This window comes from Caretta caretta, chromosome 18, assembly GCF_965140235.1.
Source record: "Caretta caretta isolate rCarCar2 chromosome 18, rCarCar1.hap1, whole genome shotgun sequence".
Lineage (NCBI taxonomy): Eukaryota > Metazoa > Chordata > Testudines > Cheloniidae > Caretta > Caretta caretta.
In genome coordinates this window covers 7,075,511-7,359,033 of record NC_134223.1, presented here as the reverse complement: position 1 = coordinate 7,359,033, position 283,523 = coordinate 7,075,511, and the positions used below count along the sequence as shown (strand labels likewise).

The following is a 283,523-nucleotide window of genomic DNA, read 5'->3' as shown; positions in this document are numbered from 1 at the left end:
GGAATTTAATTTGTTCTCTGTGGAGGGCTTTATGTATTTATTTGAGGTTTACAGTAAGCGGGCGGCTCCTTGTCTAATCTGCTTTCGTTCCCCCAATGCTTGCCTCCGAGGGGCGGCAGGACGCCAGCGTGCCACGCTAGGACGGTGGCGGGGGATGCGGACTCTCTCTCGCTGCGTGGGTATACACGCTTGGCTCGGCACACCCTAGTAACTGTATCCGGATAATAAACGCTGCGCCGGGAGCAGGCTGGGAGTGATTAAGAACAAGCCATCCCCCGTGGTCGAGCAAGGATTCGCGTAATCCGCCTTTATGGTGAAAGATGGGCTCGTTTTCGGGTTAACGCTCCAGCAAACTGGCCATTGTGCTGTGAAATGACAGGTTTTAAAGGCCTTGTGTCGGTGGTAAACAACTGTTGCTGGCGGCTTATCGCAGAGCCACCGCTGGCTTCTCTCAGCGGGGAGAGAACAGGGGGAGCAGCAGTGGATTACAAGCCTCCGTTGGACCCAAACCGAGCCACACGAAAACAACACCCGCCAGCGCTTTTGGCCATTCGATTTCACAGCGTGGGCTGAGAGCTGGCAGTTTCCCTGCAGCTGGGGCAGGTGAATGGTGCCGGGCAAGCAGAAGCCATGCAAATAGTCTGAGATCGGGGCCCTTGGTCTGTTTGTGTCAGCAAACCCCATTGCCATGGCCAGGCGTGTAAATCGGGCAGTTGAGTGCACAGACTGCTCGGGACGTGGCTTCCCAGCTGGCCTGTACACTCAGTCATTTGGGAGAAGAGAACCGGACTTCCCCAAGCACATGGGCTCCGTCACTCACACAGTCAGAGGTTTGAGGGATTTAAGGTATAAAGATGGGCACTGTTTTTTTTAAGTCTCTAGCAGGGGGGACTGGGGATGGTGCTGGACAGAAGCTCTTCAATGAAAGGGATTGAGGGAGGTATTCATCCCCATGCACATGGCCACAGAACGCCTGTACACCATGGGATTCCTCTTACATTTAATTAGGACGTAAGTGGTTCATAGACATCAGGCTGTCCACTGCTCGTCACAAATTTCCACCAGTTCTTGTGCTAGATAATTTCCAAGTTGAATAATTCTATTCTGCCTCCTTAAGTCCCCCAGACAGCGTCAGCTGGGTGTAATGGGCCAGATCCTCCGCTGGTGTAACTCTGTTAACATTACTGGTGTAATTTATGCCAGGGAAGCATCTGGCCCATTGTTTCCTCTGCTCTCCTGTCCTGGACAAAGGTGTGGAGTAATTGCTGGGTGCAGTGAAACCATTTTCATCTCTGAGGTGGCTGCATTTCATTGGCAGGCGAAGCGATTCCTTTGTGAGGCTGGCTCTCGTTTAGCCAAGCAGCTATCCTCCAGCACAGAACAAGGAACTCTGTTCGAACAAGGAAAACAGACGACGACTCTAACAGAACATCACCACGTAGTGACGGCAGATCAGCGTTGGCTCAGAAAAAGAAAGGTGCAAATGACTGAGCCACGTCCCCCTCTTCCAGCAGCAGCCTGGGTCTTCTGTTCAGTATGATTAATTATCGTTACATTACTACCACTAGGACAGGAATCACGGCGTGCAAATGGAGAGGACCAGCACGTCCATGGAGGACAGAGGTGAGTAGCAAGCCAGGCATTGGACTGAAACCCTCAGGGCAAGAGGCAACTAGGTAGACTATGGCTAACATGGAAATGCACAATGGACGCAGAATTGGAAGCTATCGAAATGACCCTGCGGGGCAGAAAGGCACAGATGGAAGGCCGTAGCGAAGGCCCTGTTTTCTGCGTGGAATAGACAGGCATCAGAGCGAGCAGGAGCAGTCCCAGCTGAGATCAGGGCCCCATGGTACTAGGTGCTGTGCAAACACCTAGGGTGCGTCTACACGGCAGTCCGAGGTGTGATTGCCGCGCATGTCACTAGCTTTGACCTAGCCCAGGCAGGAGCCACTTGAGTATGTTCCCAGGCCCACAGCGCTTGTTACTGCAGCTGGCGCTGATCTAATCCAGTGCCAAGTGCCACAATCACACCTTCCAACAGACCCATAGTTAGAGACGGTCCCCGCCCCCAAGCGCATACAGTCTCGGGGCGGGGATGGGAGACAGACGCACAATGAGATGATGACGTGACGTGCCCAAAGCTTTTTTCCCAGCACTGACCATCAGCCTCTCTGCTTCTGTCACAGAATCACAGCCCCAGTGGGTCTGACTTCAAGGTCTGCAAGGAGCAGGTGACAGACAAAGACATTGTAAAGCACAGCAGTTGAATTATTCTCTGTCTTAGGCCAGATCCGCAGCTGGGGTAAATCAGCATAGCCCCACTGATGTCAATGGCACTACGTTGCCTTATGCTAGCTGGGGATCTGGCCCCTTGTTCCCAGAATAAAAACATGCTCCCTGTCCCCACAGATTTACTTCTTTCTGCATTTCTCCTGTGACAGGAAATTTCTTACCCCACCACAAGATGAGAAACAGGCCAGGGAGTTCATCGCTTCCCAGTGAGACGGTCCATGGGGTATTAGCCATTAGGCCGAACTCCTCCCTGGGGGAACTCTGCTGAGGTCAAAGGACCCTCTGAAACAGCTGGGGGGAGGGGTGTGCCAGGCACTTTGGTTCAGGAGTGCCCAGCAGCCCTTCAGGTGTGCGGGCAGTCAGTGTGAATTAAATGCAGCTCTAGCTAGCTTCTGTGTTCTCTTTGGCCCTTTTGCACCATCTAGACTGGTACGGAGGGGCCGGGAGGTAAAGGCTAAGCACTTTCAGGAGTACCCCCAGCACAGAGGTCATGCCGGGGGGCATTCGAGGATGGTCACCGAGGAGGCAGGGGGGTGGATCAGGGGTGCCTGGCTGGAAGGGTCATGCACCCTGGCAGTTCGCTGCAGGTGTGAGCCCAATGGGGGCTGTGATTACAGGGCATGCAAACACTGCCCAAGCCCCCACCAAACCCTAAAACGAGTGCAGGGCTGCATTTGCTTGCTGGGCTCTAGAAGCCTGGTAGCTGTGGGGTGGGTGCAGGCCGAAAAGGCAGCATGGAAAACGTACACAGGGGCACATGTGCCTGACACAACCTTCCCTGTATAACCTCACCTGGCTCCCGGGTGTTTGAGGAAAGCTGCCTATCCCCACGCTTTCACAGGTCCTTTGTGCTCCCAGCTGTGCAAAGCCGGGTGTCCCAGCCCCGTACACGCCTCCCAAGTGCTGCCAGGTCTCTGAGCCCACCGGGCTGGGTCTGCTAGCCCTGGGCTTTTCAAATATGCAGAGGGCAATAAATAACGCACCAGCAGCATCTGATACCCAAAAAGTTCCAAAGGGGAAGCATTCAGCATGCAGTGCCTGTGAGCTGCCCCTGGATGACACGGGGGGGGGGGGGGGGCTTTTGAGATCATCACCCACGACAGATTCGGTGCGACAGCCACATTACCCTGTCTGTTCACCCTGGCAGAGGTCAGCAAACCGTCAGCAGAGGCTTCAAAAGGGAGCAACTGCCTGGCTAATTAATCAAGTCAGTAAATAGGTCAACCGAGGGCTTCACCGGCTCCCCTCTGGAAGATTGTTCCACAGCTGGATCCCCTCCCCAGGGAATGGGGATTTGGACTGTGAGCATATGATGGGAAGGCTTTCTCAATGAGAAAGGAAATATTGCAAAGCCTAAGGATGGTCAGGCTCTGGCTTCACCTGATCCACAGCTGGATCCCAGGAATGGTTTATCCTCAGCTCTCACCCACTCCCATCCTGGGCGTGGTGATCTGCACTGTCCTGGAGGAGAGCCCCTGTCTTGAGGCCATGTCTACACTGCAGGCACTACACTGGCAGCTATACCTCTATCGCATAGGCCCTTGCTGCAGCGAAGTGAAAGGGATTTTTCTTCGCTGCAGTAAATCCACCCCCTCAAGAGGCGGTAGCTAGGTCAACTGAAGTTTGGGTGTAGGCCAGGCCTTGTTCCCCATTGCCAGGCACTTTGTGGGACCGCTGGCATCCGGACGAGGGATTGCGAAGTGGGTATCAAGTGTTACCACCTCAAAATGCATCTGACATCCACTTCGCACTGGTGTAAATGGCTGCACCAGGTGCAGGGCAGGGGTGAACTGGGCCCATCCCCGCAGGCTGTGCTGACTGCATGCGCCGTGCAAATTCCACACAGCCCATCAGAGCTCAAACCCGTTCAATGTACAACTTGCATCCCGACAAATGCTTCTGGTATGTTATGTTCTCCTGGGGGGTCTGGCATAGCCCCAGCGGTATGGTTTATGCCCCAGGTCAGGTGCTCAGAACGCCATGGCTCATGGCTATCCCAGGAAAGCCCTCCACTTGTCTGAGGGAAGGAGGGGAGCAGGTTTGTGGGGCCGGGGCAGAGGTGGAGGGTGGGGGACAAGAAGAAAAGGCTGGAATTAACAAAAGGTTCTTAGATTCCCCGTGCACCAGCAAGCTTGGGGGGTTAACACCACCAACCCAGAAACACAGGTCCAGTCAATCAGCCTCAAGGGATCAAGTTTATAATCAGAAAACAGGGCAAATTACCACAATCAAAGAGTACCAGAAAACTCCCTTGGGGAGTTCAACCCATCCTGTGACCCGGCAGTCCTGCCTTCCCCCAGGGATTCTCCCCACTCTGGCTCCCAAGCGGATAGCCATGACAAGAGAGAAAGCGGAGACTGAGCTGAGATTAACCCTTAGCTAATTTTTTGCAAAATTACCCCTAGGTACATCTTTTCCTCTAAGCTTATGGCATCGGACAATTCTTCGGTCACTTACTTATGTTAGCATTACTTAACTCTCAGGCCTAAAATCTTACAGGCCTGAACGTATAGGTTTTGCATTTCAGCCCTCCTTACTTAGAGACCTAATTATTCCTTCTAACTGCTGATCAATCTTCTATTTCTGTAATCGTCCAACGGCTCTCTATTTCGCATACAGTGATTATATATGACATAGGATGACCATCTGTCATAAATATAAAGGGAAGGGTAAACCGCTTTAAAATCCCTCCTGGCCAGAGGAAAAATCCTCTCACCTGTAAAGGGTTAAGAAGCTAAAGGTAACCTCGCTGGCACCTGACCAAAATGACGAATGAGGAGACAAGATACTTTCAAAAGCTGGGAGGAGGGAGAGAAACAAAGGGTCTGTGTCTGTCTATATGCTGCTTTTGCCGGGGATAGAACAGGAATGGAGTCTTAGAACTTTTAGTAAGTAATCTAGCTAGGTATGCATTAGATTATGATTTCTTTAAATGGCTGAGAAAAGAATTGTGCTGAATAGAATGACTAATTCTGTCTGTGTGTCTTTTTTGTAACTTAAGGTTTTGCCTAGAGGGATTCTTTATGTTTTGAATCTAATTACCCTGTAAGGTATCTACCATCCTGATTTTACAGGGGTGATTCCTTACTTCTATTTACTTCTATTTCTATTAAAAGTCTTCTTGTAAGAAAACTGAATGCTTTTTCATTGTTCTCAGATCCAAGGGTTTGGGTCTGTGGTCACCTATGCAAATTGGTGAGGATTTTTACCAAACCTTTCCCAGGAAGTGGGGTGCAAGGGTTGGGAGGATTTTGGGGGGAAAGATGTGTCCAAACTACGTTTCCCAGTAAACCCAGTTAGAGTTTGCTGGTGACAGTGGATATTCCAAGGACAAAGGATAAAATTAATTTGTACCTTGGGGAAGTTTTAACCTAAACTGGTAAAAGTAAGCTTAGGAGGTTTTCATGCAGGTCCCCACATCTGTACCCTAGAGTTCAGAGTGGGGGAGGAACCTTGACACCATCCATCCCATTTTTAAAGGGACAGTCCCCTTTTTGGGGAACTTTTTCTTATATTGGTGCCTATTACCCCCCATTTCCGTCCTGTTTTTTCCCACTGTTCCTATCTATATGTCATAACGTGTTCGTTAATCCTGACCTCACACAATAAATGAAATCATTGGCTGCAGGTGTTCGCACGAGACTTTGACCTACTGGGAGCCATCGCACGGTCTCACCAGGGCAGCTTGCAGACTCTTAGCACCATCAGATCCAGAACAAGATCCTGAGGCAGCCTGAATTCCAAACTCCGACCCTCTCTCTGGATCCAGCTCCAGAACCGCCTGCTGGGCCCACCAATCCTTGGTTCACAGCCACTCCCTGTGCACGAGGAGCTGCAGTCGCAGTCCAGACAGCAAACGCCAGGTGAAAGCTGGACCCTGCTGCTTTGTTTTCCTGTAGTGGAGTGGAGGCCGGAAGCGGAAGGCACGATGAGGGGCACATGGCAGCTGGCTACTACTGAGGGCCGGGGCGGTGCCTGTTGAAGACAGCAGGAAACAGCTGTAAGTTGCCAGGGACCAAGTCAGACTCCTGCCCCTCCCTAAACTCCAACCAGTCACTTCATAAATGACTGCTTAAGAACGTCCATAAGAGTTGCTACGGGTGTGTCTACAATGCACTGATTTTCCTGATCTCGTTTTCTTCCCGGAAGTAGAGGAAGGAAGAAAGAAATGCCGTCTCTCTATTTTAAAATCACAAAAATGCTCGAGAGGCCTTAGCCACAGGTTGGGCGTCGGTGCTAACGAGTCTAAAAGGAACGATACCCAAGCTGTAGGAAACGGGGTACCTCACCTTTCTTGGGGATACCAGACGAATAAGAAAAACGAGGGTTGACACTTCCGTGTACATGACGCGCAGAATGTCGGCATAGGCAGAATCACACTATAAAACGAGCATGCCCCGTTTGGGGAAATTGCACTTCCTACACGAAAACTCCAGCAGGAACCATCCCTCGACTGATAATCAATCTATGAGAGACCCATCTGACCCTAACACTGTCTAGAGCAGAGGTGGACAAACTACAGCCCGTGGGCCCGTCCTGCCCGGCACTTGAGCTCCTGGCTGGGGAGGCTCAACCCCAGCCCCTCCTCTGCTACCCCCCCGCCCCCGCAGCCTCAGCCCACCGCTCCTGCCGCGAGCTCTTGCTGCTCTGGGGGACATGGTAAGGGGGTGGGGAGGGGGTTGGATAAGGAGCAGGGGGTCCCGGGCGGGGGAGTCAGGGAGCAGGGGGCAGTTGGATGGGGCGGAGGTTCTGGGTGGGGGGGCAATCAGGGGACGGGGAACAGGGGGCGTTGGATAGGCATGGGAGTCCCGGGGGGACTGTCAGTGGGCGGGGGTGTGGATAGGGGTTGGGGCAGTCAGGGGACAGGGAGAGGGGGGTTGGATAGGGGCAGGGGTCCTGGGAGGGGGTGGTCAGGGATCAAGGAGCGGGGGGGCAGTTGGATGGATCGGGGATTCTGAGGGGGGCAGTCAGGGGGTGGGAAGTGGGAGGGGGCCAGGGCCAGGGCCAGGCTGTTTGGGGAGGGGAGGCACAGCCTTCCCTACCCGGCCCTCCATATAGTTTTGCAACGCCGATGTGGCCCTCAGGCCAAAAAGTTTGCCCACCCCTGGTCTACAGGATGTGAGTTTGTCTGTAGCTATAACTGGTGCATGGATAAATCTAGGATTTGTATATGCTGTGACATTGGTAACTTTAATACAATTGATAAAATAGAGTAAACTTTGTTCGTATGACGGTATGTTCCACTTCCCTTGGCCATCCTGTGTCCCTAAGAGCTCTAGATCTAAAACACGAGGCAGAGATAACTCTGTAGAACTCGAGACTGCAGCCGCCAGAGCTGAACCCTCAGGGATGTAGTACATCATCAACTCTGAACTAGAGCCGGAGAACAGTGTCCCTTCCTCATGTGGATCTGAGCCAAAGCCAAAGGCATCAGGGGCTGGTCTGGATTCAAGAGATTCAAATTGCAGCTCCCTACCCTGGATTGCCAAAGGTTTTCATCCTGAAGCGCTTGACAACAAGTCAGAGGGAGACAAGGCGGCTACAGGTGACCAGATTCTGGCCTGCAGATAAATCCGCTTGTAGAAGAGAATGCTCCACTGCAGGGGGCTCTTGAGCCACTCCTGTTCCCACCCCCATCTGGGTGTGCTCCAGTCCTCTATTAGTGCCAGGTCCCTCGGGGATTTACACCAGTGGCATGACTTAGAGCAGCCCCTAGGCTGCTCTAACTCCCCTCAGGGCCAGCACAGACTAAGGGAATTATAACTGGCTCCATGACAGCCCCTCACGTGCGCCCGGGGGGCTCAGTCACAGGGGAAAATTCAGTTCTTTGTGAAGACGGGAGAGTTGCTCCACTTCCAGCAACTGAGGGTTGGCCACCAGTGTAGTTGCATCAGTGCAAATCCTGGTGCAGCGTAGACAAGGGAAGCGACAGTTTGCACTGGGATTGTTGGGCCCTGCTAACCCAGAACTAAAATTATCTGCTTTCAGGGTCTGTACCACTGCAGCGTCACTGGTGGCAGGATACCGATGGCTGGAATCAGGGTGAGTCCCCAAACGGAGACAAGGCCTAAAATAGGGGAGAGAGAGAGAGAAGGGCTCACCCCCAAAGCATCCATCCCAATTCAATTGCCATAAAGGGAGAATAAACCAGGAGAAAAAGACCCACCCGAGCCACCCAAAGAGACTGCTGGGACCTCCTCCCCAGCCCAGCCCCACACAGGATCATTTCCACCTGAGCAAGAGGAGTGCACACTGCATGTCAACCACTGCCCTTATCCTTTTGGCTTCAGAAGAATCCCATGCTTCCCCTTCTGGCAGCTTTGCACACCTGGAGCAGAGGGCGGTAATCCAAGGAAAGAGGTTTGTCCCACCTGGCGCTCAGGGAGGTTGAGACAGCTTCGGGGCCTGGCTTGGAAGGGTGGGCCCAGTCTCACAGCACCGCTCGGGTAATGTGCTCAAGCTGTAAATGGTACCAAATGGGACGAGTAAAGAAAGACTAATTGCAAAACTAAAGCGAAACCCCCTTAAAGATTAATTTATCATTTTAATTAAGGCCTCATCAGAGGGAGCTGACACTCCAGAGAGAGCGCATCAATCACAGCGTCGGAATTACTTAAGAGGAGGGGAAGGCGGGGGACACAAAGAGCACCACCAAGCAAAGACGCCAGCTGCATCTATAACCAAGGCCGCCCTGCGGCCTGGATTAACCTATCCCGGCCAGCCCCAAGAGCAGGCCTGAGTCCTCTTGGGATCTTTTCAAGACACTCTGACAGCATGTGTGCGACCCACTGATCAGGGGTGTTACATGTCCCAGGCCGTGCCAATCCACAGAGACGACTTGGTTAGATGGAAGCTAGGTCTTTAGCTCGTGCTGTAGAGACTCTAGAAGCCCCTGGGGCTGGCCAAGATAGTGGCCACCGAACAACACACTGGAAAGAACAAACTCGGATGGGTTTTTTTAATGCAGATTAGAACAAAAGAAGAGGGGCCAGATCCCCCACTCAAGCCTAACACCAGTGAAGTTAATGAGCCAGATCCCCCCACTGGTGTCAACTGGGGCAGCTCTGCTGAAATCAACGAAGCGGAGCTGATTGACAGTCTCTGCGGTGCTGACCCCTTACAATTTAGAGTAGGGGTTTTCAAACTGGGGGTCGTGACCCCTCAAGGGGTCGTGAGGTTATTACGTGGGGGGTCACGAGCTGTCAGCCTCAACCCCCAAACCCTGCTTCACCTCCAGCATTTATAATAGTGTGAAATATAAAAAAAGTGTTTCTAATTTATAAGGGGGGGGTCACACACAGAGGTTTGCTGTGTGAAAGGGGTCACCGATACAAAAGTTTGAGAACTGCTGGGTTAGAGCCTCTGGGTCTGAACACGTGCAATAGCTGGGATTCATGGAAGTGAGGGACTGAAAGGCCCACGCGTGACCCTGACGCAGTGCGTGTTTCCCCAGTGCAGCTCCACCACTCAGCTGAGTCCTGGCCTGGAACACGCCTGCCATTCCAGTGAGGAGACCCCGCACCTGACCTGCCGTGCTCTGGCCATTCCAGGCTTGCACCTCGCCCCTCCACCCAGTCCTGGGCCCTGCACAGGATGTGATCCAGCTCCCTGTCATGGTGTTCGGTGGGGCCCACAGCTCTGCCCATGCCCCTCACTCCTCTCCTGGCCCTTTGGGAGTTTTCCATTCTTCCAGGTGGACAAAGCACCGTGATGGATGTAGGCAGCAAAGCTTCTAGTTCTTTAATTTGGCCTGATCCTCCCCCCATTTTGCCCCTTGAGGCTTCCTGCAGCTCTGGTGGCTGCCTGGTTCAGCTGGATTTCTGGTGGCACCAAGCAGCTGGAGCCTATTGCAGTGACCCAGCCCTGAGTCGTCAGTCATGCTGTGCAAACTGGGTGTCCGTTGCCACAGAGGACAGGTGAGCAGGTCTCACCTCAGCCATTCCCTGCCATCACAAGGGCACCGATGACACCTCAGTCTTTCCTGGTCTCTTTCTGGGCACACAACAGGGTGAGCCCCGTAGGACTAACGTGCTTTGGTTTCACGGGCGTCATTGGACTCAACGTAGGGTATGTGGGTGAAATGTAACAGCCTGTGTTCAGACGAGGTCAGACGAGATGATCGAGTGTGTCCCTTCTGGCCTTAAACTCAATGAGGTGTAAGTGACTCCGCTGGGCCTGCTGCTCGGTTACACCGCTCTGCTCCGGGAAAGGGGCCTTGACATGGGAATGAGAAATCAGCTCTTCTCACTTGCAAGGCTGGGCAAAATCAGACCCCAAGGGCCAGAGTGTCAAAAGAGTTCAGCTCCCAGTTAGGCACCCAAAGAAGCGTCCCAATGAGAGCTTTTGGGTGCTGGTCCTAAGTATATTCATCAGAGTCCCATTCACTTGGCACATAGCCTCAGTGACCAACCTGGGGAGCTGTGAAACCAGAACTAAACAAGGACATTCCTGTCCTCCCCGACCATGTGCGCTTTTTGCATGTGTGCGTGTACACACACACACACACACACACACAGAGCGAGCTTTGGACAGGCAGGTGCCGTGTGTGCATGCAAAATTTTGTCTCATTTTCTACTTTGTCTGGCAGAAAAATGATGCCTTTTGCATGTGCCAAAACCCTGGGTAGAAACCCAGAGCTGCTCACTATCTCAAAGACAGAAGTTCTTGTGGTGGACAAGTCTCCTCAACTGCAGTTGTCCAAATTTCCCGCTCAGCCTCTGTGGGACAACCCCATTGAAGCCAATGGAACTGCACGGGTATAGCTGAGAATTTGATGCAAAAACTCGGCAGCTAACACCTCCCATTTGTCTATGGCCTTGGGACCAGCTGGGACTCAGGACTCCTCCTCTTATAACATCTGCGAACTTGGCACCCACCCCTGGTGGGACCCAGTGCCACAACTGCACCTCTAAAAAGTCCTCCAGGCCGTCACCCCCTCCAGGCCTTCACCTCCCCTGGCATGGACCATTGCAGCTTCTCAATGGCCTCTCCAAGCTCCTGCTCTCTGGCATGGCCTAGCTCCAACGGACTTTTAAGACCTTGCCTCTTGGATCCTTCCACTCCCCAAGCACCTGCTTCCTCCCTGACCCTCTCTGCATAATCACCTTACTCCTGGCACAAGAGCCTTCTCCTCCGCAGCTCCTGCTGCCTAGAACAGGCTCCCTGTGCCATCCCAGCTTATCAAGTCACTGACACTTTTTGGATCTCAGCTGAAAACATCTAATTGCCTTTGTATCTACACGGCGCTCTCCCTGTGCTATGGTTCACTCTTGACTGTAACTGTGGCTCTGTCATTTAACCGTGCCAAGCATTATAGTCTGCCCCTGGGTGTGTGACAGGAGGGGAGAGGCTCTAGTCACCACAGGATGGCGCCTCCTTCTGGCAGTTCTGGGGGTTAGCTCTGCCAGGCCGATGCCCTTTCCTGCAGTTGCATTCTGTCACTCTGTCTCCTTCTCACTCTGCGGCCCTCTCTCGCTCCCAGAGCTGCAGCTTCCTCTTTATGACTCAGCCCTCCAGCCCGGTCACCCAGCGGTTCCCCCTTCCAGGGTGGGCTCTCAACGTCTATTCTGTCTAAGCAGCATCAGGCTGCCCTCAAGCCCGCTGCCCTGACCCTGTCTCTCCAACAGTGCCTCATTGCCCGTAACACCACTCTGCATCAGCTGGTAGGGGGACCCAGACCCACCCGCTACACAAGGTTCCAAACCAGGGCTCTGCTTCCTTTCTGCTGCCCTCACATGTGAGCTTCCTTCTAATTAGCCCCACTCCGGTTTGCAGCCTAATTGGCTGATTGGAGCCACTTGGCCTAATTCTGCTCTTGCAGGGACAGTGCGGGAAGTAGCCCCCATCACAGGATGACTGTGCCATGTAAGGTCCTGTTGCTTTTTTTCTGGGGGGGGGGGACACATCAGAAATGCTAGATGTGGACCCACATTGCAAAAAGGGGGAGGCTATTCCATTCCAAGTCTTGCAGACAGGGATCTGCAGCTGGGTGAGGGAAGGGCAAGCGAGACATAATGGTTTCCTCTCGCCTGCAGATGAAAGCCCCGATCTGAGACCTGCTTGCTTTCTGATAAAGTAAGTCTCCCCCTCCAGACGGCATGTTCAGCGAGGCACGCGGGCACCCGGCGAGGTGAGATATGGTTATTAATTTGCAGATCGAGTCATATTAAATGCAGCCAGAATTGCAATCAAAGCTGAAGAGAAACGTGGCCGAGCTGTAACAGGGGGCCCGCACCGGCCAGGCTGCATGAGGGAGGGAGGGACCCCGATGAGCACAGAAGAGGAATCATCAGAGTGAAGGAAGCAGCTTCCCCGTGCTGGGGCCATCGCTGCAGGGTCACCAGGAACATGAGCTCAGTTTACCTGGCCAAGTTTCCCAATCACAAGGGCCAGAAGACAATTTCCACAGCCTGGAGCACAAAGCTGCAGTGAGATCTGGATGAGGGGTGGATGTAATCAGCGTGTAAACAGGATCCTGGGCCTGACATATATACATCATGTACATGGGGCTCTGGTTGTCGGGCTCTCTGTGGGACGTACACTTGGCCCCTAGGCCTTGCAAAGGGTGTAGATTGAGACTGGCCAGGAGACCTGCCCTATACAGGTCTCTGCTCTGCTCTGCCTCTGCTTTACCAGGCGTGCCCTGATCTGAACGGGGCCCGTGTCTAAAGGTGCAGATGAAAGAAAGATCACTTTGAAGTGGGCTCTGGACCTTTAAGGGCCGGGAATCGATCCCGTCACTCCAGCTGAGCACATCAATCTCCCAGTGCTTTCGAAGCTGCGGCCAGATTGATTGAGAACCGCAGTGCGTGTAATTAAGCATGACATTCCCTGAGCAGGCGCCCCTCAGGCGTGGAAATCCAGCGTGGGCTCGCTGCTCTGCTCAATCAGCTCCTGCCTGGTGCACGAGCGGCCAGGCGAAGTACAAAGGCCTCTGCCCCAGGGAAGCCTAATGTGGCATTCAGGGCGGGAGAAGCCAACAACAACAATGCGCAAATGTTACATGAGAGCAAAGCAGGGTCTCTGGCTGGGGAGGGGGCTCTCCAGAATTGGCCCAGCAAGCAGGAGCTGCCCGGCGAGGGCAGGGCAATGGGGCAGGCATGCCTCTCAGAGCAAGAGGCTCTGGGAGGCCCCAAAATGGGAAAGGGAAGTATCCCCAGAGATGCAAGGGCTTACAAACACACAGTAGCACCTTATACTAGCACACTGGCATGTGCTGACAGGTGTACAGGCATGTGTGTGCCCACATGCATTGCACACATACACATTCATGTGCTCACATGCGCACTGATGCATGTGCCCAGCTGTATTACACACATGTGCACATGAATGACACCCATGCACACAGAAACGTGTACAAGCATGTATTCCATACATGCACCCTGTCCCCACACACAGAAGCATGTGCACAGACCAGGCATATGGGCACACGTGTATTACACGCACAAGCGCACACACACGTGTCCGCTTACACATTTGCACAGCCCTGGCCCATGTGCACACAAACACGTATGCACATGCATGCCTGTGCCAACACACAGATGTGCCTACGCACCCAGGCACCGGGCTGGCACAGCTGGGGCAGGTTGCAGTGCTGTGTTTAACTTGTCAGGACTTTTTACAAGGGCCACAGAGCGAAAACAAGCCCATCGCCGTGGCTGAGGGAATAAACACAAGCCAGCTGCAGGCAGGTGTCAGCACCTTTGAGAACTGATGTTACACAGAAAACTAATTACTAACTGAATTCCACCTGTCCCCTCCCCAAAAAACCCCCAAAGGCTTCTTCTCATTGGAGTGCAACAAGTGAAGCCATCCGGCCAATTCCTGCTTCAGTCCCTGTGTGTTTGCAAAGGTGCCTAGGGAAGGAGGGTTGGTGTCAGGGAGCTGGGCTCAGTTACTCATTAGCAGGCAAGTTTGGGTCACTCTGAGGGCCCTGGGAAGCCCGGAGTCCAGAAGCTGCTTTAACTCAATGGGGGCGGGGCGGGGAATCACATTGCAATCAGGAGAAGATAGCAGTAGGGAGGGGAAAATCCCCTCTCCTTCTCTCTCATCCATCAAAGCCCCAGATGTGGGGCAGGGGTGCCTCAGTGCAATGCACGAGGCTGTCCAAACACCCCAGCCACGGGACGGGATTGTGTGAATGCTAGCAGTCCTTGCTGGCCCGGGAGAGGGGAGCTGGGGCAGTGAAGAGAGCATTAGCCACTTCCCCAGGTCGCGAGAGAGAAGTGGCACCCGGTGTGTTCCTGGGCATTAATCCCATCTACGCCGCGTGTGTGAAACAAAGAGGAGCAGGAGGCAGCTGCCCTGGGCACTGCATTTCTGTTGCAGGCGATTACTGAGGGTGGCCCAGGGCTCTTTTGCTCGGGGAGGCTTTGGGTCTCGTTTCCCTCTCTCTGACTCATTGGCTTTCAAGGGATTTGCTGCCCCTTGACATCAGCGTAAGTCCACGTGTTCTTTTCCTTCACCCAAAATAAGGCCCCCAAAGAGAGAAACACCCATTCTGCTCTTTTTGTGGGGTGAGGGAGCGAGGCCCCCAACCTCAAAGGTATCTAGGCGCATACTGCCCATTGATTTTAGGTGCCTAAATACCTTTGAGGTTATGGGCCCTAGCCTTGCCACATCCCCTCCTCCCCCCTCCAGCAGAGTTGTCACAGAAGGTGTGGTTAAAGCCCTAGAGTGGGATCTGGGAACGCTGGGGCTCAAACTCTGGGTCCTGCCATAGTCTCCCTGTGCGAGTCAGTTAAAAGGCCTGATTTTCAAAGGCACAGGGCAGAGGGATTCTTTTCATGCTCAAATATGGATTGAGACGGCTAACTTCCAAGACTCAGGTTCGAGCAGGATGACTTCAACCACTCGGTGCCTCTGTTTCCCCACCAGTAAAACAGGGATATTAATACATCCCTTCTGTCGTTACAGACAAGTGCTCCAAGATCCTTCAGTGGCAGGCGCTGGCTCTGTTAGGATGATGATGTCTGGTGTAGCCATGCCAACTGACAAAGAACGCAAGGGGAAACTGAGGCGCAGCAGGGGACACGACTTGCCCATGGTCACAGAGCAGGTCAGAGGCAAAGCTGAGCCTAGAGCCCACGTCTTCTTACCCCCAGACAGTGCCCTGTCTTCTTAGATCACACAGCTTTCCACTTCTCTATGCTGTCCTTTTATTGCTGGGGGATCTGGGGGGAGAAAACATGCCTAGCCTGAGCTCCAGGGTCTTTACCGCTTTACACAGAGGAGCCGGGGAAGGGAAAACATTTAGAAATAGGGTCTGGTTTGTCAAGTATTCATTTTTAAACTAATCTCCCTTTCATCCCACCGGAACACTGGCTCCAGCTTAGCGCATCCTTGCTGCTGAAATGGGGGATCTGCTGTCGCTCGGCTATTCACTTGTGATGTTTTATGGACTAATATCCCCGTAGGAATCCCCCTCACCACCCAGGCTGCATCTCTGCTTGCAGCTCAAAACTTAATAAGCAAACTGCTTAAGAAGGCCCGTAACCTCATTGCTGGAGAATTTGATTCTCCTCCTATATTGCGTCTTTGAATGGGTCTTTGGCTTTCCTTGCATGTAGTTAGGTTTGACGTGCACAAAGAAAAAACCCAACTCCTCTCCAGAGCACCCAGACATCGGATCAGTTTAATTTCCTATTGCGTTTTGGCCATGCGCTGCCATGGGGAGTTTTATCCTTTCCCAGCCAATTCCATCATTAGAGATTCATTTTCAAAGGGCTTCTCGGTGTTGACTTTTATTACTGTGCGTTTGGGTGAATCGTTAGCTGAGATTAACTCTAGACCCCAGTGAGGCTTGGGGTCTGGCTGGCACACGCTGTGGGAATAATACGGGCCCAGACAAGGGGGGGGCGGTGATTCTAGAGCGGGGAGAGGGGGCGGCTAAGCTCACCCTGCAACAGGAGTTGAAGTTTGGGCCCAGATCCTCAGCTGATGTAAACGTGACAAGGGCGTGACAAGGCCTAACAGCTTATCAAGCCCAGCTGGGAGAGGAGCTGGACTAAAGAGAGGACATTGGTGGTAAGAGAGAGCTGTAGGGAGGAATCCTGCAGTCGTGTCCTACAGAGAAAGGGAAATCGGCTAGTTACAAGGAGGAGGTCCAAGGGGACAGTACGCCCTGGGACCCTGCCTCAGACTAGAGACTCTGGCAAACACCCGAGAGGAGGTGAAGTAGCCACAGGGAGCATCAGAAGCATCCGTTGTAACCCAGCAGGGGAGCCAGAAGAGAGGGAAGAAAGGCAGATAAGGGCCCAGGGAAATAGCAACGAGGCCGGAGCATGAGCAGATTGGGGTTGCGGAGCATGGAGTGCTGGGCTGGAACCCGGAGTAGTGAGCAGGCCTGAGTTCCCCCACCGGGAGGGTTGCCAAGTGTCTGGTTTTCGACTGGAATGCCCGGTCGAAACGGGACTCTGGTGGCTCCGGTCGACACCACTGACTGGGCTGTTAAAAGTCCGGTCGGCAGCGGTGCAGCAGGGGCCCGGGGTCAAGGCAGGCTCCCTACCTGTCCTAGCTCTGTGTGGCTCCCAGGTCCCTGCAGCCCCTACGGGCATGGGCGGCTCCACCCCCTGCCCCTGCCCCGAATGCCGGCTCCACAGCTCTAATTGTCCAGGAACTTCGACCAATGGGGGCTGCGGGGACAGCGCACAGAGCCTCCCTGGCCACCCATGCCCCTAGGGGCTGCAGGGACCTGGTGGCTGCTTCCTGGGAGCTGCGGTAAGTGCCACCGAGACCCCACACCCTGTACCCCCTCCCTCATCACAACCTCTGCCCCAGCCGAGGATCCCCTCCTGCACCCGAACTCCCCTCCCAGAGCCCACACCCCAACCCGCTGCCTCAGCCCCCTCCTGCACTCCAAACCCCTCATTCACAGCCCCACCCCAGAGCCTGCACCTCAACCCCCTGCCCCAGCCCAAAGTCCCCTCCCACACCCAAACTTCCTCCCAGAGCCCTCACCCTGCACCCCACTGCCCCAGCCCAGAGTCCTCTCCCACACCCAAACTCCCTCCCAGAGTCTGCATCCCCTCCCGCACTCTGAACCCCTCGGCCCCAGCCCAGAGCCCCCTCCTGCACCCTGAACCTCTCATTTCTGGCCCCACCTGGAGCCCGCAATCCCAGCCCAGAGCCCGTCCCCCCTGCACCCCAAACCCCTTATCCCCAGCCCCCCGCCCCAGCCTGGTGAAAGTGAGTGAGGGTGGGGAGAGTGAGCGATGGAGGGATGGAGCGAGTGGGGTAGGGCCTCAGAAGGGGTGGGGCGGGGTGTTTGGTTTTGTGGGATTAGAAAGTTGCCAACCCTACCCACCGGCCACTGAGAAAATGGCACAGACTGGGCAGTGGATCATAAAAATGCCAGAGTTTCTCCAGTGGGGCTGTTATGCCGCAAGGGGGAGGATTTTACAGATCTGGACTGAGGGCCGAGATACTAAGACTGAGCCCCTTACAGCCCCGCTTCTCCTGCGGGCCCCTCGCCACCAACGGGCCTTTTGAAGACACTGTTTCTCCACCGAGCTGCATTCCCTATGGCAGAGTCGCCTTTGTGCCCTTCCACTGGGGGGACCTTTCATCTCCAAAGCTCTCCGTCGGCCAGGGAGAGTGCTCGGAGGAGGAGAAACCGCTCTTCATGCCGGTCAGAAGTGTATGCAAATGAGAGAGATAGCGCAGAAAGACGCTTTCAGAATGCAGTTTGCTGACGATGTTTGATTTCTCTCACGATGCTAGGCCTGGGAGGAGGGGGTGCGTGGAAGCAGGAAGAAGTCAAAATGATTTGATTAAAAAGAAAAAAAATATAAAGTCAACGAGAAAATAAAATACTTTGCCTGCAGCTCTCGGCGAAGAAGAAGCAGCGAGAAAGAACAGAACCTGTGCCGAAATAACGGGTGGCAGGTCAGGCAGAAAGCAGCCGAAAAGTTCTCCCAAGATACGAGTGGAAGGGGAAGGCCAAGGAATGGTCTCGGTGCACATCCCTCACAATCCAGCAGCCTGTGCTATGCCGGAGGGCAGACTATGGCCCCTTAAACTCTACGAAGTGGCTTGGAAAGTTAAGCAAACACAAGAAAAATTGTACATGCTTCCCGGATAGTCACAGAGTGTCTGGAACAAAGCCTCATCTAAAATTGTTACCATCCAAGAAAGATCTTGGAGTCACCGTGGATCGTTCTCTGAAACCTGCTCAATGCACAGCAGTAGTGAAAAGAGCTAACAATATGAGGAACTATTAAGAAAGAGGAGGGAAAGAAAGAAAATATTATAATGTCACTATACAGATCCATGGTGTGCCCACGCCTTGAATACTGTGTCCAAATCTGCTCGCTCCATCTCTTAAAGGATATAGTGGAACTGGAAAAGGTTCCAAGAAGGGTAAAAATAAAATAATAAAATAAAATAAAAATAATCAAGGCTATTGGAACATTTTCCACTGGAGGACAAATTAAAAGGATTAGGGGTACTCAGCTTAGAAAAGAGACAACTAAAGGGGGGAAGTGATCGAGGTCTATAAAATCATGAATGGTGTGGAGAAAAAGTATTAATTGCCCTTTCACACAATACAAAAACCAGGGGTCACCCCATGAAATTAACAGGCAGCAAGGTTAATTCAAACAAGAGGAAGTACTTCTTCACACAGTGCACTACTAACCTGTGGAACTCATTGCCACTGGATACTGTGATGGCCAAAAGAATAATTGGGTTCAAAAAAAGAACCGGAGAAGTTTATAGAGAAGTCCATCAATTGACTATCAGCCAAGATGGTCAGGGATGCAACCCTCTAACTACCAGAAGCGGGGAATAGAAGACAAGGATGGATCACTTCATAATTTCTCTGTTCTGTACGCTGCCCCTGTAGCTCTGGTACGGGCCACTGTCGAAGACACGATACTGCACAAGATGGACCATGGTCAGACCCAGAATGGCAGCCCTTATATCTGCACTACAGCTAAAATGGAGTCAGAAGACCTTGGTTATCTCATGATAGCCCATTGATCTGTGAACTGTGAGCTGGCGGTGCTCAGCACCCATGAAAATCAAGCCCACAATATATCAAGTAGGACCCTTGAAAACAGATGCATCCAAAGGTGGACAAGACGGCTGAAAATGTTTGGCTATCATTTATTTTCATAGATTCATCAATGTTAAGGCCAGAAGGGACCATTGTGATCATCTAATCTGACCTCCTGCATAGCCCTCACCCAGTGATTTCCGCATCGAGACCATAATTTCTATTACTCTTTATTTTATTTACACCATGCTAATCACCGTAACATCTTAGTGCATTGCTGAAATGTACAATTGGCCTGTATCAGATCAGTCTAGGTTCCGCAGCCTCTTGCCTCCCCTGCCTGCTGGCTGGAATGAATCCCATCGGGAGTGTTAAGATCAAGTTTGTACTTAAGCACTGTGCTGAATCAGGAAATGGGGCCTGATCCAAAGCCCACTGAAGTCCCTGCAAAGACTCCGAATCATTTCACAAGGCACTGGAAGGTTCTGTGTATTTCAAGCGAGGCACCCAAAAAATGGAAGCAGCCAGGATCCGAGGCCAGTTTTGAAAACGTTGGCATTTGTCACACCCTCAGTTTTCCCATCTTAACAATACTTCCCTACCGTCATTAAGCATGCTGAGTTCTCTAAATGAAGACCACGACCAAAGAACTCTGCATTGTTATCATCATCACAGGGCATTTGGAAGGTGATTGCGGAAATGTCTCCTATCTGACTATGATTTCAATTTCCCATGGTATTATCAATCCCCTGACAGCAAATATGTAGACAAACAAACATATTTTTTCTTGGGGGGGGGGGGGGGGGGGGGAGTAGCTAGAATTTTCTTAATTTCAACAGATTCATTAATTTGAAGAACGCTTTCTTAAACTATGTAATTGATTGATGCTGAATAACCCCATTCTCTCACTAAGCAGTGAAGCGAATACATCCTCAAATCTGGCTCTGTCTCAACGTTTGATCGTGGCACTGTCTGAACGTTTACAACACCCCCCTCCCCCTGCAGCCAGCCAAACGAATATACAGGAAAATCTATACTCATTTCAAAGGGTTTTCTTTTTTGAAAAAAAATAAAATAAAATAAAACCAGCTGGAAAACGGCGTGAGGGCCTGCAAAGGAGCTCAGCGTCTCGACATGAAGGCTGTTGGCAGGTTTGCTGAACTGATGTGCAGGCACAGAGATAAACAGTACTTCCGAAGAGCGCTCCTGCTGCGTGTCAGGAAAACAAATGGGGAGCTGTTCAGCCTTGACATTGCCCCACCATGCCATGGGGAGGACTCAGCCCTGCTGTGACACAGAGCGGAGAACAGTGGAGCCCAGCGCACTTTGGCGTCCCTGAGTCGCCGGTGCAGGAAGGAGACCCCAGCGTTCAGCGGTGGCGTAACTGCAAGGACATTGTTGGGAAGTTCCCCCCAGGGATGAATTTGATCCCCACTATCCAGCTGCCATCTCAGTATCAGCTGAAAGAGTAAAAAGAATAAATAATACAGGAAATTAATAATAATGCTTTGCCCTCACGTGGGATCTCCAGCCATGTGCCATCTATTAATTGAGCCTCAAAGCCACCCACAGCTCCGTGCAGCAGCCGTTTTTATTATAACCCCGTTGTACAGGTGGGGAAAGCAAGGCACTAACAGCTCCAGTGTGTTGGCCAAGGGCACAGTGACACAGGGGCAGAGCAACAGGAAACAGACCCCCAGAGCCTTTAATGGTAGTTCCATGTTCTAACCACTAGACCATATTCTAGCCCTTAAGGTACATATAGCTACTTCACATGGTAGCAGAGAAGGAGTGGGTTAAGGGGAACAGTGACCAAAACAGCAGCGAGGCCAATGACTTTATACCCCTCACTCAGCCCAGTTTATGGACCTTGCAGCTACTGTTCTTGGCCAGCATGAGTCCCCGCCCCACCTTGGGCCATGGATGTTCTTATCAGGGCTATTACAAAGCCATGGTACCACAAGGGTACATACCATGCTCATGCCCTTTGCCAGGATAGGTGGCAGAAGTGGGGCAGAGAAGGGATGGCTAATGCTGCCTTCCTTGTCCAATCCCATCCTTCATGGTATTCCTGTTTTACTGAGAGGGAAACTGAGGCACAGAGCAGGAACTCACCCAAGGTCATTGACCAGCTGGCCGACCTCAGGCAAGCCACATAGCTTTTCTGTGCCTCGGTTTCCCCATCTGTAAAATGTGTAATAACCATCCTGACCTCCTGATGGAAAGGGCTGTATTAGAACGACAGTATTACTATGCTAGGCAGCATAGAAGGCAGTCCCTGCCCCAAAGAGTTTACAATCTATATAGACAAGGCCCAAGGTCACCCAGCAGGCTATCAGAGCTGGGAATGCAGTCCAGGTCTTCTGAGTCCCAGGCCAGTGGCCTTACCCCCTCGACCTCATGACCTGCCCCACTGGGACTTGTGTGTAGCCAGGTATTTCTCTTACAAGCTCATGAATGGGCCAGTATGGCATTGGCAACATCTGCGGATGCAATCACTGCTCAGCAGAACCAGTGTTGGCATAGGTAACCTCCCGTCCAATCCCAGATCCTTTCTTATTCTCCGCAGGAGAACAGGGCGTGCATCACACGACAATGCACTGCAAACCATGGCGCCCGGGGGGGGTGGGGAGGGAGGGGGCTATGACTTTTCAGCACAATGGGAGCTTTTGTGTGGTGGGGCGTGATTCATTCTGCAGCTGCGAGTGAGTAACAGCAGTTACAAGCAGGGCCCGTCATTAACACGGGACGTGAGCGTCCCAGAGGGTCGTGTTTGTTCACGGGAGGGGGCAGATGCTCCCTGATGGTGCTAGAATGGACTCTGTGTTTCAATTATTTAAGCATCTTGAAGGGGTAACATTGCCCCCTTCCCCACTCTGAATCCACATCTCCACGTAGGATAGCCATCTTCCCAGAGACAATCAGATTGAGGGAAGGGCGGGGTTCTGCCTGTGACCCTGGTCGGAAGCCTAGGCGGGGTCAGGGTGTTTCCTGGGCACCACAGAAGCCTGCAGAGGACGGCACTGCAAACGTATAAGTGCAGGCCAATGAGCTAATGGCACCGGGCCTCAACTGCCAACTGACCACGAATTGAATGTGGTGCTGGAATTAAACGCCTCTTTAGCGGCTGCCGAGGGATCATTCTGCAGTGGGAGGAGGCGGACCAGGTGCCAAAGTGGAATATTATTTGCAGGGGTTTCTATTGTTAGGGTTGAAATGCTCTAAAGAGCAAGTAATTATAGGGCGCTGGAGAGATGCTAGCATTGCAGCAATCTATTAAGCAGCAGTGTCATTAACAAACGCCCATTGAGAGTGCTCCAAAATCTCCAGTCTGCAGCCACCGCCACGCAGACAGACCCAGCCTTCCAAGGCCCTTGTCAACACAGCTCCATTCCCATTCCCCTTCCCCTCTGGACCGTTGTAAAGCAGAGCACCACAGGGAGCTGGCCACGGCCGCTCTTCTTCGGCATACGTCGTGCCTCTAACGGGCTTCTCAAAGGGGTGTGAAACCACCCCAGGTCTGACCATGAGCGCTGGGGCCGGACAGACCTGCTCTGGAAGACTTCCACGAAAATCAAGAGGCTCTTTTCAGTCAGAGCGCCAAATGGAACGTTGGGAAGAACCCCCGAATTTGGCCCCTGATTCACCGTGATACTTTGTCCCAGTACCACGATTAAGTATCTCAGGCCCTGAGCCATGCAAAATAAGTCAGGAGAGTCACCAATCTCTCTTCTTTTGCTGTTTTAATGTGCATTCATCCAGCTCTCCAATGCTGCACATTGCAAGTTGCTGCATGTCGCAATCAACAAAAATGACCAAAGATTTAGAAAACTTGACCTACGAAGAAAGGTTTTAAAAAAAAAGCATGTTTAGTCTTGAGAAAAGAAGACTTGGGGTGGGGGGGGGCATCTGATAACAGTCTTTAAATATATGAAGAAGATGGTGATCTGTTGTTCTCCATGTCCACCAAAGGTAGGACACAAGCAGTAATGGGCTTAACCTTCAGCAAGGGAGATTTGGGTTAGATGTTAGGGCCAAGGTTCCCTGGAGAGACAGCGGAACAGGGAAGGTGGGGAGTTAGGTGGGAGGCAGCACAGAGGGTTTAATAAAAGTTTCACTTGTTCAACGTAAGCTGCATTCAGCGTCACAAAATTGTGACTGAAACATCTCCCGAGCCCCTCCCCCCCCCGCAACAGCCATGCACACGGAAGCTGCCACAGTCAGGGATCATGCGAGCCCGTGCTTTGTGACTGGCTGGATGGCATCTCCGGCGTTAGCCTCTCCGTGTTGGCAAGGAGCACGGCTCTGAGGCTCAGGCTACCAGGCGGCTCTGCCATGTAAATCTTCCATATCACAGAGACACGTGCCAGATGCGGAGAGCGAGAGATGGAGCGGAGCAGGCAGGGCTGGCCAGCTGTGCTGTGCATATGCTGGAATTTCAATCCGGAAAGATTCTGCAAGGGGCGGCAGAGGGGGGCAGGCAGTGCTGGCAGGGGCACTTGGGCCCTATAGCGAAAAGGTATCAGGTCCCTAATTTCACTCCCTCATTCTGCAACACGGGAGGAGCAAATCCAAATGAGCCTGATCCCAGAGCAAGCCGATTCCAGCCTTGTGGCAGGGCATTTTGGGACTGTTCAACTTCTCATGTTGCTTGGAAGTCAGACACAAAGAGAAAGAAGGAAAATACCATATGAACTAGGAAAATGACCCATTGCTCATGCATCAACTCCTGGTACATACCACCAGAAGGTTTGAGCCCAGAACATTCAGCATCAAAGCACAGCCCTCTACCACCTGAGCTAAAGCAGTAGCTCCATGATCTAGGAATCGTAGTAGGCTGTTATCCTCTCTGTGGGCCAACCACTAGAAAGTGGAGACATGCTTTGCAAGTGTATCACAATGAAGACAGAGACATACCATTGTCAGCAAACAGTTGCTTTGTTGCTGTAGATGGACCCCCAAAGCAAGCAGGAGCCAAATTAAGGGGAAGGAGAACAGAGCACGAAAATACTGCACAAAGCCTGGATTTTCTCGTTCCAAGTGTATCAGCTCAAGTCCAGCTTCCCAAGCTGAATCCAGACTCTGTTCTCTAATGCTTTCTCCTGGGAATCAGTGATGCCCCCTGCCATGCTGTCCCTGGGTGCCAACCTCAGGGCAGACTGTCAAGAAACAGGGCACGAACTTCAAACTGGTTGTGTGGTCTATACATAGATTTCACCAACCAAGTAACAAGCGTGAGCTCCTCGGGGACTATAACAGCCTTAATAGGGAACCACAGACAGTTCTCCTGGCTACTCCGGACTGTCCTGCCACCCAGGCAAGCCTGCCTCTGTGATAGATGGTCCCTTACACCAAAGGTTACAAGAATATTCAGGTTACTCCCATTCCCAAGGCACCAGTCACTTACCCCAGGTCAAGTGCACCCAAGATCTCTCACCAAAGGCCATGCTTGTGGCCAATCCTATACTAAACCAAGTAAAGGTTTATTAACGAAAACAAGAGGTGAGTTATTTGCAAGGTTAAAACACGTCACCCAAACTTCCAGGGTTACCAGCCCTCTCTCTGCTTGAAAGGGTCGCTCCACAGAAGAGCCCAGGATCTGGCATTCTCCCTCTTCCAAGCTCCTGAGCATCCCGCTATGCCTCCAGCAGGGGCACCATCCCCTCCAGCATGCAGAGAGTCTCCTGCAAGTTCGCAGATATCATCAGCAAGTTCACGGATGACACTAAGCTGGGGAGAGTTGTAGATACGCTGGAGGGTAGGGATAGGGTCCAGAGTGACCTAGACAAATTGGAGGATTGGGCCAAAAGAAATCTGATGAGGTTCAACAAGGACAAGTGCAGAGTCCTGCACTTAGGACAGAAAAATGCCATGCACCGCTACAGGCTGGGGACCAACTTGCTAAGCAACAGTTCTGCAGAAAAGGACCTGGGGATTACAGTGTACGAGAAGCTGGATATGAGTCAGCAGTGTGCCCTTGTTCCCAAGAAGGCTAACGGCATATTGGGCTGCGTTAGTAGGAGCACTGCCAGCAGATTGAGGGAAGTGATTATGCCCCTCTAGTCGGCACTGGTGAGGCCATATCTGGAGTATTGTGCCCAGTTTTGGGCCCCCCACTACAGAAAAGATGTGGACAAATTGGAAAGAGTCCAGCGGAGGGCAGCGAAAATGATTAGGGGGCTGGGGCACATGACTTACAAGGAGGGGCTGAGGGAACTGGGGTTATTTAGTCTGCAGAAGAGAAGAGTGAGGGGGGATTTGATAGCAGCCTTCAACTACCTGAAGGGGGGTTCCAAAGAGGATGGAGCTCAGCTGTTCCCAGGGGTGGCAGATGACAGAACAAGGAGCCATGGTCCCAAGTTGCAGTGCGGGAGGTCTAGGTTGGATATTAGGAAACACTATTTCACTAGGAGAGTGGTGAAGCACTGGAATGCGTTCCCTAGGGAGGTGGTGGAATCTCCATCCTTAGAGGTTTTTGAGGCCCAGCTTGACAAAGCCCTGGCTGGGATGATTTAGTTGGGGTTAGTCCTGCCTTGAGCAGGGGATTGGACGAGGTGACCTCCTGAGGTCTCTTCTAACCCTAATCTTCTATGATTTCCTTCCCACCTCCTTGTCTATGGCCGGTCTGAGCTCCATCCCCACCCTAAACATCAGCGCCAAACTTAATCTGCCTCCTAGCAGGTTCAGAGGTGGGGAACTGGCCAGCCACATTGGGAGCATAGGCTGAAAGGGGAGGTGGGGCAGGACTCCCAACCCAGCCTTACCTCCCCACGTTGACAGGGCACGTCCACCAGGGAACGGACAAATATCAAAGCAAGCCACCCATGCAATGTTTCCTAGTGGAAACCCAGCTGCGTCCTGCTAATGAAACCATCACCATTACCTTAGTATCTGAGCAACTCACAATCTTTTATGTATTTATCCTCCCTGTGAGGCTGGGCAGTACTTTTATCCCCATTTTACAGATGGGGAAACTGAGGCACAGGGAGGCTAAGTAACTTGCCAGAGGTCGCACAGGGACCCTGTGGCAGAACTACCTGAACCCAGATCGCCCAAGTCCAAGGCTAGAGTGCAAATCCCTGGGCCACCCTACCTCTTACTTAGGGCTCTTGTGCTCGTCCCCCTGGCAGCTGTGAAGGACACTGCATGGGCGCACATCACAACTAGTCTCAGCTTTCCATTCCTCTGCATGGCCGCTTATATCCGCCGGTCTTGCCTTATTTATTGTGTGGATGCTCGCTTGCTGGTGCTATGGCAAAGCGCTGGGGGCTGCTGATTGACGGATTTAGAAAGAATTTGGGCCACTGAGTTTGAATCATCGCAGCTAAGCTGGTGGTGGCGTGGAGCGTGCCATGAGCGCGCATTCATCCTAGGCTGCCTGGGAGCAACGCACTTACTGAGCCATAAGGCTGGGGAGGCGAAGGAAACGGAGCAGAGCTGGGGCATTGCATTACGGGAGGGCGGTGGCTGCTGCATGCCCAGGCTCCCTGCTGGAAAAGGGGAGACATGGGGAGCCAGGGTGGGGAGATTTTTTGCCAGCATCTCTCCATCCCCACCTGGCCTCTTGGATAGGGGATTGGACAGCTCAAGAGATGGAACATGAAGCTCACCTCCTTTGGCCCCCATCCCCCAGGTTGGCAGAGATAATAGCTCTTCAGTGGCCTGGGTGAAGTTATTCGGTGGGTCTCCTTCTAGTGTCCAGTGAACAAGTGTCCCCATTGCAAAACCCATGATTGTCCCTGGGACTAGCTGCACCTCACTCACACACACACAAACGGGTGGTCTCAGCAGCAAGGACAAGGGTTGGATGGGCATGGAGACTAAAGTTCTCTACCAGCCCCTCCAAGGAGCTAAGGGACGTAAACTCCAAGGGGTAAGAGGTGGGAGTCCATCAGGTCCTGTCATAGAATCATAGAATATCAGGGAAGGGACCTCAGGAGGTCATCTAGTCCAACCCCCTGCTCAAAGCAGGACCAATCCCCAATTTTTGCCCCAAATCCCTAAATGGCCCCCTCAAGGATTGAACTCACAACTTTGGGTTTAGCAGGCCAATGCTCAAACCACTGAGCTATCCCTGCCCACCCAGGGCAGGATTGTTCCCTACCATCCCATCTCTCGTATAGTGCCCTAGTCTAGTTTTCAATACACCAGCTGACACGCCCGGGGTTGCTGCAATCTCTAGACGACAGGGCTTCCAACCGTTCCCATGGGCGATTCTCCTCCAGCCCAACACTTCTCAGCATTCCTTCCAGCCGCTCAGCTTACATTTCCCCTTCATTTCGCCCCGTTGCTCCCAGCTATGCCTGTGCATGTTTCCCCCCAGTTGCCTCTGTCAAGTTTACACACCTCAGATATTTGCAGACGTGTCTCTTCACACTTATCTCCCCCAGTGGCCAGGGCCGGCTGGGGAAGCTCATAATTCCTGTTCATTCTGGAGTGTGACTTGGTGTCTCCAGGGCAGTCAGTGAGACCGGCACTAAAATCATACGAAAAAATTAGTGAGCCCTGCACTTCTACTACGCTGCCCCACATTCTTGCTCCTCTGTCTTCTCTCTCACAAGTCACCGCAGCAGGTAGGCCCAGATTTAAAGGGTCACAAAACTGCTGCTTCTTGTAAGGACACAGAGCCCCAAAATGAAAAGCGACTAAAGCTGGTGGCAATGTAAGAAATTTAAATGTCCCGGACTAGCAACAATTTCTGAATCCCAGACTCCATCAGGAATCCATGACCCTGGAGACACACAGGCAGGTAAGATAGAGAGGGGGAAATCTCCTAACTTGTCCACCCGCTGAGCGGGACGGCACCGGGCCGAGCTCCATCTCAGTGGGAAGATGCCCTGACACACTGCCCATCAGATGTAGCAGCTTCTCTTGAAAGGCCTGAAAGGGATGGCGGCTCAGTGGAAAACGGGATTAGTTTTCTGAAACGGGTCATTAATTTCTAATACCGAATGACCTTCTAAATGTAAGCTAACGAGGAGGCACAGTGCTGGGTAGCACTCCGACAAGCTGTGTATTAAGCACCTGAGATGACAAGGTCTGAGTGCCTGAGAGTGGGTGAGTCACCTTTTCTGCCCTGCATACAAAATCAAAGCCTCGTTAATGTGGAAAGTGTAATGAGCAATCAAGCCTCATCTAGACAAGGGGCCAAATTTGGCTATTGGTGTAAGCAGGTGAATTGGCAGGGTGGGAGTTGTGTTCCCTGGCCTGACCTAATTCAGCTCTGGGGCAGTGCGAAATATCTTCAAGCGAACCTTGAGGTTTCCATATTTCATTGAGATTTGACGGAAAAGTATTCACAGCACACACCCAGAGACAACAGATAAAAACAAAAAGATTCTGGCTGGAAGACTGCAGTGTAACTCTGCTGTATGTTGAACGATAGCACAGAAGAACCAAAACCAGAGAGAGACAAAGCAGGCTGCTCCCTAAGGCAACAAGGCATGACTCAATCTGCCTTGCTTTAAGATGGCTCTTTCTAGACTGACTCAGATTGCATGCTCTGCTACAGAGCCCCCTGCCTGCACGGAGGACCAGGAACACCTCCCCCTCCGCTCCAGGTGATAGCTTGCCTTTCCAATACAGTCCTCAATACACCACAACCAGCTCTGACGTGGGAAAATCTGGATGAGACGGCACGGACTTTCAGCTCAGCTGTGGGCGTGAAAATAGCCAGATGTTTGGAGGCACGTCCTTCCCAACCTAGCAGCTGGAGGTAGCTTTGCCAATGAGATCATTTCACCCACAATGCCTTCTCAAACCCCATCCCACAGTCAGGATTCTACCTCTTAGGCTCTCCCTGAACAGACCAGCCCTAAGTCAAAACACAGCGAGCTGGGGGGAGGGGGTGGAGGTGGGCTAACAAAAGAAACCCTGCAGGAGGAGCAAGGTGCCTATGCCACAGGTGTGGTGACACCCCAGCCTTGCACGAACAATCTTGCTACCTTGCAGGGGACCCTCCCCTGCTCAAATAGCTCACATCGCTCCCCATGTGCCCATCCATCCCAGGTGGCAAGAGAGCTTCTTTCATCAAGACACAAGCTCAACACTGACTCACTGTCCCTAACCCAGGAAACGTAGGGGTCATGTCTACACCACTCCCAAAGTCCCACCCCTAGGTTGTGCTGGTCTCTGTGTAATACCTGGGATGGATTCTTTGGCTGGGGGTGGGGGTAGCCTTCTCTTTGGTTATTTTTGGAGGGGTACGTGCAGGGGACATTACGGGACTGCCGGAAGAGGGTGTGAGGAATTTGTCTATGCCTCCTAGGAGGTGTGAGACAAGGGCCAGCTCTGGCAGCCCCATCTCCACTGCCCTCGCGGAAAATCCAGGGCTGCACTGCATTCGCTAGGCGTGCATCCAATGTATACCTTAAATAGGACACCGAGTTCATGCGGAACCACATCAGCATCCAGGCATGATCAAGAAAGATCTTGACAAGTGTCCCCCCGGCTATCGTACACATAAACCCAGCAGCTGCGTTGCAGATGAGAGGCATTTGTTTCGGAGGCAGAACAGGAGAATGTAGCAACCTAAAAATACCATTACAAAAAAAAACCCCCGAAGACAGGTGCTGCGGTGTCTGACACAAACGAATGATGATGGAATTAAATACTCCATTACAGCTGCCTCAGCCGCACGGTGATTTCACATGATGGGTTCAGCAGAGACCCAAAAAAAAAGGAAAAAGATTGGCGGGAGGGAGGCATAGATTGGTGGAAAAGTAGCATTCAAATGAGCCCAAGGGGTTGTGGGTCCTGGGAAGATCACGACACAGATGTCAGGAGGTTGCTGTGGGAAGTTGCTCCATGGGAGGGAGGGTTCCGGCTGGATGGGAGAAGGATTCCAGTGTGGAAAGGGGTTCCCAGGATGGAAAGGATTGAGAACAACTGAAGTAGGCCAGAGAGATAGAAAGAACGCTGCTCTTGTGACTGTCTAGCCCATGTGTTAATGGCGGAGGGAGGTGTGATGGGCTGGGTCACAGAGACCCCCTTGGGACTGCCACCTGACGTGCTGAATTTACCTCTGAGCCCATTTTCCCTGCCAGCTTGGGACTCCAGAACCCTGCCTTGTTGAGCCAGACATGCCCGTCTGCTCCAACACAGACCCAGGGTCTGAACCACGTCCCCACAAAACTGCAGACTTAACTGAAAATGGCTTAGAAAGTGCTCCTGTCTCTAGCACCCAGATACCCAGTTCCCAATGGGATCCAAACCCCAAATAAATCCGTTTTACTCTGTATAAAGCTTATACAGGGTAAACTCATAAATTGTCCGCCCTCTATAACACTGATAGAGAGATACGCACAGCTGTTTGTTCCCCCAGGAATTAATTACTTACTCTGGGTTAATTTATAAGCAAAAAGTGATTTTATTAAATATAAAAAGCAGGATTTAAGTGGTTCTAAGTACTAACAGACAGAACAAAGTAAGTTACCAAGCAAAATAAAAGAAAACATGCAAGTCTAAGCCTAATACAGTAGGAAACTGAATACAGATAAAATCTCACCCTCAGAGATGTTTCAATAAGCTTCTTTCACAGACTTGACTCCTTCCTAATCTGGGCCCAATCCTTTCCCCTGGTACAGTTCTTGTTAGCTCAGGTGGTAGCTAGGGGATTTCTCATGACTGCCACCCCCTTTGTTCTGTTTCAACCCCTTATATACCTTTGGCACAAGGCAGGAATCTTTTGTCTCTTTGGGTCCCCACCCCTCCATCTAAATGGAAAAGCACCAAGTTTAAGATGATTCCACTACCAGGTGACATGGTCACATGGCCTGTGAGACCCCAAGCCTTCATTCTTTCCGGCCTGACTCACAGGAAGGCTTGCAAGTAAACAGAGCCATCTACAGTCAATTGTCCTAGTTGATGGGAGCCATGAAGATTCTAAACCACCATTAATGGCCCACACTTTGCATAACTACAATAGGACCTCAGAGTTATATTTCACATTCCTAGTTTCAGATACGAGAATGATACATTCATACAGATAGGATGACCACACTCAGTAGATTATAAGTTTTATAATGATACCTTACAAGGGACCTTTTGCATGAAGCATATTCCAGTTACATTATATTCACACTCATTAGCATATTTTCATAAAATCATATGGAGTGCAAGGTCACAGGAGGAAAGCAAGGAATATAGCTCTGTTTAACAAGAGCGGTCTCCTTGCACAGATATCCGCTGCCTTGGGTGTTATCCATCCATTTAAGGGTTCATCTTCACCTTGCATGCCCTGTTATCCCCACATGAACTCCTCGTGGGCCCACACACTATTAGGGTATGCCCCTTGCCGAGTCCACAGGAAACAAGCAATGCCTGCAGCTCTAATGCTGCTTAGCTCAGCCCTTGGGAGGACACACCAGATCTGAGCTGGTTTGTGCTAGAACAGGCTCCCGCTGACAGCCCCGCCGCTCAGGACAGTCGGAACAAAGCTGGATAAAACACTTCAAGTGCCATGTAGGGAACAGTCATGCAGCGGCAGGGAGAGGGGAGTGGATGATCTAATGAATGGGTTCTTGGGTACTGGTCCACCTTTGCCATGGTGCTAAATGGGGTGAAGGGATTTGGCTAGATCCCACCTAAATGGGAGTGAGGGTTGGGGACAGGTTGAGGAGCACTAATCTAACAGGCCTTTGCCATTGGAGACTTCAACAGTTCCCACGCAGTCATTAAGATCCTATGTACTCCTGGCAAAAAGCAGGTCACATCAGCCCCGCTGCTCTTGGAAAAAAATCTACTTTGGGCAACCATCTTCTGCTTCCCTACACTCCCAGCTCTTCACTTCCTGTCCTAAACTGCTGGGCGCCACCAATGTGTGCTGTCGAATAGATGCTACATGCCTCCCAGTAAACTGCCGTATTTCCATGGCAGGGGGAAGCCATTCTTGCATGGGAAGCGATTTGTGTGTTCTCAAACGTCTTCCAAGGGACCCACGATGGCAGGAGCAGCAAATAATTCCCAGGCTAATTCTAAGTATCTCAAAATGCCAAGGAGGGAACAAGCCCACTGAATGGAATCTGAATTTCGAAGCAATAGAAACAGGAGCTGGGATCCGTGTGGCAAGTAACCTCAGCACGACACTGGGTCTTGCTGCTTTGCTCCATCCCGGCAGCTTCAGGGAACAGCTCTTAGAGTTGGCTCGGGGGCCTGTGGCAGAAGAAGAAATGAATCATAACCGGGACGAAACTTGCGTGTATTCTCAATTTCTTCCACTTTAAGCACAAGCAGGTTCCAAAGGCTTCCAGGGGCCCTCCAAGTTTGCCTGCGTTTGACCTCTCCTCTCTGTTTCCGAAAAGTAATCCTGCCGTACAGTCGGGACTATGGCATGGATCTTTAGCAGCATTCCCTTGTCAGTTCACACACTGAGAAAAAAAAAAATCCCTTGGTGGCCTTCAGGGGGAAAAAAAAGACTGAAGCCTGAAGCACGGCCATGCGTAATTCATCCCTTGACCTTACGCCAGAAGTAGTAACAGGGAGAACTACTTGAGCATTTTTAATCCCCTCGCCTGGGAAAGCAGCGCTGCTTTGGACACCATCCAGTCCAAACCAGGAAGAGCTTTTAAATCACTAAAGGCCTTGAGGACAATTGCTGTAGGTAAAGCAATTGGTCTTTCAGCTCTTTCTAATAGACAGCTGGAAAGTCTAGCTAGCACTGAGGTCTTAGCAACAGCTACTGCGGATACCGTGAGGTTGATGTGTGTGTGTACGGGCGGGGGAAGAGGGTTAGTGTCACACCCCCTTTGCTGGATTCATTTTGACCAGTGGATGCCACTGTTTAAAGCCTGAACCACAATGATTATGTCTGAAAATGGGGGTGTGGCCCCGCCTCGTCTCCAGGTTGTCCCATGGTATGGAGCAATAGGGAACCCCCTTATTTTCCCTCTTGGTTTAATCCTACCTAGTCTGGAAGCCCCCACCCCACACACACACACTCTTCCAGTCTCCCCCTCCATCCTTGCATCCTACCAGCTGAAGACTGGACCTGCGTCTGAGTCCATTGACCTCACTTCTGAATCAGCCCTGGAGTTGCCTAGGGACTTGCAGCTCTCTCCAGCCACTGAGCTCCCCGGCCTCTCCAGGCTGCTGGCAGCAGAGCAGGGGCAAGAGGCTGGGACCTGAGGATTGAAACCAAGTCCCGCATGTTGCAGAGCAGCATGCCAGCCATGCGCTACGTCACCAGGGTGCCAAGTGGGCCTTCACTTTCTGCCTCAGTTCCGGACTTCAGCGACAGAGGCGGCTAGAGCTTGACGCTCATCATAGAATACACGTCCTGGGCATCTCTCATGCCTCAACCTCCGGGGGACAGCGGCAGGGAGGCTGAGCGGCCTGTCCGACGACGCGCCCCACAGACCCCCAACGCAACCACAGCTGCTCAAGGCCTGCACCTGGAATGAGATCAGTGAGGCACCTCCCCTCCACGCTACATGTTCTGGAGCGACATTCCCATCGGCCAGGGAGAGCTGTCCCACACAGCAATGGCCCGTGCAAAGTGGGAGAGAGACATTCTTCACTGGTGCTGTTCAAGGCATCTGCCAGGGCCTGTCTTCACTGCTCAGTTAACCTGGGTGGTTGGACATGGGTTAGACTAGCCTAGGTATGAGCGTCCCCACTGCAAAGCCTTACCCAGCTCACTGTGTGGTTCTGCACTTGCCCGTGGGCATCTGCGGGCCCACGCTGCTGTTTGTGGAGACACGCTAGGATTCTCTCCCAGTCAGCTGTGTTGGGAGAACATGTCTATTCTTTCAGGGGCAATTGTGGGATGACGTTGGAGGATTATCAGCACTGGTGATTTTACCTGCCTCTTCACTGTAAAGCGAGCAAGTCCCAGCCCAAGGAAACCAAAGGCCGGTTGTTTCAAATATGTCAAAATGAAGCATTTCAATTTTTTTCTGATTTGTTGTTGTTGTTTTTTCCAGTGGAACCAATTCAACACAAATTCATGAAACGTTTTGGTCAAACCGACTCTGCATTTTTCAGGGAGGAAAATGTTTTGGATGAAAAAACGTTACCTAGCTGGAAAAGTAACACTGATCAGTGCCCATTGCTCACCTAGCCAGTAGCCTCTCTGCTGAGGCTGCCAACCAAGGGACCCAAGTCTGTGCCAACGTTGGCTGAGATTATGGGATGCAGTCTCCTAGCCATCAGGCGCTGGCCAGACCCTTCTGACTCTCGCCACATGGGCCCCCAGACAGCCAATGGGTTGCAATGATCATTGCATCCTACCAAGCAGCCGGCGTTGGGTGAGGTCATTCAGCCACCTCTCACTGCATGAAAATTTTTTTTAGCTGCCTCCAGTGGATTCTCAAGAAATCAGTAAAGCTGAAGGATGCCGGCCTGATTTCCAGCAAAGATTTCGATCAGCAGCCAATCACCTGGACAGGCTACGAGAGTTCTTGTCTTTTCATTTCACATAGAAACAGCGAAAAGCATTTAGCGCGGAAAGTGGAACACAGCGTTGTCTCTAATGCTCACGTGCCGCTCCCTGCTCCCCCCGCTATGCCTTCCAGACTCCTGGATCTTCTTTTACTGGTCTCCAAAAAAATCAAGAGCTTAATAGGATGTAAACAAAATCAAGCTGGGGAGATGGGGGTTAAAATGAGGGGAGGTTTTTGCAGGGTAGCCAGATGTCCCTTCCATAGCTCGGCCGGGTTTAGGGAGACGACAGACAGTGGAGGCTAAAGGAAATAATTAATTATGAGTCTTCCATGTCCTTGAAGCCAATGGGACTATGCATGGCACAAGGTGCTCTTCAGTGGAAAGGAGCAGAGTTTGCTTTGGCTGGAGGGGCGAGGGGGTGGATTTCACCTCACTGACCCCCCTCCCCCCCACGCCCCATCCCGCTCGACCTGCAGCATCAGAGTAAGCAGGGGTTCTCTGCACCCTGGGGCCGGGAGGTGTAATTCCCAGCTGGGGCAGGCGTACACATGCTAGCTCCGCGTGAACGAGTGCGCTGAAAATGAGGCACCGCCCACGCCCCTGGGGCCACGCTGCTCTTTGTAGACGCTGGCTCAGCCCACGCTCGTGAGGGCACGTCTTCCCACGCTAGGAATTCCACCTCCCAGCCGCGGGGTAGACGTAGCCTCAGTCGAGACTCCACAGCCGGGCTCGGGAGCAACAGGCGCGCTCCATGCCTGAGAAGGATTCAGCCCGGCGAACAAGTGAAAGGAAAGCCCTTAAGTCGACCTTTCATCCTCTCCCCCATGGCAAAAATGCGTTTCCTTTGAGAGCAGAAGATCTTGGTTTGTTTCGGAAACTGTCTCTCCTCTCAATCAGCTGCCCCCCTCCATCCTTCCCCCAGAGATCAGACAGTGTTGGCGTGCGTACACACACACACACACACACACACACACACACACACACACACAGCCTGTGGCACTTTCAGGTGCTGCTGTGAAATGACTTTGGTGACTATCAAGCTCTTGTAAGATGCCAAAATTCACTGGCCATCTCCAACTCTGCGGTGAGCCATCAACAGTGCCCAGCACACGTCTAACATCTCTCCCCTGATCTGTGCAAGAACGGTCTCTCCTCCCCGACAAAGGGGGAAGAACCTGCCCTGAAAGTATTACTTAAAGGGGTGTCGCCTGCACAAAGGTGGCCCCACGTTTAGATTCTGTAGGAACAGGTTTCAGAGTAGCAGCCGTGTTAGGCTGTATTCGCAAAAAGAAAAGGAGGACTTGTGGCACCTTAGAGACTAACCAATTTATTTGAGCATGAGCTTTCGTGAGCTACAGCTCACTTCATCGGATGCATGCAGTGGAAACTGCAGCAGACTTTATATACACACAGAGAATATGAAACAATACCTCCTCCCACCCCACTGTCCTGCTGGTAATAGCTTATCTAAAGTGATCATCAAGTTGGGCCATTTCCAGCACAAATCCAGGTTTTCTCACCCTCCACCCCCCACACAAATTCACTCTCCTGCTGGTGATAGCCCATCCAAAGTGACAACTCTCTACACAATGTGCATGATAATCAAGTTGGGCCATTTCCTGCACAAATCCAGGTTCTCTCACCCCCTCACCCCCCTCCAAAAAACACACACACAAACTCACTATCCTGCTGGTAATAGCTCATCCAAAGTGACCACTCTCCCTACAATGTGCATGGTAATCAAGGTGGGCCATGTCCAGCACAAATTCAGGTTTAGCAGAGCCTCAGGCCAAAGCAAACATTTTCCACATGCTGCTTTGTTCCCTTCCAATGGGAACAGCTCTTTCAGTTGTAAACCAGTCAATGCTGTCCTTTTCGCAGCCCAACTATTGCACGGATGTGCTAATGTAATGTAACAAACAAAATGTGGGCCATTCCCTTTCTAGTGGTTAGTCTAAATAAGAGGATAATAGCCTACTATAGCTATCAGTTAACAGAGTTGCTCCTTTAACTTAAATAGAAGAAGCTGGTGCTGAAGTTCCTAGGTTTGAATGCTACTACTCAGACAAGGGCAGTAACAGGCACTGACTGTAACTTACTATTCTGTTTTGGGATCATCAATATGTTTGCAACGCACTGCCGCATTCTGAGGGGGGGGTAGCAGCTCAGCTGGTCAGGAATTTTTCAACACACTTTTTTCTTATACTTCAAAAATCGAGGCCCAAAGTCCACTTTCGCTCTTTCGCAAGGACCAGTTCTTGGGTTTTGTTTCAAAACAATTTTTCATTTCAAAATTTAACTTAATTTACATTTAAGAATTTTCTTTTAAAAGGGCAAAAGTGGAACAAAACAGTGGGAAATTTTTGAAACACAATGCCCTACTTGACCTAAACCAACGGTTTTTGACTGTTGGTTGGTGACAATTTTTGACATTTTGAATTTTTGTCCTGATTCAGGATGGGAAAATTTTTCAAAATGTCAAATATTCTCAGAGGATGAGAAAACCCTTTTCCCTCCACCCTAGGTAGCATGGTCCAGTGGTCAGAGCAGGGCAGTCAGCAGGCTAGGGCTCCAGTGCGCTGTCACTGATTTGCTGTGTGAATTTTGGAGAGTAATTTCACTCTGTACCACAGTGTAAAATTACTTTTGTTATTTGTATATAGCAGCCTAGAGGCACTGCACAAACACAGAGAGACAGTCCCTGCCCTGAAAAGCGAGAAAGGATGTGTTATCCCCATTTTACAGATGAGGAACTGAGGTAGAGAGAGATTAAAGTGACTTGCCCATGTCACACAGTGAGTCAGTAACAGAGTGGGGATTCAACCAGATCCCCTGAGTCCTACACCTGGGTCTAAACCACAAGACTATCCTTCGTCTTTTATCTAGCATTAGGAGATCCTTAGGAATGATGCCATATAAATGCAAAGTATCATGAGTAACAACAAATATTGCTCTAAACACAAGACTTGCAGGCACAATCGTGGGTCAGAAGGCAGCGGGAATGCCTTTCACAGAGCTACAATCACCAGCTCGACAAATCCCCCGTGTCAGAGGAGCCTATATTGTTCATCTCCATTCCCTCACTCCGTGTTTGTCACACCGCTACTGCAAATATCTCCTCTTGTTATCCTCAGTGGAGTGCTATAAATCCAACCCTCTCTCCCTGCGATGGTTCATGAGCTGTATCACTGAGAACAGCACGGCTCAGGGCTCAGAAAAACACCTGCAAATCGAAACCTGAGAACTTTATTCCGCTCTTTAGATTCCTGCCTACTGGACAAACCATGTTCTGGGGGATTAGGGACCGGAGACAGACAATTATAGCCAATTGCAGCCAGCTAGTGGATTTGCAGACGATGGGCAAAGGGGAATCTGTAGCTAGTATTTTTGCACTGGTTCGGAGCGTTTAAGAATCTGGAATGTTTGTTGCAGAGTAAGCATGTTATCTCCGCTTGTTCGTCTTCTTTCTTCCCCTCTTTCCCTATACACTTTGGAGTAGTTTGCTGTCATAAATGGTAAATGGAGCTTACAATCTTTAAACACCGGTAAGCTCACGTTGCATAAACAAGGTGATAAAATTTAAAGGCCTGCGTGGAGATAACCACAGGGCTTGAGAGCAGGCGTCTGCTCTCTCTAGGGAGCCAACGCGGGATGCCAGTCCTTTAAAAGGTAGGATAAATGTACAGGAGAACCACCGGGGCAGATCTAATAGTGGGGGAGGTTGGCAAATACCAACCGGGTCCTTCCCCTGCTGGGGCACTCTGAATAAAGGTACCTACTAATAAGTGCCCCGATTCATTTGCCAACCGGATCTTTATCTTTAAACCCCCATAAAAAACATTCTACCCTAAGAATTCAGCTGGGGACTGAGGCTTAGATACATAGGAATCACCAGGCAGGATCAGACCCAGGGTCCATCCAATGCAGTATCCTGTCTCGGCCAGTGGCCAGCACCAGGTGCCTCAAAGAAAGGCATAAGAACTCTGCAGAAGGCCCGTGTGTGATAATCTGCCTCCCTAACGTTAAGTTTATCCTGATCTCGAACGGATAGAGATGGTCTTAGAGATGCCAGCTGGCACAGAAACACTGCTACACACGTCCGTCCGTGTGGCTGTTTGCATGGGCATCCGCCTCTCTCTACTGGATGCTGGCCCTCGGATACCATGGTGAAGGGTGCAATGTAAGAACCCAGACAGATGGTCTCTACTGTAGAGGATCATACACCCTTCTGGCTGCTCTCATTTTCCTAAAGGGAGACTTCGACTTTTCTTCAGCTCTCACAGCTCTCGCGTTCTGTCCTTGGCATGGTATTAATGGACAGCCACACGATCTCTGTGGCTACGGAATCATTGTGTGGTGTTGAACAAGGCACAGAGCTTGGGTAGGCAAGCCCGACCTTGTCTCGTTTTTGAAGGGGACACACCGCTGCAGACGACAGGAGGGATGAGAAGTGGCGCACTGGTCTCCATCCTGGAAGGGGAGGCTTCGATTCCTTTTCTTTTCCTTTCCAACTGAGTTTTATTTTTAATTAAAGATGTAACACACCCAGGAGCATTGTAAACATACAAATGGTTTTGCTGGGCAACTTCTCTGCCCAGCAGAGGAATAGAGGGGACTGTTCATGAGACCCTCAGAGTCCTTTCGCTCTCCCTCTAAATGAAAACTGCTGTGAGGAGGGACAGAGCCATATACAGGCTACAGTCTTTACATTGTATGGCAGAAGTGGGGCCTGTGCCAGTCCGTCACTGTGGGACATGGAAAGGAATATGGCCTGCAAAACGTGGGAGTGAAGTGATAAATGCTACAGAGGAATGATACATTTATATGCAGAACAGGCCCATGCCTCTTCCTCCTGTGAGGTGTGCCGTGCACATCTATCTTGGCTTCCTTCTGTTGTTGACAGATCATGCCGGGCAGAGGCAGACTTTCTGTTTTTCTCTCCCATGTCGTCTCCTCCACCTGCTTTTGAATTTCTTGCGCTGTCTCTTATCTGCAGTCGCCCTGAACTCTCATGTGGCTTTCTATTGTCGCAGCGAAGAACCAGACAAAAGAGCATCATGTGGTTTGCCACTGTGTCACCAGCTGACAGTGCCATACAGTCACAGTCATACATGCTACCCTCTAGCAAAGAACTAGCGAGCTAGCTAAATGGTGCAAAAGTGCACGCACGTTCGTCTGGACTGTTAAGTGAACTCACATTGGCCGAGTCGTCATCCCTTTCCTGTTCACTTTCCACAAACAATACAGCAACCGAGTTGCACTAGCATGAATGTTTGTGGCAATCAAATTTTAAGCGTGCACAAGAAAAGAAAACAACTTTAAAATGTGCTCGTTGTGAGCATTTATGTAAGAGAGAAAGAGAGACAGACACGCACTGGCCATCTATCCCAGAGGATATGAGTCTGCTTCAGCTCCTGGTGATAAGCCCTAGCTCTTTGGATCATGCTCTAATAGATCATGCTTTTAGCTTGGGAGGTCCCCAGTTAAATCCCTGGTGTCACACCTAACCCTGCTCACAGAACAGTTATACTCCTCCTAGGAAAAAACAAACTATCCCGTGACCTACATGACCAAATTGCAACCCAGTAACAGCTCTGCTTTCAGATTTTGAATGGGGACACAAAGACCTCAAGTTGGTCCAAAGAACAGTAACAAAAATTGTGGGGGAATTTTCAAGTTTTTTTACTTAAATTTCAAAAAAAAGTTGACATTTTGAAATTTCAGCAATTTTTTTCAGTCCTTGAAACGTTTCAACAAAAATGGCAACATTCTTCGGGGGGGGGGGTTGTTTTTTTCAAATCCACCCATCAAGAATCATATTTTCCAGAAAAATTCAAAGAAACAGGGTGGAAGGTATATAAACTGAGACCCACCCTAATGAGCCAGCCACTGGCTTTTTTGAAAGGATACAGGGAAAATAAAGCCATTCTCATGCATAGATCTAAATGCACTTTCCAAAAGGAAGGCAAGGATTGTTAGCCCCATTTTACAGATAGGGAAACTGAAGCACGAAGCAGTGAAGTGATTTGCCCACGGTCATAGAAAATCCGTGGAAGAGCCAAGAATAGAACCCAGGTCTCTGGATTTACTCTCCAGTTCTCTGTCCTTGGACCACTGAAAGGATTTTTAAAATCTAATTTACTTTTTACCATTTAAGCTGGTTGTTTCTCTTTTGTACTTCACCCAGCTTGAATCACAGAAGCCAGACAGTCCCATTTCACCTTCTGTTTATAATCAATTTTGCTTTTCTAGTTCTCTGCTACACCAGATGTTCATGGAAGGGTCATCAGCTTGCATGTTTAAAACAATTAGTTGTGCACGCACGCACACACAAATGCACCCTGCAATCATTTCTATTCCTGTTGCTGTTTGTACTGCTTTAGCAAAATCTCCATTTTAGGCTTAAAATTGACCTAACCACTGTTGACTTAATTGGCAGGGCAGGGGGGCGATTTTTTTTGTTTTGTTTTAAGTTCCAGACCTGAAATCAAGAATTTCAGTTGTCATTTAAAGAAAGATGGTTCAAGGCCTCACGGTAATGGAGAAAAGCTTGAAAACATAGTGAGCGTATCTAAAACCTAGAAACCAGGAGGTAAATAACCTCAAATGGATTTATTTTTTAAATTTGTGACTTGTAAGACAAACTCAGGACTTTGGTAGTTAGCAAGACAGTTCACCAGTCTGCCTCCCTCGGTACTTACATGACCCTTATCACCAGAGTATCGCGAATATTAACGAACATACCCTTGTGACACACTTGCAAGATAGGACAGTAGTGTGGATCCATTTTACAGATCAAGAATAGTGCGACTGAGAGCTAGTCTAGAGAGGCTTTGCCTGTACAGCTGGACGGGTGTAGCTATTCTGGCAGAACGCCCTAGTGGGGAGACAGCACATATCAGCATAAAGAGATCTCTGGCCAGTAGTTACGCCACCTCCTTAGGATTGGCTATACTGGTAAAAAGGACCCTTGACCTTGGCCCAAGGTCAGACAGGCAGCCTGTGTCAAACACAGGAATGGAACCCTGCTCTGCTGAGCCCCCATCCATTACTTTACTCACAAAGGCATCCTTCCTCCTACCTTCCTTTCTATGGCTTAGCGTGACCCACATGACCTTCTCTGCCTGACCCAAACATCCCACTGTTCACATGAACAAATCATGTCCAGTATGTTCCCAATCCCCGGGAGAATAGACGAGGTGGCGCCAGGGGACACAACCCGCTGTAGTCCATACTGTTGATTTTCACCATTGCTGTCCTTTCTCCTTCTCTGATCAGGAAAATGCCCCAGCAGGGCAAAGATTTCTCTAAAACTGGGGTCCATAACAAAGTTTTAAGGGAGCTACCCAGGAGAAGTGACAGGTAAGCCTAGAGTGTGTGCCCTCAAGGGGCCACAGAGGGGAAATACAAGTGGAGGAATCCTGACCTGTGACACGTGCTGTGCCCACACCCGGGTTTGTTAGATACACTGAATCTTCACAACCTTTCCTGTCATTTTCCCTGGCACAATTGATGACCCGCTGCAGCAGTATCGGGGTGGGTGATGCTATCCCTAGGCAAAAATTACACTGAGCTAGAGTTAATGCTGAGAGGACAGATCAATAATTTAGGGTAAAACAACATTACAGGGTTATAATTATCCTCAAAACAAGCCTTTCAATGGGGGAGGCAAATATAACCCCCCATTTATATATACGGTTTGCAGATCATATTTCAGGGCCTTCCTTTTGAAGGCAGCATGATCTAGTGGGTAGGACACTGGACTGGAATGCCAGAGACATGGGGTCCAATTCACCTTCTAAACCATAGTTGCAGCCCATCAGTGCAAGTTACTTCCCCTCTATTTACCCTCCTACCCACTGTATATCTTGTCTATTTAGATTAACCTTGTTCCTCATTATGAGCAGCGCCTAGCACAGTGGGGCCTCAATTGTGGTTGCAGCCAGTAAGCACGCTCATAATACAAAGGTTAACAATTCTGTGACCACAAGTGCCATACCAGTGTTGGCTTGTTATCCAAATAAAATATAGGGTTAGGGTTGGCAGAATTAATTTTTTTTATATATATATTTTGGTAACTTCAACAGATCATAACAATGTTCATTTTTAAGTATTTTTAATTTATTTAAATGTTCAGATGTGTAAAATTATGGGATTTCAGCATTTATTTTTATCAGTTAAAATGTTGACAGTTGCGGGAAATTATAGGGGGGGGGGTCAGACAGTAATTATTAAATGACACGAAACCTTGAGATTTAAAGAGTTAAAGCACCAATTCTTGATGTCACATCAAAATATACAAAGTAAATATGCATAAATCCAACTCCAGTACGTTCTCAGGCAGCCCTTTTCATAACTTGCCTATCCGTCTATTTCTGTGGCCACCAGTGGGAATATATTTTTGGTCTTTGCATGTGTATGGTGAAAAAAATGTTTACCGACATTTACCGATAAAAATCGAATCCTGCCAAGCCTCTATGTGATGATCTTTGTGTGTCCTGTGGAGGTCAAGATTCATTTTGCTTGGGTTTATTTAGTCTCCCCAGCCTAGTCTCCACAGAGCTGAACTATCCAGGCTGCACCTGAGTTCTTAAGAACTCTATTTGACCAAGAAAATAATTTATCTGAAAGCCTCAAGGGGTTCAGTTGCATCTGCTGAGTTGTCTTGGGTCATCTCTGTTCACTTCTGGGTAATGTTGACCTCAAGGTAAACCAGGAAGGACTTTTCTAGGAAGGTCCTACCCCCTCGCAACCATGTCATGCACGTGTTCTTCTGAAGATTAATAGTGGAAGCTGGGCATCCGTGTATTTAAGAGCAATCCATCAGTCGACAATCTCACCTTTTTAAGGAAGGAAATACAGGCAGAGCAATGAAAAACTACCTAATACCATGCAGGGCAGATAAAATAACCCATAAGATCCTTCCCAACCCTAATGCTTAAGATGACCAAAGGGGAAACTGGGTGGCTCAGAGAATGGGTAACGGGCAGATCCAGGTTGCTGGCTCAGTAGTGTCTGTCCAGAGCTGGTTTGGTTGTGGTGAATTGTGTGTGGAGGTCTCAGTCCATTTCCCAATGGACTCACCACAATAAAACAAACAACCGGCATGGCTGGCATGCGTGTCAGCCGCCTCGACAGCGAGAGTGAAGGCTGAGCTATACACCGGGGCTGGTTGGGAAATATTTCCCTGGGAAATAAAATCCTGGGAGTTGTAGTTTGGGTGCCTCATGCTCCCATTTGCCTCTACAGACCATGCTCCATGATCAGACTATATTTCCCATGATGCAGCTTATGCTGAGGGGAGGCAGTTGCATCACTGAAGACCTTAGCTGTGGGAAATGTAGTCTGAGCAGGGAGACTGGCCCACAGGGGACTCACGGTAACCAAACTACAACTCCCATGAGGCACTGGAGCAGCACATCCAAACTGAAATATTTCAGTTTTCAGCTGCTGGGCAACAAGAGGTTTTCCACAGAAAGCAGAGACTTGGGGAAAAAATTTTCCTTTTAGTTGAAAACCCAATTTTCTATCAAAAGCAGTTCAGATGGAAGGGACTGGGAAGAATTAGGAGGGGAAGCAAAAGTGGATGGGAACCTGGGAGGCACTGACCATGAGATGGTTGAGTTCAGGATCCTGACACAGAGAAGAAAGGAGAGCAGCAGAATACGGACCCTGGACTTCAGAAAAGCAGACTTTGATTCCCTCAGGGAACTGATGGGCAGGATCCCCTGGGAGAATAATGTGAGGGGGAAAGGAGTCCAGGAGAGCTGGCTGTATTTTAAAGAATCCTTATTGAGGTTACAGGGACAAACCATCGGGATGTGTTGAAAGAATAGTAAATATGGCAGGCTTGGCTTCACAGTGAAATCCTTGCTGATCTTAAACACAAAAAAGAAGCTTACAAGAAGTGGAAGCTTGGACAAATGACCAGGGAAGAGTATAAAAATATTTCTTGGACATGCAGGAGTGAAATCAGGAAGGCCAAATCACACCTGGAGTTGCAGCTACCAAAAGATGTTAAGAGTAACAAGAAGGGTTTCTTCAGGTATGTTAGCAACAAGAAGAAAGTCAAGGAAAGTGTGGGCCCCTTACTGAATGAGGGAGGCAACCTAGTGACAGAGGATGTGGAAAAAGCTAATGTACTCAATGCTTTATGCCTCTGTCTTCACGAACAAGGTCAGCTCCCAGACTACTGCACTGGGCAGCACAGCATGGGGAGGAGGTGACCAGCCCTCTGTGGAGAAAGAAGTGGTTCGGGACTATTTAGAAAAGCTGGACGAGCACAAGTCCATGGGGCTGGATGCGCTGCAACCGAGACTGCTAAAGGAGTTGGCGGATGTGATTGCAGAGCCATTGGCCATTATCTTTGAAAACTCATGGCGATCGGGGGAGGTCCCGGACGACTGGAAAAAGGCTAATGTAGAGCCCATCTTTAAAAAAGGGAAGAAGGAGGATCCTGGGAACTACAGGCCAGTCAGCCTCACCTCAGTCCCTGGAAAAATCATGGAGCAGGTCCTCAAGGAATCAATTCTGAAGCACTTAGACGAGAGGAAAATGATCAGGAACAGTCAGCATGGTTTCACCAAGGGCAAGTCATGCCTGACTAATCTAATTGCCTTCTATGATGAGATAACTGGCTCTGTGGATGTGGGGAAAGCAGTGGACGTGTTGTTCCTTGACTTTAGCAAAGCTTTTGACACGGTCTCCCACAGTATTCTTGCCAGCAAGTTAAAGAAGTATGGGCTGGATGAATGGATGATAAGGTGGATAGAAAGCTGGCTAGATTGTCGGGCTCGACGGGTAGTGATCAATGGCTCCATGTCTAGTTGGCAGCTGGTATCAAGTGGAGTGCCCCAAGGGTCGGTCCTGGGGCCGGTTTTGTTCAATATCTTCATAAATGATCTGGAGGATGGTGTGGATTGCACCCTCAGCAAGTTTGCAGATGACTCTAAACTGGGAGGAGAGGTAGATATGTTGGAGGGTATGGATAGGATACAGAGGGACCTAGACAAATTAGAGGATTGGGCCAAAAGAAACCTGATGAGGTTCAACAAGTACAAGTGCAGAATCCTGCACTTAGGATGGAAGAATCCCATGCATCGCCACAGACTAGGGACCGAATGGCTCGGCAGCAGTTCTGCAGAAAAGGACCTAGGGGTTACAGTGGACGAGCAGCTGGATATGAATCAACAGTGTGCCGTTGTTGCCAAGAAGGCCAATGGCATTTTGGGATGTATAAGTAGGGGCATTGCTAGCAGATCGAGGGATGTGATCATTCCCCTCTATTTGACATTGGTGAGGCCTCATCTGGAGTACTGTGTCCAGTTTTGGTCCCCACACTACAAGAAGGATGTGGAAAAATAGGAAAACGTCCAGCGGAGGGCAACAAAAATTATTAGGGGACTGGAACACACGACTTATGAGGGGAGGCTGAGGGAACTGGGATTGTTTAGTCTGCGGAAGAGAAGAATGAGGGGGGATTGGATAGCTGCTTTCAACTACCTGAAAGGGGGTTCCAAAGAGGATGGATCTAGACTGTTCTCAGCAGTAGCAGATGACAGGACAAGGAGTAACGGTCTCAAGTTGCAGTGGGGGAGGTTTAGTTTGGATATTAGGAAAAACTTTTTCACTAGGAGGGTGGTGAAACACTGGAATGCGTTACCTAGGGAGGTGGTGGAATCTCCTTCCTTAGAAGTTTTTAAGGCCCGGCTTGACAAAGCCCTGGCTGGGATGATTTAGTTGGGGATTGGTCCTGCTTTGAGCAGGGGGTTGGACTAGATGACCTCCTGAGGTCCCTTCCAGCCCTGAGATTCTATGATTCTATGACCTGCTCTATTGCACTGTCAGCCCTAGAGGTGGTCCCTGAAAGTTGAGTTCCACTGATACCAGTGATGTTGGCACCAATCAGGCTATAACCCTTTTATCTAAGAATGGGATTTTGCTCTCAGTCAGCCACCTTTTGCAAACTTTAAAAATATTGAAGGACATTGCAAGGGAACATCGCACTGCACAACTCCTGGGTGGCACGTGAACTGCCCGTTTGGAGAAGCTAGCCCTTTGCCCCACCCCTCTCTTTGTCCCCCCTCCCCTGACGGAGCCCCAAGCCCCCCACCACGGCTGATGGTGCCCCCCCAGCCTGCCCAAGCACCCCCAGTCCCAGAGCATCGAGCGGCACGGCCCCAGCACCAGTGCTGGGCAGCCCGAGCAACAGCCCCGGCTACCCTGAGTCCCGGGCCCCAGCCCGCCCACCCTACCCCCAGCCCGGGCCACAGGGGAAGAGCGGGAAGCAGGAGGGAGCCTGGGCAGGGCCATGCCTGGCTGTTTGGGGAGGCTCAGCCGCCCCTGGCCTGCAAGACCTGCCACCCCTGGCACAACTTCTGCTGCTTTCCTTTTAAAAAAAGGCAGGGTGTTACGGGAAAACAGTCTGCAAATTCTCATCTACTGCAACAAAGCGGACCAGGTGAGACTCCAAATAGAAGAAAAACTAGATAAACTGCGGCATCATGTTGATACAGTATTTTTATGCCTCTTTGGTGATCTTCATCTCCTGGTGAACATTCAACCCTCCTCCATGGGCCCCTGTTTCTCCTCTTCCTTTTTCTCTAAAATCGTGTATTCCAGAGGGTTAGAGCATCAGAGTCCTGAGTCCACATGCTCTGTTCTTTCCCTGGCCCTGTCATCACCAGGAATTTATTTCCCCCCATTTTCGACCTACAGTGCTTCTGTGTCTCATAAAAACCCAAATTCATTTTTTTGCATGTGCGCTTTTTCCAGGTCCCCCCACCCCTGCCGCCTCACCACTTCTGAACGAATTTCAGGGCTCATAAAAGTTGATAGCACACCCTGCCAACATGCCCACTGCAAGCTTCCACTCTGCCAATGCACCAGACCCTTGATACGCTGCTTTAGCCCTGAACTCAGAGAGGCAAATTGTGCCAGGTTATGAACCAGTGCTTATTTAGGAACAAATCAAGACCATCTGCACATTTCACTCTGGAACTGAGCAACGCAGTCAACCTGTGGAACTCCTTTCCAGAGGATGTTGTGAAGGCCACAATATAACAGGCTTCAAAAAAGAACTAGATAAATTCATGGAGGATAGGTCCATCAATGGCTATTAGCCAGGATGGGCAGGGATAGTGTCCCTAGCCTCTGTTTGCCAGTAGCTGGGAATGGGCGACAGGGGATGGATCACTTGATGATTACCTGTTCTGTTCATTCCCTCTGGGGCACCTGGCAATTGCCACTGTCTGAAGACAGGATACTGGGCTACATGGACCTTTGGTTTGACCCCGTATGGCCGTTCTTATATTAAGCTTTGAACTCAAGCAGTCAGCAGTGAAAAGCTATAGCGTGTTCTCCCCCTGCACAAACCAGTTCTTCTCAGCTTAACATACCCCATTTTGGTCTTTTCACCTTCCATTGCTTCAGTCATTTTCATTTCTGATGCACTGACCCAGGAAAACACCGTTCAGACGCAGATATTTGAGAAGCAGCAACATAAGAGGAAGGGGGTGAGGTATGGAATTATATACAGTGGTTGAGATGGCCCAATAAAATGCCCCAGTTTGGTGCTCAAAATGGAAAAATTCACACCAGAGATGAGGCAGGGAGGGCATCTTTCTCTGAAGAGCCAGGAGACAATGCAAAGGCTAGTGAGGGTGTCAAATCAAAACCAGGATTTGAACTTCGGGGAAGTTCCAAACTTTGCATCTGGCCCCTGGGCCTGATTCTGCTGTCTGTTACACTGGTGTAATCAGGAAATATCTCCCAGTATTGTCACGCCGCCAAAATCAAGAGATGGGCTTTTCACATTTTTTTTGAGATTTGATTAGAACAATCAGTGTTGGGTTATTTTATTTGCCTTTTAGTTTCTGAAGTTCAAGGCATGCTTTCAAGTTTTTTTCTGCTATCCTGAGGGCTAGACACTTCCCTTTAAAAAAAAGAAAGCCGATGTTCTCGCATATTCACATGACTCCAGGAGCTGGAACTGTAACACACCCACACCAAGCGGCGTGAGACTTGCGATGTAATCAGGAGAGTCGATCACTAGCATGCCTTAAGATCAATACCGGCGTAACTAAGAGCAGAACCCAACCCCCATCTGTACACTGGGAGGAGGCAAACTGAAAAGCATCGGCCCGAATCTGCCTGTAAGGCATGGTGGTTTGGATTGCAATTTATATGTGGATCTCACGCCCTTGTCACCTGTCTAGAGGTGAGAGGTAGGTGCAGCACCATCGCTAAAGATGCTGAGGAGTATGTTAGAGAGAAGTCCTGGAGGACGAACGTAAAAAAGCATCCAATGCTATGCACAGGGTTAAACAGGTAGCTGTCCCTTCATCCTTTGATTCTAAGACCTGCTTCTTCAAGAAGTGACAAGGTTCCTCTTTCAGGTTCTGTCCAATACCGCAGATGCCCCGAGGAACAAATGAAAATGTTGGCTCCACCAAGGCTCCAGCAACATGGGCCCTGAGGATCAGAACTCCTGTTTGCTGAAGGAGAGCCATCTGTACGATACCACGGCACACTTATTGCTGTTTGTTCTGCCGTTTGCTACCTGAAGCCGGGCGGTTTGCTCATTCCTTCCACGCACACGTTCCTCTGACGAGAGGCACCAGGCAGACAGCAAGCAAGTGACAAACCTGGCAGCCTGCAGGCGCAGAGGGGGCTTTGAAGACATGGGATTACACCAGGCCTTGGCCCTCCTGAGCCTGCAGGCTCGCCTCACCAGGAAGCGCTCTGAGAAGCCCAAGGAAGTGTCATGAGGAAATGGTGGGCAGGAGGGGAGGAGGAGAGTTGACCTTGATAGGGAAAAGAGAGGGGAAATCATCTGCGCTTCCTTCTGCAGGCAAAGCCGCTCAGCCCAGACAGGGAATCAAAAGGAACAGATGACAGAGCTGAATGCACGCCTGGTGTCAGGATTTAACTGGGACAGATCAGCCTTCGGGGTTGCTGCAGCACCTAGAGCACGTGGCAGGCAGTTTGACTGCATGGAAACGCTCCCTCGTGTCTCTTGTTTGTTTCCTCCTTGGTGTGTAAGGCAGCTTAGAGACCACGGTGCCTGGGAATCCAAAGCCCAGAGCAGACACTTGCTTACAGGGACCCTGTTACCCTCCTTCCCTTCCACCCCAACCAGATCACACCCCAGATCTGCTTGGTTCTGTAGCTCCTACCCCATCGTTGCTGTTTGCCTGGCTCTCTGGGTATAAACAGACGCTCCATGTGCTAGTCAGGCTCTGCCTCCTGTCAGATCCCGGGGTGTGAATTGCAATCCAGTGTTCGGGTTTTAGTACTGGGCAAAAGCACTTCTTAACCCGCGCCCTGACTGGCAAAAGGCTAGTTACCCAAAAGCTCAGCCCAGGTGGAATGGGATTGGCTAAACCTTGGCACAGTTAACACCCAGGTGTCATTGCTTGTCATGATATCCGTGGCTGTTATTTGCTTAGCACCTGAACAAAATGCATCTGATTCGTACAAAAAGAAGCCACGGTATTCCCTGTGTGATATTCCCTGCCCCCAAAGAATGTGCAGCTACGTAAAGATGTGGCAACAAACACAGCACACACAAGATAAAGAGGCTGCAGGGAACGGAGGAGAAGAAGCTGGGGAAGGCGGTACAGTCCCGTGGTTCTTTAGAACATAAGGCATACATCATACTGGACTTAATCCGCCCATGCAAAACTCAAGGAGAAAGGGGGTTGCAAATTGTTTTGATCATTTAGGAAAATGTAATGGTGGATTCCTTCTTCGTGTCTTGGGTGCAGATCTATACCAGAAACCTAGGTCTGAACTCCCACAAATTATGGGGAAAGGTCAGGTCAGCTCTGTGCCAAACCCTTACAGACTGAAAACCACCAAGTGTCACTTTGTTCTGGATGTGCTTCCATGCCTGTGGAACTCATTGCCACATGATACAAAAAAGAACTGAGTGTTTATATGGCTAACAAGAACAGCCAGAGTTAGACTAGCAAGGGTTACATAAACAAACAATCCATTCATTTTGAAAGGGGTTATATATTATGTATTTGTATTAGAATCAAGGATTCCAGCACCAGCCAATGCTTGGTGTCTCAGGGAAAGGCAAAACCCACAAATCTATAAGGCCAAATCCTCAGCCGGTGTAAATCAACTCAGTGGAGCTATACCACTTTACACCAGCTGATGGTCTAGCCCGTAGCATCGGTAGCCAGTCACACTGATTTCCTTTCTGATTCTCTCTGGGGCTTTATACCAAACGCATCGTCATGGTATCTGGGTGCCAGATCATCCACTGGTGACCTGACGTGTAGGAGATTGTATAACTATTATCTCTGCACAGCTACGAGTATTGCAATTAAATCTCATGTAAAGCCAGTATTTAAGTTATCACCCTTCACCCTTCCACAAAATCTTCTACTCACATCAGCAGGCAGGGGCTGGGTTCCCGATGGACCTACCGTCCTCCAGCTCACAATTAACTTCTGCTCCCTGTTCCTCCCTGCCAGCAACAGCAGAAGACCATTAGAAGACACTTCCAGTCTCATCATCATCACTCCCATAACCGCATTGGTCATTGGGGCACCATCACTGATGAGCAATCAACCAATTGTCTCCACCCCTGATGATTGTGTGTCAGTGCTTGAGTCTCCGCGAAGTCCATTCCTGTCCACTCTTATGTTGTCAATCCATCTCTTCTTCTGTCTACCTCTTCTTCTCTTGCCCTGTACTGTCCCTTGGAGGATGATCTTGGATAGGCCAAATGATCCTGTTACATGGCCGTACCACTTCAGGGTGTGCTTCTTCATGGTCGTCAGGAGGTCTTCATATGACCCAGCGCATTGGGTGATGAGGTTGCCGACCTCTTCATTAGTGACGTGGTCGAAGTAGAAGATGCCCAGGATTTTATGGAATTATCTCATCTCTATTACCTGTATTTTCTGTTCAAGTTCTGCCGTAAGGGTCCATGTCTCGCACGCATACAGAAAAATGGAGATGACCAATGCGTGCGAGACATGGACCCTTCCAGTCTACTCTGAAACCCCTACCCAAAAAAAAGAAACTAATGGAAACATCCAGTTCAAAATCTGTACTCCAGGCAGAGTTTCCCTGAAAAGAGAGAAGTGCCAGATGCCCCATGAAGTCTACTAAGGTCTTCACGATGTTATTGACTTTACATGGAAGGTGCCAAGATACCATGGTGGTGAGCAGCAGTGTAAACTCCTAAGATAGACTGCTCTTTGACACATGTAAATACCGTTAATTCATGTAACAGGAAGCTCTTATTTAAAGGCTGAGGCCGAAATCTCCAAAGGTATTTGGGCACCTAAATACCTTTGATTTCAATGGGAGTTGGCTGCCTGAATCCATTTGAGGATCTGGGCCCGAGTGATTTAATATCACCCGTTTGGTTTCATTCTCGAGAGATGTGTAGGTTTTGGAACCCTTAATAATTAGAATTGACATGGTGCTTTTCATCCATAGGTCTCTCAGAGGCAAATCAGTATCATTACCTCTATTTTACCGATGGGAAAACTGAGGGATAGAGAGGGGAAATAGGTGCCCCAGGACTGTACAATAAATCTGTGCCACAGTTTGGAACAGATCCCAGGCATCCTGGTACGCTATCCACTGGGTAACATTGCATTCCATTAATGAGTTAACTGGTCCTGAGATCTTCACTTTTGCACCAGAAGACGTTTGCTGTTAACAAGGACTGAACAAATGATAAATCAGGATAATCCCATCATTCACCATGTCCATTTCAGATCCCCTATTACTGGTCCAAGTCTGTGTTATCACCGGAGTGGTACCACCACTGTGTTCCAATATTCCCAGGCTCCTGGAGTACGTAAACCTTTTATTCCTAAATATCTCCCTCTAAAAGAGGCTCATTCACAACCCATAGTCGAGCAAATGACAATTTCGCCAGAGTGACAAGGTGGGGGAGGTAATATCTTATATTGGACCAGCTTCTGTTGGTTAAAAAGACAAGCTTTTGAGCTTACCCGGAGCTCTTCAGGTCTGTGTAGCTCAAAAGCTTGTCTCTTTCACCACCAGAAGTTGGCCCAATAAAATACATTATCTCATCCACCTTGTCTCTCTAATATCCTGGGACCAACATGACCACAACAACACTACAAACAATTATGTCAGATTAGCAGCCATAAAGAAGCCAGCTGGCCTATTTAGTCCAACCTAAAGCTCTCAGTCATTAAAGGTAGCTTTCTGTTTAACATCATTAGGCAGGAGTTTTCAAATGCTGCCTGTGACAAGCTTGCCTGGTGCTTGTCATATTAGCATCTAGGAGTGATAATGAGTCTGGAGAAACTGATCAATAACTGAAATATTGAAAAACGGGGAGAACTAGGATCTTAATTCATAGCTGTTCAAGCCAGCTTTTCCAATACACAGACGTCAAATCCACTGCCTCCTACAGCAGTCTGCACGGTTTAGATGTTAGAAAGTCAGATTTATCGTCAGAAACATGCCATAAAAGGTGTTTACAAGGAAATATTTCCAACCATTACAATACACCAGATTACATTTATTTTTTTTAAAGAGTACAAGTAGCATTACATCCTCCCCAGCGCTTAGAAAAGCTTTTTGGAACTTGCCAAGAAATCCCGCCGGCTAGCATCTCAGAGTCTGGCTATCTTCTCTATACATCGTCACCCCAGTATATTTAAATCGATCTGGGGTATCCATTAGTGGTAGGAAGGCAGTGTGCATACAGCTGGACTGGGAATCAGCAGATGTGGGTTCTGGTCCTAGCTTTGCCCTGGCCCGCTGGAGGATGTTCAGCAAGTCACTTTACCTCCTTGAGCCTCAGTTTTCCTATCTATAAAATGGGGATAATGATACTGACCTGCTGTGTAAAACACTTGGCGATCAATTGATCGAAAGCTCTGTATAAAATCTAGGAATTATGACGACTACTGGAAACAGTTTTCTTTCAGCAGCAAAGTTGCCCTCTTGCAAATCATCATGGCTCCAAACCTACCATCAAATGCAAAGGTCTTTCTGCTCGGATCCGATTGCGGGATTGGGGCCTAATATCGTAATGAAATGACATCAGTAGAACTGATTTTTAAAAAGTCAAGATTTTGGCCACAATTTTTGGCAAACTTTTTTCTTTTTTAATTTTTAATGAAAACTTTTTGCTATTTAGATGAAACATTTTAGCACAATAACATTCTTTGTGAAAGTCTTTCTGCCTTTTTCAACCAGTTCTAGTGACCCATCAGTGCAACTCAGCCACTTCCGCCAGATGGAAACTGCTCCACCACTCTCAGAAGCTACTGGAAGTTTTGAGACATTCAGATGCTACGCTGATTAACAGGGCCATAAATACCTGCATCAATCCAATCGTGGGGGCTCTTGGTGTAGTAGGAGCATAGGTCAATCGCTGCTGCAGCTGGGAGCAAGGACTTGGAGAGGAAGGATGACCCAGAGGTTAGGATACTTGCCAGAGACACAGGTTAGGTTCTCTGTTCTGTCTGTGTGACCTTTGACTCACGGATTCTTGGTCCCTCAAACAGGGATCAGAGCACCCCCAGGGTGTTTTGAGGATAAATACAGTATGAAGATTTTTTTTGAGGTCCTCAAATATAATAGTAACGGGGGTCACTTAAGTACTTGAGATAAAGCAACAGGTCTAGAGCCCTAAAGAGTCACGACTTTGTTACCTGCATTGTAATAAATCAGTCGCCACACCACCAACCGCTGTCCCATTCCTCCAGGAGATACAAGAGCTTACCATTCCTCTGCTTCCTCGAGTGTAGCCAGCTTGAACGCCTTTGACCCAGACCCTGTGGTCCTTCTCCTCCACTTCTCATTTAAGGTCAAAAGCCATCCTGCTCAAAATCCATTTGCATATTCAAGTTCAGTTTGTTCATCGTTTGTGAACTCCTAACTCATCCTACGCAGTTCAGCAAGTCAGAGGGGCCCCTTGCTGGGTTAGCCTTAGGCAGATGGGGGTAAAAGGCGGTGTGATCCAGGGACTAAGGCACTGGACTACGATTCAGAAGACCTGGCTCCTATTCCTGGCTTTGCCATGAACAGGTGGGACCTTGGGCAATTTTATTCTGACTTATCCATTTGGATTATTAACGCTTTGGAGGCAGGAACAGTCTCATGCCCTGGGTCACCCATACACATAAGTCATCACTTCACTTCTATTTTCCCATCAGGTATAATGATAGTTACCTTCTTTGTAAAGCACCATTAGGGACCAGGATGTAGGTGGTCTGGCCTAGTAGTCAGGGCTAGTGGGCAGAGCAGGCACCCAAGTTGGGGAATGAAGCCAAGGGTCAGCACCAGAGTCAGGGTGAGAAGTCAAAGCCAGGATTGGTTGCTGAGGATTAGAGGTGAGGTGTAAGGGCAGGAGGAGAGGCCAGGATCAAGGACGGAGCAGGAACATGGTGGGAACAGGAGCAAAGGCAGGCACCAGGAGTGGTGCTGGAATGAGGAATAGGGCTGAGTGCAGGAAGCAGATACAAGCAGGGTCCCATGCAGCCACAACAGGAAACCCCTCTGTTGTTCGGACAAACTTCCTGTGTCTCCTTCTGGCTTAAATAGCCTAGTTGGACCAATCAGTGGAGCAGGGCAATCCTCCAATCAGAGCTCCCATGGGTGGTGCTTTGGTGGGGTTGCCAACCCTCCAGGATTGTCCTGGAGTCTAAAGATTAATTTTTAATTCTTGGAAAGATTATGTCATGTGAAATCTCCAGGAATACATCCATCCAAAATTGGCAACCCTGTGCTTTGGCTGGGGCTGTTGTCCTAGCAGCTTCTCAGCCCAGCAGGTGTCAGTAGGCATTGGGTGGAGGCCAGGTTGCAGCAGCTGTCTGGGCACTTGCGCACCTGGGTTCAAGAGCCAGGACATCACAAGCACTTTGAGAGCTCTGGAAGAGAAGTGCTAGATAGGAGCGAGTTACTAGAATTACTAGCCTAGGCCCTGGTTCTCATCATTATCCCACTGACAGAGGATCTGCTATTGTACAGCCTTAGAAATCATGATTCAGCAAATAATTCTCATCATCAAAGCCAGGAAAGAAAAATCTTCTGGGTTGGACCCTCAGGTGGTGTAAATCCATGTAAGTGCCATTGAAGTCAATGGGATAGATCCCCAAACACTACCCATGAGCACAGCACCACATCAGTGGTAGTCAATGGTGCTACACCAGTTGAAGAGCTGGCTTCCCAGAGAGCATAGAAAGGCCTTGCATTTTGGCAGCCCTCTGCCAAGGTGAGAGGGATTTATACACGTGGACCAGCTCACGGGTCCGACCTACCTGCACGTTCCATATAGCCGATCTCATTAAAGGAAACAGGAATTAGTTTGTTCGCTCTGACGGCTTCAATCTGCAAGACCCAGCTCCTCTCAGAAGTGAAATACCTTCCTTATTAGACAGCCGGCAGAAAACGAGGTGCCGCAAAATATCTTCATTACACAGCCGCACCGGCTAAAGTACATTAATTTGATAAACGATAATCAAGCCCTCCGGAGCGCAGCTAACAACGTAACCCTGAGCAGCTGCTGCCGGAACCTGGCTCCGAGAGAATCCTGATCAAGCCCTGCACTGCTTGGTCTCACTGTAAAGGGTGTGGACAAGGGGCCAGGTGCATCCCTCTGGCTCTCGTGGTCACTTAAAAACACTTTGTTTCAGGCCTGCTCCAACGTCCACAAAGTCACTAGAAAGACCCATAGACTAGAGCTTTGAATAAGCTGGTAACCTTTAATGGGCTTTGGATTGGGCCCCGCATGCCCCCTTATTAGACAAAATTAAACCTTGCACCCTCCAGTCTGCTGTATCTTAACTACAGAGTCCCAGCCCAGGTAGGCTAAAGGTTCTAACGGGCCAGAGGCCGCGTATGGTGGCCTTTGCTCCTGCCTCTGGGGATGATCCCTTGGTTCATAGCTGCTGAACTCGACTCGATTGGCAAGCAATTTCTATTCATCAATCAAGAACGTTCTGAAGTGCAAAGAGAGCTGATGGCTGTGTCAGATACAATAACGAAAACCACTGCTATGTAGATGCAGACTCTGGAACATTTCCAGCGCATCCCTCGTTTAGAATCACAAAATCCAGGCCAAAAGGATGGGCTTGTGGTTAAGGCATCAGCCTGGGACTCAGGTGGCCGGGGTCAAGTTTTTGGCTCTGCCACAGGCTCCCGGAGGGATCTTGGCCAAGTCACTTCGGGCCAGATTTTCAAAAGAGCTCAGGTCCCATTTCTGCACTAAAATAGGTGACCACATTTTTCAAGACAGTGCAGCACGTTGGGTGCTGGACTCTTGAAAATCTGGGCATAAGCTTCCCAGTAGAAGATGCCTAAATGGAGCCAGTGCTCTTTGGAAAATCTGGCCCCAAAGATGGGTGCTGAGTCCTTGAAACTCTTTAATCTTGCCACACCTCAGCTCCCCCACCGTACAATTTCCCCACCTCACAAGGAGGTTGTGAAGATCATTCCATTCCTGACTGCGAGGCCCTCAGATACCCTAGTGATGGCCGAGGCGGGAGCAGGGGTCACATCTGAGCACAGACAGGGACCTGTATTGAAGGCCGTTCCTCGTGACGCAGGGTTTCTTGCTCAGTGTCATTTCTGGGGCATTGTCAAAAGGCTCCTCTGCAGATTTGCCAGGGCAGCAGCAGTTCCAGGCTATGACAGCAATTGCACCTCCAGGCTGAAGTTTGTGGGGGTTGCTGCAGTATTTTGTAGAAGGTGGTTCACCTGCATCCCAATTGCAAAGGCATGGATGGGTTGCCAGGTGTCCGGTTTTCGACCGATGGGCGGGGAGACGAGTGGGGGACGGGGCCTCGAGGGACGAGGTGGGGCAGGGCAGGGGAGGTTCTGGTGCTCAGCGTCCGGTTTTCACAAACTGGAAAGTTGGCCACCCTAGCATGAGCCGCAACTGCACAAATTAAACTGTGTGGGGGGGGAATAGAGAAATTCCTCCCCCCGCCCTCTGCTCGGAGTTCTAATCATCTTTGGCGTTACATGTAGCTACAGCAGGTACACCATTGCCAGGCAGAAATGGGCCTTTCAAGGGGTCCTTTTAAGGCCCCCGCAAGGCTTCACAGAATCCAGCAAGAAACAGGCCCTAGCATTCTGCACGGCCAGCACAGAGTTTTCTGCAATTCACTCAGCTCTTTTCATTTCGTTTTAAATTGCCTGGATGGTTCCATGAAAGACGCAGCCCTTTGGCTTCTGGCAGGTTGATCAGAATCCGCTGCTCATTGCTCACCTAACATCACAAACTGCCCTTTGTGGCCGCAGCTGGTTGGCAGGGGCAAGGCCGGTATTGCAGGAGAACCAGGTGCCGCCTCCAGGTGAGGAGCACACAGCTGGCCAAGAGCTGGGCCACGCTACGACTGTCACGCAACTTGGGGTGTCTGGTTGGAGACCATCTGAAGGGGTTTCATTTTCAGAACATGATGAGCAAGCCCTCTCTGAACACCCTCGAAGGGGTCACCCACTTGGGCCACTCAGAGATTGAGCCACCCCAAATCACTCGTCACTTTTCAGAAGTTTGGCCATTATGCCCAAGAGCCTCAAAAGGATTTAGACACCGAACTCCCCTTGATTGCTACAGGGGTTAGGTGCTTAAAGACCTGAGCAGATGCTGAAGAGAGATGTAGGAGATTACAAAAAGAACTACTTGCACTGATGCCATAAGGTGAGGATCCAGATTCTCACCTGGCATAAAAAAAAAAAAAAAAAAAAACACAGCTCCATGGTCTTCAAGGCAGCTACGCTCATATACACCAGCGGAGGATCTGACCCCAAGACGGGCCCAACCCTCCCCAGAATCCATGAACTAACCATGTTTCTGTATGCAACAGCAGATGAGATGCAGGAAAACTTATTAAGGAAAGGCTGTGCAAAAAAAAAAAAAAAATACATGCAGATTTGATGTCTAATTAGCAAAATACTAGGGAATTGGTGTAAGCCAGATACTCTTCTTGTTTCTGACAGCTCCGGCCAGGCTGTCCCATTTCAAGGATGAATAGCTGGGACTATAAATCTGATAACTGCAATGCTGAAAATGAAAATCAAATTGAAGCCATCAGAGGATCCTATTTTAAATTGATTTAGTCCTCGGACAAAATTTCCGTCTTCCCCTGTCCAGGATTCCTTCTCTCGCGCAGACGGCTGGATGGAGCAACCTGTCATTAGTGGCTGAGACGCACTGCAGCTGGGTGAATTGTCCTGCTCAAAGATTCGCTGCTTTCTGCTGCCTTTTCCCAGGACCCGGGCTCCAGACCGTCCCAGCTGGTTAACCACCAAGCACAGTCTAACTGGCACGGTTTTGATGGTACCGAATCAACGATTTTCAGAATTTTATTTTTTGCAGGAAATTTCTAACGTTCAGCTGTGCGTTCCATCTTGGGGAAGAGGAGACCCCACTCTACAGGGCACCAGAGCAGTGTTTCATCCCAGGCAGAGCAGGGACTTGGTCTCCCACGTCCCAAGCTGGTGGCCCTAACTACCAGCACATATGTGCATGCCCACAAAATTCTGCTTTCACAAAAGCATTCAAAAGATTTTGGTTTTGATCGAATGCTGCACCTGGGTAACAGAACTGTCTGCCTCCGGCCAGCTCGGCTAATTGACTCCTGGGGTCTCCTCCTTCTCCACAGCCTGACCCTCCTCCTCCCCTCTCCTCCTGACCAGCAGCATAGTGGGCAAGGATGGAAAGACCAATTTCAGCTTTGATGCATCACTACAATCCTATCCACTACATGAAGGAAGGATTTGGCAGATTTTGCAACAGAGCATGGCGGCAAATGTTGATCATATTAAAACGCCTCAATGGTTAGTGCAGAGACATTTTAAATCAGCACTGAACCACGGCCAGCCAAGCTGGGAACTGGAGTTCGATTCCCAGCCAGAATCTCTCGCCAGCTGGTCTTGTAGCTGCAAAGGCAGCACCATTCAATACCTGAGCAGGGGGCATGATCCCGAGTTCTTAAAACAGAAACAAGAAGCTCCTTGGGGGTCCCGTTCAGTCCTCTGCCCAGTCAGAAGAAAGCAGAAGGAGCACGACAACCCAGGATGGAGGACCAGGAAGCAAAGAATTTGTTGAGTGAGAGGAAAGAATATTTTAGAGCTCTGGAAATCTTTGGTAATGACCCCTGACAGCCACTGGGTTACAACCCCTCCCCCCACCCTCATCCCCACTAGAATCATAGAATCACAGAAGATTAGGGTTGGAAGAGATCTCAGGAGATCATCTAGCCCAACCCACTGCTCAAAGCAGGACCAATCCCCAACTAAATCATCCCAGCCAGGGCTTTGTCAAGCCTGACCTTAAAAACTGAAAAGGAAGGAGATTCCACCACCTCCCTAGGTAACCCATTCCAGTGTTTCACCACCCTCCTAGTGAAATAGCATTTCCTAATCTCCAACCTAGACCTCCCTCACTGCAATGTGAGACCATTGCTCCTACCCCTTCCAAGCAAACATGGGTCAAAGCACAGTTGCAAGCAGAAAACACGTTTAAGCTGGTGGTTTGGGCTGAGTTTCACCTTGACTTGCGGGCATCATTCCACCTACAAATTCAAGGAGGTGCGTGACCTCGCTCAGAACAGCAGCCCAAACAGAATGTGTTGCATGAACCCTGAGAATTTAAACCAAACCGTCCCATGCTCTAGAAGCTTGGCTTGTAAAAGCCTGGACAGTCGAATTTCCAGAAGTACTCCTATGTCACATAGATGCAAGTCCTGCTGGAGGTCCGTCTCCAGCTCTCTCTCCGAGGACGACTACAATGGAGCGAGAGGTGTAGTTTCCAGTTCGCGCACACGTGCTCGTGATAGCAAGCTAAAAATAGCAGCCTCCCAGCCACGGTGAAGGGAGCCCAGCTGCCTCGAGGGTGATCCCAGCTGAAGCCTGGGCATGTACGCATGGCAGCTGGCCACTCCTGCCATCACCGCTATTTTTAGCGTGCAGCTCAGAACTAGCGTACGGACCCCTACTGGCAACAACAGTTCCAGCTCCAGCCTAGACAAAGCTGCCCCTGGAACATGTTTCTGAAGAATGCAGCACTTCCCCTGTAAGTGCCTGGCCACCATGGTGCCAGGGAAGACCCTTGCTGTACCAGAACCAATGGCCCCAGTGGGCAGACAGCTTGGCATTGGGCAGCAGCCATGTCTGGCCCGATGGCAGTCTCTGCACATCTTTCAGGGCTGATGCTCCTGCAGAGCAGAGCAGGTAGGCTGGATGCCCGACACTTGAGCCTCAAGAATTATTCAGGGAACAAGCAAGGTGGTGCACGCCAGAAGAGCACGCGGCATTTGCGTTTCTTGAGAAGGCGTCTTCCTGCCGTCTGAAGTTTGGCACCAAGGGGGCTTCTATCAGATCTTCGCTTTCCCAACCCCGACCCTCCACGCCAATATTCCTTGGCTCATCCCTTCCCCTGCCTGTCCTCAGGCAGATTAAAGTGAACCTAAAGCATCAGTTCAACAGAAGGACTCCGTGGGACAGGAAAATCTAGCCGTTCCCACCAGCTCCTGTGCCCAACTGTCCACTCAGGGGCTTGCTCCTGTCGGGAGGAGACAGTCAGGGAGTGTAGGGGAGGTGCAGGAAGCCACCAGGTACGTCTTGTAACCTCTTCATTGATTATCATGCCTCCCACGCCAGCTGTGCTATGCAACCAAGACAGGGAGGAAGGATGGTATCGGGGTTTGGGTGCTGGGGTGGGACTCGAGAGATCTGCGTTCAGAGATCTAAGTCACTTAGGCTGAGCTCGTCAAAGATAATTTGACTCCTCACTGCCATTGAATCCAATGAACCTAACTAGCTTTAAGGATCTGGGCCTTAGTTCTCCATCTGTAAAATGGGGATAACACGTTGCGCCCCTTCCCCCACCCTCGGCCTCTCCTGTCTGCATAGATGGCACAATCATCACAACAGGCCCTGGTATCAACTGGACCTCTAGGTGCTGCCACAGTGCAAACAATAACCCAGAGGACTGGCACCATGTCTTTGAAGGGGACGCCATGTTCCCCTCCCTTCCTGTTTGAAGGCTGCGCTGTATTTCTGGACCTCGGACTACAGCGGGCTGCCAGAGCCATTACAATGGGACTGAGCTGGTGGCAGAGAGCCCCGACTCTAGGACTCATTTTCCTCCTCTTGGCCCACTCCGGGTTTGGAAGGTTCACCCGTTGGCTGCTGCACCCAGAAGATATTTGTATTGCAGAGAAGAACTGAGACGGCACCCTGAACTTCAGCTATGGGGGGAGGGAGCAACACCTTGAAAGGAACAGGACTGTAGCTTCCTGCGGGATTGTTCATCGCTGTTCCCCTGAAGAATGAAGGACAGAACCCCAGCTAATATAAATCTGGGTCACTCCATAGAAATCAATAGAGCTATGCTGATGTACCCCCACCAAGGAGCAGGCCCAGAGCCTTTAAAATGGTAAGTGGTGATCTCCCCTAGAATGGCTACTCCATACATGCACCCCAAAACCTACCCATGTTTCCACATTGTCTGCTCCCCCTTTCCTGCCGGGATCTCTGCTGCCAGGCACATCGCTGAGGGTAGCTGCCCCTGGAGCCTTCTTGGGTGGGGTGAAGACAGAAGGACAGAGTGTCTGCAGTCACTGGTTGGGGATAGCCCCATCAGCAGGGAGAATCCAGCTGAGCGCCGCTGACTCCCAGCCCTGCTAGCTGTGGAGTGTGGAATCTCCTATTCCATTGCAGCTTTGCTGGGCGAGGAGACAGCTGCAGTAGCAATTGGTGTCATCACCTCTTGCTGATTAGCAAGAAGGCAGCCAGCCTGTCGGGAGGCAGAGGCTGAAGGACCTACCAGGTTTCTTCTCTAGACGGAGGCGTGGAAAACACGGGGCTGCCCTGTGGTGTTCATCCAACAAAGGGGCAGGCGAAGGCTGTTTAGACTCCCCAAGCTCCATGGCTCATTAAGTAACAAGTCCTCGCTAAGTCCTTTAGAAGCTAAACCCATTCAATGAAGAGGTTTGTTTGCACAGACCAAGTCCAGATCCTTGGCTCCCCTTCCAAAGACCTGCAACACCAGCCACCAGTGCTATGCTGAAGGCTTTCGCGCCCACAGGCTGCACCAAAAATTGCATTCCAGGGTTTGCAATAAGAACTCCTGATGCTAGTGACGGCTTCCCCCCCATGTGCCTTTTGGATCTTTGGCCCTGGCTAGACATCAAGCCTGGGCCAACTGCTCTAACACAAGCCACGCAAAACTCTCAGAAGCTCAGTGAACTGCGTCCCTTCCCAGCACAGCTCGCTGCCCAGACACCAGAGCCAGAGTGGCACCCATCCCATTATCCACTCTAGTCACGACATGGGGGCCGACAGCGAATGGCATGAAAACAGCTGTTCAATGGCACAGAGCACTCGGAAGCGGATCCCAATCCAGCTGAAAACACACAGGTGGAATGGAGGCAACCAACATGTAGGAATTTGGCAAGACAAAGCACAACAACCACCCTCTTTACACAAAGCCCATGCTGGGGATCTCCAGTCACAAGGACTTAGGTGGTTGGATTTATCCCAGAAAGAACCTCTAGTAACATCATCCCCCAGCCCCATTGTTTCCAGTTTTGCAGATGACAAGGTCATCCACATACGACACCGGGCACAGAGCCTACAGCCTTCGCCTCTGAAACAGCAGGCCCCTGCTGTTTGAGCTAAAGGAAACGCTCCGTCAGCCATAGCAGGGCTGTGTGCGGGAGACGGCCACACCTAGCTAGGGCTCAAGCGTTTGCACTGATGGGATAGGTGTTGGCTTGGCAGGCCTGGAAACTGGAATTCTGTGCCAACACCAGAGTCAACGACAAAGCAAGCTTCCCCCAGCATCCTACCCATTGCCAAGGTGGCTCAGCCCTAACAGAGGGGATTGGGTCTGAGGACACAAGGCAATCACACCAGACTTGTCTTCACTGCAGAGTTAACTCATGTGTTGCCCCCAACTCGACTCCCTCTCACACACACAAACACTTCACTCCAACTGGATGGCACGAGAGGGGGGTATAGGCTCAAACCCAAGTGAGAGGAGTAACTCAAGCAGAGTCAGCTTGAATTAACTCTGCAGTGAAGAGAGACCTAGTGGCCAAGCTTAGTTAAGCCCAGGCCTTTGCTGTCACTGGCCACAAGGACAGACGGATCTCTCAACACATTTCAGCACCTGCCAGACAGAAACCTAATGCAGCCAGACTAGAGCTGGTCAGGAATTTTTCAATGAAACATTTCATCATCACAGAATGTGGATTTCTCAACCCTGAAACTTTTCCCGCAAAAGAGATTGTTTCAAGAGAACTTTAGTCAGGAAGCGCTCTCCAGTCCAGAATGGGATTTCGGCTCCAAACACCCTCCTGCCCACGCAGCCCCATGGTTATGGCGCTCACCTGGGATGTAGGAGACGAGGGGAGAATCAGGTTTAGCAAACCTGACCTATGGGGAAAGGTTAAAAAGACTGGACCTGTTAAGTGTTGAGAAAAGACACTGAGCGGGGACCTGATAATAGTCTTCAAATAAACGAAGGGCTGTTATAAACAGGGCTGTGATCACTTGTTCTCCATGTCTGCTAAAGGTAGGACAAGTTGTAATGGGCTTAATCTGCAGCAAGGGAGATATAAGTTAGATATTAGGGGTATAAAGGCCAGTTGAGCTCTAGAGTAGGTTACCAAGGGAGGCTGTGGGATCCCCATCACTGGCGTTTTCAAGAACAAGTTGGACAAACGCCTGTCAGGGGTGGTCTAGGTTTTCTTGGTTGTATCTCAGCGCAGGGCCTGGACTTGGTGACTTCTCAAGGACACTTCCAGCCCCATGCTTCTAGGATTCCTGTGACCTGGAATTGGGTTTCCCACATCCCAGCTGAGGGCCCAACCACCGCTATTTTGGTGGGAGCAGCTGTCTGGTTTGTCATGGGAAACATGGAAAGCTTGCGGGGTTCGTCCCTGTGCCAAAGCAGGCATCCTTTGAAACAGTGTAAATCCTCATGGCTGGGAAAGCCGTTTCCTGCCCACCTCAAAACCAAGGCCCAAAGGTACATGCACCACAATGTCTGCAGGGCGCCCCAGCTGAACCCCACGCGACCGGCCAGCGAAGCTCAAGAGAACACAGTACCCGTCGGTCTGCAATGTGCGCCCCCTTTTTATTCCTGCACTTCTGGATGCCACAATATATACAGATGGTTTTATTTATACCCGTAACAATATACAGAATTAGATTTTTATATATATATATATTTTCATATATTCACACACAGACACACAGACGCTCACGCCCCCTTCGGAAGGGACGTGCCCAAGAGCTCAGCAAACCTCCTCAGCCCGCAGGGAGGGTGCTGCTCCCGACGCACCCCACAACGGTAAAAGAACCCCCCAAAAAACGAGCTGGTTTCTCAAGAAAAAGAATAGTACATTTGAAAAAAAGTCTTTAAAAAAAGGGGAGTGAGAAGGGGTGTTCATTTGTTTGGTAAGTGGAAGAGGCTTCACCCCCTCCTGAGCAGCAGGCAAGTCATTCCCTAGGTTGGCCTGGGACGGTAGCAGATACAATCCCAGCATTCCCTGGTGCAGGCCGCTCCTCATGGGGCTTGGCATGAGTCCGGAGCCAGAGTTAGCCACCCTAAGTGCTGCGTTGCAGGTAGCGGATGCCGTCGACGCTATAGCATCAAAGGGACCTGCCATATGAGAAGAGTGCTGTCCGTCTCGCTGCAGGCCGGCAGCTTGCTGCTGGGGTTGAAATTCCGATAGCCCCGCCCGCCGGAGATGATGGCCACCGAGGAGATCTCCTTGCGGTGAGTGTCCCGGGTGCACGGCCTGCTCCGCACCCAGATGTCCGGGTCGTCGGCCATTTCGTAGATGGAGCCGTCCTCCTCGCTGTGCTCCAGGGTGCTCCCACCCGGCGCCAGAGGGGCATCTTTCACCGAGAGCAGCTGCCCAGGCAGGTGGGAGGTGGAGTGGAGGCGGTACTTCAGGAGGATCCCCTTCTTCCTCATCTCCCCGGCCGGGGGCTTGTCGAGGGCAGACAGCTCTGGAGACGGGCCGTCCGGCTTCTCCTCCTGGCCGCCCTCCTCCTCCTTTTCGTTCTTCAGCACGTCCGGGGCCAGGGTGCTGATGGCCACGGCCAGGAATTCCACAGGGCCACAGTGGCCGTTCAGAGAGACCATGCCTTTCCCTGGGAGAGGAGCCGGGAGGAGAGAGAAAGAGAGAGAGGTTTTATTAACAGGAAACGCTTCAGAAAACAAATCAAGTTCACGCCTCATAAATATTGGAAGGCTCGTCTGCTGAGTCCCGGCGGCTCCCTGCTGCCTCGATAACTAGAGCACGTTATTCTGAGATGCACAGACAGGCCCGAGCTCTCCGCTCCTCACCGTTAACCCTGCGCCCGCGAGGAGAGCAGGGGCCAGAGCGCTCAGCCCTCCGTGATGTGCATGAGCTGCATAGCCGGCCCAACGGCCCAGATCCTTCTAATTTCCACTGAAATCATTAAAGGGATCTGGGCTGACGTGCTGCGTGCGCCTGCTGGGTCTGGCTATGCCACACCCAGCCTTTCCCAATGGAGCCGATGGCTCCTTATTCCACCCCCTCTGATTCTGCCTACAGTCCCAAGTCCCCTCCCACCTCATGGCCCCTGGGACTCCCTGTTCCCTGACTATGTGCTGTGCCCCCTTTTACCCCCCCGCGGTGCGACTCAAGGTTCATATTAATGGGGGGGGAGGGGAATGCTGGGAAATCCCAGTGGCCAGTCCTGAAAGGGAAGCTCAGCCCACCCGTTGTGGTCGTGACGGGGACAGTTTTGACCCAGCGACGGTAACACGACCTCTCTCGGGGATCAGATGGTGCCCAAGCGGGGCTGTTTGCTGACATTCAGCAGCACCTGCTGGGGGGGTGGGAGGGAATAGAGGCGAAATACAGAGCGTTTCCAGCCCTGGTACCCACAGCTCCATCAGGGCACCCCAGCCCTGATCTGCAGCCCTTCTAGTTCATCCCTGGAGTTTACCATGCCCTCTCCTTCCCCAGGTGCAGTGAAGAATGACCCTGTCTCCCAGTGGCTGAGCCAGGGAGCACGGGGCTGCTGTCTGAGATAGGACCCAAAGGGTTTCATTCTGGCCTTTTGCCCCATGTGTCCCACGCTGGAAGGGGCTGGGAGGTACGACACACATTAAAGTCTCCTCCATGAGAACCCCCATGGTGTGCGACAAGGCAACAGATCTCCATGGTCCCATTCAGTTTGTCCAGGACTCAGCCGAGGGAGGGAGAGTGCCCACGAACACAAAGCAACATGCCAGGCTTTCATTTTGTAATGTGCGCCTGATGGGCATAGGAGGGCACCGAAATGCACTGGCGCACCCATGCGCCGGGGCAGGGGGGGTTACGCAAACACATGGATAAATACGGGACATTCCAGGACAAGCAGCGCTTACGGCTTCCAGTCCTGAGACCCATGCAAGTGGCAACGCTTCCCGCAGCACAGCGCCTTCGAGCAGCGCATCCGGGCATCCATTTACCGCTGGCTCAGTGCGCCGCTTGAGTCACCGGTGCCACCTCTGGCAGGGCCCGGGGCCTTTCTGGGAGGCGTCCCACCCCAGCACTGAGCCGGCCACGCTAAACCCTGCTGAGCCGCGGAGATCACGGTGGAAACACGCTCTGGGGCTCGCGACGCAAGCTGACAAAACAGACGCGCTAGCCCAGAGCCCGCAGCACGACAGGCTGGATTTCCAGGGCTGCGTTTGGTCTCGGCCGGGATCTGCGAAGGAATCCAAGGGAGAGATGTGCCCAAATGCCACTGGGATGTCATGGGACTTGGAGGGCCATGGTCCCTTCGCCTCATTTGCAAATCCCAGTGCGAGCACTTTGCTTGCCCTGCAAGACGTGCGAAGGAGCCAGCTGCAATGTCTCTGCAGTCCCACAGCGATTCTCCACCAGTCCCCCGGGTGCAGCTTAACCCTAGCTTGGCAGGCATCTACTAGCACCAACGCAGAGCTGACGATCTCCCTCCTGGCCCAGCTGAGAACCCTCCGCTCTGCCCAGCCCAGCTCCCAGGGGCAAGATGTACCAGAAGAGCAGACTCACCAGTGATTTTGGGGATGCCCTCCAGCCTGGGCACAGGCAGTAACACGATGATGCCCTGGTCCGTGCCAACCCACAGGAGCCCCTGGCAGATCAGCAGGCTGGTGACACGGACGTTCTTCTGGCCTGTTGGGGGAGAGTAAGGAGTGAATGTCGATCTGCCCCAGGGAGAGGCTGCAGCCGTAGGTGGTGGAGGGGGTGAGACGGGCACCAGGAGACGAGCACTCCGACAGCAGCAAGCTTGGGGATAAGAGCCAGCAGGATGCCAAGGGGCATTAACTGGCACCATCAGGCAAGGGGGGATTGGCACGAGAGGGGCCAGGGACAAGCCAGCTCCAAAGGGAGCACGACAACGCTGCATCAGCAGGGGACGCTGAAAGGGAACAAGGGGCCAGCTTGGCTGGGGGACGGCGGGGAAAGCAGAGCACCGCCCGCACCCACCCAGCGCCCTGGCCCAGCAGTGGTGCTGGCCAAGAGCTGGGGCTAGGAAACGCCAGCATGCAGCACGTGGCGAAGGCCCCGGTGCCGGCACTGGCAAAGCTCTGACGGCGCGATTCCAGAGCCGTGTTTTACACTCTGAATGCACGAGTGCCTCTCCCTTGCAAGAACAGAATACCCCGTTGTTTCTCGGCACCGACAATGAGACGGATAATTCACTGCCATGAATTAACATGTTTTTGATGTCAGTCCAGATTAGCTCTTCCCGCGTGATCGGTGCGGCGCTGTCTTTTCATTTTAGCGGCAACGTTTGGGAGAAGAAGGTGGGGGGTGCGGGCGGCTCGGCGAGGATGCCTGTCTCCTCTCTCCAGCACTGACATACCTGAGGGCGGATGGGAGGCGGGGAGGAGAGGCCCTAGCAGAGAGAGGGGTAAGTGGCAGGGCGAGGCTCCATAGGGGAACCCAAACAGAGGAAGATTTCTCCGCCCCACCAGGGGCCGGGGCCGGCTGGTAAAAATCCACCCAATGCGATCACTGCACGGAGGGGCGGGGGGGGGGGGGGGGGGCAAGGCTGGCTCATATCACACATGGGGGGAGGCAGGGATCTGGCAAGCCACCCCGCAAGGCAGGACGAATGACGAGCGGGATGCTTAGTGCACAGTGCTAGGATGTACAAGTCATTTTGTGCCAACCGGGGTCCCTGTGCTTGCGATGGAGAGTCCCCTGGGGAAATACGACATGCCCCCCCTTTATCTCAGCCCAGGATGAGATAAAGGACACAAGCAGACGGGGGGGGGGGCAGGAAGGGAAGCCCTCCCAGGTATAAGGAGGGGCAGGGGTGGGCACAGGAGCACCAGCAGGGACCTAGGCCCCCGGCTATGTGCAATAGCAAGGGGGCTAGGGAGGAGCAGGCAGCCCCACTGAGCCGCAGAGCAGGAGGGCGCCAGAGCAGGACAGGTGGCCGCCCACCATTCCCAAGCACCGCAGGAAAAGGGCAGCTGCTCCGACCCCCTTAAGCAGCCGCCTCCTCCACTCCAGCCACGAGCCCAGCTGCACATCCTGTCCTCCCCACCCCCAGCTCAGGGCTGAAGGCTTGGCCCCCGGCCTCCCCTGCCCCCCGTTCTCAGCACACATTCGGTTGCCCACCTTTCCCTGCACACGCTGTGAAATGCTCCCTGCCTCCTGCTAGGCTCCCACCAGGCCTCATCCATGATCGGCGCCCTCCGCACCCCTCTCCCCCATCTAGGAGCTAGTTCAAAATTAAAACACACACATCCCCTCAACGAACAGTAAAAAAAACCAAGGAGCGCAAGCAGAAGGAGAGGAGGTGGCTTGAGAGCCATGTTTTGAGCACCCTGCCCTGAGCCTCAGTGTCCCCTGGCACCCTTTGTTCATCTTGTCTGTTTAGACTAACCAATTTATTTGAGCATGAGCTTTCGTGAGCTACAGCTCACTGTAGCTCACGAAAGCTCATGCTCAAATAAATTGGTTAGTCTCTAAGGTGCCACAAGTACTCCTTTTCTTTTTGCGAATACAGACTAACACGGCTGTTCCTCTGAAATCTGTTTAGACTGTAAGCTCTGGGGCAAAGGCAGCCAAGCGAGGCGACCATACTGGTTAGGGGTATGATTTTTTCTTTGTCACTGAAATAGCTCTACCAGAAAAAACAATTACATACCAGGACCAACCCGAGGGTGGACATAGTTACAGTGATATAGCGGCGGCAGTGTGGCCCAGTGGCTAAAGCACTGGACTAGCACTCAGATCTATTCTTCGACTCTGCCACTGGCCTGGGCAACTCACTCCCCGCACCCCCCCCGTGCCTCAGTTTCCCCATCTGTAAAATGGAGATAATGGTACTGACCTGGGGCTTTGAGGTCTGCTGATGAGCAGTGCTATATGAGAGCTAGGGATTAGTAATAAACGGGTACATCGTATCCCCCTACCTGTTTGGGAATTAGCAATACCAATGTAATTGTGTCCATGCTGATGGGGGTGGAACCGCTTGAACTAAACTGGTATAGTTTAAAATGGTTCCACTTGCTCGTGCAGACAAGGCCTAAGCGTCTGTGCAGCGCTGAGCACAACAGAGCCCCGATCGCCAGTGAGACCTCTTGGCAATCCCATTAAAGATCCTTAACTCTTCAGAACTCTTTTGCAGCTGGGCTCCCCAAGCTCGCTCCAAGAAAGGAAAAGCAAGACATCCAAAAAAAAAAAAAAAAGTAAGATTTCTAATGGCAAATAAATATTTTATCACCGCGACTTAACACTGCAGCGTTGGATTCACCGAAGCAATATATCTGCTGAGCTACGTGAGAAAGCCGGGGCTCTCCGCGAAGACTTTATTAATGACCTGTCTGGTTAAAAAGGATGAGGGTGCTTAAGTTCAAAAACGCATTAATGCCAAAACCCTCACTCTCCCAGGAAGAAAAGGAAGTGATCAATTTTTTAACATGCCCTAAAAAAAAACAAACAACCCCCCCACCTACCCACTTACACGACGACTGCCTTTATTATGAATTAAACAATTACTCCTGTTCATCACTGGAGTGAGGGGTGGGGACACCAACCTTCAGAGCCAAGGGGCGTGGGGGGGGGCGGACGGGCGGAGGGGGGTGACATTTCAGAATTCTTCCCAGTTGATTTCCCTGCTCTTAAAGGGCCGCTGGTGCTTTGGGTGAAATGAGCGATAGGTACGGAGCAGAACTTCTCGATCCCAACACACCCTTTGAAGTTTGGGTCCGAAATCCAGGGCTCCAGCCCGTTTCTAAAGGCGAGCTTCAGGCCTGGTCCTCGCTGGTGGGACTGCCCTGATTTCAGCCAGAGGCGTAGCTGCATCAGGGCAATTCTAGACCGCAGTCAGACAGGGGGTATGTCTGCAGGGCAATCCCAGGGCATGACTGCAGGTCCAGTAGGCACACCCCAGCTAGCTTTAATCTAGCTCGCTCGGGCCCTGGAGGTGTGACGAGGCACCGCAGAGGGCTTCAGCGCAGGCTGGACGAGCCCAGCTGGACCCCTGCGTAATCACGCGTTCGGCCGCAGCACTGTTACTCTGGTATCCCAGCCAGCTAGATTAGCACTAGTGGGTGCGTCCACTCGAGTGGCAACCACAGCCCGTGATTACAGTTCAGACACACACACAGCTGGATCAGTGCAAAACAGTTTTACCCTCTCTGCACTACGCATCTGCACTGGTGCCTTGTGCTGGGGGCTGGAACGTGGGCAACCCCCCCACCCCCGAGTAGAAAAGGCCTTAAAAGCCAGCATCGATTCTATTTTCGGATTTTCTATAGCCGCAGTATAGAGGCTCAATCCACGAGAACTGTATTAAATCAGAAACTGCCCCTCCTCGTTAGTCTCAGCAGAGGCCAAGGAATGAATGGGGCATAAACCTCTCATTCTTCCAGGGGCTCAAGTCCTTCCAGGTCAGGATGGTTAGCAGGGCAGCCTGGGGGGGGGGGAAGTGGGGGGGCAGGGGAAGGGGAGGGCATAGGGTGACCAGATGTCCCAATTTTATAGGGACAGTTCCGATTTTTGGGTCTTTTTCTTATATAGGCTCCTATTACCCCCCACCCCCGTCCCAATTTTTCACATTTGCTGTCTGGTCGCCCGAAGAGGGCACGACCTATCGCTATTCTGTGGATAAATGCAGAACTTCCCCTTCAGGGGCTGCCAGCTCACAGTTGCCTCTGTTTGGGAGTCAATCCCCCAGAATGCATTTCTCATTCCTGCAGCCCACTAAAAGAAATCCTTTAGCACTGAAAAGCATTTGCATGACAACAGGATCTTTGTTTCCACTGAGTTCACTAGCTCCTGACTTCTCATTGGCCCATTAGATGTGGTTAGTTTTTGTGATATCGCTATCGGTTGCCTTGCAAACAACTGACGGCACAAACGTACGATGGCAATTTAGAGAGGGGTGGGGGGAAATGGGAGGGATTGGCAGATGAGCCAGTGAGAAGCAAGAGATCCTGTTCTATGCGGACGACCCTGGTAATAAAATAACAGCAAACAGATGAGAACGCAGAAGAGGTGATCTCTGGGTAGAACTTTCTCCGGAAGGGATCAGTAAAGGACTTTAAGATCTAGCGCCTTGCCTAAATGAGGGAAACTTGCAGTGATGTGAACTACAGCAGCGTGCAAACTTCTAAAGTGTGTCCATTGCAGTAGTGCAAAAATGTGGCAGGCCCTGGTGCAAATTCCAGTTTGCACCAGCGTAGGGTATCTGCACTAGAGGTTTCCACCAGTGCAGCTGTATTGATGTCATGACACTGGTACATGTTTCTCCAGGCAGCCAAGCACTAGGATTTTGTCTGTGTCTTTTTAAACAGTGCATGAGAATTGTGCGCTCATGAAAGATGCCAGCCTGACGACCAAAGAGACTCAAGTTCTGTATGTAACCACAGAGCAGGGACCAGGAAAACTGCCCCCCTCCCCCGGCTGCCCTGCCAATGTGCCTCACCCCTGACACGTGGGGACTGGCCCTCTCTCGGGATGAGGAGGGAGCTCAGTGGATGACTGTGCATGACTTGACTTGTCAGCGGAGGCTGCCAAGAAGTGAGGGTGGTTCCACCGGGACCCTGACACAGCCCGCAAATCATTTCACTCTGTGTTGAACAGCCTTCCGCAGGGCAGGTGTTTGGCATCACCAGCGTCTTCATCAAGTTTAAATGTGACCGAGTAAAGTAATTAGGCCACATGGATACTGACAACAAGAGAGTGTTTAACAAAGCCGAAACAATGAAGCTCTACCTGTCATAAACACCCCCCTCCTCCCAGCAGGCTCCTCCCTCATCCACAGACCTCAAAGCACTTGACAAAGGTGGAGAAGGATGACTAGTCCCATTTTTAAGCTGGGGAAACTGAGGCACTGGAAACTTTCCCTAAACGCTCACGGTCGCACCGTAAATAAATGGCTGAGCTGGGAAATAGAACCTAAGTCTCCTGAATCAGAGGGGGCGGCAAACAGGTATCATTCCCATTTTACAAGAGGAGAAGCCAAGGCAGTTCTGTGCTTCAACTACAGAGCTACCCCTCTGTATCAGTCAGGACAGGCATCTGGGATCATCTTGCCATCTAATGGCCAGAGAACTTGCCAAGAATCCCAACGCTGCTGTGGGCTTGGGGGTAAATGGTCCCGAGTCCCCCCTCTCTGGTGAGCTGCTGATCACGGCTCTAGGGTGAGACGTGCTTGCTGCGGGGGGGTGGGGGGGGGAGGGACCAGACACAGAACAAGCCCCTTTTCAGATGGTCCCTCACTGTGGTACAGTCCCGGCCCTTTAAGAGTCATCCTAGAGAATCCACCCTGCGGGCAGCTCCCTGAGTTGCTGTTTGAAAAGGAAGATGAGAGAAGGCCAGAAGGAAATTTAAAGGGCCAGGCCTGTCATTTTAACGCAGTCTGATAGACTATCAGGGTTGGAAGGGACCTCAGGAGATCATCTAGTCCAACCCCCTGCTCAAAGCAGGCACAATCCCCAATTTTTTTGCCCCAGATCCCTAAATGGCCCCCTCAAGCATTGAACTCACAACCCTGGGTTTAGCAGGCCAATGCCCAAACCACTGAGCTATCCCTCCCTCCTCCTCCCAGGATTGGTTCTCCAATGCTTTGCAAGGATGAGTGTGGGCAAAAGGATCCATGCTCCAAAGTGGGGGGTTTCTCCCCGCATCTCCCACACCCCACTTTCCCCCTCCCCTCTCCATTCACCCTTCCCACTCCACCCCCTCCCTCTGCCCTCCAGCAAAGCAGGCTATAAATACTCTGCGGGCACCCAGCGGCTCCACATCGGCTGGGGAGGAGGCAGGGGAGGACCACAGCCGTAGGGGTCAGTCCAGAAAGGGGCCTCGTCTGTCAGGCCGCTGGTAAAGCGGTGACCAGCTTTTCAAATCACCAGCTAAGAATCCCAGCCAAACACGCAGCAAGAAAGATGCTTCCTTACAGCAACAGCATATGCAGGCATCAGACAAAGGCCGTTTCCCACAGCAGCGGTCGCAGCCCATCTGGCTCCATTCGCCGAGCAATTAGCTGGAGTTCTGCAGCGTGTCCGGCCCACACGCCTCTTTAATGATAAACACGGCCCCTTCCCAGCACTGCTTTGGGGCTGAGGCAGGGCTCGGGACAGAGATGCTGCCAAGCAGCTTTTCCCCCTGAACGCAGGGGGTTGTTTATTTCAAGGGGTGAATGTTCCCCCCCCAGGGAGGGTGGGTTTGGCCCAATCTGCCATGTGCGTCCCATGTGAACGGGATGCCCGCAAAGCTTATGGGAGCAGGGCCGGAAGGGGTCGTTTCTCTGCCGATCTTCACCCCCCTGCCATGAGACACTACCAGCACGCTGATCCTCATGCAAAAAATCGGCCTCGTTCCTGGTTATAGCATGGGAGGGATGCTGGGGTGGAGAAGGCAAACTCCTCTCCAGCCTGCAGCTACACTGGTAAGAGACCCTGGCCCATGCCCCGCAGCTGGCCCCACTGGCGGGGTTTGGCTCAGTCAGCGACGGCCATCTGGACAAAGCAGTGTGCATCCAAGCAGAGCAGCGAGCTCAACTGGAGGAGGTGCTACCTGACCAGTTAATCCACACAGGGGAATAGGATCAAGGGCATGCGCAAGGAGGGGGCCACATCCGGGGGAGGGAGACAGTCTCTCCAGCTGCAGGGGGCACAGAAAATGCCCCTCCAAAAGCAGCCATACTGATTCCAGTGCATGCCCCTGAACAGGATGGAGAAGAGTTTGGAATGGGAACAGACCATGTGGACAAAGGGAAGTGGAGAGGAGGCTTAAAGCAGAAAGGGTCTACAGCGCAACAAAGTGGTGTGTGAGCACCACTGCTCCCTAGTGGTTAGTATCAGAACTGCTCAACTGTGTGTCATAAGCCCCTACACTGCTAACCGGAGGATCAGGGTTCAGGGATCAGGCCATCGTGAAGTTCCGGTTGGGCCATGGCTTCCTGGCAATAAGCAAGGGAGGGAAAGGAGAATCTGAAGCCCAGAGAAAAATCCAGCCAGCCTGCTCAGAACAGCACCCCCTGCTGCTCGTAGGCGGGAAGTGCTCTCTCCAGAGAGAGACAATGGATGTCTTGGGAGTGGCATGAACACCGCGGAACACTAATCAGGGCAGAACACGTTCTTGACACTAATCGTCTCAGGGCTGATTTTCTTTGCTGGTTCACAGGGAGGAAGAACGGGTCTTTCCCCAAAGATCGGCATTGCAGACCTCCAGCAAACTCACCTCCTCCCCGCGGCATCTCCCCACAGTCACGCCCACTCTGCGGCTATGACAAAGCCAGGCCTGACCCCTGCCAAAGCTCTGCCACTGGGCCCCACGGGTGCTAAAGCAGCCTGCCTCACCCCAGACAGAAGGGCCCCTTCCACATGGACCCACGGCCTACACACTGGGATGAAGAAGCTGGAGGAGGTCACCGAATCCACACCTCCCTGAGAACAGCTGGCTCCTGGCCGCCAGGTCATTGCCAGCAGCTGTTACTGTCACAGCATGTGTCCAAGACCACATCCAGCCTTCCCATTTCCAGAGGGTCAAGTGCTTCCCCTGGAGATGCTCCCCCACTCCTCACGGCCTCTCTACCACCCCAAGCACGTAGGGAGCGGCCTTCCCCCACACACCCACCGGCCCTGGGGCTGATCCTCAGTGGGCTGCCCCCTAAGAAACAGTCCCGCCCTCCTCCCCACCCCTACCTGGCAGGACGAAGGTGGTCCGCGTTGCTATGTTAATCTCCTGCAGATGCTCCAGGGTCTCGGTGTGAAAGAGGCGAATGGAGGACCCCGAGGAGAAGGCCATCCAGACGCCGCTGCCCGCCTTGATCATGTGCGTCACACTGGCTTCCTCGTCCGGGTGGGCCTCAAAGGTTTGCTGCGGGGGGGACGAAAGAGGAGGGTTGAGAGGGGCCATCGCTGTGGAGCATGTTATCACAGGGCAGATGCTGAACGGCCCATTACGCAGGGTGCACGGAGGGAACTAAAGATGGCAGGTGCCTGCACCCTGCATGGTGGGAACTCCTGGAGCCAGCAAGTGGGATCTCTCTGTTGGGTGGACAGGACTCTCTACACCCATTCGTATTGCATAACTGCACTGGCCAATCCTGCCAGCTCTGCATGGTAGGACATCCCAGAATGCATTGCCCTCAGTGCTGCTGGTGTGATCCATCCCCTGCCTTGCCACTAGGGGATAGCTGTCCCCAATTTCCCACAATGCACTAGAGCAAACCCAGTTAGGCAGCACGGTCATGGAAACACAAACATGGCTGCCAAGGCACAACACCGCACCAACGGAACGGGGGCAGTGCTGGTGTGGCCAGTCGAGGTGACTGGGCTAGTAACTGGTTACAAAATCACAGGCAAATGTTGGGATGTGAATGGAGCACTGGGCTGGGACTCAGGATACCCAGATTCTATTCCCGGCTCTGCCACTGACCTGCTGGATGACCTGGGGCAAGACACTTCACCTCCCTGTACCTCAGTTTTCCCATCTGTAAAATGGGGTTAATGATCCCATGCTCCTTTGCAAAGCACTTTGAGATCTTCTAAGGGAAGTGCTAAATAAGAGCTCGGGATTATTATTAATTGGAGGTGAGGCGTGTCCCATATGTTTGCAAAGCAAGGGGAACACAACAATAGAGGATCCCCAAATTACTGATAGGATCAATCCCACCCTATTCCCCCATAGGGTAAGAGGAGGAATGTCTAGTGGCTACAGACATGAAAGCAGAGACCAGTCAGTGTGACCAGGGGAAAGCAGGCCTAAGAGAGAAGCCCTGGGGTGAAGCAGAAGCACTTTAGAGCAGGGGAATGGTCTGGGCTGGTTTCTAATCAGCCAGGTCTCGATTTTAAACTGCCCCCACCCATCAGAGTGCATGCAGACAGTGCTGTTCCCTCCAGTGCCCTTCCCTCCAGTGCCCGTAGGGCGCAGGAATTCACAGCCTCTGCTCCCATCTTCCTGCTAAGCGATCCTAGCAGAACCACCCTGTGAGTGCAAGTGAAACAGTGCCCCTTCCGCCGGGGCCCCTCATCCCACACGGCTGCCGCCACACACGAAACCACGACTAAGCAGCCCAGCCTGGCCTGCTGCCCACCCTAGAGAATGCCCCTGCGCCTAACTCCTGGATCCAAACACCCTTGCAAGTGGGAGAGGGGAACCGAAAAGCAACCCTGGGGACGCTAGCCAAGGGCAGCGAGCCAGTCCCGCCACTCACGCTGCTGCAGCTACGTTCTGTTGTTCGCGCGCGAGCTTGCTCGGAGCCAGCATGGGTAAGCTCCCGGAAGCTGGGAATCACCCGCCAGATCCAAGTATAGACAAACCCTGTGTCCTTTCAGGGGGACTATCGGCAGGGATCACACTTCCCGTTGTGTCTGTGCAGCACCCCAGTGAAGCAGAGTAAATGCTCACCTTAGCAGGGACGCTAGGGTTAAGGTGGGGAACCCACGGCTCATTCAATCAACTTTCTGAGAATTTCACTGGTCAACCCCAAAGAGATTTGCAGTTCAGATTTCAGCGCGTTGCTGATGTCTTGCTCTCTAAGGGTTTCATACCACTGCCCATCAACCTCGCATCTGAATAAGATCCACAGCAACCGTGGATTTTATGGACTCATAAAAACTCCACTCCCTCTATTCCCACCTAGTGTAGATCACCCATGCCCATACCCTCCCCATACAGGCATCAGCCTCCTTTAGTCTAACCTGGCAAGAGTTCAACCCAGGGAAGGGGTGGGAATAATTTTGTCTAGAACAAACAATTACTCATTTCCAGGCCTGGTGGCAATTGATTTACACAGGGACTTCATGACAAAAAGCTGAACTCCGAGGTTAGATTTACAGTACAGGTGGAAAGATTCTGCTCTGCAGGGAACTGTGGGTTTGTCTAGACGGTGATACCCCCTCCCGCTCCTGGCACTGAGTCTCAGAGCCTAGGTCAGCTGACTCTGACTTGGGCCGCGGGGCTAAAGATAGCAGTGTAGACGTTTGTCTCTGATCCTGGGTTCTGAGACCCCACAAGGCTGAATGTCTCCACTGCAATTTTATAGCTCCACAGCCCAAGGCCCAAGAGAGGTGACCGAGGCCAGTCTCGGCTGTGCCTCAGGTCTTCTTCGGCAGTGTAGACATACCCTTGGAGTCAGGGCTCCTGGGTTCTGTTCTTGGCCCTGGGCAGTGTGAGGTCTAGAGATTAGAGCGAGGACTCTTCTATACTCTTCCTGGCTTTGGAAAGGAATTCGAGTTGTTTAAAAATAGGGTCTGGAGTCAGGGCTTCTGAGTTCCTCCAGGAAGTCAAAGTAGATGCTCAGAATGGATCGTTCGTGCCTTAACAAAAATAAGCTATGGATCATAAAGGACAAAACAATCTCAAAAGCATGTATCTGAGCGACCACTCCAAACGGGAATACGGCAACATGCACTACAGAACTTTTAGTGACGCTAGTACATGGCAAGCTAGGATGCTGTAGATTCATGGCTGGCCGTGCAGATAAGCCCTTAGACACTCAGGAGCTTAAAGCTCATTGACGGTCATCGGCGCTTCCACGCCTAAGTACCCCAGTCACTTTTGAAAGGGAGAATTAGGTGCTTCTAAAACTTTTACCCCAAACCTACCAATCAGTTGGGATAAAGCTGCAACCTTTGCAAAAACACTTCCCATGGCACATTCCAACCCGCAGAGCTCACCTCCAATAACTGAAAACATCGGTGTTACAACTCACCTAAAAAAACCCAGTACGGCCCCAGGCAGTGAAAATCAGGGTATGAAATAAACCTGAAGTTTACACGCTGCCTCTTTTTTGAGTTATGGGAGGTCAAAAGAAGTTAGAACAATTTTCAAAAGCCACCAGCTTTCCAGTGTCAGAACTCAGCTGGCTCGTCCCATCCATCTCAAACTTCTTGAGCAAAATGGCTTCTCTGAGTGTGGAGAACACAGGGATTTGTAATGTACAAAGGACCCTTGTTACCCTCCCCCCCACACCCCAAAACTGGGATAATGGCTGGGGAGGTAGGGAAGAGCGCAACTGTGCAAGTCAGGCTTAGAAGAGAAGCATCACGATTATTTGTGTTGCAGTTAGAGGCTTCAGTCAGGGCCCAGTTGCGCTAGTCACCACACAGATATAACAAGAAAGATGGTCCCTCCCCCAAATTGCTCACGAGGAACTAAGATGTGGGCTCCACGCAGGCCAAAGGGGTTTCTAGGGGAAGGTGGATTCCATGTGGAAAATGTCACCTCTTTACCCTGGAGATGGCAAAGAGTAGGGTGAAAGATTAGAGGGCACTAGCTCGGGAGTTTTGCAAGACAGTGATGACTTCAGACGGCCCCGCTCAGAAAGCAGATACGTGCCACCGGTAAGTCCAAGTGCACTGTTTGATAAAGACAGAGGCACCACCATGCTAGGATGCATGAGTCTTCATTGAATTTCCCACGCTGGCCGTTGGGATCTCCTGACTGCCACGCCTGACCGAGACAACGCAGCCCATAACCCAGAGCCACGAGCAGCTTGGTCCTGCTCCCCATGAAGCCAATGCTCCAAACGAGATGCTGTCCCTGTCCCACACATCGGAGGAGCTGGAATCCAGCCCCCCACCCCCCAGTCAGGTGAGAACGTTCAGGTTCCACCTGCCCCCTGCCCCAGCCCTCAAGTAGCAGATATTTATTCTCCAACAATGGGGCCATCCGCATCCCCCTCTGCCATGCCCTCTGCAGTCCCGTGTCAGAGCCTCTGGCTGAGAAGAACTAGACAGGAGCCCCTTAGTGTAGCTTCTAAACCAACTACTTGGCATCACCGAGACACACTGGTCCCCTCCCAGCACCCAACACCTCTCATCATCAGGCTGGTTGAGAGCGAGAGAGGGCTGGTCTGAAAGCAGGTATGACCCCTTGCCACCAAGCCATGAGTTTGTCCCCACAACTGAAGCAGCTTAACGAGAACCATACTGACAAACTCCATTGAGATGGTAACGCTGGGTAACCAGGTGTCACCATCCTCTTTTCAGGTCTCAGAAGGCACTTGCCCAAGGTCTTTTCAAGGTGAATGGTTGTTCTTAAAATCCAGAGACAACGGATTGTCCCAGAAGCAAGAAAGCTGTCCCGAGACAGCTAGCAGCCAGCCTGGTCCCCAGTGGGTGTTCATTCACATCAAAACCCACCACCACCACAGTTCCGCACCATTAGCGACTGCTCAAAGGTAACAGGACCAGAAGGCCATGGAGGCTGCAGCAGATCGGGACTCCTCTCGCAGAGCTGGGGGGTCCTGGGACTGGAGCAAAGGGTGATGGCCCTCTCTCCCCCGCTACACTGGCTCAGCTGAATAGGAGGATCTTGTAAAAGACATACCCGGTGTCAGACCCAGCCACTTCCACGAGCCCCCGAACTCCTGGTACGAGGAAGTAGGTTCCCTGCCCTCCACCCCGCATCTAGACGTCAAATTCAACCACTCTTGTATCACCATCTCCAGCCCTTGGGCTGGTCTCCTGAGCGGGAAGAGGTCCGATTTCAGTGCTGACCTTTTGCGGCATTTCAGCTTCACCTCAAAGGGACACAAACAAAGCTAATTTGGAAAAAGGAGAGGTTACATGAAACCAGCAACTAGCGACATATTGATCTTTGGAGACACGGGGGCTGGGAGCTGCTCAGAGACGTTAACCAAGGACACGCTTGAGACACATGCACAGAGAGACTGAATTGCTGCATGGCTCAGGCTGCCAAAGCCACGACAAGAAGTCAACTGACTGAGGGGTCAAATCAGGAGTAATCCCATTGACTCCTGCATAGTACCAAAGTGCTTCCCATGCTGAGACGCGGCCAGCTTTGGGGAGGAGCAACCAGTCGGCACACGCTGCACTGTGTACAAACGGGTTCTGCAACCCTGAATTACCCATAGTAGCACTTACTCACTCCTATTGAAGTCAGCCAGGTTGCTCACCTGAGCAAGGGGCTACTTAGTGCACTAAGGGTTGCACAGCCTACACCCCAAAGGAGGAACACGGGAGGAGCATTTATAAACAAGCGAATACAATGACGTAACAAGCAAATCCTTCACCCACACCCTCTCCACAGCCCGGGACGTGTCACCTGCCTACCCAAAGGCACCCTCCAAACTGCTGCTCACATCCACTCCCCTCTCAGAATCCAGAGGTGAAGGGGTCTCTCTCACACCCCCAGCCACCCTCCACCTCCATCAGGGATCTGTTCAGCTCAAGTGTACCGGGAACTGAATTCAGGTCTGGCCAATACCAACTTGCTATTTATTTAAATGAGCTTATTTTCCATCTTCTCACTGACCTAGAGATACCCTTCCGTGCCTCCACCCCCGCTCATGCTCCAGGGAACTCCCTCTGCCCATGCCTCCAATGCTCCATCTACTAAATTAATTGCCACACTGGAAAGTCACTATTCCCCAAACAGACAGGCCTTGTGAATGCTGCCCATTGAACAGAGCCAGCAAACACGCAGACCCATGGTAACGCAGGGAAGGCACTTACCAAGCCTAGCCTGCAGACATGCGCTGGAGGATTCTGCTGTATTTCCCAGTTAAGTTACATCCTCGGGATACCCTGGGGAAAACTGAGATAGGGAACACGGTCTAAGCAGCCCTTATGCATGGGTCCTCCTGCCCGCTCTGCTACTGACCCCCCCATGGGAACTTGGGCAAGGCATTTTGCCATTCTGTGCCTCAGTTTCCCCACCTGTGGGAATGGGGCTAATACTTACCTGCTTTTGTAAATCTCTTTGAAAGGCCTGGCAGAGGAGTGCTACACAAAGGCCCGACCGGGTGCTCCCTCTGTGTGCAGCTGTTGGGAATCTTTTAGAAAACCCTCCAATCCCGATTTTAAAACCTGCTAGTGATGGAGAGTGCACCACAAAACTCTAAATTGTCCCAAAGGTTAATTTCCCTCACTGTTAAAAATGTACATCTTATTCCCAGTCTGAATGTGTCTAGCTTCAACTTCCCAGCCACTGGGTCGTGTTAGACCTTTCGCTGCTCAGTCGAAGAGCCCCTCATCAGCTATTTGTTCCCCTGTCTAGTTACTTATAAACTGATCAAGTCTCCCCTTAACCTTCTCTTTGTTAAGCTAAATAGATTGAGCTCCTTGTGTCTCTCACTCTAAGGCATGTTTTTAATCATTCTTGTGGCTCATCTCTGAACCCTCTCCAATGTATCAACATCCTTCCTGAATTGGGGGCCTCAGAACTGGACATAGGATACCAGCTGTGGTCGCATCAGCGCCAAATGCAGCAGTAAAATAACCCCTCTTCCTACTCAAGGTCCCCCCAGAATGTTCATGTTCATATTCAGAGTGTGTGTGTGTGGGGGGGGGGACTAGAACAATGAGGTCCCATTCCTGGACTGGGGTGCTAGGCAATAGGAATTTTTAACAGAAAAGTCAGGACTGGGTAACTACCCTATGTCCAGATCTCATCATCTCCTCTTGTTTCTGCCAATGATCCAAAGGATCTCACTGGATCAGCTCCCTTGGGTTGTGCAGAGTCCCCAGTAGTTTATTCACTTCTGTGGTGCTATTAGGCCGCCGAGGACAATGAACGGCCAAAACAATGCACTAAACTGCTGTCGCATCAAATATGAGGCACTCAAAGACATCCCATAGAAGACACTAATTGTTTCCTGGAAAGCTAAAAATAAAAGGCAGCTATTTGTTCATATCTGGGGCACAAAAAAGGAAAGAAAGAGCCGCAAGCCACAGGAAGTCCAGTCTGGAGTTTGGTACTGCTTTAAATGAACCCTTTTAATGCCCCATCTGGTCTGACCCTATGGACATCCAGCAAATACATAAAATCTGCAGGCTTTAGAGACTTTTTCAAAGCCATCTAGGGGATTTGGAAGCCAAGTGCGTGAAAATCTCAGTCTTTTTACGTACCCTCTGCTTAACAGGTGACGGGATGTAAGAACATGGCTACGACTTCTGACTACGTGCATGAGCCCAAGCTGCAGAGTCTGGCATCCAGCTCTCAGTTTAGAGATGTCTGGGTCCGGTATTTTGGTTCAGGCCAAATGGAAATCTCTAATACAAAGTCAGGTTCTTTTCTCCTTCCTGATTTACACCAACATAACTAGCTCCCCTGGATGTCAGAGGAGTTGCTCTAATTCCACACCAGTGCAGCTGAGTCCAAAATAACTCTGCTTGTGGGATCGCATCCAAGCTACTTCTATCACTATCATGTCAGAGCACCTTGCCATTGTTAATGGATTTAGGGTCACAACGCCCCTCTGAGAAGGGCAGGGCTATTATCCCCATTTTGCAGACGGGGGATCTATTGCGCAGAGAGGCTAAGTGACTTGCACAAGGTCTGCACAGAGAAGTGTGTAGTGGAGCAGAGATGGAACACCAGGGTCTTCCAAGTCCCAGGCTAGTGTCCTAATCCCTGGACGACCTTTCCTGTGCTCATTCTTACCTCCACCAGCATGCGTTAGTAGCGTGATTAAAAGCAGACGAACAGCTGATTTATTATCCCCCTCCCCTAGTTTAACAATAAAACCCATTTCTGGGCCAAGAGCCTATGCTCCGTGTCCCAGCTCAGAGCAAAATTTTATGGTGGGAGTTATAAAATCCTGAATATTATATTGGAAATGCTGCGACAAGCTTACCTACAGCAGCACAGTATTTATGGACCTAGAAATGTCTATATAAAATAGAGGCCCTATAAATCCACATAGCAGCAGGCAAGGCAGGAAAAGTCATTAGTATTGATGAGACATCAGTCGTGCTAGGAAACTTCCAAGCTGCCGTTGATAAGAAGAAGCCTTCTTGGGAACCTGGGGCCCAATCCAACCACCTTTAAGGCAATGGGAGTTTTTCCTGTTGAGTTGAAATGGGAGCCTGGATTGAGCCTGGTATTTTGAGAAGAATGTGGGGTTAAGGAATGGGACTCAGAACCGGATTCCAGTTCCCAGCTCTGTCACCTTTAGAGCTGGCCGGGAATTTTTCAATGGTTTTTTTTGCCCCCCCCCAACAAATGCTGATTTGCTGAAACTGAAGCTGTTCACGAAACAGGGTCAGGTTCAAGGAATTTCCTGACTCAAAAGAAAGATTTTTTTCTCCTCAAAACGGCACGTTTGGATACTTTCAAAATGAAAAGAATTTGTGGTTTTCCAGTTAATGACTTTTCATTTGGAAATTTAAGCTAAGGAGACGGGGAAAAGTCTAAAAAGAGGAAAAAAGATTGAAATCAAAACAAAATGTTTCAATTGACCACAGAACCTGGGGTTTTGGTTTGCAAATGTTTGAGATTTGGGCTTTCTGACCCAAACTGAGAAAGGAAAAGATTTCAGACTCAGGGTGGAAAAACCATATCCCACTTAGCTTTAACACATCCTTCCTGAGAGACCTTGGATAGGTCACGTAGGCACTTCTGAAAATTTCACCTTCAGTGACTTAGGAGCCTAAGAGCCTAAGTCACTTTTGGCAATGGAAAGTCAGTTGGGGCTTTTCAAAATGTTACCCTTAGTTTTGTGGGGTACAGACAGAGAGAATACTTCCTTTCTCGGTCTTGCCTCCTTCAACAGTCAGCCCTTTGGGGCAGGGACTATCTCTTGTAGTGCATACAGGCAGCATCCTGGTTTTCGGGTTTCATCTGGCCACCTGCAGGTGTCAGGAAGAGATCCTCCCCAATGTATTCTGGGAAGTTTTTTTTTTAAATTTCCTTCCTCTGCAGTACCAGGGATGGCCATGGCTGGAGATGGGACATTGGGAGGATGGGCCAGGACTCTGAGGGGGCATGGAGCATGCTGTGTGGATCTTGTTCACTTTGGTCTAATTTCCATTGTTGGGTTTTGTGAGAGCTCTGGGTGGTGGTGATGATATGATATGATATATGATATATGATATACAGAAGGTCAGACTCGAACTAGTGGTTCCTTCTGGCCTTGGACTCGATGACCACGAACAAGGTTCTGATCTCAGCTGGGACCTCGAGGTCGTGTTATACTGCAGAGCGTATTTTCTGGGAATGACAGAGGCAGCGCCAGAACTTCCAGCTGCGGCGCTGCCCATACCCCAGCGAGCGTTTGCAGCCCACGGACTGTGGGGGTAACGGAGGGTAGAAACATTAAGGCCGGTGGCTGCATCAGATCAGAGAGTTTCCCAACGTGACTTTATGGACTTCAACTCTCAAGCTTTGTCTTAACTTTTTTTTTAAATTTAGGTTTTCAAATTTGACATTTTGCATGAAAAGAAACCAGCTCTTATTAGAATAACGAACTACAATGGATTTTCCCCTCATTCGTTCCATTTAATTCATTTCTTTTTCTGTCCAGTTATGGAACTCAACATAGCATCTCCTCTCGTCTCCCTTGTGAGAGAACCCTCTGCATTTTCTAATGCCTCCATCACCTGGAACACATGTTCTTATTAACCATAGATTTAAATATCTCCTCCAGTCTGTCCCTAGTGAAGGAGAGGTCCAAGGCGGTTGAAGTGGGATTGTCTCCTCATAGGCTTCTTCCCACAAAACACCCACATTGGGGTTTTTACTGGAAACGTTCTAAAAAACAAGGAGCAGGTAGATGATCATTCCAACTCCAGCCATATAGAAGCTAAGCTTGGAATGAACAACCCAAGGTGCACCATGGTCTCCAAAGAAGAAGTTGGTTGAGGTGGCTACTGCATATTTATTTGTGCAGGAAAATTAATCCCTTGGGTGATTATTAATTAACTGGATTCCAGCAGCACCTAGAGGCTCCAGTGGAGATCAACACCTGATTAGGTTGGTACTATACAGATACATAGTAAGGGACAGTCTGTGCCCAGCAGAGCTTGCAATCTGAATAGACCAGGCAGATGAAGGATGGGTTGTCACAGCTGAGCCACAGTGAGATTATGTAACATGCCCTAAGTCATGCAGAAAGGGGAATTACAGCTGTGCTCCCCAGGGCCTTAACCCCAAGCCTATGCTGCCTCACGGCCTCCTCAGCTGTACTGTCCACATGATGAACTCTGGGATGGTGAAAAGAACCATTCTCTGGAAGGCAAAATCCACTTCACTCACAGGTGGTGGTTTGAGGATGCTGGCTATCGACACAGGCTGGGACAATTCTAATGGTAATTGCCAGGAAGTCGTTTGACCTTCCTTTTTCTTCCTTTCTGATGGCTTTTTCAAAGACGCGCACACACACACCTTCCTAAAGGACAGAGTTCACGATTGCCTGAGGCAGGATTCAGCTGGACCTAGTCAAGGCTCAAGAAGCAAAAAAACCCCAACAGTACTTGGCTCATTACTCTTTCCATCCAGCCAAGGATCTCAATGGGCTTTGTAAACGTACATGATTCAATTATGACCCCCTACAAGGAAACAGAGGCACCACAGAGCAGTTCAGTGACTGACCCATGCAACTCTGCAGTGGAGACAGAAACAGAACCCAGGTTTAAATGCGAGGCATGTACCTTCGTCACGAGATTGGCCTCACTTTCCCCCAGATGACCGAGGGAAAAACCTAAGCTGTCACAGTCTGTTGTTCCGGTGCCTGGATTGGGTTTTCAAGTCACATTGACGAGTGTAACGCATGAATTGCTAGTAAAGAGAGGCCTGCTTTTCGGAGGTGCGAGCACCTGCAGCTTCAACTAAAACCAACAGGAGCAATGGGTCCTCAGCATCTCTTGGACATCAGGAGCCTAGATACCATGGTGATGGGTGGGTTATGGCTAAAGGAGGAAGTATGGTTGCATGACTAATGCATTAGCCTGGAACTCAGAAGATCCAGGCTCAATTCCCTGCTCCACCCCTGCCTTCTTGGGTCACTTTGGGCAACGCACTCTCTTTGCTGCAATTCCTCCATCTGTAAAAGGAGGGTGACAATGCTTCTTCTCCTTGTCTATTTAGACGGCAAGATCTTCGGGGCAGGGCCTGTCTCTTATTAATATGTTTGTACAGCGCCTAGCGTGACAGGGACCCAATTTCAGCTGGAGCCAGCCAGGCTACAACACAGTAACAAATGACTGGTGTCTGCATTCCGGAGGGAGAGCTGCCTACCCAAAGTGACAGAGCAAACCAGGCATGGATTGGGCAAGATTATCACTGAAGCAGAAATTGGGAGCTGGAAAGAGACTCGTTAGGTTACCTCCATCTTGCTCTCAACCAGCATGGGATTTACTTGCCTTGTGGTTTATCATCCAGCACTTTGTCCCATTCATGAAAATACAAGAGCCGATTACACAGAGCTCCATCAAATTCTATTTATACCATGACCAGATGGGGGTTTGCAGAGATGCCATTATACTTCTGGTGGCTCACATTAGTCATAAGAGAAGTAATAATGTGGTTAAGTGACTGTTCAACTGATACGGGGAGGAGGAAGCTGTCAATTCGCAGAGCTAACACAATGCTGTACGTCCCCAAACTGCAGTAGGAGCGTTAATTAATGCAAGGCCGCCCCGGAAGGAAGGTGGGCAAGTGTCATCCACGTTCAGAGATGGGGAAATTAAGAAAGACGTAAGTGGCCTGAGTTCAAGGGGTACTGGGTACACAGCTTCAGTGGGAGCTGCAGACACTCAGCACCTCAAAGTCAGCCAAGTCACTGATGACCTAAGGCCACCCAACGAATCCGTGGCAGACCTCGGGTGAGAACTCATCATTCCACCCAGGCCAGCACTCGCTCCTGTAGATGACAGTGCTTGTGTAAGACTGGGGAGGTGATACAGACCAGTCTGCAACCCCAAAATCTTCCTCAGAGTTGCTGCTTCCCACGATAAAATCCCCCATCCTGTATCTGTGGCCGACGTTCTTTGTTCCCAGATGTATACATTGACATTTAGCCATGCTAACACATTAATTCCTGGCCCCCCACTTATCAAACAATTCATATCAGTGACCTGCCCCCTTCATTATTTAGCACTCCAATGCGTTCGTGTCGTCTGCAAACTTTATCAGTGATTATTTTGTTTTCTTCCAGGTCATTGATAGAAATATTCAATTGCATAAGGCCAAGAACTGATCCCTGCAGGGTCCCAGGAGAAACATCCCATTCGATGATGATTTCATTTTAAGACCCAACTAGTTAGCCACAGAATGTCTGGCAATCCATTGGTCCAATTTCAGTTTCCAACTGTCTCCCTTAATTTGTTATTTTCATTAAGAACGAACTGAGAGAATGGAGAAAAGGACTTAGTGGAGGAAAGCGACACCCCTGATATCCTGCACTCTAGAGCCCTGAATGTTGGAGCGCTGCCCTTTTGGCAGCTTTGCAGCCTTCCTAAAACTTTGTTAATTTCCCAGCCCACATGCCAATTTGCATAGCATTACCCAGCATGCCCCACACAGAGACTTTTTTTCCTTTCCACAAAAGGTCCCAAACGGCTCATGGCATAAATAAGATAGGAGAGAAAAAACCCAATACAGCCCCACAATGCATTCTTCATCCCCGGCCCCATTGTTATGACAGTTTTACAGCAGCTAATACATGCAAACTAAGTTTGTGCACTAAATGTGAAATTTAAGGGTGGGAGAAAAGACTATTCAACACTCCCTCCTTAGGCCAAGCAACAAGGAGATCTTTTGCCTTGGCTCCCATCTCATCCTGGGTAGTGAGAGGCATTGCTAGCTCTGGGGTCAAAGGCCAGCTAGCCAACAGTACCAGGCACTGCTACACAGTAATTGCCGGAGCTGTAGGAAGGTAATTCAAGCAGGACAGCGAAAGGCAGGTTAGCTTCAGCCCTATCACTGCATTGCCAGCCTCAAACTCGGCGTGGTCTTAAAATCCCCCTCTCCTCTTCTCCTATGATATCACATCCAGGTTCTTGTTATGGCCAGCTGCTTTAGAGGAGCCCTTCGTGCAAAGTCATCCCTCAACTTGCTCTCTGCTAACTATGCCAGCCCCAACCACCAGGTTTGTCTGTTTTATCCGTAACAAACTGCATGTTTCTTCCCAGGCTGGCTTGGTCTAAGACCACGACTCTCTCCCCAAGACACTTCTGCTGCGATGCCTACAAGAAAGCCAGATAACGAAGGCTACATGGGGCGGGTGCCTGTGTCAATCTCTCTGTTATACAGACTACACCGACGCAGGGCCTCAGCTGGTGGAATTTGCTACAACTTCAGTGACCTTCCTGGAATAGCAGCAGCTTACGCCGCCCTCCCTCGCAAGTTGTCACATATTTCGGACCATCACGCTATGCCCATTGTTAGCTTACGTCGCTGAGAACTCACCGCTACCCTCATCCTTCCCCGTGTGGTTTGTCCGTCTTTTGTCGCATCTTGTCTTCATATCTGATGAGATCTTCCGGGCAGGGACCCTGTCACTTACGCGCACAATGGAGCCCTGATCCTCTCTCTCGGGGTTTTATACTGCTGCCCGTCGCCACAGTATCCAAGCCCCTACCGCGTAGCCCAGCACAAACGGTAACACACAGTAACCTCCTCACCAGACCCCCGATGCTCTCCTCCCAAACGTCAGAGCTGTACAGAACACCGCTGCTAGAAATCATCTTCCCCCCTCAGGCTTAGGGCCATGTCACCCTCCTCAAGCTGTTCACTGGTCTCCCGCTGGCTGCATTAAGCCTAGGTCATAGTCTACTCCTCACACTGCCTCATATCCATGGCCTTGACAAGGCTCAGTGGCTCCGGCCACTTCCCTTCTCCATACAGGAGGGGTGTTTGGGGATTTCCGCTCTGATGAAGAGCCCCGGCGGGGGCTAGTGGGAGACCTGCCAGAGATCATTTGGGGATCCAGACCCACTCAGAAGCCTCCTGCACCCCGCTGAGGTGCCCAGGCAGAGGTGTGAAGCAGGGGGCGCTGCCAGTCTGGATCGAGGCATATGGGCGGGGCTGTGTGCGTGGCCTGGCAATGGGTGCTGCCGGCCAGAACTGTCATGCATTGCTGGAGCTGGGTGCAGAAAAGCTTGCTTACATGTAGGGACGCAGTCCCCCTTCAGCGTAAAAGCCAACACCTTCCGGCATTGGTTCAGGGGAGTTAGAAAGGAGAAGCCATGGCTGGAGGAGGGAACTGTGTGACCCTGAATCTGCCTGGCCTTGGGGCTGGTCAGGCATATGAAGGGAAAGAGGCAGAATCAGATGTGATGGGGGGCGACGTGGGGAAGGGAAGTTACTTGTGACACACAAACACATGTCTGACAGCAAAGAGCATCTCCGGCGAACAGCGTGGATAATTCTACCCAGCCTTCGACCCGGGCTGCCGCACGCTGGGAAGCGCCACAATTACAGGTAATAAGCACCCCCGGGCCGCCCTCTGTCTCCCTTGAGAAGAGCTCCCCACCCCCACCTCCCTGCTCACTCCGCCCCAGCCCAGGGAGGGGTAACGGCTGGCGAGACGGAGCGTGTGTGATTCCCGCGGGGACGGTCATTAGCTGTAGCCAGAGGGCTGCGCTGTGGAACGAAGTCCATTTCCTGTTCAGTTCCCAGCAGGAGCGGCAGGCTATTAAATATGGATCGAGCTCACCTTGTTCCCGCACGGAATGGAAATGGGCTGCTGGATGCGGAAGGCCAGCTCTCCCCGTACCGTGCACGCCTCCCTGCAACTTCTCCATTTCAACTGGGCTTTCGACGTGCGGGTCTGAGTCTCTGCTTCCCCGCCCCCACCGACTGCAGCTCACCGACCCCCAGCAATCTCTGGCTCAGTGTAAAATGCAGGCTAAAGGTGGTATTGATCCCTTTTCAAAGCTGCTAGCACATTGCTGGTCTTTAATGACAAGAGCAAAAAGGCCGGGGCTGCAGCTTGCCCTGCCGGGGCGGCGGAGTAGGGGTTATACAGTTGAGGAGGCAAGGCTGGCAGCTCAGACCGTAGCCGCCGTGAGGTGCGGTGCTGGAACACAGCGTCTCGGCCCTAGGGGCCGGATCCTCAGCTGGGGATGTGGCCCATTGACGCCAGTCGAGTGACACTGATCTACACCAGCTGGGGATGAGAGGCTAGATTCTTTTCTTCCAGCCAGGGCTGGCACCATGGAGAATAGAGGAAGCAGGGTCTGGCGGATAAGACCCGAGCAGAATTTCAGGACAGTCCGGCCTATAGCTGCATCACCTCAGACAAATCAGTTGGCCTCTCTGCCTTAGGCTACGTCTACACCTCCACTTATGTGGGTAGAACATGTGTTTATCAGGGGCGTGAATCAGCCACCCCCAGAGTGACGTTAAGTTACTCCGAGCTAAGCGCTGGTGTGGACAGCGCTACGTTGGTGGGAGGTGCTGCTGCCGGTGATGGGGGCTAATTAAGCAAACGGGCCCCGTCGGCGTAGAGCGCCCACACGAGGCAGCTCACAGCAGTGCAGCCGCATCGATACAGCTGCGCTACTGGAAGGTCCCTAGCGCACCAGAGCGTCCCCCGCTGTACAATTGCAATACCCCCTCTCCTCAGCATTGTGGGGGTTAAAGTGCATTCCTCCTCAGAAACGGGACTAGAAGCACGAACACCTCAGGCTCCTCTCTTATCTCCAAGGCCCCGAGCTCCAATTTACAAGTTTAAACAGAGACAGGAGTGGGGATTGGGGGGTGGGGGTTCAAAGTGTGGACCCTACAAACCCCACCTGGCACTAGGGAGTCAAGGTAGCTTCTCTCCAGCTCTCCCGTCCTCCCCAGCAACCAGGGCCAGGAGGCCAAAATTATTCCTTTGATGGTAGCTGGGCAACCCCCATGGGTGGGTTTGCACAGGTGTACCTGAGTGGCCCTTCAAGAGGAAGAAAGAAGGAAGGAACAGGCTGCAGTCCCCTCTCCCAGAGCCAGGCTGGCTCCTTAGGGGCTCATGAGAGCCTTACCCGGGCCACCAGCCTGAGCGGATGCGACCGATTCCGCCCCACGGACCCGCTGCCGCGCAGTCATGTGACGGGGTGCTCGTGATCCGGCGGTCAGCAGCTCAGAACCCAGGCACGTCAGGTCCGGCGCCCGAGTTCAAGTGGGCGGCGCAAAGCTCTCTACGGGAGAAAAGGTCTTACAGCAGCTGGAGAGAGGCACGTGCTGCAGGGGAACCTGCGCTCCAACGCAGAGAGGCGGGAAAACAATAAAAAGCCCCTTCACGATGCCGCCCAGCCCATCGTCAGCTGGAAGCTTGTTCTGCTCGACTAACGAGCTGCAGCCACACAGCTCATCGGGCAGGAGGGATCTAGCCTAGGGCAGCCTGGCTCCCACTGCAGAGGGCCTGACCCATGCACGTGCCCCAGCGCGGACTCCACCTGACCCTGAACAGCCCCTCGCTGGTGGAGCGTCGCCAGCAGCTCCCACTGAGAGCATGCACAGGCCAGGCGAGGGACAGAAACGCCAGCCGGCCAAACCCAAGCTCCGGCTGCCCGAACCACGCCCAGCAGGAAGCCTCTTGAGCGGCCTTAAATGCTTCTTTGTCCCCTAAGCTTGGGGCACATAAAATCTCAGGGCCTGGGTTCCAGCTTGGCTCAGAGTGGAGCCCAGTGTCACCTCGCCAGGGGGCACGTGGGGTGCTGCCAGCTACGCCATCTTTAGCATCTGAGACTTGAGTCTGCGGCATGGCTAAGGGGTCCCGCAAAGTTAGCCTGGCAGTACCAGCCGTGGGAGGCTGGGGCGCGGTGTGCCATGAGCTCTGGGGCATGGGCAGTGTTTGAGAGCTCCCGCTCCCACACACGCCCTGGCACTTACTGGGCACTGGAGAGTCTTACGGGGGCTGCCGCATTTGTATTTAACCATTTCAGAGCCAGAAAGAGCAACAGACTATAAAAGCCTATTTTAAAGCCTCCGCTTCTCCTGCACACCCACTCCCCAACTCAGCGGGACCTCTGAATCCCTTCTAGCGAGCCCACTGCACCCTGAACTCAGCACCCGGCTCAGGACTGCAGTCTGCAGTCCCTTGAGCCTGGCATTTAGTACCTTCAGACTGACCTGGACGAGCGTCACCTTCACGTGGGCTTTTATAATCCCCTCCGCTAGGGCTTTCCAAGGACGTGGTCTTTGTTAAACCCACGCTCCATCAGAACAGGCCTTTACTGGAGCTAAAGGAGATCTCCTTCAACCACTTGTAGTAGTAGATCCCTTATCCTCTCTGTGGGCTAAGCTACTACAGTTATCTGTAGTATGGAAATGCCCAGAGACCAGCCAAGAATAGGACCCCTTTTGTCTGGCATTGTACAAACAGCGCAAGACAGCTCCCGGGGGGCAACCCCACTCACTGCCAGTGGGTTAGATGCCGCCCCTGCCTTTGGGTTTGCCAAGCCAAGCTTCTGACCATCTCTTGCCACTATGACCTGTGGAATCACTGGAACATGAGGGTGCCACGCCCATTTGCACAGACAAGTCAGGGCCAGCCGATCTGTCCCATTCAACCAACAAATGGTTAACTTGGTCCAGCCAGGGAGCTGGCGGGCAGGGGAGGCCAGTTAACGAACAGTGCGCCCCAGCGCTCTAATAGAAGTGAGAATGCTCCCCTCCCATACCCGCGCCGCACGCCAAGGGACATTTCCAATCAAATCACAGCCCATTAGGCATGAGACGGCAGAGAGGCCGGGGCACACGCAGCCTGGAAGCAGCCCATCTCCATCTCCATAATAGCATGGGAGTGCGCCGAGGAAGGCAGTGGCCGGTCAGAGTGCGGGGAGTGCTCAGCCGAGAAATGCACCGTCGTCAGAGGCCTGCTATTAGACAGCGTGGGAGCGGGCCTGGGATGGAGGCCCTGGAAATGCCCAGAGAACGCCTCCAGCCACCGCAGCTTGTGCACAGCGACAGCGGCAGGCAGTGGCCAGGCAGGGCACTGCCTGCAAATCCTGCCTTGGTCTTTCACAGGTGAGGCAAGCCGGAGCTGGCTGAGCCAGTCACAGAAAGGGTTCTCTGCAGTCTTTCAGGGGGCTGGCTCGGCTTCTGGGCATAGGGGAAGGGCTGCCCCCGTCTCCAGGAGCCCAGCCAGTCACTGCAGACGCACTGCGGGCTTGTCTACACTTGAAACACTACAGCAGTACAGGGTCATCATTGTGGACACTGCCTAATGCCGATGGGAGGGCTTCTCCCGTTGCTGTAGTTAATCCACCACCCCGAGAGGTGGTAGCCAGGCTGACGGAAGAATTCTTCCATCTGCCCAGCATTGTCTATGCGGGGACTCAGGTCAGCTTACTTACGTCGCTCAGGGGCGTGGCTTTTTCACACCCCTGAGCAATGCAGCCGGGTTGATGGCCAGACCCATGGGTCTGTCTACACTACAGTTGGGAAGTATGACTGCAGCATGTGTAGACGGAGCCAAACTAGCCTTAACCGAACTCACTCCAACAAGAAGAGCAGTAAAACCATGCCAGCATGGGCTGTACCAGCTGCCTGGGTCCCAGAGTAGGTACAGTCCAGAGTAGGTGTCCAGTTTTGGGCCCCACACTACAAGAAGGATGTGGAAAAATTGGAAAACGTCCAGCAGAGGGCAACAAAAATGATTAGGGGGCTGGAGCACGATTTATGAGGAGAGGCTGAGGGAACTGGGATTATTTAGTCTGCAGAAGAGAAGAGTGAGGGGGGATTTGATAGCTGCTTTCAACTACCTGAAAGGAGATTCCAAAGAGGATGGATCTAGACTGTTCTCAGTGGTGGCAGATGACAGAATGAGGAGTAATGGTCTCAAGTTGCAGTGGGGGAGGTTTAGGCTGGATATTAGAAAAAGCTTTTTCACTAGGAGAGTGGTGAAACACTGGAATGGGTTCCCTAGGGAGGCGGAGGAATCTCCATCCTTAGAGGTTTTTAAGGTCTGGCTTGACCAAGCCCTGGCTGGGATGATTTCGTTGGGGATTGGTCCTGCTTTGAGCCGGGAGTGCGACTAGATACCTCCTGAGGTCCCTTCCAACCCTGAGATTCTATGATTCTATCCACACAGCAAGCCCAGCCTGCCGCAGCGTCAAAAGAGCTGTTATTTGAAGTTCGCTAGCTTGAGCTCAGGTCTGTAGACACACCTGGAGGCACTCGCGGAGTGGCCTCTGGCTGAAGCCTGGGGCCCTGCCGGCTGGCTCCTGAGGGAGTGGACTCAGCAGAGCTCAGCCTGTCCCGGCTGGCAGAGCATCTGGGACGATGTAGGAGGGCTTAGCCAATCTCCCTGGGTGCAGGAGACCCTGGGTGCACTGGGGAGGATCTGAACTGCCAACAGCCACCCCCCAAAAGCATTCCAGATACTTTAGCCAGGCCTCATGTCATGCTGCCAACTTCCCTGCTCTCTCCAGGCTTCTGCCAACCCACCCTCCTGCAGCTGGTCCTCACCCACCACACTCCTCCTGGAGCAGCTCCGTCCTCAGGCTCCTCCCTACGTAGCTCTGGTGCTGTCTTCACCCACCCCCACAGCGTCACACGCTGCCTCAACCCACCCGGGCCCCCAGTGTCGCGCTGGGCGCCTGGCCACTACTGAGCACCCAGCATGCCTGCCCCAGACACCTTGCCGGGGGCTGCTTCTTCCTCCCCATCCCCCTCCACCAGCAACAGCTGCACTCCCCTTTCCGCTTCCCCAGGCCAGTGCTTCTGGCAGTTCCCTTCCTCCCCCCACGTCCAGTCACCCTCCAGATGCATCTGAAGCCAGGGGTCAGAGGGACCTCACGGGTGAGCAGGAGCACTGAAAGCATGAAGCTCCGCCCGGCCGCACGCTCCCATGGGTTCTGTGCCCGCTGTCCAAGTGCCGTTCCCGTGCTGCTCAGAGCCCCACCTGAGGGGCGCACAGCCAGGCTGCCCCAGGCACTGGCCTCTTCCTTTGCAATCGTTCCGGCCTTCACGCCGCAGGGCACCAAAGCAAGTAGGGAGCAAGCCTGAGACAAAGGACTCCTGGAAGAGCGTGCAGGGGTAGGCCGGGCTCGCTCCAGAGCGGCTGGCCTGAACACTTGCCAGCGCTAAGGATGAGACGGCACTGGGGCTGCGTGGGCTGGTGGGGCTAAAACCACAGTGACCCCAAGGAGTGAGAGTGAAGAGAGGCTCACCCCAGCATGTTCAGCCATCACACGATACTCTTATCTCCCCTCCCCTGGCTGCTCGCAGGGTGCAAGCAAAGCTCACCCCATCCCAGCCACCTTCCGCATCTTACAGCCTGAGCAATCTGTGAGCAGCCACGCAGAGAGCACAGGCCAGAAACTCCCTGGGATGCTCCGCACAGATGCAGGAGTGGGGAGAGGAGTTGACAGCAGGTCAGTGTAGCCCCAAAAGGAGCCTAGTCCAGGCCTCATCTGGGCCACCTGGTCAGTCACCCGACATGTCGTTCGAGGAGCTGTGGGGAGGGCAGAAAGGAAGGAATCCCCACCCTGAAGGAGGTTGGAAACCTGGCACCCAGCCTTGCACACGGCACAGGGAACTGAACCACGGAGGTACCTGAGCCTGCAGGCTGGCAGCATCCAGCACGGTGACCTGGTTGGCACAGCTGGCCCACACGGTGTCATCCAGCGTCAGCAGGGTTCGCACCGGTCCGGTCCCCACCTCCAGACAAGTGGGCTGCGCCTCGAGATCCCACAGCCCCCCTGCAGAAAACGAAAGGAGAGAAAAATCACAGACTGCTCACAACAGACCAGAGGAGGAAAGGCAGCTTGGAGCCGGATTTCGGCCCCCCCACGCCCCAGTCTAGGGCTTTACCCTCAGGAGTCTCCGATGAGACACTGGTCCCCAGCTGAAACCCAAACTGGGGCATCTCATGCTACAACCTCGGCGGAGCCACATTTCAATGAACAGATGGAGCCCTGCTCTTGCGCCATCCCTCCCTCCGTTCACCAGCTCACCACTCCCTGGGACACCTGCAGCCGTTATTCCCGTGCAACAGTAATAGCAGGAAAATATGTCGCTGCCGACAGCTTCTTCCAGGGAGCGTTAGCTGCTGAAAGTGGGCAGGATCCGCCCAAGACTCCCCACAGAGCCCAGGCCAGGCCTCCATGCACCTGAGTTTGGAAGCCTCTGGCCTCACACCAGGCCCTCCCCAGCACATCCGCCCGTCGGCGGAGGCGTTCCCATCGGGGCTGGAGGTGGAGGAGAGGAGCTGGCCTGCAACAGGAATTCGGGTGGCTGGCTCAGCAGGACTGCAATGTCTCTTTCCCCTACGAATCAAGTCTCACCTGATGCCTCCACATTGTGAACGCGGCTGCAGGAAAACAAGCACAGTTCTCTTCCCTGCAGCCCTGACAGCATGCACTGTCTATTTATAACCAAGCTGCCAGGTGCGGGCAAGGGGGGGATGGCGTGGGACTGCTTGCACAGGGAACACAAAATACTGGGGAGGATAGAGCAAACGCCGTCTTTTCCAGCCAGCAGCTGCTCCCTTGCCACTCTCCCTGAACTTGGGCAGCAGCCTCTAGGGGACTAATTAACTCCCTTTCCTCTGCCATCGCACGGGCATGGAGAACAGATCATGGGGCAGGCTGAGCCAGGTGGCAGAACTTGGCTGGCTTGCGGCCTCCTTCGCAGAGCGTCCTGGTGCAGGGAACGGACTGTTCCTCGCACAAGACCCTGTCATGTTCCCCCCCCTTTGCTGTGATTATTCCAGCCTTGCAGCCCTTCCCAACTGCTACCTAGATCCCTTTGTTAAACGGATCCAAGGAACAAGGTGGGGGTGTCTCAGATGGAACAGGAGGGAGGGGGGCTTGCAGAGGCTGGACACGGGGGGTGCGAGGGCAGGAGGGTTTCTAAAACAGCACAGATCACACGCACAACATTAGGAGGAACTGAACTGCCTTGGCTCTTTCATCATGGCATCCCGCGGCGCCAATTTCCCCACAAAAGGCGCGGCGGGAACGACCTTTCCCACCCCTCGCATTTCCTGAGCATCGGCCCCTGCTGCAGGTTGACCCCTCTTGGCACCTGCCTGACGCGAGCCATGAAAGGATCCCTTTGCTGCCCGACTCCCGACCCGCAGCGCACGCGACTCTACAAACGGCTGAAAGAGACGGAGGCGGCGGCATCTCTTCAGGGAAACGGGGACGTTCAGGAAGCTCCAATTAAAGTGACGTGAGGTTACGGATTAAACCAGGGACTTGAGACGAAAAGAGACAGGACGCCACCAATGGCGTGTGGTGCAGGGCAGGGAATCGGGGCAGATCAGTCGCCCGCTGCCTTCTAGGGGGTTCTCACTGTGGTGCCGAGCTGGGACAGACACCCCTCCTGCGGCAGGGCACACATCAGCCTCTCAGGTCAGGTCACCTGGTCTGATCTCCTGTACACTGCAGGCCAAAGAACCATCCCCACCCACTCTAACAGGGTCAAGAAGGAACTTTACCCAGCCCCCCACGGGTAGGTTATTCCTCAACTCCCAACTTCAAGGTGTCTCGCACCTTCCTTGCTTCTGGTGTTGGCCACCATCAGAGACAGGACCTGGGCTAGATGGGCCCCTGTCTGACCCAGCCTGGCCATTCCTATGATCCAACCAGCGTACACGAGTAAGCTTTTCTCCTGAGTCAGTGGGTCTATTTGAGGAAGTGTGGGCAAGTCGCTTGAGCGCCGGGCAGTTTGTTCTGCTGAGTTTGGTGAGGTATTTTCTTTTAAAGCCTCAAACGCTCCCAGAAGGGGGTGGGCTATAGAAGGGATCTGGCCATGGCTGCATCCCGAACTCAGGAGCTGAAGCATCCACAGCAGAAGACCCTCCCACTTGCGGTAAAGGAGTAACTGTTGGCCGTGTGGCCAGCAGGCTGCGACAGGTGCTGCGGGTGGTCAGGAGCGGGAGACCTGGTAACACCAACCAACCGCGTGTGTTTTATACACAGAATTGACAGTTCCCAGTTCCAGAGAGATCTGAAAAGCAGCTGCCCTGCCCAAAGGACTGAGACAGAGTTGGCCCCTCAGAGCCCTAGGCTTCGAGGAAGTTTGGGCAATTCAGCTCCACATCCAGTCTGGAAGAACCATTCCCCGCTCAATGCCCGTTGCTTCTCTGGACTCAAAGGGGAAGGGCTGCAAGTCTGGGGAGGACACACCGTGTTCTTCAGACAAACCAGAGAGTTTGAATCCCTGCTTTAAGCCCCAAGCTGAACTCAACCCGAAGTATGAAACCACGAACCAGCACGTCCACAGCGCTATGGCCGAGAGTCCAGGCGGGATGTTTCCAGCTCAGGTTCCTCAGCACCTTTGGGACATTTCCACCAGATCATTTTTATTCACTAAATCTCTCCTCTCTTCAAGCATACAATTTGCTTCTCCCCAACTGTCATTGACAATAACTCTCCGCCCACAGCTCGATCAGGAGAATTTTCTCACATTTGACACCTTAAAACTCTCACCATTTTGATTAGACCCAGGTCACGTCGTATGGTTCATTCCCTGACTGGATACGCTTCGCTTCTAGTCAGGTTCCTCATACAGTCACTTCTGCAAAGGTTCACAGCTTTTCCTGCCCGGAAGGAACCACTATCAGCACCCAGCATTCATAGCCCAGGCCTGCCCAGAATCTCATAGAAATGTAGGATCCAGAGGCCAGCCCCCTTTGCTGAGGAAAGGCCAAGAACCAAATAAACGTAGACCAGCCCTGACAGGCGTTTGTCCAACCGGTTCTTAAAAACCTCCCTTGGAAACCTATTCCAGAGCTTAACTATCCTTATAATTGGAAAGTTTTTCCTGACATCTCACCTAAATCTCTCTCACTGCTGACTAAGCCCATTACTGTTTGTCCCACCTTCAGTGGACACGGAGAACAATCGATCATCATCCTCTTTAGAACAGCCCTGAACATAGCCCTGAAGACTATTATCAGGTGTCCTCTCCCGCCCCAGTCTTCCTTTCTCAAGATAGCACAGGTCACAGAATTTCACCCTGTAATTCCTCCCGCGAAGGAAATTTTTTCCTGCTATTGAAGTGACACTCCAGAGCCGATTAATTTGTGGCTGAACTACAGAACATCTTTTCAAAAGACATCCAATTTGGATTTAAAGCTTTACAGTGATGAATTCACCACCACCACTTGCTAAGCTGTTTCAATGGCTAATTGTCCTCACTTAAAAATTAGCATCTTATTCCCAAAGTGATTTTTTTTTTTAAACTGCAAACTATTGGATCTTGTTATGCCTTGATCGGCTACATGAAAGAGCTTCCTAAAGTCAGATCTCTTTTCCCTGGTACCTGTAGTTTATAAGCAAGTCATCCCTTAGCTTTCTCTTTGATAAGATAATGATCTTAATCTATTTAAATCTTTCCCCATAAGGCCTGTTTTTCAAATCTCAGATGGTCTTTGGAGCTCTCTGAGCCCTTCTGCAATATTCACTTAACATCAGCTGTTCCAGAAAATGAGCGATTTCATTTGAAGGAACAACAGACCTGTTACTTTTGGCCTAAGAATCTGCAAGAGAATTTATGGAAATATTTCTTCTTGAATTATTTCCCCAGCCCTCAGCAGGTGCTTCACACCAAAAATCTCTGCAGAAGAACTGAAAATAAGGACTGAAAGCAACCTGGTAATCCACCTTGTCCATTTCCTGGGTTTGGAAGACCAGAGATGGCATAGATTGGCACAGCTCTACTGACTTCAGGGGCACTACACCGATTTGTGCCAGCTGGGGATCTGGCCCAGAGACTCCTGGGCTCTGAGGTGCAGCCCTGGAAGAAACTACAAATAGTTTTTTAGGGAGCAAAAGCTTGAGATGCTGGCATCCCGCCAAGCAAGAGGAAGGGAGGGTAAACAGATGCATTGCTAATTTCTGCCCTTCTGATCAAGCAGGAGGAATGGGGGAAACGGAACAGAAAGAAACTTAGCAGCTTCCTGAAGGCATTGCATTCACCAACCGGATTCTGCATCACCTCTGCCTCAAAAAGAGCAGAGCAGAAAGCAACCATGGCATGTGTCAAGTACAGCGCAGTGACGTATTGTCACAACCATGACACCACACGTTTCCCATACAGCTCACAGAGGAGATGCTGATGGGAACACACCAGCTGGGAGAGGAAGGGATCCCCTAACATTCACCAGCCACTATCAGCAAGAGCATTGGGGTGCCCGGCCCGAGGAGAGAGCCATTCCGTGGACACTCAACCCAGAGTAGCTCTTACCTCTCTCATCCCTGATTTCTCTGGCTTTCCAGGCAGCCTTACTGGTCTCACTAGGACCCCAAGCCCCTGACACATGCCACCTCCAGCACTGGCAAAGGCAAAGCCCCTTTAGCTCAACTGGAAAAGAAACATTCCCCACCCTGCTGCACTCCACCATTGGGAACCCACACGTAGCGCCACAGCAAGAGACTTCCAAAATCCGAGGGCTGAGAGGGAACCTTTGGTGACGCCCAGGGGTTACTCTTCCGAGCCCAGGCCCTTAGCAGAGCTCCTTTGAGCAGAAGAGGGATCGAGGACTCTGTCGGCTCATGCTGCACGTACACTGGCATCCCGGATTGCATGCTCGCCTTCGGCCAGTGGCTGGGTCCCGAAGGCTTGGGAAGGCTGGACTGCCGAGCTCCACGGTAAAGCCAGAGGACAGGGATCAGCAGAGACCCACCATCCGGGATCATACTGCAGCTCAGGAACTAGCCTCCCTCTTTGTAACTACTAGGTTAGTGCAGCCACATTCCCTCACACGCGCCTTTCCCTACGGCCCCGCTGCTTTAATCTCTGTCCAGGGAGCTGGTGGATTCAGACCCTGTGCTGTTCGACACGTGCCCTGCCTTCCTCTCAAACGCCCGCCCAAGCACGGCTCTGCCCATGGACTGGGCCGCTGCTGCCATGCGGCCCTGGCCCCTTTCAGGGGACACAGCGGCTTTGTTCAGTTCGTGGAGGGGCAGAGGGACCCGGGCGCATTAAGAACGTCTCTGCACAGACCTGCAGGTTCATTTCGGCTCTTTCCTGCCCTCTAGCGGTAACATGGGGGTATTGCCTAACACGGTGAATATGGGTCTCGCTCCACACAGCATCATCCTCCCCCATGCCTCCCATGATGCCTTTGGGCTTCTCAGCCCCCTGCCAGTCCTACGCGCCAACCAGCCATCGAGATCCAGCGCCTTCCCTCCAGCACCACTGCTACATGAGGTCTCACTGACCACGTGTGAAAGCCAGATGCAGGATGGAAAGCAGCTCCCCCCGGCCCCCCAACTCTCTAATCTTCAGAGGCTCCAGATGCAGCCTGAACGCTAGCATAAGGCAACACACGCAGCAGTCATTGCCTCATGGAAAGCCTCGGTAGCCCCATCCACGGCCAGGTCAGAGTTCCTCGTGGGCCATCACCTCTAGAGGCACCCACGTGGTGGCCCAGCCAGCCCCAGGCGTATGTAGTGACCCCCCGCTGTGAGCTGGCGTTGGTGAGAGAACATCCGGCATTCAGTCCCAAACCACCGACTTCAACACTTGAGCCGAAGGAGTAGCTCCATCCCCTAGCAGCAGCAGTAAACTGTTCTCCTCAAAGTGGGCCTGCCCCTATAGGGGGAATGGGACGGTTCATAGGCACATGGACGCAGCTCTGCTTCATTCCCACTGCCCAACCTTCCCTCAGCGCCTTGGTCCCTACACTAGGAGTGGGAGGGAGAGTCAGTAATTCCAGAAGTCAGGAGCTGAATTTAGCCATGGAAATCCCAGCAGGAATGAAGTCTTGCTGGGCTCATCTACCTGACACCCGGCTCACCTCTGCTGAGAGGCAGGAGGCAACTGAGTGGATCCGACTTTAACAGCATCCCAGAGAAAAGCAGTGCATGAATAATTGAGGCTCACATTAACCGGAAGAGCTGCAGCGGGGGCCTTGCGAATCCACTGCTCTTTGGCTGAGCAAGCAGGCAGAGAGCTGGGTAAAAGGGGGCACCCGGCGACGGAACAGGGTGGAGACTGCACCCTCACGGTGAAGATGGCGCATCTCCCCAGATATCAGAACCACCCAGTTTCCATCCATACCACGCCTTGCAATCAGGACCCTCGGGATTCCCACAGACACGGGATTCTTCCTCATGTGCCAAGGAGAAATCCCCTTCCACGTGGGGTGCACCAAGGTGCGCTTGTGACTGACCTCTGCACACCACAGCCATGGCACCAGGATATCCAGGCTCTCTGCACACCAGTGACCAGAGCACCCTGCCTAGTGCCTGTGGCATAGGCAGATGCCCCAGAGGGCTCCTGGAGACTGGAATCCGGGATCCTCATCTAGTCAAGCCCCTTCAAGCAACGAGACAAGCCGGGCTCTGCCTCTGGAAGTGGGGCCCATGTGAAGTGATGCGGAGCAGCTTCCCACCAGCTGTTGGCTGTACAATGGCTGAGGGCAATGTCTTAATCCAGCTGCCAGCCTGGGGGCTAAACACCCCCCCCCCATTTTGACACATCAAGCACCTTTATCTCTGGCTGCTAGATTAGTTGAGGGTGCTCAGTACCTCACAGGACCGGGCCCTCAGCGCAGGCTAAATGGGATGGGAACCACCCACATCTGGAGGGACCTAATGGCACCACATTGGTGGCTCTGAGGTTTATATGGCTGGGCCAGGACAATGGGACGGAGACCTCGAGTTTCCTCCTTGCAGATCCTTCCCGGACATGGGAGACCCGGTGACAGACCCCGGCTAGGGCTGACTGGCCTTGGTCCGCCGTCACTGCGCTTTTCATGGACACAGATTTGTCCTGCCAAGATTTCCCATGGCTTCAGCAGAACATTAAAGAGCAGTGGGACCCAGAGAGATGAATCTGTAATGAACGACATCGCGAGGGCTCTTGTTTGCTATCCCTGAAAGGCTTCCAGAGGGAATCTGCTCCCTTTAGAAAGTCGAAAAGAGATGATTTTGCAAACCGCCAGCCCTGAGAACTCTGTGCGTATTCCAGAAAACACTCAGCCTGCAGCCTCTAAAGATCCTGCACCTCGGAGAGAATGGAACACGGGCCCCCTCCCTGGAACGCCACGCCTTGGAACCCCAGCACCTGGCCGCCGTGCTGGATACCTCCCTGACACTAGCAACAGGTGCACCTGAACGGATGCCAAAAACACGAGTAGACAGGCCCATGCCGCCTCCAGAAGCCAGGCTGAACAGCTGTGCCCAGAATTCCAGAGACGTCTTCACTGGAACCCCTACAAACCAATGCCACGTGCTCCCTGCAGGTGCCATACCAGTCTGCTGCCCCTTTCACCACAAGCCTGGGCAGATACCAAGAGCAACTCGGAGCAGAAGCCACCCAAGAAAGCACAAGCCAAGAAATTCATTCCTGGCCCTCCACCCACTCCACCCTCTCAGCCACTCTCCACCAGCCTTCAGCTATTCAGGGTAACCCCTTGCACTAGAAACAGAAGTGAAGGGGGCACAGCATGGCAGATCTTTAAAGTCGTGCAAGTCCTAGGGAGTCAGATCCCCAAGAGAAGCAAAGCCCAGCAGCAGGGGAGAGGCAGGGAGGAAGTGGAGATGACACAGAGCGGAGGAGAGGAGCGATGTGCAGAGACGGAGCTGAAAACGGTTTTTGCTCTGTGCAGTGCAGGGAGCCGGGTTCCCGACCGTATTTAATCAACAGAACAAGAGCTCCGTGCTGCATGAACCCTGCAGATATATGCACTTATTTACATTCCCACACACTCCCGCCTGCCTGGGTGATGGCTTTCTTGCGCCTCTCCCTCTTTAATTAAAACCCATAAATGCCTTATCAAAAACTCATTTAAAAAAACCAACACACTGCCCCGCGGAGTCAGAGTTCTGCACACACCCCAGAGTATAACCCCGAACGGGCCGCGATGACACAGCCATGCCAGCTGCTTAATGCAGCACCGGGAGAGGGAGCAAAGCAGAGACCCCTGGGCCGGAGGAGCGAGCATTCACCACCCCACGCCATTACATAACACCTGACACCCAATGTCCAACCCAGAGGGAGAAGTCATCCACAGCACAAAATCTCTGCACAACCTGCCATTCAGGCATCTTCCCCTATGCCTGATCTACCGAGGCTATGAGTCTATTGCTGATTATCAGCACAGGTGCTTAGTTCTTTAGCTCAAGATGCAAGGGTGCACGCTCTGGGCTCTGAAGGTCCCAGGTTCAAGCCCTGATGGTGACCAAGATGATGGTCAGCACAGAGAAACCATTTTAGCCCTATTTTGAGAACCCGAATGGCGTTTATGGCTTTGCCTTGGCCCTCAGCAGCCATGTACATCATCAGTCTCAGTCTTTGGTTGGATTTGATTTATTCGGGTAAATGGACATTTCTGGAAAAGGGAGAAATTGGCCAAGAAAAAAAGTGATCCTGACAGATGTGTCACTTTGGCAAACACTTGTCTAGCTTGGCAGACCAAGAAAGGCTCATTGGATTGAATGGTTGGGAACAAATGTCCATTGTCCACCTAGAAGTTAGAGCAAGGAAGTTTAAAAGCCATTTGGAGAAAACCAGTGTCTTTTATGCCAGAGAGAAGTGACAGCCCATCAATAGGAAATTAGTCTATAATTCTCAAATAGGATTTTATTTCTGTAGCTGTTATGAATCCTGAATTCCAGCAATTGCATTCTGAACAGCCAGTTAGCATCTCTCTCTCTCATATATATTTATTCGCAATCGCGGGAAAGTTTTAAAAATCACTTGGCAATAAATTTGGACCAACTTTCCCTACAGGGTCCAGGGAAGTTTCGGACAAGCCTGTCCCTCCGTTAGGTCAGTTAAGTATTGTCTGCTTGTGATGACACCCTCAGAGACTTAGGCCAATCCTAGGACCACTGGACCATGCATGCAGGCCACAATTACTGTGTCTGAATGGCCAAGAGAATGTCAATAACTGACTAAAAACTGCAGCCAAGTAAATCCAATCAGCACCCTGGATATATCGCTAACTATTGTTGTATATGGGACCCTTTCGTATCACATCATCTCTCTTTGGTACATCTATGGCGTTCAGTACTGCAGGAGCGGAGTGCCCCACAGGCAGGCAGGGCAACACTATCATTCCTGTTTTAGAGATAGGGGAAATGATGCACAGAGAGGTTAAATTACTTGGCCAAGGTCACAGAGAAAGTCTGTGGCACAGCAAGGAATTGAATCCAGGGCTCCCACAGCCTAGGGGCTAACCTATGCCACTGACCCATCCTTCCCTTCTGACATGCCGTGTTACTCTGCAGGCCACTGGCCAGAGTCTGGGCATGGCAGCTGTTAAGAAGATCCAATTCCACCCCTCCCAGGTAGCACTGGGCATGTTACACCCGTGCTCCAGGCATGGATCTACGGGCAATGCTCCAGTGCAAAGGGTTAGCTACCGGCCCTACCGCAGCCAGGGCAACGGCAAGACGAAGATACCGGACCTGCTGCTGGGAGACCATTCCTGTCTCCCCAGCCTCATTCCAGATCCCTGGGGAGGACACGTCAAAAGCAAAGCGCCCGCCTCCCCGTGCGCCACTCCCACACTCACCGTTGTTTCTGGCGTAAGCAGCTACGGTGCCGTTCTGCAGTCCGGCAAACAGGTACTCGGGGCTATGCTTCAGGCAGAGGACAGGCTGCTGCCCAGGGCTGCAGGTCAGCAAGCACTGGGTCCCCGTGTCGACGCTGCCGTACACCAGGATGCTGGAGAGAGGGAGAAGGAGTGGGAAAGGCAAGAGTAACAATGGTGAGCACCTGTGCAAAGTCCAGTCCTGCCAGCCACCGACTGCACCGGGAGTCCCACGCACAGAGCGGTTAGCGGGAGCAGGTCCAGCCGATCCACCTGCACAAGGCAGGTTCTGAACATGCCACCCCAGGCTGATTTCTCAGCGTTTCTGCTCCACTCATTTGCTCCCAGACAGAGAAAGGTACGACCCAGCTCCTCCATGCATATGATTTAACCCAGAACATGTATTCCCTCTGGGATGGAGCCCAGGAGGGAGACATCCCAGCCAGGGAGGAAGCTACGGCTCCCACAGCTCTGTCTGAACGTGGAGCTCTTGGACTGATGACGTGCATGGCTGGTGTCTGCAATGTCAAACTCAGGGCTCCACCCTAGGGACAAGTGGGTGTGATCAGGTTAGGTTCATCAGTTGGCAGTTGCCTGTAGTAACGGAGCTAAGTGACAGCAGTGGGCAAATCAACACACACGCTGCCAGGATTTCCACAGACAGACGAAGCGAAGCCTGGGAAAATCGTGGGTGCCCAGAGCTTGGTCCTTGCAGGCTCCTGGCTGGTGGCAGATGTCCTGCTGCTGCAAAGGCCCAAAGCTCACAACCACCGGCTCCTAATGGAGACTATTTTTACCTGCTTGGGCAGAATAGTTTGAATCCCTCTGGCATCAAGTGGAGACAAGACCAGGAGGTGCAGGGAGGGCTATGGGGGATAGATGGGGGGTGGGGAGGTTCTACCTGATCTGATTTGCAGATCCTATCCAGGGCCTGGTCTCTGCCTTCCACTGTCCAGGCTGGAGGGGGCCGGAAGAATTTGGAAAAGAGCAGCCTTAAAAATCAGTGACCCCCTTAGGGGTGGAGAAGCTCAACGCCCAGCCCTGCCCATTGCTCCAGGAGTGGAGGCGGGTGAGGGGGACGTAAGACTTGAGATTTGCGGGGGGAGACAGTGGCTGTCCTCAGAATTCTACTGGGGTGCAGAGGAGGAGGAAGGCCAAAGACGGGGAACAACGGAAGAGCCAGCCAGCTGGACAGCCAACAGCGCTGCTAGAGCATAGTGCTAGCAAAGCCGAGCCCCCACTCTCGGGAGATGGTGTCCCCTGCCCAAACCTCACCTGCCATCCTGCAGCCCCAGACAGATGGTGGGATGTGGAGCGGAGGGCTGGTCAGCTGCAGCTCTCAAATCCTCCGCTTTCCCCTCCTCTTGCTCCTCCTTGCTCTTCTCAGGAATGTATTCCATGCAGAGCACCTGGGAGGCCACCGGGAAGGACTTCACCGTGCGGGGCACCGAGCGGTTGAGCGAGAAGATCTCCACCTGGCCTCCTGCGCCTTCCTGGCCTCCTCCAACCTGTGGGGATGCAGGAAGCCACCCAGAGGGGCTTTTAACTTCAGCCCTTGCAGGCTGGAATATTTCCCCACCCCCGACCCCTTCCTCACCACTGCTAACAATATAGTGCCCCATTTTCAGCCCCGGCTTTGCCATAGGGTGGAGACTGGGATGGACAAGCTACTTGGACTATGCCCATGGCAGCTCCTCCCAGGTTTCGGAGGTTACTGGGCCTGATGCAGGACACGCTGGGTCAGGCTCTCTGGCCAGGGGCTGTGGAAGTCAGGCTAATCAGAACGGCCCCTCCTGGTCTGCAAGCTCTAGAAGGTGCACAGGATCTCCCTAAAGGAGCCTCGGAGGGTGGAGCAAGGGGGGGCCTCTACCCCATGCCACAGACCCACTAGGCAGCATCCAGGAGTTAATTACTGCAATTACTTTGGGTAGTTTACGCACTGCCCTGCTTGAACATCGGATTTCCATGCAAGGAACCAAAACCTCAGGCCCAAGCATAACTGGGGCTCTGACACTTGGCTGCCCACCCCCTTGCTGCCAATCTCCTTCCCATCTGACACTCGCCAACAGCACCCATAGCATGCTAGCCTGGATTGACCAGGAAACCAACTTGGTTGAATCCTTTACAAAGCATCTCTCCTCTTCGCACTCCTGCCCATCACCGGGATATCTGAGCATCTCAAGCCTGAGCTAATTTGGGCCCTCGAGGGCAAGCCCAGACTGGGATTAGCGGGATGCTCTAGCCTTCGGCTTTCAGGAACCGTTCCCCACACAGGCCAGCTCAGCCCGTACTCACCCACAGATACCCCTGTGGGAGGGAGGTGCTCACGGCAGAGAAGCCCAGCAGCGAGGACTGGACAGGATTGTGCACCACAGCTCCAAGCTGGAAGAGAGACATGACTTCATCAGTTGAGGCCTGGACAGCGCTTTGCTGGGAATCATCATATGAGCAAGAAGATAAATGCAAGAGCCAACCATCGGATTTGAAATGCTCTCCCCCCACTGCCCATCTGCACCCCAACATGCTGAGAGGTGGAATTTGATCAGATGCTTCCCAAACCAGAGCGGCGCGGCTGCATAATTATGAGCCATCAAGGTAGAGAAGATGGCCCTTCTGGCCCTGCGATCCGCCAGCAACCCTACTCCCCCAAGCCTCCTGGCAGAGCAATCTATGGTTTGCACACAAGCCTGGACATTTCATTGGCCCGCAGAGACATCAAATGCTCGATTCTTCCCATCCTGCTCTGGCCGCGTGGGACTTTGAAGAGCCATTTTTAGAGACACTGTTTTGAAGTCTGGTTTTCCAGCTTCTCGACAGGAGCATGGGATATTTACAGAGATCTCAATTCAACAGAAGTTGCATTGGGGAAGTGGAAGGAAGACAGAGAACAACCATTCTCCGGCACACAGCCCTCATGCACGATCTCAAAACCTGACCCGGATCCTAGCAACCCAGCTTCAGTGTGGAATCGGATGCCACCACGTGTTAAGATCACAGCCTTTTGGAAAGGAGTGCGTTCGCTCCCCTGTGAGGCAGGTAAGTAGCCTTATTAACAGATGGGGCAACAGAATCACAGGCAGGCCCAGGGTAGGTTTTTCAGCAGCACCTATGCGACTCGGGATCACAGGTCAGGATCAATCAGGTGGGCTTTCTTTAAGTCTCACCCAAAGCGATCCGCTCAAGGTCAGGCAGCGGGCTCGTGGCCAAGCCAGGAATGGAGCCAGGCGTCCTGTCTGAAGGTTCCATTATGGAACCAAGTTACAGCTGAGCTCTGGAGCGCTTTCAAACCACAGATCGATATCTTGGGCGGGGGTAGGCAAACGCAGATAGATCAGCCTCAGAGGCAGAGTTTCAGATGAACTCCCGTGGCACAAACCAGACAAGTTTTGTTTGGCTCCCGGTTCCCTGCTCTGACCACTAGGCTGTTTTGCCTTTGCAAAACCCACAATCGTTCTCGGAGCGAGTGGGGAGCTAGAGACCCAAATTCTTTCTTACATCTTGATTCCTTCCACAACTATCAGAGCAAACGGACTCCATTTACTAAGGCAAACATGGGACTTTTCCTACTTCCTCTGCCCCACAGTCCACCTGGGATGCATGCAAGCACGCATGCAGACAGAGGGATGCATCTTTTCTCCCTCTTAACCGCACAGAGAGAAGCCCAGAACTGATGATATGTAAGTCAGAACAAAGCCCCAGCTCGCTCTCCCATAGCTGTGCTAACATCTACGGCTCTAAGTGCAGCAAGCCCTTGTTTTTGGCAGCAAAACGCAGCAGGTGAGACACACAGAGGGCACACTCAGGGGAGTGTTTAGACAGAATCATAGAATCTCAGGGCTGGAAGGGACCTCAGGAGGTATCTAGTCCCACCCCCTGCTCAAAGCAGGGCCTATCCCCAACTAAATCATCCTAGCCAGGGCTTTGTAAGCCGGGTCTTAAAAACCTCTAAGGAAGGAGATTCCACCACCTACCTAGGCAACGCATTCCAGTGCTTCACCACCCTCCTAGTGAAAAAGTTTTTCCTAATATCCAACCTAAACCTCCCCCACTGCCACTTGAGACCATTACTCCTCATTCTGTCATCTGCTACCATTGAGAACAGTCTAGATCCATCCTCTTTGGAACCCCCTTTCAGGTAGCTGAAAGCAACTATCAAATCCCCCTCATTCTTCTCTTCCGCAGACTAAACAATCCCAGTTCCCTCAGCCTCTCCTCATAAGTCATGTGCTCCAGTCCCCTAATCATTTCTGTTGCCCTGACCCTAAATGTGCTGCGGTTTGGGCAAAGTCAAAGCATCCATCACTTGCAGGGATCAATTCCCCCCAGTGCCTGGAGGCAGGGACTGGTGCATAGGGTCCCCATACACAATGCTGGCAAGGGCAGGTTATGGCAGCACCGCAGGGCCTGCAAGGATGGCGGAGGGCAGCCCAGCCCAAAGAGTCGGTGGTGGGGGCTGGCGAGGGATGCAGTTGAGGGAGTTGCTGGTTGGGTGGATCTCCACAGGAGCCTCTGCCAGCACGGCTCCTATGAGCCCAGAACACAGCAAACCTTCGAGGGAGGGCGGTAATGGGCAGGCCACCTGCCCTTCCCCAGGTGAAGCACATAGGAAGATTTCTAGAGTGAAACCGTGGGGCATGCAGGCAAGATTTGCCCCTCAGCTGGCCCATCCCGAGACACTGAACTATACCTCCCCCTCCTCCCCCTTGCTGTTTCCAGTGGGCACATGGATGAATTTGGGCAGCCATCACAACATGGCTCCAGTTGCTAGGACAGGGCTCACGTATTCCCAAGCTTCCACAAAGGGCCTAAGAAGCCAAGAACTGGACACGGACGACATGCAGCAGGATAGGTAAAGGGGGCTGGAGGCCCACAACAGATTGCTCCAGCCAATGCATCGGAGACTGATGGATGGTCTTGGCAAAGCCAGCCACTTGGCACATCCATCAAGCTTTTGCTCAGAGCTCCAGACAAGGAACTGCTGTTTAGGCTTGCCAATTTTGGTTGGACGTATTCCTGGAGGTTTTAACACGTGACCATCTTTCAATCCTGGAGGTTGGCAACCCCGCTGCTCTTCAAGGGCACACGGATGAGGGCACCTCCCTCCGGACACCCCATCTCCCATGACTACAGCCTTTTCTGATGGCATGTGGCCCTTTAATGAGCACCCCAGTTAGTCTCTCATGGGGGCTTTTCTAGCTTTGTTTTGTTTTAATTGACTGACGTCATTTATTCATTCAAAGGCCCAGCCCATCTGCTAGGAATGGGCTGGAGAAGTCGCTCTCATAGACGGAGCGGGGAGGGGGCCGTAAGAGCCATGGATCAGGTGGCAAAAGGAGATGCCAGGAGAGTGAGGGATGGGAGGGAATAAAACAGGTGGCAAAGGGTGGAGAAGTCAAGGCCTTTGCCGATGATCGCCACCCTAATGAATCCCTCGGCGCAGGGATTTGATAGGTATCCAGGCACGCACAGTCCTGGCACAGATTCCCTGGGATCGGCACTGGTCCAGCATGGAAACCCTTGCAGGAAGCTTGCTGCAGTGCAACCAATGCTGGGGTACAAGCTTTTTGCCCTTTGAGGATGGGGGATACTGAAGCAAACTACAACCCTTTGGCGCCTTCCATGGCAGAGAAGCCCAGCAAGGATTTAGGCACTGCCAGCTGGGATTCTCTCCATTTCCTCCTGTAGCCCCACAGGGGAGTGAGTGGGTACAGAGAGCCCCCCAGGCACACCCTCCCCGCCTCCACATTCCAAGCACATCCATAGAGCCGGGGACTTGTCTCAGCACCATTGCGCACAGTGCCAAGCAAAGACCAGACTGGATTTTTTCCCAGAAGGGACCGAGGCCACCTCCCAATTGGCACCGACTACGATCCGCTTAGGGAAGGAGCTGGTGCAGATCTGAGTGATGATTCGCTGCTGGCAGAGCAAAGTGGAGGGGGGAGAACCGGAGGGCTTAGTCTGAATTTGGTGAGGGATCTGGAAAGTTTAAGGCTCCGCAGAAAGAGACTGGTAGGTCCTCAGCTCCTGGGACCCGTGCGATTCGGGCAAGTGTTTGAAGTCAGAGGACATCACAAAAGCGACACAGACTCCACGGGGACAGGAGGGAAGGATATTACCACGGCAAAGGAACTTTGTAGATTAAAGACAGAAGAAGAGGAGCGTTGTCCTCTTCCAGCTAGTGCCCTTGTTAGCATTTTAAAAAAACTGCACAGAGCAGAATCTATGGCAGGGCTGATAAGAAAGCACCACGCCTGCAAAACACACACAGCCCTGCTCCCCCCCGAGAGAGACAGCCCGCCATTTGGTCTAATTAGCCGGCACCGCAGCGAGGGCTCCAGAAGGAATGTATTCCTCCGCTGACAAAGGCTCCCGCCGGAGCCGGCTGGGGGAGGGGGAAGGGAGCCGGCGGCTCGACAACATCACATCTGTTACTGTCGGTAATTGGATGAAAACCCCAGCGCTGGGGAGCCCTAATTCATCCCGCTGATGGAGCGCTGATTGGGTGACTTCTGTCATGAATGGCAACAGGGAAGCTGGGGTGGGAGGAGAGAGGCTGCGGGGCTGGTACAGGCCGCGTCTCTTGAAACAGAAGCAAGAGGAGACAGGCGGACGCCTGCTAACACCTGTTAGCTATGGTGCACCAAGAGACAGCACTGTCCAGTGGATAGAGACGAGGAGACAGAACTCCTGGGTTCTATCCTTGGCATTGCCTCAGTTTCCCCATGAGGATGTGACTCTCCTACATCAGAAGGCTGCTGGGAGGGTTAATTGGCTGCCTTCCCCCTAAGCCACCAGCCTCCCATACCCTCTCCATAGCACATGCATGTGTCGATGCACTGAACCTGCAGAGGGCTTGGGGCACACAATACATTTTGTTCCCTATTAGACGGTGGAAAGGAGAGTCCACCCCTTCCCATCTCCCCATGACCTTGCCTGATTCACGCTCTACATCTGTGGCTCCAAGGGACTGACTCCACAGGTTCTCGGGGGCTGGAGCACGCACGGGGAAAAAAAAATCGCCCTGCTTATCAGTGCCTTCCCCTCCCCCCAAGCAGCCCTGCAGCAGTTCAACTCCAGGAGCAAGGCAGGCGGATCAGGACCCCCACATGGGTATTTTGAGTGGCTGCTTGAGCAGGTCAGCAGGGTTTTGCAGGTGCGAGGAGCAGAGCGAACCTTCAAGCCCTCCCACCCCACACAGCAGTCAGGAGCGAAGCAGAGGCAGGGTGTTGTAAAGAGTGTGGCGAGGCAGCCAAGACCAAACCAGTTTTGTTGTCGGGAAAGCAGCATGCTGCAAGGACAGGCCGGCCGGCTGATTACACCTTGAGCTCCCAGGACAACCCCGAAAGAAAGCAGGTCACCAAGCAAGAGCTGCAGTCGTGGCTCAGCCTGTCGTTAATCCCCGCACCACATTGGTTTCTGTGCGCAAGAACTAACGGGAGCTTTCGAGTGGCTTTCGCTGGCTTGTTTCCTGAAACGCTGCATCCACCCACTTAACGTGGGTCATTTGTAGCATCCCGCTACAGTATCCTCATGGATAGGCAAACGTGGCTGCCTGTTATCTTGGTAGTGCCGAGAGGCCCCAACTGAGATGGGGGTCCCATGCCGCTAGGTGCTGTCCATCCATCTACAGACAGACTGTCCTTGCCCCGAGGAGATCACAGTGGAAAAAGACCAGAGCAATGGAGCAGAAATTAAGTGCTGGTATCCCCACGCTGGGAATGGAGCACAGAGAGATTAAGTCTCTTGCTCAGAGTCATTCAGTGAGTTAGTGACAGAGCCAGGATCTCTGACGGCCAGTCCAATCCATACCCCCGAGTCTTAACTCACAGGGGGACCGTCGCTATCCATGCGTTCCTAACTTGGGAGGTCGCCAGGCTTGTGTCACACCATGACAAGGTTGTACCATTTACTTAGACTGCCAGCTCTCCGGGGCAGTGACTGGCTTTTTGTTTTGTGTTCGTACAGCCCTAGCACAGTGGGGCCCCTGGCCCACAACTGGGGTTCCTAGGGACTTCTGCACTATAAGCCAACCACCGCCCGTGATCTGAGCAAGCTGACCACAATACCTAGGGCAGGCTTACCTGTGACAGGTGTGCCAGCATCAATGGAGCAGTGCCTGCAGTCCAGTTCCGGAGACTCCCCTCACATCCCTGAGCCACTATCCTCCCTTTTAATAGCATCTAGCCACAAAAGCCACACAAGGACTCGCCCCGATTCTACCACCAGGGACCAGTCCCACAGTAGAGGCGTCCAATCCTCTGAGACCAAGAAACCCTCCTTCACCACCTCCTGTGAGCATCTCCCAAAGTGACATGAAAACCTCCAGTCTCCTACTTAGCAGCACTGACCGGGGCACCTGTCCCCACATCCCTTACAAGTGGCAAAGAGAGGCCCCAGAAAGGCAGTCTAACAGCCCACCCCACATCTGCTCTCCTTGGCGTTCTAAGCAGGCTGAGGGAGAAGAGAAGAGAAGAGAAGAGAAGAGAAGAGAAGAGAAGAGAAGAGAAGATGCTGGGTTCTTACCTGCAGGTCGAGGGCGTTGGAGGAGAAGGCAGGTATGCGGCATGCCAGGATGGGACACCAGAAGGGAGCTTTGCTTTTCTTGTCTTCGTCAGGACACATCCATCCAGGCTGGTTCTCCTCCCCTGTGGCAAGTGGAGCAGGCAGGGGAAGTTAACAGCTTTGCAGGTCTTCATATAGACCGTTCCCTCCCGCCCAGCGCTCCCCGAATCCCTCCAAACACACAGAGCCGAGGGGATCAGAGCCCCAGCTGTCTGTAAGCTCCAGAAGGGGTCTTTGCCCATCGCACCAGGAAAAGAGAGGTTTCAAGCCCTGCTTCTTCGAGAAAAAATGTCCCCATCCAGCAAGAAACTAGAAGCGGGCCCCAAGTCACACCACTGGGAGCTGGGTTCTAAAGTGCTCCCTGCCCTCCAGTTGGGGGAGTGCAGATCCCGCTGAAGTAGTTATGTGGCCTCCAGCACTATTGCACAAGACGACCTCGCGAACAATGTATTTATCCTTACAGTGCCCCTGTGCTAGCATCAGCCGGATTTCACTGACGTGGAACTAAGGCTCAGACGACTGAGTGATGTGCCCAAGTAGAAGATCTGGGACGAGAACCCAGATCTCCGAAGTCCCAGTCCAGTGATTAACCAATAGGACAGCCCATTTACAGACAGGAACAGAGATTAGCAGCCGCGATATTACCATCCAGTGCTCCAACTTTCAAGGGTGCTGGCCCAGCATCATTTATAGCCGAGGACACACTAGAAGCCATGAGCTAACATCACACATTTCTCACGACATGGCTTCCCTACTTTTATTTCCTACTTTTCTCCAAACAGCCTCTTCTGTCCCCACCCAGCTATTGTTTTAGCAGGGAGCTGGGGTGGGGACAGATCATATTTGCAAGATCCCCATACGTGGCTCAAAACTAGGTGGGGAATGCAGGGCTCCAGGGAGAGTCCCATCCTTGAGTCCAGCAGCTCCTTGCATGGTGACTGCCCACGTCATGTATCTTATTTAGTCACTTTCTAGACATCCATTCTCACGTACGCACCTTGCCCAGACGCCCTGGCCTGGAACACTGGCTTGCCCAGCCAACCATGGGTAGTAGCTGCACCCAAACCGCTCCGAACCCCTCTGCACCTTAGCTGCCCAAATTGCTGCAGGAGACTAGTCTCTGATGGACAAGACAGAGGAACTTCTACAACTAGAGAAACTTCTGCCAGCAACACTTCTCCTCCAACACAAGGAGGAAAGTCAACAAGAGCCCCTCAGCCGACCCAACGGGCTCATTTCATCTGAACGGCTCCCAGGACGTTCTCTGAAGAGCACCACCCTATTGCTCCCAGAATGGATCCTTCCCTTTCCAGCTGTGGTCAGAAGACCAGACACCTTCATCTCACCTTTAATGCACAGGGGATGGAGGGTTGGGGTAGGTCCACACTGCAACCAGAGGCGTAACTGCAGCTCAGGTAGGATACCCGAGCGAGCGTTAAGCTAGCTAGCCTGGCTAAACAGCAGTGAAGACGGGGTGACACGGACTTCAGCTTGGGCTGCACAACCCCCACTACAAATCTGTGTGCACACTGAGTGCTAGCCAGCACTGGGGTCCAGGCCACCACATCGACACTGCTATTTTTAGCCACTCTCGCTAGATCAAAGCTAGCTCGGCATGCCTATGCCAGCTGACTCGGGCTCCCGGTGCTCAGGTGAAAGGGCTGTTCAATTGCAGTGGAGACATTGGGCCTGGGCTCTAGGACCCTGCAAAGTGGGAGGGCTCTAGAGCTTGGGCTCCAACCCACGCCAGAGCATCTCCATGCAGTTAAACAGCCCCTTAGCCCGAGCCCCACAAGTAGGAGTCAGCTGGCACAAGCCAGCCGCGGGTGTCTCACCGCAGCGTAGGAATCCAGAGAAGGGACAAAGCACCAGCCTGCCCCTTCCCTGACTAAGAGGGCAATGCCCTATGGCACACTGCTTAGGGTTTGCCTAGCCTAGTTTTCAAATGTGCCACATGATGGGGATTCCCCCTATTCCCCCAAGCGTTTCCCTTGGGTATCTGTCCTTCAGCTGAATCCGTTGCACTGCCAGAACAGCTTCCCCTAGGTTTAGCTTAGTTTTCCCCAGTTTGGAGTTTGACCCCCTCTTGCCCCCTAACTCTGAGCCTTCTTAAATTATTTCGCATAACTCCACCTCTCCACTTCTTTGCATTACCATGCCATGAATCAGGCCCAGCCTCCTTTATAACATGACCAGATAGAAAAGCCTCCAAACTTCTTGTGCCCGCTGTGATCGCCGCAATGCCTGAACAAGAGGTCTCTGGCCCCACTGGTCTCTCTTGCATATGGCTGACCCCAATACAACTCTGTTCGAGCCAGCAGAGATACTCCATCAGACTAAGCTTTCTGCGCTCCTTCCTCAGCACGTGGTTCATAGTCGCTCTCTGCTCCTTCCTGGAGACAGCTTCTGGACCTTGGTATCAGGCTACATTGAACATGTATGCAGAAGCCTCACTTGGAACTGGATCCTGCCCAGCAGCTAAAGCTCCTGGTATAGGAGCACCTGTCAGTGAGGCTTGATTTCTTGCAGCTTAATTTACATCCCAGATCAACAGATCAATAAAGCATGATAGAGTAACTGATGGGAAAAAGATCATTAACAAGGCTTTAATTGTGCCACTTAAACCTTAGCTGAGCGCCGTATACCTCCCCTCCCACAGAAGATGACATTCTTTTACGGTATGGGGGGGGGGGAGGGATAGCTCAGTGGTGAGCATTGGCCTGCTAAACCCAGGGTTGTGAGTTCAATCCTTGAGGGGGCCATTTAGGGATCTGAGGCAAAAATTGGGGATTGGTCCTGCTTTGAGCAGGGGGTTGGACTAGATGACCTCCTGAGGTCCCTTCCAACCCTGAGATTCTATGATACGCTAAGAACTTCCCTGCTCTGGTCACGAAAGGGTTAACATGCAGGTACTGCCTGAATCTCTGAGTAGCCACACTAGCCCCTGGCCAGTGACTGGGTGTAACCAGAAAAGCATCCGAGATGCAGCCCTCGCAGAACTCAGCCAGGCAAAGAGAAGCTGTTCAGAGTCTAGGGAGGTATCCAATGGGATACAGACTGGACACCACACTCCAGTGTACCATAGGGACCAACCCCAGACTCGGCGGAGTGGGGTCCCCCCGCCACCCCGCAGGTCTTTGCAGTCTCTGATCCCGCACGTGGGAAGCCCCACCAGGCTGATAAACCTGTTGGTTCTTGCTCCTCCTCCTGTAGGTGCAGAACGGCTTCCTGGGCTTTGCCCGGTCATTTCTAACCAACGCCAAAAATAGGGGGGAAAGCAGCCAGAAGGCCCAGCATTCCAGCTGGAGTTTTCCTTTGCTCAATTCCATCCCGTTACGCCCAGTTATCCAAATCCCACATGGGTGTCGGGAGCAGGACGCCTACTACTCCACCCGGCTGATCAAGGATTATGCTATCACCCACCTACTGAATGCAGCCGGCCATCCTATAGGACAGAGCTGGGTGTCAGCACAAACCCCTTGAGACAGACACGACAGGGGAAAGGTTCCCTCTATAGGTACCTCTACACAGCAAAAGATGTGCAGGGGCTAGGCCTACCTGTGCTAATCTGAATGTGGCTAGCAGCGAACACAGTGCAGGATGGATAGTGCAAGCCCGGAGCGGACCCCGGGTACACCCTCATCTTGCTAACTGTGGTGTAGTCACTGCTATGGTTACCCGCACTCGCTGGATTCAAGGCTTTTGCTGTGTAGACACAGACATACCCTGTATCAGCTGTGATGAGCACCTCTCCATTGACTAGGCGGCTTAGACCAGCGTTTCTCAACGTCGGGTCCGGCTCTGGTCCCCAAGACCTCCCTGACACTTTAGGAAGGCAGCAAGCCAGTCCCTGGTATCACAAAGGTTGAGAACCATTGGCTTTGAGCTTTAGGATGAAGAGCAGATTTGGTCAAAAAAGTGTTTAAAATGCATACGGCTTGTCTGCTCCCGAAGAACCTAACAGGGGTGGAACCAGCATTAGCCACAAGGAAATGTCAGGGGCTGGCATTTCCAAGGACTAAGAGCGGTTCTTTCTGCTTATTCACCTTTTCTCACGCACTGAGCTCTCGACTGCAGCACGGAGCAGAGAGAGCCAGGCCCGAGTAGTGACAGCAAAAAAAAAAAGGGAAAAGAAACAACAAAACATTTCTTCACATGCAGCTTTAATGCGTTTTTATTCCTAACTGGTGGTTACAGGATTTCCCCGCAGGCATCCCAGATAAAAAACAAACTATTAAAAACAAGAGAATCAAAACTCCTTCCAGCCTGGGGGAATCCAGGCATTCAAATAAGATTTCAAATGAATTTTTCTTCCATTAAACTTTTTTTTTTTGCTTCAGTGGCTGGTGGAGTTGAATAGAAACAAAGATAAGAAGGGACGCAAGTGTCACCAGGGAACTCTCTGCTGCCGGGGGACCTGAAAGTGCAGGGGAACTGCGGCCGCCCAGAATCATCTGCCTGCTTTCTTTCCCCCGTTTAATGAAGAGATCAAAAGGGAAACCGTGCTCTGAAAAGCAATTCCACCAATGACATTGTGGGGTTACACAGACGCTTGCGATAAACTTCCAGAGGGGATGTGCTCCATTTACAAAACACGGGAAGATATGAAGCCGCCCTTTGCGGCACGCTCTACCTTAGATGTGACAAAGCAGAGATCAGGCGTGGCTTTCCAAAAGCGACTGGTGAATTTGGGTGCCTCGGTTCTGGGGCTCCCAAATTAAGGCCCCTTAAAAGGGGCCCAATTGCCAAGCACCCACCCTCTGAGGATCAAGGCCCTCTAAAGCGTCTCAGACGAGGTACCCCACACCACTAGTCAATGTTAAAAATCTTGGCCGTTGCAATGGGATCTTTCTGCTGCCAGTGACATAAGTTATAGCCTGAGTCCGACGGGGCATGGCACAGATTTTTTCTAAGATTATGTGGAAGATCAGCAGTTTCTGCATCTGCACCGTGGTTTCACACCCCCGGCACTTTTTAATGAAAAGCAGTCCAGGCAGTTCTAGTCCTGATCACAGACACTGGACCAACACCCTGATCCCAACATCGCCGCGTTGTTCAGACCAGACGTCTCTTTAGGCAGACATCTTAGGGCCTAATCACATCAGCCACACGATCAGAGGCTCGTTCACCTGCACATCTACCAATGTGATATATGCCATCATGTGCCAGCAATGCCCCTCTGCCATGTACATTGGTCAAACTGGACAGTCTCTACGTAAAAGAATAAATGGACACAAATCAGATGCCAAGAATTATAACATTCATAAACCACTCGGAGAACACTTCAATCTCTCTGGTCACTCGATTACAGACCTAAAGGTCACAATATTACAACAAAAAGACTTCAAAAACAGACTCCAACGAGAGACTGCTGAATTGGAATTAATTTGCAAACTGGATACAATTAACTTAGGCTTGAATAGAGCCTGGGAGTGGATGTGTCATTATACAAAGTAAAACTATTTCCCCATGTTTATTCCCGCCTCCCCCCCCGCCCCCGCTTCTCAGACGTTCCTGTTAACTGCTGGCAATGGCCCACCTTGATTATCACTACAAAAGGTTTTTCTCCCCCCCGCCCCGCTCTCCTGCTGGTAATAGCTCATCTTAAGTGATCACTCTCCTTACAGTGTGTATAACACCCATTTTTTCATGTTCTGTGTGTATATAAATCTCCTCACTGTATTTTCCACAGTATGCATCCGATGAAGTGAGCTGTAACTCACGAAAGCTTATGCTCAAATAAATTGGTTAGTCTCTAAGGTGCCACAAGTCCTTCTTTTCTTTTTGCGAATACAGACTAACACGGCTGCTACTCTGAAACCTGTCTTTAGGCAGAGCGTGTCATCTCCCTCTGGTTAAACCTTGTGGCCTTTTCGGCAGTTAAAGCTATCTGACTTGAGGTGTCTACATATGGGCACGTCATACCTACATGTACATACATGCCATAGCTAAGGCACCTTTGCCGCCCTCTGCAAAATGGCCAGGTTCCAAGCCACAGGCTTCCATCCTGGGTCCCCTAAGTTCATGAACTTTCAGAAGAACTCAGCTTCTATTTAGGTACTAAAACAAGAGTCCGGATTTTCATCGGCACTCAGCACTGTTTGTGACGGCAGCTGCTAAGCGCGGCGCTCTGTGAAAAATCCGGTCTCGATGGCGGATGCTGAGCTCTTGCAAATTGACCCTGAGCTCTTTGGAAAGCCAGACACCTTTTTTATCTCATCCTCTTCTTCTTTGCACGGAGTCACCTGCAGAACAGACCTCACACCAGGGCCTTTCCAAGGATGGCACCACACAGTGCTAGGAGGTCAGAAATACAACTCAGTAAGGAGAAGGGCAGCTGGGCAACTGTTCCATAGTCAGGATTCTCAAGGTTGGCCGGAAGGTGGCCCCACTAGGAAGTCTCTGTCCAACATGCTGCAAGACTCCAGCAGTACCTATTACCCGTGGGCTCGGGAGGCATTAAGGTTGCATGCACACAGATCCATTCCAGGCCGTGTTGTCCGAACAAGGAAGCTTGGAGAAGGGACAAACAGCAGAATCCTGCAGCATGGCAATAAGAACCAGGCAGTCTCCAAGTGCTGGCCCATTTCCTCAGCATTCAGAGCCAACACAACTCAAGAAAGCCCCCAGGCAGTAATAGCTGGAGTTATTTATTTCATGGATTTCCAGGGCTTTCCATGGTTGCGGCTGCTAGGCGCTTTAATTAGAGAAAATTAAATGCAAAACAAAGAGCCTCAATCAAATGCTGCACACAAACGTGCCTTGCCCTGAAGGTCAGTGGGAAAGCCAGGTGCAGCCTGGGAAGGAACAGGCAGATGCAGCCATGCCACTGGCTCAATGCTCTGAAGCCCAAAGCGTGGCCTGCAGCCACCTAAGATGAAACCTGCAGTCAGTTCAGCTCCTTCTACTTGGATTCAGTTAGGAACACAGGATTTGCCACATTGCACCAGGCTGGGGTCCATCTTCTAGAGCAATCTCCTGTTTTCAACGGTATCCAATTCCACCTGCTTCATAGGCCATTGTGATCTTCTCGTTTGACCCTCCCCTGTAAACACAGGCCACAAGGTGGTGTCCAAAGCTACTGCTCAGCCTTTGAGCGGGATGGAAAAATAAAAGGCGGGTCTGGCTGGCTGAGATCCCACCCGAAGAGGAGTAAAATGGGGTCCTTGCTATAGAAAGGAGCAAGGGGGACAGAGCAGGTGCCAGGGAAAGAGGGGTGAGGCACTCAAAGTGCCTAGCCATGACACACACTGCAAGGGTCTCCTAAGAGCTGTAATTTCATTTGAGCCCCTGGCTGGTTTTCTTCCCTGCAGAGAGTGAATGCTCAACGTTGAGCTGTAGGGGCTGGGTTCCTCCCTCACGGTTCTCTCAAACACAGCCAGGCTCGCTTTCATGTGGATGCCAGCCATGGAAGAGGCCTAGAGAGTCTCCGCTCTCCCCTCCTCTGCTCCAGACAGCACAGGGAAAGCTGCCCCGTAGAGGAGATATGCCAACCTCCCTGAGGCACGATCCATAATTGTTCCTGCTCCTAAGACCTCCGATCAGAGGCCAGATGGACATTCTCCCCACACACACACCCCCACATGCCCTGGGGCTACACAGGTAAGTAAATCTAATTAAGTAGCTCAAAGCAGTCACGAATTCCCCCCACCAATTCTGGTTTTAGAGACTCAGGGAGGAGGCCTGCCGTATGACACTGCTGAGTCTGTTCCATCTCCCGGAACGTGCTGCCTTCAGGGGACATCTGTGGGCTTGGTTACTTGAACTCTGATTTAGCTACACTTAAGCCAGGGGTGCCATTTAAATAGGGGTGGGCAGTAGTGCTCCGTCCCCTCTCTGCGCGTCATACCAGGCAGGAGAACAGAGCAGGGGTAGCCCCAAGAAGAGCCCCTCATGCCAGGCAGAGCCAGGTGTCTTGGAACGTGCTGGGGGACAGGGCCTGCGACCTCTCTGCATAACCTGCCTGCCTGGGGTGGCCGCACTAACATGCAAGCACTGAACTGCAGGAAACGCACTTTAAGCATCAGCGTGGCCATTGTGTGGCAGCCCACCAAACCCAATGGGGATGGGCAGAGGGATAGTGCCCCAGGGTGCATGTGTGCAGAGAGGGGTGATGGCCTGAGGGCTGGGGCAGGGGGGAGTGCGCCTGTCGGCGTGCAGATGGATGGTACCCCAGGGGTTACTGGGGGAGGGGAAGGGATGGTGCTCGGGGAACTTGGAGGGGGCATGTACATGCAGAGGGATGGTGCCATGGGGTGTGGGGTTGTGTGCATGCAGAGGGATGGTATTCCTGTATGTGCCAGAAGGCCAAGAGGGATGGTGCCAAGGGGCTATGTGCGCAGAGGAATGGTTCCCTGGGTGAGGTGCATAAAGGGAATTGGTGGAGTGTTTTTTTGACTTGCTAATTAGCTTTAGCCATCACACTGCTAGCATCAGCCATGGACATCATTTCCAAACAGGGGATGGGGCACTCTGTCAGCTTAACGCCTGGTGTTTCTGTTCTCTCCTTACCTAAACAAGTTGGTGAGCAGAGAAAGAGCTTAATGCTATTTAGTGCTTCAAAGACAAGCCCTTCCCCGGGAAAAAATATTCCTTGTTTTATATCCTTAACTATCCTTCCCCTTCACTCTACACCCTGAGGGCAGATATCTTGGAGTCATCTCAACCGCAAACTCTCTTTTCCCTCACTACCACCACTCACAAGCTGTAATTCTAAAATGGTAGTTACCCAGTTTCCCCCTGAGCCTCAGTTTGAAGAAGGTATAGGCTGGGATGCGATTGGCCCAGTCTGTAGTTTAAAAGGTTGGTTTTGGAGTCTTTCCTAAGCCCTGGGGAAGAGAAGAAAAGTCACCGGCCCCTGCTTTGACCCTCCTCCAATTGGGAACACGCTGCATCCCTATTTGGGATAGGTACTTAAGCACATGCTTTAACCTGAGCAAGGTCAACAGATCTCAAACACAAGCTGGAAGTCAAACGTGTGCTCAGGTGCTTTCCTGAATCAAGGCCTCAATGAACTGACGAAACAACCGGCCTGCCTCGTGAGAGGCTGGCGTATATAAAACTCTGACTGACTAAGAGGATACACCAGGCTACTATGCAGGACGGTACATTTTCTGTACATTGGGTAAGTTTCACCAGAAAGGTTGCCAAAAACAACTAAAACTTTCAACAGTTTGTCCAGATGGAAATGGACATTGGGAACTTGTTACAGGTTTCCTGGGCCTTCCCCTCCATCAGCTGTTGCCTGTTTGTGCTGTGTTAGTAATTTTGTTGTAGGAAACCTACATGAAACCCACAAATACTCCCAAAATAGACTGATGTTTTTTACATTTTATCCTTAGCTTCCAGGGGCCTAAGCACCCTCGGGGCTGCTGCTGCAAGATGCCTCCCCCGGACTGAAATCGGAACCGGCACCCTGACTTAAGCAGTTCCTCTATGGAATCATAGAATCATAGAATATCAGGGTTGGAAGGGACCTCAGTAGGTCATCTAGTCCAACCCCCTGCTCAAAAGCAGGACCCATCCCCAATTAAATCATCCCAGGCAGGGCTTTGTCAAGCCTGACCTTAAAAACTTCTAAGGAAGGAGATTCCACCACCTCCCTAGGCAATGCATTCCAGTGTTTCACCACCCTCCTAGTGAAAAAGTTTTTCCTAATATCCAACCTAAACCTCCCCCACTGCAACTTGAGACCATTACTCCTTGTCCTGTCCTCTTCCACCACTGAGAATAGTCTAGAACCATCCTCTCTGGAACCACCTCTCAGGTAGTTGAAAGCAGCTATCAAATCCCCCCTCATTCTTCTCTTCCGCAGACTAAACAATCCCAGTTCCCTCAGCCTCTCCTCATAAGTCATGTGTTCCAGACCCCTAATAATTTTTGTTGCCCTTCGCTGGATTCTTTCCAATTTATCCACATCCTTCTTGTAGTGTGGGGCCCAAACTGGACACAGTACTCCAGATGAGGCCTCACCAATGTCGAATAGAGGGGGACGATCACGTCCCTCGATCTGCTCGCTATGCCCCTACTTATACATCCCAAAATGCCACTGGCCTTCTTGGCAACAAGGGCACACTGCTGACTCATATCCAGCTTCTCATCCACTGTCACCTCTAGGTCCTTTTCCGCAGAACTGCTGCCTAGCCATTCGGTCCCTAGTCTGTAGCTGTGCATTGGGTTCTTCCGTCCTAAGTGCAGGACCCTGCACTTATCCTTATTGAACCTCATCAGATTTCTTTTGGCCCAATCCTCCAATTTGTCTAGGTCCCTCTGTATCCTATCCCTGCCCTCCAGCGTATCTACCACTCCTCCCAGTTTAGTATCATCAGCAAATTTGCTGAGAGTGCAATCCACACCATCCTCCAGATCATTTATGAAGATATTGAACAAAACCGGCCCCAGGACCGACCCCTGGGGCACTCCACTTGACACCGGCTGCCAACTAGACATGGAGCCATTGATCACTACCCGTTGAGCCCGACAATCTAGCCCAACTTTCTACCCACCTTATAGTGCATTCATCCAGCCCATACTTCTTTAACTTGCTGACAAGAATACTGTGGGAGACCGTGTCAAAAGCTTTGCTAAAGTCAAGAAACAATACATCCACTGCTTTCCCTTCATCCACAGAACCAGTAATCTCATCATAGAAGGCGATTAAATTAGTCAGGCATGACCTTCCCTTGGTGAATCCATGCTGACTGTTCCTGATCACTTTCCTCTCATGTAAGTGCTTCAGGATTGATTCTTTGAGGACCTGCTCCATGATTTTTCCGGGGACTGAAGTGAGGCTGACTGGCCTGTAGTTCCCAGGATCCTCCTTCTTCCCTTTTTTAAAGATTGGCACTACATTAGCCTTTTTCCAGTCATCCGGGACTTCCCCCGTTCGCCACGAGTTTTCAAAGATAATGTCCAATGGCTCTGCAATCACAGCCGCCAGTTCCTTTAGCACTCTCGGATGCAACTCATCCGGCCCCATGGACTTGTGCACGTCCAGCTTTTCTAAATAGTCCCTAACCACCTCTTTCTCCACAGAGGGCTGGCCATCTATTCCTCATGTTGTGATGCCCAGCGCAGCAGTCTGGGAGCTGACCTTGTTCGTGAAGACAGAGGCAAAAAAAGCATTGAGTACATTAGCTTTTTCCACATCCTCTGTCACTAGGTTGCCTCCCTCATTCATTAAGGGGCCCACACTTTCCTTGGCTTTCTTCTTGTTGCCAACATACCTGAAGAAACCCTTCTTGTTACTCTTGACATCTCTCGCTAGCTGCGGCTCCAGGTGCGATTTGGCCCTCCTGATTTCATTCCGAGCAATATTTTTATACTCTTCCCTGGTCATATGTCCAACCTTCCACTTCTTGCTGAAGTGCTTGAATGGAAGTTTTGTGCATTCTAGATTTGTAATTTTATGGTGTTTTCTGGCTACCCAAACCTGCTTTCTGGTTTCTGACAGGCACTTGACCACCACCCAGCACTAAAACACCCAGGAAGATAGGGGGGGGAAAGCTTATAAAAGCAGAGAGGCATGAGTCAGAGAAAACTGCACCATCGCATCCCTCTCTCATTTCTGACGCTGCTGGCAGGGGTGTGCGGGGGGGCGGGAGAGAATTCAGCAAACCACCTCCCAGGTAGTTCTCCACCATCACTGCCACCTCGCAGTCAGCCCAGTGCCTCCTGCAGCAGAGAGAGGCTGCAACAGTTGCTAACACTTGGGTCTTAACCACTGTTCACCAAGGGGGGGCCCCCATGATGAAAGACCGCACAGCTTCCACTAATCCAAACATCCCTGATGAAATCGCCCTGGTATTAGACTGCGTGCTGTGCACCAGAACCAAAGATCTGCAGGCAAGAAAATCAGAGTGTTGCCTTTTAATTAATCCCCGATGAAGCAGTAAGAATGATGAAGGAATAAGCTTCCAAGGCATCAAAGGCAACGGGAAGTCACCCCGATAAGAGAGACCTCTTTCAAGCCCTACATCTGATGTGCACAAACCAAGCCCACCTTGACCATGGCGCTCCACTGCCCTGCAGTTTGCACAGTCATTTGCACCAGTGCAAAGCGAGAGTGAACCACGAGCAAATCAGCATGGGAGCCTTTCACCCTGGGTGAGTCCACCCGGCATTGGAGAACCGAATCCCTTGATCTTAATGGAGCAACGCGCAGGATTGATTTGGCCCATCGCTAAATCCCTCTTTGACTTGGATAACGGGCATCCAGCATTCTGCTCTGGAGACTCCTGGGTAACACTGAGGAGCTAAAGACCTTTCCTAGTCAAGCACTTCTTTGCAGCTCTGATAGGGCTTCAACGCTCCCAAGTTTCAGCCTGCGCTTGGCACATTCCCATAATGTCACGTGCTGGGCAAGGAGCTCTGATACTTATTTTTCCTGACCTATCAAAGGGAACACAGACATCGACAGGCCCTCCCTGCCCCACCCCTTAATTTGCATTCAGAGGGATGCCCTGCCCATGCAAACAGGATTACTCACGCAGTCCTATCTTCGCCAAGTGCAGGCGGTTCACCCAGGAGATCTTGCTCAGTGGGTTTGGGGTGATGAAGACCACCATGAAGCTGATGGGGCGGCCAGACCTGCAGCAGGAGGACGATGGAGGCTAGAATTTAGCTCCATTCTGATCTGACTGAAAGGCATTAATGGACCCAGGTGCCTAGTACCACCCCAGCCCTTGAGTAGCTAACTTCTGTGCCAAAGGGCACTTCACCCACCACAGAAGTGCAACCACCCCTGCACAGACAGGCAGTAGCTGTTTAATAGGGCACACGGGGGCCATAGAGAAAAGGGTAGGGCTGGAAATGCACTGACCATGCGGCGGGCAGGCCGGGAGTTTACATACGACATTATTGAGACAGGGAGATCATCCTGTTGTGGTTTCAGTTTACTACGGTCATAGGACTCATCTTTGCAGCTATTAGAGTCACTTACATTGTATATCACCAGACATGGCCTGCCGCTGTCCCAGGAGTCACAGCCAGGGGCTGCCTGGGGGTGCGCAGAGCGGTTCCTGCCCGGCACTGACCTGCTGAGCCAGCTGCTAGTTCTTGGGCCATGACCTCCATGCCCGGCAGAGCACAGGGCCTGGAGAGGCTTTACAGGCTATGCCCTGACCTGGCAGAGCCTGAGCTGTTAGACTGAGGAACTGCATCTCAGCGAGAACGGAGGAGGGGACCAGTAATTGCTGCATTTGTCTCAGCCAGCCGCCCTTCTCTCCGGACTAGATATAAGAGGATCCACAAGGGGAGGGAGGAAAAAGGAGCCAAGGTTCATCAGAAGCATATTGGGCCAGATCCTCAGCCAGTGTAAAGCAGTGCAGCACCACAGTATGCTGATTTCCACCAGCTCAGGATCCACCATGAATCTTCTTAGTGTCTCCCCAAAATCAGGGCATAATCCCAGGGTGGGGTGGTCCGTTGAGGAGGACATTCCTCCTTCCACCCCACCCCAAATTAACTGGGGGCTGGGAGGGGGTTTACACTTTCCTCCAAAGCACCTGGCATTGAACCAGTTGTTTGTTCTGGTACGTCCGGCCAGGCTGGGACAAGACAAGACTCGAGCTGCCCTGGCAACGGATGTGTACAGGACACTAGGTATAAGTGAGACCTTATTACATGCTGGCATAGGCTTCCGTTACCTGAGACACGTACACCTGGACTGATCAAAGCATCGGAACACGCTGTAGCATACAATTCTGCATGGGCCTACCAGGAGACCGGTTAGAACGGCCCAATAGGCCTTTGCCCTCCGATTCTGTCTCCATGCTCAGAGGGATGCAGCAGGAAATGTCCCGCCCGTGGGATCTAAGAGCAGACTTACTTGTCTGTCTTCCCTGGAAGCAGGAGACGGAGGCGGCACTTGTTGGCCGAGTGGATCTCCTCCTCCTTCACTCTCATCATCCTCTGCAGGGCCAGGCACCAATCCTGGGCCACAGTCATGTTCAGATTCTGGAAGCAAGAGAGAAAAGGAAACCCCTAAGATGCAGGTATCAGAGCGTGGCAGAGAGGGCCAGGCAGGAGCCCAAGAGTTACCATCAAATTGCACCCAAAGGCCCACCCAGGAACAGCAAAGAGCAGGGCTCTGGACTAGCATGGGCACCCACGCTGCCAAGGGTGGAGAACCAAGTCCATCAGGAAGTTGGTATGTCTGGAGGTTCCTGGGGAAGCCAATGGCCATCCACTGTAGGACATCCACAGAGCAAGGATCTGCCTGCCTCCCCAGCTAAAGAGCCAGCATAGCAACGTTGGTGTAGGGGCTTGGGAGGGGTACGTAGTGAGGAGGGATGGTTGCTTTAGAAGTAAGACAGCGGCAGAAACCTCATTCAGTGCCATTTTCTGCCCTGCTCCAAGGTTATGTTCTTTGTCGTTTGGACCACTAACTTGGCTTCCCCCAGCCTTGGTCCTGGCTAGTTATGTCCAAGTCACAAACCAGCTTGTGGTTCGCTGACCACAGGGGAAATAGCTCCATTTCTTTCGTAAATCCCATTCCCAACTGACCAGACACCTGCTGGCAGGAATCTGCTTGGAGAGACAGAGCTGACACTGACTGAAGGGGAACTGCCTGGCCATTACCTGGTAGGTGCCATGGAGGGTACTGATGAGAAGGGTTATCTGCTCCACCACAGCCAGATCCTTCTGCAAATCTTGGAGCTCCTGGAAGAGCCGTGGAGGGCCCAGGTACACCTTATCTTGGGAGGAAAGCAATGCATTAGCAGGCAGAGAGGCTTGGTGGGTTTGTCAGCTGACCTTCCACTTTGGAAGACGTGGCTTCAAATCCCAACTCGGTTCACAAGGGGAAGTAAGTTTGCATTCGCCCATCGTACAGACTGTCCCGGAACAGAAGAGCAGCGGGTGCTAGAATTCAGGACTGGAGTACGTTAGCACGGCCGCACGGGGAAAACTTGCGCAGACCCTGCCAGTGCTACCCAGCCCTGGCTTTCCCAAGTGCCAAAATGCACTCGTGCTCTGAGCGGGGATTCCATGGAGCCCTTTTGCCATCACCACTCTGTGTCTTCTTCACAGCCAACCTCACAGGGCAGCATAGTCCTAAGTGCGGGGCTGCCTTTCAGACACCCCGTGGATTTTAAGGGCAGAAGGAACAATGAGGTGTCCAGGAACCCAAGTAGCAAAGGGCTCCGATTTCTGGCCCCTTGCTCTCAGGGGACACAAGCAACTTCCAAAACGTGTTTACTGCTTACAGAAGTTTCTACATCTTCCGTTTCAATGCTCCCCACAGAGGAAGTCCCCTCTAGCCAGCAAACCAAAACAAAAAGGCACGGGCAACGTTTGTTAAGCCATCAGAAAAACATCGCTGCAGAGGCCCAGCCAGCAACGGGCCTGGAGTCATTCCGGTGTTAGCCCTCACGTGACCGAGGAGTCGCGGGCTCGGCCAAGCTCTAACGAGCACCGAGGCAGGGGCCAGGTCTCTTGGTTCAGGAAAGACTCGATTCTTCCCCTTCCATCCCACAGGGGGTGCTGGCTAGAGTGGACGCTGCTCAGTTCGCTCACGGAGGAGAGCAGCTGAGCATTGATGGGGTGCTGCCACCCGGGGTGTGGGGATCCCGAAGCAATGGGGTGGGAGGGAAGGGAAGGGCTGGGGAACCCCTCCTTTTGGGTCAATGGTATGAAGAAGAAGGCACCACGCTCTACCGCAACACCATGGCGCTTCCCAGTCAAATTCCCAGAATGACCCAGCTTGCACAGCAATGCCCTAATCACCCACCGCCACCACTGGAGTGAACCTGGGGCCAGGGGGCGGAACCGGGAGGCGGTGTGCACTGACGATCCCACAACGGAAATATGGCTGGCGCGCATCTGGGGGGCCGACGCGAGGATGGGACCCGGAGGGGCTGGAGCAGCCGCTGTGGGGCCCAGGATTGGGCCAGGGATCAGATAGGAACTGCTGCACCACCGAGTCTCCGCAGATCCCCTCACTCCCCCTCCTATCCCTTCCCTCCTCTCCTCCCACCTCGCCCACTTGAACCTTTTGCACTAAAAACAGGGCTCTGCCACTGGAGCTGCAGGAGTAACTCCACTGGCTGGTAACAGTAGTAGACTCTTATCCTCAGCAAAGCAGCCACTGACTAGAGGAAGACAGAGCACACTAAGCCAGTGTGCTGTACCCCCACCTCCGAGCGGATACTCACTGGACGACTGGCTGGCTGAAGCATGTTTTTTGGCTCCCGCGTTCTGGATGACCACGTTGTCTTTGTCGTATGTGCTGTTCTCCTGCCCAACTTCTACCACCTGCACCTGCGGGAGGGCAGTGTTCCATTTCACGACATACTTGGGGCCCAAAGGGACGAGACTGCTGATTTCCAGCTGGCCTCTGTGGAGAGGGAGAGTCTGTTATTCCCTAAAAAAGCGTCACTTACACTCCACCAACGTCCCCATCCCCAGCCAGGCCAGAACCCTGCGGCACCAAGAGGGAAGAGTCAGGTCATGCTAGGAGAACACCTCTAGACCAGAAAAATGCAGAAACATTTGCAAGCCCAGCTCCCTCTCCCTTGCTTAAAAACTTGCATTCCACACCCTGCACCAGCATATCCACCATAATCTGCACCCCCAACACATGGGGCAAAAAGACAAGACCACGTGCTGAGCCTACCTTGTACTCACGGGCCTGGAAAGAGAGAAGATTAACAAAGGTCATTACCACAAGTGCATGCAAGTCCTCCACTTCTCTCCCTTCCCTGGGTGTTGCAGCCACTATTTTCTACCCTCTGCTCTCAAGAGAGAGACCTGATCTAGTAGTTCTGGAAAGCAGGAAGTCCCGAGTTCAAATCCTGCCTCTGACACCATCTGTATTCTTAGGCAAATCCCTTAGGGCAAAGTGTTCTGATTCAGGGATGGAAATGCACATTCAGGCAACTGAAAGGGGCACTCAGCACCTTTGGAAATCAGGCTAGTCATAGAATGATAGAAGATTAGGGCTGGAAGTCCCAGTCCTTCCCCGTGCACTGAGGCAGGACCAAGTAAAACTAGACCATCCCAGACAGGGGTTTGCCCAATCTGTTCTTAAAGACCTCCAGTGATGGGGATCCCACAGCCTCCCTAGGTAACCTGTTCCAGTGCTTAACTCTCCTTCGAGCGGGAAAATACTTTCCCACTATCAAACCTGAATCTCCCTTGCTGCAAAAAGTAATAAAATAAAATAAGCCGATTACTTCTCGTGCTACCCTCGGTGGACAATGAACTACTGACCACTGTTCCTGACAACAGTAAAGGGTTGTTATCATGTTTCCCCTTCAGTCTTCTTTTCTCAAGACTAAACACATCCAATTATTTTAACTTCTCCCACGTCATGTTCTCTAAACCTTTCAGTTGCTCTCCTCTGGTCTCTCTCTAACATGTTAACTTCTATGTGGGACCCAAAACAGAGGCCTCACCAGCGCTGAACAGAGCGGACCAATGTCTTCTTTAAGTGCCTAACCTCCAACATCCACACTGAAAAGTTTTAGCCTTAAATCTTTACTCCAGTCTATTATGATGCACTACAGGGCTTCAGTCACCGCATTCTCTTAACCCAAGGAACTCGACCCAGAGGCTGTAACAATGACGGGTAAAATGAGATTGGGATAGAAATTATGGTTGCTGGGGACCCAGGGCAGCACTCTGCAGTAAGAGGATACACGGGGATCCAGGCTAGACAAGCTACACAGCATAACTGCAGGCAGACAGGGCAGGGCTGTAGGTGATCCCAGTTTGCAGCAGTGACTGGCCATTTACTGAGCCATCTTCACTGGTTAGAACACCTACACGTTTATAGCCACATAATGGAGCTTTTCTGCAGCAGCTCTTGGGTAACTTGCCAATGCTGGGGAAGTGCAATCAAAGGCATATTTTAAAGTCAAATGGCTCCTAATGTATCACTGGTATAACTGTCGAAGCCAATGGGATTACACCAGGGATCCATTTGACCCAAGGTTGCTAGAACGACTGCAAAGAAAAATGTCAAATCCCAGCAGAGATGCCAGGGTTTTCCTGGAGACAAAACGGAGACGGCACTTTATAAAGGTCAGCCTGCATCTTTTCAGTTGGATTTCATTGCGTGGAGCCTTGATACTGTATCTCTGTAGCTTCCTCCAGGGCTGCAGGGACAACATTTACGACGGGCTCTGGGAGGAAATGAACGCTGCCAACGTACTTGAAGTTGATGTTGGCGCACACCAGCATGTCATTCAGCAGGAACACCTTGCGCTCCTTCGATTTGATCAGCTGGCCACGGTCCCCATAAACCGTCTCCGTCAGGGTCTCGCAAAGCAGCAGCTGGTGCTGCCCTGAATTCAGCAGCTGCAGAGGAAAAAGAGCAAGGAGGTCCTTTATTAGAGGAGCAGGGAGATTAGCTAGGATGTTCCCCTATCACGTGCGTAGGCATCACTGCCCCCTGCTGAATGGAATCAGAACTGCTCAGCTCTATGTCATAGGCCCTATATTGCTAACAGCTATTGGGGTTTCTCTTTTAGCTCAAGGGGCCTGGGCTTCCCGAGCAGGAGGATCCGAGTTCTGCCATGCAGTTCAGAGCGGGCCCGGTGCACAAAGCAGAGACAGCAGCCCTAACGGATTCATTACGGTAATGATTTGCTCCTGTACAGAGATTCATCCGATAGGACTCCACAGCATAACAGCAATGGCATACTGAGCTACAACCCAGCAGACCCGGCCCAGGGGCCACCTCAGAACTTTGTTCCTCAGTTCCAGAGTCTCTGAGCCCAGCTGCAGGAGGGGAAAAGGAGGACGGTGCTAACGACTGAGGGTAGATCTACGCTACGTTTTAAAACCCGTGGCAGCAAGTCTCTGAGCCCCCCAGTCCCCGCTTTGCGGTATCAGTCCCTTTGCTTTCATTTCCTCTGCAGAGCAGAGTGTGCCTTCGCTCACCCCGCAGCGCTGCCCAGTCACATGAGGTTCTGCAAACGCCTTGCCCTGGCTATTTCGAAATCCCGGGGACTGAGTTTCAGTCTCTCTTCTCTCAAGGAGTAAACACTAGGGGGCAGGGAGTGGGAATTTCCACCCAACGCTCTTTGATTTCGTGTAAACCAGAGACTCTCAGAGAAATAACGCAGCTTCTGGATGGTTAACGATGGCAGTTAGCCTGGCCGAGAGTCACACCGACTTATGGCATACACCCCCTTCTCCCATCTGAGAAACAGGAGACCAGCCATCCACCTGGGCTGCCCCCCGTGGCCTCTGAGCTGCGTCAGCCATCTGCAGTCACCTCGCCACGGACCAGCCTGTGCCGTGTGAGAGTAGGCAGGAGAGCCCCATTGCCAGCCAGGTAGTTAGCAGGGTAACAGCCCTGTTTTCAGGGACTGCCTTGTTGCTTTGACCCGTCTTTTGTAAGCCCCACCTGACAGGAGCCTGCTGAGATAGGAAAACTCGCAGGTCAGCCAAGGAGATGGGGGCGCTGCAGGGAACTCCCCATGGCCCCTCAGGTGAGCTACATTGTGCTGGCATCCTGCCCCCTCCATGGAGGTACACCTGTCCCCCGCCCCCAACATGTAGAGTCCAATCTATTAGGGAGGAGGGGGTTGCTTAGCTGAGGGAGACAGCCGGCTCCCTCTCCTCACTCTCTTCCCACGCATACTAAGCCCAAATGCTCCCCCGCTTTGCACTCTGAACTGCCGCTCAGCCTAGCTGGGCTGTCACTGCACTTAGCCAGCTCAGACGAACCTCTGTGCCGGGCACCGGTGCATTGCCCCTGCCTCCCATTCAATGCCTAGCAGCACTTGAAATGGCAAGGCTGGGTACCGGAGCAGCCCAAGTGCTCACACAGGTGAGAGTCTGCACAGCTGGCTAAGGAGCCGCGAACCCAGGCCTTGGCTGGGCTAGACTGGCTGGGCGAGCTGGTAACAGCAGCCTGAAAAGCGAGAGTTTATCAGACGTCACAGACAGCCCATCCCCAAGTCTTGATGCATTCAAGGTGCTCTCAAATCAGAGCTTTCACTTTGAATAAGACACAGCCTCCATCCCTTCCTTTGGCAGGGAGCGTGCCCAGGCAGACTGCCTGGTTACTGTGCCCAGGCTTCCTGGCAGAAGCCCCCTTGCAGACAGCCAGGCAGATGCCAGCCAGCCAAGAAAGTTTGAGATGGATTTTAAACAGAGACGAGCACGAGCTACAGAGTTCAGCTCCGGAGCAAGAGAGCGAGGTCAAATCAGAGGGATTCGAGTATGGGTCCAGCTCAGTCAACACCATTCAGGCTCCAGAGATCTGTTCAAGAGCCAACACTCAGGGCCAGAAGCCACAGGCTGGCCACACCATCCTCCTGGTTACCTTGCCAGCCCTGAGAAGTGGAGCTGAGCAGATAAAGGACAAAGCCACGTCCAACTTGCCAAGAGTAGCGTGAAGGCCAGCAAATGGGGCCATTAGAACAGAGGACAAAGGGGTGGTGGAGTCTGCAGAGCACTCACTGTTGCATCCTGCCCTGCCCCTCTCCAGGATGCTTCTGAAGCTCCTGGGCTCACACCCGCAGCACAGAGACTTAGTGTAACTAACGGTTCCATTGCAGAGGGCAGGCTTATGGGGGTGAAACGACAAATAGTGAGCGACTTCAGCAGGCAGCCACGGGAAGGATGTTGGGTGAAGGCAGGGGGAGGATCCAGGAAGGAAGACGTTTTGGTCCTAGCACTGTAAGCTGGAGGACAGCACCACGGATCACCAGAGAAAGAAATTGGGAATTCTTCTGGCCAAGGGACACTTCAGCCACAACCCAGTCTAGTAGATTGTCTTTTCCACACCATGGTTGTACGCAGAATCCTCTCTGGGGGCCTCAGATATTCAGTCCAGGCTTTCTCTCTCCCCATTACCCCAACTGAATGGGCAGAGAAGATTCACAGGGACCACTGTGATCATCTCCGGACCAGTGCCTTCCTGCCTGGCACCAGCAAAGATGCTGTTAGTAAGTAGCTGCACACACCTGGCTACAGCCGGAGCAGGTAGATTCCTAAATTAGGGAGAGTTTTGTGCCCTGCCAGAAATGGATTCCAAACAAACATGTGGGGAGAGGAGAAAACCACCCCTTTCCATCCACCCTCTGCAATAGGCTACACCTGGGAGTGGGGGTTCCTAAGCTATTCACGTACACACACTGTCATCTAGTGGGCAGAGCCGAGAAGGGGAATTTCCCAAGCAGAGCAATTGCTTCCCCGACACTGAGCCCCACCCTGCAGACCCATCACTCAGGCGCTCAAGCCCCCACCTTGTTAAGGCTGCTGCGGTCGCTGACGCTCCTGATCAGCTGCTGGATCTCAGCAATCTGGTCGGCCACTCGCTTCTGCTCGTTGAGTTTCTCCGCCAGCGTCTCCAGCTCGGTGAGGGCAAGCTGGAGCGACAGCCTGTCCGGGTGGCCTGTCGGGGTGTTCTTCAGCATATCCTGGGGTGAAAGAGGGAGGGAGGAAAAATCAAGTCACCAGGGAAGGAGATCATCCCCTGGCAGGCCAAGCTGTGGACCGGAGGGAGCCCCTGATGGCACGGTGCTCAGATTTTCAGAGGTGCTGAGGAGCTGTCACCCCCAAGAAGCATTCCTGAAAAAAAACTGGATTTTAGACAGGCCTGGCCTGCGCAGAGATTTGGGGAGCAGCAGCCACCCAAGTCAAACGTGCTTGTGCGCACACATAGGGACACTTTCTGCAGCCGCCAGGGTGATCAATGCACCACAGACTATTCCCCAAGGCACAGTGTGCAGCCCCTGAATGCTCAGCTGCCCTGCCCAGGTCCCTTGCCTGGAGGTTTCCCGGGCACAGAGAAGTGGGAGGAAGAGGTGTTGATTTTGTTTCGTTCTCCCACCGTGCTGAACTCAGGGGCCCCAATGGCAGACCCTCTGCTGAGTGGGAGCTTGTGACACCCTGGCACCCCAATATTCGCCACTGTCGTGTCATTAGGATATGTTTTGTACAAAGTATGCCTTCTGTGGTATCATTCTAAGAGTCTTGATCCGCTAGACAGTCATATCTTGCTGGATGATACGTGCGATCGTCGTATGTGAAGTTACGAAGTTTGGCTTTGTGTGTGTTACTGAAACACGTGGTGAGGTTGAAAAAAACACCCACAAGCAGCCTTTCCGGTACAACAGTAAAAAGGCCAAACAATGTGAATGGTTTACTGAGGAAATGCACACAAGCACAAGATTACCCCAGAACTGTGGACAATAGAAACCTCTCAGAGGTAGCACTGCACAAAGGGAACCATTTGACCCAGATCATAGCAAAAAAGCTTTCCAGCAAGTGGGAAGAAGATATAGAAGGGGGAAATGACATCATGATGGTACCTCACTTTCCCCACAACAACATACCTGGAAACACCTGAGGAACAAAGACTGAACTGGGGGAAGTGATGGTCCCAGGCTAGAGGGATTTTTAGCCTGTGTATGAAAACCTGGGAAAGCCAAGGCAGCTTATGATTTAAGAATCTGCCAGCCTGTTTATCACTCAGGGTGAGAATTTGCTAATTCATATCCTACCCATCTAGTATGTTAGGATCAGTTTGCAGTTTTGTAGTTAATAAACTTGTTTTTGTTTTGTCTAAATGACTGTGGAAATCATACTTGGGGCAGAAAGCTGTTGCATATCTTCCTCTACATTGAGGGAGGGGGCGAATTTCATGAGCTTACACTGTACAGTTTCCTGTGCAGCGCAAGACAGTATAATTTTGGGTTTTCACTCCAGGGTGGGGTATGTGCCTTAGCCACTGGGAAGTGCCTTAGCTGAGCCTTCCCATCTCAGCATCTGTGTGAAGCAACAGCTGGGTGTGTCCCTACCTGTGTGAATGCTGGTGAAAGAGCAAGCTTGGAGAGCTTGGCAACTTGTCACAGCACCACAGTGTGAAAGGGAGCCCAGGCTGGTGGGTCAGGCGAGCTCAGTGGTACCTCAGTTGTAAGTGGCACTCTGGGGGGAACCCATCACAGAGCTCTTCTGTACACATCCAGACAATGGGAGCTGGCCAGCCTAGGCTAAACCCTGGGCAGGGGTGCCGGAACAAGGGAGGTAAGGCCCCATCGCTTTTGAAAGGAAATAAGGGTGAGAGACAGGGCCTCAGGGGCGGAGAGGAGCAAGCAGGGGGCGGGGCCTTGAGGGGATGGGACTATGGTTTGGGCGCCAGTGGCCCCCCCATGTTTACAGAGCTTCCGCCACTCCTGACCCTGGGAGTGGGTTTCAGATCGAATTTCTAGCAGGTCAAGGGACTCAGCAGATGTAAACCAACATCACTTCGCTGACTCCTGTGGAATTATCCCAGCTGAGGGGCTGATTCACAGACACCAGGCTGACTGTCTCCATCCTGCCAGCCCTGAGATCCAGCCCACTTCCCTGCCCGGCGGACCCATCCTATCGTCCCATTACCCCCCACCCCCCAGTAAGAGAGCAGACTCCGGTTTAAGGTACCTGCAGCAACAGAATGAACTGAGGGAATCTTTGGATGGGCTTCACCATCAGCCCGTAGAGCGTGACCCGGTCAGGACTTGCCATCTGCCGCTTCTGTCGAGACAAGAACAACCCTCTACCACCTGCACTTCAACCAGGATCTCTCAGAGCAGAAACCCCCTCACCGTTAGTCCTCTCTCCCCTCACCCACCCACCCCATGCCACGGATCTGGGTGGGATTCTTCGCTTTTTACTCCTCCACTCCGGCCCTCCCTCATTCCATTTTCATGCTTCCCTCACTCGCCCACCGCACCCTCTCGTCTGAGGTTAGATCAACGAGAGATGCTACAGAGCCGGAATAACTAACCCATCCTCCCCTGCCATGGCTCTGAGCCCGGCTTCACTCAGGACCCTGGGCTCCTGCAGTGGTTTGCATTGGCAGCAAGACTGCTGCTCTGGCTCGCAACTCGCCGCCTAACTTCACTCAAATGCAGCATTAGCAGATCACAGAATCATAGAATCTCATGGCTGGAAGGGACCTCAGGAGGCCATCTAGGCCAACCCCCTGCACAAAGCAGGACCAATCCCCAACTAAATCATCCCAGCCAGGGCTTTGTCAAGCCTGACCTTAAAAAAATAGATAATGGTCTCCGTGGTACAGGCCTGGCAAGGGAAGGATGCCAGCGTTAAGAGATGGGTAGGGTACCAATAGGGTAGGGTTTGAAGGAACGGTCAGTGACCGTGCACCACGTTGGCATCCGTCCTGAACTTAGAGCTCAGGAGGGTGGCACTCAACTGATGGTGCCCCCAGCTTCATTCTGGGCTGGGAATCCAAGCCCAGTGAGGAAGGATGACATGGGTATTCTGCAAGGGTAAGGTACGGGGCCAGCTGATAGGGGCTACAAGCCAGCATTATTAGAGCAACCATAGCCTCATCAGAGAAGAGCAGCCACCAGTACAAGCAGAATGGATACTGTGCAGGTGAAGACCCCCACATGGTTCTGGAATCCCAACCCTGTGTATAGGGAGGCATCAGACAGTGCAGACGTGACACAGAGTGGGACAATCCTTTACTGCTCTGGGAAGCCACCGGCCAGGTAGAAAGTCCTGGGTACGAGTGACCTTTGCTAAGCGATTCACCGAGTAGTTTGAAACGCATCTTCTCTCCATCCGCATCCTCTGCTTGTTCCTGGGAAACATCAACCCTTATGATACCCCTGTTGCAAGCAGAGCCCCAGGCAGGCCAACTGCCAGATGGTGACAGGCGCATCCTTTCCTGATGCTTCCACTGACCTTGAGGAACTCCAGGAACATGGGCTTGGTGAGACAGGCCTTCTTGATCACAGACATGGCATTGGTGAAGTTATTCACGTAATCGCTGTACACATCCAGCACCATTGACTTGGAAAACTTGGCGCATGCACAAATAACCAGACAGAAGAGAGGGGAGAGTCAGATCCAGCATCTCTTTACTTAGCATCTAAAGCCGAGGAGAAGCCAGCCCCACATGACTTAGCCAGCTCACTGCAGACTGCCAGAGGCTCACAGCTTGGAAACCTGTCTCCTCCCCCTCCCCGCCCTCCTCCTGAGGCATCTGCATTCAGAAAGTCCATCCTGAAACCCAAAGCTTTCATTGAAACCTGCAAGGAGGTTACCACCATCAAACAGAATAAGAGGGGCATTGGGACTGCCGCACACCGCAGATGGGATGGTGATACAGAGGCGTTCCCACTTCCTTGCAATAGACGAATGCATGGGGGCCAGCGGATAACACTCGCGTCTAGGCCAGAAGACTGCAAGTTCAAGTTCTCCGCCAAGATCTGGGCTCGTACCCAACGTCAACACTTAAAAAGTCTGCAGGGTTCTGAGCGAGGGCCGGGGATTGCGCCGGAGACGCCAGAATTCATACGACCAGATAAACTGAACTTAACACATCTCTGGCAGCTGCTCCAAGGAGCCAGAGCCATGGGAACCGGACGCCTTCACCCACATTCCAGCTCCCCCCCTAAACAAGGTGAGCCCCCCATGCTGTGTGGGCTATTGTGGAGGACAGAAGGACCACTGCATTGGCCGTGGTGCAGCAGCCATCTAACTCGCTACCCTGCAGTAACCGGGGCACACAATGCAGTTCTATACACGGTACATTGGCCCAGGTGGGCCTAGTATAGCGAAGCTAGGAACCTGCCTGAAGACGCCAAGCATTTCCGATGGGCAGGGTGGGCTGGCCCCATTTGATCAAGCTAACCAGCAAAATCAAACTGTGCTCTCCCAGGCTTCCCCCTCCTTGGTCAGCTTATGGCAGCTGCTCTTAAAACCTTCCACTGGCCTTCACGCTGCCATGGTCTCATCTACACTGTGCCGATTGCAATAACCCAGAACACACCAGGTTCCCAGAGCTGGAAGCAGTGGGTGTGGCAGCTCTATAGAGGGGAGTGGGGGCCCGGGATGGAATCGGGGATGCTGGGAAGGTCCAGATAGAAGGGTGTTGACAGAGGACGAGCATGCATTTTATATCCTACGTCACTGCCTGGAGGAGGCTTTGGCATCCTGGGGGTGGGAAGAGGAGGGAGGGAACCACACCACCTCTTAACCTCGCTCCAGAAGGGCGTCTCTTACTGAGGCCACGAAGAGGTCCCCGATTTTCTCCGTAGTGTCCCACTCAGCCACGCGGGAGAACAAGGCGATCTGGAACATGGAATGGCAGTGCAAGATCTCCTTGAGACGGAAGAAAACCACCTGGCACTTCCTGGCGCTGAGGGCCTTGGGCTCCATCTCCATCAGGGGGTGTCTGTAATCCTGTAAGCCACAGGAGGGGGTTTTAACAGACTTTCCCACCCTCCTCGTGCCCTCGCCACCCCAGATCGGTCACTCAGGGCCCATCAGTGGAGCCAAAATGAGTTGGGTGTCCCCCTGTGAACTTCCCAGCCTTAACTGTCACATCTCAGCTCCCCAGCTGCAAAACGGGATTTTGCTGCTCCCTCTCACACTCTTTGATGGCTTGTCTATTAGCCCCTAAGCCCTTCCGAGCAGGACTATCTCTCACCCCAAGTATGTCCGGCACCTCGCACCAGGGGACCCTGCTCCCAGCAGCGCTACCAGAGTCACTGAACTGGTTTGATGATTTTTAAAACACTCTCTCCTCCCCCTGCTCACTCCGGCAGTTTTCCCACATTGTTCCCCAGTTCCCATGGCCCCTGCAGTTCACAGCCCACCCTGTGCTTTGCAAATGTTAACGAGTTCGTGCCTCTTGGCCAAAGCCCTCCATGCTCCACGACTGCCTTGACCTAAACTCAGCAGCGCTTTGTGGGAACTTTGGATCAGTTTTTTAAACGAAAAGCACCACAGAGTTCCCTGGGCGCGGGGGAGGGTGTGAATCAAACTGTCCAAGGCACATTCCCTGCATTGTCTAATCTGTTGTGTGATTAATTTCAGGGTGCCCCTGAACTGTCAGTGAGCTGCGGAGATTGTGCGTTGAAGTCATGTCAGCCGTGGGGCTCCGAGGTGGGAGGGGAGAGCCTGGAGCCTAGTTTAGGACTGCAGGATTAGCACATTTGCTGGATGCTTCCGCTAAATGATCAGCAGTGAAACAGTTTAACAAAGCCATTTAAATTGCTGTCATTAGGTTTCAGAGTCAACAACCCACCTGGGGGCAGTTCACACCCCTCAGCACTATTGTTTAAGGCTGTCTGAAGACTCAGGCCGACGTCCCTGCATCTGGTACACTCAGGGTACACTCTTTACAGGCTCTCTTTGCAACCAGAATTGGTGGGAACTTAGTTCTCTTTAACAAAAGCTTCAGTTCTACAGCCCAACACAGCAGCAAGTCCCACAGCACTGTAGAGTCAAGGCTCCGCTCCCCCTGGCAGGTAGTCAAGTCCAGAGACTGCCATTGCTATTCCACCATCTTACCTAGAAACCAGTCTCACTGAGGTCCCCCCCAACCATGTCCTTCCCTATTCGATTTCTAAATGGGATGGGGGTTCGTTCCCGTCTATCCCATCCTCCCCGCCCCTCCCAGTCACGGAAGTCTGTAGTCTGTCTGCGCTAGGGTGGGTGACTCAGGTGGTCTTAAGATTGGCATCACCTGGAGAATCCGCTTCAACGAGTCCACGTAGCTCCGCTCACTCTGCACGATGGAGCCCAGGATGTGACGCCGCACCACCTGCAACACCCACACCAGGGTTACGGTCAGAAACGGGTGCAGAGCCCCCTCCATCAGCACGTGGGCACGCGCACACACACACACTTAGCACCACATCACATCTTCCTTGTGCCCCCCCCCCCTTCCAGATATTGGTGGGAGGAAAGAGAAAACGTGACAAGGTGTCGGGCCGTAGATCCACTCACAGAAGCAGAGCTATTTTGCTCACTCACAATGCTGCCGGGTGCTAGGACCCACCAGAGCGATGTGGAGCTATTTTGCTGACTCTTCCTTTGTGGGCAGATTGGACAGGGGTGGGGAGGTAATTTAGTTACTTAACATACAGCTACAAAAAACACACCGGTCCCAACTAGGGAGGAGGGGGAATGAGGCCAGCTGAACTCCAGCCTACTGGAAAGTTTGAAGAAGCCGGGTAAAGGCTCCATACACACTGGTGTGTCTACAGCCGTTGACCCTCTTGGGCCTCTCGCCAAATGAAAACTTGTTCCTCCAGCTCCTAAGCACAGCAGAGCCCAGTATCCCGCCCCGGGGGCTTAGGGCACTTAATGCTCTAAGATTTAGTGATGTTCTGGTGCTTCCAACCTCCAGGCACCCTCCAGAGTGCCCCATGCAGGCCGTGAGAATTTCACATGAACCAAGATTTTAGACTCTTTCCTGGGACTTCCCACAATCTCCAGTGTGCCACAAATCATGGCGTCAGGTAGCCAAGTACAGAGGTTGGGCCAGCAGCCAGGTTCTGCTGTGCTGGAGAGGACCAAGCGGAGATAAACAGCCCTCCTCTCCTCCCCAGAAGATCCCGCCAACCCTTGGAGAGAGCTACAACAGATAACAGGAAGCAACGGAAGGAGCAATGCTGGCTGGGGCTCTTGCCAGAAGATCAGGTAATTTCAGATAAGCCTCACACACAGTGGGATGCTTCACAAGTTAAGCCACTGGGTGGTTCAACCCCACTTGTGACCACAGATTTGTGGCCAGCCGGGGAACCTCGCACATGGCAAGCCTCTGGGGATTGTTTAAACCCTACAGAACTAGACAGATATTTGTTAATGTCAAGGAGCATCAGCTTTTGCTGAAACCTGGTAGGGAAGCCATCTCCGGGTTCCGAACAGTATATCTAATAGAGCGAGCTGAAATTTTCCCAATGTTTTGTCCGAAAGTGACCTTTTTCAGGCAATCTAATTTTTCCCATAAAAATGGGACAGTCGAAATCTTTTGTTTTCAGGAAAAAGATGCTCGTTGGCCAAGAATTACCCCCCCCCTCGATATTTAACCATTTAAATGACATTTTTGATAAAGGCTTCAATCAAAGATTCGAAAAAAGAAAAACGGCATAAAACAGGCCCCATTCGGACCCTCTGAAATAAAAGCAACTTTGCAAAGAGGCTTCCACGGGCAGACCATCGCTGGATCTAGGGGACAGCTCTCCAGGTAACCACCATCCTAGAGGAGCAGTCAGCCAGGGGAGGTCAAGTCCCACATACTCAGCGCCTTCACCCTACCACAGACCTGCTGAGGGCTTAATCCATCCGGCATGGGGCCGAGCTCTGGAGATGGGTGTTTCATGTCCGGGACTGTGACCTCCAGGAACCCCATGTCTTCCTCCTCAGAGTCACCTGGAAGGCAAAACACACAAGCAGTGAACACCTGAGCGGCGGGCCCAGCAGAGCGTAGCCCCAGCAGAGGGACCAAGGGCTAGTACTTTGCATGGGCCAGTGTGCGCCTTAAAGCGTGAGCCTACAGCGGGGGAAGAGCATCCCGCCCCTGCATTCTGGAGGGCTGCAGGCGCCTGCCATTCAGATCACAAGCGCTTTGGGGCGGGCACCACAGCGTCTCCCAGGCTGCAGACGGGCGCTCAGAGCATCCAGAGCCTTTGTCCAGCCTACGCTCATCCCACCACACACACCCTTGCCATGTAGGGGGCTGGTAACCTGGTGCTTCATGCATTGGCTTTTTCTCTCTCCTGGCATCGAGAGCGAACCTAGAAACTTGAATACGCCGGTCTCGTCCTATGTCTTAGACATTCCCCTGGGTGGAGATGCACCCCGCACAGCTCCCACCCACCGGTCAGCAGAACTGATAGCTCGAGCATGGCCCTGGGACTGAAGAGTAAACTGTCTGCCCAGGTGGCTGGGGCTCAGTTCATTGTCACCGTTGGTTCAAGGAGCTGAGGGTTCCTCTCTGTGCAGCCGTATGTTGCACAATTGCTTAGTCCAAGCCGGGACTTACAGGAGACCCTGAACGCTGACACCAGACACCATTGGGCTGCATTAATCAGCCCAAGGAATTTGGGAGGTAGGGACTGGAGACCTCAGCCTGGAACGAATTCCCTTTGGGTTTGTTATAGCTAAGCCCTGGCTCTATCCCCAGCGAGCCGAGTGCCCCGTCTGCCCCTGAACGTCATGACCAGCCAAGCACCCATTCTGCTGAGCTAACGCCGTTAGCAAGGAAATCAAATTCACTTCAGGGTTTAAACCTATTTAATACTGCAAAGCTCCAACCAGCCTCCCATCTCAGGACCCTGCTAAGGGGCTGAACAGAATGATCCCAGCAGCAGACCACTGGGGTTTTTTTCCATTGTTCCTCATGGCTTCTTCAGAAATCAAACCCAAGCAAAGGGTGTAAGGGGGGGAACAACAAACCCCATGCAGAGAGAAGCAGGAAGGAGTGAGCAAGTTTGGGGAGCAGAGCTGGCAGGAACCGAACCTACCTGAGAAGAGGAAGCCCAGAGAGACAACCCTCCCCTTACCTGAGGCAGAGACCGAAGAGGAGGAGGAGGAGGAAATATAATTGTTTTCAATGGAGCACCGTTTCCTCCACATTCTGCCCGTTGCATTCTCCTGCAAGCACTGCCTGTCAGCTTCCTCTTCCCCACCACCCATTCTGGGTTTATGGATATAAATAGCCCCAGGAGGAAGGGCAACTGCCGGGGACACTCTGGGCTTGTGCGGCTGGAGACGGGGAGGGGAGGTGCCTAGTAACGAGGGGGATCAGAGGGCTGCAGGAATACAGCAGCTGCTTGGCTCACAACTCCCGGGTGACCTTTTTCCTTCCCTAATTTTGGAAGGGCAGCTCAGCTCGCTGTCGCTCTGCTCCGGCCCCGGCCGCCCAGAGTCACAATCACCGCTAGGGATGGGCAGGGGGACCGATCCGGATCTTCACGCCACTCAAGTTCGAATCAAGCCCATCTCTGCTCAGATGCTGCTCTCAGGAAGCACCTCATCCTCTGGGTCAGGCAGCTGGGCTCTGAAGCAGAGTCCCAGCCCCTTGCTTCAGAGGCAGTATCAGCCTGCGGAGACCTGCATGGGAGGAGGGGTGGAGAAAGGGCATAGGACGGTGGTAGACAGCCAGGTTCTTCCTGAACTAGATTGGTGTCCTAGGGCGTCTCTTCCTTTGGACAGGAGGCAGCTATTCACTTGGGTCCCGACCCATCGGGTAACAACCCTACGTGCTGCTCAGACTCCTTTTCCTTTACTCCCCCCAGCCTCTCCCTGCTCTTTAAATCACCCTCTCCAAGACCCTTAAGGACGTGTGACGTGCTCTAGTTACAGCATGGCTTGTGCTTGGACACAGTAACACTCTCCTTGCAGCTACAGAGGGCCCAGCTAATAACCGGACCCCTCTGCACTGTTTATAGCACCCTCTGGCTGTGGATCTCAAAGCAATTAAACGCTCAACACCTGTGTATTCGGCATTATTCCCACTTTACAGATGGGGAAACTGAGGCAGCAAGCTGGGACGTGACTTGCCTCAAGGTCACACAGCGAGTCTGGGACGAGAACTCAGGACTTCCTGACTCCCAGCCTCTGCTCTAACCATTATACAATCCACTCCCTTTGGGAGATGGAAAAGCAAATGGACCCCGGGGATCAAACCCCAAATATCGCTGGTGGCCATACCCTGGGTGGATCACGCTGTTCTGACAGACCCGACGTCTCTGCCTCTTTCTCATGCTTCAGCAGCTCTCATAAAGCTCGTTATGCCAGGCTCATCTCATTGGACTGAACTGAGTCCAGAGCGCAGAGACTGGACTTCTCCCTCGCTCTGGAAGTTCCACTGGGATCTCTGAAACCCACAGGGGATATCGCACCTTTTCCATCTCCACAGCCCTGCTCCTGTGTTCCCCATTCCCTATATAAGGTGAGAAGCATTAGCAGAGTCTGTTTGGCTGGACTAAATTCCTTAACAACATAAGAACAGCCATTCTGGTTCAGACCAAAGGTCCATCTAGCCCAGTATCCTGTCTTCCGACAGTGGCCAATGCCAGATGCTTCAGAGGGAACGAACAGAACAGGGAATCATCAATTGACCCATCCCCTGTCGCCCATTCCCAGTTTATGGCAAACAGAGGCTAGGGATACCATCCCTGCCCATCCTGGCTAATAGCCATTAATGGACCTATCCTCCATGAATTTATCTAGTTCTTTTTTTAACCCTGTTATAATCTTGGTCTTTACAACATCCTCTGGCAAAGAGTTCCACAGGTTGACTGTGTGTTGTATGAAGACATATTTCCTTTTGTTTGTTTTAAACCTGCTGCCTCTTAATTTCATTTGGTGACCTCTAGTTCTTGTGTTAAGAGAAGGGGTAAATACTACTTCCTTATTTACTTTCTCCACACCAGTCACGATTTTATAGACCTCTATCTTATCCCCCCTTAGCCATCTCTCTTCCAAGCTGAAAAGGCCCAGTCTTATTCATCTTTCCTCATATAGAAGCTGTTCCATACCCCCAATCATTTTTGTTGCTCTTTTCTGTACCTTTTCGAATTCCAATATCTCTTTTTGGAGATGGGACGACCACGTCTGCATGCAGTATTCAAGAATTGGGTGTACCATGGCGGCAAAATGATATTTTCTGTCTTATTCTCTCTCCCTTTCTTAATGATTCCCAACGTTCTGTTGGCTTTTTCGCCTGCCCCTCCACATTGAGTGGATGTTTTCAGAGAACTATCCACAATGACTCCTTGCTTACCCTTCATCAGCAATCCATGCACTTCCCTTCTCTGGAACTGTTGCTGCCTTGTATTTTGTCCATGCTGTCCTAGGGGCCTAGATTTTTAAAGTTATTTAGGCACCTAACTCCCATTGAAATCAACAGGACTTGGGTGGCAAAGTCCCATTAAAAATCTGGGCCTCAGCTCTCTGGAGCAGAGAGCACATCTGATCAGTGTTTGTACAGCTCCTGTGTAAATGCACACTGAATGGACCCCAGTGGCCTGCTGACCCAGCATGGGACATCTTAAAGGAAAGTCAAATATGAAGCCACACCCAGCTGAAGCAGAGGGCTTAGCTAGCTTCTTGCCATTTGTACCCCAGGACTCCTCTTCATAGCCCCTGGCTGAGATTTACAAAGCCAGGGACTTCCAAACTGTAAGAAAAATAGGACAATGGAATAGATGCCTAAGGAGGATGCCTTTACTGGAGGTTTTCGAAAGGAGGCTGGAGAGCCACCTGCCTTGTATGGTTTAGACACAAATCCTGCATCCGGGCAAGGGGGCGAGTAGATGACCCATGTGGTTCCTTCTAACCCTCTGATTCCATGACTTCAGGAATCCATCTTGGTATGTATTTCCATAGGAGTTGCATGGCCTGTGCCCTCTGTTGGTTTTGAAAGTCTCAATTCCTATGGGCAATGGTGACAGCTCACCGATCGATCAGTTTGCTTTGGAAGACTAGAATGCTCATGAAGTTCAACTTCTTTCCCATTCCCCATGATCACAGCCCAGGAAGGCCAATTGGGACCAACCTGCCACGGGTTGGACCAAAGTATTAAAGGGGATTAGAAAACGGGGCTTCTTCCATCACTAACCCGTGGAACATTTCAACAGAAACTGAAAGTTTATGTCACACAATTGGACAAAAACTAGACATTCTCCATGAAAATTTGTTTAGTCAAACACCCTATTTTCCACAGGGAAAACACCTTGATGGAAACTTTTTGACCAGCCCTACTAAATATTCCTGACTTAAGGCAGTGCTAGTTACTCTATCTGTGCCCTCAAGGGGCACCCCACAATGTCAGAACCTCCCCAGTTCAGCATTTTCCTCCCATTACTGGAGATAAGGTCCTGCCACCGAAACTCTAGCTGGTTCCCTCTCTCCTCCTTCACATGCTGCCAAAAAGCTAACGGAAGGGACATGGTTTGGCACAGTCGTTTCCATGGAAATGAAGCAGCAATACCCAGGATTACAACAGACATGGCTGATAACAGGGGGAAGATCCAGATTTAGTCACGAGGGGCCAAATCCTCTGCAGGCAGCAATGCCAACCCAGCCAAGTACATTACGCTACTTACTCCAGCAAAAGTTTTTGCCCCAACACATTCTTCTGGCTTAGTAACAGCAGCAGAAGCAATGCACGAAATAAAACAGGAATGTGATTTTTATCTTTTAAAAAAAAAAAGAAAAAAAGGAGAGACTAACCAAAACGAGTTTTAGGCCAAAAGCATCTGGCTCTGTTTTCCCAAAACGTGCCGAGTGCCCACCGCTCCTACTGAAGATAAACACTTTAGACATTCAGACTATTAGGGGACAGCTTTTCAAAAGACCTCGGGGACAGATTTTTCAAATGCTCCCCACTCAGAACTGGGGCCAGATGACCAGCTCCCGTCAAGAGACAAAGATTTTCAGAAGAGCACAGCCCTCAAGCGGAGTTCGTTTGAAAACCTGGCCACTACTTTTCAGCACCTAATTGGGAGCAGGGTTCTTTGGAAAACCTGGCCCTTAATGAAGGGTGCTTTCAACGAATGGCCTTATGCTTGCATTTCCAGCTTGAGAGTCATGAAGGCTTTGATAGGTTTAGAAAAACTCAATAGGAAAGGGAGTTTTTAAAGGATATATAAAGGTTTGACGTGTAAACTTCCCCCCACCCCTTTGAACTGTTGGAATCCCTAATACAACTGCCTTGCACTCGGCAAGGGGTAAAGACTTCACATCATCTTCAAACGTTAGACACTTAAGAGCCTAAGTCACTTAGGTGCTCTGAACAATTCTATGCTAGAGCACAAGAAAGAGCGAGAGAGTTTAGTTTGCAGTGCAAAAAGGAGGCAAAAAGCACAAGCTAGAGGCAGAAAAAAAATCAAATAGCCATCACCCAATCATTAGTAGTAAATGCAAGGATTTCTGTTTTTTTCAGTTTGTGATTTTTCTTTCCATACAATCAGTTATTTTGCACCTGACACCGACCGCCTCAGGGCCAGTTACCTGGGGCTTCTTTCCGGTGCAAGAAGGTCACTTTCCGCATGACAGCTATCTTTGTCTTCTCCAAGCCGTCCTTTGTGCCACTCCTGGCGGCTTTCATCAGCTGCGTCATCTGAGGAGAAGAGACACAAAGAAGTGACCATCTCTGTCAATCCTCCAGCCCCAGCTGCTCCATCCCAGAGCAAGCAGCAGCCCACGCTCCCTGCCCCTTTGCTAGGAACGGTTCTACCTCCAAGACACAAGAGCAGCACCTCCTCCCCATGCCAACCGCTAACACGCTTCATGGGGGGGGGGGGGGGCATGGAGGGAGAGAAAAGGCGTTCATTCAAAACCAACACTCAGGTATTAAACAGGAGCTACCGAAAACGACCACCCTCTTGGCCCTAAAGAAATGGCTTTGAAAGAATCTGAATAATTTCTTCCAATAGCAACTTTAAAAAAAATAATAAGCCACACTTTATATTAAAGATCCCTTTGTAAAGGGTTAAATTATTCAGAGATGTTATTTGCATGTTCCAGGCATGAGTCATACATGCTACAGCTGGCTTGGAGCACAGCGCTAGATAGTCTAGATAGTTTATAAGCAGTCTCTCAACCTAAGGTCTCTCTAGCAATCTGGAACAACTGACAGGCATTTCCTGAAGCATCTCTTAACCCTTCGGAGATGAAACGTGAGTATAAAGTGCGATCTATATACCTAGAGAGAGTCCCGGCAGCGATACCATTATAGGAGCCCGAGCAGTTTCTTGCGGCAAGTTCTGATCTTTTCCATCTCCGAAAAAGAGGAAATGCCACTTTTTTGGTTTAAACTTGTGAATTTAGTAATGGGGAGGGGATGGTCAGACGTGCACGGCATTGGCCAACTCTGCTCCTGTCAAAGCAAAGGGCAGAACTCCGGCTGGCTTCAACGGGAGCGAGGTTAGGCCGATCAAACCCTTTGCGGCTGCTGATGGACAGCCCCGGGGCCTGAAGTCCTGTTTACACACAGGGCAGGGCAGCAGCAATGCAAGGCTCCCCCCCCCATATCCTGCCAATGTGCTCAATGAAGGCACTAGCTCCAGGGTGGAGAGAGGAGCCAGTCTCCAGGGTCCTGTCTGTCCTTGGCCTCTCTGCTGAGCCTACCAGCCAAACAGTCCGCTATTGGACTGGACTGAGCTCCAAGAACCAACTCCACATGCACCACCGAACCACCAGCAGATGTCCCTGCCCGCCTGGCCAGATGCAGATGGGATCAAACACTCCCTTTCCCAATCTGCCGATCAGGCACGCTAGCCTGCCCACCTCCTCTCCCGCCATTTCCAATCTGACTAGACAACAGCAGCGCTCCGGTGTCTTTACCGCCTCCCCTCTGGGACCAGCCTCGGCCCAGCTCCGGCCACAGGAACGTGTCGCCAGCCAGCTGCATGCGAGCAATCCTACTGACTTGACGGCTTCCCTTTAACGCCTCTCCCTTCAGGAGCTCCCCCGCCCTTTGGCATCCGACCCTCACTTGGATCTGTCCAACGCATTAAAAGGGCCAGCATCCCACCCGTAGGGAAGGTGGGAAGAGCAGGTTCATGGTGAAGCAACACGTTCTCACAGGGGGCTGCTCACAGGGGACCTGGCAACCATCTCCAGGGCATCATGTGCCAGCTGAGGATAGCTGGAGCATAGCGTACCCCAGCTAGGCCTACTCCCCACCCCTGCACAAGGGGCTGTAGGGAAGGCAGCCTGCTGGGAACTTCTCCAACAAGGGGCACATCGCCATTCAAGTGGGACAGCAAATCTGCCCTGTAGTGACCCATCAGATTGGGACCAGGCTTGAGTGTTAGATATCCCGTGAACATTAAAAGCAGGAAGGGATGCTCAGGGTGGGCAGATGGAAGGGGAAAAGACTGTGCTGATCTGCTAAAGACCCTGCTCAGTTTCAAACCAGAAGCACCATTAACAATTTTATGGGACATGTTTTTACCACATCTGGCAGTCTCCCCCAACACCTTCTGCCCTGGTAGTTGTGAACCATAGCTATTTGCACATGCGGGAGCTTTGCAGTTGTACCTGAAAATCCAACAGCTGCACGTGCAAAGTGCCTATTTGCAAACTGCTGGGGCTAGAGATCAGGGAGGGAGAGAGGGCAGACCCGCACTCGCTGCTGAGAGCAGGACATCTTTATCTAGCCCCAATGGTTCAGGAGATAGATACTTGTAGCCCTCACCACTGGTGGGTACGGAATAGAGCTGGTCAGGAAAATCTTGACAGACCCATTTTCCGTCAGAGAATGCGGTTTCATCAAAGTTAAAACCCTTCCCGAAACGTGTCAATTTCACCAACAATTCATTTTGGACAAAACCCTCAAAAAAGTTCTAAGCATTTAAAAAAAAAAGCTTCTTTTCAGAACAAAATGGTTTGATTTTTCATTTCGAATTTTTGTTTTGACTTTTATTTTAAATGCTGTATTTTATATTATACTATCACATAAAAAAGTTAATCAAAACAAAATTAATTGACCGACAATATAAAATCGGAATTTTCTACCACTGACCTCTTTCAGGTGAACCTTTGTAACGCAAGCATAGGAAAAAAAATCACTCCGTTGACTAGAAATGCTTGAGGGAGGAGGAATGAAGATGCCTGGTCACACATGAAATGGTTGCATATTTCTGCAGTTAAGTATATATTAGCTAACATAGCTTACGTTCACATTGACCTATTTAGTCCCTGACCTGATACCCTGAATGAACTCCATGACCTGCATGACCTCAGGGTTTTGGTTTGGTTTTGATTTTTTCCAGGTTATAAAAAATAATGAACGTTGAATTTTGTTATTTACATGCTACTTCCCTGTTGGGCCTGTATTTACATAAGTTTGGTTTCGTTCTGTGTTTATATTTTATATAAAAACAAAAATAAAGTTAAAAAGGAAGGTGTAATAGATGATTATAAGCACCCTATTGACTAATTGGGCTCTATAACAATCAATCAACGATTAAACTGCTTATAAAGGAAACTTTAATACAAAGTGTGATCAATATTCTGCACGTATAGACAACGGCTTCCATATAAAAGTCACCTGCATTTCCCACAGAGGTATCCAAGATACATGGTTTACTTCTTAAAGGCATAGGAAGTACTGCTCTCGGATCACTGCGTGGGAACTGCTGGTGCCTTCTTAAATGGGATCCACTCTCCAGAGCACCCAGTGTCTGCAAGTGTTTTACAAAGGCCAACTCACTCATGTGCAGTTCTGCCCTGAAAAGTGACTGTGCAAAATTGGCACCTCCTTACTCAGCAGATCTCCTCCCGGCGCCTATCAGGCTCATCTGCCCACTTCAGCCACTTGGTGGCAGAGTTAACGCCAGCTATCTGCCTCCTCCCTTGAGCAAGGAGCCGCACTGTGAAACAACACTGACCTGCGCAGCGGGATCGTATTAGTAGCTAACGGCCCCAGCGCACCGGAGTTAAGAGGTCTTGGGGCAGGGTGAGGACTCCCAGTAACTGCAGGGAAGACAAGCCCTTAAATAAAGCTCCGCTGCTTTCTAGTCCCCGCAGTCATGCAGGAGCCAGTGCAGCTAGCAGAGGGGGGTGCGGGATCCCAGGCCACCTGGGATTGTCAATTAACTTCCAAGCAGTGACCCCTGGGGCTGCACAGGGGTCACCAAGGGCAAAATTGGATCCGCGGAACCTTTTACTGGTCACGATGCACCAGGAAAGAGCCCAGTGCTCAGATCCGAGAGGGAGCTGGCAGATAAAACCCGCCTCCCGCATCGTTTTACTTGGAAGCCAAGCTCCTTTGAAAGAAAACAAACATGGAAATGCCATTTTGAGAGTCACTTTTCAGAGCCACAACCATGCGGTACGGAACCCCGGGGAGGCAGGGAAGCATCCTACCCGTTTTCCCAGAAACTGAGCACGAAGGTGACAGGGCTTGGCCACAGACAGTGGGTGTAGCTACACTTCGAGCTCGAGGGGACAGATCCGTGCCAGCTCTGGTGGAGCTAGCGTCCTAAAGACAGAGGTGCAGCTGCCCCAGGGTGAGGCGCTAGCTTCCCTGAGTACCTGCCTAGAGTCTCGGACGGGATCGTACTCTGGGCGACCAGCCACTCCCGCCCCTTGCATTGCCACGGCTACACTTCTACGTTCAGTCCGCTAGCTGGAGCGGACCTAGTGCAGGTAGGTCTCCTCGAGCTGGGGTTTGCACGTACCCAGGGAGTCACAGGAACAGAACCGACTCCCAGTTCTCGCCACTGCTCCACACGCCTCTGCCCCTTTAAGAGCATCTCACCCCGGCACGCATGCAGACTTGAGTTCAGTGGGCCCGGTGTAAAATGGAAGCAATTGTGCGAAGCAGAGAGAGAGCAGACGGGAGACTGCGGTGCAGAGAGAGCATGCAACCCAGGAGGCGGAAAAAAGTCTGAAGGAGGGACAGTACCTTACAATCGTATTTCTGCTTCAGCTCCTGCATGTCTCTCCCCCCAACTCTTAAAGCCAGAATGTCCCTCTTTGTCCTGGCGTATCTCTCCTTTAGCCTATTCAGGTCTGGAGAAAGCTGCGCCTCAAGCAATCAGGTAGGAGGAGAAGCAACAGGAGGCGGGAAGAGAGGCAGAGAAGAGAGATTCAGGTAAGCAGCCAAACACAGGAGGAGAAAAAACAAGAGGACCAGTGATCCGTCTAGATTAGCCAGTCTGAATGCAGGTGGGGCGTGCCTGTCCCCTCCATCCGAAGGAGGAGAGCGCCTGCCATGACCCCCACCAGGGGGTGGAGAGCTCTAGGCTGTGGGTAGCTCTTGTCCTGCTCCCTGGAGGGGAGCAAGGGGGAATCTAATGGCTTCTAGCCCCCATCTCAGGATAGCAAGAAGTCTTGTGCTGAAGGGTGGCCCAGGCTCTCCCCACCCCAAGGCCATGTCTGCAATGGTGACCATTACCTACTGGAGCTCCTCTGAGGCAGGGGGAGCAGGGCTGCGAAGGAGGGATGCTCCCCTGCCCAAGGCACCAGGAAGGAGGACATTCCAGATTGTGGGTCCTGGGCCACCCCTTTAGAGATCCAGCTAGGCAACAACCGCTACGTTCAGTAATTTACTGGGCTCTCCACAGTCCCAATCCCATGTCAAGGCCCCCGATGCATGAGTACACCCCCCAACTCTGAGCCCAAGGGGAACTCGCTACGGGGGTAGAAGGGGAGAGGAGGCAAGGGACGGCCCCACTGCTGCATGAAGACAAGTGCTCCGTAGCTCTGACCAGCAAGTCGCCCCGCCCAGCGTGCATGTCCCACCCAGACCACACAGCAAAGCGGGACAGAGGCAAGCGCACGCAGGAGCCTGGCTGCGGGGCGGGACGGGTGGGCAGAAGGAAGGGGTAGCACAGGCTCATGCAGTATGCAGGGTGCCAAGCGAGATCTCGGCCACCAGGAGGCATTGCCGGGTGCCCACCATCCCGGTCAACCCCTCTCCCCTCCCCAGTCTGCGTCCCGCCCCTCATTGCAGTGCCCAGGCAGAGGTGCACTGTGGAACAGTCCGAGTGCTGGAGCGTCTTGTCCCAGCTGACTGGGAGTTCAAAGCACCAACATACAACAGGAACAGGCGTAACGGCTTTATTGTGCATGTCTGCACCACATGGGGGTCTGTCCAGCACTGGCTTCACCCCATAGTCCTGCTCCAGTACACACTGGGCTCAGTGTAAAACCCAGGAGGGATTCTCTGGGGCAATGGCTCCTCTCTGATTGCTCCACAGTCCTGGTTTGGACTCAAGAGAGGATCTCCCCAGGACATCACAGAGGAAAAACCTCGATGGACAACACACCTTTAGGCAGGGCTTAATTTGTGCTGGGGCTTGGCAGTCCATAGCCCCGGCACCTCTGGGCTTGGCATGTCAGTTACGAAACTAAAAAAAATTGCTTGAACCCCCGCACCCAATTGCTTGAGCCCCAACACCTCTTCCACAAATTAAGTACCAGTAATAGGTCTATGCGCCCTTTCAAGAAGGTGCCAGCCCATGGTAGGATTTCAAGACTAACCACTTCGAGAGACAGTCTGTCAGTTCTAAATGATGGAGGGACGACCCACCACGGAAGAGAAGGGACACTCCGGGTTCAGACACCCCAAAAGGAGAACAGAAGCTTTAAACCCCCCCACCCCCGAAATGAGCAGTTGAACGAACTGATTTATAGTACAATAATACAGTAAGCAATGTGTATCGAGAAAGGTCTTTTATGGAAGCTTATAATGTTCTGAACTTGGTCATCACGAGATAAGAAGACAGAGCACCGATCTGTCTCTAAACACACACCAGGATTTTATCTACCGTAGATACGTTTCTCGGTAACTATGGCATCTCTGAATCGGTGGTTTTTCTATGCAATAAACCTTTTGTTTATTTTCACCCCACGCTGGTCTCTGGTGGATGCAGGGGCCAAAGTCAGCTTGTGTCTGAGGGGCCTGTTTCACACCTTTGAGGGTGACGCACCAGAGGGGAAAGTCAGCATCTGGTGGTTAAGACCTCGGGGAGGACAGATTTGGGGAGACTCGGGACGGGAAGGGCTGCTGGTGTCACCCTGCAAAGGCTGGTGGATGCTACTGGCATCAGGGCTCTGAACCAAAGCTGCATGCAGGGGGTGACTGAACCCCTTACTGGCCTGCGTGGACCCCAAAGTGTCCCATCAGGGGTTCTTGCTGCCCCCACATTGATGAGCATCCAAGCACACCAGAACAGCCCTGCAGTCAGCTGCACATCGTTTGCATCATGAACCATTAGCTAGTTGCAGGGGTTCCACTTCGAAGAGGATGAGATCTAGCGTGCATGGCCGGGGGGGGGAAGAGGGACATTTCAACATACCCCGATAGCCTGGAACAAAGCCTCAGCTCCTAGGAAACGGCAGCTCTTCGAGACATCTCTAAGCCAAGTGCAGAATCCTGGTTCAAACAAGGCCACAAATGGCCTCCCCAGTACCAAGCAATATCTGAGACCAGCAGCTAATTTATTATCCCAGTTAATTTCTCTAGGCATGATGTTAAATAATTTTTTTTTAAATAAAAAAATCCATCCACCATCTATCTGCTTGAACACCTGGTTATTATATGGGGCTTTTCCTCTGTAGATCTCAAAGCACTTTACAACGGAAGTCAGTGCCATTAGCCCCATTTTAGAGATGCGGAAACTGAGGCACAGAAGGGCAGGGACTAGTCCATTGTCTCCCCTGGCAGAGCCAGGAATAGAACCCAGATCTCCTGACTCCCAGTAAAGTGCTCTGCCCACTAGGCAACAGTCTCTGCAGGTCCACCTAAGTCCCCGTCCCCTCTCCCAGGCAGTGGGGATTTATTCAAGCTGAAAGGATTCATATCCAGGCCATCTGAGTGCACCCCATATCTCAGCTGAGTCAAATTTGAAACAGTTACACCACTCGCATCCTCCCAGTCTGCTGCTTACCCTCAAGCTATTGATACACCAGTCCCTTAACCGTGGATGGACTACGAACATTTACAGCTGGGCATTAGCCCGACAAACCATTTAGCGTTTGCCATCCAGTGCCCCCAACCAGTACAGCCCTGGATCATTGATGAAAGAAGCAGGTCAGAGGTTTTATTTCAAACTAGTGCACCACCACCCCACACCAGCCATCGAGGCAGGACCAGTTGTATCAGTTGTCAGGTCACATTGTGTGCCGATTACCTTTGGCTGGAAGGACCCCTTGAGTTTGGCAGGTTCCACCTCAGGCTTGGCCTCTTCGCCAGAATCCTCACTGTAGCTCTCAAACTCACTGGAGCTCCAGCCTAGATCTTCGGCTTCCCGATGTGCCCCATCCTCGTAAATCAGGTTTCTGTCTGCCCCTGTCGGGGCAGGGAAAAGAACAGAACACCATTGGCAAAGGCCTACGGTGTTGCCTCTTGGGAAAAGGCATTTGCTTCAACCCATGACCTGCCCAATTAATTCAGCATTACCCACAGTGTGCCTCTCGGCCTCCCACACCACCCGTTCCCAGGATTGACCCAGGCCCAGATATCTCGCTGCATTTGCTTGCCTTGGAAGGCATTGCTCCAGACTTAGGCAAGTCTCCTGGATCTATGGCTACAAGTGACAGTCAGTCATACTAGGGTGAAAACAAGGAGGAGCGCTGCCTAAGGAAATTTGTGGGACCCCCCTCGCTTAGATCTCTTCAAACCAGGCAGGACAGTGGATGAGAAAAGGAGCCATCTTGCAAGCAGCAAGGGGGCTGGGGCAGGGTGGAGAGGGACAAGGTGGCTCAGTGATCTTTTCCCCCTCTCCAACCTCTGTGTTTCCAGGTGTTGTATTCAGGAAAGGTGACCAGTGGGTCAGGCCAGTTCTCCACTTAACATTCATGCTCCGAGCACCGTGCCCAAAGGACAAGACTAAGCTCTTGGCCAGCAGGGACTAGCAGTTCTGCCCAAGCAGCCAGCTCTCCCTCTGAGAACGGAGATGGTTGCATAGACAGACCAGCCACAAGTCACCGGAAGTTGAGAAAAGAGGGTGGAGCAGAGGGGCTTGGGCCCATGGAAAGCAAGGTGCGAAGTCCGGAGAGTGCCAGGGGAACATGACGACCCATGAGGAGCAGCCTCGGACGCTGCAAAGATTGACAGCGGATTCCCCACCGGGTCGGCAACTGTGCAATCAGGAGGCACAGCACAGACCAGTATCAGTAGGCAGGCGGGCAGGTGGGGCGGTGCTGCCCAGCAGAGGGCGCACCTGTGCCACAGTTGGAAGGCTTCATTCTCTTCCTGGAATTGGACAGACAGGTGGCTAATGCTGATGCATCCTAAGCTGGAGTCTGAAGACCCCAGGCAGAGAGGTCCCCCCCGCGGCAGGCACAGGGGAGAGGCAGCATTTCTCAAGGAAGATCAGGAAAGGCGGGAGAGGGGTACGTTATTATCGCTCATTTCTGGCACAATAGGGTGGGAGGGGTAGCTCAGTGGTTTGAGCTTTGGCCTGCTAAACCCAGGGTTGTGAGTTCAATCCTTGAGAGGGCCATTTAGGGATCTGGGGCAAAAATTGGGGATTGGTCCTGCTTTGAGCAGGGGGTTGGACTAGATGACCTCCTGAGGTCCCTTCCAACCCTGAGATTCTATGATTCTAAGGACCCAGTGGAGATGGGGAACCCACCGTTCTCTACAAACGGCCCCTTCCCCGAAGAGATGAGGCTCTGACTAGAGCAGGGCAAGGAAGGAGCGTTAACCCCATTTTACAGACAGGGAGTGGAGGGCCTGAGAGATTAAGTGATTTGCCCAAGGTCACAGAGGAATCAGTGTCACCGCTGGGAGATTCCCACACCCTGGGGAACGCTGTCGGCAAAAACAGTTCCACTAACCACAGCACCATTCTTCCCCCCTTCCTATTTACTATTTGTGTTTAAACCTTGTCTATTTTCCTCCTCCTCCTTTAGCCTGTCAATGTACTTTTCCATTTCCATTTGTCAAACCTCCATCAATTTCCTATTTCAGCTGATCTAGTTTCCACTCTTCAGCCCAAGGGAGAGATTTGGTAACACGGAAGAGGATTTGGGGCTGGATCTTGCACATTTCTGTCACGTCTGAAATAAAAACCCAGCCCATGAGACACTGCAGGGACTGTGCCGTGCAGCCCCTTTCAACTGACTGTAGAACACAGTGGTGCCAGAATTATTATTTATATCGTATTTGCATTGCAGTAGCTACCCCGAAGCCCCATCACGACCGTAGCATGCATGGTGAGGTACAAACACAGAACCAAAAGGCAGCCCCTGCCCCAACCAGCTGCTGCGTCAGCCACCCCAGAGTCAGGCAATAGCAAGGTGAGCCCAATTCAGAGTTTTTAAAAAAAAAAATCCATTCCCAGGTGTATTCTCTCCTTGGCAAACAAGTCGCCCGTATCCCCAAGCTTTCCTTATGGCCCACGCTGCCATGCCCAGCTTTCCTTATGGCCCACGCTGCCTCTGTTCAGTTTCTTGTGCATTGTGGAACCACAGGAATCTCACCTTTAGTTGCACAAGAACCAGAGTAGCCAAGCGAAGAAATGTGCCTGCTTTCACCGGACCCAGGTCTGCTTATTCCTTTACTGTAGATGCAGGTCTCTGGTGAAGGACAGACATATATTTGCATCATCTCTGAGCCTGCTACGGCAGAAGATGGCCAGGCCCCTTGGTCTTCCATCCCAGCTGATTCCACCGAGCCTCAAATTCCAGGAACTTTCAGAACCTTTGCCCCGAGTTACCATGGCACCGCTGGGCCCATTCCTCCTCCAAGCTTGCCCCAGCACATGTGGCCATATTTAAACCCAGATCCGCTCTTCTCAGTTGAGGCACAACACAAAGACGTGCAGCTTTCATTCAGCAGGCTGAAGGAACAGGCCTTAGAGGCCAGCCACACCATTCTCAGCTCCCTGAGCTTGGCTGACCTCCTGCCTCCAATGAACTCAACAGCAACACTTCCCATTGACTCCAGTCGGGCCAGGATTTTATCTCTTGTTTGCATTTCCTTGTCTCTGGTGAGCCCTTCCCACCTGTTGGAACAGCGAGAAAGATCCCCACAGTCCCTCCATCATCCCTGGACTCCAAGGCCAGATGAGACCATCCTGATCATCTAGTCTGACCGCCTGTATAACACAGGTCAGAGACCTCCCCCAACACCATTCCTAGGGCAGATCTTTTAGAGAAACATCCAATCTTGAGTTAAAAATTGTTAGCAATAGAGAACCCATGACCCTGGGTACATTGTTCCAATGGTTAATTACTCACACCATTAAAAATTTACACCTTATTCCCAATCTGAATTTGTCTAGCTTCAGCTTCCAGCCATTGGATCATGTTGGACCTTTCTCTGCTAGATTGAAGAGCCCATTATGAAATATTTGTAGGTGCTTACAGATTGTGACCAAGTCACCCCTTAACCGTCTCTTCGTTGAGCTAAATAGATTGAGCTCCTTGAGTCTCTCACGATGAGGCAGGTTTTCTAATCCTTGAATCATTCTCATGGCTCTTCTCTGACCCCTCTCCAATTTATCAACATCCATCTTGAATCGTGGACACCAGAACTGGACATGGTATTCCAGCAGCGGTCGCACCGGTGCCAAATCCAGGGAGAAAATAGCCTTCTCTTGTTGCATTACAGGATTGTATTTGCCGTTTTGGCCACAGCATCGCCCTGGGAGCTCATGTTCAGCTGATTACCCACCACACCCCCCCAAAACCTCTTCCAGAGTCCCCACATCCCAGGCTAGAGTCCCCCACTCTGTAAGTATGGCCATATTTACACGTCTACTTGCAGAAGCAGGTGACAGAATTGGCAACCCATCAGCCTTGCTCCTCTGGCCCAGAGATGGAGACCAAGGCTGACATCAAGGCGACCGCTAACGTTTGCAATGTACAGCACTATCCATAGGCTAAAATTTTGATGGTCTCTTGCTCTTCTGTCCAGTGGTAAAGCTCAGTTCCACACAGCTGGATTTTTTCCACTGTCAGAACATCCACTCCTAAAGCCAGGGAGGGACCTGTGTTCCATATCCAGGCTCGCAGGAGGAGGAGGAGATGCATTGGAAGGAATGCAGGCAGACAGACATTTTAAACTGACAGCTAACACAGGATTCCAGTCATCAGGCTATTATTAAACAGAAAGATAAACAACTCCCTAGAAGAGGATTTGGTTTTGGCTAACCAGTGCAACTGGCCATGGAGGAGCAAAAAAACCCACAATCACTGCAGCAGTCATGAGACGATTGCAAAATTAACCTGCATTTCCACCTCCTGAGCTTTCCATCAAGGGGCAAAGGAAGTGTGGATGGAGATGAAGGAGTGTTCGTCATCATCATCACGTGTAGTACAGTACCAGATAGGGTACGCCTACATGACAGGCAGCCGCACGTCTCAGAGCCCCAGGCAATGGACTCAGGCTCACGGGGCTCTGGTCCTAAAAATGGCGTGTAGACATTCAGCCTGGGGCTGAGGCCTGGGCTCTGAAGCCTTGGGAAGGGGTGTGGGTTTCATAGCGTGAACTGTCCACACAGCCATTTTTAGCACCATTAGCGCAAGCCTGAGTCTGGGGACTCGGGCTCTGAGATTCCCAGCTGTGGGCTGTTGCTTGCCACACAGACATACCTTTAGGTACAGACCGTCCTTGGCCCCCGAGCTTACAATCCAAATACATAACAGAGACAAAAGGGAGAGGGGTAAATGAATTCTTTCCCCCTTACCCTTTTCACAGACGGGACACTGAGACAGGGTAAGGGCTAGGATGCTCATAAGAACTACGGGGCATAAGTCCCTATTTTAAGCACCTAAACTCACTCAGCCCCTAACCTGTCAAGGTAAAAGTTCCCTCAGCCCCCGTGTCTCTCTCTGTCCGGATGCCTATCCCCCACCTATGACCCAGCGCGACCCCCAACCCAGGGAAGACAGGCGTGCAGGGCTCTGTCTAGTAGGCACCCCCTGAACCTGCTTATCAGATTGGGCCCTTTCAAAACCTGGCAGGAGGAAGAGGAGCTTCTTAGGGTCATTGTGAGAGGGAGAAAATCTCTGTCATCCAGTGGTTCGGGCATCCAGATGGGAGACCCCCGGTCCTGTTCTCCTGCTTCAACCACTCCGTCATTATTTCTCCACAGGAGGCCTGCTTCAACCGGCGAGATGGGGGGAGCCTCCATCCGAATATCCCATAGCTCCGTGGTTAGAGCTGGGAGACCCCTGTTCCAATCCTCTCTGCCCCTCTGGCGGAAAGGGCAATTGAAGCTGGGTATCCCATGTCCCAGGTGAGGCATTAATCACTGGGCTAAGAGCTGTAAGGTGGGTGACATGCCCCCACCCCCAAAATGGCATAAGGTGCCTAACTCTGAAGAGAGTTCCTGGCTTCAGAATTGCTCAGCAGAAATAGGCATTTCCCTGCAGCCTGGACTTGGGAGCCTAAATCTCCCACTGCTCTGGTCGTCATCTCCCACTGACTCGCTTAGGCAGCTTCCCGACGTGTGTGAATTGCAGTCAAAGGCACCCAGCTCTCCCCATGCGTTGTACAGAAGTGTAGACGTCTAACTCAGACTTTGGGAATCACCATGATTTTTCCAGGCACGTAAAATTATGCCTGGCGATGCTCAGGGTCAAGGTCTAACTCCTTTTGAGCATTCAGCCCTAAGTGACTTGCGTATGGTCACACACAGAGACTGTGGCAGAGCCAGGAATTGCCCCAAATCTCCCAAGTCCCAGCCCACTGCTCTAGCCCCTAGGCCATGCTTCAGACCTCAATTAGAGCTTACCCAGCACAGAAAGTGATGGCAGGGAACTGAAAACACTCCAGCAACAACGATGAGGGTGAAACCAGACAGTCACTACGCTCTTGAACGAACTCAAACAGGAAAGTGATAAAAGACAAAACCACCCAGGGACAAACATCGTTCACAAAACCATCACTCCATATCTGACCTCTCAGTCCTCGTCCTCAAAGGAAACCTGCACAGCACCTTCAAACGATGAGCCTGGGAGTTTAAATTTAAACTTTGCGAGACACTAAAAATCAGAGACCGAATAGAGAACCTGGACTTATAGCTTATTACAACAATCTTTTCCCTCCCCCCATGACTGGAGACGCGCGAACTAGCCACTTCACCTTGAATGCTCCCTAGAAATATGTGCTAACTACTTATGCTAAACATTCATCCCACCTTGTATTTCGCTGTGACGCTCGGAGGGCCTTTCCCAGACTGAAGAAGAGCTCTGGATAAGCTAGAAAGCTGGTCTCTCTTACCAAGAGAAGACAAACAATAAGACCTCACCCGCCTTGTCTCCCTAATAACCTGGCAGCAACACGCCTACAACAAAACATCAAACGAAGAGGGAGGGAGCCATCACTCTAAGGGCATGGCTACCTTGGAGAGTTTGCAGCTGCTCCGCTGTAAGCTCTCTAATGTAGCTGCCCTAAGCGGATGGGAGAGAACTCTCCTCTTGGTTTAACTACTCCAGTGAGCGGCGGCAGCTGTGTCGGCGACAGAAGCTCTCCTGCCGACAGCGCTGTCCAGCGCTTCGCTCGGGGGGGGGTGGTTTATTCTCCCCCCTGAGCAGTAGAAGTTCTGCTGACATAAGCTGTAGGGTAGATATGGCCTAAGAGGCCCTCACGACCTCACACAACCATCTCCAAATAGCCTCTTCCTTGCGTCCTCCGGTCTTGAAGCCACCGCACACTCCCATCTCCCAGGAAGCAGGGGTTTGTGAATTCAGTGCAATGAAATGCAGGGTCCCCCTTTCCCTTCCTGGTGCCCCCCAGCCCTTTACGGCTCAGGCTGGTTATGGGTACAGACCCAGAGCTGTTGGATTTTAAGGGCATGAAAAGCCAATTGCTTTATCCCTTCCCCTACCCAGGAATGTCTTTAAAGTGGCACAGAGAGGAGGTAAAATCCTAGTCACCCCCCACCTGCCACAAAGGGCCTCTTCCTCTACAGTCCATCGGCAGCTCTGGAGGGGTGGACAGGAGACAGCAAGGCAGACACTCAACGTTGCTTCATTGGCATCAGTAGAGTTACACTAATTACTGTTAGGGGGCTTATTCCTTCACCCACTTACTTCCCTGGTCCTTCTCGCATGAACAGAGAGCAACAATACCCGAAGTCCAAAGGTGCAAATAATTCGATGTTTATTGGGGTGAACTTCCAGCAAGCATGATTCCAGTTTCCTTCCTTAGTATCCTCCTTCCCAGGCCTGTCTGTAAAGGCCTATACTCTAAGAATTTAGGTGTATTCTTATCACTTGGCTAGTGATAGAGGTATAAAAGAAAGAATCAAAACCACTGTCTGCCAGTGTAAGGGCCTTCTCTTACTGTGACAGTTTGTGGCCCTGTGCTTAGGCTCAGGCCTTTGGCTAAGCAGCAGAGGCAGCCATAAGCTGGGAAGCGAACAGTCACATCCTCACATTCCAAACTAGTCACATTGAAATAAGGTGCTATTGAGCTGTTAGGCACTATCAGGACAGGATTGTATTCCTATCACCTCCAGAGAAAGGGAAGTGCCTAGAAAATGTAAAAGGAAACTTAGTTCGATAGCATCCTGTCTGGCAAGAACTCACTTATCAATAGCTGGGATGTGAAATCCTCACTTCTGTATTGTTTTGTCATTATAGTTCCCACTTTGCTGTTGTTTGTCTGTATAATCTCTGTCTGGTTCTGTGATTGTTCCTGTCTGCTGTATAATTAATTTTGCTGGGTGTAAACTAATTGAGGTGGTGGGATATAATTGGTTACATAATCATGTTACAATATGTTAGGATGGGTTAGTTAAATTTCAGGAAAATGATTGGTTAAGATATAGCTAAGCAGAACTCAAGTTTTACTATATAATCTGTAGTCAATGAGGAAGTGACTGGGTGTGGGTGGGCATGTGGGTGTGTGAGATGGGAACAGGGAATGGGGGTAAGAAAATTGGAAATATGTTTTGCTAAAGGGGGAGATGGGAACAGGGAATGGGGGTAAGAAAATTGGAATAATGTTTTGCTAAAGGGGGAAATGGGAACAGGGAATGGGAGTAAGGAAGTTGGAATCATGTTTGGCTAAGGGTAGGAATGGGAACAGGGACACACGTGTAAGGCTCTGTGGTGTCAGAGCTGGGAAGGAGGATACTAAGGAAGGAAACTGGAATCATGCTTGCTGGAAGTTCACCCCAATAAACATCGAATTGTTTGCACCTTTGGACTTCGGGTATTGTTGCTCTCTGTTCATGCGAGAAGGACCAGGGAAGTAAGTGGGTGAAGGAATAAGGCCCCTAACAATTACCCCAACTGATGACCTGGCCCTTTCCTTCCAGAGAGATTCTGATTTAGCTCAAAGCAGGCTGAAAGGACTCAATAGCCGCAAGTAATCAACAGGCCAACAGTGGCTTCTAAAAGGTCAGGGTACTCCTGAAGGAGGCAGGGAAATGGCCTTGTTAGAGCAGGGTACTGCGAGTTAGGACTCCTGGGTTCTACTCCCACCTCTACCACAGAATCACCACGCCACCTTGGAGCAAGTCACATCACCTTGGAGCTCGCACCTACCCAGCTCCCAACACTCATGTAAGAGCTCCAAGATCCTTGGATGGGCAGGGCTATGAGAGAAAGGACAGAGCTGACAGAGGCAGGGGAGGAAGTAGATAAGAAAGAGAGGCAAAGACAGCCTGTAGGAAGGCATGAAAGACACCTCTGCTCAGAGCAGAATTCTGGGTGGTTCCATACCGTACTGATCCGAGTCCAGATTTTCACATGGGACGTCATCATAGATCACATCTTCCTCCAGGGCCGGGAACTCAAACCGTGCACCTGGAACGAAAAGCAACACAGGGCAAGCTGTGGAGAAGAACCTGAAACCAGGAGAGAACTCACCATGAGCTTCAGCTACACCCCGCTTTGACTCGTGGCAGCGTGAGCCAGTGGGTAGGGTACTAGATTGGGAGTCATGACACCTGGGCCCTATGCCTGCCTCAACCACTGACCCGGCAGCCAAGTCACTTCACCTCTGGGACTGTTCTTTCTGCTCTGCCCATTTAGATTGTCAACTCTGGGCCGGGACTCTCTCTCACAGGGTATCTGCACAGGGCCTACCACAAGGGACCTCTTGAGTGCAACCAGAACACAATGAATAGTGGGTCTTGTCTGGAACACCTGATGTTTCAGAGCCAACCTTCAGCGTACTGCTCTCAGTGCCTTTTATGCCGCAGTGGCAAAGCTAGATCCTGGCCCCTCTCTCTGACGCCTCTGCAGGGAGAGCTCAAAAATCTGTATCTGAGTTTTATGACTTGACCCTGGCTCCTTTCTAAGGAGCAACAGGCCAGGGCTACAAAGTGTGCATCTCAATCCAAAATTAGGGGGCCTTTAGCTCAGGAGATTTGACCCAAATAAGAGACAAATTGAGGCCAGCTGTGAAATCCAGATCTAGGTCCAAGTGCTGATCCCCAAACACCCAAAATTTGGATCGGTCCTTTGGATCAAACACTTAGAATCATAGAAGGTTAGGGTTGGAAGGGACCTCAGGAGGTCATCTAGTCCAACCCCCTGCTTGAAGCAGGACCAATCCCCAATTTTTGCCCCAGATCCCTAAATGGCCCCCTCAAGGATTGAACTCACAACCCTGGGTTTAGCAGGCCAATGCTCAAACCACTGAGCTATCCCTCCCAATTTCAACCCATCAAGTTCTCAACACCCTATGTATGGCATGGTAACTGCTACACTGAAGTCTAAGTTATTATCCATCATGGTCCCAAACATACCCAGTCACCTGCCTGACCAAAGGGCTGTTTTAGTGTTTAAACAGAGCCAGGATTTGGGATGGGGAAGCCATGTTTTTCCATCTGTGTGAGGGAGGCGGGAATCCCAGCATTTCCAGGGCACACCAAAGCTGATCGAACAACACACGAGTCTCTTGGAAGGAATCCAGAGTCATTTCCATCCATCCCATCCAGCTCATAGAGGCATCAGAACCCTACCTCGCCGGATGCTCTTCCTTTTCCAGTTGCGGGTCCGAATCCCCGTGGGGGAGCTGCCCACAACGTCCCCATTGCTGACCACCGTCAGGAACCTAGGGCAGGAAGAAGGCTGTGAGTGGTCAGACAAGCAGAATAGCCAGCCAGTTTACGGGGATGGTTGGGGGAAGCTATGTGCTGTCGCTAAAAGTTGAGCGAGTCCAGGTCCACCAAACTGAATAGCAAGGGCCAGTTGTGAGCAAATGCAATGGCCACACCTGAATCGCTTGGTTGCAGACCTGGCTACAGACTGGGATCCTCCACAGCTAAACTGCACCAAGAGGGGGTGACATGCCCAGGCAATTCGCACTAAGACACAATGGGTCTTTGTCCCCTTCCAGTGGCTGGTCCATGTAAAAGGTTAGCAAGTCTCCTACTCCTTCCAGCTCCTAGCATTGCCCCGTAAACTGCAACAATAGAGGCCCACAGCTTTTAGCTCTCAAGGTCCAAGCCCCTAAACAGGGCTGGTTAGACGTGCACCCACCAGGCTTCAGAGCTGACACCCAGCGCTCATGCCATCCAGTTACACTGCAGGTCTCCGTCGTGCCAGTTCCCAGCAGGCCACCCCCACACCACATCTCTCACATGCCCACTCACCCGCTGCTTCACTCTCTCGTTCTGGTGTCCTTTTCTTCCCCCTTGGCTGCTTTCAGCCTATTTCCTCTACTCTCCCCGCAAACCTTTCCCGGCACAGGGCACCCCTTCCCCATTCACTGCACTGTGCTCGCTACCTCCTCCCCTTGGCTTTCTCTCTCTCTATCATGAATCAGTTCTCTTTTCCCCCCGCACTTCCCTTTTCAAGCTTCTTAGCTCCTTAGGGCTGGAACCTACCTTCCACCTTGGTTCTTCCCAGTATTATGCTAAAACCTAAAGGCCTTAACACCAGCATGCCTGGTGCTGCAGACAGGTAACTGAGGCTGTCTCAGCCCCAAAGAGCTTGCGAACCAAGTTCCTCTCTTGTGAAGATCCTTCTCCAGACGCAAGCTTTGCTGGTGGCCTCTGACACCAGTCAGGACAAGGGACCAGGATGGGGTCTCAGATACAGCGAGGAACCAGCATGCTCAGATTTCACAACAGCAAGGTTAAAGGCACTGGATTGGCACTCAGAAGAACAAGAGTCACTGCTCAGCTCTGACACGGACTGCCCGCGTGACTGTGGGCTAATCACTTTGTTTCTGTGCCTCAGTTTCCCACCTGTAAAGGGGGGATAATACTTTCTTTCTCTGCCTCTAAACTGCAAGTTCTTAGCAGCAGGGACTGGCTCCCACTATGTCTGTACAGCCCTGGGTACAACACAGCCCTGATTTCAATGGCGGCCCTTAGGCACTACTGTAACCCAAACAAACAGCACCCTCCCCATACCCAGCAGGGCTGGGCAAACAGGTTTGGATAAAGAACCTTCAGCCAAAACTTCAGTCTAACCCTGGAGGTTGGAAGTGCTCCATTAATCGTGTCCCCCTCCGCCCCTCCGTTATTTTTCACGTGTGCCAGCTGCAGCGCTGGGCCCCCAGGTGCCGGATGGCAGCAGAAGTACCAAAAGACAGAGAAAAAACCTCCCCCTCGCAAGATTTCCAGTCTAACGTTCCATCCTCTTGGAGATTCACGTAAGCAGCCAACTGGTGCCAGCACCTCCTCACATCCCCTAAGCCCATCTGCCATCTGAAGCAGGCAACAGCAGGCTGTCCCAGGGATGTCCGCTGATTTGCCAGACAAACCGGGCCCATCATCCAGCACAGAAGGGGTTAAGAATTTTTAAAACTCAGTGCAAGAACGGGGGGGCTTCCATCCGTACTGGAGGGGAGGCAGGTCTGTGCTGGACCTTGAGGAAAGGGGAGGGAGGGCTGGAGTGGGAGTGGGGGAACAGGATGTGTGAGAGCAGCAAGCAAGATCGGCTGTTTCCCAGACAACAGCTGATGGAGTGTCATGGTGACCCCGCAGCCCCCTCCCCGGGGGGCATCCTTGAAGGTTTCTGGCTCTCCCAGCCCTGCAGGACCATGACCTAACTGGGCAGACCAGGCCATGAACTCAGACCTGGGGAGCAGGGAGCTGGGTTATTTGCGCCGTGTGCCCTCTCCCCACGGTATTATCTGAACGACTATTAAAGCAGCATCTGGGGCCACTAAATAGTGCACTGAGTTAACATACTCAGCTTCTCCCCAACCCTGCAGGGAAGCCGCAATCCAGGTTCAAATCTCCATCATGGAACTAGTGAAATAAGCAGAGTCTACATACACCCCCTGTCATGACTTCGCATCAAGGAACATGGCTCACCGCAAGCAGGAGGCATCCAAACCTAACCTGGATGAAGGGCTAGCCTGGACCAGCCCCACATAGCCTGGACTAACACACTAACATCTCCGCTTTAAATCAGAAGGGCGGTGGGTGGACTGTCCCAGCACTCGGCTTAAAGCTCGGACTGACAGCTTGGGCCTGGTTTGATTAAGTAAATAAAATGTCAGGGGAAGCATCCGAGTCACAAGGCCAGGTCTACGCCCTGGCTTGTAGTGGGGAGCGGAACCCACACAGATCTGCAGGGGGCAGACCCACAGCCTCCTACATTGTCCAGATTTCAGAGTAGCAGCCGTGTTAGTCTGTATCCGTAAAAAGAACAGGAGGACTCGTGGCACCTTAGAGACTAACAAATTTATTAGAGCATAAGCTTTTGTGAGCTACAGCTCACCGTATGCATCCGATGAAGTGGGCTGGAGCTCACGAAAGCTTATGCTCTAATAAATTTGTTAGTCTCTAAGGTGCCACAAGTCCTCCTGTTCTTTTTACATTGTCCGGTGGCACCAGCAATCCCACTTTCTCGATACGGCTCCCGGCAGCGAATCCAGCCAAGCCAGACTCCTGCGGGAGGAGCCTTTCAGGGCGCAATGCTCCCAGAGTATTTACAGTGACACAAAAACAAGGAGTCCGGTGGCACTTTAAAGACTAACAGATTTATTTGAGCATAAGCTTTCGTACCTACGAAAGCTTATGCTCAAATAAATCTGTTAGTCTTTCAGGTGCCACCGGACTCCTTGTTGTTTTTGTGGATACAAACTAACACGGCTACCCCCTGATACTTGACACCATACAGGGACACAGGCAGCCATTCCTTAGTCCCCTGGCACGCACAATTCGAAAGCTCTTAGGGCAGTGCAGGGAAAGAAGGTTAAAGCTCAGTCCATCCTGGTCAGCCCAGACCAGCTGTAATGAGTCAAGCCCCATGTTCAGACTCTGGCTGACCTCCTTAGCCAGTTTCCAGGTGAGAAGCCAGCACTTTATCCCCCACCCCCTCCGCACAAACACCTGGCACCTTCCAGTCTTTTGTTCTTGAGCTGGGGTCTTTGCTCATCTTCCCTGCTGATAGGTGGGGAAATCCATCTCCCTGATTGCTAGTGTTCTGGTGATTGGGTTTCCCTTCATCATCTTGGGTTTTCCATTGACACGGGGTGGCTCTCAGACAGTCCTTTTTAATGGCTCATTGAGGCTCAGACAGCTAAGTGACACACACACACACACCCCTATGTCTCCTAGCTGTCCAGAGAGCAAACCTAGACCTTCCCTCCACCTGCCATGCAAAATATTGGGGAAACTGAGGCACACATCAGCTCCCCACCCCACCCCACAAAAATACCACAGAAAATTCCCACTTCATCACCGCCGATGGCCTGAGCCAAATCTGGGATGGCGTCTCCCTGCCGAGTGGGCTAGGCCTTGCATTCAGCCCTCCAGTCAGGCCTTGTCTCACTTGTCCCCACTTTCCAATCTGTCGGAAAAACAGACCCACCAGGGAGGGTTCCGTTTTCCCCAGTTTTTGGCCCCCTTGCGGGCCCAGCAACACAGTCCCCTATTGGATGCCCTTCCCCTGAACACCAAAGGAGTAAGTCCCTACCCAGCAGTGGCGGGGGGCCTAGCAATGGCTGCCATTACAGCTACCTGGACGGTCAGCACAGGACGGCAGGGTATACACTTTCCCCACAGCCTCTGCTGCTGCGGCCATCCACTCTCCCGGGAAGGGGCACCTGCCCCCTCACGTACCTTTAGAGAAAAGCCAAGTGTCCTGCTTTCCTCGGGGAAAAGCCTACAACGCATGCCAGCACAGAAATCAGACCCCTCTCTCCGGGCCTGGCAGGGGACCCATCACCGCAGCTCCCGGTTCAATCCTCTGCTGGCATCCAGAGAGCCTTCCCTGCAGCCACATGCCCACCCTCCTCTGCACTGCAGCGTGCACCAGGCCGGGGACACACGCTGGCTGTGCTGACTGGGCGAGATCCCGAGGCAGCCGGCTGACCAATATCGCTGTCTCTTCCCTTTAGCAGGCAGCATCTCCTCCACCCTCATTGCGTCACTCCCTGCTGCCTGCAGCTGCTGCTGGATCCTTGAACAGCGTCAAGCTAACGCCTAGCGCCACCGCCCCGCCTCTTAACCTTCCTCCGCTCACGGCTGCCTTCTAGATGGGCTGAGGACAGCCCGTATTGGCAGGACGAGAGAGAAGAGCCCATTAACTGGATCAGAAGCCCTGTATGTCCGTCAGGAGGCGTGGAGACACCGAGAGCTGTGTGAAAAACAGCGACAGACACCAGGAGCCTGACATGGGAGGAAACAGCATCACGTGGCTACTTAGTGTTAATATTGATTTTAGAATAGACAGGGACTCTGGGGACCTCGCTTCTACTCCCAGCTCCGCCAGTGACCTGCTGAGTGGCCTTGGGCAAGTCCCTTGACCTACATGCCTCTGTTTTCCCCTCTCCGGGTTGTGTCTGTGTTGGATATTTTAACTGCAAGCTCTTCAGTCCAGCAACTGTCTCTCATTATGCATCTGTGCCACACCCAGTGCAACAGGGCCGTGATCTCAGATGGGCCGCTAGATGCTACCATAGCAATAATTTTTAAAGCATGTTTAATAACAACTGTATGTCTTTAATCCTACAGGATCACAGCAAGTTTCCACCATATCAGTGACTACCTGCTGAGCTCCCTTCACGCTCTACTGAAATGCAGCCACCTCTGGGCTGTAGCACACAGCCACGCTAGGCAACAATTTAGAACAAACAAGGGGCGAAGAATAACTTCTCTAGCTGAATCTGCAGGGGAAATTCAGAGAAGCACAATGTACGGAACACAAACGGAAGCAGCTAACCTACTTACCTGCTGCTCCTTTGAGATGATAGAATATTCGTTTTGCTTTTAGAAATGAGACATTTGGGCAAAGAAACAAAATGTAAGAGTCACAACAATAAAAAGCAAATCCAGCATCAGAATACCGCTTATTAAAGCCAGTTCCCTCTGAATGCCATTAGGGGCTCAGGATTAAACGGTTATCTGCCCACCGTAAGTGGAACCAGCCTGCTAATGTGTCTAACTTGCTGTTAGAAATCCCCTTTTTATTATTTTTCTGCTATTCATAAAGGAACTTGTGGTCTGCAAAGCTACATCCACAGCAGGTCATAACTGTCCTTGCATCCCTACAACAGAACCCCCGCTCTGAGCACCCTGAGAGAGCTCAGATCTGAAGCGAACTCTTGCAATTCAGACCCAGCGTGACCAGGGACAGAACTAACATGCTGGGGTAAATAGTCCAAGGGAACAGCCTCCAATCTAACTTGGGTCTGAGCCCACGAGTCACACCTGTATGGCCCCGCAAAGGCTTCCCTCAAAATGCTCATTTCTCCTCTAGCCTCCACCATCAAAACCTCCTGGTCCACCACCCATCCCCACAGGCACTGGGACAGGCATTGCAGCGTGAAAGCACTTGAAACGCAGGTGTTTAATAGCAGGGAGAACTCTGTGAGGGAGTGGTGCCAGGAGAGACCTAGAGGTGGAGGGGAAGGGGAGTTGCTCAGATGACCAGTGGGGAGGCAAACACTGGAATTGAGCTGGCTTCCAACACCAGCAACAAGTCCAGGTTCTGCAGAGAAAAATTCACCGGGCTGACCTCCTTCCCAGCAGCACGACCGGATGGGCAGGCAGATCACTGTGCCACGGTCCCCATGCTCTGGCTGCTGGGGCCTTCCCCAGCTCTTGCAACAGCCCCAAGCTGTCAGGTGACAGAATGTCCCACCCCTGCGTTATTCTAGGCTTTAGCCAGAGTGAAGGCTTCCCTTTCTCCTGCCTGCATCTAGCCAGCCATAGCAAACGGGGTTCTGTGTGCACAGGGCCGCCGGAGTGCCCAACTAAAGCCACCCACGTTCCCACCTTTCAGGCTTCACCTAAATGCCCAACACCTGCCTTGGGCGTCTGCACACCTGTGTACATATGACTCAGCTCATTCTCTGCGAACAGGCCATGCAGGGATCCCCACACATGAAGGCTGCTGTAGCACCAGAAGATCAGGGCATGTCAGCGACTTACGTCCAGACCGTATGTGCGAGGGCGTGCTGGCCCGGAGACCAGACAGCTGGGGATTTCGGTGTCTCTGGGCAGGTTTCACAGCCATCAAATTAGGGAACATTTCTCTGGATCCCAGCTATCTCCTCCCAATACTTCTTGGGGTCCAGATGGCAGGAGGAGAAATGCCTTCACAATGCCTCACGTCCATCGGAGGAGCTCAGCTGCTTTGCAGGCTCGGAGTGGTGCTGGGAGGCGACAGGATTCTTATCCCCATTGTACAGATGGGAATCTGAGGCACCACGGTTACGGGCCTACCTTTCAGGGGTGCTGAGCACCCACCACTCCCCTTCAACCAGAGCGGAGAGCTCAGCACTTCTGAAAATTCAGGCTTAAGCGACTGGCCCAAGATCACGCCAGGAACCAAAAGCAGCGTGAGCAGGAAGACAACGACAGGTGTCCTGACTCCTTGTCCCTGAACTCCCCTGCCGTGCAAACACATAGGGCCTGATTCACCACTGCCCTGCACCTTTCCCATCCGAGCAAAGCAGGTGTGAAACGCTGCCATTTCTGAGCCAGTAGCATTTTGCTCTGGGGTAAATGACAATGTGAAGTGCGGAGACATGGTAAATTGGGGCCAAGGAAAGAATATATGGGGACGCATGAAGTGCTCAGTGATTATTGCCTCAAGTGTTCTCCCAGCCCTTCTGCTCTCCCCTGCCTCCCCCCCCCCATGTTTCCGAGCGCTCCCATTATTTCTGAGCTACCTCTCTTCCCAACTGCCAGCAATGAGTCCCCTGTCCATTTTCTCAGCACTTCCTGCTTTTCACTGCAGTGGCAGGCTCAAAGGGTAAGGCTGCCCCTGTCCAGGTTTTCCCAGGATGATCCCTTGTTTGAGGTAGCTGCCCTGGGAAATCCGCCAGGACGCTCAGCGCGCACAGCCAGTTTTATGGGATCATCCCAGATTTTTGTACCTCAGGGATGGCAACCCTGTCAATAAGGTGGGGGAGCTGAAACGGCGGCTGCCGGCAGCGCAGGAAGGAAGGACACGACAACTGACATTATCAAAACACCATGAACAAATCCCACAAGCTCTCTGTGTTTAATTAGCTTCATCCTCGTGTCATGCGTTACTTACACGCCGCTGACAATGCAAATATATACCTGGCTCTTAGCACTGGTGGAGGCCACATTCAGGGAAATGGGGCTCTGCTACACACACCCTTCAGCACAGTGTTGGTGGTACCCTTCCCTCTAGTAGCTGGTATACCGCAGGATAATAGCCTACAACTGCTAACCACTAATCGAGTTATTCCTTCAGCTGCAGCAGTAGAGGTCCATGTTAGAGTGCTGAAGTTCCTAAGTTAGAAACCCACTGACAGGGAGAGGTGGGGTCATTACATATGCTCTGAATTGTAGACAAACACAATGCCTGACAGAACAGGGTATTAAGGACTAAAGCTTCACCAAAACTGTCTTTTAATGGGCAGGAAAAAATGGATTTTTGAGTAAACTGAATATTTTGTGAAAAGTATCTGCTTTCTACAGAAATTTTTGATTTTTCATTAAAAAAAAAAAATGCCCAAAACCAGAGACTTTTGGCCAAAAAAATGAAATATTTCAAGTCTGAAATGCCACTGAAACATTTCCTGGAAGTTATAGTGCAGATGCCTCCTGCCTTCATTCTCTACGGCCGGCCTTCCCAGATGGACTTCACCTCCCATCATGCACCACAGCCATGGGCACTTCATCCTGTCACCATGAAGTGACGCTGGTGCATCATGGGACATGTAGTCCAAGCAAAGAGGCAAGCCTCTGGAGGATCATGAGAGCATGATGCACCCAAACTACAACTCTCATGAGGCACCGTGGCAGGATTTCCCAATCAAAATTTTTTTAATTTCAGCCAAAATATTTCAGTTAATTTTTTGCCCAAAACTCAAATTTTCCAGTGGGGGCGGGGGAGGGGAGGGGGGAGGGAGAATCTTACTTTCCAACTAGCTGTACTAAAAGCATTTCCCAAATGATTTGGTTAGGAAACAGGCAAAGAGGAGCCTGAGTTATGTATATTCCACATGCAAAGAGCAAACTGTTCCAGTCTAAATGGATTTATTCTAAACAAGAAAGAACAAAAGTAAAGCATTATGTGTACCCATCTTTCTAAATAAGGTTGTAATCTCCTCCATAACACCAAGAAGCTAACTGTTCCTGTCTCTGTATGGAGTTTAAAATTAAAACATTAACTGTTTGCAATCAGATAGAACCTTCTGCCAGAGGATCTCAAAGTACTTTTTAAAAAGTAGGTCAGAGTGATCCCCATTGTACAGATCGGGAAAGTCAGGCAAGAGCAGGGACGTGACACACAGTGAGCCAGGAATAGGACATGGTCTTCCCTCCCTTCCTTCACTCATAGCCCCATGCTCTCGACCACAGTGAGCCAGCAAACGAAGACCCTACACCAGAAAATACAGAAGGAACAAGGGCAAATCGCTCCCCAATTCTTCTATAAATATGAATGACATAGGCCAAGACAGAGTGGATCTCAGGCGCAGGCTGCCCGAATGGAAGATGAGAATTGCAGATGGCTCTGGTGCCCCTTTGAACCCATTTCAGCCTTGAAATCTTTGTTGTCATGTGCAAGATGCACTACCCATGCCTTAGGGTACGCCAACACTGCAATTAAACACCCGCGGCCGGCCTGTCAAATTGCGCAGGCTTGCGGGGCTGTCAAATTGCGGTGTAAACACTTGAGGGAGCCCAGACCAGCCTGAGCCCAGCAAGCCTCAGTCAGCTGACTCGGGCCAGCCGTGGGTGTTTAACTGCAGTGTAGACATACCCTTCTAGGCGAAGGGGTTAATACATTCCTGTTTTACTACACACACACACACGCCTTTTGCCCCAGTACAATCCAGCTGACCACATTGATGCAAGTCCCCGCATGATTAAAAACTGCATTCCATTCCTGCGTTACCAACCCAGGTCCTGCTGCTCCGCCAGGGATGGGTGAACCCAGCCTAATGGGGGTGAGGACAGAACCTGCGATAGGGGAGGCTCAGACCTGCAGCAGACTCTCCCAGCTGCAAATGCCTCCCTGAGATGGCAGATTTTGCAGCAGAGGTTCAAAATGACACCAGCCCACAGGAGATCAGATAATGGCATGACCCAGCCACCAGGGGAGTAAACACCAGAAATGGGAGGTAGGATGGAGAGAGAAAGAGACAGACACCCTCAGACAGGGGTGCACAATCCACTCCTGGGGTGGATGTAACAGCAGCACCCAGTGGAGATTGGCCTAACACCCTGCTCCCATTGGGTTCAGATGCAGGGGAAAAGTCATACCCCCAAATCACTGGAATCCCAGGTCAAGTCTCTCCTGCCAATTTCTCTGTAGGCTTGGGGCAGCCGGCCCAGAGGTGCAGGGGTCTAAACGCCTGGATTACAACAGACCAGTGGGCTGGGTTTACGCAGCACTAGTGGGGTTCAAACAGCCTTGACAATCTGAGCAGGAGGGGACTGAGGATAAAGGCTGAGTATGCAGCAGGCAGCCAGACCGGCCCCGCCCCAGGCGTGCAGGCCGAAGGGAAAGGGGAGGTTAACACTTGTAAGGAAATGTGGAGCCCAGCCCGCACACAGGGCATTTCTAAATAGAGCTTACAGGCCATTTCAGGCCCAAATTTAGATTTAGCAAGAAAGCTTCAAGCTGAACATAAAGCCTGTAGAAATTTATCCAGGAACCATATAGTCCAATAGAAAAGTTTAACCAGCAAACACTCCTGTGTTTGTAATGTAAACATTGCAAACAGCACATATTGCAAAACACTATTTCCCTGGCAGGAGGTGAGCTAAGGGACATGGGAGATGAATTTGGGGGTGGGGGTGGGGGTTGCTTTAACATTTGTTGGCAGCTAATATGTATCGCAGAGAATGGAGCAGTTTGCTGTGTTATAGTTGCTGGTTTATTATTATTCAGCTCATGGGACTCTTAGTGTGGGTAAAAGCACCAAGGACAATTTGATGGGCCCTTATCAGCCCCAACAGACATACACGTAAACCGGAAAAGGAAACCGACTAGTCTGTTTGCACGCACAGGGTAGATGGCTAAGTGGTTCAGACACTGGGCTGAGGCTCAGTAGAGCTGGGTTCAATTCTTGCTCTGCCATAGACTCCACGTGTGACCCTGGGCAAGTTGCTTAACTTTGCTGGGCCTCAGTTCCCACCTATACAGGGGAGACCCTACTCCTCCCTTTCGGCCTTGCCTATTTACAGTGGAAGCTCTTTGGGGCAGAGACGCTCTTGCTATGCACGTACAGCACCATGGGGCCCTGACCTCAGCTGAGGCCTCTAGCTGCTACCATAATGCTAACAATGAATATTAACAACTTGTCCCAGCCGTACAGAGTGAACGAATGGTGAACAGGCCGTGTAAATGGAGAAGAGTGAAGGAGATTTAAAAACATCTCCGTGCCAATCGCTAAAGGGTCTTTGGAGCACAAGACAGGAAGCCCGGAGAGCCTCCACATGGAATGTTTAGCAGCCTTTAAAATGTTTGCTGAGGGATCACTGGAGATGAAGCTAAAGGCCTAGGGAGATGCAGGTGCTAGGCAGATGCAGGGAGGATTAGGAAGCACAAGGAGCTGCCACCTTGTAAGACTGTGGGGAGAAAGCCCTGAAATATTTATCATAAGGTTCTAGCTGAGTCATAGCACCAAGCACAGACCCAGGTCTCTCCCCACCCTGCACTGCTATCAGAGGGCAAACCATGACCTGCCCCACGAACTTGGTTCAAGAAACAGCCACGCACTCCGAGCAACCCACCTGCCTCCCTTACCTGGCCAGGAATGGTCTACGGAAGCACCTGAAGGCAAAGCTACAGGAGTGATCCATACAGACCCCAGGGGAACCCCCCCCAAAGACTGCCGTCGAGTTTATGCAGATTCAGCACCTTTGGCTGCCTCCCAGCTCACCTGAATTATCCCCTTGGAAGAGGGAGGGGTCAAGCTGTGGGCATGTGAAACAAGCCAGCTATTAGCAGCTGGGGAGAAGGCTGGCTGAGTACCATGTTAACCCCACAGGTGCTGAATTAGGGGACAAGTCAAAGGTGCATGCTGGATACCGTCTCGGTGAGGAAATGTCAGTGCTCCAGAGTACTATTAAGTCTTTGTATTACCATAACACCTAGGAGCCCGAGTCACTGCCCAGCACTCCACCATGCTAGGAGCTGTACAGACAGAGAATAAAAAGACAGGTCCTGCCCCAAACAGCTGACCATTTGTATCTTCACAATCACATCTGGTGTTGGTTCAGATTTAGGCTTGATTCCTGCAGAAGGGGGCTATTGATACTGACCCGCTGTCTGAAAAGTGCTTTGAGATCCTCAGCTGAAAGACGCTCTGTAATGTCAGTGCGAAGTACGCCCCTGCACCACCCACTTGTAGGTTCCCCTCACCACCCTGGAGAGACAAGTCACCTGACCTGTAATACTGGTCTTGACAAGCAAGGGATCCACAGATGCAAAATTCAGGACCTGATCCACACTGGGAATACTGCAATCCCAAACCTCAGGGCTGCTCAGATCTGGAGGTGGGCCGGGGTCAGGGGAATATGTGATTTGTCTCATTGCAGAGGTAGGGGCAGGCTGTCTGGGGACTCTTTTTGTTCTGTGTTTGTACAGCATGATCCCTGGCTGGGGGTCCCAGAGGCTACACATAATAAATAATACTAATTCTGATCCCAATCCAGATTTGGACTCGCCCACAAAATCAATACATGGGGGAGGAGGATGTTGGATTTGGGGGATTGGGATGAACTATTGCTGAGTGAGGGTTAAATGCCCAGATAGAGAGGTGAAGAGGGGGATAAAACACCTGCTTCTGAGCCAGTTCAGGTGACCTTGTGGTGAAGGGGCTGTGCTGGGACTCAGGAGAGGTGGGGGCAAATCCCAGCTCTGCCACAGACTCCCAGGGTGGCCCTGGGCCAGTCACTTAGGGCTTGTCTACATGAACAATTAATTCACAGCAGGATGGGGTGTGAATCCACCCTCCCCCAGCCTACCATGGACTAATGTCCCAGTGGACCCTGCTGCCGTGCACTAACTCTTCATCTGTGCGCTTTGATCTTGTCCCCTTTCGAAGAGGATTAGCATGAGGTAGGTGCACATCCCATCTTGCCACGTGTAAGACGATCCCTTGATCTCTCTGTGCCTCAGTTCCCCACTTGTAATAATTCTTCCTCCCTGCCTTTGTCTGTTTGGGCCAGGGACTGTCTCTTGCTATGCATCTGTGCAGCACTCAGGACAACAGGGCCCTGACCTACATCACTCCTGGCTCATAAAGTAATAATCAAATGTATAGCAATAATCCAGTTCTGCTACCATGAGGATGGGTGCAGGATAAGAAGCTGAAGAGAGGTGAATCCCTGGACAATCAGAGCCCTCCCTTTCCCCATGCCCATTACTTCAATCCAGCCCTACAGAGCCTGTGATGTCAAAAACACAGTTTACAGCTGCTCGCTGAGCAACTGCTGTGGATTCTTTGGCCCTGACGCAAGGCCTGGAGTTGAGCAACAATCTGACATGTGATCTGACTGCTAAGTGCCAGCCAAGCAAACTGCCCCGGCCCCTCTGCGACAGTAAGCACGGCTCCTCCAGTTACTGCATGAACTCGAAAGCTCAGGGTTCTGGCCTGCCTGCTACAGAGCACTCTGCAGGGTTAATTGCTTTCTATCAGCCTGATTGATGCTGAGGTGGGAGGGAGGACAGGGAAAGTCGGGGGCGTACGGACAGGCCAGTTCTCTGCACTCGTTAGGGCCTATGTCCAGTCCTGCTAAGGCAGGAGGTCCCAAAGGCCAAGTATAACCCCTCAACGCCCTGACAGTGCAGCCCGCAACCACCCTCAACCTGAGAAACTGAAGTGAGGAAGGCACAACGGGGATCAGGGGAGCTGTGCACAGGAAGGGGAGGGAGAAAAGGGACCCCACTCCCCCATCGCCCCAGCAACCCCATCCCCACCCCATGGACCAGACTGCGAGGAGAGCTGGCTCAAGGACTATAGCAGGGAGTGGGACTCCTCTTCTGAGGGGAGATGGGGGTGGAGGGGTAACAGGCCGGGTGAAGGATGCTCCCCAAGGCGACATGCCCTCAGCCACCCTCCTGTCAATTTCACTTCCTCTGCTGGTGGAGGGGGAAATCAGGTGGCCACTCTGCTGAGGTTCCAGAACCCAGGCCAAAGCGCGGGGTAGGGTCGAAGCAGTGGGCATGTCCCCACGTTCAGGGGCAGAGGGCTCTCCCTGGGAATTCAAGGCGGAGGCAGAGCCGACAAACGGCACGTCTGGGGGGGAGGGGGGACTGGGCTCCCACCAACAGCCAGTTCTGTTAGCACTGGAGACGCAAGGCCGTAAATACCACGGTACAGTGATGAACCACTCAGGCTTCGGGCAATCTGCCTGGGTAGCCCTTAGGGTCACAAAGTGGCCAGCCCTTAGGGCCAGGACCGATCCCGACTCCTTATAGACATTCCCTGGGAGCAGAACCCACTTGCTCTTCCGTTCCAAGCAGGGCCTAGGCCCCGGCCCTCTCTGCCATACTCCCTGGACACCGCTCCACTGTGGTTTCAACCCCTTTCAGCTGTTGTAGCTGGCCTAAGTCGGAGCAGCCCGCTGGTTGCTTGAGCCCAGCGCAGAGGGACTGAGCTGCAGGATCAGGGCAGTGCACAGGTGTGAGCTTTAAAGCACTTTTGCACGTACACACACACACACACACACACACACACACACAGAACTGCACTGTGTGCCAGTAGCCACAGCCCAAGAGCTGGCTCAAAGTCTTACAGGGAATGCGAGAGGGCTGGATTCATTCATCACTAGACAATACAGACAGGGAGTGAGGAATGAGAGGGGAAAGGAAGGGAGAAAACCACAGACATTTTCCAAGTCCAGGAAGTTGAGATTTCATAACATGCTTTTGGCCAGCAGGGGGTGATACCCTCTGACTGGCCCCAGCCCTTTTGAATGGTAAAAACCGCCCTCCCTGACGGGCGTGCCGGGCAGGCTGGGACCTGTCCTTTGAGCCTCACCTCTGCGTGAAAGGCGAGGGCAGCCGAGTTGCGCTGCAGAAATCCATGGGCTCTGCTTCGGCCACACCTGGCTTTCCCCGAAACCTCCCAGGCCTCACATGCCCTGTAGGCTCAGGCTGCCCTGAAAGCTCCCATTCATAGAATCATAGAATATCAGGGTTGGAAGGGACCCCAGAAGGTCATCTAGTCCAACCCCCTGCTTGAAGCAGGACCAATTCCCAGTTAAATCATCCCAGCCAGGGCTTTGTCAAGCCTGACCTTAAAAACCTCTAAGGAAGGAGATTCTACCACCTCCCTAGGTAACGCATTCCAGTGTTTCACCACCCTCTTAGTGAAAAAGTTTTTCCTAATATCCAATCTAAACCTCCCCCACTGCAGCTTGAGACCATTACTCCTCGTTCTGTCATCTGCTACCATTGAGAACAGTCTAGAGCCATCCTCTTTGGAACCCCCTTTCAGGTAGTTGAAAGGAGCTATCAAATCCCCCCTCATTCTTCTCTTCTGCAGGCTAAACAATCCCAGCTCCCTCAGCCTCTCCTCATAACTCATGTGTTCCAGACCCCTAATCATTTTTGTTGCCCTTCGCTGGACTCTCTCCAATTTATCCACATCCTTCTTGAAGTGTGGGGCCCAAAACTGGACACAGTACTCCAGATGAGGCCTCACCAATGTCGAATAGAGGGGAACGATCACGTCCCTCGATCTGCTCGCTATGCCCCTACTTATACATCCCAAAATGCCATTGGCCTTCTTGGCAACAAGGGCACACTGCTGACTCATATCCAGCTTCTCGTCCACTGTCACCCCTAGGTCCTTTTCCGCAGAACTGCTGCCTAGCCATTCGGTCCCTAGTCTGTAGCTGTGCATTGGGTTCTTCCGTCCTAAGTGCAGGACCCTGCACTTATCCTTATTGAACCTCATCAGATTTCTTTTGGCCCAATCCTCCAATTTGTCTAGGTCCTTCTGTATCCTATCCCTCCCCTCCAGCGTATCTACCACTCCTCCCAGTTTAGTATCATCCGCAAATTTGCTGAGAGTGCAATCCACACCATCCTCCAGATCATTTATGAATATATTGAACAAAACCGGCCCCAGGACCGACCCTTGGGGCACTCCACTTGATACCGGCTGCCAACTAGACATGGAGCCATTGATCACTACCCGTTGAGCCCGACAATCTAGCCAGCTTTCTACCTTTGACATTGTGTTCATCAAACCACAGACACAAAGCAAACCCAGTCACTGGGGAGCAGGAGTATCACTTGATAGCCCTGGGATCCTTTTGTGCATCACAGTGAGATCCTGAAGCAGGGGGAAGAGCCGCTGGGGAGGGAGAGGATGACAGCATGTCAAGGAAACTGAGGCACAGAGAGGGGAAGCAATTTTCCAGTCACACAGGGTGAGTCAGTGGCAGAGCCAAGAATAGACCCCAGGACTCCTGACTCCCAGTCTTCAGCGCAAAGCAATAGGCACAATTCCTGCCTGAGGCCCCAATCTGGAAGCACTTACACATGGGCTTAACTTTAAGCATGTGAATCGTCCCATTGGCTGCAGTGGTTAGGTCCCAGGACTGGAACAACAGGGGCTGCTGCCGCATTGACTTCAGTGTGATTACTCACATGCTCAATGTTAAGCAGGTGAGCAAATGTGTGCGGGATCAGGCCCCCACATGTGAGCAAGCAAGGAGGAAAAGGCAAAAGGAGGTGACCAGCAGCTGCATGCCAGACTGGACTTGACTTTACAGTCACTGGAGAGCAAGAGGTAGCATGTAACAAGGTCAGCTTTTGTCTCTCCATTGCCAGCAAAGCATCTTGGATCCTATTAACTATTTGCATTCTCATCCCCTACCTCGCACCGCTCGGATTCCCCCATCCGATGTAACCCAACAAGCACCAAAGGGTTTGGGGTGTTTTTTTTAATAAAATCTAGACTCACTTACTCTGTCTGTAGCTTTGTGTCAAGTGGATCTGTCAAAAACAAAGGCAGAAGGAAACTAAGTAGGCATCTTCGAGTACGTTAACCCAAGCACAAGAAGAATCAGAGCTGACAAGACTACAGGAATTGTCCTGCTGGATCACAACACAGGTCCATCCTGCTCAGTTGCCTGTATCTGAGAGTGGCTTTCATCAGCGACTTCAGAGGAAGGTGCAGGAAACCAAGTAGTGGACAATTAAGGACAACTTGGTCTTAGAAGAAGTTTCTTCCTGACCTCCATTAAGTAGGTGCTTGCTTATGCCCTGAAGCATGAGGGTTTATATCAGCCTGTCTGGTTTACAAGCAGAACATACCCTCCATGCTGGACCTATATTAGCAGCAGCAAGAAGATCCCACTCACGCTGGCTTCTTTTTCAAGCATTCTTTGACGGGCTCAATTAGTGCCAAGCGAGTTTCAAGGAGACTGTTAAAATCTCACCCCAAGTTTGGGTGAATGAGCATTCTGTTCCACTGAAATTGACAGTCCCTGAGCCGGCTCTCAGGAAAGGCTTGGTCTTTGGCCAGCATGTATGCCCTACAGTAGGATCTCTCAGGAATGAGACTGGGGAAGAAAAATGTTTCCCCTCATACGCTAAACAGAATTTGAGGGCAATGGTCAAGTTCCATGACTTGAATAGCAGGAGGCAAGTGGGGGAGGCTTCGAGTCAGGATTGAGGGACACTGGCAAGGATGTGGGGAGAGACCAGGCCTGGAATAGTGGGGGAGGGGAGTGGCTGGTTCGGATCAAGGGGCATCGGCAGAGCTGGGTAAGAACCAAAAACTGCAAGTAGTAGAAGTGCAAACCAGGGCGGCCCTGATCCTCTATTGCCCGGCACTTTGTTAGTCATTTACACCCCTGCAAAGGGATCGCGGACAGGGTGTCAATCCGTGCCAGCTCAGGAGGGTAGCTTGTGAAACTCACTTTGCACTGGGGTAAGTGACTGCCAGCGGGGCAGGGCAACACAAATCCAGAACCTGGTTCTCACTCATTCCTTCTGCAGCTCTTTAATGGGGCCAGGAGGCTGAGCATGTCCCATTGCAACCCCGAGTCTTGCAAAGACCCCTTAGAGAGGCTGGGAGTGAAGCCCTGCTTACCAGCGCTGGTGCTCGATCCAGAGTCGGTCTGCTGAGCCTGCCCTGCAGGGGGCGCTCCATCCTTCTCCTGCTGGGCTGACGAATGGGGCTCAGCAGCGCTTCCTGGTCTATGCCTCCGGGGCGGGGCCCGCAGGACCCCTCCGATGCTGGGTTCGGTGCTAGCACTGTTGACTGCTAGAGTGGAATCCTCTTCCTCCCCTTCGCTGTCGTCGAAATCAAACGCTTCCCCTAGCTCCTCCTCCCCCTCGGTCGAGGTCTCCAGGGCCCCCTGCACTAGCCCACCTCCTGCCAGAAGATGTAACAATTAAGTGGATCAATGGACTTTGGATGGGGGGGGAAGGAAAACATGATAACTCTAGGTAGGACCCTTTTCCCCTCAGACCCCCAGTGCAGCGTGGTCTATGTAGTCAATTTGCTACTACTTTCATACCCATGCTAACGGTGTGGCTCTGTCCCCCTCCACTGGCCATACCAGGTATTACAGGTTTATAAATCTGCTACTAGCTCCATGCTAATAATATCATGAGCCCTATCCATCAGTAGATTGCAAAGTGCTTTACAAAGGAGGTCAGTATCTTTATCCCCATTTTATAGATAGGGAAACCGAGGCAGAAAAAGAAGAAGAGACTTGCCCAAAGTCACCCAGCAGCAGAGCTGGGAATAAAACCCAGATCTTCTAAGTCCCAGTCTAGTGCTCTGTCCATTACGCTATGCTATCTCCCTTAGACCTCACCCTCTAGCTCCTGCATTCAGACGTTCAACCCCTGCAGATGACCCAGCCAGAAGCATCATCTCTCCTACTCGTCAAAGTCTCAAGCAACTGGTTATTTTGTTCCTCCTGTGGACCAGGGAAAGCTCCTTTGGGTATCTCCAGCAGGACTGGGATCCCCCCTTCCTCCCTCCATTATAGCACCCAATGATCATCCTGGTTTCAATCAGAGATTCCCCCCAAACACTCCTGCTGCGGTACAGCCACCAGTCACTAGCAGCGAGGAGAGGTGAGTTCCCACTCAGGTGAGTTCACCTGTACTGAGTGCAACGGGTGTCACACCCTGCCCCTAAACGCTTTCCCCTGGAGCATCCTAGTGCAATGGAAACAGAACCACAGCAACGTGTCTTCTCCGGCACAGCTCAGCCTGGCAGAGGAATGGGGTGAGCAATGCTACAATCACATACCCTGGCATTTTGCCCTCGTGGTTAGGACACTGGACTGGAACTCAGGAGACCTGGATTCTATTCCTGCCATGGGCCTACTGAGCAAATCACTTCCCCTCTCTGTGCCTCAGTTTCCCCATATGTAAAATGGGGATAATGATCCTGGCCTCCTTGATAAAGGGCTTTGAGATCTGCCAATGGGAAGCACTAGATAAGAGAATGAATTGTTATTATTACTGGAGACATGAGCTTAAATCCAGGGGAAGTCACAGGTAAAATAAGTGTGTTGGTCAGTGAACCTAGTTCCTAGAGGGCATTTGACAAATCTTAAATTCATTGTGCAACCTAACAAGAGCAGCTGGGTGCTCAGCACAGTCCAGGACGGAGGGGTCTGCAGGACAGGACTGAAGTGCGTTGGCAGAGCTGTCAGTTAGGGCCCAGGTCTGGGGCAGCCATGGGTGCATCTGGTCAGGAGTGAACTGCATTGGTCAGGCGGTTTGGTGACCCAAGCCTGGTCCCTGGAACTGCAGGGAGTGCTGAAGGTTACAACAGATGCGCATTGGCAGAGCTCTGTGTGTGAGTGTGTGTGTGTGTGAATGCCCACGCTTGTCAGGACTGAGGTACACTGATAGTTTTATTTGGGGGACCAGGACTGGAACAGCAGTGTGCACTGCATACCAGAATCAGAGTAGCACGGGGTGCAGTGTGTCTGGAGTGAGGCGCACTGGCAGAGTTGTAAGGGGGGGGGTCCCAGGACTGGAATAGCAGGGGGTGCAGTGGGTCAGGAGAGAGCTGCATTAACTGAGTGACATGGGATTGGAGGAAAATTCAGCTGAAGGTGCGTGTCCACTCTCAGCAGGGAAGCCGGCCCAGCATTGCCCGGGTTAGGGTCCTCAAAGCAGGAGGAGAAAGGGGGGAAATTCAGTTTTTAAAAACCCCAGCAGCAGCATCTCCCCCCTCTTATTTCCCTTGCACCCCCTGTCCGTGACCGGGAGCTCCAAGGGCATTTTAGAACATTTCTCTAAATGCCCGAGCAACCGGCGATATGTAATCTCAATCTGCTCCTGATCTAGCATGCAGAGTGGCCGGGAGCCAAGATGTTAGTGATTAATTTTATGGACTAAACACAGCCACCCGCAAGCCTGCTCAGAGACAGACCTGGCTTCTCCTTGCCTGGCTGAGAAGGGGAACAACCCCTGGCCTGCAATGGGGCCGTGCTAATCCAGGAAGGCAGCAGCAGACCTGCAGAAGGCTGCTTGTCCCCTGGGACTGGGAGGCACGTTCTGCTGCTAAGACGTTTTTTTCAGGAAAGCCTGTCTCAGAACTGCTTTCCAGCACTTCCCCTGCTGAGGTATTAGCCGGCCAGCTGCCCCCTCGGCCTACGGTCACTGCATCCTCTCCGACACTCCTCTCCCTCCTCTCTCACTCCCTCTGCCCCTCTCCCACCTCTTCCGTCCTCTGCCTCTCGCACTGACCAGTTGGAAGCCAGCATTACTGCTGAACTGGCAAAGACCAGGCCAGGGCATATGCGTGGGGGGCAGGACCAGAAGAAACACAGGGATCAACTGATTCTGGGGGACAACCAATGGAAAAACAGGAGGGGGAGTGAAGGTCAGGGTTTAGAATAAAAAATTCTCTTTGGAGGGTCCCTGTCCTGTGCTCCAAACCCCCCTCTAGTGATCGGCACTTAGACGTTTTTAAATCTCCTTCACTCTTCTCTGTTTATACTGCCTCTTTACCCGTCTTGCACTCTGCGTGGCTTGAACAAATTATTAATTTTCATTGTTAGCATTATAGTAACAGCTAGAGGCCTCAGCCCCATGTTGCTGTACACACATACAAGAAACAGTCTCTGCCCCCACAGAGCCACTCTAAACAGCCACGGCCAAGAGAAAGGAAGGATTAGGATCTCCATTGTACAGGTGGGAACGGAGGCCCAGCAAGGTTAAGTGACTTGCCCAGGGTCATACATGGAGTCTGTGGCAGAGCAGGACTTGAACACAGATCTATTGAGTCCCAGCCCAGTGGCCTGGCCACTCTGCCATCCACCCTCTGCCTAGAGCTTTATACAGGGTGCCTCTGAGAAACTGTGTGCCTGGTAAATTCTTCAGCTCAGAGCAGGGCAGCTGGAGAGCCAGCCCAGCTCGGTTACATATGGCCAGTGAGTTCCCCTCAGCTCAAAGCCTCAGGAGGTGGTGCAGTTTTCTGTGCAAGGAAAGATGGCTTAATGGTTAAGGCTGTAGCTCGGGACTCAGGGCTTAACTGACAGCTCTGCCACAGACTCTCCATGTGACCTTGGGCAAGTCACTTACTCACACTGGGCCTCAGTTCCCAGCTGTCAAATGGAGATAAAATCTCACTTTGCCCTTGAGCTTATCTGTCTGTATCCACCTGCTGTCTCTTGTCGGATACTTCGCTTGTCGGCTGTTTGGGACAGGGTCTGTCTTTTTGTTCTGTGTTTGTAACACAATAGGGGCCTGGTCTGAGACTGGGGCTCCTCGGCACTATGGTCATACAAATAATAAATAATAATAATTACAACAACATCCTTCCTTAGTCGGACTGTTTTCTGCCTTGTCCACATATACAATAAGCTGTTCAGGGCAGAGGCTGTCTCTCACTCTGGGTGCGGGCAGTGCCCAGCGAAATGGGGTCCTGATCTCAGCCGAGGCCTTTATGCGCTGCTGGAATAGAAATCGTATTTATCCCATTGCTTCTTCCTTCTCCAGCGTCACCCTTTGCAGTCTCCTTGTGTCTCAGAGCTCTGTGGGGGAAGGACGGGCTGCTGCATGGACTGACTGCAGCCTCTGGGACTGGCCCAGGCTTGGTTCCTCTCGGCCGGCCAGCTCTGGTTTGTAGGCAGGGTGTGTACAGCATAGACCGGACTGTACCAAAGCAGACAGGAAATTGGTCTGAGTGGCTACAGATCCAAAGCTGGGGGAGTGACCATAAGGAGCAGGCTTCAAAACTGGGGTTCGGGGTGAGCTCCAGCCACTAGAAGATGATCCAGTGGTTAGGCCACTAGCGTGAGACTTGAAAGACCTGGGTTTAACTCCCCGCTCTGCCACAAGCTCCCTATATGACCGTAGCAAGTCATTTAGCCTCTCTGTGCCTCGGTTTCCCATCTGTAAAACAAACCCTGCATGTTGAGCAATCCAGCCACTCATTCTGGTGTCTACGCAGGAGCTGAGCTCCTCTGAAAATGTGGCCCCCTAACGCTCAGAGGACTGGAGTTTGTACAGTGATCTCTGAGGGGACGTCTTCGGTACAGTGTTAACCTGGGAGATGGACGCGCGGGCTGGCCCAGCTCAGGTCTGAGTGACCACGCCGCAAAGCTACACTGGCCTGGCTCTCCTCAGGTGAGGCACTAGGCCTTGGGGGGGTCATGTCCCCCGGCTCTAGGCACTGCAGCGTCTGTCCTTCTGGGCATGGGCGGGGGGAATTGCGGGGAGGGTGCAGAGATGCGCTCAGGGTGACTCTGCAGTTCCTCCTGTAGATTCAATCTCACAGGGCTTCCTGGCTCTTCTAATACCTAGCAAGATCTCCCTGACCGTCAAGTGCCTGCCTGGCACCGTGTCTCGTCATTTTCCCTGTGCCACGCGGGTGGAAAACGAGCGTGAGCAAGCTGCAGGTTCCAATCTGGCCAGGGTTTACATGCGAGCTGCAGGGCAGGACAGGTTCAGACCCCGTGACTTTTCTGCCGCCCCCCACCACATGCGTTAAACCGGGCACCACAGCCCTACATCGCCTTGGCCTGCCCTTCGCAAAGAGTGTCACACACAAGGGTGCAGTGGAAGGGACAGGATCGCGGACCTCCGATGTGGGTCAGTTCGGGATTACAGTTGCATGGGGCCGTGACCTGCCTGAGCCTCCGAGTTCTGTTAGGAGCGAATGACATTCCATCGCCGGGCGATGGGTTGCCTGGTAGGTCTCGGAGGGCGCTGAAAGCCCCGCATCCCGAGGGGCTGCTGTGCATTACAAAAGCCTCGATGCCGAAGAGAAACCGAGGCTGCCCGGCACGAGCCGCTCCGCATGCCCATCTGTGGCTGTTATTTATGGCTGGGATTGCAGAGGCCCCTAGAGGTGCCGATCGGGGCCCCTTGTGCCAGGCGCTGCACACATACATAGCACAAAGCCAGCCCTGGCCCCATGAGCTCACAGAGCGAGGGCACCGGGCTAGATCGGTTTCTTTTTCTAATGATTCATACAAATTCTTGAAGGAAAAGAGCTGGGTTTACATTACCTACTGCAGGGTTTGGGGGCGGGTTGGAGGAAGCCATTTCTCTAGGAATCCTGACGTCTTGCCCTGCACCTTCCTGGCTGCTTTCCTGGGGACACAAAGAGAGGAAATCAAGTCAGAAGAGAAACCCCAACGTGTCTGTCTATTCCTGGGAGTGGGGAATAAAGCATTAGAACTCCCTGCCCTTCTCTAGCACCTTACAGCTCACGGGAGTCTGCTCCTATTTAATTATGGCTTACCACGCCCTGTGGGTAGGGGTTACACCTCTGATAGAAGGGGAAACAGGCCCCTGGAGATGAGCTTCCTAATTTTCAGAGGTGCTGAACAACTCGAGCCAGGAGTGACTTGCTCCAGGTCACACAACTAGTAAATGGTAGGGCCAGGTATAAGGTAGGACCCAGGGGTTGCCCTGACTTAGTGGTGGCAGAACCTGGAACAGAACCCAGGCCCCCCCCACCAATTCCCTCCTTTACCCACTGGACAACGCTGCCTTGCAGGCACTTTGCGGTTTCAGACGAGGCAGTATTTCCTGGGGGGAGGCGGAGTAGGAGCCCAAAGCAGCAAGAAGGGTTAGAACGCCAGCCGCTCCGGGATGTAGCGAAACCTGCTGGCAACAATGTCGCTGGTATCCAGTGGGGAAGGAGAGCCCAGACAGAGAAGCGTCCTGTGCCCGCACTTAGAGCTGATTAAATGCAAAGACAGGCACTGGCAGAATGCCCAACATTTTCCTTCCCTGTTAGGGAGAAATGCCCAGCTATAACTCACTGGCTTTTTTTCCAGTTCTGTCTGGACTTGCCATGGGTGCAGCCATTCAGCAGTTCCTGGCTGCCACAGGAAACATGCTCCCTAACCTGCAGGCTATCAGACACCTCAAGCTGACACCCCCGCAAACCGGAGCAAAACACACAGCTGTATTTCTGTCTCGGGTGTCTTTTGCCCTGGGGGTTTCATTCCCCAACGCTAGCAGCCGCCGTTTGCCCAGGTGCAGCTAATCCCGGTCTGCCGCAGGGCTGAGTGCGACCGGATCAAACAGCAGCCGTGCCTGTTTGCACAGTGGGTGGACTCTGGCCAATCCCCAGGACCTCAGTTCCAAAGGGCAGGCGAGGGGTAGAGCCGGGCAGCAAACAAGCCAGAGGTTTGAAAGCAGAGCAGGCCCCAAGCCACTAAGTTTGGGGCGGATCCAAACGTCCCCCAAATTTGGAGGGAGCTTGGATGCAGGGGGGCTGGCTTGGCCTCTTAGGGTATGTCTACATTGCAATTAAAAACTTGCAGCTGGCCAGTGCCAGCTGCTGGGCTTGTGGGGCATGGGCTGTGGGGTTGTTTATTTGCGGCGTGCACTGGGGCTGCAGCCCCAGCCCTGCGACCCTCCCAGCTCGCAGGGTCCAGCCTGAGCCCGAACGTCTACCCTGCAATTCAACAGCCCCTTCGCCGGAGCCCCACCCCCGAGCCTGAGTCAGCTGGCATGAGCCATCCACGGGTTTGCAATTGCAGTGTTGACGTACCCTGACAGAGATGGGGCCCACCGCAGATCAAGGGTGAGACTTCCCCAGGCTTCCCCAGGCAAACAGACAAGGGAGAGAGGCCAATGCAAGCAGCTTAGATCCACTTCTGAACTAAGCTGGGGGAGGAATTATCTATTAGGAAGTCTCATTTCCCACCGGAGGAGGGAACACCTGTCTAACCCGCTGGCATCCGGAGGCTGGCAGAGTCGAAAGGGCACCAGCCAGCTGCATCAGGTGTGTCCTTTACAACAGACACGGAAGGAGCGCAGCCCTGCCTGGGATTAGCCAGGCAAGAGTCAACTGGCTCATTTCCTCTTGGAGAGCGCTGTCCACCCAAGTTCCCTTTTAACCCAGATCTGTCCCGGCCAGAAAGTCTCCTTTGAAGAGCGCAGATCTGTGTGTGGTGCCAAGAATGCGCTGGGGGTCGGGCCTAGAACGCGCTGGGGGTCGGGCCTGGCACTGCTCAGCCAGGGAGGCCACCCCACCCTCCAGCAGCAGCTTGGTTAGAAAGCTATGGGGAAGGTGCACTGGCAGGGCTGGGGGAGATGCTCAGGGCTAGGATGGAACAGGCCAGGACTCGGGAGCCTAGGAAGAAAGGCTGCAGGCTCCAAGCGCCAGGAAGAGGATTGCAAGCAGGGAATGACACGGCTGCAGAGCGGTCGGAGGACGTGTGGACAGGAAGGGCAGGGAGAGGAAGGAGCTCACCACCATGAAAGGGACCACCGCTGGGACAGCGGGAGGGCTGCGGGGCAGGGAATGAGTGAACGGTCAGGGATGCTTATCCTCCATGGTGCTGAGCCCTCAAACCCCACTGATCTTAACCCTCATGGGACCAGATTCATGCACATTTTTTCTCTCTTCAAAGAAATTATAATCTTTTGGTTTCTATTCAGTGCTGGCGAAAGGTGTCAAACCAGAGCAGGAGACCCCAGCACCGGAGCGACACTTCATGCCCTCTGTGACATGGCACCTGTCCCTCAGCAGGCCTGGGCATCGCTGGGGGCAGCTTTGCAGAGGAGAGGAAGCATGGTCCCAGAGATTAAAACCAGGGCTTAATTTGTGCCAGGGCTTGCCAGGCTGAGCCCCGGCACCTCCGGGCCTGGCACCTCTGGGCCCCGGCAGTTCAGGGCCCCGGCACCTCTGGGCTTGCTGCATCAGTTATGAAAGTAAAAAGAAAATTGCTTGAGCCCCGGCCCTCCTTTCATTACAAATTAAGCCCTGATTGAAATCAAACAGCTGGCTGTGATAGGAACAGAATTTAAACCCCAGTCCCCAGAGTCCCAGCCGCTTGCTCTGACCACTACCCTACGCTCTCCCTCATGGAACAGGGTTATCTCAGGAGAGGAAAGCAGTGAGGACAGGGAAGCCGAGCTGCGCACTGATGGCACTCACAGCAACACACACCGAGCTCTCTCCCAGTGACCTGTATTCACCCACCATCGCCCATGGAAGCCATTCCATTGACTTCAGTAGACTCTAAATCAGGCCCTTCGTTAAGACTAGTACTTTAAAACGTTAAATTAAGTGGACACTGACAACTTGAAATATAGTCAGTGTCAAGAAAAGTCCGACAGGAGTTTCGGGTAACACATCCTGCTTCACAGACCCCCCCACCCGCAGCCAGTGTTCAGTTTTACAGTCACATTTTCCTGTTTTTTAAATTCTTTTCTCTCTTCATTGCTGTTTGAAAGACTAAAGCAAGCAAATGTACCCCGGAAACAGTGGAACTGTTGATACACAGGGCGCCGGCAGATCACACTGACTGTACCCGGGGAACCGTGGAACTGAGGATACACAGGGCGTCGGCAGATCACACTGACTGTACCCGGGGAACCGTGGAACTGAGGATACACAGGGCGCCGGCAGATCACACTGACTGTACCCGGGGAACCGTGGAACTGAGGATACACAGGGCGCCGGCAGATCACACTGACTGTACCCGGGGAACCGTGGAACTGAGGATACACAGGGCGCCGGCAGATCACACTGACTGTACCCGGGGAACCGTGGAACTGAGGATACACAGGGCGCCGGCAGATCACACTGACTGTACCCGGGGAACCGTGGAACTGAGGATACACAGGGCGCTGGCAGCTCACACAGGGTTTGTTTTCCCATTAATCATTATAGGTGCGACTGTCCATCTAGTCCAATGTGTCCCTACAGCTCCCCTGCTAGTTCAAAACAAGTTTTATGCAGCCTCACCAGGTCTGTTCAGCCACAAGTCTCCGCACCATGTGTTGAGGCAGGGCTCCACCCAAGCAACGGAAGGTCCTGCTGTAACCCCAACTTCCCGCTGGCCTCCAACTTTTACTGGTGCTGAGGCACCCTGAGCTGTCTGGAAGGCAGGCCGCAGAGCCGCTGGGAAGAATGCCCGAGCGCCAGAGGGTTTTGCTATGCTGCCGTGCACGGCTGCACAAACTGTTTGCACGCTGCTCACCCGCTTGAGCCAATGACACCAGCCTGATAGAACATGGCTGGAGCTGGAGCGGGGGGGGGGGGGGGCTGTTTTGGTAGCCATGACAACTCTGTGTGTGTGTGTGTGTGTGTGTGTGTGTGTGTGCGCACGCCTGTATGCAGAGAGAGGCTTGCAGGAGATCTAACACAATTACCATAGAGGAGAAATCTACCAGATAAATCTACTAGATCTCTCCAACTAGATCCCTTGCATGACTCAGTGCGAGTTAACCCTTTCCCTCCCAGCAGATCATTTATATCAGGGGTTCTCAACCTCTGTCCTTCTGAAGCCCCCCTAAGGTGCTATAAAACTTCCATGCCCCTCCCCATGCCACAACACCTGTTTTTCAGTAGATTAAAAGCCAGGGATGGTGTGAAGGGGTAACAAGCAGAGCAATTGCCCAGGGCCTCATGGCACAGGGGGCCCCATGAAGCTGAATTGCCCAGGCTTCGGCTTCCACCCAGGGAGGAAAGGCTCAGGATTCAGCTTCAGTCCCAAGCAGTGGGGCTCGGGATTTGGCTTTCTGCCCTGGGCCCCAGTGAGTCTAATGCTGGCCCTGCTCTCTGGTTTATTCTTGTGAACCCCCTGAAACCTGCTCGTGGCCCCCCGGACCCCTGGTTGAGAATCGCTGATGTATATGACTCAGTAAACAAGGGATACAAATATTGACAATGTTAATAACAGGACAATCAGGTATCTGCCCAGGACAGGACTTCCCAGCAGCAATCAGTGCCCGCAGAGAGGCAATACGGTCTAGTGCGGTGGTTCTCAAATGTATCTGATCGCGCCCCCCTTCTTTGTATCTGGAGTAGTTTACATCCCCCCTCCCTCCCCGTCCCCGCCACACAAGTACATTTACCGATCTGTGCAGCAGCGCTGGTTCACTTGAATCAGTTTCAGCTTCTTTGTTTTTCACTTCAATTGTTGGGGTGGTTTTTTAATCAAACAAACCATTGTAATAAGAGCAAACGCAAAACTGCCATTGTGGTCCGCACTGACAGTGAAGCGTGCACACTGCGTTGTAGCAAATGGCTTAGCGTAGAGAGGGCAACGACTTTGTATAATGCTATGCAAGCGTCACAGAAATCCGTCAAAAAGCACAGCGCCATCTGAGGACCAGATATGGAGGAATCCGTTCTGCTAGTTATTCATTGCCGGGGGTAAAATGTGCTCACTACGTTTTTTTTTTTTCCTTACAGCTCTTCACGCCCCACTAGAATATATTCTGTTATTCTGTCCGCCCCCCCCCCCACACCCAAAAGGGATCTGCCCCCCAGTTTGAGAACCTCTGGTCTGGTGGATAGGGTACTGGGCTGGGCGTCAGGAGATCTGTCCCCTGTTCATAGATCTATGATTCTAGGACAGGAATACCAGACACATGTGGTATATAGCAGGGTTTCTCAAACTGGGGGTCGGGACCCCTCAGGGGGTCACAAGGTTATTACATGGGGGGTCGCGAGCTGTCAGCCTCCATCCCAAACCCCGCTTTGCATCCAGCATTTATAATGGTTTTAAATATATTAAAAAGTGTTTTTAATTTATAAGGGAGGTCGCACTCAGAGGCTTGCTATGTGAAAGGGGTTACCAGTACAAAAGTTTGAGAACCACTGGTATAGAGTAACACACCATTCAAGCCAATTTCCTTGACCTGGCTAGACAATCCTGGCTTGTTGCATGTGGCTCGACAAATCCATTTCCTGGACTTCCTTGGTACATCATCACCACCATTACTATTAATAATCCTTAGCACTTCTATGGCATCTCCTAGCATTTGATAGACATTAATTAAGTCTCACAACCTCTCCCCTGTGAGGTGGGTAAGGATTATGACTCTCCAGGGCAAGGACCGTCTCTTCACTTGTGTTTCTATAGTTTCCAGCACAATGGGGCCCCGGTACTCTTAAGTGCTACTAAGAACACCAATGAACAATTATTATCATTCGCATCTTTGGATTGCAAAATTCAGGCACAGGAAGATAAAGCCAATGTCTCTGAAAAAGATATCTAGGGATCACCTTGGATAAATCAATTCAAACATCTTAATGCACAGTTAAGGGTCCAAAAGCAAAGAGATCAGGGGCATCGAGAAGGTATATGCTACTAGCCATTACATGCATTTACAGAGCTGTCTAGAGGAATGAGCACAGAGTGGGTGAAGTCTTAGGCTAGTCACTCCCACCTCTCTGCCTGGCTTTCCTCATCAGCAAATTGGGAATAATAATATTTCCCTATCTTAGAGTGAGATGAAAAATGGTCACTGGTTTTGGATGCCTCATTTTTCAGCTGCTGAGTTTGAGACACCTTGAGCCTGATGCACCCGCTGAGCACCTGCAGTTCCCATGGGTGGTGGGAGTCCAGCACCTTTGAGAATAGGACTCCTGGCATGTTAAGTTGGGCTTCCAAACAATGAGATGCCCCAAATCAAAGGCCACATTTTGGCCTTGCTGCCTGACCAGTAAACATGTAAAGAGGTGGGTAGGTGCTAAGCGTCATTGTTTAACCAATGGCATGTCCTTGCCTGAAACCCGAGGCTCAGGGTTGGCCACTTCCTGTCAGAAAAACCAGAGAAGAAGGAGAGACCAGCTGAAAGGTCACAAGAGTGGAAGAGGAAGGGTGGTGCAGTGGTTCCAGCTCTAGCCTAGAATGCCAAAGAGCTTCCTTGCTACAGACTTACTGTATGACCTTGGGCAAGTCACCCAGTCTCTCTGGGCCTCAGCTCACTATCGGTAAGTGGAGATGACAGAGGAGTTGTGAGGATAAATGCATTAAAAAGGATGAGTGCTTCAGCAAGGGGGCTACAACCTAAGATAGAAAGAAAAGTGTTTACATTCGGGGTGGGGATGGGATTCGGCTGGCAGGAATTTAGACAGGACAGGAAGCAGTGACCTTAAATATCAGTTTGCCTCTTGGATTGGTTGGTAGGAGACATCACCTTTCAGAAGAAAGTGTTGTATGTTCCATCCAGCAATATGCACCGCTGATGGAGGATGGTCAGAGAAGTATACAATACATGAGTATTAAAGAAATGGTACCTCATGGGGGAGGGGCATTACCTGGTCCCCGGTGACCAAGGGGTTAAGCTTCCTTCTTATAGGTTGTATGAATAATGACTGCTTCTTAGATAGAGGGGAGAGGATACCTTTGGGAAGGCCAGGGTCATAGGAGTGGCGTGGGGTGAAGTGACACTCAGGCCAGGAGTGTTTCTGTTACTCTTTTCTGCGCGTATTAACCTGCACAGCATTACGGTTATAAATACGGGGCCAGATCCTCAACTGGTGCAAACTGACTGACAGCCTCTGCGGAGCTAGCCGCAGGACCCTTTGAGGAAAGCCCTTGCCAAATGTGCATTGCTTCTGCTAAATCAATCCCCCCAGCTGTCAGGGAGATTCAAAGCACTGGGTAGCCTAGAGAAGGTAGCCAACGTTGACAGAACCAAGCCAAGAGACTGTAAACATCAGAGATGGGTTCAAAGCTGCAGACCTCCTGGACCCAAACTCTCCCAACACTCAGATCAGGGATTGGAAGTTCAAGCTGTTGCAGTAATTGGGCCTACAAATGCACCCCACTTGTGAGCCCAACTGCAGGAGAGAGGATAAAAGTTTGTAAAGGGTCCCAATAACCTCTAACAATGAACCCTGGTGGGAAAAGGTGCAAAAGAGAGACAGGCTGGATGGGTCCACTCAGAGAGGCCTCGTGATGTAACTCAAGGGCTGTGTTCAGATCTTGCCTGGTAAACAAGAGAAGTGTGGGACCAAAAACCAGTGAACCCAAATTGGTTTGTTGGAAATTAGGCTTAATTGTGGGCAAAATGAGGGGATGGGTTATTCCACACACCACTCTCTTTTGGGGTTCTTAAAAAGAAAAGACTTTGGGGTAGAATTAACACCCCCATCTCCTGGGACCCACCGGGACATTGCTGGGCCTTCATCACGCTGATTCAAAGAGATGTCCTGACTAACCAGGCCAAGAGAGGGACCCAAGTGACACCCCCCCATCTCAACTGGCTCTGGGTGAATCTCAAACACCCCCTGGGACGTAAGACTTTGTCACACACACACCCTCCATTTCTGTGTCTTTTTCCTTCCCCACCTTATCTCATCTCTCTCCTTTTGCCCTCTGGCTTAGCAGACCAAAACTGTGTATTTTCAACATTGTGGCCAGAAAGGCAGCAGAAACCAATGGCTCAGCGGCCTGATGCTGGTACAAGTTCACCAGCTCTCAGAGGGAGGGATAAGACCATGTGCTGGGCCTGCGTTTTTCCAGAGGTGAGGTTAGAAGTGAGAGTCCACCCCAGAGACAGAAGCTGCATTTTCTATCTCCACTGCTCTTTTCTTGCCCCTCGTGTGCATTTGGCTCTTGTTGTTAAAGACTGATCCTGTTTCCTAAGAAGACAAAACAAACACAGCTCCAGCCCATCTCAACTAACGTCTCCTCTCCCCAGAGGGAGAGTTATTCCCATATTTCGTACCATCTAAAAAGCTGTCAAACAAGGAGTTATTTCTTCGAGAAACTCCCTACAGCCCAGGGAAGGGAACAGGGAATACAACTAAAAGAAAAGCTTTACTTATTACTTTACATTTCATATGCTTTAACTGTTTTTCTCTCTTTTCCGTATCTGCGACAACAGGTTAAAAAGATGTTTAATGAGGTGTTTGTCATGGTACCAAACAGGCTAAGGTCTCTGTATACCGAACTCTGAAACTTGTTTAAAACTTGTTTAATGTTGGACAGTTTCTGCTTTAATGTGCTCTAACTTGCAAGTGTAGCCAAGCCCTTAGACTCCTTGGACCGCTTTATTCCATGGAAATGAATACAACAAAATCCATCTCCGGAGAAGGAGAGAATGAAAGGAAGATGCAGAAGGAAGACAGACAATCCCAGCCTCCTCTGGAGATTACATAGGGAAATCACTGCATGTTAATATAAAGAATTGCTGGATAAGAGGTATAGTATGTAACTGCCCAGCCAGATTCATGCACAAACTGAAGGTGAATACTACCATAAGCAGGACCTAAGTGATGCACTCACTGATCTTGGGCTGGCCCACTGCACAGAAGTCAATTTCTCCCTGAGTGGAAAGAAAGAGGTTTTCAAACTCTGAAGGAGCAAGGAGTGGCTGGAGGCAGATGCAGGACCCACAAGTGAGTCAGCGAAAGCAGTTTAATTGCAAAAGGAATTGTCGCTGCAGAAAGCTGAAGGTGCCGTGTTTGCCAGGAGGAGGGCAGGGAGCAAGGATGCCAGCGAGAAAGAAATACATTTTCCAAGGGGAGGAAATGAGAAACCCGGAAGGAATTACAAGGGTTGCGCCAGAACAGGTGGTGAAGAAATTAACGTTACCAAACAATGGGCAAAGCACCAAGAGCAGCCTGGCTCATTCATCGCATCTGGAGCAGGCGGCAAGAGATTGGGAAAAGTACAGCAGCTCTCAGAAAGCAGACTGAAGGCAGTGGAGGTGCAGAGACGGGGCATTCAGACGATTAAGAATAAAAAAAGAGTTTATAACAGTAGCACATAAATATCTTAATCAGGATCAGGGCCCCATTGTGCACAAGGTGCTGTACAAAACACAATGAAAGACAGGTTTCAGAGTAACAGCCGTGTAAGTCTGTATTCGCAAAAAGAAAAGGAGTACTTGTGGCACCTTAGAGACTAACCAATTTATCTGAGCATAAGCTTTCGTGATCTACAGCTCACTTCATCAGATGCATACTGTGGAAACAGTTTCCACAGTATGCATCCGATGAAGTGAGCTGTAGCTCACGAAAGCTTATGCTCAAATAAATTGGTTAGTCTCTAAGGTGCCACAAGTACTCCTTTTCTTTTTACAATGAAAGACAGGTTACAGTCAAAATAGACAAAGACTTGGAGGGGAAAGAGAGGCCCAAACTGGTCACACAGCAGGTGTGATTTAGGATTAGAATCCAGGTCTGTGGATTCTCCAATTCAATCCACAGACCACAGAACTTCCCTACAGAACCCAAAGGCTTGATTCTCAACTTCCTGCGATCTTGTGTCATCATCCCACATACAGGGGTACGTGGAAAGTAGGCACAAATATTGCTCCCAAATCAAGATTCTCCGTTCACTACCACCATCGGGAGCATTCCACACCTATGGTGCCCAGGTCTAGATGATGACACAAGGTACAAAGCTGGGGAGAACCAGGCCCAAAATGTTTAGGGCCACCATTTCAATCACAGGGCTCATGACCATGCAGAGTTGCATTGGTGCAACATAGGGTATGATCTGAAACCAGTTTAGTGAAACCAGCACAAAAGGCTGTGTGGACACTCTTATTCACGGCTGCTACTCTGAAACCTGTCCTATTTCAGTGTGACTCAAGTTTATTTCAGATTAGTTCAAGGTCAATTAGAAATTAAAACCAAAATAAGCAACTCTTAGGGCATATAGAGGTGTTCCTGACTAAGAATATATAGAGGTGTTCCTGACTAAGCGTTCCAGATTAGCTCAATGTGTTGACACACTTATTCCACAAGTGTGCCTTGTGTCTCTTCAGTTTCACTTTAACTTCAAAGTGGGTTAAACTAGCAGGAACAATGCTCTTATTAGTGGAATACAAGAGCCCACGCATTGAGTTAATCAGGAACAGCTATTGTGCTTTAAATTCACACCCTACCTTAATCCACATAAATTTTCAAGTGTAGACAAGTCCTGAAGCTGAAATAAGAGCACCCACACAGGTTTGTGCGCCAGTTTAAGGCTATGTCTACACTACCGCGGTAAGTCGACCTACGCTACACAACTCCAGCTACATGAATAATGTAGCTGGAGTTGATGTACCTTAGGTCGACTTACCGCGGGGTCTACACCGCGGGGGGGGTTGACGGGAGAAAGTCTCCCGTCGACTTATCTTACTCTTCTCGTTGGGGGTAGAGTACAGGGGTCGACTGGAGAGTGATCTGCAGTCGATTTGGCGGGTCTTTACTAGACCCGCCAAATCAACCACAGTGGATCGATCTCAGAGCGTCAATCCCTGCCGTAGTGTAGACCTGCCCTAACTAAATTGTTTTTTAAAATGATTTAAATTAAACTGGTGCAAGTTGCTCTTGGAGATACCCAAAATATAAGCCACTCTTAAACCGAAATAAGAGCATCAACAAAAGAGTTTGAACCAATTTAATGGAACCAGTTTAGGTTTTGTCTACATTACAGACCTATATTGGTATATAACTACCTCACTCAGAGGTGTGAAAAATCCACACCTCTGAGCAACGTAGTTATACTGACCTAACACACACACACACACACACGGTGTAACAGCGCTATGTCGGCAGGAGAGCTTTTCCCACTGACATAGCAACCGTCTCTCGGGGAGGTCTCCCGTCAGCTTCGAGTGTCTTCATGAAAGGGCTACAGCGGTGCGCGGTGCAGCGTTTTAAGTGCAGACTTGCCCTTAATTAATTCAGCTTAACTAAAGCAGTGCAAACCTTGGGCAGACAGGGCAGGGGTTCCAATGCTGCTGGGCTTGTCTAGATGAACGGCTAGCATGCAGCAAGCTGGGGGGGTTCATCTACCCCGCACTAGCATGCCAAGCACCAGTTGTCCATGGGGACCCTGTTGCCATGCAATACAAGTAGGGTGACCAAACAGCAAGTGTGAAAAATCAGGACGGGGGGGGGGGGGGGGGGAAATAGGAGCCTATATAAGAAAAAGCCCCAAATATCAGGACTGTCCCCATAAAATTGGGACATCTGTTCCCCGTAAATACATGCACCCTAGTGCTCACTGATCTAGTCCCTTTTCAAAGCAGGCAGATCACGGCACTTTAGGGAACCTTTAGTACGTGGCAGCAGAGCGCACACAGCCAGTTCGCACACGGCAGGTCACTGCAGGGTAGATTGATACACCAGCATGCTGCATACGAACAGATCACAAGTGTTTCTCAACGACCCATCTGTGGACTGGCGCCGGTCCCCGAGATCTTCCGGGCACAGTCTAGGAAGGCAGCAAGCTGGTCCCTGGTATCGAAAAGGTCTAGATGAGCCCAATCAGCAACGTGGGTTAGTTTGCTCATTCCCAGACCAAACTTGCATTTTATGTGGCGTGAGGCGAGCGTCCAGAACTACACAATCAGCTCAGCTTAGACAGGGCCCTATCCAAAGGCCTTTGATGGCAATGGGAAGACTTTGACTGACTTCAACAGGCTTTGGAGCGGGTCCAGACTCTTCCAGTGTTGAAACCAACCAGGGGAAAATCAGAGGAGCCCCACGCCTGCCTGCCTGCCTGCGTCACTGGCCAGGGAAGGAGAGCAGGAACGCTGATCACAAACAGAGGCAGACACACATCATCCGGTGAAAGACCCAGGGTGAACTGCGGAAGACCACGGCTCGCAAACCCAGTGGAACATTTGGAGACAAACAACACAAGGAGTCAACCCAGGGGTGCGGAGGAGCTGACAGCTGTAGATTCAATCCCCTCAGCCTTCGAGAAAGGGACCTTTCACCGCACTACCAATCACAAGGCCACGACAGGAAGCATGGTCCAGGGGTTAGCTATCTGAGCAGATGAAAAACTGGCTTTGATGTCCAAGACAGAGGGTTGCTTGTGTGTGGAAGGAACTCATGGCAGAAGAAGGGGGACAGCTGAAGTGTCTCAAACCACTTGGAATAAAAGAGCGGCTGCCCCAGATTTCCGTGCAAGCTTTCCTGGGGTCTAAATAGTTGGGTTCACTTTTTCTTGTCATTCTCAGCAACTTTTGCCACCCCTCTGCATGTCAGATGCAGGCAACAGGGTGTTGGTAACAGGACCCCGTGGATGGATATTTTTATATTGAGCCAGCCTGTAAAGCACCCTGAGGCTACATAAATAAATGCATATTTTATTATTACTGTAAATAACCAAAAAGCACAAAAATAAACACATCTGACATATCCTAGATTCAAAATAAATCCGGATTCTCCTTTACCGGAGTAAAAAAAAAATCCCTTTGTTTCTTTCCGGCAAGGCTGAAAGCTCAATAACTTCGACCCAGTTTGTGACGCTCTTGAAAACTAATCCTGCAAACAGATGCTCTCTCAGTTGCGCTTTTGCAAAGGCCCTGTTTTCTGCACAAACATTAACAGTGATTTATTGGGAAGGAGAAGCCAGGGATATTTTCTCTCTCTAAACTCCACTCCCTAGCCCTAGAGTTGGAATAACTTCCCAGCCAAGGAGTGTATTTTCACTCCTCTTCTGGATATTTTTATCTGCTTTACGTTATCATTTGCTATCTGTATTATAAACACACCATTCCCCTGCATGCTCTTCGCAGAGGCTCACCCCTTTAAATAAATCAATGAAGAAGGTCCTCGCTCCCAATGGATGACTGAATTTTATGCTTGTAAATGCAGGCTCACTGGACTATGGTAAATCCACGAATGCGCAGACCTTCCTGGATCAAACTGCTCCAAAGTCTAGGCTCGTCCCATCTGAGCTAAAGGAGAACTCTCACTGGCGGCAGTATAGAGGCTATGACACTCAGTTGAGCAGTTCTGGTTCCAACCAGTAGGGGGCAATGGTGAAGATACCCCTAGCAAGCCCATTGCCATACACTGTGTGCAATGCTCTGTCCTCTCAGATTCAGGTAGCTGATTCCCTACATTCAATGTGCAAGTCTTTCCAAATGAGACTGAAGAAGACCTCCTAACATGACACAAAAAGACGCAAGCACCAGGAGGCCTCCACCTGTTCCAATGCCAAGTACAGCAACGAACCACCAAAATGTACCCCAAGCCCACCAAGCATCATCTTTCCCCCAGCTAATGACAGAGCACCATGTCCACGTTCCCGGGGGGAAACCCATCGCTGTGCCCAGCTCCAAGCTCAAAAGAGGGCTCGAGTAGGACTTAGTGCAATGGACCCTCTGCTGGCGGATCACAACCCAAATAACCTGTGTGGGTGGCAGCAGGAGAAGGGGGGAGAGGGTCCCAGAAAAGGCCACAGGAAGAAACACTTGGGAGACAAAGTTTATATCAGCAAACAAACTTCCTCGCTGGTTTTATAATTCCCTGCATTTTGACGCTTCACCCTTCCAACAAAAACGAACAGTTCTGTTCATTGGAGATCAAAATAATTGGAGCAATAAATACATACATAAATACATTATCAAGGCCTAGAATAAAAGACGGGATCAGCCCACTGGATTTCAGGAGGCTATCAGAGATGGGGAAGGCGGTTACCGCTTTGACAGCCAACATATGCTCGATAATAGGCTGATTTCTCCTACAGCCAGTTATTTTACCATCTGGCTCCTGCAAGCGAGGGCATTACGGAGGGCAATTAGTGAGCTAGTTCTCCCTCTCTGAATTGACGGGTGGAGATCCCTAATTGCTATGGGGGCTGGGGGGGGAGAGAAGATATCTGGTTGCTGTAAGGCAAGTGCATTAATGCAGATTCGAAACAGCGAGAACAGTAGCAGCTGTGCATAGCTATACTGGACAAGGGCCACCACTTATGCCTCTGCAAAACATGCCGTATGCCACATGGTTGTCCTGTGGGATTTGGGGAAGGGATCTGTCCCCTAGCCTTTGTATAATGGGGTGCACGAACAGTCTCGTATTAGAAGCAACACACAATCCTCGTGGAATTCTTTTATTAGAAAATGTCGCAACAACATATAAGGGAGAATAGATGCAGAGAAACAAGACAGCGAGATTAAAAACAGGCCTGATTCCCCATCAATTGCCTTGCCCAGGCTCCCATCACGCCAGGCGCTGTACAAACACAAAACAAAACGTCCCTGCCTCAAAGAGCTTCCAATCTAAGTTTGGGCAATCATTTATACCAGTGCAAAGGGGCTGTAAAATGCTACCCTTGCGATTTTGTCTCACTGTTTCCTTGTATCAGAGGAACAGCCGTGTTAGTCTGTATTCGCAAAAAGAAAAGGAGTACTTGTGGCACCTTAGAGACTAACCAATTTATTTGAGCATGAGCTTTCGTGAGTTCCTTGTCTGTCTGTAGATACCTGTTCTCTCTCATCTTTTATTTAGACTGCAAGCTCTCTGGGGTAGGGACTGTCTTTTTGTTCTGTGTTTGTACCACGCCTAGTGCCATGGGGCCTGGTCCAAGACTAGGGTGCTGAGGTGTTACAGCAGGACAAATAAATTATAATAGTTTTACACCCAGTGTGCTCTGGCAGTACACCATTTGGGGTGTTTCTCTTAAAGTCCCAGCCCCTGGAGGCATGTGATCAAGTGAACATCTCAACGTTCATTTTTAAAAAGTTTCTAGCCCTCACAGTGGTGGGAAAAGGTTACAGATGGGACCTCAGTCAAAGGGAAAAGATGCCTTGTTGCAAAGTTCACCTAACCAGAGAGAGCGTCTCAAATAAGATTACAACCAGGCTACTCCCCAGGCCTGCCAATAGCCCTGGGTTCGCATCTGACAATGCAGGGCGATTATCCCAGACTGAAGAGGCTACAGTGTTAGAAGTTGTGAGATAGGACACTTTTGTAGCTAAGGCACCAAACTGAGACTCAAGAGATTTTACTTCTATTTGCAGTTCTTCCACAGACTGCTTGGGCGAACAAGCCCTGTCCATAAAGTGGGCACAATAATCCTTGTCTGCCTTGACTAGTCAGACTGTGCTTTCCTTGGGGCAGGGCTTCTCTCTCACCACAGGTGTGTGCAGCACCTACACACTGGGGCCCCGACCCTGCCTGGGGCCACCACGTACTACCACAGTACAGATGAGCATAATCAATCCAGACCTGTAATACGAGGGACTTTTTAGTGCATCCTAGCGAATGACATTTTAAGAAGACACGTTCTCCCTAGCAAGTAGAGGGGAAAAAAAATTAAAAACCAGGAAAGTTGGAGCATCTGCTGCACCTCGCCAGCCCCGGTGACTTAATACTCAGCTAGGAACAAGCTAGCAAATCTTCTTTATTAGTTTATTTTTAGCCTTTATTTATTGACAGCTTCCAGGTGCTAGACCTGCAGCCAGGGTGCTCCGTTCCCATCCTCTGTTTGCGCAGTTGCTTTCCTTGCTCACTGTTAATCATGCAGGCCAATTTCATCTGCCTGGGTCTCTCTAGCAAGGCTCCGATGTTAACGCCACTTGCCTAGGACCTCGGTCCCCTCCACACCCCCATGAAGGCTGGGCCTTCCCAAGCATTGGATTCCACACCAGGCATTCCACATGCAGGGTACCAGCTGGGATGATTCTTTGCGGCGTGACGCAGCAGTCGTGAACTACAAACGGTTTCGTGGCACCACGAGCAGATAGGAGAGAAGACGTTTCAGCCCAAGCTGCCCTGAATGGTTTTGAAGATGAAGTAAAGAAAACCAGACTATTTCAGCTACTGTGTTTACGTCGCAATACGGCACGTCTCTGGCAGTCGTGTATATTATGCACGGCTGCGGGCACGAGAGAAGGTAGAAATAATAAAAATATAAAAATGGAAGGAAAAAAAATATTTCCAATTTTTTAGAACAAACATTTCCCAAAACCCAAATTTTTCGGAATTTCTATTTCGCGGGAAATGTCACAATGTTGACATTTCCTGCCAAACAGAAATGCTGAGTTTCCATCGGCTCTACCAGAGACCATCCTCGCACAGAACCCACTGTTCATCACAGCCTCTTCTCCAGTGCTATGCTCAGTCCAAGGCTCAGTTCCTGGAGCGACTGGGTTTCCATCACTGCCCTTGGGACACTGCTGTGCAGCACAGGGCACCGTTGCAATCTGAAAATATTTTGGAACCGACCTCAAATGTCTACTTCCCAGTTTCATTCTTGTGCCCCAGTTACATCATTTAAAGCCCCCTGAAATATTCCTTTCCATCATGTGAGCTTACAAAGGACTGGGGTAACTTCATATCACCCAGCAACACTGCTGATCTCCAAAGGCAACACTGTTCAATATTTCTCTTGGCCAGGAAGCAGGGTCTGCTGGGAGAGGGGGTGGAAAACGGATGGGATTCCATTATCATCTGATGAGGAACAAGACGCAGAAGGATGAGAGGGTTAGACTCCTTGGGCCATTTTAATCAAGTTACAGAGCCCTGCAACACGATAACACAAGCCAGCCAGCAGGGTTAGGCCGTCATGATTTTACCACCACGCTTATCCTCATGGTGTCTAGTTGTCCATCCTGAGCTGCATTTTTAGGAATACGGAGCACCTGCTACGCTCGCTGAAGCCCAGGGGATCTGCAGCTGCTCAGCACCTCTGAAATCCAAACCCAATAGCAACTTCCGTCGGGCACCCAAGAATGGAGATACCCAAAATGGAGTCATCAACTTTAAACCCAGGAGGGACCACGAGATTCTCTAGTCAGACCTCCTGCACCTCAGAGGCCACCAACACCATCCGGCCACCCCCCTACCAAGCCCCACAATCAGAATTAGACCAATGTATTTCAGCCCTTTGGAGACTAAAGGGTTGTGTGCTCCAGACAGAGACCACCAGTGTCTGAAGGCCCCGCAGTGGCAGGGAACAGAGTAGGTAAAATATGCCCAGATAATCCTGGCAAGTGATCCCTCACACCGCAGAAGGCGGCAAGAAAACCCCCAGTTCCTGCCTGACCCCACATACGGTAATCAGTTAGACCCTGAGCATGTGAGCCAGAACCAGCCAACCAAGCACCCAAGAGAGAATTCTCTATGCCACTTCAGTGCACCAGCCCACCCCATTTGCTGTTTTATCTCCAGCCATGACCATCTCTGATGCCTCAGGGGAAGGAGACAACTGCAACAACAAAAACCGAGTACACTGGTGGGGGGAAGGGATTGCCTTCCTGACCCCGCAGGTGAAGTCCTAGAGCATGAGATTGGAGATTTTAGAATGTTTTGACATCCCCTTCAACTAGGGTGACCAGATGTCCCATTTTTAAAGGGACAGTCCCCTTTTGGGGGACTTTTTCTTATATAGGCGCCCGCGCCCCCGTCCCGTTTTTTCACAGTTGCTGTCGGGTCACCCTACCTTCAACACACAACAGGTCAGCATTAGGACTGCGATTAGAACTCATGAGTCTCCTGCCTCTCAAGGCCACGCTCCGGTGGCTGGACAACGCCGCGTTCCACACTGTCTCCAAAGTTATGCAATTTTAATCAAGAACGCTGCTTTAAGAAGGCAGGGCTGCAGGTTCCCACGGTCGGACTGTTTGTTTTATTTTAAATCTTATTTATTACCACAAAACCCCCATTAAAATCTGCCCTCCAGCTGGCTTTCCCGTTGGCACTTGCTGTCTAATCCCTCCAAATTACAACCAGCGCCTCTTGCGCCTTTCAAAGCACCTTCTCATGCACTTGAATGGTCTTTAAAGAGAGATACCCTAGAGTGTGTAAAGGTGACTTTCAAGAGGGAAAACACAATAAAGTGAGCTTGTGCACTTTTCTGTTTCTCTGTATTGAATAAAGAACACTTGGAAAAGCTTTATTTTATTGTGTTAAGGTTTTCTTTCTTCTCATTTTTTTACATGAGAAATTCATGTTATTACCGGCCCGGGAAAAGTCTATAATTAGCAAGACCCAGTCTGGGGTGTTTTGTCACGCAGGGCAGAAAACAGTCCCAATACCCCCTGAAAGGCCAAGCAAAAAGCAAACCAAAACAAAGCCAACGTAGTGCCCCCCCCCCGATGTTGATTTGACGCTCCCAGAAGTTGCTGCCCATGGCAACCACCCTCGTTGCTCACCACTAAGGCTGGCCCGGATGTTTAGTGAAGACCTTATGTTGGGCTATACTGGGTTCGGGGGTAGTGTGGGTGCGTACGTGTGAGGGGGATTGCATTTGAGCAGCTACATTAGCACAAGTCCCCAGTGTAAATGCATTGCACTAGTGCAAGACAAGGCCTGCACGAAGTTGCCAGTGTAAGTCACAGTGGTGTCATTTGTTTACGTAAGAGGATCGTCCCAATTTCCCTCGTCTACACAAGCCCTTCGGGAATTTCCATAGTATAGACAAAGTGAAATGACAATAGCATGTTATGGAAATTGAGAACGGAAGAGATTTTTAATTAGGCAGCTTAAAACTCTTTGACTGTTATTTTTGCCACCGCCTATTAAACTACAATAACTGATTCACATTTGGGATAAAAGAGTCTTTGTTAATCATTCAATAGCTCGCCCATTCAACTGCGGTGGCAGAGTTCAAAGTACAAATCCTGCTAGACTAGATCCAGCAAAGCGCCAGGAGACCAGGATAGACATCATGGAGATTTTGAAGGTTGAAATAAAAACCCTTCTTTTGTTCTCTATTATACAGAGGCAAGAAAGAAAAATAAGGAACAAAGGCACAGACTAATTTATAAAAAATCCTTCACAATTCAGCTTTCAAGCCCTAGATTCAACCTACTGTATGTTTTAATTGTTCAAACACAGCGGGAGCAAAGGGGGGACTTCTCCCAATTCTAGAGAGATGAGAATGAACCACAAAATTCCAGTCTGGATTGTGATTGTTCCCCCTACCCCAAATTCAGGAGGAATGCTTGGATCCATGATTTTCAGTTCACGCCTATCACACAGGTAAGAGCCAGCTGTAAAATCTGGACATAGATCCAGGTCTGGACTTTGAATCCCCTCAAAGAATTGAGAGCATTTGGATCCGGGGGCATCTACAGAGGACAGATGGGCTTGGGGTTAAGGCACTGGTCTGGCTCTGAAGAGGTCCAGGTTCAATTGCTGGCTCTGCCACAAGCTTCCTATGTGACCATGGGCAAGTCACTTACAGGCCAGATTGTCAAAATAGCTCATTGCACTAGATGCAGAAAATCTAGCCACTTGGTTAGGTGCTGAAAATGGCAGCTGTTGGGTGCTGAGCTCTTTTGGAAACCTGGCCCTGCCTTTCTGTGTGCCTCAGTCCCCCGTATTAAACACTGGGACACTAGCACTTCTCCACCCCACAGTGGGATGTAGGGACAAATACAAAATGTCTGCGAGATGCTCAGATTCCATAGTGATGGGAGGCAGGTAAGCAGGCAGATTTCTGATTCTGAAGAATCAACCACTAAATTTCACCAGGAAATAAACTGTCATTTATGCAGGACATGGCCGAAAACCTAAAAAAGTTCATACTACAGTTACGCATTCCGAGCCCCATAAGCTCTGATTGTGCTATACCCACAAGGAACAAAACTGAATCGCATGGGCCCTTGCTCCATTAGAAACACAAAAGACCGGATGCTCCGCGGATGCACTTAGCACAGCTCCATTGACTTCAGTGGGACAACCCTGGTTCACACCACATTTGGGGTCAGGAAGGAATTTCTCCCCGGGTCAGATTGGCAGAGGGGGCGGGGGGGAGGTTTTGATTCCTCTGCAGCATGGGGCACAGGTCACTTGCAGGTTTAAACTAGTTTAAATGGTGACGGGTTTCAGAGTGGTAGCCATGTTAGTCTGTATCAGCAACGAGGAGTCCTTGTGGCACCTTAGAGACTAACACATTTATTTGGGCATAAGCTTTTGTGGGCTATAACCCACTTCATCAGATGCAGTTTCACACTGGAGTCTGTTTTTGAAGTAAGCTTTTTTGTTGACGAATGGCCACTTATAGGTCGGTTATTGAGTGACCAGCGAGATTCTCCTACTGGTTTTTTAACGTTGTAATTCCTGATGTCAGATTTGTGTCCATTTATTCTTTTGCATAGAGACTGTCCGGTTTGGCCAATGTACATGGCAGAGGGGAGAACTGCAGAACTGGAATTAATCTGCAAACTGGACACCATCAAATTAGGCCTGAATAAAGACTGGGAGTGGTTGGGTCATTACAAAACTTAAACCTAATTTCCCCCTACAGTTACTCACACCTTCTTGTCAACTGTTTGAAATGGGCTCCTCTCATTACCACTACAAAAGTGATTTTTCCTCCCTTGGTATTCTGCTGTTAATTGAATTGTCTCATTAGACTGACCTCACACTTGGTAAGGCAACTCCCATCTTTTCATGTATTTATACCTGCTCCTGTATTTTCCACTCCATGCATCTGATGAAGTGTGTTCTAGCCCACAAAAGCTTATGCCCAAATAAATGTGTTAGTCTCTAAGGTGTCACAAGGACTCCTCGTTGTTGTTTTCAAATGGTGAGTTCTCTGAGACTTGAAGTCTTTAAACCACGATTTGAGGACTCCAGTAACTCAGGCAGAAGTTTGGGGTCTGTTACAGGAGTGGGTGGGCGAGGTTCCCTGGCCTGCAATGTGCAGAAGGTCAGACCAGATGATCACGATGGTCCCTTCTGGACTTTAAATGAGGTGCAGCCTCCTAGAGCATGTGTTGTTTAAGAAAACTGATTTCAGCTACTGAGCCCTGTACATTTTAAGTTCCCTGTACAGAGCCAGCATCTCCCCATATCAACACGCCAGTGCTGATCTTGGGAAGGGGATGTGGCTAACGCCAGGGTTTAGATAGCAACACCAATATGGACTGCTGAACCAACCCCCATTCCAAAGTCCATGGGCTGGAGTAAACATTCCTGGTGAAAGAGATAAGGACCTTTTCCCTGTCAGAGAAACCCAACAAAAATAAACCCATGCTGTGCTCAACTCAGCTGGAGTTTCCTGATTCAAGGGCCAGTATCCAGACACACAAGTGCAAAACCCTACTGATCTACGGGGAGGTTTGGGTGGGTTTGAAGTTTCTAGTTAAAATTCTGGCCTCTGAAAAGTTTTGTTTCAGGAGAAAAGATGCTTTGTTTCCTGCTTCCTACTTCCTCTGGGAGATCAAAGATTGAAAATGAGCAAAAACGGCTCAGATGGCAGGAGGCAACCCTTAGCTCTAGCCTATGGATGGGAGAAATTGCACAGTGAAATTTACAAGGTTGCTGGGAGATCTGTCACGTAATAAACATGAGCTAGACATACAGAAACAGGACCTGAATGACAGCTGTCCTGGCATGCAGAGGCTCCTGATGAAACTACAGGATGAACATATAATTACCATTGCACAAGCCAAGTGGGGAAATACCTAGTTGCTGCAAATGCATCACACTATGCAAACCGAAGAGAGCAAAGCAGTCACACCCTGGAGGAAGTACAGGTGGAATTTCAACTGAACCTGGAAACAATAGTGCCACCTGGACTGATGACATTTTTGGGAGAGCAGCACAGAAGCAGCACCCAGAGGCCCAGTGCTTCAGAGAGTGAACTCACACACGCATAGGTGGTGGCCCAGAGATTCATCGACGCACTGCCGCCCATTCTGCAAAGAGCTGCTTTTAGCAGGAGAAATGAGACTAGGTAGATCCGCCGTGCCTTTGTCCGTGCATAAGGAAAGCTCAAGCAAGGGTCATCCAGGACATTTAGGAATAAGACCCTCAACTGAAATGTCAGCCCTGAAGACTTCCACAAGCAAGGAGTGGATGGAGGTTGAATTCTACAGCTGAATCCAAAGCTCGGGGCATTTTGAACTTGGTGTTCAGACTCCATCCAACAGGGAGAGAAGTTTGAGCTGCAAATTTGGATCTGAAGCTCGGCTGTCAGCTCAGACCTGCCTGTGTCTAAAAGAAACCTCCCAAAGCTCTCCCTTAGCCAAACCCGAGGAGGGAGAGGAGATACTGATGAGGCAACAGGGGGTTTCCATGCAGGTTGTAAATGAAACAGCCAATAGAGGCAGAAACAATGCTGGTACTTTCACAGGGAAAAGGTATCTGAGGCGATTTCTTTCTCAACTCTTCATCAATCCCTCCCCTCAGCCAATGCAGATTATTTCAGCATTTTACCCAGTCCCACTTAAAGCGTCCCAAATGACCTGCTTCTGCCTTTCCCCTTGAGACGCTGCTCCCCAGCCCCAACCCTGCAAACCCTCACGCATGTTCTTAACTTTTCCACGGGGAGTCGTCCCATTTAGGGAGTCCTCGTTTACTGCTTTGTACATCTACTACTTTTAGAGGAAAGCAGGTGTGATGCCGTGCATGCAGCCGGGATTGGGGCCAACAGGGCGTTTTCTACATATTCACCACAATGTGTCTTTGCCCAGTTTCCTCCCATAAGCCCTGGTTATAGCCTTAGGCCACCTAAACATTTGCTCTCCGTGCTTGCAGTTGCACCTTTCAGCTCTCCATGGACACTGATGCTAACCTCCCCACCAGCCCTTGGTTAGCCAAGCTGCACATATGCAGTCCATTTACTCTTTTTTCCTGATTAACCCCCAGGCCCTCTCAGGCTCTTCTCCAAATTCCCTCTCTTTGAGCAACGTCTTTCTAGCACCGAGATGCCCAGAAACATATGCAATACTGTCGATTCCGGGTCTGATTCTCATTTATACCAAGACCCCTTTACACCACTCTGGCAATGGAAAGGGCCTAAATTACAAGCGTAAATGGGCCGTTATGTAAATGAGAATTAGATCCCTATTCCTAAGTGTTTCCTGATACAGACGATCATTTCCATGGTCCAGTGTTTCAATCACTGAACAAAATTGATTTAATTTTGTTTAAATTAATTAATTAATTTAAACAAAATTGATTGTTTCAATTCACTGTTTCAATCAGTCACTAGAAGGGGACACAACACTCAGTCAATCTGTGGAACTCTTTGCCGGAGGATGTTGTGAAGGCCAAAACTATTACAGGGTTCAAAAAAGAACTAGATAAGTTCATGGAGAATAGGTCCATCAATGGCTGTTAGCCAGGATGGGCAGAGATGGTGTCCCTAGCCTCTGTTTGCCAAAGGCTGGGAATGGGCGACAGGGGATGGATCACTTGATGATTACCTGTTCTGTTCATTCCCTCTGGGACACCTGGCATTGGCCACTGTTGGAAGACAAGATACTGGGATACATGGACCTTTGGTCTGACCCAATATGGCTGTTCTTATGCTCTTATGACACACCATACACGTGACAAGCGTGCTACAGAGCAAGGGAGCAAAAATGTCATCAGAAGAGAGTGAAAAGAAATGGGGAGTTGGCAAGGCAGGGAGATACACAGGGAGACTACTCCAGACAGCAGGAGATGCAGGGAAGAAGGCTCTTGCATCAGCAGTGCTGAGACGGGGAAGGGCCAAGTGAGGAGGCCTTGAGAAAGGGCCAGTTCACAAGGAGTGTGTTCTTCCAGCAGTCATCTCTTTCTTTCTCTAGGGCCCGATTCTGCCACCCCATGCTGAAGCAAAGCAGTACCTTACTCCACTGACTTCACTGGGCCAGACTGGGTCTCCTCTCCTTGCACTGTGTGCCTTGCTCCGCAGGCAACCCCCGGAAATGAATGAAGCTGTTTGCCAAGCAGGGAAAGGAGGCAGAAACTGGCCCAATGGAGTGAGGTGCATAGTAAAGCATGCTCAGCATGGGGCAGAATGGAGCCCTGAGTGAATTCAACCAGGAGGAGACCAGGATCTGTCCCCACCGGGGAGCTCACTAACGCCCAGGATCAAGCCGAGTTATTACTTCTGGGAAGTTTCTGAAGCTGCTCCCCTGCCTGCCACACGGTGCTGGGACAATAGCGTGGTTAGAGCGCCTCCTGCCGGCCACGAGGAGGCAGTACTGACTCAGATCAGGATGGCAGCAGAAAAAGTGGGCTGGCAGAGGCGGGAGGATTCCTCAGATGGTAAAGCAACAGAGAGTCATAGCTTTCTAAAGCCGGGAGGCACTGTTAGCATCATCTAGTCTGAGCTCCTGCACAACCCAGGCCAAAGAACCTCACCCACTACTCTCTGCATGAAGCCCATGACTTCTGGCTGAGCTAGAGCAGATCTCTGAGAAAGACACCGACCCACTCTTGGTTTAGAGACTCGGTAGCACAAGTGAGAGCAGCTGGTGGGGGAGGAAAGAAACAGAATCAGAAGCAGCCCTCTCTCCTTAACATCTGCACAGCCTGCCTATGGGCCATTGAGCCTATGTAAGGGGGATGGGGCTACAGCTGCTCCCAGTCGCCCTCACCACCCCAGAGAAATGTCGTCCTGCATTTGCCACAAAACGAGTTTGTTGTAACAGGCCTTTTCCAGAAGCAGCCGCGGCTCAAATCCCCTGCACAGCCTGTTTTTCAACATCCATTAGCCGCATGATTGAAGCGGGACAGCAACCGAAGCCAAGAAAATACTTGTGACATTAAGCAAATGTTGGCCAGCCAGACCAAGCCAGCAATGGCCACACATTCCACAGTGCAGGCCCCGGTAACCACCATCAGCTCCGAAAACACAGTGAAAAGGGGGCAGAAAAATTCTTGAGTTTCAATTGCCAACCAAGCCAAAAACATGTGACCTTTAAAGTTTGATGGGAAGCTAAACAAAAGGCCATGGAAAGGTAGAGACGGGCTACACTCAGCTAATGGACACCATTATTTACACATTGGTTTCATTGTTCATGAAGTCACATTTCCCTCCAGCTTCCATGTCTGCATAACCCCTGGTGAAATTTGCCCCTGCTCAGAGCAAGTTCTGTTCTATTCTATATCTGTTGTTATCCACACTCATCACCACAATATCTGAGAGCCTTCCAACACTGCATTGAGCAACAGGACTACACATCTGTCACTTGTTGTTTGTTCTCTCCTCTCCCCAGAGGGAGAAAGGTGTGGAGTGGCGTGTCCTGTTTTGGTAGGGGCGGGATGACGGTTATCTGTTAAATACAGCTGTTGCTGTGTGTTCATATTAGAGAAGGAAAGGTCGGAGAAGTCCGCCTTGCACGTGGAACGGAAAGTGGTGAGGTTTGTGACAGTCCTGAGTTCTTGGGGAGTTCATAGTGGTGCACAGAGCCTGGCACAAATAAATTTCACACAACCTCCCCCCCACAAACACACTGGATTTCACATGCAAAACTTGGGCGTATGCCCCTTTTGTGCCTGTGACTCAGGCCAGTGCACCATCCCAGTATGAGCACACACAAATATCTTGCGAGCCACATGGGTGTGTATGCACTTGTACAAATACAAATAGCTGTATGCACAGCATTGGCAGCCAGGACTTAAAATCCAGCCCCTGGCATCTAAGCCCATCCCACAGACAAACAGAACAAATGTGGAGCCACCGTGAGCATCTTGCAGTTGAACCTCAGATTAGAAATGCACATTTCTCCCAGGCCCTGAACATGTTCTTGCTCACAAAGGAAAGAAAAGGCTCCTACCCTGTTCTAAGTGGCACTCAGAGCACATCTCGATTATGCCATCTAGATCATGCTGCTTATCAGAGGATCTCAGACTTTCTGAACCCCAGGGCTCCTTCCGGAATTGGGGGAGGGGGCAGTGTGTCACATGCATTTGGGTAAAAACCAAATCCCTGCCAAAGTCTTCACCGATCGCTAGGCAGTTGTGAACCCTAGTTTGGAAACCTGCCTGACATGGTACAGCCCAACAGTCTGAGGTAGAACCTGAATGGTACGAAGGCCTTGTACAGAGGGGAATTCCACCCCCCGGTGAATCAAAACAACGGGCTTGGCCGAACTCTGAGCCCACCACCGTCAACTGTTGATTCCAACGGGAAGAGAGTGAGGCCAACGCTGAGGGCGCATGCAAACCCCACCCTGAACTCCCACTGAAAACAGGAAGCCTTTGTTCTTTTGAAACCTGTTGCGGGAGCCAGACACAATTGCATGGGTCAGCAATATAAAAACTCTGCCTTATGCACCCTCAGTCCTGACCAACAGTACCCCCTGTTGCTCTAGTCCTGGGCTTCCTCCCGAGTTGTGCCAATCGGACAAGACTATGGGAAGGTTTTGTGGTGTGGGTAAATCACTTAATCTCTCTGTGCCTGGAGATTAATAATACTCCTCTTTCCCACCCTTTGTCTATGTAGCCTGGAGGCTCTTTGAGGCAGGGACTATCTCTCACTATGTGCTAGGCACTGTACGTAAACATTGGGACCCTGCTCTCAGCTGGAGAGCCTTGATGCAGCTATACCACCACGAGTAAAGATACTTTCCCCCAGTTTTCTGCATTAAAAGCTCTTCTCAGTGAACCTGCCTTGATGGGGCAAAACCCATCAGAGATCAGCTGGGCTTGGCCAAGGGTTTGAGCCCAGGGTTCAAATGCTCGCACCTAAACAGGGCTTGCAGATCCTGCATTTACAGGGTCAAATTGACAGGGCGGAAATCTGCCCTGCAAGATGGAAGCACAGTGGAGTGGGGATTGGAGGGGAGGGAGACGTTGCTGGAGCACACAGGAACTGACGATTCTCCTGGGGTGCATGTCACTGATCAAAGGGTACCATTCAAAGCCCTTTCACTCAGCATTTGTGCAGGTACCACAACGGGGCCCTAGGAACATTTGGATGCAGAGCCAGACACGCCAGAGGACTCACGTGCATCTTCTTAACTTCTGCCCTCCGTGCACGTGCCCATCCCCTTTCCCCCCCACACTGAGGTGATCCAAAGCTCATGGAAACCAATGATCAGACTCGCCCTTGGCTGTGGATCAGGCCCTAAACCCTGATGGCTTCTGCCATCATCAGGTCCCGAGATCAGCTCATCAGCTGAATGAGTGTATCACCGTTGTCCTTGCCTGGCTACTTGCCTTTGACTGATTATCCACTCTTCAGGGATTCCCCTTGAGCAGATGGCTCTGCTCTGGATTCCCCACCTCCTTGTCTTTGCTGTTCCCTGAGTGTTTGCCTTTTTTATTGGTAAGGCACTTCCTCTGCAGGAGAGACACCGGCTAATGTTTACCAGTCTGTCCCCCACTTGGTACCTGGCAATCTGACTGTTTACAAAGCAGGGTCCTCATTAGAAATAAGGGCTTGACTCCTCTTCATTCCTTTATTGCCCTCATGCTCTGACATCATGCTTTTGTTTCTTAAAGCCTATGATCAAAAGTATTCCTGGCCATTTTTTAACAGTTTTGTGGGGTTTCATTGCAATAATTCTTTGGAAGCTTGAAATGTAAAACCTGTTTCATCCCCTCCCCATGGGTTTTCCTCTCTTACATAGACACGCTGACAGTGCATCCTATGAAGTGAGCTGTAGCTCACGAAAGCTTATGCTCAAATAAATTGGTTAGTCTCTAAGGTGCCACAAGTCCTCCTTTTCTTTTTGCAGATACAGACTAACACAGCTTCTACTCTGAAATCTACCGGGTTGTTATTGTAGGGTGCTTATTTATTTTGATTCATAAAAATTCTACAAAGGGCATCTCTAGCCATATGCTCTAGGGCCCAGACCCTCAAAGGTATTTAGGCCCCTAACATCCACTGAAACTATTTGAATTCAATGGAAGTTAGGAAACTAAATACTTTTGAGGCTCTGACCTGTGTGCCTAAATTCATCAATCTAAGACAACTCACCACAAATCCCTCTCCAATAATTCCCCGTACTTACAATTCCCTGCCCACCCTATTTTCAAACGCCTGTGAGGAAATATTTACCTTGGCCCGTACCCGGAAAGGCCCCAGATTTTGCACTGTGTTAGCTTGCACGTGCTCACTTCAGTCCACTGATCTATGTCTGTCACATTGCTCATCACAAGTGCAGGGCTGGTGAGTAACTTTTAAAAATAGTGCAGCATTTTTTCCAAAACACTTTGCGTGTTCAGTGGGCTGTGGATACCGCTCTGGGTGACTTTGGGGTGGGAAAACAGCCCTGGCACAGTGGATTGGCACAAGGCCTATGAATCAGGTGTTTCCCGTTTAAGCCCTCAAAACAGGGTTTTATTTATGGCTGGGCGTTGTGCTGGCTGCCTGCGGAGGGCTGAATTTCACCTTTGGTGAACAGATGTAAGTTACAGCCGCAGCAGACAGGTCCAGAGTTTGACCCATCCACTTTGATAAGGCCCCGTTAGCACTGCAAGATTTTTAGAAGCCAGTTTGTTCTTTCCCCCTCCCTCCTTCCTCCAGTGTCATTAATTTGGTTAACTTTGTATGCAAAATGAAAAGGATCCAATACAGAGCGAGATCTCAGAGGTGTTTCAATAACAACCAGATCCCATGGCTGGAAGGTGAACCTAGACAAATTCAGACAGGAAATAAAATGTAAATTTTTAACAGCAAGGGCAATTAGCCATTGGAACAACTTACCAAGGCTTGGGGTGGAATCTCCACAATTGGAAACTTTTAAATTAAGACTGGATGTTTTTCGAAGAGGGATTATTTCGGGGAAGGGCTATGGCCTGTGTTATGCAGGAGCTCAGATAAATGATCACAGTGATCCATTCTGACTTTATAATCTATGAAAAAGCACCCGTATCTTAAACCATGTTTGGTGCTGGTTCCAGCAACAACTTTAAGTGGTTTTAATCTCATTTTCCTGCTGTATTAAATCATGCTAAACTCCAAGCAACAGGTGAGCAGTTACGGTGCCGCATAGGCAGATCTCGGGGCAGGATGCTATTAATACTTAATCGGATGTAGAGGTAAGGTCTGTGACATATATGCAGTTTCCCAGTCACATCTATACGAGACAGGGTGTATAACAGAGAAACAAGGTGGGTGAGAGGATATCTTTTATTGGACCAACATCTGTTGGTAAAAGGGACGAGCTTTGGCGCTCCACAGAGCTCTTCTTCAGGTCTGGGAAAGGTACTCAGTATGTCACAGCTAAATACAAGCTGACACGTTGCAAGAAACCATTCAAAATGAAGTGGGCAAGTAACCCCTCTGCCAATCATAGATAAAGTCTATGAGTATGTAAACACAGGTTTTGTACCACTTTAACTATATCCCTTGGAAATCTGTAGTTAAATCATCCCAACCCTCCAGTGAGGACCCATTTATACCAGTTTAAAGGCCCATTTATAATATACCTCATTCTTGTACATTTAGGAGAATAAATTCTACCACGATAAGGCACCTCTATCCTGTATAACTGCATGTGCTAGGGATTGTACCGATTTAACTATTGCATTTAAACACAATCACTCCCCTCACAGACACAGTTAACCCAGTACAAAAACTGCATAGACCAGACCTTAGTGGTAAGTGGCCTCCTGTTAGCAGACTCCGCAGAAAGGCCAAGGACACACCGGGCCATGGAAACTGAACTCCCCTGAGCCCTACGGGTGAGCTCTCCGGGATAAGGTTGAGGCCCACGGATGGATTAGTAAGGAGAAGCTCCTACACGTTCTGGCTGTAGAGCAGATCCTGCCTGGGCAAACTCCCCTTCTCCAGAGCGGCTGACCTGGCACTGTCTATCAGCATCAAAAGGACATGAAAACTTTCAGAGATGATGATAAAACATTATCACTATTTTTCTGAGCCTTCCCCTTTCCTTCACAAACCTCAGTGTTTGCAACATTTTAATTAACCACCCCGGGGAGGATCTGCCATGCCCTCATTACCACGACCCCTTGGCCCGGAGTTTTGCCCACAATAGCACGAAAGAGGCGACCTTACCCTAAAAAGATGCAACCATCCATGCAGACATCCCACTTCCTCCCGCCTCCCCGGCCCTGGGATAGGCCTTATTTCACCCAGCAGGGTTAGCTAGCCACCGCAGCCCTGACACGGCCAGACGTTTTCGCTGATCTGGGAGAGGTTACATTTCCTCCGGCTTTGTGCCTGTATTCCCAGCATGTGGTAATAAGGGCGGTCACAGCCTAGCCCCCCAAATCCTGCAGCTGAGCAGGATTTTCAAGCCAGGGGCTGGGCTCTGGGGTCCATTCCTTAGCCGGTCAAGCTGTCTGTTTTCTTGGGGTGGGGAGGGGGGTCTTGTTGCCATGCCTGCAATCGACATAGCCACATCTAACCCAGGCTGGGCTGGCGCTGGAAAGAAGCAGGAGGGAATCGGAGCTGTCACTTACCCCAGTTACACGCCACAGCCTTTGTTGTGATGTTACAAAGGAGCAGGCAGCCGAGCAGAAGGCTCCCAGCAGCAGCCCATGCTCCGACTGACAAGGCAGATCGCTCCTTGCACACTCACACACACACTCGTGTGTCTCCTCTAAATCTCTCCTCCCCCTGCCATCTCCCAAAGGCCGCGGGGGAGGGTCTCATCCGCTAGCAGCAGCCCCGGCTCCAAGCTGCTCTGGGCTTTTCCAGCTCCGCTCTAGTCCGTGCACAGGACCCACCCAAGCTGCGGGGGTGCGTGCGTGTCCCTCCCGCAACCTCTCCCTCCGCTCCCGGCCAAACCCCTCGGCTGCTCCCGGTGCCGTGAGCCTCCCCGGCAGCCAACGGCAGCGCGCTGCTGCCCACCCCCGTCAGCAGGGCCGCTTGGCTCCCGGCCGGCCGGCGCGATGAATATTCAGGAGCAGCGCCCCGGGCCGCAGCGGTCCACGTCACAAGCCCCACGCTGGGGCATGGCCCGGTCCGGCTTTGCACCGGAGCGACTCCGGTGTCACTCCTGATTTACACCAGCCGGATCAGCCCCCCCCAATGCAATCTCTCATGGGCTCCTCACCCCCTCCCCGGCTGATAGGGTGACCAGATGTCCCGATTGTGTGGGGACGGTCCTGATTTTGGGGGACCTTTTCTTATGTTACCCCCCACCCTCTGTCCCGATTTTTCACATTTGCTGTCAGGTCAGCTGTCAGGTCACCCTACCAGCTGACCCCAGCACCCAGCTGGCCGTGCCCGGTGCAGGGCCGAATCTGGGGGGCGCGCGCACCCGTGGGCCAAACTCTCCTGCTGCACCCCAGGGCGACTGATTTTTAGCCCCTCTTCTTGTTCATTTGGGAGGCGCGGCGAGCTGCTGAGGACCAGCAATCTCAGAACACAGCCGCGGCCGGTGGACAGCGGCCTGGGCGGAGGGCGTTGCGCTAGCCACCTCTTACACACCCCCGTGCGCACACACCCCCCACTTCAGGGCCTGTTCCCCCGTGTCAGGGTGTCCTGGTGGCAAGAAGATTTTGCAGCTCCCAACTAGGATGACCAGATAGCAAGGGTGAAAAATCGGGGTGGGGGTGGGGGTGGGGGTGGGGGGTAATAGGCACCTAGATAAGAAAAAGGCCCAAACATCAGGACTGTCCCTATAAAATCGGGACATCTGGTCACCCTACTCCCAACAACCAGCTCCCAGACAGCTCTGCCACTGCCCCTCAATGATAGGTTTGCTAAATTTGGTGGGACATATTCCTGGAAATTTAATCACATGATGTAATCTTTAATTAAAGGTTAATCTTTAATTCCTAGAGACTCCAGGCCAATCCTGGAGGGTTGGCAACCCTACTCAATCCTGCCCTGCAGCCCCCCCCCCGTTATCCCAGCTCCTGGCTCCCCACACACAGCTCTGCCAATGCTCCTCAATTCTGTCCTAGTTTTTCTCCACCCTGGTGTCTTCTGTTACTTGAGTCCTGAGCCCCCTACAACTCTGCCACTGCCCCTCAATCCTGACCTGCAAACCCCCACCCCCACACACACCCACATACACACACCCACATACACACACACGCTATTCTCGCCCTGGAATTTTGCTACAGGGTATAACAGATTTGGAGAGAGGCGATTGGGGTTTAGGGCCGGAAGAAGAGGGGAAAGTTTGTCCAAAGAGGTGGGCAGGTCCATTTATTATCTTTACTGAGCTCTTGAGAAGCGACAGGCGACATAGGAATTAATTAATTAATTAATTAAAGGAAATGGGCATGTTTATAATAAATAACGTTTTCCATTTTTATAGCACACGGAAGGAACAAAACTGTTTCAGTCCCTATTAACCACCGTGCCACTGAAACGCAGCCAGCAGCCTCCTTTCGCGTGAAGGGCAGCAGCCAGCGTGAAGCACATTGAACAGCAATGCCCAGGGGGAAATTGTGGCCAAGCAGACAGTGGAAAACCTCTCCTTTAACAAAACACGCCCTGGGAACCTTAGATAAGACAGAATTGTGCCTTTTAAGGGCTCAGCCCAAGGCCCCACACATCAGGTGGAAACCTACATATCCACCTTCGAAGGAAGAAATATCTTCATGAATGATTTAGATAATGGCATAGAGAGTGCACTTATAAAGTTTGAGGACGATGCCAAGCTGGGAGGCGTTGCAAGTGCTTTGGAGCATAGGATTAAAATTCAAAATGATCTAGACAAACTGGACAAATGGTCTAAAGTAAATAGGATGAAATTCAGTAAGGACAAATGCAAAGTACTCCACTTAGGAAGGAACCATCAGTTACACACGTACACAATGGGAAATGACTGCCTAGGAAGGAGTCCTGCGGAAAGAGATCTGGGGGTCATAGTGGATCACAAGCTAAATATGAGTCAACAGTGTAACATTGTTGCAAAAAAAGCAAACATCATTCAGGGATGTATTAGTAGCAGTGTTGTAAGCAAGACACGAAAAGTAATTCTCTACTCTGCGCTGATTAGGCCTCAACTGGAGTATTGTGTCCAGTTCTGGGGCCACATTTCAGGAAAGAGGTGGACAAACTGGAGAAAGTCCAGAGAAGAGCAACAAAAATGATTAAAGGTCTAGAAAACATGACCTTGGAGGGAAGATTGAAAAAATTGGGTTTGTTTAGTCTGGAGAAGAGAAGACAGAGGGGACATGTCAACAGTTTTCAAGTACATAACAGGTTGTTACGAGGAGGAGGGAGAAAAATTGTTCTCCTTAACCTCTGAGGATAGGACAAGAAGCAACGGGCTTAAATTGCAGCAAGGGCAGTTTAGGTTGGACATTAAGAAAAGCTTCCTAAATGTCAGGGTGGTGAAGCACTGGAATAAATTGCCTAGGGAGGTTGTGGAATCTCCATCATTGGAGATTTTTAAAAACAGGTCAGACAAACACCTGCCAGGGATGATCTAGACCAGGGGTTCTCAAACTGGGGGTTGGGACCCCTCAGGGGATCGAGAGGTTATTACGGGGGGGGCACGAGGTGTCAGCCTCCACCCCAAACCCCATTTTGCATCCTGCATTTCTAATGGTGTTAAATATATTTAAAAAGTGTTTTTAATTTATAAGGGGAGTCGCATGCAGAGGCTTGCTATTTGAAAGGGGTCACCAGCAGAAAAGTTTGAGAACCACTGGTCTAGATAATACTTCGTCCTGCCATGAGTGCAGGAGACTGGAGTAGATGACCTCTCGAGGTCCCTTCCAGTCCTACCATTTTATGATGCTGTGAAATTGACTCACCCCCAGAATTCAACCTATGGCCTGAACCTCCAGTGCCTTGTGTGGTGTTGTCTTTTATCGTTACTCGCACTAGTGCTGTGCAAAGCGTGGGTAAAATGCTATCAACTCAGAACCCTCCACGCTCGCACACTCACTTTGCACAAGCATAAGTGATTCCATCTGGCAGCAGGTAGAGCTGGTTAAAAATGGGGGGGAGGGGGAATGTGGAAAATCTTGAAATTATTTTTGTTTTTCAAGATTGAAAAACACACCACAACCAGCCCCACAACATTTTCACAATGTCTTAAAACCAAAATCAGTAACAGCAGGAAGCAAAACAACCACCAAGGCCACAGAGATCAGAGCAGAGGGGTAACGTGCAAGACAACGTTAACCCTATTATGTTTGGGAAGAGCAACAGAGCAGAAAGATTTAGCTGAGAGCTGGGCTCTGGGCCCCACCCTCGAGCCTTGTCTTCACTAGGAATAAAGGTGCGTTCTTACCTCATGTTAGTTCACGTGGTAAATGACAGGAGTTAAAATCCTAGTGAAGACAAGGAAGTTTGTAGTTTTCACGTGTGTGTGTTAACAGGTCAAGTTAAACCCCAGACTCCCCAACAGTCTTTACTTCGACCTGCTGACACACGTGAAAAATGACAAACCATGTTGTCCTCACTAGGACTTTAACTCACGTTAGTTACCATGTGTTAGCCAAAGGTAAGAAAGCATTATATGACCTAGAGAAGATCCACCCTCAGAGGGAGCCATTCACTTGTTATTCTGAAGAGATTAATAAATGAACTAAAACTATTTAGTTTAAACTAAAAAAAACAGCCATTAAAAAAAAAAACAGCCAGTGTAAAGCAGGCAAAGTGAAGGAACAGAGCTGGCAGAATCCTGAAGAGAGCGAACAATTGAGCAATGTTACCCTAATGACCCTGCTGTTTTGAAACTTCTAGACCTAATTTTCCATGAAGCCAAGGAGAAAAGATGCTCTGATCCTGGCAGCATGAGTCAGCCATTGCATGACAGGAAATACCACGATGGGAAGAGAAAACAGGGTACCCACATAAGCAACTCTGGGAGCAGCAGGGTAAACCAGCTGGCTGAGAACTAACAAGCCAGTGAGCCCATGTGGTGGATTCTGCCATTGGCTCTTGAGAAAGGGTCTCCTGGGTAGCAGATGCTGGGTAAACCTGGTCGCACTAGGGGCCATCTCCTGGTTCATATGAGCACAGTGGTGAGCGATCGTGTCTCTTTTGGATGGAGCCTCGCCAGGGAATTCCACACCCCCGGGGCCTTGCAGTTCATCATGGAATAAACACGCAGCATTGCAGAACCCACTGCTGCGCATGCTCCAGCGTCACTGGCTTTTCACGGCCCTGTCCGAAGCCCTCGCGGTGGTGACGTAGAAGGGAAGGGCCCAAACCGCATCACTGGAGCCGCAGTCTTCCCTGGATCCAGATCACGTTTTGGGTGGCGTGGGGGTGAGGCTAATCCAGCCGGCAGTGATCACATCAGAGGCTGAGAGATCCTGTCCTTCGTCGTGACTGCAAACCCTGCTCCCATAGGAGGAATCATGCAGTGAGAACTCTGCGTGACTCAGGACAAGAGTGGGCGAGGGAACAAGGCTGACAATTACTATTGGTCTGACAGTTCGGCTTGGTGAAGACTCTCAGTTAGGCCAAGGACCTTTGACAGCACTGTAAGGAAGACCTGAAGGGGTGAAAATCCACCCCCACTGTCCCCCCGCCTTCCACCCAAAAATACAGAGCTTCGCGAACCAGCTGAGCGGCGGCGAACCAGCTGAGCAGCGGGGACAGCAGAGCAGCTCACAGCAGGAGTTTGCCTGGGAGTTCGCCTGGAGTGAGCCCAGTGAGGCTTACGTCTTGCAAACTGCTCTGAGGAAGCTCATAGTAGGAAGGTGATATGGAAGGGGGGGGTTCAGCTGTTGTGACCTGCACTGGATGTGCCATGTTTGTCTTTCTTCCACAGGACAGAAGCGACTTTGTCTGTACAAAGTGCAAGCTGGTCTCCATATTGGAAGAGAAGATTGAAGGTCTGGAGCAACAGATAACAACCCTGCGTTGCATACGGGAAACTGAGGATTTTCTGGACAAAACTCAGGATAGGCTTCTAGGGGCACAAAGCTCTACAGATATAGAGCAGGTTGCACAGAGGAGCCAAGAGGCCAGTGAAGAAGCTTGGCAACATGTGACCTCCAGAAGAGGTAAGCGGAATGTCCGGGTTCCAGTAACACAGACACAGGTAACTAACCGCTTTCATGTTCTCTCCACAGGTATCGTTGCGGAGAGTGGACCAGATGATATGTCTGGGGCGAGAAAGCAGAAGGAGACTCCGCTAGTTGGAAGGCATGAGATGCGCTGTCCTGAGGTTGGGGGTTCCACGACCACCACTCCCAAGAGGAGAAGGCGGGTGGTGGTGGTCGGGGACTCTCTCCTCCGGGGGACTGAGTCATCTATCTGCCGCCCTGACCGGGAAAACCGAGAAGTCTGCTGCTTGCCGGGGGCTAAGATTCGCGATGTGACGGAGAGACTGCCGAGACTCATCAAGCCCTCGGATCGCTACCCCTTCCTGCTTCTCCACGTGGGCACCAATGATACTGCCAAGAATGACCTTGAGCGGATCACTGCGGACTATGTGGCTCTAGGAAGAAGGATAAAGGAGTTGGAGGCGCAAGTGGTGTTCTCGTCCATCCTCCCCGTGGAAGGAAAAGGCCTAGGTAGGGAGCGTCGAATCGTGGAAGTCAACGAATGGCTACGCAGGTGGTGTCGGAGAGAAGGCTTTGGATTCTTCGACCATGGGATGGTGTTCCAAGAAGGAGTGCTAGGCAGAGACGGGCTCCACTTAACGAAGAGAGGGAAGAACATCTTCGCGAGCAGGCTGGCTAACCTAGTGAGGAGGGCTTTAAACTAGGTTCACCGGGGGAAGGAGACCAAAGCCCTGAGGTAAGTGGGAAAGCGGGATACCGGGAGGAAGCACAGGCAGGAATGTCTGTGAGGGGAGGGCTCCTGCCTCATACTGGGAATGAGGGGCGATCAACAGGTTATCTCAAGTGCTTATATACAAATGCACAAAGCCTTGGAAACAAGCAGGGAGAACTGGAGGTCCTGGTGATGTCAAAGAACTATGACGTGATCGGAATAACAGAGACTTGGTGGGATAACTCACATGACTGGAGTACTGTCATGGATGGTTATAAACTGTTCAGGAAGGACAGGCAGGGCAGAAAAGGTGGGGGAGTAGCACTGTATGTAAGGGAGCAGTATGACTGCTCAGAGCTCCGGTACGAAACTGCAGAAAAACCTGAGTGTCTCTGGATTAAGTTTAGAAGTGTGTGCAACAAGAGTGATGTAGTGGTGGGAGTCTGCTATAGACCACCGGACCAGGGGGATGAGGTAGATGAGGCTTTCTTCCGGCAGCTCACGGAAGCTACTGGATCGCATGCCCTGATTCTCATGGGTGACTTTAATTTTCCTGATATCTGCTGGGAGAGCAATACAGCGGTGCATAGACAATCCAGGAAGTTTTTGGAAAGCGTAGGGGACAATTTCCTGGCGCAAGTGCTAGAGGAGCCAACTAGGGGGGGCGCTTTTCTTGACCTGCTGCTCACAAACCGGGTAGAATTAGTGGGGGAAGCAAAAGTGGATGGGAATCTGGGAGGCAGTGACCATGAGTTGGTTGAGTTCAGGATCCTGACACAGGGAAGAAAGGTAAGCAGCACGATACGGACCCTGGACTTCAGGAAAGCAGACTTCGACTCCCTCAGGGAACGGATGGCCAGGATCCCCTGGGGGACTAACTTGAAGGGGAAAGGAGTCCAGGAGAGCTGGCTGTATTTCAAGGAATCCCTGTTGAGGTTACAGGGACAAACCATCCCAATGAGTCGAAAGAATAGTAAATATGGCAGGCGACCAGCTTGGCTTAATGGTGAAATCTTAGCGGATCTTAAACATAAAAAAGAAGCTTACAAGAAGTGGAAGGTTGGACATATGACCAGGGAAGAGTATAAAAATATTGCTCGGGCATGTAGGAATGTTATCAGGAGGGCCAAATCGCACCTGGAGCTGCAGCTAGCCAGAGATGTCAAGAGTAACAAGAAGGGTTTCTTCAGGTATGTTGGCAACAAGAAGAAAGCCAAGGAAAGTGTGGGCCCCTTACTGAATGAGGGAGGCAAACTAGTGACAGAGGATGTGGAAAAAGCTAATGTACTCAATGCTTTTTTTGCCTCTGTTTTCACGAACAAGGTCAGCTCCCAGACTGCTACGCTGGGCATCACAAAATGGGGAAGAGATGGACAGCCCTCTGTGGAGATAGAGGTGGTTAGGGACTATTTAGAAAAGCTGGACGTGCACAAGTCCATGGGGCCGGACGAGTTGCATCCGAGAGTGCTGAAGGAACTGGCGGCTGTGATTGCAGAGCCATTGGCCATTATCTTTGAAAACTCGTGGCGAACCGGGGAAGTCCCGGATGACTGGAAAAAGGCTAATGTAGTGCCAATCTTTAAAAAAGGGAAGAAGGAGGATCCTGGGAACTACAGGCCAGTCAGCCTCACTTCAGTCCCTGGAAAAATCATGGAGCAGGTCCTCAAAGAATCAATCCTGAAGCACTTGCATGAGAGGAAAGTGATCAGGAACAGCCAGCATGGATTCACCAAGGGAAGGTCATGCCTGACTAATCTAATCGCCTTCTATGATGAGATTACTGGTTCTGTGGATGAAGGGAAAGCAGTGGATGTATTGTTTCTTGACTTTAGCAAAGCTTTTGACACGGTCTCCCACAGTATTCTTGTCAGCAAGTTAAGGAAGTATGGGCTGGATGAATGCACTACAAGGTGGGTAGAAAGCTGGCTAGATTGTCGGGCTCAACGGGTAGTTATCAATGGCTCCATGTCTAGTTGGCAGCCGGTATCAAGTGGAGTGCCCCAAGGGTCGGTCCTGGGGCCGGTTTTGTTCAATATCTTCATAAATGATCTGGAGGATGGTGTGGATTGCACTCTCAGCAAATTTGCGGATGATACTAAACTGGGAGGAGTGGTAGATACGCTGGAGGGCAGGGATAGGATACAGAAGGACCTAGACAAATTGGAGGATTGGGCCAAAAGAAATCTGATGAGGTTCAATAAGGATAAGTGCAGGGTCCTGCACTTAGGACGGAAGAACCCAATGCACAGCTACAGACTAGGGACCGAATGGCTAGGCAGCAGTTCTGCGGAAAAGGACCTAGGGGTGACAGTGGACGAGAAGCTGGATATGAGTCAGCAGTGTGCCCTTGTTGCCAAGAAGGCCAATGGCATTTTGGGATGTATAAGTAGGGGCATAGCGAGCAGATCGAGGGACGTGATCGTTCCCCTCTATTCGACATTGGTGAGGCCTCATCTGGAGTACTGTGTCCAGTTTTGGGCCCCACATTTCAAGAAGGATGTGGATAAATTGGAGAGAGTCCAGCGAAGGGCAACAAAAATGATTAGGGGTCTGGAACACATGACTTATGAGGAGAGGCTGAGGGAGCTGGGATTGTTTAGCCTGCAGAAGAGAAGAATGAGGGGGGATTTGATAGCTGCTTTCAACTACCTGAAAGGGGGTTCCAAAGAGGATGGCTCTAGACTGTTCTCAATGGTAGCAGATGACAGAACGAGGAGTAATGGTCTCAAGCTGCAGTGGGGGAGGTTTAGATTGGATATTAGGAAAAACTTTTTCACTAAGAGGGTGGTGAAACACTGGAATGCGTTACCTAGGGAGGTGGTAGAATCTCCTTCCTTAGAGGTTTTTAAGGTCAGGCTTGACAAAGCCCTGGCTGGGATGATTTAACTGGGAATTGGTCCTGCTTCGAGCAGGGGGTTGGACTAGATGACCTTCTGGGGTCCCTTCCAACCCTTATATTCTATGATTCTATGATTCTACAGCTGTTGTAAGGACTCTACCTGGCTCTGCTTCCATCACAAGGGCATATCAGGGTAATGGCATGGCTGTTTTCTTCCTCCAGTGACATCTGGGGACCATTGGGAACAAAGCTTATGTTAGAGCAGCCCTGAGACTGCTCTGACCTACACCCGGGACTTGGCAGGGCCCTGAACAGCCCAAGAGTGCAGAAAGTACAAAGAGTATTTAAAGTCCTCACCCACTGAGCCAAGCGCAAGTAAGTGAGAATCATCCCCCTTGTTTGTGGGGATTAGTTGTTGTAAAAGGAGAGTTTCCCATGCACCTAAGGCGTTTAGGAGCATATGTCCCATTGTCTTCACTGACATTTATGCCCCTAAATCCCTTAGATGCTTTGGAAAATCTCCCCCATAAATGTTATTTTATTGGAATTTAAGGGGGGGTATTTGAGATTTTGTGGGTGGGGATCAGCCATGAACTATGGGTTTGAGATTTGGGGTTAAATTGTTCAACCTCACATAGTCCCCTTCTCCAACATACCGGAGTGTTCAGATTGAGGGGAAGGAAGGATTCTCTAGTAAGGTTATGAGGATTAAAAATACATCAAATGGGCAGGTAAGCAATGGATTTAAAATGAGCTAAGACCAAAAAAAAAGAAAATGTTTGTCACTTAAAAATCATAGACTCAAATTGTTGGAAAGATAAGACCATGCACCAGCACACCACTGTTTGCTGGGGACATCCCACCCTGTTAGTACGTGTTGATCCCACTGGGAACATGTTAAATGTTCCAGTGACCAACTGAGGAAGGTGGCTCCTTACTCCACATGGGCATAGGATGGTGGGGGTGGTTCTCTAGAGAGAGAGGATCTTGGACAGGGGTTCTCACAACAAATTTGTTAGTGGCCTCAAAGTATGGCCACCACCTCTTGCTGGTGGCTGCTCTGACAATTTTTCCAAAAATACTTAATTAATTTGAGAAAAAAACAAGTAAAGATGGACATACACATGTTCAAGTCATTGGAATTTATTTATATAGGGTCTTTTTGCAGACTCAATAATAAAAATCATGTATGATTGTCTCGATTCTTTACTGGACCCAAACAGAATAGAAACACAAATAAGGTGCTTTGCATGTTCTTGTCTTTTTTGTTGTTCATTCTTTTGCTTTTTTTTTTAGACTTGCTAGCTAGTAAGCCTGCTGCTGTGAAAAGTGATACTTGTATGTTAATATCATTTTTCACTGCCTCCCAGCTAGCTGATGAGGGACAAATTAAGCCCTGGATGGGGAGGTGGGTAGGGAGGCAGCGGGGGCCAGAGGTGATGGGGGGGGTGAGCCCAGGGGCCAGAGCCTGGGGGCCAGAGCCCGAAGCCCCACACCTGGGGGCGGGAGCTTGCCACCATGTGTCTGGAGCCAAAAGCCCTGTGGCCTGCTGCCCGCCACCCCAGGGTTGAAGTCCGACCCCGCCGCTTCCAGGAACTCAGTGCCTGCCTGCTCCTCCACTGTTTGTGTCTCCAGAAGGGGGAAAGGCCCAATTCCTGCTGGGGCCCCCGGGTGAGGGGCCATTGCTTCCTCCCCCCCAAACCACCGCCCAGGAGGCTGTGGCTGCGAGAAAAGCCCCTGGTGGCTGCATCTGAGAAACGCTGACCCAGGGTATGGGCTAATCAGTCCTGAGAGAGGAACCTAGGAGCAGCCAAGCCCTGGGAGGAGGCTTGAGCTGATCTTTGTTAATTTGTCTGTTAATAAAACCATCTTCAGGAAAGGGGCTGAGTTTTAAATCTACATATTACATGGATTCTCTCAGAGTGGGTTGGGTGGGGCAACCATCCATAGACCAGTTAGAAAAGGATGTATTGGCAAGTGGGTTCCTATCAGCTCCAGGATTTCCTTATTTGACTGCTAGGCAGTTCGTAGCGAGGCAAGTATTAAACACATGGAAACCTTCCCAGCTCTGTCATATCATTTTTAAGGCAGGTGAGATAAGATTATTTCTAAAGTATTGTCGTTGTGTGCTCTGTATTAGCTCTAAGGGCAGCGAATTTACAAAAACATCAGCCTACGGAAGAGATCAATGGGATTTTAATTATTTCCTTTATGAAATACCAGAGCCACCACCAGAAGTGACTTATAGCACAGGGAGACGTTCACATTAGACAATAGAAATGCAAACAAAGGGGAGAAGGAAAAGAAAGAGGAAGAGAAAGCATAGAATAAGTGATTGTCAAAAGATAAAATGCCAAACCAAATCAGGAGTAAGGCCAGCATTGTGAACTGACAGCTAGGAGATGTAGGTCTCGCCCCACCCCTGCCATCAACTCCCTCTGTAATATCAGGCAAATCACTTCAAATGTGGCTGTTCTCTAAAAAGTAGCTAATGAAGCAGGACACAGTGCTACTCACCAGTCCTGCTCCCGGTGTCTCCCTTTCCATTAATTCAGGGATACTCAGACCTCTGTGGTTCAGGAACCAAGTTAACAATCACCATGACTCCAAAAAGCCTCAGTAGTGTGAGTGCTCGGTTTCATTTACTATAGCACGAATCATAGTTAAACAGCGTGATGGGGAAATATTTAGTTTTATATTATTCTCACAGCAAGTACGTTAGTGCAAGTTGATCATTTAATTGGTTAATAACATCGAAAAAGCCCCCTGATTGGTTAATCATTAAATCATGCAGTGTTTTAATCTCATGTGCTGCAAGGAGCGGCAGGAGAGGCATTGAAGAGCCACTTGCGGCTCCCACGCCGGTCCGAGTATCACTCTGCACTGACTGGTCTTACACCGCTCTACTCCAATGGCGCTTTCCCTGCTTCGTGCTGACATCAGAGAGCAGAGAAGCCGGCGGATAGTCAGTTTTTCTGCTGATGTTGGTGAAAAAGAGCAGGTTTCACTCCCAATCACCCTGCAGAAGCAGGTGCAAATTCTCTTTCCTCTCGGGCCCCAATGGCAGAACAGCTTACTGCATTACAGCGAACTCCACCCGCACTAACCCACCGATGGCCGGCCAGCTGCATTCGGGTCACCAAAGGCCACAGTGAGGAGGCACCGAACCGGCCCAGGGGTAACCAAGCCTGGATTATCGGCCAGGAGGCCAGAGATGGAAAGGAGCCAGCTGGACTCACCCATCCCAGCACCCGTGTGCAAAGCAGACAGAGGAAACAGCAGACTGTCAGGCGGTGTCAGTCAGTCTATTGGAGCCATGGCAATTTAGGCCGACTGAGAGGCGAGCCTGATATTTTTTCCCTTGTCAACGGAGCACAACTGAAATCCTCAGAGAGAGACAAAGCAACTTGCTACTTTTTTTTTTCCCCACAAAGCTATTTTGAGAGTGTACCTATGCATTAGCCCCATCGTGCCTCAGTTTCCCCTTCTGTACAACAGGGCACATTCCACCCTGGTAAAGCACTGTGAGATCTGTGGCTGAAGCATGCTGTACTGCTGCTGAGTATGAGGATGACTGACTGCTCGTAAGTGAATGTTTCCTGTTTTGAATTAAGTGCTCTGGAAATCGCAGCTGTATGCATTCCAGCTTCTCCTCCACTCGCTTTCACAGTGCCGTATGTGACAAGCCACCTGAAGACACATTAGGAAGCAGTACAGCTGGTCAAACAGTGTGGACAGGAAACCTCAAGCCAGCCCTGTGCAGCACGGCTGCTAATGCTGTTCGGACCACGTTGCCCGCCCTTCTTGTGGCGTAGGCTCCCCGCTGGGATTGCCGGCACCGGTGCGGCTGCAAGGTTCAAAGACGCAGTTTATGCTAGTGCAGCAGGATTTGCGCTAGTACATCTTCCCCACTGTTTGAAACCAAGAGAAACTGCCCCAGTGCAAATTCCAACGTGTTTGTGTCTGCATTAGAGGTCTGCACAACTTTTGCAACTCCCCTAGTGACTGCAGTCCCAGCGTCGACACGGCCTTATTGTCCCTTAGCACAGCTGATTCACGGTCCTTGTATTTCCCGAGGTGGAGGCAATGGATAATCCCATCCGGTCTGGATTTCTGCTCTCATTTCCTCCTCTCCCCACCTCCATCTCTCCCTCCCATGCTCAGCAGCCCTCTATGCTCTCTCTCTGCTCTTCCTCACCGTCACTCAGAGTCCCCAGACCCGCCCATCTCTGATCTGCTGTCCCACGGCTAGCTCGTGTTGGTAATGTGTGAGCTCGGGCTTGTCAGCGGAAGCCAGCGTTCTGGGGGGCCCAGCCCTGGGGACGGGGTAGGAGATGCCAGGAAGGGCCAGCTTGCAGGGCTGTGGCTGTCACCAGATATCCCCAACAGTGCATCCCTGCAGGATGATCTGCAGGAGGGGGCTGGGCATTGGGGAAGTGGCTGAAGCGTGCCCAAAGCCCACCCTTGAGCGGAGACTGATGGAGGAAACTTGCTGGAGTGGTTGGTCCAGAAAAGCTTCCCATTCTGAAATGTGCCCCAAACCCTCCTCCCAGCTGCCAATCCACCCCTTGTGGGATAAGTCACCTCACTCACCTCCCAAGTCCACCAGAGACCAGGTCTCTTGCCTCCTGGGCCAGGATGGGTTGGGCCTACGAAAGAGGTAGCACCCATGAGGGAAAAGGGGAAAGCAGGCAGAGAGCACCTCACATCGCCTCTGCAGGGCATGCGTTTGGCTAATACAGGAGAAGGGATGCCGGGTAGCTCCCACCTGCCGGCAGGTGGCCATGAGTCAGGATTTGGGGAGGAGGAGAGTGCGTAGGGTTCCTTGGGGCTGAGAGAGACCAGCCCTGCCCCATCATTTCAAATGAAGCTACAAGCCTGATGTTGAGCTCCATAAGGCTCAGACTCAGGGCTGAGTTCTAGTGGAATTGTAACCCGCGGGCGAGTGTGCTACAGGCCCCCTCGGTGCCTAGTCTGCAGATGGTAGGAGTCTGGTATAGCACAAAAAAGCAAGCCTGCCTCTTTAGCTCAAGCTGTAACAGCTTGTGCTTTCAGCTACTGTGGTGTTTGGTTCAATCCCGGGTGTGCTGGCCAGCGAATGTGCTGGTCACCGAACGCGCTTGTCACTGACCTGTTCTCTGGGAGCCCACTGACTCCAGCTGGGGCTATTCCTCATTTATGCCATGAACTCAGAATCCCCCCCGTCCCCCCGCCTTTAACCGCTGAGGCCCCCTCGGGGGATCTGGAACCAACCAGAGTAGCGATTTCCCATAGAAGGCGCTGCTGCATTATGCCAAAGAACAAACAGGCGCTCTTAGGCACTGAGCATTAGCCCTATAGAAATAACAAGCAACTGAAAACCAGGTCTGACAATGGGAAGTGTCAGGCAAACTGAATAATAGGGGGCGCTACCGGTTCTGCCTAGAACAACCGTTTCCCACTCTGCTCTTTAGCTTTTAATTCTTAACCCCCCAGGTACAAATTTGAATAATAAAGGCACGGGGGCTCAAGGGGCTGACAATGGACTAGAGAGCTCAGCACCGCCCAGGTCGCGCTAAGAAGCGGAAGCTGTTACAGAGCCGGGCAGGGACCAGATTTCTAGTTTCATGGGAAATTCCAGAGTTTTGAACGGAACAAAAAACTGCACTAAATTCTAATTTCCCGTGACATGAAATTCTGAGGGAGGGAGTGGGGGGAATCCCTTTTGTGTCATTTCAAAACAAAAAAAGCAAAGCTTTCTGTTCTGAAAAGGGCAAACACGTTCTGACCACGCGGGACTGCTCCATTCCATTTTCTGGTTGTTTTTTCGGAACAACATTTTGAAATCCGCACGTCTCCGCCAAACGCTTCTCTGTCAAGGAATCGGGCTTTTCCAGTGCAAAAGTGTTCCAGCTGAATTTTTCTGGCCAGCTCTACTGTTAACTCTCTAACGGTTGTATTAACCTCCATGCAAAGTGAGTGGAGGGTCCCTAAAGGCCAGGTGCCCATATAACCCAAGTCATAACGGGCAGGTATAATAAGCAGATCTCAAAGCACGTTACAAAGGATCATAATTAGCCCCATGTTACAGATGGAGAAACTGAGGCACAAGCAAAGGTCAGTTACTTGTCCCAGATCAGTCAGCAGTGGGAATTGAATGCAAGTCATTCTGAGTCCCACTCCCATGCCCTAGTCACTAGGACACACTGTGTCCCATTTGCAGTCACAGCAGAGAGGCCATGGACTCAATGTGCTATCGGGACTTAACTGCCCTCAGGCCCCGATGGTATCAGGCAATCTGACGGGGAGCCTGTGCTGCTGTGACCCATAGATAGGAGATGTCTGACCTTCCTGCCAGCCAGCATGGGAAATATAAATTAATATTTAAAGAGGCATCCATAAAAACTGCCTCTCCCCATTCCTCCTCCCACCCGCCAGGCCAACCTTTCAGCCTGCCTTAGAGAACCATTACTGGAAGCATTCTCTTGCTCCTCCTGTTCCGCTGACTGCCCCCAATTGGAAATTGAGCTGAGCAGGTCCAGGTGAAGCAGCTCAGAGCACATCTTGGCGTAGGTGGCCCCAGAGGCACGGGGAAAGGAAATGGCAGGCCCAGCGGGAGACCCAAGGAGTGTTTGCTCACTGTTTGCTAAAGCAGGACATCTCCTACTGCAGAAAGAGGACAGGCTCCCTGTTTTCTCAGCAAGCATTTAGCTCCCTTGCTGGGATGGAGCTAAGAGGAGTTGCATTACAGCCAGGCTGTGTTAGCTAGTGCTAGAAGGAGGGGAATGAGAGACAGGGCTATTGGTTTAGGCCCCGTCTACACTGGCAAGTTTCTGAGCAGTAAAGCAGCTTTGCGTGCTGTAACTCCCGAGGTGCACGCACGGCCAGGCCCGTGCAGCCACCCCGACGAGAGGCGAAAAGCTTTCTGCCCCGGGGCTACGGCACTCGGTGCCAGCGTAGACACCGTGGCGATTACGGCGCTGCGAATGGCGTCCAGGTGTCGTCCCACCGTGCCTGTTCTCACCTCTCTGGTCATCGGTTTGAACTCTACTGCCCTGCCCTCAAGTGATCAACCATCAACCCCACCGAGTACATTCCTTTGCAAATTTGAAAGTCCCCCTCCTATTTGCTCGGTGATGCATGCAGTGCATCTTTCCAGGTGGCCAGGCCTGCTACACCCACCAGGCGATCCCCCGCTTGGAGCAATGCCGAACTGCTGGACCCAACTGGCATTTGGGGAGAGGAAGCTGTCCAGTCCCAGCTGTGCTCCAGCCGTAGGAATTATGATACCTACAGATACATTTCTCAATGCATGACAGAAAGGGGCCGTGACTGGGACACACTGCAGTGCAGGGTCACAGCGAAGGAGCTGCGGAACGCCCACCACAAGGTGCGGGAAGCAAACCGCCACTCCGGTGCTGCGTCCACGAGCTGCTGGTTCTACAAAGAGCTGGACGTGGTACTCAGTGGAGACACAACCTCCACTGTGAAGGCCACTGTGGATACTTTGTTGGCTCACATGCCAGATGAGAGTGGACTGAGCCAGGAGGAGGAAATCTTGGATGAGGATGTGGAGGGGGACCCAGAGGCAGAGGATGACTCGGAGGCCAGAGATGCAGGCAGCCAGGAGCTCTTTTCTACCCCGGAGGAGCCTAGCCAGTCACAGCCGTCGGAGCTTGGCGAAGCACAAACAGGAGAGGAGGCCCCTGGTAAGTGGATCTGATTTGGGGAATTGCTGAAGCGAGTTGTTGGGGGCAGGCGGGTTGCAGAAAGCAGGCTTGTCTCCCACCGCATGCTTAATCTGAGTGGCGGAACAGGCTGTTGATAGACCCCCCCTCCTCACTTCACGGGAATCTCCCTCAGAGATCTCCAGGAAACTCTCGTGGAGACACTGGGCAATCCGCTGCTGCAGGTTCCTCGGCAAGCTGCTTCGTTTTTTGCCCCATGAACGGTAACTTTCCCGTGCCACTTTGCCATGACGCCGGGGGGGGGGGGGGGCTCCACTCTCTACCCACAGCATTCCACTCCTCCCTCCTCACAGTCCAGCACTGTGGACTCCCACTACCCACTGCACTCAACACCCATCCATCGGCAGTTTGTCCCTGCTGAAGTACAGAACCCGCTGCATTCTACTCCAGAGGAGAAGGCTGGGTTTGATCCCTGGACGTACACAAATCTGTAGCTGTCCCGGGACCCCTCCTCCTCTTGAGACCTTCCCTTCCCCCATGCCCCCTCCCCCACCCTGGTGATGAATTTTTTCATTTGACTCTCTTCTCTGGTTGTTGTATTTCAATAAACGAATTGCGTTTGTTTGAAAGCAATCTTTATTCTATTAAGTAAAATCAAAAAGAGCATTGCAAAGCACCATACAATTATGTTAAGGCCCCTTCTTGCATCATGTGCACCAATCACCTCCTAGCGTTATAAGCACTGCCGTCCTGAGCATAGCAACAAATATTAGTGGCTTTCAGCTTCAAATTGCTACCTCAGGGCATCCCTGATCCTTCTGGCCCCATGCTGCGCCCCTCTAATAGCCCTGGGCTCTGGCTGTTCAAACTCAGCCTCCAGGCGCTGAGTCTCTGTGGTCCAGCCCTGAGTGAAGCTTTCACCCTTCCCTTCACAAATATTACGGAGCGTACAGCACGCGGCGATAAGCCGAGGAATATTGTCATCAGCCGGGTGCAGCTTCCCACACACGCATTGCCAGCGGGCTTTTAAACGGCCAAATGCACACTCCACAGTCATTCTGCACTTGCTCAGCCTGTTGTTGAACTGCTCCTTGCTGCTGTCAAATTGTCCCGTGTAAGACTACATGAGCCACGGCATTAAGGGGTGGGCGGGGTCTCCCAAGATCACAATGGGCATTTCGACTTCCCCTACGGTGATCTTCTGGTCCGGGAAGAAAGTCCCTGTTTGCAGCTTCTTGAACAGGCCAGTGTTCCGAAAGATGCGTGTGTCATGCACCTTTCCGGACCAGCTTGTGTTAATGTCTGTGAAACACCCGTGGTTATCCACAAGCACCTGGAGAACCATTGAGAAATACCCCTTGCAATTAATGTACTCGGTGGCTAGGCAGTCTGGTGCCAGAACTGGAACATGCATGCCATCTATCACCCCTCCGCAGTTAGGGAAGCCCATTTGTGCAAAGCCATCCACAATGTCACGCACGTTGCCCAGAGCCACGGTCTTTCGGAGCGGGATGTGATTAATGGCCCTGCACACTTCCGTCAACTTGAGTCCAACGGTCAACTTTCCCACTCCGAACTGGTTAGCAACCAGTCGGTAGCAGTCTGGAGTAGCCAGCTTTCACAGTGCAATCGCCACAGGCTTCTCCAGTGCCAGGACAGCTCTCATTCTTGTGTCCCTGCACCGCAGGGCTGGGGCGAGCTCATCACACAGTCCCATGAATGTGGCTTTCCTCCTTCTGCAGCCACTGCTCGTCATCCCAGACATGCATCATGATGCGATCCCACCACTCAGTGCTTGTTTTCCGAACCCAAAAGAGGCGTTCCACTCTGTTCAGCACCTCCGTGAATGCCACAAGCAATCTCGTGTCGTAGCTACGATGCGTGGCGAGATCAGTGTCGCACTCCCCTTGCCTTTGCAGTTTAAGGAATAACTCCACTGCCCTCGTGACGTGTTGGTCAGAGCAAGCAGCATACTGGTCAGCAGTGCGGGATCCATTCCTGCAGCCCGAAGAGGCAGGACGCGTAGCACACAAACCATTGAAAGATGGCGCCAAATGCGGACAGAAGCACAGGGGATTGCTGGGATGCGAAGCAATGCATCATGGGGCATTGGGACTGGACCCAGGATGCCCCACAACCCCCTCCTCCTTCCCACAAGTCTCAGCTGCAAAAGAGAAAGAGGTGCTCTGTGGGATAGCTGCCCAGAGTGCACCGCTCTGAATAGCACTGCAAGTGGCACAAGTCTGAACACACTATTGCTCAGGCAGCTGTCAGTGTGAACACACAACAGCGGTTTTCCTTCGGCGCTCTCCGAGCGGCACTGTAACTTTGCAAGTATAGACGTGCCCTTATATTCCCAGCTCTGCTACTCGCTCACTGCGGGACCTTTTATTATCTCTATATTACTGTAGGGCATAGCAGCCCAGGTAATGAATTAGGCCCCCACTGCGCTAGGTGCTGTACCAACAGAGAATAAAGACAGTCCCTGCCCCAAGGAGCTGACAATCTAAGTGTAAGACAAGAGACAACAGCACACAAAGCACATTATGACAAACAATATTCCAATTAGTACAAAAAAACCCAATCACTGGGTGCATTATAATATTTAAAACTGATGTTCATGAGAGGGGACCATTTTTTAAAAATGTTATATCAATGGTACACCACAATTTGTTGAGCTTGTGTGGATACTTTTCGAATTTTAGTTTTTTGGTGTAAAATAGTCAGACTTTGTGTTAGTACTTTTGTTTGGGTTGCTGCAGTTAATTGACTAATTTGCTTATTTCCTCCTAGCCATTGGTACAAGGTGGTCGAATTAACCTGCAAAGAAAAACAAAAACTCAAGGCGTTATTGGCATTTGCTCGGTGAACATTTTTATTTGTGTGAATCGGAAAATAGTAAGTGACGGTGGGGCTCTGCAGTATGGTTACATTGCACCTATGTTGTTGCCCAGGTGCCTTTGAGTACACTTTTTGTTGCCACACAATATTTTAACATTTAATAATACAAACACAAGTCTTGTGTTGACTTTATAGTTTTTGCTAAAAGTAACAAATTATTTTTACCTTGCTGTTGCCTTATTGGCAGTATTTCAGAAAATGACTATTGCCCGATTTTTTAATTTTGACAAGCTGATGGGCTTTTTTTCATTTTTGCACTTGAGCTGTACCGTAACTTTGTTTGCTAATACCTTGATGTTTGTAGCATTTAGTATTTTAATTTTTGATTTAGGTTTACCCAAAGCAGGTTTTAAAACTTTGATTTTTTAGCCTTTTTTTGTTTTGTTTTTTTAGGCTACCCTTTTTTAAATTTTTTTTTTGGCTGCTGAGCAAGTGTAATAACCTTTCGGAGTTTACGTAAGGTAGTTTTAGGGCAGCTACACCTTTACTGCTCCGCCCCTTACCATAGTCAGGGAAGGTGTTGTAATGGCCTTTCTTTATATATATTTATTTTTATACAAACACCCCGGTGGCTGGGCTTGAATGCTGAAAGCTGGTTGACTTGTTAATTATTACTGGGGGGTGGTTAGTAATTAATGTTTTTACATTTTTTTTTGGTAATTTTATTTTGTGCTTAAAATGTATGTTTATTATTGTTTTAATGCAGTACTTTTAAAAAAAAAAACATAATACACAACAATGCCAGCAACACAAAACATAATTTTGGTTGCGACAGTAGAGTCATGGTATTTTGAGTTGCTCTTCAGCGGGTACCAGCTTTTTTTGATTTTCTGGAAGACAAACAGAACCCCTTTGGGGGTGGCAGATTATTGCTTAAAATATCTCTTTCTTTTACAAATACCCTTGCTGACTGCAAGCAAAACAGAAAAATTACCCCCACACTTTCTGGTGGTTTTTTTGTCGGTAGGCCATGTTTTAATGGCTTTTACCTTTTAAGGGTTTAGGGTGAATTAGTCCACTGTGCAGTTATGAGGTGTTTCAGAGTAACAGCCGTGTTAGTCTGTATTCGCAAAAAGAAAAGGAGTACTTGTGGCACCTTAGAGACTAACCAATTTATTTGAGCATGAGCTTTCGTGAGCTACAGCTCACTTCATCGGATGCATACCGTGGAAACTGCAGCAGACTTTATATATACACAGAGAATATGAAACAATACCTCCTCCCACCCCACTGTCCTGCTGGTAATAGCTTATCTAAAGTGATCATCAGGTGGGCCATTTCCAGCACAAATCCAGGTTCTCTCACCCTCCACCCCCCCACACAAATTCACTCTCCTGCTGGTGATAGCCCATCCAAAGTGACAACTCTTTACATAATCAAGTCGGGCTATTTCCTGCATAAATCCAGGTTTTCTCACATCCCCCCCACCCCCATACACACACAAACTCACTCTCCTGCTGGTAATAGCTCATCTAAACTGACCACTCTCCAAGTTTAAATCCAAGTTAAACCAGAACATCTGGGGGGGGGTGGGGGTAGGAAAAAACAAGAGGAAACAGGCTACCTTGCATAATGACTTAGCCACTTCGGATGCCCCCTTTGAAGTGAGCTGTAGCTCACGAAAGCTCATGCTCAAATAAATTGGTTAGTCTCTAAGGTGCCACAAGTACTCCTTTTCTTTTTGCAAAGACAGACTAACACGGCTGTTACTCTGAAACAACAGAACCACTAACCCAGGAACCTATCCTTGCAACAAAGCCCGTTGCCAACTGTGTCCACATATCTATTCAGGGGACACCATCATAGGGCCTAATCACATCAGCCACACTATCAGGGGCTCGTTCACCTGCACATCTACCAATGTGATATATGCCATCATGTGCCAGCAGTGCCCCTCTGCCATGTACATTGGTCAAACTGGACAGTCTCTACATAAAAGAATAAATGGACACAAATCAGATGTCAAGAATTATAACATTCATAAACCAGTCGGAGAACACTTCAATCTCTCTGGTCACTTGATTACAGACCTAAAAGTGGCAATACTTCAACAAAAAGACTTCAAAAACAGACTCCAACAAGAGACTGCTGAATTGGGATTAATTTGCAAACTGGATACAATTAACTTAGGCTTGAATAAAGACTGGGAGTGGATGGGTCATTACACAAAGTAAAACTATTTCCCCATGCTTATTCCCCCCCCCCCGCCCCCGTTCCTCAGACGTTCTTGTCAACTGCTGGAAATGGCCCACCTTGATTATCACAACAAAAGGTTTTCTTCCCCCCCTCCCCCCGCTCTCCTGCTGGTATTAGCTCATCTTAAGTGATCACTCTCCTTACAGTGTGTATGATAACACCCATTGTTTCATGTTCTCTGTGTATATAAATCTCCCCACTGTATTTTCCACTGAATGCATCCGATGAAGTGAGCTGTAGCTCACGAAATCTTATGTTCAAATAAATTTGTTAGTCTTTAAGGTGCCACAAGTCCTCCTTTTCTTTTTGCAAATACAGACTAACACGGCTGCTACTCTGAAATCTTTCATAGAATATCAGGGTTGGAAGGGACCTCAGGAGGTCATCTAGTCCCACCCCCTGCTCAAAGCAGGACCAATCCCCAATTTTTGCCCCAGATCCCTAAATGACCCCCTCAAGGATTGAACTCACAACCCGGGGTTTAGCAGGCCAAAGCTCAAACCACTGAGCTATCCCTCCCACCCTTTATTTGGAGGGTTATAATTTGAGCCTTTTGCTTTCAGGTAGTTTGTTTGCTGACCAGGTATGTTCTTTATTTGCGGCTTTTTTGTGCTGCCATTTATGGGCAGGGTTTTTTTGTTTTGTTTTGTTTTTTTATTAGTTAGGTAATTTGCATTCACACAGATGCTTTTTGGCTTGCTTTTGGATGCAAACCTATTAGCAGCTCAGAGACTCTGTCTTAAAAGGGACACAATTAACTTCCACCAGAGTTTTGATTACCTTTTTACTTTTAATTTTTGCTTTTAAAACAAACATCGATCTGAAAAAGAAAACACAACCTATGATGGCTCCTTTTTGAAGCCCTTGCAGGATTTTAATTAAGTAGCTGTTTTGTTTGCATTTCTTTATCCCTTCTACAATATACAATGCACATGTCCTGGGGGAAATGCACTTTTTTTTTTTCATAGTTTAACTTCTAGAACATTAGCCATATTAATTTTTACATAAGGTGTAACTGGTTTTTTGTGCTTGCCGAGTTTTTATGTATCCTTATCAAAGTGACAGTCTGATTACTCAGAGCCACCTTCAGGCTCAGTGTTTTTAACATTGCTTTTTTGTGCACCTTACCCCTGCTTGTGCTCTAGAGGTCCACTGTCCTTTTTTTCCTTTTTTCCTTTTTTTTTTTTTTTAACTGCAGCTCTTGGCTGCCTTTTATTACATTGATGACTTTGTTTTTTATTTAAAAACATATTGAACGTTATAAAGCATTAAGGCACCTTAAGGGTTAAATGCTAAATACCAAAGCCAAACAATACTAGTTACCTGTGTCTAGCAAAAAGTTTGTCAGTATTGCAACTTTGAATGAAAGATCTAAATGGATTTTTAGTGGTATTATTTAAAATCAAAACAAAACCAATTCATTTTAAACCTACAAAACAAGAGTTTTACAAACCGGGAGTGCTGATTTAGGTTCTTAAAACCTTACATATTTACATAATATATTTACACAGCTGTACACAGATTACATCTTTTTTTATACATTTGGGGGCAGTTCCATTCAAATAGAAACCCCATTATGTTCTTTTAGCAAATTTGACTAAATTGTCCATTGTCAAATGATTTAAATTAGATTGTTTCTTTGCCTGGATTACTTACAGACATTTCTTTGGAAAAGGACCCATTTTCCCTTCAGAATGGCTGCAAAGAAACCAAGAATTTTTTTCCTATAACACTTTTTTTCAAAAACAGTTTAACAAAGTTCAACTGCTTAATTTCCTTTAGCCTTTGCAGAGTTCACTTTTTTTTTAATTACTTGCTTATTTTTTTAAATGACATCTTCATTAACTCAGATATCACCATTCCAAATATTGTTCCAGGGATTTGAATTCCCCAGGCCTGTACTTACTGCTTCCCTGACATTATGCCCCTCAGGGCTCCCAGCAAGATTTTCAATTTTTTTATTTGTTGCCTGCTTGCTTGTCTGGGCCTGATCCTGCTTTCCTCGCTGAACCGGCTTTGTTCCACTACCAATTTAGCAATGAGAGTGGGCTCCTCAACTAGCCCCCACACCTTCTGGTCCCTTTTTTTAAACATTTTTTTTAATTGTGAAATTACAACAATATTGCTTACAAAAATAAAAATAAAATCACACTGCCCAAACTTCTATATTCTTCAGAGTTTGGTTTAACACAGCAAGATCTGTTTAAAAGGAGTAATTTCTTGAACGAAAGGTAGTGATCCTTGTTCTCCCCCCTTGGAGGTATCATCTTCGGATTGCTTTCTTCTAAACATTTTCACACGGGTGCTACCACTATTTGCCCACGCTCCTATATCCTTCAGAGTTGGGTCTCACAAAAAGTATTTGCCCAAAACTCCTGTGTCCTTCAGACTTGGGTCTCACGTAGAAAATACCGCCTGACACTCCTATACCCTTCAGAGTTCAGGGTCAGATTGAGAAACTCTTTTGTTTTACTCGACTCCCACCGCAATTCTCCACCAAAAATGTTATGCTTATAAGAAGCACACGGAAGCTTTTTAAAGGGGATACGGCAATACGCCACATTTATTGAAAAAAGAAAAGGAGTACTTGTGGCACCTTAGAGACTAACAAATTTATCTGAGCATAAGCTTTCATGAGCTACAGCTCACTTCATCGGATGCATTCAGATGCTCACTGGATGGGCGGGCAGAGACCAATCCAGCGGGGGTTGATTTATCGTGTGTAGACTGGACGCGAACAAATCAACCCCCGAGCACTCTCCTGTCGACTCCTGTACAGTACTCCACCGCCGTGAGTTATTGTTGTTTTTCTCTCTTTTTTTTTTTGCCGAGCGCGTGTAGTTGAATTCGCATAAGTTAAAGGCGCGTATGATGCGACTCCACTGTCAGGCACAGGAGCAATCACCAGGTCAGGAATAAGCAGCCAGTGCCTTCTGCTGCTGCTGAGCTTAAATGCAGCCCTAGAGGCTCCTTGCAGCCTATCGGGTGGGACAGCCAATCAGGTGATGCTAGAGCAGCCCAGCTGGGCTCATTAACTGGCCGGAGGGCTGAGCCGGCTAGCCCCAGGTTCAGGTGAAGGAGTGCAGGCCCAGAGTTCCTGACAGAGGTAATGCTGGCCACACATCCATTTTTGGCTGCTGTCATAAATGAGGGGGGGACTCCCTTTTCTGGGCACCCAGCCAGCCAGTTAGCTATAAAATCCCTGTTAGTAGCTGTTCTGTACTTGCTTTCCCTGTAAAGGGTTAATAAGTCCACAGGTAAAAGGAAGGGAGTGGGTGTGATTTTATGGAAGTCTGTTTATGAGTGTATATATGATGTGACTGGAATATGCTTTATGCAAAAGGTCTCTTGGAAGGTATCATTACAAAGTTTCAGAGGAACAGCCGTGTTAGTCTGTATTCGCAAAAAGAAAAGGAGTACTTGTGGCACCTTAGAGACTAACCAATTTATTTGAGCATGAGCTTTCTGATGAAGTGAGCTGTGGCTCACGAAAGCTCATGCTCAAATAAATTGGTTAGTCTCTAAGGCATTACAAAGTTTATAATCCACTGAGTGTGGTCATCCTAGGTGTATGAATGTATCATTCTTGTGTCTGAAACTAGGAATATGAAGCATAACTCCGAGGTCCTATTGTAATTATGCAAAGTGTGGGCCATTATTGGGGGCTTGGAATCTTGATGGCCCCCATTGACTAGGACAAGTGACTGTAGATGGCTCTGACAAGTTTCAGCGGGGGAGCCAGGTTAGTCAGTTGCAGGTGCCACACAACTCCTCCTTGTTTTTGTAGATGGCTCTGTTTACCTGCAAGCCTCCACTGCATAGGTGCGGGCCAGGCCTAAAAGAATGGAGGGGGGCTTACAGGACATGTGAACGTGTCACAGGATACTGGAATCCATCTTTGACCTGGTGCTTTTCCATTTAGAAGGAGGGGTGGGAACCCAGAGAGAGACAAAGGCTTCCAAAGATATCAAAGGGGGTGGAATAGGACAAAGGGGGCTGCCAGTCATGTGCCTCCTCTCTTGGGACCTGCTACGGCATGTACACTCTGAAACTGCACACGAGGGAGGGGAGCTGGGCTCTGTCGAGCACATTAGACGCTCTGATGTTGATGCAGAACGAACCCAAAGTCCCATGGCAATACACCCTTCTTTACATTGATAAGTTCCCATACAAGTCTATGGACCTTGCTGTGTCGCACCGGAGGCTGTCAATTATGAGGTATTCAATGTTGCTCTTAATTAGCATTATTTTGAGTTGTTACCAGGAGGATTTGCAGCTGTCTCTTATCTATTCCTTTGGCTCAACTCCTTATTTTGTCCTTGGGTGTATGCCTTTGCCTTAGGGTCGTCAATCTGCCATCCGGGTGAAAGCTGGCACCTCTTGACTCCTCCACTCCCTTCTTGACCATCTGGCCTAGCTAGCTGTCCTTTCTCATTTAATTACCAGACATTCTTTACTCACAACAAACAGCAAACAAGGCAATTACAGCCATAAAACTCTTATTCGTCACGAACAAATGTTAACACAGTCAGCAAAAAATAAACTCAGAACAATTTCTTCTTACTAAGTCAAAGTTAGCAAAATGGAGTACAATTTTATTTGAGACAATTGGCCTACACTATGTCTCACCTTCCCCCAGAGGATCCGAGCGCGTCACCAACATGAATGGATTTATCCTGAAGATGCCCCTCCTAGAGATGGCAGGACAATTATCCCCTGTTCACCGATGGGGAACTCAGGCCCAGAGAGATTAAATGACTTGCCCAAGGTCACATAAAGAGACAGTGGCTAAGTCATAAGTAGAACCCAGATCAGCTAAGTCCTAGTTCAGTGCCTTAACCACAAGACCATCCTAGCTCATTTAGGGGCTCTTTGGTGTTAGGGTGTATGTGTTTAAACCATGCTTCTGCTAAGCACTGCACCCACCTTGTTATTTTTGTCTCCCCCACTGTCCCCCCGACTCACTTGCTTGTCTCACCCACCTGTCACGTCGTGTCTTTTAGACCGTTATGTCTTTGGGGCAGAGACTGTCCTTTCCTGTGTGTTTGCACAGTGTTTAGCTCAGTGGGGCCTGACCTGGCTGGCCTCTAGGCACCACCCCAAGATAAATGCTATTAAAGCAGGGCACCTACCATACTGGTAGTTAACAATGTATATTGTATCAGTATCCAAGGCCACTAAGGACCTGCCTTGTTGTCACTATGCTGCACCCCAGTCATGATCAAATAAAGCTGCATGGTCAGCAGCAGGGACAGAACTCACATCCTCCTGCTCCCAAAGGACCCCATCACTTAAGCCAAAGGAGAATCCCCATGATCTTTCAGAAGTATAGCGGCTATGATACATAGCTAAACTGTCCTGATTCCCTCCAGCAGGGGGCAGTGGTGCAAAGCCATGTTACTTCATGAGACTGTTTACATGTGCTAAGAACACATGCACACAACGGAGAGACGCAAGCAAACTCACTGATGGGCTGTAGCCAGTAAGGTGTGGTTTGCTCAGTTCAGTGGACCTCGTTTAATAGGTGCTTGCTCAAAAGGGTTCTGCGGGGCTGTCCTTGACAGTCACATCTCTGCCCATAACCAGAGGCTGCTGGAAATTACCCTTCCCAACTCTCTCAGTGGCTGGGCAGCTGCTAACCCACACATAGATTCATAGATTATTAGGGTTGGAAGGGACCTCAGGAGGTCATCTAGTCCAACCCCCTGCTCAAAGCAGGACCAATCTCCCATTTTTGTCCCAGATCCCTAAATGGCCCCCTCAAGGATTGAACTCTCAACCCTGGATTTAGCAGGGCAATGCTCAAACCACTGAGCTATCCCTCATCACTAGCTTCTGACCAGTCACACCCCAGCGTTCTGCCTGCCAGACCTCCGTCATAGAAGATATGTCATGATGCCACCTCCGCCCAGCTTGGCTTATTAAAAAAAAACACTTCATCAATTATTTCCTAACGAACCAGATAAACCAGACAGACAGCCCCAGCTAAATCTAAGGGAATGGGATGATATTACAGCAACACCCTGGCCAAACCCACATTGTTTTTCAAAAACAACCAACCAACCAAATCAGCCTTTATCAAACGAGCACTGAGGTGTGCTTTACCTTCTGGGGGTATATCATCTGCCTGAGCTGTTCAACTGCCTCTTGCTCTTACCTCCCAGTGCCCTGAATCTGCAATCAGATCCACACAGGCAAACCCTAAAGCCCCCGTAACATCCCACTGGAGGCAACAGATGGCCACACACGTGCACGGTTCTAGCCACACGGCTGCAACTGCACAAATGGGGCCGGTAGCGCTTCAATATTGTCCCACCTTCGCAGTGTTGCCAGCTCTCGTGATTTCATTGCAAGGCTCATGTTACTTGCTGTTTTTACTACAGCTCTAGTTCCTGGAGTCAGGGGACAGCAAGAAAGAAAAGGGACACTTCTAGATTTTGTGGCTGCAGAGAAAAGCTTGAAAATCCTTTAAAGGCTCAAAAGCCACAAAGAAAAAAAAAAAAAAACCACAAAACAAAACAAAACAAAAACCCCAATTTTTGTTTTAAATCTCATCATTATTTTTAAGACAATCTCGTAATTTTGGGACCCCGCCTTATGATTTTTGGTCATTTTAAAGTTTTCTCTGCAACCAGGAGGACTAGAAACTTACTACTTTTTAAATGAAAAACAAGAATTTTGCCTAATCACATGACTCCAGCTGCTGGGGCTTTATTAATAAATAACAATCCCTAGCTCTTTTATAGCACTTGTCATCTGTAGATCTCAAAGTGCTTTACAGAAGGTCAGAATCTTTATTCCCATTTTATAGATTGGGAAATTGAGGCACAGACAGGGAAAAGCAACTTGCATAAAGTCACCCAGCGGCAGAACCAGAGATAGAATCCAGATCTCCTACAGCCCAGTCCAAAGTGCTAGCCACTAGTACACACTGCTTCCCAAAGAGCAAACTGTGACGAAGTAGGACTCTTCTTAATGTTTCCTCTGAATACTGTACGGGTGCTCAGTTTCCCCTATGCATTTCTTAAGTCTCTAAGTGGTGGGATAAGGGAGCATAATTGTTGCAGAGCAAAGGGCCAGGGTACATAAATGGCCGACACTCTGTCTCCTGGCAACTGATGGCCTGGGCCCTTGCCCCCTGCAAGGTGAGAGCTAAAGGGTTGGAGAACAAAGGAATCAGGTGACCTCCTGGCCTGGGAAAGGGACAAAGCCCAGAGGAGGAGGGGCTGGAGGGGGAGTCAGTTGGGGCTGGCTGGGAACAAGGAGTGAAGTGCAGACGTGGTTGTCTGGCTCACTGCCCCCCAAAATGGACCCAGCTGAGGGGTCCTGTTCTCTGTACCTACAAGCTCTGTTTCAGATCATGTTCCTATTATCTACTAAACCTCTGTTTTACTGGCTGGCTAAGAGTCACGTCTGACTGTGAAGTTGGGGTGCAGGACCCGCTGGCTTCCCCAGGAGCCCCATCTGAGTGAACTCCCTGTGGGAAGTGCACGGAGGGGCAGCGGATGCTGAATGCTCCAGGATCAGACCCAGGAAGGTGGAAGCCGTGTGAGCTTTTGGCCCCGAAGACAGTCTGCCCACAGAGAGAAGACTTCATCAGAGTCCTTATGAAGCCAGGCAGGAGCAGTTCCAGGGCATCGCCTGGGGACTCTGTGACACAAACATCACAAGACTCACAATAAAATCACATCATTGGACATCATGGGAATGTGCATATGAGAGATGATAAAAAAAGAAATAGTCTGGAACAGGTTATCATTTTCTTCACTGATTTTCTTTTATTCACATAAATCAATCAAAATTCTGACAGGGATTTAAATGACAAAGCTGTTATATTCTCTCCATATTAACAGCATCTACCTCCCCAAGGAAACCTTAGCCAGCCTGACTAACTTCAGAATGGGGTAAAATCACAACCAATCTCCCAGCACTTGATACCAGTCACTCCCAGCGGTTTGAGGAGGAACCAGTCAGACCCTGTAGAGAGAGACACAGTTGGGCCTTTGTACTTGATTTTGTTTCCTTTGCTCATTCTGAGAAGGAGGAACATTGAGGATTCCACAGTGAGCCACAGCTCCGAATGACTCAGGAGAAAAGTTACAAGTGTTTAACACAGCAGCAAAGGGTTAAGCCTGGGACCAGAGCACAGAGGATTCAAACCAAAGGGCTGATCCCTGAAGAAGAAGTCTAAGCACAGCCCTGGGCCACTCTTCCTTCTCTCATTGTCTCCCAGGCTTGCATTTCCCTGGAGATGAATCTTTCCTCCTGCACTCTGGTTCTGGTTTTGTTTCCTTGTCCCAACAAAACAGGATGGGAAAGAAGGAGAGCGGGTGTCTGCGTTCTTCCACTCTTAAGAGAACACACTAGCCACAAGTCAGGTCTTGTCATGTTGCACCGTTGCAAGTAAATGTCATGAGCTCAATGCCACCCTGCTATGTGGGCACTTTACTCAGTTTCAGAGTGCCTGCCTTCTATCAACGGAGCACAGGTCAATTCCTTAGTGTGCTTGAACCAGTCTAAGAGTGAGCACTCGTGAGGGTGGCAGCCAGTGCTTAATTTGTAATGAAAGAGGTGCTGGGATTCAAACAATTTTTTTACATTCATAACTGATTCATAACTGATGCAGCAAGCCCAGAGGTGCCAGGGCTATGAACTGCCTGTGACAGGTTCGATCAGAGAGACCGGTCACAGAGCCTCCTTGGGACTGTCACCTGATGTGTTGATTTTACCTCTGAGCCCATTTTTCCTGCCAGCTTGGGACTCCAGACCCCTGCCTTGTTGAGCCAGACGTGCTAGCCTGCTCAGCAGGTCACCTATCTCCAGCACCCAGACACCCAATTCCCAATGGGATCCAAACCCCAAATAAATCCATTTTACTCTGTATAAAGCTTACACAGGATAGAGTCATAAATTGTCCACCCTCTAGAACACTGATAGAGAGATACGCACAGCTGTTTGCTCTCCCAGGTATTAATCACTTACTCTGGGTTAATTAATAAACAAAAGTGATTTTATTACGTATAAAAAGTAGGATTTAAGTGGTTCCAAGTAAGTTACCAAGCAAAATAAAACAAAACCCGCAAGTCTAAGCCTAATACATTAAGAAACTGATACAGGTAATATCTCACCCTTAGAGATGTCCCAATAAGCTTCTTTCACAGATTGGACTCCTTCCTAGTCTGGAGCCAATCCTTTCCCCTGGTACAGTCCTTGTTAGTTCCAGCAGACATCTTAGGTGGAAAGCAGGGGTGTTCTCATGACTGCGACCCCCTTTGTTCTGTTCCACCCCCTTTTATAACTTTTGCACAAGGCGGGAATCTTTTGTCTCTCTGGGTCCCCACCCCTCCTTCTAAATGGAAAGGTACCAGATTTAAGATGGATTCCAGTACCCTGTGCCCTGGTCACATGTCCTGTGAGATCCCAGCCTTCGTTCTTCCAGGGCTGGCCCGCACACACCCAAGAAGGTTTGCAAGTAAACAGAGCCATCTACAACCAATTGTCCTAGTCAATGGGAGCCATCAAAATTCTAAGCCCCCATATTCCTAGTTTCAGATACAAGAATGATACGTTCATACAAATAGGATGAACACACTCAGTAGATTATAAGCTTCCTAATGATACCTTCCAAGAGACTTTTTGCATAAAGCATATTCCAGTTATATTATATTTACACTCATAAGTATATTTCCATAAAACATTATGGAGTGCAACGTCACACTGCCAAGCCCAGAGGTGCTGGGGCTATGAACTGCCAGGCCCTGGCACAAATTAAGCACTGGTGGCAGGGCAGCATTTTAACTAAACCAATTTCTGAACTAACTAAGGGTACTTCTGCACTGCAATCTCAGAGCCCAGGTCAATTGACTTGGGCTTGCAGGGCTCGGGCTCTGGGGCTAAAAATTGCAGTGTAAACGGTCAGGCTCGGGCTGGAGCCCAGACTCTGAAACCCTGCAAGCAGGGAGGGTCTCAGCCTGAGCCCAGACTGTCTACACTGCAGTTTTTAGCCCCACAGCAGGAGCCCCGCAAGCTGATTTGGGCCAGACACGGGTCTCTCATTGCAGTGTAGATATACCCATAGTTACACTGGTGTATGCAAAACAAGGCCTCGGCACCTGGGAATTCATCTGCCCTTCCGAAAACACTGCCTGGAGTCAGCTCTGTTCGCTCTTTGCTCCCTCTCAGCCCAATTTCCCACCTCACACTTGGAGTCATTCGGCCCCGGGCAAAGAGGAGAAGAGAATCAGTTTGTCTGCATGCTAAGCCCGGTCACATCTGGGTTCTCAGGAGTCCCTGCTCCCCTCTCGCCACAATAATTCGACAGCAGAATAGCCAGGGAAACTTCTCCCGCTTCCTGGAGTAGCAGGGCTAGAGAGCACTGCAAAAGGGACTCAGCACCTGCCCAGGAGGGAAAAGTGCCTCAATATATATAATGGTGACTAACTACGGGTATAGCTTATCCTCCTTTCTACATGGGAAGAGCAGTGAAGACTAATGGATAGTGCACTAGACTGGAGGCCTGGGTTCTATTCCCAGCTCTGTCACTGACCTGCTGAGTGACCCTGGGCAAGTCACTTCCCTGCTTTGTGCCTCTGTTTTCCCAAGCTGTAAAATGAAAGTAGGGATCCTGACCTCCTTTGTAAAGCACTTTGGCATGCGCTGATGAACAGCGCTATATGAAGGGTAGGTTTCAGAGTAGCAGCCATGTTAGTCTGTATCCACAAAAAGAAAAGGAGTACTTAGAGACTAACAAATTTATTTGAGCATAAGCTTTTGTGAGCTACAGCTCACTTCATCGGATGCATTCAGTGGAAAATACAGTGGGTAGATTTATATACATAGAGAACATGAAACAATGGGTGTTACCATACACACTGTAAGGAAAGTGATCACTTAAGATGAGCTATTACCAGCAGGGGGTGGGGGGGGGGGGAGGGGGAGGATAAACATGGGGAAATTGTTTTACTTTGTGTAATGACCCATTCATTTAATTCCAATTCAATCTCCCTGGTCACTCGATTACAGACCTAAAAGTGGCAATACTTCAACAAAAAAACTTCAGAAACAGACTCCAACGAGAGACTGCTGAATTGGAATTAATTTGCAAACTGAATACAATTAACTTAGGCTTGAATAGAGACTGGGAGTGGATGGGTCATTACACAAAGTAAAACTATTTCCCCATGTTTATCTCCCCCCCCCCCGGCAACTGTTCCTCAGACGTTCTTGTCAACTGCTGGAAATGGCCCACCTTGATTACCACTACAAAAGGTGTCCCCCCCCCGCTGGTAATAGCTCACCTGAAGTGATCACTCTGGTTACAGTGTGTACGGTAACACCCATTGTTTCATGTTCTCTGTGTATATACATCTTCCCACTGTATTTTCCACTGAATGCATCCGATGAAGTGAGCTGTAGCTCACGGATAAATCAAATAAATTGGTTAGTCTCTAAGGTGCCACAAGTCCTCCTTTTCTTTCTACGAAGGGCAGGCGTTATTATTTTACTGATATAACTGCATCCAGATAGGGCACTTGGACCCAGTCTACTCAAAGCAACACAATTTCCTAACAAAGACAAGCCTTTCGCTGTAAAGAAAATCAGCTGGGGAATCAGAAGAGGGCCAAACTTCCCACAGGAGGTTCCCTCGCTCTGATCCTTTGATACACCAGCCAAACCACCAGATTTCATCAAAATCCTATCAACCGCACAACACACTCAGCCAAGCGCAGCGCCGCACATCCACTCCGCCCGGGAAGACAGACAGTAAAAAGCTTACTTGGTTCCTTTCAAATCCTCCGCTTGCCCTTCGAAGAAACAAGCCCTCTGGTGCTGCAGACAAAGCTGACTTCGCTCCTGTGTAGGATACTGGTTTGGTTTCTCTGATGTCTTGTCTCTTCCTCCCAGCTGCGGCAGCTCAGGGACACAGGAGTCTGGAAGCTAGTCAGACACTTGCAGGAGGAGCAGAGAACCTACAGGTATGGGCATTACCTGTCTCCGGAGTGACTACTCCTGGCTCAGCATGGGCTGGGCTCTCTGAGTCAGCCACTGACTTAGGGCTAGGAAAGAGCTGGGAATTAAAGCTGTCCTGGCACCACCTAATGGATGCCTAGAGGCAGAAATCCTTCCTCCTTCATTGTCAGCTGCAGAATCCAAGTCAGGATTAGAATGCAACTTGGCACCAAGGGCTAATTTCCGCCTTTGGTGTTCATTACCAGCAAGGAAGGCTGTTTGCTGAGGACAATTAGCCTGGGTCCCCTTCATCAAGAGCCCCTGGAGAGGCCTCCCTCATGTGTACACACTAATAATTAAAACCACTGTAGCAGCTTTGAACTGCGCATTGTCTGGTGCAGGAGGTGAGTGCTCGCAATATTGGTCAAAGAAGGCCAACATTCTTAAAAGTACCAGTGATTTTGGATACCTCAGTGTTTGGGAGCAGCAGGGAGCTCTTCCCTCCTCCTCCACAGACACACAGACACCCCCCAAAGGGGACAAATCTAGCCCACTGCCTAGACAAGCTAACGCAGGCCCTGATTCTGCAATGAACTTTGAATGGGCAGCACCTGGGGCCCATGCAGAAGCCCAATGGAGTCAATTGGACTCAATATGCACAGAGCCCCTTGCAGGATTGGGGCCTTACACACTTATTTTGGAAGAACTAGCTTTAAGTGACCTCTTCTGCCTTTCCTCTTGAAGGACTTTGGAGCAGTAGCTTTAAATAGGGCCATGAGGTTCAAGGGTAGAGCACTGGACTGGGACTCAAAGGGTATCGGTTCTATTCTCATCCAAGCTGCCAGAGGATCTTGGACAAATGGCTCACCCTCTCTCTGCCTTTGTTTCCCCTCCCACCTGCTATCTGGCACATAATCTATTTGGAGCAGGGACGTCCCATTGCTCTGTGTTTGTACGGTACTCAGTACAACGCAGTCCTGAGTCTCAGTTGGGGCTTCTAGGTTCTACTGCTACACTGCGCATTTCATCAGTAGATCACAGGGCGCTTTACAGTGGTCAGGATTATTATCCCGATTTTACTGATGGGGAAACTGAGGCTATGTCTACACTAGAGAGCTTAGCCCGGCGCAGCTGTACCAATGAAGCTATGCCGCTATAAGATCTCTCATGCCTGTACTGATGAGAGACAGCTCTCCCGTCGACATAATTAATCCACCCGCAACGAGCAGTGGTAGCTACATCTGCAGGAAAAACTCTCGCCAACATAGCGCTACGCACACGAGTGCTTATGTCAACGTAACTTACGTTGCTCGGGGTGGAACCTTCACATCCCTGAGCAACGTAAGTGGTAGTGTAGACATAGCCTGTGGCCCAGGCAGGGAAAGTGACTGGCTTACCGGTCACTCAGCAGAATAGGACTGGATCCGAAGTCTCCTGAGATGCAGTGCACTGCTCACTAGGCCATACTGTCTCTAAGAAATATCCCTAAGGCTGTAGGACCCTCCTAATACACACTAAATTCTTGACTTAAGACACTTTTGATTTTCATTAGACCAGAGTTTTTTGAAACAAGGACTTCGTTAAGACTCAGATACAACCAAAACCAAAACAACAGCTCTAACTAACAGGTTGCAGAAAAAAGTCCCCCGTTACAGCAACGTCCATTCATAGCCTGAGCCACTGTATACTCACACTCCACGCAGGCACCAGGCACCGCCTTGGGCTCCTAGCATGTAAACCGCCGTGACACACGCAGCTAAACACGCCAACCTGTAGCCAGGCAATCAAAAGCGGAGAGGCCGTGAGGAAAAGGAAGAAAACATTTACTTGCGGGTGGAGGTGCCGCCACATATTGAAATACCAGGTGCAATTTCCTGCAGTGGAGAGATTTCAGTCCAAGATTTAGGCAAAACCGAATAGACAGCCTACATGCTGTTTATTTGGAACTACAATTATAAGCAAAGAAAGCAGTCCAGCCTGTTATTAAGGTCGCCGGATACTTCCCAGCACAAGTTTCTCTTTTCTGTTTATCACTTTGCCAAGCTTTACCCATTGGGGCTGAAATTGTCCATGCCATGTGTCTGCCTCAGACCGAATTGCTTTGGAAAATTTCAGCCAAACCAGTTGAGCTGTTTCTGAGAACGAGGCTTGGGAAAAATACGTTGTTTTGCCCGTGTTAAAAAATTCCGGTGACCTTTTCTTTGAGAAGCTCTGGCTCCCCCATGCTTTGGAGCGGGGACTTGAACTATGGCAGGGAAGTGCCCTTTGTGTCAGGGAGATGCCTTTTGTCATCCCTGTGAAAATCTACCCATGCTGGGCCAAGTTATGAGCTTTTGAAAAACCACAGGAAGTGAAGGGAGGGGAACCAGGTTACCATGAGGAGGAGCCAGCAGAATCCACCTGGCCGTAGGCAGTCAGCTCCTCTGGAGCACGATAGTACATACCTCGGGGCACAGTCAGGGTGCAGAAGGTGGCAACATAAGCAACGAGGAGGAGGCAGAGCTTAGCTCAGCTCCATCTACTCACGGTTGCTTCTCTTCTATCTGGAGGCTGGCCCAAGCAGGCAAATGCCCAGAGGCCATCAGCTTCCTCTTTGCTCTACTATTTCGGTTCTAAGAAGCAAGTGGTTGTTAACCACAGCTCCCAGGTGTGGGGGGGAAGGTCACTGCCTCCATCTCTGCTAGACATGGGTTTGGTGGGAACCCCTGCGGGAATGGCAGAGCTCCCTGACCGCATTGCTCTCAGCTGCAACAATCCTCCAATCCCCACCTGCAGAACGTATTAACCAGACTTTTCCCTGGGTCTGGCAGCATTTCAGAATTGATCATCCTGGGGACAGTACCCGTGCCATTTGCCAGCTATGCAGACATAGGGTCAGTCTAGGCCATGGCCCTAAAAAGCGGAATTCAGGGATGCTGAAATACCTGGAACACAAACCAATCACAGAGTGCACATGCCGCAGCAGGTCCCAAGAGAGGAGGCACATGACTGGCAGCCCCCTTTGTCCTATTCCACCCCCTTTGATATCTTTGGAAGCCTTTGTCTCTCTCTGGGTTCCCACCCCTCCTTCTAAATGGAAAAGCACCAGGTCAAAGATGGATTCCAGTATCCTGTGACACGTTCACATGTCCTGTAAGCCCCCCTCCATTCTTTTAGGCCTGGCCCGCACCTATGCAGTGGAGGCTTGCAGGTAAACAGAGCCATCTACAAAAACAAGGAGGAGTTGTGTGGCACCTGCCACAAGACTCCTCCTTGTTTTTGCTGCAACTGACTAACCTGGCTCCCCCGCTGAAACTTGTCAGAGCCATCTACAGTCACTTGTCCTAGTCAATGGGGGCCATCAAGATTCCAAGCCCCCATTAATGGCCCACACTTTGCATAATTACAATAGGACCTCGGAGTTATGCTTCATGTTCCTAGTTTCAGACACAAGAATGATACATTCATACACATAGGATGACCACACTCAGTGGATTCGCAAAAAGAAAAGGAGTACTTGTGGCACCTTAGAGAGCATGAGCTCAAATAAATTGGTTAGTCTCTAAGGTGCCACAAGTACTCCTTTTCTTTTTGCGAATACAGACTAACACGGCTGTTCCTCTGAAACTCAGTGGATTATAAACTTTGTAATGATACCTTCCAAGAGACCTCTTGCATAAAGCATATTCCAGTCACATCATATATACACTCATAAACAGACTTCCATAAAATCACACCCACTCCCTTCCTTTTACCTGTGGACTTATTAACCCTTTACAGGGAAAGCAAGTACAGAACAGCTACTAACAGGGATTTTATAGCTAACTGGCTGGCTGGGTGCCCAGAAAAGGGAGTCCCCCCCTCATTTATGACAGCAGCCAAAAATGGATGTGTGGCCAGCATTACCTCTGTAGGGAACTCTGGGCCTGCACTCCTTCACCTGAACCTGGGGCTAGCCGGCTCAGCCCTCCGGCCAGTTAATGAGCCCAGCTGGGCTGCTCTAGCATCACCTGATTGGTCGTCCCACCCTATAGGCTGCAAGGAGCCTCTAGGGCTGCATTTAAGCTCAGCAGCAGCAGAAGGCACTGGCTGCTTATTCCTGACCTGGCGATTGCTCCTGTGCCTGACAGTGGAGTCGCATCATACGCGCCTTTAACTTACGCGAATTCAACTGCACGCGCTTGGCAAAAAAAAAAAAAAGAACAATAACAATAACAATAACAATAACTCACGGCGGTGGAGTACTGTACAGGAGTCGACAGGAGAGTGCTCGTGGGTTGATTTACTCGCATCTAGTCTACACACGATAAATCAACCCCTGCTGGATTGATCGCTGCCCGTCGATCCGGTGAGCATCTCACCGCGCTGGGTGTGATTCTAGTGTTTAAAGATCATAGGATCATAGAATCTCAGGGTTGGAAGGGACCTCAGAAGGTCATCTAGTCCCACCCCTGCTCAAAGCAGGACCAATCCCCAACTAAATCATCCCAGCCAGGGCTTTGTCAAGCCTGACCTTAAAAACTTCTAAGGAAGGAGATTCCACCACCTCCCTAGGTAACGCATTCCAGTGCTTCACCACCCTCCTAGTGAAAAAGTTTTTCCTAATATCCAACCTAAACCTCCTCCACTGCAACTTGAGACCATTTCTTCTTGTTCTGTCATCTGCTACCACTGAGAACAGTCTAGATCCATCTTCTTTGGAACCCTCTTTCAGGTAGTTGAAAGCAGCTATCAAATCCCCCCTCATTCTTGTCTTCCGCAGACTAAACAATCCCAGTTCCCTCAGCTTCTCCTCATAAATCATGTGTTCCAGTCCCCTAATCATTTTTGTTGCCCTCTGCTGGACGTTTTCCTATTTTTCCACATCCTTCTTGTAGTGTGGGGCCCAAAACTGGACACAGTACTCCAGAGGAGACCTCACCAATGTCGAATAGAGGGGAACGATCACGTCCCTCGATCTGCTGGTAACGCCCCTACGTATACATCCCAAAATGCCATTGGCCTTCTTGGCAACAGTGGCACACTGTTGACTCATATCCAGCTTCTCATCCACTGTAATCCCCAGGTCCTTTTCTGCCGAACTGCTGCCGAGCCATTCGGTCCGTAGTCTGTGGCAATGCATGGGATTCTTCCGTCCTAAGTGCAGGACTCTGCACTTGTCCTTGTTGAACCTCATCAGATTTCTTTTGGCCCAATCCTCTAATTTGTCTAGGTCCCTCCGTATCCTATCCCTGCCCTCCAGCATATCTACCTCTCCTCCCAGTTTAGTGTCCTCTGCAAACTTGCTGAGGGTGCAATCCACACCATCCTCCAGATCATTAATGAAGATATTGAACAAAACCGGCCCCAGGACCGACCCTTGGGGCACTCCGCTTGATACTGGCTGCCAACTAGACATGGAGCTATTGATCACTACCCGCTGAGCCCGACAATCTAGCCAGCTTTCTATCCACCTTATCGTCCATTCATCCAGCCCATACTTCTTTAACTTGCTGGCAAGAATACTGTGGGAGACCGTGTCAAAAGCTTTGCTAAAGTCAAGGAACAACACGTCCACTGCTTTCCCCTCATCCACAGAGCCAGTTATCTCATCATAGAAGGCAATTAGATTGGTCAGGCATTACTTGCCCTTGGTGAATCCATGCTGACTGTTCCTGATCACTTTCCTCTCCTCTAAGTGCTTCAGAATTGATTCCTTGAGGACCTGCTCCATGATTTTTCCAGGGACTGAGGTGAGGCTGACTGGCCTGTAGTTCCCAGGATCCTCCTTCTTCCCTTTTTTAATAATGGGCACTACATTAGCCTTTTTCCAGTCATCCAGGACCTCCATTGATCACCATGAGTTTTCAAAGATATTGGCCAATGGCTCTGCAATCACAGATACGTATTTTTCGTACAACATCGTCCCTAAACACAAGCCAACTACTTCATCTGGTGTTCAACCGAAGAAACAGCGATCTGTTCCAATGCTGGAGGAAAAACTGGCTGTGTTGGACTTATTGAGAGATGATATGTCGGTCTCCAAGGTGGCACGTAAATATGGCCTCAACGAATCTAGCATCCGTGCCATCAAGATTCGAGAGAGATAAATTCATCAAGCCGTGTCATCAAGTGCTCCAAGAACTACTAAGCTGATAAGCCAGGTGCATGATAAGACTTTAGTGAAGACTGAAAAGGCATTAAACTTATGGCTGGAAGACATGAGTAAACGTATGCCTATCGATGGCAACACGTTGCGAGAAAAAGCTCTTCGTCTCTATGCGCTGTTCAAACCTCCCACCGAAGAGGGACAGCCTTCTGATGAGAAGGAATTCAAAGCCAGCCAAGGTTGGCTTAACAGTTTTAGGAACCGCTTCAACCTCAAAAATGTGCAGACTACTGGTGAAGCTGCATCTGCCAATGAAGAGGCAGCAAAAGCCTATCCCGAACAATTAAAGAAAATCATAGACGAAAAGGGCTATCTTCCAGAACAAGTTTTTAATGCTGACGAGACTGGGCTCTTCTGGAAAACAATGCCCAACCACACTTACACTTCGAAATCAGAAGGACAAGCCCCTGGCTTCAAAGCAGCTAAAGACCATGTAGACTGTGTTGTTTTGTGGCAATGCAGCTGGGCATTTAATAAAGCCGGGCTTGCTCTACAGGGCTGCAAATCCCCGTGCCCTAAAAGGCAAGAACAAAAATCTCCTGCCTGTGTTCTGGCAACCAAATAAAAAGGCTTGGGTGATGGCAGCATTGTTTCTGGATTGGTTCCCCAAGTGTTTCATCCCGGAGGTCAAGCGGTACCGCCAAGAGAAAGGACTTGACTTTAACGTGTTGCTGATCATAGATAATGCTCCTAGCCACCCTGCGGCACTCTGGCTTGCGTCTTGCTCCCTTTTTTATTCTTCCGTCTCTCTCTCTTTTTGACTACACGCGATTTTCGCCTTACGTGCTGACTTTAGAACCTAACCCCCACATAAGATGTGACTCCATTGTATTCCTAGCCTTGCTTGCTTCCTGACTCCAGTTCTGATCCTCAGTGCTGTTCTTGGTTGCTGACTTCAGCTCTGACCAATACGCATGACTGCCCATGCCGTGCTCCATGACAGCACCAGCTGTCACCCCCTCTCCTGCCCTCCACCAAGTGTGTACTTGGAGTACCTCTATAATACAGCAAGTGCTGTAGTCTCCAGCAGGTGCACATGTCTCTCAACATGGGAGGGAACATGGAGATGTTTTCACTGATCTGAATGAACAGACACTGACTTGCCCAGGAACAAACCCTGACAGAAGGTCCAGGGGCTCTGGAAGCCGCGGCTGTAGCATGAGCTCTCGGGGCTTAGGCTCCCCAGCTTGGCAACCAGAAGCCCAGAAAGCCCCCAATTCCAGTGTGTGAGGCAAAAGGCTGGAAAATGGCTGTACAAAGTGTTCTGTGACAGGCTCACCCTGCATAGCAAAGAAACCTAATTGAATGGGCCTGCATCCGTGTGCTCTTTCCACATTATTTAAAACAAACACAATGAAAGGGGGTAAAGATCATTTGCTCATACAGCTCCTCCTGCAGCCAGAGCTCTCAAGGCTTCCATGTTCCATGGCGGGATGGACCTTGTTAGTCATCAGCTCACCCAACATGACGGAACCATAATACAGATCAGTTGGAACAATGCAAGTAAACTGGCATACGCAGATACATTTAATATTACCTGAGCAATGCATCAAAGAGCTTTAAATATGAGCAACACATTTAAAGCAGTGAACATAAACATCTGCCCATACTGGACATGTGCCTGGTGTTGGCTCAATAGTTACTGAAGTAGCAGCTGGAACTTTTCCTGGTAAGCCTTGATTTACAGAGTAGGGCCCAGATCCTCCCAGGGGAGTTAGGGACCTAAATATCTTCAAGGATCTGGGCCAACAATCTCCAGGCCCATCTCAACACTTAAGGCCCCATCCTGCAAAACCTTTTCCCACCAGGTATTCCTATTAACTTCAGTGGTGGCTGTTTGCTCGAGTCAAGATTTGCAGGATCAAACCCTTCATTCCTCTAGGATGACCTCACTGTCTGGCCAAGTCCCCATCTTTGGCTTTCAGTATTTCCTGAACCAGACGCTCTCTGCACAGAAATGATTCAGTGCGCAGTCTACTCCAGCCATTCAGCTGACTGCCTGAGAGCGGCAATCAGCACAGATCTCTCATCTAGTGCCAGGGCAGGAGTGCAATTGCCTTCAAGGGTTAAGGATTTCCTTCAGACTTCCTCTTTGGAAGGAATCTGGGGATCTGCTTCCTACTTAAGCCCCTGGAGACATGAAAGAAAGCCTGTTTTGCCAAGAAAGTTCATCAGTTTTGGCACAAGCGAGAACAATTTTGTTTTGATTTGGTTGGATTCCCTCCCCCTCCTTTCTGGTACATTCTTTAGCAGCATTAAGCAAGTGCTGATTCAGTCCTCAAAGAATGAAGTGTTCTAACCTGGCTGGCACCGCTGGACTAGTCTCTATCTTCCCATTTGGTCCACGTCATGTCAGCACGTGTTGAGAGGAGGGGGAGAAGGGAAAGCTGCCGGGATCTCTGATGCTATTACAGTGAGCAGAAATCAGCTGGATTTTCACCTGGAGCCCTTGGCCCGCCTGAGCCAATGGTGGTTAACCCCTTCCCTGCCAGGAGATTGTGCATACAATGTGATTCAATAAACAAGGGATATGGGGAATTGCTAACCAAAGGACAATCAAAGGTCTGCCCCAGGGCTTCACACACAGAAGGGGGGGGTGTAAACACAGAAGAGATGCGTGGGCTTCACACACAGAAGGGGGGGTGTAAACACAGAAGAGGTGTGTGGGCTTCACACACAGAAGGAGTGTGTGGGTGAATGAGAGAGAGACAGAAAGAGAGGGTGGTTGTAATGTGTCTCTCACTTCAAAATGTATGTAGGTATAGAACTGCAAATACAGTAAACATATAGCCAAAACCATGGGGCTGGCCCGCTTCGGGCACATCTGCCCAGCCATCGGCAATGAGTCTCAGATCCCAAACTGACACACTCAGGCTCACGCTACAGTGCTAAAAATAGCTGCATAGAGGGTGCAGCTCCAGCTCTGAAGCCCATCCCAGTCCCTAGGCCTCAGAGCCTGGGCTCCAGCCGGAGTAGCAATGTCTACACACCTATTTTTCGCTCAGAGGCTCGCTACCCTGCGTTGGGCGGAGTCTCAACGACCGGTCCGTGGACCAGCGCCAGTCCCTGAGATCTCCCTGATACAGTTTCGGAAGGCAGCAAGCTGGTCCCTGGTATCAAAAAGGTTGAAAAACACTGGTGTAGACGTACTCCTAAAGGTTAAAAGCCTGCTGCTGGTACTGATTAATGAAGCTACTCTTTTAGCTCAAGTGGAAGAGGCTGAATTTTAGGAGCTGAAGGGCCGCAGTTCGACCCCTCCTGATGACTCACGGTGCAGGCCATTACATTTGGTTTTCCAACCATAGCAGCAGATAGTGCTATTGTAATGGTGCTCACAGGGCTTGTTGGATATGGACACCGACGAAAGGGTTAAGGGGTTGGAAGCAGCATCCTGCTCATACCATCTGATCAGCCAATCAGAGTTTATTTGGATGATGTAATGCAGAGGGTCTCAAACTATGTCCCATGGAGCTCTGGGACAGCTGGCTGGCCACATAGTGCTGGTTCCTCCTGGTTTCCTCCTGCTTTTACATGTGCCCAGCCTGGAGGCCTGTAAAAGAAGCTGCAAACAAGGCAGAGGAGCCAGCAAAGCTGCTTGCCTTAGGGATTGCTGCTAGATACACTGGGAAACAGGAGCTGCCCGTAGGCACTAGCAAGCTCAGTTAAGCCCAGTTGAGTTAATCTCTTAATTCTTAATAAACTCAGTTGTGTTTCCAGTTCACCAAGTCTCGACTCTTTAATAACTGTTGTTCCAAAGGCAACGGGGTAATGCTCCCCTTTCTGGCTAGCCAGAGAGCAAGAGGGGGTTTGGGATGGCGTCCCGTTAACACAAGTCAGGATGGAAAGTTGGGGATCAGTGGTGTCTGGCAGCAGCATATGGAACTAGAGAGCTGGCGAGATCGGAGACAAGGGCAGTGACAGAGCGGGCATAGGAAGGGAGAGGATGTTAATAGGAAGCGGGGCCATGAATGTGAAGGGAATGGGGCCAGGGAAGTGGAAGTGCAGCCAGGGAAGAAAAAGGGAACGAAGAAAATGTCCCTGCAGAACCAGCTAGAAAGGGACTAGGAGAGGGAAGACCTGAGCAGCTGCAACATCCTCTATTGTGGGAACTCTGCTTCTATCAGGATCCGTCCGCCCCCAAAAATGAAAGCAGGAGAGGAAAAGGAGAATGGGAATGCACCTGGGGAGGTGAATACAGCTTCGGGTAGTGTCTCTCACTGCACTGAGCGGATGAAGGGCTAGAACAGCTGCTTTCTGACCAATCATTTAGTTCAATGTAAAATCTATGGGCAAGATCCTGTTACAGTTACACCTGTGTGAATCCAGGGAACCTCTAGTCAAGCCAGTGGAGTCATTCCGGATTTACACCTGCATAACTGAGAGCAGAATCTGGCCCTTCCCCTGGAGTAAATTCTTGCCTCAAAGACAATGAGCCAGACCCCTGCTCCCTCTAGGCCCTTTCTCTCTGCCAGCACTGCATACTTGAGAGGAAGGTGCAAAACAATTGGTCATTATCAAAAGCGTTCACATTTTTGTCGAAAAACTGAACATGCAAAAAACAAAAGCAAAAAGGGGTTTTCAGCAACCAAAACTTGTTGTTTTTCACATTTCTGAGAAAATTTGGGATGCAAATGTTCATTTTTGTTATTTTTTGCAGGTGAAAAAATTCATTCCCCAACCAGACCTATCTATCTGTCTGCATTTCCAGCTGTCCACCATGGCGGTATCGGACTATCAGTGTCTTGGTAACATGATGGATGGAGAGACACAGAGAAAGCATTTGATCAGTAAAATGATTTGGGATAAAATTCTCTTTCTTTTACCATTTGTGACTCAGTATGGGAACATGCCTGACACCAGCATAATGACATGGAACTGGTACCCTGTTCAGGTGCATTCTGTCATATTCCATGGAGGTGATCCTGGTGCCAGGATACCCTCTGCTGGCACTGATGAGATTAAGCACCTACCACTGCAAGGATTCTTTTAACACCCAGTAAAAGCAAGAGCCTTTGCTTTGCAAGCAGTTCATTAATCAGTAAGCCTCATGACACTCCTGCAAGGTAGGTAAGCGTTATCATCGTATTTTACAGATGAACCAGCTAAGGCACAGAGAGTATGACTACACTGCATTGTAAACCTGGTGAAACCCGGGCTTGTGGATTCGTTTCCAAGCCCTCGCTTGAGCATCCCACACTTCATTGTAAACCTCAGCTTACAATTGCAGGACCTGGGACTCACAGCTGTGCTTTCACATCCATACTGAACTGCACAGACCTGACTCGAGTCTACATTTTGAGCTGCATCCACACTGCAAATCAACAAGACTAGGATCCAAGACACAGCGGGACTCGGGCTCTAACCCACCCTCCTACCAGAGTCCTAGGAATCAAGTCCTGAGTACTTGCTGAACCGAGTGACTGATTTGTGTGTGGATGGAAGGGGGGCTTGGGCTCAAACCTGAATCAGAGCCCTGGCTCTGTATGCAGTGTAGACATTCCCGGAGAGGTTAGGTGATTTGCCCAAGTTTGCACAGTGGCAGAGGTGTGAATAGAAAAATCCATGAGTCCTGACTCCCAGGACCCTTCTCTAACCACTAGATAACACTGTTTCTCCCAAACAAATTTAAATATGTGCCTTAGTCTGTTACGAAATAAATCTGAGGTGCACTCAGTGCCAACGGTCACCTTATTTTTATGATTTACATTCCAGTTGCAACTACAGGCCTCAACGGAGACCTGAGCTCCATTGCACTAGGTGCTGTACATACCCCTAATAAGACCCCCTTCCTTGCATAACGCAGAGTCTAAAGAGACAAAGTCAGGAGGGGAAACTGAGGCACAATGAGGTGAAGGGACAGAAAGAGACTCTCAGGCTCCTGACTCCAACTCCAGTGCCCTATCAGCTCAGCCATCTTACCAAACAAGACCCTGTGTGAGGTGAGGAGTCATCCCTGAGACAATCCAGAGACAATCCACAAGCCAGGAGCCGGTCTGGAGGCTCTCAGGGCAGGTACATAGCCTCACAGGAGAAACAGCTGCTCAGTCTGCCCAGCCTCACTTCATGGCTTTGACTCTCCCCTTCCTGAGAGTGCTGGCGGACTCCACAGGCTATAGCCTTCTCCAGGCCTGCTCCAGCTCCAGCCCTGCCCTTCCTCCAGCCTAGCTTCCAGCCCGGCTCCGGCTCCAGCCCTGCCCTTCTTCTAGCCTAGCTCCCCGTCTGGCTCCAGCTCCAGCCCTGCCCTTCCTCCAGCCTAGCTCCCAGCCCGGCTCCAGCTCCAGCCCTGCCCTTCTTCTAGCCTAGCTCCTCGTCTGGCTCCAGCTCCAGCCCTGACCTTCCTCCGGCCTAGCTCCCAGCCCTGCAACTGCTTTGTTCTGGACCTGCTTTCGACTCCTGGCTCCGGTTCCTGGCCCGACTGCCACTGCTCCAACCGCTAGGCCCGACCCTCCACATCTTGGTTTCCGAAATCCCAAACCCATGTGATCACAAACAGGCTGTAGCGAGGAGGCCTCCCCCAGGGAGTGACAGGGAGGGACCCACAACACGTCCGTTGGTGGGCCGAACCAGGAGAGCCACGTCTGCCCACTGGAAGTGGAAGAGCGGGAGAGGAAGGGGAAGTACAAAAGGCAGACCATGCAGCTCCGTTGGGGTGGAGCCACCACCGGAGAGGGACGCATCCTGCCTGCTGCTGGACCCTGCAGAGGAGCTGCCTGCTGAAGACTGGCCAGTGCTCTCGGGGCCACTGGCCGACTGAGACGCTGAGGAACTGCCGGCTGCGGACTGGCCAGAGCTCCCCAAAACGATAGACACGGGAATCCCCGAGGGGGCGATTAGGAAGCAGCTCAGGGAAACCAGGCCACAGTCTGGTTGGGAGCTGGCCAGATACAAGATCAGCGTGTTGCGGGCAGATCCCTGCTGACCCAGTGGCGGACACAGTTAGGGCCCTGGCCTGGGATGCGGTGGAGTTTGGTGAGCCTGTGTCCCCCCTGTCTCCCCGCCTGTGGTGGCAGTACTCTCCCTCCTTAGGCCAGGAGGCCCTATGCTCCATGGGCAACCCTACCGGAGCCCCATAGACGCTCTTGGTGTTCTGCCCTAAGTGAAGGCCAGAGCTTACCCTTTGCTTTGCTGCCCTGGGGCTGGACCTGGGGCTCACAGACTGCCATACTGTTCTGCCCGGCAGGAGGACCGGAGCACTAGTGTGACAGGTCGGGTCATAGAAATCACCTTTGGGACTGCCACTTGATGTGCTGGGACTACCTCTGAGCCCATTTTTCCTGGCAGCTTGGGACTTCAGTGCCCTGCCTGGTTGTGCCAGACATGCTAGCCTGCTACACACACAGAACCAGGTCTGAACCACGTCCCCTAAAAGGTGCAGGATTAACTGAAAACAGTTTAAGAAGTACTCCTTTCTCCAGCACCCAGATACCCAGTTCCCAATGGGATTCATACCCCAAATAAATCCATTTTACTCTGTATAAAGCTTATACAGGATAGGTTTCAGAGTAGCAACCGTGTTAGTCTGTATTCGCAAAAAGAAAAGGAGTACTTGTGGCACCTTAGAGACTAACCAATTTATTTGAGCATAAATTGTTCGCCCTCTATAACACTGATAGAGATATGCACAGCTGTTTGTTCCCCCAGGTATTAATACTTGCTCTGGGTTAATTAATAAGTAAAAAGTGATTTTATTAAATATAAAAAGTAGGATTTATGTGGTTCCAAGTAATAACAGACAGAACAAAGTGAATTACCAAGCAAAATAAAATAAAGCATGCAAGTCTAAGCCTAATACAGTAGGAAACTAAATGCAGGTAAATCTCACCCTCAGAGATATTCCAATAAGATTCTTTTACAGACTGTACTCCCTCCTAGTCTGAGTCCAGCAATCACTCACTCCCCTGTAGTTACTGTCCTTTGTTCCAAAGTTTCTTTTAGGCATCTCTTTGGGGTGGAGAGGCTATCTCTTGAGCCAGCTGAAGACCAAATAGAGGGATTTCCAGGGGCTTATATAGTCTCTCTCTTGTGGGTAGAAACCCCTCTCTCCCCCTGTGTAGCATCACAGCTACAAGATGGAGTTTTGGAGTCACATGGGCAAGTCACATGTCCATGCATGACTCAGTTCTCTACAGGCCACATGTTAGCCCGAATGTTCCCAGGAAAGCTCAGATGTGGATGTGGATTGGCGTCTATCAAGGTCCATTGTTAGCCAAGTACTTCCATTTACCTGAATAACCCCTTCACACTATGTTGATCAAATCTGCTTTAGGTGCTTTCTATAACAAACACTTTAAAGACAAGCATAGAGCCAACACAACTTCAGATATAAAAATGATACATGCATATGAATAGGATGAATACATGCAGTAGACCATAACCTTTGCAAAGATATGTTACATGGCATTTCTAGCATAAAACATTCCAGTTATGTCATATTTACACTCACAAGCATATTTCTATAAAGCATTATGGGGTGCAACATCACAACTAGAGGAAGCTAATTCCCCCCCTTTGGGCACCTTTACAGGTATGTGACCATGAGGAGGCGTGGCCTGCCTCAGAGACTGATGGCCATGCAGCCTACACAGGTCAACATGCCCAAATAGACCATTCTGCTCTAAATTATGAGCTTCAGAAGAACAACTGCAGGCAGAAAAGATTCTTCATAACTGTCTTCTTCCTTCTGCTCTGCTGAGGGTCTAGGCAAGCTCCTTCCATCACAACTGAAAGTGATTCCTTCTGTTTAACCAGCCACATTCTGCAGGCCCAGAAAATATTCAAGGTTGACAATATTCAAGCGTACAGCGGGTTGCGTCAGCAGGTTGCGTCCTCAGAACAAAAGAGAAAGCGGCCAGCAACAGGATGTATACAGTACAGGTGGGCCAGGAGATCCAGCAGATCCTGATTTAGACTTTGAGCTTTGAGGCCATGGCTTTGGGTTCTGCAGCAACCCAGATAAACCTCTCAGTATCCATGTTATTTTCCACCACCTCAAGAATGTCTTTTAAGGGTGGCAAGGAAATAGATCTGGTTTCCTCATGCTCTTCCCGCCTTCCAGGAGATGAAGTGCTAGGAGCACATTCAATCTTGCCTTCGGTCAGCCCCATAAATGGCTCCCTTGGGCATTAAACCCCACAAGAAAGGAGAATAATCATACAAATAAACATTTAAAAACATAGGATCCTGGAGCGCCAAGGACACACCTACCTGGCAGCCTTCCCCTGAGAGAGGTACCTCTCTCACTCCTGTTTTCAGGAAGCCTGTCACCTTAGTATCTACTTTACTTTGGAGTGACAATTGGGATCCTTTGTCCTGCCTCCTACATATTCTTTGTGATACGAGCTTCCTTGTCTCAATTTGCTAATTAAATATCCTGGATAGCGGGGCGGGGGGGTTACTTGCCTGATTTATCATATTTATTACACCAGATTACACCCATTGTGAGCCTCTCTAGCAGCTGCCCTTTCCTTTATGCTCCCCAGTAACAGTCAAAGCTTCATTTAATGCTGCCTCCCTACCAGTAATAATGCCTCACTCGGGATTGTTTAGGGCAACACAATGCAAATGTAACAGCCATCATCTTGGTCACTGAACCGGGGACCTCTGGAGCATGAGCTAAACAACTCGTCTAGTAGCAGATTCCATATCATGTCTGGACAAGACATGAGGTATTGAGCTGAGCTGAACTCTTCTGTTGTGTTAAACAAACTGGGACCCCAAGAAGGGGATGTGATTGGACCATGTGAGTCTGTATCCGTTCTTCAGGGAGCTGAGTCAGGGAAAGTGAGGCAGCAGGTGGGGAAGTTGACCCCATCACAGGGATGGGTAAACTGGCGACTCCATTCCCTGGATTTTGGGGGCGGGCTGTATTATGTTCGTCCACGTACTTTCAGCCTGACTGATTTAGATTTTCGTTTAACAAAATGAGAAAGAGTCAGGTGTCCTGGAGATGCGCTTCTTCTGTAACATGCTGCCTCACAGTAACGATGCCCTCTGCCAACAGACTCGTAAAGGCACAGCACACCGAAAACGAAAGCATAGCAGCTACCTAACTACATATCCAGGTGGGGGTGGAAGCTGTCCAGATCTGAACCCCACAAAGCCATACCTGCCACTAATGTTTGGGGGATGGGTCAAACCCCAAACTGGAAGCAGGAGGCCTGTTTTCAGGGTCCAGTTCAGCCATGGATGGAGATGACTTTGACATCTCATGAGAAGAATTTGTGAGTGTTCCCAAAATTTAGCCTTGATTCGGCCCCCTAGCTTGATCTTCCTTAGCCTTAACTTGATTGGAGAACCGACTCCCCCTGCATGGGATAGAATAGCAGCCACTGACCTCAGTAGAAATTATTTGTGCCCAATGGCTGGAGGATAGAGCCATGGTATCCCAATTCTATGCCCTTTTTCCATCTCTAATCCACAGGCAAGAAGTAAATATTGGTATGTTACAGAAGGGACGATCAGATCATCTAGTCTGGCCGCCTGCATATCACAGGCCACCAACACCACCCCAGCACCCGCACACTGAACCCAACAACCAAAATCAAACCGAAGTATCACAGCCCACAGGAGACTAGAGTGATCTGTGCCACAAGCAAAGGACAAAAGGGACCCAGGTGCACCAGTGCCCAAGGCCCCCAGAATGGCAGAAAATTGATCAAGTGAGATGTACCCAGATAATCCTGGCAAGTGACCTGCACCCACATGCTGCGGAGGAAGGTTAAAACTCCCCAACTCACTGCCAGTCTGACCTGGGGGGAAATTCCTGCCTGACCCCACCTATGACAATTAGTTAGGTCCTGAGCATCTGAGCGAGAACCAGCCAGCCAAGCACCTGAGAGAGAGAACGCTTGATGCCACCACAGAGCCCTGCCCCTCCCCATCCAATGTCTGATCTCCAGCCGTGGCCAATCCTCATGCTGCAGAGAAGTAGATCAGAAAAAAAGAAACTTATGAGGAGAGGCTGAGGGAGCTGGGATTGTTTAGCCTGCAGAAGAGAAGAATGAGGGGGGATTTGATAGCTGCTTTCAACTACCTGAAAGGGGGTTCCAAAGAGGATGGCTCTAGACTGTTCTCAATGGTAGCAGAACGAGGAGTAATGGTCTCAAGTTGCAGTGGGGGAGGTTTAGATTGGATATTAGGAAAAACTTTTTCACTAGGAGGGTGGTGAAACACTGGAATGCGTTACCTAGGGAGGTGGTAGAATCTCCTTCCTTAGAGGTTTTTAAGGTCAGGCTTGACAAAGCCCTGGCTGGGATGATTTAACTGGGAATTGGTCCTGCTTCGAGCAGGGGGTTGGACTAGATGACCTTCTGGGGTCCCTTCCAACCCTGATATTCTATGGTTCTATGAAACTCAGGATACATGGGGGAAGGGGGAAGGGAATCCCTTCCTGACCCTTGCAGGTGGCCATCTGCAACCTTGAAGTATGAGCTTTTAGGAACAAAAGACATAAGACAATCCACTGATTCCTAACCTTGTATACACAGCACTTACCAGACCAAATATCAGAACCTAGCCTTACGATTTTGACCTGCGAGTCCTCAATTACACTTCATATCATGCTTTTGTAGGAATAGTCTCTTAACTGTAACTGAGCGCTGGCTGATATGGAGCAGCAGGAGTGCCTAGAGAGCCGATTATTTACCGTGTCTACCACTGTATCATCAGGATCTGCTAACGCAGGCCTGTGCACATCTCACTGAACTCAACGGGACTCTCCACACGCAGGGGGATCTGGGCTAGCAGACCCCAATGCAGGACAGGGGATAAAGGCTCCTATTAGCTTTCCAGTAGTCACTCCATTTTGACCACCTCTCCCTAACTGGGTCAAAATAAAACGGTTCAGTCTGAAATTCCTCCTGTCTGATATTCTGGCAGAGGAGCATGAGTGTAAAAAAAAGTCTTTGTGGGGAGGTTATTAATGGTGTTAGCTCGCTCTGCTCCGTCCCCACGTGCACCTTGCTTTGCACCTCCTGCCCTTGGCAGGCTCCGCACAGGGACAAGCGGTGCAAGGGAGCAATCTTGGAACACTTCTAATACAAAAAGCTAAATTAAGAGAATGAGCTTTGCCCTTCTGTGGTCCCTGGTTAGCTTCAGAATGTGACCTCCAGGCATTTCCAGGCAGCAAAAAATAAAGTTCCACAGTGAAGAGAAATTAAAATAGACCAAGTCCTATAAACGAGTCCCTTGTTTCATTAAAGTCCTCGGGGGATTCCAGTAGAGGTGTTCTTCCATGCAGCCACAGACAGAATTACAGCCCCGTTGGCTACTGTCTCGTAAGACAGAGTCTAACAATGGATAGCAACAGGTGTTGACTTTTCGTGTTCCCTGTGGGTGCTCCCCCACTTTGCCCCTTTCCCCCAGGCCTGGCCCTCACTCCCCTTCTTCCTGCCTGTGCTCTGCCTCCTCCTCTGAGGCCCCGCCCCCACCCGCCCGCTCACCACTCCCCACCGTCCCCCAAGTGCTCCCACCAGCCGCTGAACAGCTGATCAGTTTCGTCCATGGGTGCTTGAGCCCTGGAGCACCCACGGAGTCCAAGCCTGTGAGGAATAACACCAGCTGCAGGTACTTTATTTGGTGCCTAGTCAGGGACAGACTGGCTATATCATACCGGGCCAGTGCCTTACGGACCGCGTCATGAATTTGCATGTCAGCCCTACGCAGAGGCCTTGCTAATCTTCTCTGTAACATTCCAATGTCAGTATATGTGCTGCTGAAGGCTGAGCGGGAAGTTCCTCCAGGCCAGATCGTGGTCTTCTTAATGTGACCGTGCAAGGAGTGAGGGGGCAGAAGACACCCCCTTGCTCCTTTGCACGGACTAGTCATATCATGTGTGGTAGGGAGAGGCAGTCTGAAAGACCGCTACTCCCATGGGGTGGGGAGTGGATGGGCAGCGGTAAGGTGAGGGCAGCATCATGGCAGTTTCACCCGTGCACTAGGGGAAGCCATCTGTGTCAGGTGTCGGGCTGGTGCAGATTATTTCCAGACCAGAGCAAGGCCAGCATCGGATTGTGATTGTGATTGATGATTTAACTGGGATTTGGTCCTGCTTCGAGCAGGGGGTTGGACTAGATGACCTTCTGGGGTCCCTTCCAACCCTTATATTCTATGATTCTATGATTCTATGATTGTCTGGGTTAGGATCTGCTTCCCAGTTTGCTTGTGGGGCAGCACAACTATGCCTTGACTCTCGCTCAGGGTTCATGGCCAAATCCTCTGTGAGCAGTGTCCTGTTGAAATTGGCAAAACCACTCAGCATGAGGATGGCAGAACCGAGCCCTGAGGGACAAATCTGAGACCAGTGAATGCTTTGAATCTGTAGGACATTAAAAAAAAAGAAAAGGAGTACTTGTGGCATCTTAGAGACTAACACATTTAGCTTTCCAGTAGTCACTCCATTTTGACCATAAATAGGACATTTAAAGAAATTCCAAGAACAGAACATTTGACGGTTAATAGGACAAGGCCCTTACGAAATTTAGGAGTTTGAAAACTTGGAGGTAGGGTTGCTATAATCTTGGTGTAGTGCTGTACAATCAGGGCCCTATAGTGCCACCTGCTGGCCAAGCATGGTGCTGCAGGCACTCTCTGCCTCAATTTCCCCTTCCCAGGTGGGTCCCCCACAGAGGCTGGAGTTGGTGCTGTAGTTTAGCTGTCCACCCAAGTCAATCATTAAAACTTAACACCTTCCAGGATAACAAAAGTCCAAACAAACCACAAATTCTTTCACCCCACTTGGCTCCTCTTCAGCCCACCTTCTGGACTCCCTTTACAATTCTCCATGCTAGGAGGAAGCCCTTACTCCCAGGCAAATTCCTTTGTGTCCTTCCAGACCCTACTTCAAGGCCTTCCGTAAGAGCCAACCCAGCATGCTCCCTGGAGTTCCTCCTCCCCTACACTGACTTCTCTACCCTTTTATGAGGCCCAGGTGTTTATCAGGCTGTCACCTGACCCCAATTAGTTCAGCCCCCTTAGGCTGGAAGGCAGCTAATTAGGGCACAGGTGTGGCCAATTGAACCCAAGCCTCCTGGTCCTTAAAGGAGCAGGCCACTCCTTAACACCAGGATTTTAAATACCTTGTATTTAAAAATAAAATCCATGATGCCATCGCTGGGAAATTCAAAGCATAAAAGCAGGGACCACTGTTTGCATAGTGTCTACAGGAAAGGAACATGTGCGCTCCAGTTGCTAACTCTGCGTCAACTAACCAGTTCTCTGTTTGCCTAGGTTTCGATAAGGACGTCCATCACCATGGTATCTGTGCCTGTGCTGACCCTTATCGAGGGTGGCACTCTATAAATCAATCAGCTCTGTTAGAAACAGAATAAAACAAAATAAACATTGGTCAGGTTAAAAAGATCAAATATGCAGCATTTTATTTTCCAGCTTCCTGGGAAGGGTTTAAAAAACAATGGAAAGTAAGAAGAGGTCTTTCCAAACGTGGCTGACAGTTGTTTTAGGTGAAATGGGGCTGAAATGTGAGTTGCAACTGTGCACCTGCTTTTTACATTTGCCGGTCTTCCCACAGAAGAGCTCTGTGGCGCTCGAAAGCTTGTCTCTTTTCCCAGAAGAAGTTGGTCCAATAAAAGTTATATTGCCTTACCCACCTTGTCTCTCGACATTTATTCTGCAATTTCACCTCTCTTAGCCAATCAGGGCTCAGGTCTGCTGTTGAGTTACTGAACCATAACTTTATCCTTATTTCTTAGTTATGCAGTTCTCTGCATTATGATTGGCTGAGGAGTTGGGCATTTCACAAAAATTGTACTCTTCTTTCATCCAACATGCAAATCCCAGTATGCTGGCTGGCTGAGGGCCAGTATTACCCACTTGGAGAGCGGTGATTTGCATAAACTGGAATGCTTATTGGCATGAATTGCACAAAGCGCTGATTCTGTAAGGCACTTAAGCATATGCTTCATTTTAATTTGTGAGTACTCCCAATTGACCTCAATAAGACTATGCTTGAGAAATTCAAAACATAAAAGCAGTGACCACCATTTTTGTAGGGCCTACAAAAACAAGCAAAAAACCAAAGCCATATGAGCACCAGTGGCTGGCTTTGCATCAGCTGCAGCAATGAACTAAAAAACTGTCTACCTAGGATTCTATAAGGTCATCCATCTCCACTGGATAAGGGCCAAAATAAGCACCTAAGTAATACAGCCAAGTGAGATTTATAGGGGCTTGATCCTGTACCCAGGAAAGTCCTTGACAAACCTCTTATAGATAGCTAGATTAGAGCTGCAGAATAGGTCTTTCTCAATACCCATAAGGAGGTTATGCAAATTCCTTCTCCCCGATTGGCTACTACCCTCATAACTCCTCCCCCCGCTATCCCACCCCATCCCAGCTATTATGTACAATGTTATTGTTTAAAATGTATTTATTCATGGTGGGAGGAAAGGAAACTAACTCTCCTCAAAAGTCCAGGAGCAGCGTGGCGGAAACACTGAGAAGCTTGGGGATAGGTGGGAAGCAACAAGGGGGGAAAGACTGGGAGGATGAGGGACCCATGTTTCTATGAGTCTGCTGCAGGTGTCTGCATCACCCCCAGTGTAGCCAGTTTAGTATGGGCGGTGGCTCAGGCTAGGTATATACCCAGGTATATACCCAGGGGGCTTGGAAGGGGGTTCTACGCAGTGATTAGCCTGAGCCGCCACCCATGCTAACCTGGCTACACTGCTATTTTTAGCTCATTAGCTTGAGCAGAGCTAGTGTGTGTCTGTCTACCCACACTGGAAAGCACCCTCTCAGCTACAGTGTAGACATACCCACTGTGACAGATATGGCAATTTCAGTATATATGGGAGGCCTTATTGTATTAAGGCAGTGGTTTGCAGCCTTTTTCCATTTTGAATGGAGGTGTGGACCCCTTTGGAAATCTTAGACATAGTCTGTGGACCCCCAGGGGTCTGTGGACCACTGATTGAAAACCACTGTATTAAGGGGATGTATTATTGTGGGCAGGGATTGTATATTACCTTTCTAGGAGGGCAAATGTGACAGATTTAAGACCAAAAGACTATACTGAAAATGTGCCAGACAAATATGGACTTTGGGAACAAAAAGTGCTAATGGATTTCCTGGGGAATTCCTAGGGAGAAGTTAATGCAAATTCCCTAACTCAAGTTATGCAAAAAAAAACCCCCAAAAAACAAAAAAAAAAACAACCACAGCCTTTTGAAGCTATGCCCTAAGGAGAGGGTCATTGCCTGCCGATTACCTCTTACACAAGGCTGAGATCAAAGGCCAGAAATGACTGATCTGCCCAGTCTTTGTTCTGATTCTGAATCTAACATGGATGAACTTATAACCATGAGGAAAACCCAATGCTGAGTTTTGAAGAATTAAAACTACCAAAGCCCTAGGCTGGAGTTGCAGGGTGACTCTGGTAATCTTTTTAGCATACATGTAGGTTCTTTTATTGTTTAGTATGTTTTGTCTGTAATGCTTTTACCTTAAGAATAAATGTGCTTGCTTAGAAGGAGGTGGATGGTAACTTGTAACTGCGAGCGATCCACTGGTCACAGCCCTTGAAGAGAAATCAAAGTATAGGCACTGGCCTTTTAAGCAGTCTGGCTTGCTGGGGATATCACAGTGTAGGCAGGGCACTGTGCAGCCAGGAGCAAGTGAGACGTGGGTCTCCAGCCAAGAGAAGTGACGGCTGAAGAGATGGATACTAAAGTGGATACCCTCGGTGGAACCACGGAGGGGGACTACAGCTGCAGCTGCTCTGAACTCGGATGCCCATCAAGAGTAAGAATAGTTTAGTGGTTTGGGTGCCGACTAGTTCCCTGCTCTACCCCAGATTTGTTGTGTGAGGTTGTGCAAGGCATCTGGTCTCTCTGTGCCCCAGTTCCCTATCTGTACAACAGGGATAATAGCACTGCCCTGCCTCACAGGGAAATGTGAGAAGAAATCCACTGACGATTGAGAAGTGCTCAGGTAATATAGTGAGGAGGGCTATACGAGCACCTAGAATAGTGAAGGTGATTTGGGTACCTAAATCTCCTTAGGCTGCTTTGCAAATCCCATCCTACGAGCATCGCCACTGGCAGGTCTCAGTGACTTTTATTATTTGTTAGTTATTAAGATCTACGAGCCAGGTCCCCATTGTGTTAGGTGCTGTACAAACTGATCATAAAGATGATCCCTGCCCCAAAGAGCTTGTCACCTTCTCCCATCCCTTTCCTTTTCCAAATTAGAAGCACAACTAAAAAGTAGGTTCTAATGAAAACCCTGAGCGATATATCCTTCACCATAACAGAAGCAGGGAACACAGAACTTTGGGCGTCCTATTTTAGGTGAAACCCTGATTTTATGGGTAACACCCCTTTGAATATGTGCATCGATCTGCCTGTTTCTTACTGAGCAGCAAAAGGATCAAGAACAGGCAGAGAAAAAATACAAAACCCAAACAAATGTATTCCCGGCACTCCAAAGAAATCCAGAAAAAAGGGCAGATGTAAACCAACTCCACTGAAATCAATGGAGCTACAGTGACTACACCAGCTGAGGATCTGGCCCCAAATTCCTACTGATTTATGTGTTTAATTCCCGGGGGGAAGGATTATTGTTTGTTCTTTGTATTGCTGCAGCACCTAGGAGCCCCAGTCATGGACCAGGGCTCCACTGTGCTAGGCACTGTACGAACCCAGAACACAAAGATGGTCCCTGCCCAGGCTAGCGGTGATTTAATCATGACAGTAAAACAGCATCCCAGGAGGCCTTTCTGCGAGAGCCACAGAATGACAAGTGAAAAATGAACGGGCATCCACCACTATTATGCAGCAACCCTACCTGTGTAGATTCTGAACCGTCCACCTGATTGGAGTTGCATATTAGGAACAAAGCAGCTGCCTCATGGATAAAAGGTTGTAATTTCCTGCATGTTTCTGTTGGGAAACTCATATTTCTTCTCTCCTTCTCCTCCTCCTCCTCCTCTTCTCATAATTATCCTCATCCTCACTGTATTGCCTACAAGCCCTAATCATGCACCTGGATTAAACAAACACAGACAGCCGGTGCCCCAGAGAGGTTCTGGTCTAGAGGCATAACGCAGTGCTGTGGTACACCTAACTGGTGCCTGTCCACACCCAGTACCATTGGAGAAGTCTCTGTAAGCGCAGGCTCAGGCCTTCTGCGATTACATGGCAATGCATATCATACAGTAGCATAACAGGCAGGACCAGTTCTTCACTCTCCAAATTACTGTCCCAGGGCAGCCCACAGGGAAAACCAGTTTCTGGAAATCCACACCTTAGCGTCATATGATTCTGGCGTCGAGTTGCATCAGCGCTCATGACACACAAGGGGAAAGAACCTTTATTTTCCTGCCTGCAGCCCAGACATCACCAGGTTTGCCGCATGGCCACATTGTAAAGGGGGAACCAGTTCTCTAGTCGAGACCAGTTGCAGTGTGCCATTTTCCTAAGGAAGCCTGATGGCAATTATGTGATAGAATGAATTTCTTGATAGCAATCTTGCTTGTGCTTGATATCAAAGCATGAGATATTACAGAGGTGTTCACAATAAATTATAATAATAAATGAAACTACCGTGCTGGGTGCCATTACATAACAGATAGATAGGTAGATCTTCACACTTCTCTAGCTCCTGTCATTCAAAGATTTCAAAGCACTTTACAAACATCAATGAATGAACTTCATAAGCCCCCACTGAGCATTGTACAGCATTGTACAGTTGTGAAAACTGAGGCAAGAGAGGTGAAGTGACCTTGCCCAAGGTCCCACATTGGGTGTGTGGCAGAGGCAGACATACAACCAGCTCTGATTCCTACCCCTGGGCTTTAACCACAAGATCATGCTCTTCTGTATAGGTGAGAGAAGCGCAAAAGGACTCCGGGTGAGTCCCAAATGATCCATATTCTTATCTAAACCTTAGCAAAACCTTCAGATCTGGCTTGTCAGTCCCTACCTAGGGAGGTGGTAGAATCTCCTTCCTTAGAGGTTTTTAAGGTCAGGCTTGACAAAGCCCTGGCTGGGATGATTTAACTGGGAATTGGTCCTGCTTCGAGCAGGGGGTTGGACTAGATGACCTTCTGGGGTCCCTTCCAACCCTTATATTCTATGATTCTATGATTCTAATTTGAACCCCTTTCTGGGCCTTTTCCGCCACCTAAGCTATGACCTTATACACATCGCTGACATCTTTAGAGTAAAATAAAAAAAGTTTCAAGAGGGAGTTGGTGACCCTTAGTCCGTGACTGGCACCCTTATAGACTGTAGCCATCTGCCGAATTGTCTTGGGTCGCTATTGCTGGTCTATTGGGGGCACCAAACAAAAATAAAACTCCTAGCACTTCCCCAAGCAAATCTAATAATAATACTCAGGGTCAGCACTTACACTGGGATGAATCAGCATTGCTCCATTCAGCTGAGGAGTTGTCCCTGAGCACTTACATGCAGCATTATATGTGCAAAACACTGTATAAACACCAGCTAATTAATACTCACCCTTCTGAGGTAGGGATGCAGCACGGTATGGGGGAGAGAGTACGGACTTGGGACTCAGGAGACCCGGTAGGTAGGTATTATTCTGCCCATTTTACAGAGAGGGAAACTAAGTCAGATTAATAGTCAAACTCTGCTTTACACTAGTGTAAATCAACAGCAATACATCTGAAGTCAACGGAGTTACACCCGGCTTCCACCAGTGAATCTGGTCCGAAGTGATTTGCTCAAGGGTACAGAATGAATCAGTGGCAGAGCGAGAAATGGGCATCAGGGATTCCTAGCCCATTAAGGATGAGCAGTAGCCACTTCCATTAAGCTAATTTGTTTTTTTTTTTTTACATCAAATCTTTTAGTGTAGTTCTTGAGTGAACATCCCCTGTACCAGCTCCAAAGGAATGGGATTAAACTGGTGAATTATAGTTCTGTATTCTGCCTTCTGATTGTTAAACCTCCAGAACAGGGAAGAATAAAATGTAAAGAGGGAGTGTCTTTCCAGTAGTTAGAGCAAAGGCTTGGGAGATGAGATAGTCCTGGTTTCTCATCCCTAATGTGACCCCGTTTGATCATAGATAGGTCCCTACCAAATTCACAGACATGAAAAACGTGTTATGGACTGTGAAGTCTGGTCTCCCCCCCGTGAAATCTGGTCTTTTCTGTGTTTTTACCCTATACTATACCGATTTCATGGGGAGACCAGAGTTTCTCAAATTGGGGATCCTGACCCAAAAGGGAGTTGCAGGGGGTCACAAGTTTATGGTAGGGGAGATCGTGGTATTGCCACCCTTACTTCCGCCCTGCTGCCTTCAGAGCTGGGTTCCCAGCCAGCAGCCACCACTCTCCAGCTGCTCAGCTCTGAAGGCAGCGCTGCTGCCTCCAGCAGCGCAGAAATAAGGGTAACAGCACCGTAACCCCCCCTACAATCACCTTGTGACCCTCCCAGAACTCCTTTTTGGGTCAGGACCCCTACAATTAGAACACTGTGAAATTTCAGATTTAAATAGCTGTAATCATGAAATGTACAATTTTTTAAATCCTACGACCATGAAATTGACCAAAATGGACCATGAATTTGGAAGGGCCCTAATCATAGACAGTGCACTTGGCATCTGGATCCTGAGTCCGTGATAGGCTATCTTGAGACATTTTTCTTGGAAATAGGACACAAAACCAATTTGACAAGCTATTATTTTTTCAGTCATCCACAAATGTGCTTCAGAGAAAACACTATCAGGATCTGACTTTTTAATTTATTTTTAATTTCTTATTTACATTGTGATACAATGCAGTGTGTCCTGGGCACTAACTCTATGGGCTTAATTTTGCTGTCAGTTCTCACCAGTGTAAATCTAGAGTAAATCCAGTGACTTAGAATCATAGAATCATAGAATATCAGGGTTGGAAGGGACCTCAGGAGGTCATCTAGTCCCACCCCCTGCTCAAAGCAGGACCGATCCCCAATTAAATTATTCCAGCCAGGGCTTTGTCAAGCCTGACCTGACCTGTTAAGCACAGTTTGTCCAGATCTACAGTGAGGTAAAGGAGACTGCAAAATGGCCCTCTGTGTTATGCACTTACCATAAGTCTCCAGTCACACTGGGCCAGAACAAAGCCTTTAAGTAATTAAACAAGCTAAGACAGCTCTAGCAATAAAAAGGGCAGCTACTAATTATTTGGAGCATAAGGGTGGGATCAGAAGGGCCTCAGAGACATTTTTATGGGATAGGATTGCATTTTATTCCTGCCCTGCGAAACTACAAAGGCACCCTCAAATCCACTACAGCGTCCTCTCTGCTCTTCACTTTGAATTGACAACTCTGGGCACTGTACATAAAGGAAATGGTAAAGCCAGCAAAGGGAGGATAACAATCGCTGAAGTTATTATTTCTTCACAAAGGCTCTGACCTTTTAAAATCAGGACACAGCACTGTGCTTCGGCTCAAATTTCTTCTTCTCCCCCTTTTAAACTAACCCACTGGGAGACCAAATACATAGACGATGCCCTTATCACATACACTGGAAAGCATTTGTTATGTTTCCAGCCATTTCATCTTCTCAGATGTTCTAAAATAAGCAGGGAACATGGTTTTGATGGGAGGCCTCCCTGAAAATTCCACGTGCCTCAGGAAGTGATAGTGGAGTGGTGATTCAGTGATTCTTTCTTTCCTCTAAACCAGTAACGAGCCACTCTACGATCCATACTGGGGCCAGGGGCCAGTAGAGGCAGCCTTTTGCGTGATATGTAAAATCAGATCCTGACCATTAAAGATTCAATGGCACTTTTTTACAGGGTAAAAGTGTTAACACTAATGCCCTAATGTATTCCAGTTTTGGTAATTATACTTCCTGGAGATGAATTCCATGCTGTGCCAGTCAGGGTCCAGACACCCCAAAGGAAGGACAGGGGGAGCCTAGGCCCCAAAGAGTAAGCAAGTGAACCAACTGGTTGTATACAATGTTATTGTGTATAAAATATGTAGGGTGAGGTCTTTTATGAAAGCTTGTAATGCTCTGAACTTGATGGTCATTATGAGATATGTATAAAGACTGTGGTTATGAAAGTATTTATGTGTATAAAATACTATGCTCATGACAGGTACTGCAATTTCAAATACACCTCACAGCAGAGAGGAGCTTCTTCCAAGCTGGGTTTACACAAAACTCGATACAAGTAACGATCCACGGTTCAATGCAGGAAAAGACGAATGATGGACTATTACAGCTAACGGAAAGACATTGGCATGTCCCAGCTACTAACTTGAGGTGGAATTTCCTCTGGCTTCATACCTGGGTTTAGTGCAGATTGGCAATCTTCGGCACTTCTTGCCCTAACTCACTGTGCAGTGTCACTGGGTCTGGCTGCTTTTAAAGAACAGCTGCATTCTACCCCAGAGATAGGTGAATTTTAGAGTTGGGTAAAAACAATTCAGAAAGATGCATAGATATATCTATATACATGCAGTAGATGTTATATAATTTGTAAATCAGGGAGCAAGAGTTTGTTAAGTGCTTTGGGATTCTTTGGAGTGAAAGGAAGTATAGAATTATAATAATCCTTACTTTCTCGTCAATGGACAGAACCAGCATTTGAGACCTTGTATCAATAAATACTGATCAGGTGAATGGTCTTGTATTTAAGGCCCTCGACTGAGGCTCGAGAGACCTGGGTTCAGCTCCTGGATCCACCAGAGCCTTCTTGTATGACTCTGAGCAACTCATTTAATCTCTCATTGCCTCAGACCCCAATCTGTAGAATGGGGATATTATTTCCTTTAGATCTATCCCATACAGGGGTTGATCCTGCAAACTGCTGAGCATTCTGGCCCCAATCCAGAAAAGCACTTAAGCATGTGCTTAACTTTATGCACAGGAATAGTCTCAGGGAAAGAAATTGCAGGATTTAAAACTCTTCAGGTGAAGGACTCTCTGATGAAGTGGGTTTTAGCCCATGAAAGCTTATGCCCAAATAAATTTGCTAGTCTCTAAGGTGCCACAAGTCCTCCTCGTTCTTTTTGCTGATACAGGCTAACACGGCTACCACTCTGAAACCCATCTCTCTCACTATATGTCCGCAAGCTTGAAAGCTTGTCTCTCCCACCAACAGAAGCTGGTCCAATATAAGATATCTCCTTACCCACCTTGTCTCTCTAATACCCAGGGACTTATGTGGCTACAACAACACTGACATAAGAACAGCCATACTGGGTCAGACCAAGGGTCCATCTAGCCCAGTATCCTGTCTTCCAACAGTGACCAATGCCAGGTGCTTCAGAGGGAATGAACAGAACAGGGCAACC

The 283,523-nt window shown here is 50.7% G+C and overlaps 1 protein-coding gene and 1 non-coding gene across 11 annotated transcripts; both read right to left on the bottom strand.

The window, feature by feature from the left end:
- Nucleotides 1-64,759: 64,759 nt before the first annotated feature.
- ARHGEF10L (Rho guanine nucleotide exchange factor 10 like) lies at nt 64,760-220,778 on the bottom strand. Of its 10 annotated transcripts, none has more exons than XM_048824695.2 (29): nt 220,389-220,778; nt 189,847-189,931; nt 184,449-184,733; nt 183,319-183,346; nt 166,960-167,051; nt 165,713-165,796; nt 157,219-157,376; nt 153,987-154,103; nt 149,582-149,690; nt 143,886-143,992; nt 142,302-142,379; nt 140,834-141,013; nt 139,511-139,627; nt 138,239-138,331; nt 136,060-136,233; nt 133,011-133,156; nt 131,472-131,486; nt 131,011-131,192; nt 129,437-129,552; nt 128,685-128,812; nt 127,344-127,444; nt 114,818-114,939; nt 108,590-108,676; nt 107,570-107,802; nt 106,277-106,428; nt 96,355-96,500; nt 75,822-75,996; nt 67,702-67,824; nt 64,760-65,803 (listed from the first exon to the last, which is right to left on the bottom strand). In XM_048824695.2, exons 2-29 carry the CDS (start codon nt 189,881-189,883, stop codon nt 65,289-65,291), a joined length of 3,900 nt encoding a protein of 1,299 aa, XP_048680652.2. In that variant the 5' UTR covers nt 189,884-189,931; nt 220,389-220,778; the 3' UTR covers nt 64,760-65,288. The 10 variants fall into 10 exon arrangements, with proteins under 10 accessions (XP_048680652.2, XP_048680650.2, XP_048680654.2 ...); XM_048824693.2 differs by lacking the exon at nt 220,389-220,778 and adding an exon at nt 219,557-219,732; XM_048824697.2 differs by lacking the exon at nt 220,389-220,778 and adding an exon at nt 194,663-194,818.
- Nucleotides 220,779-272,869: 52,091 nt separating this feature from the next.
- Nucleotides 272,870-272,978, bottom strand: LOC125624563 (U6 spliceosomal RNA). Its single transcript, XR_007353348.1, has one exon. It is a non-coding gene; the product is annotated as a U6 spliceosomal RNA (small nuclear RNA).
- Nucleotides 272,979-283,523: the final 10,545 nt, after the last annotated feature.

Bases quoted from the DNA above. Each gene is read 5' to 3' on its own strand.
- ARHGEF10L (XM_048824693.2), bottom strand. From the start codon at position 219,619: ATGGCCCGGTGTGTCCTTGGCCTTTCTGCGGAGTCTGCTAACAGGAGG. The intron at 157,377-165,712 runs GTATGGAACCAC...CTGCCCCGACAG, and splicing joins TCTGGACTCGGATCAGTACG to GGGCAGACAGAAACCTGATT. The intron at 133,157-136,059 runs GTGGGGGCTTGA...TTTCCTCTGCAG, and splicing joins ACCGCAGCAGCCTTAACAAG to CTGCTGAATTCAGGGCAGCA.